Source organism: Furipterus horrens, unplaced genomic scaffold (assembly GCF_987537825.1).
Source record: "Furipterus horrens unplaced genomic scaffold, mFurHor1.1.pri manual_scaffold_1, whole genome shotgun sequence".
In the NCBI taxonomy this organism is placed as follows: Eukaryota; Metazoa; Chordata; class Mammalia; order Chiroptera; family Furipteridae; genus Furipterus; species Furipterus horrens.
The window spans coordinates 54,102,853-54,346,645 of NW_028327171.1; the positions used below are offsets into that span (position 1 = coordinate 54,102,853).

A 243,793-nucleotide genomic window follows, 5' to 3' on the forward strand; every position below is an offset into this window, starting at 1 on the left:
ACTGGAGAATTCATCATTGGGTGTGGTAATGCGGAAGCTATTGTTTTGATGGAGTTCTGGGGGTGAAGACTCAGTGTGGTTAATAGTGAATGGGAGAATAGAAAGTGGAAGTTACAAGCATTAATAAAGTTTTTAGAAGTTTTTCCATAAAGAAGTGAAGTGGCAGCTGGAGAGGGAAATGAGGTTGAGATTATTATTACTATTTTTTGAATGAGAAAGATAATTGCATGTTTGTGTGCTAGTGTCAAAGGCCCATTAGAGAGAAAAAGTTGATGATGCAGGATAGAGAGGGAACATTGCGGGAACCATGTTCTTGAATAGGTGAGAGGGGATGGGGCTGAGTGTAGGTGTAGAGGAACCTGTCTTAGGAGAGAAAATTTCATCCATAAGACCAGAAGATAAATGTAAGTAGGTTGATGTGATTGGAGGTGCTTTTGGAAGGTCTCAGCTGCTTCGAGATCCTTCAGTGTCTCCCTATTGTGCCCTAACCATAGAGTCCATTAAACTCAGTCTGAGAAACAAGGACTTAAAAGATAAACACCCTGGTTATATCTCCCTCCTCATCAACTCTTGATCCTCCTTAATCTCCCTCCCCACTTGCATTTACACATGTGGTTCTCTCTTTCTGCAGTACTTTCCAAGACCAGTTTAAATGCCATCTCCTCTGTCCCTCTGGGTTCCCACATTCATTTGCTCAAATCTATATTGTAGCCCTTTAACATATACTTTTTGGTTTACCTGTCTGTGATTTCCTTGATGGTAAATGCTTGGTCTTTTTAAATATTTTTAATCATCACCTGAGGACACTTTTTTCATTGCTTTTTAGAAAGAGAGAGGAAGAGGAAGGGAGAGAGAGAAACATCAATGCAAGAGAGAAGCATTGATTGATTGCCTCTCATACATGCCTGAACCGAGGATTGTACATGCCCAGACCTGGGACCAAACCCACAACCTAGGTATGTGGTCTGACCAGGAATTGAACCTGCAACCTTCCAGTTATGGAACGATGTGCCAACCATCTGAGCCATAGCAGGCAGGGCAATGCTTTGTCTTCTTATTTGCCTCTATGTGCACCATTGACTTTACCCGTCCCTCATTGTCAGGCACAGAGAAGGAAATAAAAAGTGGGGGCCCTGGAGACCAAAGATGGTTCTATGCATACTTTTTATGTAAACTCTTTATTGAACTACAACATGTATACATGTATGTATAAACACAGAAATTATAAATGTATAGCTCTATGTGTTTCAAAGTGAACACATCTACATCAATAAGCAGCACCCCAAAAACTTCCTCATCCGCCGTCACTCATTATCTAAAGTAACCACTATCTTGACTTCTAATATTATGGATTAATTTTGCCTGTTTTTGAACTTCATCTAAATGGGATCAAACTGTATGTATTCTCTTATGTTTGACTTCTTTCACTCAAAATTTTATTTCTGTGATCCATCTGCTTTGTAATATGTAGCAGTAGTCTTCTCATTTTCAGCACTGTGTAGTATTCCATTGTGTGACTATATCACACAATTCACTTAACAATTCTACTGTTGCTGAACATTTGTGTTGTTTCTGGTTTTTCACTTTTACAAATAGCACTGTGATGAATGTTCTTGCACACACTGTTGAACATGTGGTCATTTTTCTCCTGGACATATACCTGACAGTGGGTCATATATTTAAGTGCTATATATACTTTTGATCATATTATTGTTATGCAACAAATCTAGGAGCAAAATTCTAGACACCAGAACCCTACAATCCAAGCCTCTGAGCTCTGTGGCCTCTGTGATGGTTTGTCCAGCCCCTTCATTCTTATTAGAAAAGCCTGAGACTCAGCCTGGGAAAGTGACCTGTGCACAGTCACACAGCAAGTAAGTGGAGACTTGTGTCAGGTCTCTCACATCCAGGCCAAAATGAATCAAGACTAATATTGGTCAAGCACCTTGAAGTAGTAATGTGAGAAAACTCTTCCTATCTGACCCAGAATGATAACATGCCATTCCAGTTTGTATAACAAGCCCTATTATTTATTGAGTATCTGTGAAGTGCTGGGCACATTGTATCACATGCTTACATGTGGCATAGATTTGCATTATATATTATCGAACATCTTACAACACTCCTTCAGGAAAGGTGGTAGTAACTTTATTTTTCAGGTGGGGAAATGAACTCAGAGAGGATGAATAACTTGCTTGGGTTTTCCAGGAAATGTCAGTGCTGGGACTTGAACTCTGCTTGAAATTACTTGGGAGATAGAGCAGTGAACTCTTCCTTATGAAGCTAAATACTTAATTCCTCTCAGACGCTACGGTTCCTCCCAAGTATAGAGAATCCAGTTTTCTATCATAGATCATGTGACTAGAAGAAGGCAATTCAACATGACAAGCAATTAATACACTTGTGGCTTTCCCTGTCAGGACTGATATAGAAAGTGACTGCTTATAGCCATTGTGACGATAAACATTTCTATTAGAAAGTTACAGAAGTAGTGAATACTTAGTCCTCAGGCTCTCCCCAGAAGCCTCTAGGACAGCAAATCTTGTTGTTCAGAAACTAACTTAACCCATTTCAGAGGAGCTTCAACGTGGGCTTCATTATTCCAAGAATCTTTGTAGATATTCACCTCCTGCCCCTGTCCCATATCCTATATACTATCTCAAAAAATCAATAATAATAATTAACATGTATTAGGTACTTATATTGTGCCATGTACTGACTACCATTTATATACTACTCTTGTATGAATGACCTCATTTAGTACCATTTTTATCCCCATTTTATGGATGAGGAAATGGATGCTTAGCTGAAGTAACTTGCCCAACAGCACACAGCAGTGAACAAGCTGGGGCTCTACCAGGGGCTGCACAGTCTCCATGCTCTGTTCTTTTGGACGCCTTGATGCGAGGGTGCACAAAAACGCTTGTTTACCTATGGATACCTCACTTAGTGAAGGTGTTTAAAAGTTTTTTTTTAGTCATTCATCCAGGAATGTTCATAGTCATCACAACCACCACAAGCTAACAAAGTGAATTCTGTATTTGTGGGGACAATTCTTCCCTACATTCCACCTTGGAAAGAGAAATAATTTTTTTTTATTGTAATCAGTTTAAATAATCCAAAAATAGATGAGTGGGGAGGGAGAGTAATTCAGGGAGAATCTGGGTGTTGGAAATGGGAGCGTGGACAGTACAACACAGCTATGTGGTTTGGTTTAGCTTCCAACTGGCCTCCCTGCATCTCCTTTGACTGACCTTCACCACTTCTTGTCCACTAGTGAAGGGTTTCATAGAAGCAGAAGGGTGGGGTTGGTGTAGCTGTAGACTATTATTTTTAGGATTTCTGAAAAATGTTGAAAAGATGTGTGCTGTTCTGAAATTACTTCTGGTATTAGGGCATAGCTCTTTATTTTCTGCTTTATTTTTCATAAAAAGAACGTTTAACATTTTAAGTGTTCATCTTCCGTACTTTACAGATGGAAACTCAGTATAGCACCAAGTGATTCATCTCTGTGAGAATACAGGTTATCTGTTTATTTCAGCCCCTCTGCATTTTGTGTTAACTAAAGAGCTCCTGCTGGATAGCAGCATTAGCAAGTGACTCTCTGGGCCATATGCCGAAAAATACAGCTGTTTTACTTAAGTTAATTGAAAGGGAAATGTGAAAGACACCTAAAAGCCCAATGGCTTATTTATCTTCTCCAAAACTCCTTCTGGTAACTGAATGATCTTGTGTATGTGGGAAGAGAGAGAGAGGGAAAGAGAGAGAGAGGAGAGAGGGAGAAGAAGAAGGCGGAGTGGGGGGGAGAGAAGGGAAGGACAAGGAGAAGACTGGGACTATAATGCATGCTTTCTATTTCAAGGGGAGCTGTAACACACAGCCAAGAACTTCCAGTCCTTTAAAACTACCTCTGGTTCTTGCCAATACTAGAAATGGCAGAGGCATGAAAATAAAAATCTGTTGGTTAAAAAAATGCTGACTAAACCATTTTCCAAAGTTACGTTCAAAGAAAGGAAGCCTGGGAACAAACACTTGAACGTTTTTTAAAAAATGTTTTCTGCTTCTTTTTGCTCTAAAAATGTTACTTTACAAGAGACACAACTAACAGTCAACTTCATAAGGGAGTAACCGCAACAGCTAAGAGCCAGTACCCTAATTAACTGCATGACCTGGGATATATAACTTAACCTGTCTGTATCTTAGTGCCTGTATGTCAAAGATATTTGTATACTGTCAAGAATCATTGAGACTTGAAAGATGAAGATCGGCAGTGTTTGGTGTGCATTGGGAGGAAACTAGGTGTTGTAATATCATAGATTTTACAACAGAGATTTCCCCAACCTGTTTGGATGAGAAACTATTCTTTTTTTTTTTTTCCCTAGTGCACAGTGATGTTAAGAATTGTAGTTGCTCCTCTGATTAAAATGTAAATGGCCACCACTTTTACAATAACACTTAAATTTCTTTAGCCTGTACAACAAGGGATGGAGAACAACACCACTTTGGGGCCTATTTTAATTTTCTTTTGTGTTCCGTTTTCCTATACAAGTTCCCTGAAGCAAATTAATTAAGCTAGAAGAGCCTAATGGGAAGGGACTCATCTTTTGCCTGAGGATCATCTAGATAGGGGGCTGATCCTTTGAAGATTATTACATGGCAGGTGCTGTGTTAAATTCTTGCCCCCAAGAATGCTCACATCTGGCACTGGGCCAAGGGGCTAGGATCTTACTTTTACGCTTATTTGATGTGCACAAATGCAAAGAAGGTGCCTTTGAAGTCATAGTGGGATGACTTCATCAGAAGAGCTTATAATTCACAGGTACATTGCTCTGCACTGCAGTGACTTCTCATGGAGTGCTCACAGCAAAGGGAAATTTCAAGCAAGAACACTGCTCAGATTCCCAGTCATTAACAAGTTCCAGACCCTGAGTGTCAGCCCCAGGGGCTGGAGTCCCTGGCCATCTGCAAGGCTTCTTGAAAGGTAGTTTCAACAAGAGTGAATGCATACCCAATTAAGTCCTAACAAAGACACAGTTCCACTGGCATATAAAACATGTTGTAGGGGAAAGTACAAATTTCAAGAGCCTCTGAATTGTTGAGAGAAAATGTCTTGTTCAGAGAGTGACTGGAATCAGGTTCCTATCTGATCCTCTTGAATTACTCTATTTTCTCTCTGTTGCATTTAAATGATGTTTGGAAATTAAGTGTGCAAATATGAGACATGGACTGCTCCTGTGGAAACAAAAGAGGAATAATTATTACTTTGTGTTCTGAGCAAAAGAAAGCTAGACATTCTAATTCTAGAGATCAAGAAAAGAAGTTAGAAGAAATGAAAGTTAAATGGGGATGAAATATATCCTCGAACAGAAAGGAGATCCCCAAAGCTAATGCGCCCAAGAAGTCCGTATTTGATCCTTCAAACAACTTCAACAATTATAAACGATTTATTTTGAAAGACTTGCCTTGTTGAATTGTTAGCCTATAGCCTATACATCATGCGTTTGCCATATGCTGTGGTGTGTTCTGCCCACTTTCTGGCTGTCTCGAGAGGAAATGGAAAGTTTAAGTCACTGTTTTAAGTAATGGAATCAAGAATGAAACTGGGGGTGACAAAGTATTTTCTTGGCTCTGGCTGTGAAAGTCACTTCCAAGCACAAATGTTCGGACAACAAAAGGATCAGGAGAATTTGTTTCTTTAGGGATATTTATTCTCACCTCCACTTCTTCCATTGTCACTGCTGGTACCAGTGTCTGTCTGGGGAGGAAGAGTCTGAAATCAGTACAGTTTGAATTCAGCAACAGAAAATCATAGGCCAGGCTGGGAGGGCTTTGAGAGACCAAATAACCTAAACTTCTCAGTATCACTCTAAGAATTCCTAGTTCCACAAGGAGGCGAGACTTGTCTGAAGTCACAGTGCTAATTTGAAGAGAATTGGGCTGAAATGCAGATCTCTGGACACCCACTCCTGTGCTCTTTTTCATTGTGATAAGGGATTCTTAATTTCCTGGATACCTAGAAAATGAAATGCATCTCAATAGATATTTATTGACAGGTTCCTGATACAGCAGGAGTGGCAGGAGTGGGATGGTGTGCATGGTATACAAAACTGATGTAGTCCCTGCCTTGCCCAGTTCACAGCCCAGTGGGGGAGAAAGACATGAAGTAAAGGATCACACAAATAAATATGTAAATACAAGCTGTGAAAAGTGATATGAAAGAAACATAGGATGTCATGATCGCTTAGTACCTGGGGACCTGATGTAGTCTAGAGGGTCAGGGGAGACTTCCCTTAAGAGATGACTTGAGTTGGGATCAGAAGAGTAGGAGCGGTGAGAGTGAAAGGGAAATGTTTCAGGTAGAGGGAACACCTGGGCAAAGTCCCTGGGACTGGGACTAGGACTGGGAGGAGTTTAGTATGCTTAAGAACCTGGAAGTGAGCCTGGAATGACTGGAGTACAGGGAGTCAAGCAGGAGAAAGAGCGAGTGGTGCAGGGGGACAGGCACCAATCAGAACACGTGAAGCTGCCTGTGAGGGCACAGCAGGACATGTACTTAGATTTTAAGAGCCATGGAAATCTCAAGCAGTGATTGGCCATGGTCATATTTGCATTTTGAAAAGATCTCTCTGACTCTTGCGAATGAGACTATCAAGGTGATTGGGCTCTAGAAGAGCCATAACCTTAGCTTGGGCCAGGGTAGTGTGGGTGGAGATGGAGAGGAATGGACGGTTGGATTGAATACCTGGCCAGGGATGGTGAGCCAAGGGATCTCATGAATTAGCTGCATAATGAAGAGAAGTCAGGCTTCCTTTGTTCCTCACTCAGAGAAGCCTCAGAGCATTGACCCTCCTACAGCATAATAATTTCTTTCATCTCAAACTATGGGAGGGAGGGGAAGGACAGACGGTGTGGCCTGCCATTAAGTGACTTGAAAAGTACAGATTTTACTGTAACTGCAAACTTGGAAACAACACAAGTGGATACAAGGTAATTTGGGGTAGTTATTTCACCCAAAGTAAATAGGACTCAAAGACAAGACTGGTTTGAGAAAACAGTCCTCGTCCCTCTTACTGCCATCATGTTGAAGGAGAATAGCCCCTCATCCCTGAAACACCTTCACCTTTGACCTGTTCAGAATATAAATGTTTGCTGCTCATTCAGGTTTTAATATAATTTTTCTAAGCAATCAAATAGCAGGCATTAATTATGTGCTCCCTTTAACAACATAATAATTAAGAGTTACTGAGTATTTACTACTTGCCAGGTACTAGTCTGAGACATTTGCATATAGTAACTATGACGGGAGGGAGGGACCATCTGACAGGTGATGAGACTGAAGTTCAGAGAGGTGATCTGGTTGTTAAGCCAAGTGCCCCAAGCACCGCAGTGTGCTGCCTGCGAATACCTTCTGTCCATGCCCAGCACTTGCTGGATGCTGTAGAGAGATATGTATCGCAAGCATTTTCTGATTAATATTCATCAGACTTAGGAAGCTTTCTTGCATTGGTAAGGCTGAGGAATTTCCTTCCTGTCCTTTTCTTATCACCTCTGATTTCCCCATTTTACTCCAACTTTTGTCATCACTTAGAAGTTCCCCAGTGACGGACCCCATCACTGCTTGGAGCCCCCCAACTTTTCCCCATCCAAACTCTCTCTCTCTCTCTCTCTCTCTCTCTCTCTCTCTCTCTCTCTCACACACACACACACACACACACACACACAGGTGCAGGTAAAAACCCTTCCCCTTGGCTCACCCTAGTGGTGGGTGTTGTGGTGGCCCCATCAAATGATGATTGCATTGTGTTGACTTCACTGCCATGCTGCCATGGGTTTTCAGGAAGGGTCAGCTTTATAGGCTCTGGCTGAGGCAGGACTCAGGAAATGAGTGCTTGGGGTGAATGGGGGAGGACTGAGGGGAACTCCACACTCCTGGATCTCTACAGGGCTGGGATTCTCTGTTTGAGGCCTGGCTCTCATGTACTCTGGGCCACTCTTTGTTGAAAAAGCAGCTCTGGGAAATCTGGCCCCTGAGAGGAATCGAGAAAGTGTCTGCTCTGGGGATAGGCTGATATCCTCACTAGATCTGGAGGCCTCTCTGAAGGCCAGCTGGCTTCTGTAAGGAGCAACACCTGCTGAGGACGGGGGACACCAGCAGGTTACTGGCCAGCCTTGTGCTCTCTCCTCCCTTCAACTTCATCATCCAGGGTCTGGAGGCGTCTGCTCTTCAGCACTCTGAGGTCCCTGTGGTCACCTTGCAGGCACTCTTAGTCAGTGAGGTGAGACACAGTCCAGTGGCCATCTCTCCACCAGCAGGAAGATTGTTCCATGACAGGGCCTGACCTCCATGTCGTTGATGTCTTGACTGGAAGAGAATTCTTTCACAAGCAGGGGCCTTTCAGATTGCCCGTTCCGATGCTTGTTCTCCTCAGCTCTGCATGTGAGTGTGTGATCAGGCCGCCAGCTTGGCCGAAGCTCAGAGCCTTGGGCACGCAACCTTTCCTGGGAGGGGAAATCCCTTCTTCCCCACCCCAATTCCACATATTAAATTCCATCTCCACCCACTAACTCTGACTGAAATCCAGCCTCTTTCCACAGCCTCTGCTGCTCCCTCATTTCCCAAGTTCTGGGCCTGAGGCATCTCTGTCCCTCTTCTGACCAGGAGCACCACCCTGCCCCAGACTGCATGGTCATGGAAAGCAGGGACTGAGCTGCCCCTGCCTCTGTTTGGTCCATAGAAGATGCGTGATCCAAGTTCATTCCTTTGTTCTTGTTTTTTTTCGTCTGGGGAATGTTCTTCTGCTTGGCTCCCGACCTCATCTTCATGGCCCAGATTATTAGGATCACACCAACATCTCACCGATTAATGTGCCTCTTTGTCCCTAAGAGGGAACTGGGATCTGGAGAACAGAGAGCACATAGGCAGCCCAGCTGGCTCTGCGATCCCCCTTCCTTAATCCTGTGGACACCCTGCCTCTGCCTGGGGCTCGGCTCCTGCTTATGTTTTAAGTTCTGTTGCTTCTACTTCTGCTCTTTTCTGCCCCCGTTTCTGTCTCTGCGTTGTTCCCCAGCTACCACCCCCCTGCACCCCACCCTGCCCTGCTGTCTCTCTTCCTTCCTCTACTACTACTTCCAACTCTTCTCTCCTGCCTTTTCTCTCCTGACCCTTCCTCCTCCTTCCTCTTCTTTTTCCACCTTCTTGCTCATTTTTCTCCTCCTCTGCATCTCTCACTTCTGCCTCTGTGTTTTCTCTGCTTGTGCTTCATCTGCTTCTTCTGGGGCTGCTTCCACTTCTACTTCTCTGTTCTCCTGCTTTTGCATCTACTGTTTCTGCCTCTTTCCCCTTCTTGCTCTCCTGCTTTTGTTTGTATGCTGATTTAGCTTCTGCTGCTTCTACTTCTTCTGATTCTGCTTTTCCCCCTCCTTCCGTTGTTTCTCTTTCAGAGGCTGCTCTGTCTCTGCTCTTTCCTTCTTTCCTCCTCTTTTTCCTCCTTCCTCATCATCCTCCTCTTCCTCTGATTCTGTTGCTTCTGCTTCAGCTTTTTTGCCTCTGCTTTGGCAGCTGCTGCTCCTGCTTTTTTTCCTGGTATTGCTGCTCCTTCTCCTTCCACTTCTACTCTTCCTCTTCCTTCTTTTTCCTCTTCTTCTTTTGCTTCTGCTTCTGATTTTCCTGCTCCTTCTATTTTTGTGCTTCTTCTTCCCCATGCCTCTTTCTCCTCCTCAGTTTTGAACATGCTGTGCCCATAAGTCCTCTGCCCACACTTTCTCTAGGGCTTTCCTAAGAGCTGCAAAACTTCCGCCTACTTGGGACTGGCTAATCAACCTTCAGTACAATGCCTTTAATAAGTGACAAGTACTATTAACAAGAAGCTCTCCCTGAGGGACAGTGCTCTATAATTAACTCAGTAATAAAAAACCCATTTGTTTGATTCTCATAGGATCCACAGTGGGTAGAACAGGGGACATGAGACTCAGCGAAGCTTCTCGACTTCCCAAAAGCACACAGTAAGAAGCAGAGCTTTTATTAGAACTAGGGCTACCTGCCCAGGGTTCACTGTAGGGCCTAACATCTTTGTTTATTTGTTTTTTAATTGACTTTATTTTTTAGATAAGTTTTAGATTTCCAGCAAAATTGAGTAGGAAGCACAGAGAGTTCCTATAGGGGCTTGCATTTTTATAGAATTTAAAAATGTCCCTTTGCAACTCTTAATCTTACCTGTTCAAAAAACATTCAGCAAGAATATCAGCCCAGAGAGGAAAGGAATTTGGCCCTGGCCCCACAGGTAGTGACACATGGCAATGACATCTGACTGGGGTGAAGGCCACTAGCATCTTGTCTAGGGTCTCAGAAAGGACCAGTGTCACCCAGAAAAATAGTGGGACATTGAGTGGTAGGGGTGAGCACTGGGCCAGGTTTTTCTGACTATGTCACCAGCCTCTCCCACACAGGTCCTGGCCCAGTTCTCTGAGCTCTTCCATCCTTAAGAAAAGTTCTGGTGAGCCAAATCCAGGGCAGAAAACCAATAAACACAAGAGTTGCTTTTTAAGAAAAGCTTGATTAAAACACACACACACACACACACACAAAACCGGGAAACTCAATGGATAGGCTGAAAGTGTCACGAAGCCACAGCACAATTAGTGTATGTTGGGCTCCAAACTCTGAGCAGATGCCATCCTGGTTGGGAGCCAAGCCCTGGGAATAGAAACGCTGGCCCTTTCTGCACCAGTCCTGGCAGGGCTTCCTAAGCAGCTGGTCTCCAGCCAGTCGCTCCTTTGCTGCCAACCCTGCACAGGCCCCAGGAAAATAGAAATGGAATTTGGCAAAATTCACTTCTGCTTATTTGGAGAGTGGGTGGGGGTAGCCCCCTCATGTGGGAAGTAGTAGGTTATTAGTCAGCCCCTGAGGGCAGGTCTAGCCTGCTTTTACTAACCATCACATCCTATTAAAGAAAAAAATTATTCAGTCTCACCTACTCAAGAATGATAATGCAGACTTGATTCAGGGGGCTCATTGTGATAGGCGTACGGACCACTGCAGGAGGGTAAAGAGACTGGGCTCAACTCTGAATATGGCATAAACAAGTGGGGATTTACAGCCAAGGAGCAGGGTGTGGGGGGTAGTCAATAGATAGAAAATTATTAGGAGAAGACATCAGAGATGAGGGGGAATTTGGTCTAAACTGACTTAACAAGATTCTTGCTGAAGGCAGACCAGACATCACTTGGGGACTGGTGGAGGATGAGCAACCCGTTTAGATACTAAGAGTGATCAAGTAGAGAGGACGGAGGACTATGGCTAAAATGACTTAGCAGGATTCTTGCTAAAATTGGACAGTGCTGAGATGAACAAGGAAGTCAAGGAGAGACTCTTTATCCAGGGCTAAAGTGAGTACCAACCATATAATAGGTTCTTAAAAGTGTGTGTTCACTTACGACATACATGCTGAAGGTGGGGAAGGGAGATTTCACTACTTCTTCAAGTTTCCAACTACAGAATATTTATGTTTGTAGAACTCGTGGCCTGGTGTCTGGGGTGTGGGAGGCAGTGGTATGTGTCAGGAATAACAGGTTAATGGCTTTCCCAGTCAGGTGAAATTTTAAGAGAAAACCCAGAGGATAAAGGGGCTGATGTAGTTTTACAAGGGAGAGGCAAGCTGGCCACACCTTGGGGCTTGCAGGAAGGAAGGACAGGGGACTTCAGAGTGCTGTCTTGGGCATGGAAAGAGGGCCAAGGGCTGAACTACAGAACAGCTCATGGAAGAAATTCTGTTACATAACCATTCATCAAATATCTGTATGCCTCTTCTTTGTGATGAGTTTCCTGGAAAAGTGTTGCATCTCTGTGAGAAAAAGGGCTCCTTTTGGGTAAATCCTTTGAAGGGAATCCTTAGAAAGCATCCCTTGCAATCCAGGAGTGCAGGTGGCCAAAGGCACCAAGCGCTACTGCAGCACTAGCCCTCTGAAAAGAGCAACCCTGCCCTTGAGGATCTACTGGGAACACGTCTGCCTACAAATAAGCTCATGCTTCCAGGCACACTGATCGTGCCTGGAGTGTGGTGCAGAGGAAGTGCATGGCTGCTCAGAGAGGTGACCGGAACCTCCAGAGGACATAGCATAGGGGCTTAACCTTGAAAGATGGGATGGGCCTGACTATGCAAAGGGCAGAGTACTTGAAGGCTAGGAGTCGGTAGTGTTGTGTGCGGGGCAGGTCATCCTGTTTGGCTTCAGTGGAACGTGGTAGCTGAGGTTGGAAATCTAAACCTTGGCCAGCTCAGATATTTCTGTGTCCTTTCTTTTTATTTATTTTTTGACTTACAGTGGAAAGGGTTGAGTTAATCATACTTTTCAGTTCATGACACTTTATCATCATTGGTCTCTACAATTTTCTCTCTTGTTTTACTTATTCATTACCATTTCCCCATCTGTAGGCAGCATAATCTAATATGCTTGAAGACTATCTTTTTGTTTGTACATGTTCTTGTAGAAGGTGCATTATTGTTTAGTTGCTTAGGATGAGTGCTGTTTTAATGTATGTAAATGATTTTGGGTTTTCTCTATCTCATTCCGCTTCTGATGTCTGATTTGGTACTATTGTTTTAAGATTCATTTATACCACTGTGTGTGCAACTAAACAATCACTTCTAACTACCGCATGGTACTTCGTGAAGTATTCCGCTACGTTTGCCTACCATCTCCCAAGGGTGGACAACCATGTTGCCCAGAACTGGTTCCTTACATAGGGATACCATGTGGAGAGCTACCTTTGAGCAGGCTGTGACCTTGTAGCATTGACACATCCTCATCAGTCAACAGGAAACTTGTGAGTTCTGCTTGGATGTGTCTAGCCAGAGCAGAAGCGGCTGTGACTTTATATTCTTGAGAAATTTGCAAGGCTGCTTACAGGCAGTCCACATTCTTGGCGAATGTGTAATGTGACAACACATGGGACAAATATTAGATCTCAGTCCTGGCTTTGAAAGGACAATGTGTTCTTTACACATAATAGGAAGTTTAGGAAGCATATTCAGGATGTCTGCTTTCTCTGAAGGTCGACTGTGAGTAAACATGGTCTTTGCTTTGGTTTGATGCAATGACAGGGTAGGGGAAGGGGCAGCACATACCTATAGCAACCAAGACAGAATGGAATGAAACTGAAAAATGTGCATGTGTGTGTGTGTGTGCGTGTGTGTGCGTGCGTGCGTGTGTGTGTGTGTGTGTGCATGTGTAAGGGTGACTAGGTCAGCATGGAGAATGGAGGAGGTAAGGATATAGTTATGAAAGAATATCTTCTTTTCCATCCACTGTTGCCAGTCATGACGGGGAGATAACCTGTTGCTGAGTCCCAGTTAAAGCTTCTAGCTGAAGAGCACACAAAGTAAGCTGTTATTCTTAATTTAAGGAGCTGGCTCCTGTATGTGCTTTCTGCATTTCAGGAAAATTTGTTTTTGATTTGGGGAAACTCACTTTCATGAGGAGTCTTAGCAGGTCCACTCCCTTGCCAGTGTGTCTGTCCATCTGAATGGGTAAAGAAGATGGTGCAGTGACTTAGGCAGCCAAGGATGCTGTTGTGCTTCCTGATATTCCTCTCTCAGGCTGGCCAGCGTGGCTCTGATGTCAGAGGTAAGCAGGGAATTGGGCAGTCACCCAATTCCAAGAAGCTCTTCCAATTCCAGGATCTAAAAGCAAAGGCTAGGAGGGACTAGCCACATTGCAGATTGAATTTAACAGAGGTCCTGGGAATCCCACGTTCTCCTCACTTAATCCTTTTCACACAGGCCACCTTCCTCCGGCAACCCTGTCAGAAATAGGATTAGAGTCATTCATTGTTTCCTCAATTCGGAGGGCATGGGAGACAGTGGCATCACACACTAGAGATCCAGGAGGCTGGGGGCTGACCATTCTGGGAAGGGTGGGCCATGGCCATGCTGTTCACTGCTGTGCCACAGCATCTAGTACAGTGTCTGGCATAGACTAGGCAGCTGTACATTCAATAAAGAATGATGAATAACTGAAATTAAATGACAGGGACCAGAAAAGGCATCTGATTTATCTTTAGGGAAAATGAGATTAAGAGAGTGGAAGGGACTTTCTCAAGTTCATTATCAGAAGTTCCTGGAAAATTATTTAATATGATGCTTAGACAGGATACACTTAATTTATGAGTAGATTTGATTGCTAGAATGTTCTTTAGAAGCAAGTAAACATCCCTTGAAGGAATACCCACTGGATGCCCAACCCTGGTGTGGACCTTAGGGCTACAGAGGTAATGGTTTCGAGCATCTAGTCTGAGCTGGGCATTGTTTTAGGGTCTGCATGTGTTATCTTATTTAATTTTCATTAAAGCCCTTTGAAGTGAATCTCCACTGAGAAGAAAAGGAATCTAGAGTTCAGAGGGGCAACTAGTTTGACACAAAGTAAACAGGGTAACCAGGGAAGCTGCTGGAAGGCCACCTTGCATTTAGTGGAGAATGAGAGGTGACCTTCATTTTTAAATCAATCCCATCCTTTACTGGAGGTTTAAATTTTATTTTTGGCGCTTTTCTGAAGGTCTCAATTATTTTTAAATTTAGTATAATTAAAAAATAAATTAGTGTATCATAAAAATAACATGGAATTTTAAACAGAAAGTTGGACTGGAAATTTTGTTACAAATTTACCTTTTGGATACTGACACAGAACTCATGTTAATATAATTAACGACGGCACCTGAAAGCAAATCAAAATTCATTGACAGATGGAGAAAATGAGGAAAAACTATGGAGTGATGCACATAGTTGCTCTGTTTAGGCTTTGAAGGGATCAGAGGTATATTTTCGCCTTTACGATTACCTTGGTAATAAATACAACTTAGAAACAAATGCCATAGTCTTGCAGGCACCTTCAGGTGATGTAAAGTGCAGCAAGCTCTGCTAGTTCTTCCTTAGCTAGCTCAGGCTTTCCTTTATCCTCCCTATTAACCTGCACGGTCTATACCTTCTGGTCCCTTCCATTCTCTTCGTTGCTCAAGATGCTTCAGTCTAACTGGACTTTCTGTTCCTCTGACATGATCATCCTATTCTCACCTCAGGACCTTTGTACCTGCTACACTCTATTCCTGGGATTCTTCTTCCCCAGGTTTTTAAACGCTGGTTCCTTGTTACTAGCTATAGCATTACCTTCTCAGGAACTCTTCCCTGACAATCCTAGCTAAATGAGCTTCTCTTTACTGCTATGCCCCAACAACCCTAGCCATTCTCTACTCCATTACTCTGTAGTAGCTTTGCCATTACATCAAATTCCCTTATTTATATAATTATCTAAGCATTTCTTGCAATGTCTTCCTCTGGACCACACACTTGATGATAGCAGGACTTTGCCTGGCTCTCCATTGTTTCCTCAGTGCTTCTGCCATATTGTGTATACAATATGTACTTATAAGCATTTGCCAAATCAACCAGTGAATGAATAATTGAATGGGTGAATGAGTTGGCTGACCTGGAAGCAGTGTAGTAGAGAAGGATCTAGACTAGGGAATAAAAAACAGCACAAAGTTCTTGCTCTCAACATGGGAGCCATTGATCCTTCCAAAAACCCTGAATCTCTGAGCCTCAATTTTCTCAGCTGTAAAATGGGGACAACAAAACCTTCACTCTGTGCCTCACAGAGTTGTGAGTGAGGAATGGATGTGAAGGCTGCTTGTAAAGTGTAAAGTTCTGCCCATTGTTAGCTGCTCCTGTTGTGCTCAGAGGAGACTGGCATCTCCATCTAGAATGGAGAGGACCTGCACAGTTTGGCTGCCTTGTATGTTTCTGTTTTTCCATCAAGCAACCACTGAGCACTTTCAGAACACTATTAGATACCCAGAACTCCTAGGGACTGGGGTCAGCATAGGAGGTAGGGGCCTGGCCTCTGACTTAATTGGAGAGCAATTAGTGAGCAATGCGGGTCAAGGTCTTTATTAGTCATAAGTCTAATGAGCTGAAATGGAGCAAGGCTGAAAAAATTCATTAAGTATAAGTGCCTTTACACATCTATTGTCAGCTACACCATTTGTTTTTAAAGCATGCTGACATTAATTTATTACAGTCATTATTTCTGTCTGGAAGAGATAAAGAAACTGAGTTTCATAGGTATGCAGGCGATGATTACAGTTGAGGTAGACATGCCTGTGCTTGGTAGCTATTTTTCAGATGTAATGATTCTCAGCATTGTAGAAATTTTACTAACTTTAAGCAAGAAATAATAAGGAAGACCTCGAGAACTTTGTTTACTAAGAGGCTCCCTTTCTTGTCTTAACTGTTACTCAGACACACCAGGAATCCTTTGGAAAATAGAACTTGAATAATCATAAAGAAGAGAGTGAAGTATGAGCTAAACAGGGTTCAAGCCTCACAGGCTGGGATGTGTATGATATATTCTAGGTGCAGTGAGGGGTTTGCCTGCCTGGAGTGAGGGGTTTGTGCTGAGAGGTAGTAGGAGATGCTGTTAAGAGCACTTGGCAGAGGCTTTAGGTGCCAAGATAAGGCATGTTGTGATCAATTGTATTTTTCAAAGATTTTTACAACAACAGGTCTATCCTACATGCTTTCCTTAAAATATAATGTTGGCACCCCTCCCATTGAATGGTGGGGTCTTTATCCCCTCCCCTTGAGCCCGGACAGAGCTTTGTGACTGCCTTGATCACTAGAGTACAAAGGAAGTGGCATCATGTGAATTCTAAGGCTAGGTCATAAAATGCCATGCGCTTTCTCTTTTCTCATTTGGTATGCTTCTTCTTAGAACCCAGTCACCATTCTCTAAAGAGGCCCAAGAGAGCCTAGGTTGAGTGATCACAGAGAAAGGCCATGTGTAGGTGTTCTGGCAGTCGCCCCACTGAAGGCCCGACTGTTGGCCAGCATCTATCATTCCATTTTCATGTCTTCCCAGATAAGGCCCTATATGTAATGGAGCAAGCCTTGTTTAAATTCCTACCTCTCAACATTTTGCAAGATAATGGTTGTTTTATGCCATTCCCCAGATGTTCAGCTCATGGAGTGGGTCTATTAAGCAGCAAGAATAACTGGAACAAACATGTACTTCAGTGGAAAGCCACTGAAGGATGGAAGCAGAAAGAGACATGCCCAGAGCAATGTCAGGGCATCTTGAGTGGCTGGTCTCTGTGATAATCACAGCACTCACCTTTGTTCTTCTGGTCTGGTGTTTATCAGAGAGTTTTCATAGATATGCATGAAGCTCAGGGTATAGAGATTGCCATCCCTCTTTACAGACGAGGAAATTGAGACTCAGTGAGACTCAGTGAGACTAGCTAGCCCAAGGCCCTACAACGAGGAAGTGGCAGTAGATCTAGCCAACATTTCTAACACCCGGCTAAACACCATCTAGTGCCTCCTATTGCATTTCCTTAGCATCCTCCCTGTCTTTCCCCCTTCCCTGATAGATGAAGAAACTGGCCAGAGAATCTTGATGCCTTGTTCAAAGTCCCAGAACAAGTGAATAATATCCAGTGGCCAAGAACTCATCCTGCTCTACCACCCTGCTGGGCACCCCAGGGCTTCCAGGGGCATGAACTTCTCTGGCTGACTAAAGTTAGCCTGGTGTCCTGGGCCTGCCATGATCATGATCATGTCTCTAAACTAACTCGTTATATCTGAGGGCAAGCACAGAGCCTAGCCATTCTTTAAGGCCCATCCTACTTGCCACATCCTCAATAAAGCATTCCCTAATGCCCCACCATTGATAATTAATGGCTCTCCGCTTGAGCTCCAATAATACTTTGTTCCTAACTCAATCATAGTATAATATACAGAGGTATCTTCACTTACATGTCTAATGATTAATGCTGACTGTCAACTGAGTCTTTAACTGGACTGTCGCTAGGCCACCTACCTACACATGGCCTCGCTATGTAGTCTTTTTCAATTAGCAATAATAAATAAACACTAGTGAACTAGAAACGTACCTGCAAGTCCAACCCACCAATGGGAGAATGTGTATGTGTCTGAAGAAAGAGAAGAGAAGCAGGGTATGTGTGTGTGTGTGTTTGACAGTGAGGAGGGAGTGAGGAAAGTGGGCATTAAAACTAGATGATCCTTTAATTTCCCTCCTAGCCCTGAGAGTCTAGTTTTCTTTCTGGAATTCTTTACATGATTTACCCTGGTATTAGGTAGGCTCTCTGGCAACACATTCTAATAGAAAGTTGATGATTAGGGCCAAGGTAGGCAGGAAGAGAGCTATAAGGACTATCTAGTGAATGTTGACTGAGCACCAGCTGTGAGCCTAGCACTGTGCTAGCTCAAGGTTGTAGGCAGGCCTGACCAGGTCCAGGCATATATAAGATGGCCTGCAGAGGCTGGATTGGCCTGTGTCCATGGTTCCAACACTGGGCTGTAAGTCAGAAGGCCTGGCGCAGGTCCTAGGGTGGCTACTCCCTTTGTGAGCATTCGATGAGCATCTACCATGTGCTGTCTGAGCCCCCAGCAGGGCACACAAGAGTGAGACCCAATCCCCCTATGGGAACTTGTATGTAACTTGGGAATTTGTGTAGCTTCTTTTTGCTTACTTGTTTTGTATGTAAAAGTTGAGCAAATGGGAAAAAATTTAGCAAGGGGGGTACATGGCACTCCATGTGTTCTGGGTGAAACCAAATGTTCTCAGCCATTCCTCAGACCCTCACTCCACAGACTTCCCCTTCTCAGTAGGATGGCTAAACAGACCATCAGAGCTTCAGGAAATGAAGAATGGTTAGGACAATCCACAAGCCTGGCTGGCAACACTGAAAGACTGAAAAACAAGTGAGCTTCCAGAATTAAGGGTTAAAGAAGACGAGAAGGACTGAATTCAGAGGGCCATAGAGACTGCAATGAAGGAAAACATTTACTTGAGGAAGGAAAAGGAATAAACAATAAGTAGTCAGATTCCTCTCTAAACTCTTCTTTATTTTTTCTGAAAAACTCAAGTCACTTTGCCAGCTCCCTCTGGCGTAGCTTCTCCCATACCTCTGTGCTGGGCACTGGTCAGACAGAGAGAGACTCAGCAGCAGCCAAGGGCTCCATTGGACAGTGGGAAGAGCCCTGGAGTTGGAAGTCCTTGTTGGAGAACCATCTCTGCAGAAAATATTTTCTCTCAGAGTCTCAGTGATCTCATTGCATGAGGACATGAGGAGTTCAGCACAGTGGTCACTCTGGCCCTGATTCCTACACTGCCTCTGACCCCGCCACTACTGCTCTCCCCTCCCCCAGGCTTCCACTGGACACCCCTCCTCCGCTCTGGTTTCTCCTCTACTCCCTTCTCCAAAACAGGGCCTCATTGTGAGTCACTCCTCTTTTCTGGCACCAAAGTGCCAAATGACCCTTCCTCTTAAAAAAAAGTTTCTTCCTCCAGCTCTTGGCAAGACCCCCTACCCCCCTGCTTCAGGAGTATTTCAGACCCTAGAGCCCAAAGGCACATCAGAGAGACTTTAGGTCAGTCCTCTCAGCTCTGGCTCTCATCAGCCCCACTGAGTTCTTTTTCAATATCAAAGCCTGGGTTCACCCCAAGCCAACTAAACAGGTATCCAATGTCTTCTAAAAGCTCCCCTGGTGGCTCAAATGTGCCTCCCGGACTGAGAACTAAAGGTAGCTGAAGCTCTTCTGTCCCATGTGGATTCAAATTACCTCCTCCCCTTATAAAAACAAACTCCTGGCCCTTCCAAAGCCACTCTTAAGAGGTCTCTTGGGTTTGGTTTTCTTTGGTCTCATTTTCTTTCTTTTCTTTTGAAAAAATTGGACCTCAAATCCAGAGGGCTGAGTTAATTTCTCAGTTCACAGTACATGTCATAAGTGAGCCCTGCAAGACACCTCTTTTTCACAGACGCCCTCAACAGTTCCCTTCCTTTACTTACAGATTACCATCGTGAAGTGTCCACATTTATCTTTTCATTGGAATATGTTCTTGCAAAAAGTGGGTTCCTCTGTGTACATACGCTGTCGCTTATGTAAATGACATGTTACATGGCTTGCTCTGTGTCAGAGACTTAGCTTCCAGATGCTCCACATGTATGTGTTCACACAGAACGTGCATTCTTCTCTGAACTCACGTTCCTCCTGCAGGATGAGGAGAAGAGACAGATCTCCCACCAGTGGAGCAAACATTTCTCCAGGCTCAGAGACGTTGCAGAATACGTATCCTCCCAACCATTAGCCCTGTACTGACAATCGGACTGAGATACTGGTGTAGGAGCTCCTGTTTCCCACAAATCCCAGGACTTGAGCCTATGCCCAGACAAGGGGAACTGATCTCTGACTCCTGGGAAGTGGTGGTCTGTGTGTCTGCATCTGACAAATAGCTGCCCTTCCCACCTTGTCCAGTCGACCGTGGTTTCACAATTGTTGGTATGACATCTCAAGTTTCTGGTCACTTGGGAAAACAACCCAGAGCACCATTCTCTATGCCCTGAGCACCCTGGGCAGTTGCCCATCGGTGCACTTGTGCACATACAGGGACAGGCAGTAGACCTGGATTACTGGTGCTGCTGCTGCAGGGTGGAGCTGATGGGATCTCTTTACAGTGCTGACAGCGGAGCCTGGTGCCAAGACATAGCACTGAGCCGTGTTTCCGAGCATCTGACTTGATCTTGAAAGGACTGCATTCTCTTGGCACACGCTGGCATGTATTCTGCAGCTGGCTGTCTTATTAACCCCAACCTGCTGGCTTTAGGATCCAGCTGGATCAGTGTACAGTCAACAAGGCAAACAGTTACATTGAACTGGAGCAAGTGAATTATCTTTGTTTTTGTTTTTTTATGCAAAAACAAAACAAAACAAAAATGTTTCTGTCTTTGCTTTGGCAGATGAGCAGTCCAAGCTCTTCATCTTACAGGGCTGAAGCTGAGGCCAAAGGGACTTCCTCAGGGTGACAGAGTTATCAGAGGAGCCCCCAGTAGAACCCAGGTGTCCCGAGCTCCAGGCTAATCTTTCTCTGCACCAGCCTTTGTTTTGTGTTCAATCACCCACAAGGCTGTTTGATCTCATCAGTGCAAATTATCAGATGCTCTGCAAGACAGGAGCAGCCTGTGTGTTTGGCTGTGTTGTTAAGCACAGACCACAGAACATGAATATCTTGCCCTCTGCTTTGTCCTGGACTTCCTGAAGATTAGCTGTGTGGACTAGGACAAGTTATTTCAACTTTTGAGCTTCAATTTCCAACTCAGATAACAATAACTACAACATGCATGAAGAGTCTTAAAATATTCATACCCTTTACCCAGTGATCTGACTTCTGGGCAGTTATCCTGTAAAAGTAATTCAAAATGCATAAAAAACTTTATACTCAAAAATGTTCATTGCCTACATCGTGTAGTTATATTACATTTAGGAAGACTTTTTTTTATAACATAGGGACGTGCTTATGCTATGTTGAGTTAAAAAAGAAAGCAAGACCCCAAAAAAGCATTCAAAATCACCAATGGAGCATGATCTCAACTATGAAAAAATTAGTTTAGAAAGTGAAGGAGGAAATAAACCAGAAATGACCAGAGTTTCTCAGGTGGCGGGTTTATAGGTGATTTTTTCCTTATTCTTTACTGTACTTCCCAAAATTTTGTGTGTGTGTGTGTGTGTGTGTGTGTGTGTGTGTGTGTGTAGGAAAAGAAACATTTTAAAACCTAGTCAGCTTTACAGTCTTTGAAGCATTTTCTTCAACATCTACTATCAGATCTCACAACAGCCCCCAAGCTAGGTACAGACTTAGATTCTACTTGACAAATTAGAGTGCTGAGGCAAAGGGGGTGAAGGGACTGTCCCTACTTGGGAGTGGAGGGGCCAGCAACGGAACCGAGCCTCTGGCTTCAGTGACAGAGCTCTTGCTATCAATGTACCCTGCTCCTCAGAGCCTAAGAGTAAGACTAACCAAGGGTGGAGCAGGATGAATTGTTAGGCACCCCGAGATGTAGCTTAGTGGGGTACAATGGCTTCTACTGGAGGCAGAGGAGGAGCCTGGGGTTCCTGACCACCTTTTCCTCCAGCTAAGGCAGAGGAAGTGTGGACATGGGAGCGGCTATGGAGATGCTGCCTGGTGCCTAAACCACTTCACCAGAGGGTTCTTAAAACAGGGCTGGGTTCGTGAGCTCATAGCAAGGAGCTGAGTGGCATCAACTGGGAGGGAGGCGTGAGGTGGGGAGGAGGGATGTGGTTGTTGAGCCAGGCAGCACACTCACATCCCACACTGGCACCACCGAGCAACCCTCATCTAGAAGATAATAGCAGCCACCCTAGTCTGGGCTGCCTTGTTGTTGAGGGGTTGTAGTGCCAATAGGGGCAGATAGTCCACCAAAGGTCAGTGGTATTTCCAGGTACCTTAAGCTCACATCTTGCTCATTTCATCCTTTCTTGGAACCTGAGCAGCTCCAGAGAGGAATGTGGACCTGGTGACTCTGAGTTAGGATAGCTCAGCTTGAAGGTCAGAGGCATTTGAGCCTCCATGGAAGCTGGCAGGAGGATGATGGGCAGGTAAGCTAGGCTCACAGGGTCACCTTCAACAAGCACTGAGAGTCCAGGTGTTGAGGAAGCGTGTGTCTCTCCCTCCAGAGCCGGCTAAGGCAAGTGAGCTTGGGGCTTTGAACACATGCTTGAGCAGCACCTCGGCATCTTGCCCAGTCCAGCTGCAGGTGGCACTGTTTTGCATGAGCGCCCTCCCCACACTCCCCATTTTAGTCTTAGTGGATAAGGTTTACATTCTCCTACACCCCTGTTGGAGCCCCTCCAATAGGTGGGCAATGGTGGTCAATGCCATCGTGCCTAAGAGGATTAGACATCACCATGCGGCGAGGTGGGAAGGTATCCCCTGGCAAGGGTGGGGAAGATATAGGGCAAAATGTTTCATGTGTTTCATTTGTCTGGAGTGTGGATGACGAGGGGATGTTGTGGGGAAGAGGCTAAAAAAGGGGAGGATGGTCAGGCTGTGGAAGGTCTGAGGCCCCCTGGCTCTGCCACCCTCAGCCGCCGCCCTGAGCTTATGAGGGCCGAATAAGACTCTGGCTGTGCGGGCATGTGGTAAGCACCAAGGCAGCGCATAATACAAGAAGGGGCTGCTGCTGGACAGTGCTGTTTACTGAGGAATGACTGTCTTTGTTCACAAACCGACCCTCTCCTCTATGCCCGGCTGTGCAGAGTACTTAACAGGGACTCTCAAGGAGGAGCTGCCTCAATCACATGGGAACTTATTTAAAATGCATATTACAGACCCCTTCCCTGAGTTTCTATTAAAATTCTGGGGTGGTACCTATGAACCAGCATTTTAACAAGTTCCCTGGGTGGTTCTGATGCAGTGGTCCACGAACTTGCCTATGGTCAAATATAAGTACTCGGGCTCCGGAACCTGCCCTTGGGCCAGTGCTATCTTATCTCTGGCCAAGCAGCCCAATGAAGGCATCTTTATTCCCTGTACCAGGCAGGCTTTCCCCTCTCTCCTTCAGGTACAACCAAGATGTCTTACAGAGAGAGCATTTCTCCAAGTCCCCATTGGAAGCTGTTTTTACCTCATCATTGCTCAGTTTGGACGGCCCAAAGTATAGATAAGTGCTTCTGGCTATGGGTTCTCTGGAGCCACAGTGCTCCATGGTCCTGCAAAGAAATCTTGGAACTCTTTCCAAAAACTCCTAACTGTAGTAAGGCTGTAGAACTAACCAAAATACCTGTTTCTTTGCTTTTGGTAAAAAATAGATCCACTCAGTATGGAGATATTAGGCGGAATTTACTGCAGCGAACATTTTTTCAGTATACCCACTGTGTGCTGGGCAGGGCTGAGCTGAAGTTTCCATGTCATTGATTCATTAGCACCTGGGCAAGAAGGTTATTATTACTTAACTAATGCACCCAAGCATGCAACAGTGTTCAAAACATATGGTCCATAAGCGGGGACAAATTAATGGCACTTAAAAGAAGTTTGAAACCCTGGTCTGGATATCTAGCACCTTGTATGTGACCGTGAGAAGCTTGTTTAAAAAACGAGAAATGTTTTACTCACCTTTTGTCCTTCTTTGCTAGAAGAGACAGCTTGCAGCCTCTCAGAGAACAGTCTGTTTCCTGGACATGTTACAGAAATGTTCATTTCATTCAGTCCTAGGTTGCAGGGAAAAGCGATTGTTTCTCAGACAGTGCCCACTTTTATAGCTGCAGCTAGGGAAGGCGGGGGTTGTCACCTATTGCCCTCTGGCTCTTCTTGTGACTGCTTGATGGCGAGGCCATGTGCAGCTTCTGGGATCCCTAATTATGTCTGATATATGAGACGCTTAAGTGGCTACATTTAAGGCTTCAGACATTAGCAGAGGGCTCTGGTACTGCCTAAGAACAGAATGATTCACATATTTCGTGTGCTGGTGTGTGCCAGCAGTCAAAAGCTCATTAGTTTAGTTAAGTACATGTTTTACTGACAGCAAGTGCAGACTTCTGGTGCTCAGTAACAAGATGCTTTGGGGTTTGGGGCTGCATTTCTAACTCACACTTTCTCCTTTTCCTGGCGTATCTCTATGTCTTATCCACCTTCATGAACCCCCTGTGGTGTGCATGAGAATTACCCCTGGAGATTCTGATTCAGCTGGCCTGAGCCAAGCATCTTCCTCTTTGCAGTCCTCTGTGACTCTACATGGCTCCAAAGCCCGAGAACTGTTGACTGTGTAGGGTGATGATTCTCAAGTCCATACTCCTGCTGCAGAGCTCCTGAGCCTCAGACTGCAGCATAATCTTTTGCCTTCTGGGCACGTCTAATGGGCATCTCAAACTCCAAATAGATGAGATTTTGGAGTTGCTCCACCAACTGCATTCATCTCACTCCTTCCATTTTTTCTTCCAAAATATACATCAGGTCTATCATCTCCTATAGGAAGCGGCCTGCCTTCTGTAATCCAAAGCTAGCTGCCCTGCTGGAGAAGCCACTTCTTTGATTCAGTCTTCCCCTTCTTGAGAATTTCTCTCTAACCATTGCTTCCATCCCACAGTGACCTGGCAAGGGCCTGTTATTCTCCCTGCCTAAACACATGCCTCTGCCTTTGCTTTTCTCCAGCAGAGACGAAGCAGGACTATTTGACAAGATTTGTTCCACTAGAGACTCAGCGCTAACCAGAAGGAAATGAGCACGGGACATCGTGTGACAAAAAATACTGTATTCAGAGTGGACCCTTGTCTTTGAAGCCTACAGATCCTATCCCATCCTGGCTCCTCTTCTGGATTCCTAAGGTGGGCGTTCTCTTAGCACCTGCCATGTAGAGTATGTACTCAGTTCCCTTGACTCCCCAAGCTTCTACCCAGACAGCTGGAGCAAGGGTCTCCTATTTACATGCTCTGTTTCTGCTTCTTGTCAGGGCACCCACCTCTTTCTCAAGTAACAGGCATTGGAAATGACTGCACCCTTCAGAGGAGGCCATGCTTACTCCAGGGCCCTGGTCTTGTGGACTTCAGGATTGCAATCAAAACAAAATGTGACACAGCGACCCCAGTTTTCACAATGATGTACATCACTCCTCTGGCCAGCCCCTTTGCCACTGCCTTTGTTCTGGCCTTCATCAGCTCTCCCAGCAAGGAGTAAAGTCTCCCGTTCTTGATCACAGTCTCACTGTTGCAAGTTTGTAATCTCAAACTATAGATTGTTCTAATTCAGGGGTTCTCAACCCACTCGGTCTCAGTACCTTTTTCCATGATGAAAAATGACTAAGGACCCCAAAGAGATTTTGCTTATGTGAGTTACAACTGTCAATATTTACTGTGTTAGAAATTAAAACAGAGGGATTTTAAAAATATTTATTTATTAATTCACTTAAAAATAGTAATATAAACATGTCAATATAAGTAATATATTTTTATAAAAAGTAGTTCTATTTCCCAAAACAAAAATATTTACTGAGAAGAGTGACATCATTTCATATTTTTGCAAGTTGCTTTAATGCTTGGCTTCACAGTTTAAGCGGGAGTCTCATAGCTGTCCCCGCCCTCAGTCTCTTGTGCTTGATTGTTTTGTTGAAGGACATGAGAAAAATCTCGCCTGATGTATATATATAGATGAAGAAGAGAGGAGCATTTTAATAGTCTTCTCAGATAATTAAGGTGTTTTATTTATTTATTTATTTATTATTTTTATTTTTATACAACACTCAAACTCAAGAAGTAGTCATTTCTTAAGGTTAGCTACATTGTGGAAATCATATCAATGAACTTTTCATGCTTTCTTAACAGTAAAATCTATTCTTTTATCTTGTACTTTGAATGTATCTTTTTCTAACACCATGCATAGATATTTTGAAACATACTGGTTCACAGAGTTATATACATTTTCTAAATGTATTTTATTATCAATATTTTTAAATCACATTTATTAATATCATTAATTGACATATCATTGGAAACATCATTAAGTATTAGAAAGCTGTTAAGCTCACAGTGGCAGGCACCATTTTCCCAAAATTCTAATTCTTACTTGAAAGCTTGTATTTTTGTCATTGGCAACAAACATGGTTTATTGTTTTCCTTAAAGTGACAGCCTCAAGAGATTAATTTTTGAGAAAATATCTGCCAAAACCCAAGTCTGAATAACCATAGTTTGCCAGTTATTTCTTTCAAGTAAAAACATATTTTCTGAAAAAAGTGACTATACAGTTCACTGCTCAAACAGTTGCATAAGTGATTTTTTCCTTGAGGTAACCACTGCACTTCCATAGGCAGAAGTGCCCGTGTGCACCCACATCACAGGGGGATGTTAAAACAATGTGTTACTCAAAGGCTGAGATTTAATCAAGTTAACTTCATGTTTCATCAAGGCCCATCTTAAGTGCAGCTGGCATTTTGAATAAGTTATTTTTTACCATGAGTGCACGATAGTGAAGAACACAATGATTACCAGTACAGTGAAGTGTCACAGTCTTGATTTGAGCTAAGGGACCAGTGGTTTTATTCACTGTTGCTTTTGCACCATTACTGCAAATGAGGGAGAAAAGACATATATCTTTGTACCACTATGAAAATAGTCTGGACTTCATGGAACTCCTGCAAAAGTCTCAGTGACTTGAGGGACCCACAGTAAACACTTTGAGAACTGCTGTACTAATTCACAAACTCTCTAGCTCTCACCGCACCAAAAGTAGCATTTCATGAACTTCAATCTTCCTCTCACTCTTCTGCAAGCTTTGCCCACAAAGATTTGATTCCTGAAGAAGAACAGCAGCAAGCCCAGGAGTGTTGTCTGTGGGGAGGACTTGATGAGTTGCCAGCAAGCCTAGTTGTGGTTGACGCATCTCCGCGAGCCTGCTGGTGGGAACGTTGACCTCAGCTGGGCAGCAGCCACCGCAGGGCACCTGAGGCTTCAGGTGCTTTTGTGGAAAGCTTGGGACGCTTTGCTTGATTTCCAAGGCTGTGTGAACTGCCAGTTCCAGCAATGATCTCATTACAAGTGAGTGATTGAATGAGGCAGCATCCTCCAAGGAGATCATCGAGTTGAGAGTGACCGTCTAATTAAACTGCACAGCAGCACCTGCAGCTGGTGGGAAGGAAGCGTGGTTTGGTTTTTGCAGATGGGGAAAAGGCATTTAGAGATGTGAGGTGAAGTGAATTGGCAGCGGTGGTGGAGTGAACCAGCTTCATAGATTCAGAGACATAGGGCTAGAAGAGAAGTTAGAGGTCAAATGAGTCGGAAGGTGTGGCAAGATGACTCAGGATTCCAGCACACCTGCTACGGCACATGAGTCCACTAGGCAGCCAAGTCAATCTCTGTCTTGCCACAATGAATGGCTCCACGCCCCGAATTCACAGCTTTTAGTTGGACAGCCTCCCCAAAAGGATGCCAGCTACTCAATGTATCTTTGGTCTAGTGACAATGTTTTCAGTTAGATTGGCAGGAAGACTCCAAGTCATGGTCAGGGTAGTCTCAGAAGCTGGAGGAGGTACAAGATTAGATTCTTGGAAATTGTAGGTCACTTTTCTAAGGCCAGCACATGACCTTGTATTGGGAAAGATTCCAAATGTCTGGGGTGTGACTCCTCACACACATTTATCTTTCTAAAAGGAGAAATATGCTCCTTTAATGTCTGAGATCTCATGTGATCTAGATAACAACCCTGTGAGGCAGGCAGGGCATGGGGTTTTATCCCCATTTTACACATGAAGATGATGAGTTCTAAAGAAGGTATGTGACTTGCCAAGATCACATTAGTAAGTAGCAGAGTGGGGACTTGAACTCAGGTTTCCAGGTTTATAGTCTCAGGCTCTATTCAAAAGCCTGTGTTCCTTCCCCTCGTTGCTACTCGTTGGATAGTGACACTCATGGAAGTGCAGGCAGTTGCTGCGATCCCAAAAGCAATGCACTATATCCTAGCAACACACACCACATGTCTCTCTCAGCCTCCTTGGCCAATCTGGCACGATTTCCCTATAAACAGAACATAACACTAAGACACTGGGAGTTGCTCCAGGACTGGAATCCAATGGCAGCAACAGAACTTCCTTGTCAGGATGTTCATCACATGTTTTTAAAAACCATAGATGCTATTGACTTGCCATTTTCCACTCGATGCCATGGTGTAGAGAGAAGAGTACTAGACTTGAAGCCCAAAAAGCCAATATTTCAGTTCCCCTGGTATTGAATAGATGGCTGACTTTCAGTCGAGCCATTTGATCTCTCTCAGCCTCAGTTTCCTCATCTATGAAAAGAGCATAATAGATATTATCTGCCCTAAGCTAGCTCGCTGGGTTGTTTTTGAGCTTCTATAAAGATGCCTTGTATACTGTGAAACTCTATTAAAAGGTGGGGGTCACGTTCCCAGATAATTAACCATGCATGTAATATCAGGCACGATCAGGATGACACAGACATGGCCTTCTTTAACTAAGGCCCAAGGAATTCCAAATGTTTGTAAAATGTGAGCCAAGAGACCACAGTGGCTGATTGCAGGGTCTGGTGATGTGTGCAGGGTGGACACTGGATTCGTGCCAGGTGAGCTCACTTTGGGGTAGCTCCAGCGGGCGGGGTGGGGGTGCAGGTGTGACCAGGTACGAAGCCCCACACTGCTTGTCTGTAGGCTTGCAGCAGCTCATGCTGTAATACCCTGACCACTGTTCAAGCAGCAGTGTGTGCCCTATCCTGCCTATCAGAGTCAGCTGGGCCCTGTGAGGAAGGATACCAAGGAGCTGGCATTCAAGCATGGCTTTTGTGCGTTTGTGAAGAGGCATTTTAGTGGCCGCTGGGCCCTGACTTCCCCAGGGCCGGGCCATGTTGTGTCACTGTGTCATATGGAGAAACCATATAGTACATAGTTAGGAGCATGAGCTCTGAAGCTAGATTGCTTGAGTTGAAACCCTGCTCTTGTATTTACCTCTCTGTGCCTCCCATATTTTTTACTCTTTAAACAGGAATGATAATAGTACTGTCTAAGTCTGTTTGGGCTGTTCTAACAAAATACCATAGACTGGGTGGCTTATAAACAACAATAATTTACTTTTCCCAGTTCTGGTGACTAGGAAGTCTAAGATCATGGTGTCGGCAGATTCAGTCTAAGATCTATCTTCTGGTTCATGGACAGCTGTCTTCTCACTGTGTCTTCATGTGGCAGAAGGGACATGAGAACTCTTTGGGGTCTGTTTTATAAGGGCAATGATACCTATCAGGAGGACTCCACGCTGATAATCTAATAATCTCTTAAAGGTCCCACCTCTTAATACCAATAGCTTGGGAATTAGGATTTCAACATATAAATATGGGAGGGACACATTCATACCATAGCAAGTACCTACTTCCTAGCATTGTCATGAGAAACAAATGAGCTTAAAGGTGTATAAAAGCAGTCAGAAAGGTGAATGGTGTATATACAGGCCTCCTTCAGGTTCACAGAATCATCACGCATGAGTTGGAGGGGGTCGTGGATAGTTCAAGCTTATAACTGGAGATGATGAGGTCCTGAGAGGAAAAGCAATTTACCTAATCACATAGCTACTAGCCTGGACTACAACTTCCATCATCTGATTTCAGCTCCAAGTGCTGTTCCATGATTCCCTTTTCCTGGTCTTTCCACTATTTGGGTCAATTTCATAGCCATTAATCCAGGTCTGATATCCAAGATGTTGGCACATGAAAGCAGAAGTCTGACCACAAAGCAGACTGAGGACTTCTTATCTGCAATATCATCATGGTTTTGTTTTCTGCCAGCCTTGATCACAATTCAAAAAAGAAGCAAATTTCAATTATGTTTTCTTATACCTCCAACTTCCCTGCTGTCCTATAAGTTCAGGTCCTTGCTCTTTCTCTCTCCTGGTTTTTTGCCCTAGCCCTATGTAATTCCCCGATGAGTTTCCCAAAACCTCATGTTCCTCTGCATCTCTAAAAATCTTCGGTAGCTCCCATTACCTGTTTACCTCCTTCAGCTGGCCTCACAGTACTCTGCACTGGCTGCAAACATCTTCCTATGTCTTATTTCACAACTCCATTCTTTAGACACCTTATATCACACACCTAGCCAGCCTCTCAGTGTTCCCTGCATATACCTTGAACTTCCCTAATGCACCATGTTTGCTTAGATATTCCCTTGGCTTAGAATGTCCTCCTCTCCCAGGCCTGCAGAAACACTATCCATTTCTCAGGTCCTGTCACAAATGTCACCTCCTCCATGAAGTCTTCCAGTCAACCCATATGGTGCCGCGAAGTTCTTTGTGGTATTTCTCTTGTCTCACTCATCTTATGCTCCTTTGTTTTACAACTATTGAGACCCATATCCCATGTCTCTAATGAGCTATGAGTTGAAGGGCAGCATCTTTTCCAGTCTGGTAGTTGTTGTTGCCTGGTGCTGCAGTATGTACAATAAGTATTTGTTAAATGAATAAATTCTACACAGTGGTGTCATTGCAAGGGGGTCTCTGAATTATCAAGGTTAATATAAATAATTAAGGCTAATTATTAACCTCTATTATTAAGGCTAATATAGTCTCTGACTGCCTGTCCACAAACCAGTGGCCTAACCCTAGCAGCACCTTATCCCATGAAAGAATTTCCTTTTGGGAACTTAAGACTTGGATCTTCACTGTTAGAGAAAACATCCTGGAGAGAAAGTTCTAGTAGCTTTCATCAAACTTCCACATTTGCATTTGGCTTGGAGAAGGCGCTGAGTGTAAATTGTACGTATGGAGGTATTGGGGTTAAAGGTTGGAGGTCAGCAGACAGATGCCCTCTAATCTGGCCTAAGATGTTGCAGATACAAAAATATCAGGTTAATTCTTTAAAAACAGCAAGTGTTTTTGTAAGTGAGCATGGCATTCATTCTCATTCAGCCTTTCTGTTCTCCTGGGCTCTGAGTCTGGAACAACCAGCCAGTTGGCCATGGCTATTCTTGTGATGCTGCCTGGAAATGAGTGCTGTTGATTCCTACGTTTTAGACATTAAAAAATCATAGCAACCAGTTCTTTCACTGTCCTGGGTCAACTTCTCCCCTTTCCACCACAAGAGGTGCATAGGGCTAGATCACCCTGGATCTTTACATCTGAGTCAGTAAAGGCTGTTTGAGATCACACTGGGCTGCTCTTGCAGGGAATGCCAAGACTTGATTCTCATCATTTTACAGCATACAGTGTCAGAAGGGGAGACTGTAGGAGCAGAAAGCAACCCAGGGGACACCTCCATGGCTGGAGCAAGACATGAAATACTCAGAGAGCCCTGCAGGAACTTTGAGTAATCTGAGGATGAATGGGCAGTCACTGTTGGCTTTGGACACAGAGCTGCAAGGGGAAGGCCCCTGGATCTGGAGCGTTTTCCATTTTGGCCTAGGAGGGTCCTAGCACAAAGCTATGCACAAAGGCACCTGGCTGAGTGACACAAGCAAGGCTGAAATTCAGCCTACACTCAGTTTACCAAGCTCTGTTTCATGATATGGAACTATATCTATAAGGGCTATCTTTCTCTCTTTTGCACAAAGGCACCTTCTGGTTGACAACTCTAGTGCCAGGAGGGTTGAATCTACACAAAGACATGCCTTTTTCTAATTGGTCCTCTCATTTTAATTTAATCGGTATCTATTCAGTATGTAACTTACTTTCCTGAAGTATGAGCAATTACTCAATTTTATTTACTTTATCAGTCTACTAACCAGAAAGGTAAGTCTATAATTCCAGCTAAGTGGAATGGATGGAAACCACTCAGATCTTGTGAAACTTTTTCTTATGTGCTACAGTGTTTGGTACAGTTGGCATTACTTAATCAATACTTATTGAAATTATCCTAGTCCTCTTTTCTCCAAAGTTTTACTTAACAAACAAATAGTTGCCCAACCTTGAAGTGCAGGAATCACTTTTGATCTTGCCCTCTCCCTAACCCCCATGTTCAACAGACCCCAGTCATGTCCATTCTACCTTTAGTATCTCTGGTCTACTTTCATCCAGACCCACCTCCTCCATTTTCTCCTTTCTGAACCAATGTGATGATTGCTCTGTTCTCACTCTGTCCACTCCTGCCTCTTTCAATCCATTCACCAAAGAGCACCCTGATTGCTTAAAAAACCTAAACCGCATGATTAAACCCATTAGTGACTTTCTATTGCCCTCAGAATGTAATCCAAGCTGCTTTCTGTGTCTACGAAGTTCTGTTAATCTGGCCTCTTCTCCTTCTCCCTCTCCCTTTTCCTCTCCTGTACCCCTTCCATCCTCTCTTTTTATTTCCTCTGAATGTCAAGTTCTTTGTTGCCTTAGGTCATTGCAGATGTTGTTAAGCTTGCCCTTCCCCGGGGTCTTCACATAACTAAATCCTTTTCATCTTTCATTATCAGCTTAAATGTTCCCTTCCCCAAGAGGATGTCCAATCCAACATGGGCTTTTCCTGTTATTTTCTCTTAAATATGCTGTTCTTTTTCTTTATAGCACTTGCTGTTTTATTCATCTGAAGTCTCTTTTTTCCACTAGTCTATAAGCTCCATGAGAGCAAGGACCATATATGTTTTGTCTGCTATTGTACAACCAGCTCCCAGCTCAGTACCACACATGGCAGATGTTAGAGTCCATTAAATGAAGTTTTAGAAAAAGGTTGAATGAATGCATGAATGAAGGAGGCTTCTTCGAATTCTTTCCACCTGTGCCCTCTTAACCAAGATTATCTGCCTTTTAAATATGATATGGACTCCCTCCCTCCTTCCCTAACTTCAGTCCCTCTAAGTTTTAATTTGTTGAGTACTTTCTATGTGTCTGCACTATTTCCCCATTATAGTAACATCTTTTTTATCTAAGGGTTATCATTCTCACACCTCTTCTATTCAGAACTCAACTGAGAAGCTAGAAAGAAGAAAAAAGAAGAGAAAGAAAAGAAAAACATCTTCTGCAATAAACTCCAAACTGTGCATTTAGGGTTCTCATTCAGATCAACTTTTTATACTTTCCTATATTTATAATGTGCACAAAGATCTGCTGGCCGAAACTACAGCTAATTAGCTGTATTTCATGGTGAGAAAGCGTGCTGCTGAACTATGTTAAATGATGGCTATCTTTTCCAACAGATATTAAGAAAGGAAATTTAAATCAAATCTCAAATAGACATTGAATGACTATTTTTAATACCTTCCTTAATCACAGTCTCAATTTTGCGAACACCCTGCTTCCTCTAGCTTGCTCACTGACAGCCACCATCAGGCACAAGTGTCTCCTTCTGGGGGAGTCATGTAGTACACTTCCCTTGGTGTCCTGCTAGGAGCCTGATGGATGCCCAAAGAGGTCCATTTCAGGAGATATTCATCACAGGATCCAGGAATGCAGGTAGCCTGGGATTCCTTTAGCTCTTCTTGGATTGGTTGTCCAGAATTGCAGCCTCAGAAGCTTAGAAGAGACCCCAGTAGCTCATGAATGAATCCCTTCAACACCAAGGGACTCTGTCCAGCATATTTTGTCTATCTGAAGAACACATACCTTACACCTGCCCCTCCAAGGCCCCTTCCACAAGTTCCATAAGGTCAAAGTCAGTATTTGACATTACTGAACTTGTTAATATGGACTATTTACTCTATTAAGTAATTACTCATTCATGCACATTTAATGCCACCTCTATACAGGGCAGGTAATACTCTGGGAGTTCAGAGTCAGCAGGATGGTCTCGGCTCTCAGAGTACTGCTCATGTTCTGTGCTGCCCAGGAATTTCCTGTTTCTAAGAATAGCCCTTTCTTTTTTAAATAACACATCAGGTGGCTGCCCTTTGGGATCCTCACCCCGGCTTTTCCATGTTTTTATCATTTGTTTACAATATGCTCATTTATGTCAAAAACACCCTGCCCTCATTTATAGCTATCTTGCTACATTATTGATTTTTTTCTGGCTCAGCTACCAGGCCCGTTGTTTTCTGTCTCTGCACCCCCTATCTGATGAAGAGTTGAAGTTTGAACTTAGCTTCAGGCTTGTCCTGCAGGCCACCACAGGAGTTCTTCAGGATGCGACAACTGTTAGAAATTCATCTTCAAGGAGTTGTCCTGTGACAGGGTCATGTATACATAGCTCTCTCTGTTTCTCTCTCTCTCCCCGCCATATATGCATATGTATCCATTTGCAATCTCATACTGGTTATCTCCATAAAAGACTTCCTGATGAGTGCTCTGGGAGCTGAACTGATTATGTAGATGTTCGGGCATGCAGAACCCCAAGGTTCCAAGGCCTGAATGGAGTGGGACCAGGGTGACAGGTATGGCCAGAGCCACAGCAATGAGATGCCCAATTTTCTGTGTTAGGTTTCTAGGTGAATCACTAAGCCTGTTTTACTAATTGAGGGATTTTTAAGTTTCACAGGTAAGGAATTATAGGACTTATCTCATGAACATGGACTTCCAATAACACACTAAGGCCTTTTAGCTCTTCCTCCTAAATATATTTTGGTTACATCTACTTCTCTCCACTCTCTGCCACCCTCACTTCCTGTGTGCACACATAATTCTGCAGCCAGCCTTTCTCACTCCCCTCTGGATCCCCTCTGATTTCGTTCTTCACACAGCATTTAGAGCCATCTTTTAAACCACAGAGCTGACTGGGTCATCTCCAAGTCTTCCCTAGACCTCAGGACGAAATTCAAATCTCTTTAACCTGATCCACAGAATCCTCCCAAGTTGGCCCCAATGAACCTCTAGCAACATCCTCATTCCTTAGCACCGGTTCCCTTGTACTAATGCTCCAACTACTCATATCCTATGCTTGTTCCTGTTTCCAAGTGTTTGAACATGCTGCACTTCTGCCTGGAGCTCCCTCCTCTCCCGTCCCTAATTCCTAGTCAATCTTGAGGACCCTGTTCAGATAGTACCTAAGGGTACCAGGGTAAAACACTCAATGCCACTGCTCCTTTTCCTAGCAGCTAGACTAGGAGGCCCTGCAGTTGTTCCCAGAGTCTCCTGGTCCCCTCTGTTGGGCCATTACCATAGTATCCTGCTTAGTTGTCTGTTCCCCTTATCTGGGAATGTAAGATCCTTGAGACCCATATTCTCTCCTATTCTTTATTGTATCCCCAGTAACTAGCATAGTTCCAAGCGTATAGTGGGGATGGAATCAATAAATATTGAATTCATTAATTCGTGAATAGATTTGCTGGGATAGATAAATCCTAGGTCTTGATGTCAGGGATGATCTAGATAAAGGAGGTGACACAGTAAGAAAAACCCTAGGCGGATGCCATGAGTTCTGAGTTCCTTGTAAATTTGGGCAACTCACTTGGCCTCTCTGTAGGAAACTTCCGTTTTCTCATGTATAAAATCCTGGAATCCAAATCTCAGAAGTCCTTTTCAACCACTTGTGGTCCATGGTGCTGAATCATGCATGTTTTGTTTAAGAATGACTCTGGGTTGCCCAGAAGGAGTGACTCAGAAGAACATCATGTTCAGAAGGACCCTTTTAAGATCTATAAATAGCATTAAGGACAAAATTAGAAACAAGGACTTAGGCCTCAAAGCCTAATTGTCAATAATTTTTGCTAATTTCTTTCTGAAATTGATGAGTCTCTACCTTTATTTCATCCTAATATGCATGCTAAGGCTTCTCTATGAAGATTGCACCATTTTTTCCCTGCAGAACTGATAAGCGGGCTGAATTCCAAAGACTAGGGGTGAAAGTATGGCTCAGAATAAGGTGAAGAGGTAGAAGAGATGTCAGATTTCATGAATCAAGATAGTGTCTAGAAATTGAGTTTAAAACCCTCCAGAGCCCAAGGCCTGGGACCACCACATCCTGGGCTGGAGTGGAGGGCAGTGGGGAGAAGGCTGAAAATTATTGCAAGGGCTCCACACATCCATTTATGAATCAAGCACTGTCTCTGACTAAATGAGTAGAATGTCTTGCAAATATACATCATTTTAAGATGTAAAACAGAGCTGCCATTGTGACTAATGAAATAAACATTCATTTAAAAGTAGCTCTAAATTTATACTAGGCGTCTTACGCTTTTCTTGCTCAGTGGACACTGCAAGGAATACCACAATGACCCTCAGCCACAGGGCTGCTGCCTCTAAGCAAGGTGAATTCACATCTGTCTGGTATTCCTAGCATCTTGCTCAAGGCCAGGCATGTACTAACATACTAGGGGCTTAAGAGATATTTGTTGGGATACAGGGAAATCTTTTTACTTTAAAAAGACAGACTTACATTTGAAAAGATTAGGTGACTAATCAGGATAATTAATGAAACAATATTTTGTGCTTTATTATAGCCTTTTGCAACTTAAAAAATAATTGTGCCGGGCCACTGTGGCTCAGTTGGTTGGAACATCATCCTGTAGACTGAAAGGTCATGAGTTCAATTCCCAGCCAGGGCACATGCTCAGGGTGTGGGTTCAATCCCTGGTGGTGGCTCATATGGGAGGCAACCAACCTATGTCCCTCTTTCTCTCATCCTCTCTCTCCCTCTCTCCCCACCCCATCCTCTCTGAAAGCAATGAAAAAATGTCCTTAGGTGAGGGTTTAAAAAAAAAAAAAAGAATTGGTTTTATATACATCATTGCATTTGGCCTTAAACATGACCTTGTGAGGACAGTGAGCTCAGAGGCCAAGAGGCTGCCTGCAAGGAGGGTATGAGGGCCTGCAAACAAGTGGAGGAACCTGGGTCTTCAGCTGTGTGTTAAAAGATTGCAGCCATTTGCAGAATATTGTCCCTCCTCTGTTGCTCTGGTAGCTGGAATGCCTCAGACGTGTGACATGTAGGTAAGATAAGGCCCCAAAATAAGACTGGCATTTCATCAAGTTGGTTTAGTTACTGTGAGAATTACAGACAGTAAGGAGCTTCTTGCCTTTAAAAAGACAAAGGAGCTGGAGAAGCTGCCTGAGAAATTTCAGACTAGAGGCTTTTCTTTAGTATCTCTATTGTTTCCCCCTTTTCTGCCATTAAATAGAAATATAATGGCAGGGGCAAAATGAAGGTTAATCTCTGTTAAGTAATTTAAATTGTGTATTTTTCTGCATTTCAGTTGAGGTGCAAGGTTTACATATCATAAGAGATGGTTCAGATATGAAACACAATACAAATGCCAATCAGAATAATACCAATATTTAAAAAGGTACATTCGTACAATGAAATTGGGTGCAGTCGTTAAGATGATACAGATTTAAATTTATTGATATATAGTTGACTATTATTTATTTATTTATTTATTTATTTATTTATTTATTTATTTAGATGATGATTTTTTAAAGTATATTTTATTGATTATGTTGTTACAATAGTTCCAATTTTTTCCCCCTTTGCTTCTCTCTGCCCAGTACCCCCTTTCCCCCAGCAATGCCCCTTAGTTCATGTCCATGGGTGGTGCATATAAATTCTTTGGCTTCACCCTTTCCTATTTTATTCTTTAAAAAGAAAATTAATTAATTCACTTTTTATAACAATAAAAAATAACAATTCCCCCTCTCAGACTTAAGACCCTTTATAATCTTATAAAGGACAATGGTCTAAGGTCTCGTGCTCCTCTAGTTGCTTCAAGCTGGACATGGTCATCGTCCTACCTACCCTCGGGTCCAGAAATCCCTAATAAGAGTGGGGGTGTGGTAGATGATAATTTTTTTTATTGGTAAAACTTCAGTAGCATATAGAAAGGAAATGAGTGGAACTCTGGAGCCCTAGTAACATATAGTAGACTATTTAAAGCAAATCAAAGGACAGCATATAGTGTAAAGTGTTTAAATGTAAAATTGTACATTCTCTTACAGGTACAAAGAGATGCCTGGGATGAGTGATAGATGCCAAATATTGAGTGGCTCTGCACAGCAGACTTTCATGTGGTTTTGACTTCCCTATTCTGCATTGTTCTCACTATGCATTATGGGTGCTGCAGACTGCATGTTCTCTGAATCCACTTGCATGCTGCTTCCAGAGAGGATGAGGTATCGCCACAGAGCAGAGGTATTTATTAGTCATTTCTCATACCATGTCCAAAGCCGACTGGACACTCTCAGTTCTCTTGATAACTAAGGATACTGAGCTTTGTCTGGCTCGTGGAGAGCTATGGCGGGAGCAGAAGTTACTGGGCCACCATGGCATGGCTCAGGTCTCAGTTTTCACAGCTTCCCTGAGTGCTGCCCTCCCCCAGGGTTTCCAGGAGCATCAGGACATGCAGCCAATGCAGGAGCCCATAGTCCATCCTGCCTGTCTCTCCCGCAGAGGCCCCGTTCTGGCTCTCTGTATTTGCTTCTCTGTTCCCGGGAGGCATTCATGAGGGTGGGCAGGTGGTGCTAGCCTGCGAGGTTCTGCAGAATTTGTGTCTGTAGCTTCACAATTCTATTGGTTGTTCACCTTAGCCTCCTGTGGGTCCTTACCCTGACCAGGTGCAAGGAATTTAGAGTCTGAGGGCCCTAGTGTGACCTGAAGACTCACGAAGTGAGAGGTGGTGGGTAGTCAGTCACTTTGCTTTCTTCACCCATAAAACTGGAATCATAACACTGCCTCATATAAGAATCAAATGTGGTGATATTTATAGAAGCACTGTGTAGGCTTTAAAATTGTCTTATAGTTGGGAAATTGGCAAGATGGCAGGTGCTTAGAGTGAGACATGGATCTGAATGTGGCCTGCCACGTAGTGACTGTGAGACTTTGGGAGAGTTCAGCAGCCTCTTGCAGCCTCAACTTCTGAGCTGTAGAAGGGGCTCATTCTGCTCTTTGTCCCACTGCCAGCCTGAAGCCCTCCAGGAGAAACTGTGGTTTGTGTTCGCTCCAGAGAACCGAGACTCAGACTTTCTCATGAGTAATTATTCAGATGTTGTGGGGGTGGGGGCTGCCCTGTGGCAGCCACCCAGCTTCCTCCACCTTGTTTTTATTTTTACGCCCCTGAGTTTGAAACCAGCTGTCTGAATCACTTGCAATCAGAGCCAAATCAATTTTCGTACGTCACAGGAGACCACAAGCTCCAGCCACACCTCAGGATACTGCACTAAAAATATCTCCTGAGCACTATTTTTAAGGCCCTGCAGGGTGCTCACCACAGGCCAAGACAGTGGAACTCCTCACTGTGGTCACTCAGAAGGCACTAGATTAATTCTTAGGTGGATCAGTTAAGGAGCTGAACTTCTAAACCCTCACATCCTCCTTCTGAGCACAGGGAGCACTCACTGGGCAAAAATGCCCATTGTAAGGGCAGCCTGGCCCCTCTCAGGGGGCCCTGCCAGGCACAGGGACTCACCATTATGACAGCTGGGTGAAACCTTTCCACCCTGGGCATCCTCTGCACTACCAGCACAGGCTTCTGCCAAGTGAGAACATGGCATACTTGTCCTCATGTTTGAATAGTCCTTTATAACTTTCAAAGCATATTCACATCAGTTACCTTCTCTGATCATCATGGCACTCCTGCTAAATGGGTATGATTATCCCCATTTTATAGATTAGGAAAGTAAAGGAATATTTGTGCTCTTCCAACACCCTGTTAGGCAATAGAATGCGGATGAACTCCTCTGCACGTTTGAAGGTGGGATGGTCTCAGACATCCTGACATGGGCCCAGCATCTTCCTTCTCATCTCCTACACAGTGGTTACACCCACTCTCCACTGTAGTCAGACTGCTCATCTTTGTTCATTCATTCATTCACTCATTCACTCATTTGACAAATATTTCCTGAGCACCCACTCTGGGCTAGGCCATCACTGTGCTAGGCTCAGAGGTAAATGACATCATCCCTGCCTTGGGGAGGTAACAGTGACGGGGCGCAAGTCCACAGTGCATAGTGGGCACAGCATGGTGGTAGAGAGAAGTTATGAAAGGCTTCAGGAAGGGGTCACCCCTTTCATGGTCTGCAGGCTGAGTAGGAAATAGAAAAGGAGCTCCCAGTCTAGCGAGCAACCTGGTCTGGCAGGAGATGTGGGAAAGCAGGGAGCATGTGGGAACTGAGAGCAGGTCAGAGTAGGTGCCGGCAGGAGGCAGGGACCTCGAGGCTGGATTGTTAGCTGGGTCAGAGCAGGAAACCTAGAGGCTGTGAGGCTGTGTGGAGGACTGGAGCAGGGTGAGGCTGGGGGGAAGGAGGCCATACGGGAGGCTGTTAAACTAGTTCAAGTGAGACAGGATGGGGGCCTGAACTGAGGTAGGCAGAGTCAGAGAGGATGAAAAAGAAGGATCCAATTGTAGAAGTACTTAATAATTGAAAGGTTAACAACTAGTCACAGGGCTTGGTGACCAGTTGGAGGTATAGGGATGAGGGAAAAGGAGCATTTGAGTATGGGGATTAGCCCTGGGTGGCTGAGAGCAGGTTGGTGCCATTCATGAGCACAAAGGAGAAACAGGTGGAGGAAAGAAAAGGGTAGGCTTGTTTTGAATGTGTCTTGGTGAGGACAGCCCTGTGCCCCCCCTAAAGTGTTCGCAGCTGCCTATATATCCCTGACTGCGTACTCTGACGCAGTGGGTGTTGCCAATAGTTCTTGGTGAGGAGCCAGTTTGCTACTTAAGTAGCCATAATAAGCAAGAAGTCAGATACCCAACTGGGGGCTCAAGGGAGAAATCAGGCTCTAACATAATGGGGGTTGGAAGTCAATGAAGCCTGTGGGTCTCAACCCTTACTTCCAACAAAATCAACCAGCCCCAGAAATTCTGATTTGATTACTACATAATGGGCCCTGGCATCAGTATATTTTTAAAGTTCCCATGTACTCCTTCTGATGAGTAGCCAGGGCTGGGAAACATGGCCATGGAGATGTGCTGCTGGAGCAGAGATGGCCCAGACAGAGGGCAGACGGATGGACCTCTGGTGCACACCAACCTGGAAGGCCACGGAGGATGGGGAGCCCGAAATCACTAGACTCTAGGGGGGAGGTCACCAGGAGAACATCATGTCACCAACCAAAGGAGGGCAGGTGCTATGCAGGCCCAGTGCACAGATGCACAGGAGGGGCCAGGCAGTGTGAAGGCAGGAGGGTGTCCAGGAGCTGACCTGGGCAGAGCAGACTTGGGGTGGGGAATTGCAGAGCCAGATCAGACCAGACTCAAGGAGAGTAGAGGGGGTGAAAGGAAGACCACCAAAGGCAGGCAACTCTGTTAAGAAACGTGGCTGTAAATGGAAGCAGAGAAAATAGCTAGAGGCATGATCAAACAGATTTGAGGTAGTCTGTCCCATGTCTCAGGAGGCCAGGATGATCAGTTGACATTGCCCTAAATGATAAGAGAAAGTTAAATTAATGGAGGGGCTGGGATGCAGAGCTCGTGGAAAGCTCAGCCCTCGGGAAAGGATGCTCCGTCATCTGGGGTAGCAAGGACCCGGTACTGTGTCGCCTGCCTCCACAGAGCCCAGCATCTGTATCTACTCCAGAAAGAGTCCTGGCGGGCAGGCTGGCATGCTGCTTCGTCCTCCCCACAGGCCGACCTCCCGCCCTTCCTTCTCATGCTCCCCTCCCATGTCCTCCTCCCGCTGTTCTAGTTAGAGATTCTGGTTCTACCTTGATGCAAGTGACTCCTACCTCCTCTGCCCACTCCTCACCCCCAGAATGTTTTTTACAAACTGTTAAGTAGGCTGTGGATGCCTTAGAAGCAGGGACTCAAAATTTCCTTGACATACGTGGTACTAACATATGGTAGGATTTTAATAAACATTTGTTGTGTAAATACATGCCCACACACACGCATAAACATAAAGCATTGAGAGGGATACATTTATATATTTATATATTTATCTGCCTAATTGTGCATGCTCAGCACAGGGTGGACACATATGTTTACTCTGGGCACATGGGTGCTCACCAAGCTCTCCCTGCAGGACCCTGTTTGCCACTCTCTGGCATGCTCCTGCATCCTGGAAGGCAGCCCTCTGTGGATAGAGGGCCTGGCCCATCCACATTTCCTGGATACATTTCAGCTTGTTTAGGAAAGTTACAGGTCTCCTTCAAATTCTAGAATGTGAGCGCTTCCGACATATGGTTAAAGGGAGGGAAATTTGCCATCCATTATAGAACTTATGTTCCATGAGGCTCATTTTCTGTTTTAACAGCAAATGGCTTCTAGGAAGATAACAGGAAGAGGCATCTTTCAGCCCTCATCCTCATTCCCAGTTTGCTCAAGAAACACATGGCAGAAGCAGTGGCTCAATTTCAACTTGCAGGTTTATTTCCTAGTTAATAAGAACTATAAAAGAGTGTCCAGCATAGCAGGCATGAATATTTTCAAGCTTCCAAGAATAATTTTTGTCTTTGTTAGCAAATATTAGAGTATATTTACCAAAAAGTGTTTTTAAATCCAAATTTAGTATATTTTATTTAAATACATTCAAAATTTTTCTAACACACAAATTGTTCTCTTTAAGCCCCAAAGCTTCTTCATTCTAGATAAAAATAATAAATACATGGATGATAAGCTATCAGGAGATTATGCTTTTTAAAAAAAACTTGTGTGAGGACTTTGGCTGAGGGACAGTGAGAAGGAGCCATATCTATATTATTGTGTCTTTGACAATCAAGGCCCCCACCCCGCACACATACACTGTACAATGATGTATAAAATATGTAAATTTGAACCAGGTCAGCATGAGATTGAATTTTTTAGAATTAGAGCCATTGATTGGAGATGCACTGGTCCTACTGCAATCATCTGAGTCCCCCACATCATCCCACCCCCTGCTTTGCTTGGCCTCAGACAGGACCCCTGATACTGGCTAGCCACTCTGCAATATGGAAGGTACCCAAGTCCCAGGTTACCATTTTCCTGTCTCAATAACTCTTCTGACCCTGATTGCTTGAGTAATGGGGGAGGATTCCTCCCCTCAGAATAAGAGGATGGAAGCCCAATGGAGTTACTATTTTTGTCTCAGAAGGGCAACCGGGAACAGATCTTTCTAGAACTGTGAGATCTTCCTATGTCTACTCTCTGTCATTCTTCCATGCTGACGGCTTCCCAAGGTGCTGAGCAGTTAAGGCCTGCAGGCCTCAGAGCCTGTGCTTTTGCATGGAGATAGGTAGATGGAAAATGGTGGGGTAGGAGCCAGGGTTGGAAGGGGAACAGGATCCCAGGGATAAAGTGGCAGTGGCAGTGATCCAGAGAAGAAAACAAGTTGTAGGTCTAGGGTTTATATGAGGAACCCAGAACTGGGAGTGTGATCAGGCCTCAGAAGTCCGCTGGGGGAGTTCAGAGTGACTACAGTGTGGAAGAGAGGGAGGAAGAAAGGAAAGAAGGAAGGGAGGAGTAGAAACACAAGATCTTTCTAGTACCCACTTCACTTCCAATCTGGAATGTACTGAGGATAATCAGAACACAGACCTTGACATGGGGAGATCTTGACAGTTGCTAATATAACTGCAACCTTTGACTGGGGACTGGGTCCTGGTGGCAGCAGCATCAACAGAAGTCAATTCTTCAATTAAGAGGCTTTATCATCACTCACTCAAGACGAGCGCTGATTAATAGTGGCAGATTCACAAACTACACCAGAAGAGGGAACACCCAGCTCCTTTTTTGTTCATGCTGGAAATAAGTTTACACAAGGAGCAGATGAAGGAGGAGGGATCCAGGAACAGAGAAGACTAAGGGGAGACATGGGAACTGTCTTTAAATATCTAAAGGGCTGCCCTATGTGTGAAAGAGGGAAAGGCTCACTCATTGTGAGATCAGGGAGAGAGAAAGTAGCAGGTTTCAAGTCATCAAAAGCAAGAACCACGGTAGAGGCTGCCATGGGAGCTGCAGAGTTCCCCATGCTGGAAAGATTCAGAGACTCTGGAACCATTTGTCATGTATATCCCACAGGGATCACTATTACTTAGGCCTTTATGATCATTTCTGCAGAGCTGAAGCTTGGTCCAGACTCCCATCACCTCCTTGTCTCCTTTGTGTTGCCTGGACAAGGCTCACCCAAGAAACTCAAGCCTGGACAGACTAAGCTGACCTCCTCTGGTGAGGCAAGCCTGTCCCTGTCTAGCTTATGACTTTAGCTCATTAAAGGTAACCAGAGCCCAAACCAGTGCTGAGTTATAACCCAATGCCTTGGCTTTGACTATATGAGAAAGGTATTAATAGCTTAATTTTACTAATGAGGAATGCAAGGCTTACAGAAGTTATGTAACTAGCTAGAAAGTGGAAGTCTGGCCCAGGCTCCTAGCCACTAGGCCATGCTGATTTATTTTCAGTTAATTAAAATTTTTTTCAATTATAGTTGATATATAATATCAGGTGTACAACATGCTGATTAAACATTTATACATGTTAAGAAGTGGTCACCTTGACACCATACATAGTTAATACAGTATTATTGACTATATCCCCTATGCTGTATTTTACAGGCCCATGACTTTTTATGACTAGCAATTTGTATATCTTGATCCCTTCCCCTTATTTACCCTATTGTTGATTTTTAAAGGCATTCTATGGGAAGAGAGTAATGTAAATAATTACTCCACCTAATTTAATCTTTTTGTAAACCAAGTTTTTGAATCCATTTCTTAAAATGGTGTTTAGTGACACATGATTTTAATCCCTATCCACAGAATTTTTGGTTTCCTACATTCTTCTCTTTCATCATCAGCCATGTAGATTAGTGATGACTAAACTTCGGGGAGTTGTAATACTTGATAATTGCTGGCTTGATTTTGTAATCTGTCCTCCCACTCTTTCCTAAAAATACTTTCTGGAGTAGATGGAGGCATGCAGGTGCACATTCAACCAAAGCAAATTAAAACACATTTTGTTTCCATACATTCTGTGAGATTTGGGGGGACAACAAAGTGTTCTTGGTGGTCTTAGACCTCACGTCTCAGGTCAGGAATCCAGAAGCAATGCAAATTAGACAGGCGAGAGATGTCAGGAGACACTGTGCCATTGAGTCACTGCGTAACTGTGCTTGCATCACCTTCTGGGTGTTGGTGTTCCCACGGGTAAAAAGAGAAGTTGAGCTTATGAGTCTATAACCTTCGGTTTGAAAAGGTAGTACTCTGCATGTAACTTGGGAGGTGGCAACACCCACTTCCCACACAGCCAGGGATGTGGACTTGGGAGCCTCACACATACTGGGTAGGAAATTACCACCTTAGATTTCACAACCCACCTCTCCAAGGGAGGCCCTGCCTTCTCATAATCTTTCAGGAAAGTGTTCAAAAGAGTCAAGAATTCTCTGTCTCTTCCCTCTTTTTATCAGGACTCCTTATACCTCATCCTTAGGTCCAAAGCTATGACCCATTGATGAAGAGGAAGGAAGGGATAATTTCCTGAAGAGAAATTAAATGAAATGGGTTTAGGGGAAATGGAACCTTTTTCACGTCACACATGGAGAAGGGGGTGTATGACTATCCACTCAGCCATTGAATGTGCTTTGTTCCCCGATGGAGGAGTATAGCTGAGAGCAGTGTAAAACACAAAAGCTGAGCATTGAAGGTGGTTTTATTCCAAAATGATGCATTTATAGGAAATTTAGAAAACTTGGAAGCATTTCTCTCTCCTGAGGCCCTTAAAAGGTAGCCAACGTCTGTGTACTGTGATGGAAACCAAAGGAGAAAAAGCCCCCCTGGCTAGTGGGGTGGGAAAAAAAGGACACAAGAGGACCACATGTCATAACCAGCACTTTTTCTAATCAATCAATCAATCAATCAATCAATAATTTGGCTTGTTGTTTATTTGTTTGGGGGTTAGTCTGTGTTTAAAAAAAGAAAGAAGAAGGATGTGTAGGAAAAAGGCAAATGATTGAAGAAATTGATCTGCATGAATTACAAATATACCCTCAAGCTTTTAGAAAAGTAGGGGGTATGCCAAAGAAAGATAATATCAATCAAGATAGAGCTTACTTTAACACTATTAAGCCCCAGGAAAAGACAGAGAGGAGAAGAGAAGAAAAAAGCAGGAGGGAAGATAGGAAGAAAGAGGGGAGAGAAGAAAAACAGGGTGATCAGAAATTAGATAATTATTTTTTTAGAATCCTGTGCTCTAAGTGTCACTCCTGTTACTATGAAATCTTAAAGGAAGAACCATCTCTCCTTGACTCCATTTACTGGTAGGTGAATGAAGAACAAGATAAATGAAGAGTTCTACTCTCCTGAAAACAAATGAGAGAGACTGTACTCACAGTCCTGGGTTATAGTGAGAAACCTGACCGTCTGCTCTGTGTGGGGAAAGAGTCATGTGAAAAAAATGGGAAAACCACATTTGTGTTGGGACCATGTGTCCATGACATCCAGGAACCCAAATCAAAAAATTAATATCAATTTCAGACTCACTGAAGCCAAACAGCTTGAGCACAGGCACATATAGAATCATGCTGTGAACACATCTTCATAACCCAAGGCACATGGAGCGCTCCCAGGCAACAACCCCTGATGAAGATGAGCTTACAGTTCAACAAAACAGAACAAAACAATTACATCACAAAATGAGAAAAACATATATCAAAAATCGGAATATCAGCGACCACAACAAATGAGACAATAACCCAACAGAGACTTTAAATAAGTAAGTTTAAAAGAGTGAACGGGAGGTGAGAAAAGGCATGATTGGGTGTGGCCAGCATTTTCAATGTCCTATTGTGAAGAGGAACAGAAAGGGGCAGTAGCTGGTCAGGGATGGGGATGTGTAACTGAGGTCCTAGCAGAAGAAATGAGCTGATGCAGATGCTGGGTAGTTCTAGCTATGGGGAGATAAGGGTGGGTTCTACCTATTAAAGAAGTGATAGAGTTGGGGCGGGGAGTGGAGGTGGAAGAGGATATAGGAGGAATAATTGGTGATGGGGAAAAATAATGAAATAAAGGACAGAGCAGGCAATTGTCATCTTGCAGAGGTGGAGAACAAGCTTTCCTGAAGTATTTCAGAGAATTGCAAGACAACACAGAGGTGTGTAACTGAGTGTGGAACAGAGGAAGAGGGGAAAAGAATTGAGGGCATTTTCAGGTGAGTGATTACAACACTAGCTGATTGCTGTGGGATGATGCTGTAGCATGGGTGATCAGAGGACAAGCCAACCACTTCACTGAAGAACCCCCAGATGTCAGTCTCTCAAGGTCTGCTCTTGGCATCTGTTCAGTTTCTCCAGAGAGGAGGAGTCCATCTCAGTTTTGCAGGGCAAATGCCAGGTCATAGTAATTCTATGTCAGGGAGGGGCAGGGGTGGGTCTCACTGTTCATTGCATAGATTTCACTGAATTTTCCTGTTTTCAGCCCATGTGTCACCCCCTTCTCATTACCCTCCACTGAGCCTAATGACCTTGAGGTCAAGTTCACTTAGTTCAATTTATTTAGAGAATAAATATCTATATTCCTGCTAGCATCAATAGGGAAAGTCTGGGAGCAGGAGGGGTATAAGTCCCTGGCTGTGTGCAGTAGGGTAAGAAACATGGATATACAAGCCACAGACAGACTTTAAAATGATGCCTCTCCTTTTAGGTCTGAGCCACACTAACCTCTGCAGATTGGGTAAGAGGCCAGTTCAGGCCCGAAGGTGTCTCTCGGCTGTTTGAGCAGAGACATATACCAGGAACATGATGGGCAGTGTGTGGGCTTCTACTGGAATAGCCCTCAGCCCATGGACTCATCATCACCTGTGGTTGTAGGAAGGCATTGGGGCCATCTAAACTGTGGTGTGAAGGACAGAGACCTGCATTGCCTGGCTCTCATGGAGATACTACATCTAACTAATATTCAGTTAAGTAGGAGATCATTAACAACTCACTCTTTCTGCTTTATTCTTTACTCATAAAATGGGAACTGCCCATCCAGACAGAGAACGTGGATGCAGTGCTGACTCCTATTCTGGGTCGCAGATTCCATTTAGTAACACTGGAGAACTCCACTTCCCCAGAACCTGCTGGAGTCTTAATCATTAAGAGTAGTGTGCCAAGATCTTCTTTGCCTTGCCTGGCTGAATGTTGCATAGGCAGAAGAGGCAAGGCCCTTAGGTGATTGTTGATAATGAAAATCTGCAGGCAAGGTCAGGGGCAGTTCCTCTGCATTCTTCACCTGGCTTCTGACTCCCAGTCCCAGGTTCCCACCATCAAGGGCAATGAAACCAAAGTGATGGTGTATCCAGACAGACGGCAACAGCAGGGAGAGGCAGACCCTGCCTTCTGCAGTGGGTTCCTCAAGCCTTTCACATTGGGAAGGGCTGTAGGCCAGGAGTCAATAGGCCAATTTTTCCTCTTACCAGATTCTGACCTTGGAATTATATAAACTTGGATTTGAATCATGGGTCTGCTACTTACTATATGTGTGATCTTGGACAAGCTACTCAACCTTTCTAATCTATACTTCACTCGTCATCAAAATGGGGATAACAGTACCCTCTGTCACGGGGTTGCTGTGAGGGTAAGATGAACTAAGGCTGTGAGGTATCATATTTAGCACAGTGTCTGGCACTTAGGAAATACTCCATTAAGGGTTCTGATATGAACATTATGATAATAGAAAAGAGACTTAGAGCTTTAAGGAGCATCAGAAGTTAGTTCCCCTCTCCTTGACTCAGTTTGCCCATCTGTAAAATGGAGATAATGCTGCAATTCTCTTCTGGTCTTCCTCATTTGTTGTTGGGAGGTGATCACCCCCAAGTGCTTATCTTCAGAAAGTTATCAGTTTATGACAAAGTTTTCATCCAGCTATGGATAAATTAGAAAAATAATAATACAGTATTCCCTCACTTATCGCAGGTATTACATTCTAGACCCCCCACCCCCCGCGATAGGTGAAAATCCATGAAGTAGGAACCTTACATTTATTTTAGTACTTATGTTTTTAAACATATTCTACACTCTTAAACCTGCATAATTTTAATAACATACATATACAGTACCGCAAAATCCTGTGATATAGCGAAAAATCCGTGATAAGTAATTAAATATAATATTTTAGAAAATCCCGCGATACAGTGAGACCACGATATAGAGAGGGACTACTGTATAATGAATGTTTCACAAGTAGAATTGTTTACAATTTTAAAAGACTGTCCTTTATTCTGATATGTGATTTCTATTTTGTGTGTGTTAAAATAGCTCTTCTTTTTATGAATGTTTTTAATGGATGGTATAGTTTGTTTGTTTATCTTTTATGGCTCCATTCAGCAAAATAAAAGTTGCCAACCCTATATTAGTCCCTTGTTTTTTGAAAATTTACTGCTCTGTGAAATCAAGTAAAAAAGAAACTCCTCAGATTAGGCATTTCAATCATAAGGGTCTGTATTGCGATAACAAAAGCAACAGTACCTCATATGGTGTCCCTTTGATGGGCCAGGCCTTGCTGAGAACCGACACACATTTGCTCGTCAACAGACCAGCAGGCTAGATGTTTGGCAGATGGAGAAACTGAGACTTAGAGCATAAGCAGTTGGGCTTTTCATTCAGAGGGCGAACATAATACCAAGTCTGCCTGTCTTCCTTTGAACCTCACAGTTTCCCCTGAACCTTGCCAAAGGATTACTACAGGAGAGTAATCCTTGATGCAGCCACTGAGATTGCAACCCTATAAAAAGTAACCACACCAAGGGCTCATGGGCAAATCACTTAACCTCTCTCCGCCTCTAGCATCCAGCTGAGTAATTAGGTAGAAATCAGGGTCATGCTGAAAACAGATGGGGAGTCAAGCTAGGCTGTCCTGGGAAATAAAATTAGCATGAAGGAACCATTCTCTATAATTCTCAGTGACTCAGTGCTCTTCGATTATTTACAAAGTTGTGAGGCATCCCAGCCAGCTAACTGGCAGAATGCTGCCTGGATACAGAGATGCTGTCAGATGGCCTCTTTTGCTCTTTGGCCAACCAGATTCAATCCTTATGCCTTCTCCCAGCTGTCCAGGGCCTCTCTTTTTGACACTCATGGTGGTATTCTGGGCCTAATGGGCCAGAAAACCAGCCCTAGGCTCTCCTGGACTGGGTGATGGGAGACCCTTGCCTTCTACAATCTCTCTCTCATTCCACACTGCAGCAAACCTAATACTATGCATTGTATATTTGTTGCATTATTCTCTAAACTCCTCTAGGAAGAGGTTTTACTAACCTTATTTTACAGATGGGGGAAACTGAGGCTCATTGAGGTTAAGTAACTGACTGATGGGGTTATACAACCTGCAGGGGGCCATAAAAAGGAGGATCCCCACCTAGCCAGGACTTCCTGACATGGGTCTGTGCCTCCCATTTTATCATTAATGTGCTCCCTGAAGACTAAGGAAAGAAGACCCTAAAAGTTTAATAGCTCCTGGTTTCCTTTTACATAAATAGTGTCCTCCCTGAATGCCAAGGTATTCCCAGTGAACCCACCATATACCAGACCATTCATTCAGGGGCCAATTTCAGTCCAGCAACTGCTTCTTGGGCATTATACCCTAAGAATGGACCTGCAGTTTACCTGACAGGTAATAATTCTGGAAGCAATGATATTTCAGTTCAAAATTCACCCTTTCTTCTTGAATTTGAAATCCAGTGCTTCGTAGTCCTTTCTCCAGTCTTTTTAAATTAATTCACTATTATAGAAAATAACTTAATTAATAAATTCCATGTGGTCATTTAATTTTTGTTTTAGGAATGAGCATTCATGGCTTGACAAGATGAGCATTTCCATTTTTTCTCTTTTTACTGTTATTCAAAAATGCATCAAAATGATGCACAAACTTGATTAAAAGTAAGAGTATATAAAAAGTTATGAAAGAAAAACAATAGGTCAAGTACCTGCTCTATCTCTTTCCACCCAGTTTCACAATCCAAAGACAACCATTTATACCCATTTGGTTGGTGGGGAGAGTGCTGTTTTTAGTTAATTTTCTGCTAATTACTTCCATGCTTCTAACTAAAAAGATTATACAATTACAGTAACAAGAAAAATAAAGTACCTAGGAATACATTTAACCAAGGATGTAAAAGACCTGTATTCAGAATACTATAGAACATTGAAGAAAGAAATTGAGGAAAATACAAATAAATGGAAGCATATACTATGTTCATGGATTGGAAGAATTAACATGATTAAAATGTCCATACTCCCCAAAGCAATCTATAGATTCAATGCAATTCTCATTAAAACACTAATGGCATATTTCACAGATCTAGAAAAAATACTCCAAAAATTTATATGGAACCTAAGGAGCCCAAATAGCCTTAGCAATCCTGAGAAAGAAGAACAAAGTTGGAGGGATCATGATACCTGATATTGAACTATACTACAAGGCTACTATAATCAAGACAGTCTGGTACTGGCATAAGAAGACACACATAGATCAATGGAACAGAACCAAGAGCCCAGAAATAAACCCATGGGTCAATTAATATTTGACAAAGGGAACACAAGAATACAATGAAGTAAAGACAATCTCTTCAACAAATGGTGTTGGGAGAACTGGACAGGTACATGCAAAAAAATGAAACTAGACCACCAACTTACACCGTACATCAGAATAAATTCAAAATGGATAAAGGATTAAATATAAGTTGTGATATCATAAAAGTTCCAGAGGAAAACATAGGCAGTAAAATTCCAAACATCACACGTTGCAATATTTTTGCCAATATATCTCCTAGGGCAAGGGAAATAAATAAATAAATAAATAAATAAATAAATAAATAAATTAGATTACATCAAATTAAAAAGTTTCTACATGGCTAAAGAAAGCATCCTCAAAATGAAAAGGGAATCAACTGTATGGGAGGATGTACATCAGACAAGGGTTTAATCTCCAAAATATATAAAGAACTTAAGCAACTCAACATCAGGGAAACAAACAACCCAATTAAAAAATAGGCAAAGAACCTGAATAGACACTTCTCCAAGGAGGACATACAGATGGCCCACAGATGTATGAAAAGATGCTCAACATCAGAAAGATGTAAATTATAATTACAATGAGATATTACCTCACAGCTGTCAGAATAGCCATCATTAATAAATCAACAAACAATAAGTGCTGGTGAGGATGTGGAGAAATATGAACCCTACTGCACTGTTGGTGGGAATGCAGACTGGTGCAGCAACTGTGGAAAACAGTATGGAATTGCCTCAAAAAATTAAGAATGGAACTGTCTTATGACCCAGAAATTCCACTGCTGGGAATATACCCCAAGAATCCTGAAACATCAATTCCAAAGAACTTATGCACCCCTATGTTCATAGCAGCACTATTTACAATAGCTAAGAGGTGGAAACAGCCCAAGTGCCCATGAGTAGATGAGTGGATCAAAAAATTGTGGTACATTTACACAATGGAATACTACGCAGCAGAAAGAAAGAAGGAACTCCCATCTTTGCGACATCATGGATGGAACTGGAGACTATTATGCTAGTGAAATAAGCCACTTGGTGGAAGACAAATACCATATGATTTCACTTATGATTGGAATCTAATGAACAAAATAATGAAAAAAATAGAACCAGAGACATGGAAACATAGAACAAACTGACACGTGTAGGAGGGGAGGAGAGTGGAGGCAATGGTGGAAGGAAGGGGAAGGGATTAGTCAGAGAACATGTATGGACATGGACAACAGAGAGAGGATTGACTGTGGGAGAGATGGGTGAGCTGGTTGGAGGTGGGGCAAAAGGGAAAAAAATTGGACAACTATAATAGAAAAAACAATTTTAAAAAACTTAAAAAAGGTTATACAATTAATTATTCAATCATTAAACTTAGATATTGTTTGTTCTGAGAGGTGGAGATTTAGCTTACCCACTCCTCTTATCATCCCGCTGCCCCCTCTCAATATATCTACAGCAATAGATTTAGTCCTCTACTGGTAGATTTAACTAATATATTTGACCCCCTATTTCTTGTTCTGTTTCTATCTCCTCTCTCCTCACTGTGGCAGATAAGGACACTAGAACTTCCCTCCTCTATCCATCCCTTCCATCTGTCACCCCATGTCAACTGCCCTTTTATTTTTGTATTTTCAAGGTTGATCACATTAGTATTCTGGACTGTAATCATGAAGCCCTTTTCCACATTCTGTCTAATGTGGCTCCAAGCTAGGATCACGACTTTTTTTATTGGGGCCGCTGCCCTCAGCCTCCTGCTCATTCATCTTTGATTTCTTTTTGTTGTGTAGATTGATTAATACCCTTGCTTGCCACCCATATCCTGACCCAAAACAACCACATTCTATTAACAATATCTTCATCACTCTGTAGGTTAACGCCCTTGACTGCCACTCCAGCCTCACTTGCTGTTCAGGGGCTTTCAGTGCTCTGTCTGTGAAGCTGACGAGTGAGTTCAGATACCAGCAAACCCAGCCTCCTTCTCCCGGTTTCTGCAGCACAGAGCCCCCACTCCACCTGGGCCACTTATGCTTTGAGGACAGACTTATGCTTCCCTTCTTGGTGGCTGTGCCTTAGTGGCTCTCAGCCTCCTCCTGAACTAACCTGTAGTGGTCGGGCAGGAGGGGTCAACAAGGAAATTACGAGGGACCCAGTACATGCAGGCGTGACAGCAACTTACATGGGAAGCAGCCATTCTGGGCTTTGCCCTTTAATCTCATGTCAACCAAACCAGAGCCTCTGAATCTAGGGAGGTCCCCTTCTTCACCAGAGGACACTGCTGAGATTTTCACTCACACCCAGCAGGCAATCTATCATGACTGAGAAACCATTTCTGTAAGCCATTTTCACCCTGATCCCCAGGCGGGGCCCAGCTTCCTGGCTGCATGTCAGAGCCCTTCAGGGCCTTGATCCTGGCTGGAGGGCTCCACAGCTGCTTTTCCACATTGATGAGTCATGGAGGAATCTCAGAGCCGCAGCCCACCCACAGTGCAGCCTCCGCAGACCCTTTCCTTCCTTTCCAGGTCATGAAAAGAGGTTGGCGGGCGGTAGTGATTTTTCTCAGGGGTCTCCCCATGACCTACATTTTTCCCTATAGGATAATTTGACTACATTTCTTCTTTACTTTGGGGGCACTATATATTTTTAATGGCATGAAAGCAGGGTAATATTGGCAGGCAGGCCTCTGCACCTGCAGCCTGAGGGAGCAGCCAGCACCTTTCGCCCTCATTGCCAACTTCCACAGACTTACTTAGAGGTTGAGTTTATCTATTTGGTTCTTAAATTATACATTCTTGGGTAAGCAGAAAGGGTTATCATTAATGCCTTGCTCTTAAATAAAAATGGGAAGTTAACAGTCACATCTTGAGGACACCCTGGTTAATGAAGCACTCCGCACATGAGGACGGGAGAAAAGCACAGTCACTTTCTATATCACTGCCAGGCGTGCGGGGCACCTTCTATGTGGCAGACACTGTGCTCAGTGCATTCTCGCTTGACCCTAACCACAAGCTGATGGAGGAAGTTGAATGTATCCTGTGGTTCTCAATTTTCAGATAAAAAAAGTGAGTCACAGGAAGAGGCTGCAGGCACCCTGGGACAGAGACACGTCTGTGCATCTTGGAGACTTCCATGGCAGGTGGTTGGATCCCCTGCACATAATGAGGGCCCTAAATGTTGTGAAAGAGTGAAATTGACCAAGATCACAGAACTAGTTTGGTCTCTGAGCTCCTAATCAAATGTTCTCTCCGGTAATTCAAGCTCCCTTTGTCTGAGTGAGCCAAAGGTTTTGAAAACAGGAAATAAGCAGATTTTAATAACTTCAAAACTTCAGAGAAAAACAAGCCAGGAGTATGAAAGAAAACAAGTTTTAAACATGCAAAAAAGAGCAGATTCCAGAATTCCATGATGCTACTTATCCCATGACTACCTCACCCACTGCATCTTAAATGGACAAATGGGCCTGAAAAGGCAAAACGATGGTCTATTATTTTTACAGAAAAGTCCGTCTGCCTTTTGGTCCTCCAGGCCCAGGTGGTCTGTGTAGGCATGGATGACAGCAGTCCAACTCACATCCCCACCCTCCCCTACTGCCCTCATCCTTCCTCATGGTTCCTTCCTAGCCCTCAAAGGTGCCTGGAGAGAGGTGTCCTCATATCAGAGCAGGTCCATGCACCATGTGCAAAGATTGAATGAATGTATCACTCTTCAAGGAGCGGGGGCTGATGCAATCAAGGCCCAGCCTGGAGCCTCTGTAGCATATTACACCCATTAATCACCACTCCTACTGAACAGCCTCCTTCCAAGTTGCCTGAGTGAACACTGGAGTTGCTTCCGAGACTGACAAATGTTAGCTGAGTTTTAACTACTTTTGTGTCTCTCTTGATACAAGATTTGGGTTATTTAAATAAGCTATAACCTCTTACTTTAAAGCAAGGGGTCTAATACTTGAGTGAACATTGGCTTCTATCACTTGAGTGAACATTGGGGAGTTTCATGTCCTGTGGGGGACCTTTTTTTCTAACCTCCTCTGTTTTTGGAGGTGCTGAGCTCAGGTCAGCCACCCCACCTGCTGCCCAGCATTCCCTACCCCATGCAGGGCCCTGAGGAGTGGGCTGCATGGTACAGAGCACAAACAACATATTCACTCTCTTGGTGAGCAAAAGGACAAATCACTTGCTTGCTCCAGGGCTCAGCGCCCCTATTCTATAAGATCACCTGTAATAATCCCATATATGCATCTAGTGTTTTACATTAACATAGCCCTTTGGTCTTCATTTTATCTAACTCAGTATTTACACCAACCCTCTGAGGAGAGTATCATTATGCCCATTTACTCAATTATTTAATATCCTCATTTATAGAGTGCTTAGTGTGCTCCATATACTCTTCTAGGCACCACCATTCAACAAATTATTTCATGATTATATCCCCCAAAGAAGGGGATTTTATGAGCCTCATTTTAAGGAAACGGAAGCCCTTAGACACTAAGTAACTTGCTCAAGGGAAACAGCTTTGAGTTCACAGCTTGTGTGAGCTGTTCACTACATCTCAGAGCAATTGCATAGAGCTCAGAAAGAAACCCGGGCTCAGACTACAGGGGTCACCATCTGCTGTCCAGACTGGCCTTTTACTGATCCAAACTCAGGCTGTGGAGTGGGAAGAGTGGACTCTTCTTATGATATCAACAGATCAGAAGGGTCTTTCAAATACAAGGAGCCCCAGCCCTCCATAAACTCTCCAACAAGGTCTCAGGATGCATGTCATGCAAGTGGTGCCCCTCTTAGGCTCAGTAACAGTCACCACTGCCATCTGCTCACACAAAAGTCAGTCTGGCTTCAGGGAAAGAGAAGGCCTGGGTGCGAGGTGTCAGGAACGAGACGAGCTTCGAAGGCAATGGGACTAGGTTTGAGTTCTAGCTTCGGCCTTGAGTTGAAATGACAGATCCTTTTTGGGTTTTAGTTTCCTTATCTTAAATGGAGAAAATACTATTTTCAGAGTTCTAGAATGCTTAGTGATAGTGGCAAAAAATAGGTGGTCAGTAAATGGTGCAGATGGGGATGTTGGTGGCGGTGGTGGCAGCAGCTGTTAGTAATCCTCCTCCAGATGGTCCAAGTTTCTTTCCCCTGACATTGTTCTATATAAAGATAAACAACAAGATCGAGACTATTTAAAAAACCAAACAAGAACAGTCACAACAGATTGTCCTTGCAGTAAAATTTTCTAATTGCTCAGCTAGAATTGGAGGCCAATTCCTATTATTACAAATATGATAATTAAGCTTCTGTATAGCAAAGTATTTCCAATCTCAACAATGACTTTCTCATTCACTTTAGGCCAAACAGGAAACCCACATGTGTGGGATATACGGTGATTAAAGACACAGCCCCCTTCTTTCCTCCTCATGCCAGTACTACATGTAGTTCAGGTACACCTGAGGCTGGATGAGGACAACAGGTGGAACCCATCTCAAGTATTCAGAACCAAGAAACTTAAATCAGACAGAATCTTATTATTTTCCTGTGCTCGGTACTGCTCTGGAGCAGCTCCCTCCAAATTGAATTGTAATGAAATTGGACTTATTTCCTCTTTCCTCACTCAAAACAAATAACTGAGAAGTGTCACAAAACATTTATCCTATGACTTATTACTTTGGCTAATTTGTCATTTTGTCCTCTCAGTTCCATGCACATTTAACTCAACTCTAAAGACCTACTTTGTTCCAAGGTGCTGTGCAGAGAAAGAGGGAGCTAGCATGCTTGTAACACCTGCCATGTTCTAACTTTGCTGAATGCTTCTTATGTCTTATCTTTCATGACCTTATTCCCTGGCCTTGAGGGACTTATATGCAAACAGAAAAGGCAGAACTATACACAATCACAACACACTGCTTGTATTGTAGTTTAGATGCCATGAGAGGGGCAAGGGCAGGAGATTTTAATTCCGACTAGGAGAAGCAAGGCAGATTCCAAAGAGGAGGCAGCATTTGACCTGGGTCTTGTGAAGAAGGAGCAGAATTTTAAGAAAGTTGGGAAGGAGAATCTGGCCGTTATACACGGAGTATATTGCTGAAGCTTAAAGATTCTTTAGAGACCAAAAAAGCCCATGTAGCTGGGTCTTATTTATTGAGAGGAAGGAGAGTTGGGATGGGAGGATAGGCCCCTCTCGTTGCACTTCCTACAATGACTACAGGTCAGGGAAATGACTAGCAACAGAGTTCTGTCTTCTTGAGTAGATAATTCTTTCCTTATTGTTGACACATTCAGATTCTCTGGTGTAAGAAGCCCTGAGGGTCCATGTTGTGAAACAGACCTGGAGGTGGGTTGAGGCCTAATGCAAACATCCTGAACTGTTTGGGGGCAGTCCAGATTGTGTTGGTTTGGGGTCCAATTGTTCAGCCAGATGAAGGCTAGAAGAGGAGCAGAGAGCTGGCTATAATGCCCATAACATGATGCATCAGAGAGTGCTTGGTGAATTATGTGTCCATTAGCTAAGTGGCCCTGGGGCTTTATAACTTGCTCTTTCTGTAAATAAAAAATAGTAACAACAACAGCTCACCATCTCATCCTGCTCTAGAGAGCAAGTGTTTCATCTGTCATTATACAATTACAGCTGCTGCCTCAGACAACTCCATTCTAAACCCCAGGATACAGAATTGGATGAACGGTCTGTGCTTCCATCCTGACCACCTAACCAGGACTCAACCACAAGAAGCAACTTAATCCTTTTCTTATTGAAGAAGGTTGGCAACCAAGCCAGTTCAGGAGGGAAGGTGATTGTTTTAGTGCATCAACCCTTCAGGGATGGACCAGCTGACCCTGCGGTGAGGCCAATAAGGCTCCAACTGGAAGAAGTCCCTGATAATTCGTCCTGATGTCAGTCTTCCCCATTCCAATTTGCTCTGCCTTTTTATTCATGCCCTTCCTGGGCCTGGAGTTGTTGACAGCTGGCTAGGACAGCTGAGAGGTGATGTGGAAGTGAGTAGTCTTGCATGGGAGAACAGGGCTCCTCCCTGGGGCAGCTCACCCTGCTCTGGGGAGCCTCATCTTGAATCCCCGACAAAAGTATGTGGCTGCTTAGTGTTGATTCACCTTCACTAATGGGTGGATCACTCCAAGGCAAGATACAAATTTCTAAACATTGTTTTTCCCTGAAGGATGAAACACATGAATAGGAAGGAATTAATCATTGCCAGACTTTCAGAATGACAGATCCTGATGACATCAATACACAAACAGAACTTCCATGACTAGGAATCCATGGCGTTTGTTATTACTAAGCAACTCGTATTTCTGCTGGGTCTCACTATTGAATGTCAATGTCTGCCACAAATGCCCTAATCCAAATCCAGGAGGCTGAGACTCCTGACTGTCATCAGACAGAAACCTGGCCCCCAGGGCAGAAGCTTCATCTTTTATTCCTTGGCATTTGTTCCATTTTTCTCTGTCTTCTTTTCCTTATTAGTTCCTGAGCCATTCTCATTGAATGGCTCTCTTTTAATTAGTTAGTTAGGTAATAAATTATCTCGTCGTCGGCAGCCGTCCGTCTCGAGAGACGATGGTGTAGCTTCTTCAGAGTCTATCTGCACCGCCAAGAATGGCTGTGCAGTCCGACTCGGGAGTGACATGGTATCTGTCTCCTCCCGTGTTGAATCGACATCTTGCGATGACGCTGAAGCTACAGAGCCTGGGCAGGGTAATATGGAGGGTCTGCTGTTGCCCATGCAGCAGACCCCCCCTCTCTTCGCAGCTGAAGGGTCCAAGGGAAAGACGGAGTCGATACAGCTTGGGTTCAGGTGCGCCGCAGGAGTTGCCGGTGTTGACTACAACGTCAAACCGCCTTAGGGACTCCGGCTCCGGATTTTCTGTCGGGGTTTACTCCCTTAGCCTTTCCCCTGAAGAGGTATGCCGCAAGGCAGCGGAGGTTTTTTGGAGTCAGAGTTTTCCTTCTCTGATGTACCCTGACTGGAAGATCGAACCAGCGACACTTAGCTCGCAGGCCGACGCTCAATCCACTGAGCTAAACCAGCCAGGGCAATAAATTATCTATTCATGATATAATTAACACTGATGAACCACTTCAAAGGACCAGGACATTGACAATGACTTATATCTGCCGATGTGCTTCTTCTCCATCCAGTCCCTCTTTCTGCCCCCACCCAAGGCAACTGCTTGTCTATTACTACTTTGATTTTTTTCAGAACAGTTTTATTATATATACAGTTTTCTTTAATTTATTATCTGTACAGTTGTTTCTAAAAATAGTAATTAATATTCTTTTGAGTCTTAATTATTCACTCAATATTTTATATATATGTATATAATATGAACATACTATATTCTAGCCTGCTGTTCTATTTCATTCATTTTTACTGAGATTGTGTGGTGATGGCACAATTTATATATTCAATATCCCATCAAAGGGCCTTTGTTGTCTCTGGATATTATATTTGCTGATTTAAATGATGCTGTTGGAGCATTGCTGTATAAGTGTCCTAGTATATGTGTGAAAGTTTTATTTTTCAATGTATACACCTAATAGTGAAATTGTTGGGTCACAGGGTGTATGAACATGTACCTTTATAAGATAATGCTAAACTATTTGCTACATTTGATAAGATCAGACTTCTTAATTTTTTGGCCACCAAATGAGTGCACATAGCAGTGGGAACTAATTGCTACACATATTTTGAAATTAATCTGGAAATACTTATTAAAATTATAAATGAACTAGTTCCTTAACACAGGAATACTACTGTTGAACATGTATTCTAAAAAAGGTTACTAAGCCAAGTATATAAATGTAAATTTTAAGGATATTTATGACACTATCTTTTATATTAGCAAAAACTTGAAATAACCTGAATACTTGTTACAGAAACAGGGGAGTCCAAAAACAAACCCCAGAGTTTGCGGCTGGGAGATAGAGAAAAGGAAGCAGCTTTCAGGATGCCCTTGTATGCCTGGAGCTAGTGGCTAGAAACATTGTTGCAAAAAGACCCGCTTTACTTCCAAGACTCAGGAAGATGGGAGGGATCTTGGACTGTGGGCTGGTACGGAAGAAGCAGACAGAACCTACGTAGGGTTCTGTGAATGGTCAGAACTGTTTGCAACACCCACTGTGAGAGAGGACGCAGGGAGAGAGAGAGGAGGCAGGGAGGAAGAGAGAAGCAGCTGCGGACATTTTGGGCTGGCTCTGGCTCTAGGAGGCTCTCTCTCTCAGGCTCTCTCTGGCCCTCACGCCCTCACTCTCTGGCTTTTGTGGGCTCCCTCCATGTGGCTTGGAGAAGGGGTCTCCAGGCTGCTTAAAGAGGAAGCTCTGGCCAGGCAGTTTTGAGAAGGAGAGGAGATCTGCGCGGTTTGCAGGAAGAAGGCAGTTTGCAAGGAGGCTGAGAATCAAGGCGGTCCTGCATTGAGAGCTGGAGGGCACCACAGCACAGAAAGGACCTCCCCAATCAGAACTGAGTGATTGGCAGCTACTGATAAAGCTGAACTGTGCCTAGGAAGTAGGGAAACGGTGTTTCTGACTTTCCTAAGACTGGCCAGGTCTGGGAGGGGGAGGCAGGACTATGTGTAAATAAACAATTCTTTTTCTTTTCACCAAACTCTGGTATTAAGAGTTATAATTCTGGCGGCGGGCAATCGGGCCCCTAACTAAACAGCCCGTGGGTTCTGTTTCAATCGGAGCAGCCCAGGGGTTCTGTTACATACTCATCAATAGGTAATTGGTTGAATAAATTATGTGAGATCTATACATAGATTAAAATGCGGTATGGTGATGGAGAGTGGGAGTATGGGGTGGGCTGGACGGAGGAGAGCAAAGGTGGAAAAACTGGGAAAACTGTAATAGAATAAATAAGACTAAAAAATAAAATACAACCATTAAAAACCAGTTAAATATGTGTGCAATGACTTGGACAATGTTGGCTGAATGTTGTTTAGTGGAAAAAGCAAGTCACAAAATAACATGTATGATATGATCACATCTTAGGATTTCTAAAAAGGGGAATGGGTGCTGTGTTGTTTATGTTTGTTCATATGAGAAACAAAAGTTGTGAACAAATACACACTGATTATTCCAGGACAGTGGGACTGGGTGAGGGGAAGTAAGAAGGTAGCAGAGCTGGAACAATAATTCAGGTTCTTCTATAGTGTCTTTTTAATTTTTTTTAGATGAAGGCTGCTCTGTTGAATGATCGATCCATGTAATTGCCGAAGCCACTTTGAACAGTTGAGAGGTAGAACTTTATTTCTTGGTCTTTTCCTCCTTGGACAGAGTCTTGCTGATTTCCTTCTTCTTGGCCTGTAGCTGCTCTTCACAGCACTCGCAAACTTCCTTGGTTTTAGACCTGCAAGCCTCAACCTGGTGAGCTAGAAACTTCTTATGAGCCTTGTCCACCTTTAGCTTGTGGATGTGTTCCATGAGAATCCACTTGTTTTTGAACATGTCACCCTTCACTTTCAGGATCAGGCTGTGATACACGTGACGGTCAATATTCTTTAATTCACAGTATCTTCTGAGGAGCCAGGAAGAATTCTTCCTCCTCTTCCAACTTACCTTCTCAGGCCTTTGAGTATTGGCAGTACCCTGACTGCCATGCCCATGTGCCTGCCCTTCTTGCAGGCCAAGGTATGTGTATTTCTGGCATTGAGCTCAAGAATAGACAGTCACAGGCTTCCAGATGATCAGCATCTTTGATCAGTTTCTGAATCTCCTGATGGGAGTTGGGATTTTATGGGTTTCATTGGGGTTCAACCAGACCTTCTTTTTGCCGAAGCAGAGGACACTGGAGGCAGGCCTCTCCTGAAGCTTGAGCATCCTCATGGCTGCTGTCACAGCGGTGAAAGGAAAGAACTCTTGTTCTATAGTCTACCTCTGCCAACGTCAGCCCTCTGCTTCATATTGTTCAGTGTCTTCATATTCCCACATTGGACAATAAAATGCCTTATCCAGTATAGAATGTCTGTCAAGAGCTATTCCCAACCTACCATGTCTCCTACTCACCTACATATGCAATATGTTTCAGCCAAATTACACTTGACTCTTCTAAACATTCCATGGGCTTCTGTACCTCCTTAGCTTTACTCATCCTCTTTACCTAGAACCTCCACCCTGTCTCCACTTTCTCTCCATTACTACCTAAAAATCTTATTTATTCTCCATATCATTGGCACAGGGCACTGTACCCAGGACACTTGGTGTGTCCACCTCCAAAGCCACCAGGAAAAATTATCCCCATGCCCCACTTGTTTAGATCACTTTAGAAGGGTGCATCTACCCTATTGCCCAAGTCATCTGAGGGCCACGACCTAAAAGTCATCCTTGAATTATTCTTTCTCTCCATCTCTCTCATATCCCATATCTAATCTGAGACTGATTGGTCCACTTTCCTAAGTTGCCCAGATTTCTCAAACCTGTCCCTTCCCTCTCTGCTTGTCTTAGTTCAAGTCCTCTTTGCCTCTTGTCTTGAATATCCTGCCAGACTTTCTCTGCATTATCCCCAGAGTCATACGCCCAAAACAGATGTGTGACTTCTGCTTCAGCTGTGACAGACTAGCTTGTGGTGGACCAACCTTCCTTCCAATAATAACTAGAAAACTAGATCAAATATATTGTTTAAAAAAAAATTCATTTGAAGTCATTAAAGAACTACCAAGACCAAAAATGTGAAGTGCCAAAATCTCACAAAGAAGGAACATACAGAGAGCTAACCTGGCATATAAGCTTTCCTGAGGCATTTGCCTTTTTGTAGGTCTGGAGTTTGAGAAGCTGAGAAGAGCATTCAGCAATCTCATGGGGCCAGAGGGACCAAAGTTGGAGTGCAGGGCCCTTCAAGACAAAGGAGTCTTTAGCCTAGCTGATGGTCAGACGTGAGAGTATCCTCCAGAGCACTGAATAATAATCCGTACCAGTAATGTTCATTTTCCATGATGATGAAAATGTTCTAGAACATGTAGGAAACAAGGAACTAGTGACTCCCAAACAAGTAGAAAATCAGTAATAACAAAGGGCAAATGTATTTAAAGGGTCTCTGAGAAGGGAGTTGACAGCATTAGCATATTTACAAATCACAATAGGGGCATTTAGATGATCAAGTTAGATTGTAACTCCAGAGTAACCAGTAATGGAGAAAGGGGGAAGAAGAAGACGGGGGTGGGGGTGGTGGTGTGTGTGTGTGTGTGTGTGTGTGTGTGTGTGTGTGGCTAGTCACTTTCACTTTAGGGCGAGGAAGCTAATCAATTTCACTTTAGGGTGGGGCACTTTACTATAAAACCAGCTTTTTTTGTCTACTTTGCGCACACATTCTCCTGGCTGAGGGTGCCCCTGACTTTGCAGACTCGTGAATAAACGCCTCGCTTTGCTGCTCAAATCCTGTGTCCGGTTTTTATTGTGAGCGTTTCTCACAAACATGCACTAACAGATATAATAGCCACTACCCATATGTGGCTATTGAGCCCTTGAAATGTGGCTAACACAACTAAGGAGCTGAATTTTTAATTTAACTTTAATTCAAATAGTGACATGTGGCTCACAGCTACTATATTACACAGTACGGTGTATACAATGTCTGGCTTTCAATAAAAAATTACCAGGGACATCAGGAGGCAAGATCAAATGACTGAAAACCAAGAGAAAAAAAAATAGACGTAATGAATCCAAAGGATAGCCAGATATTGGAGTTATCAGACATGATTTATAAATCAAAGAGACCATGACTCCCTGTATTCATTAAAATTAGGTTTGGCTGAATATTATAAGACCCCAAAATAACAGTAATTTAAATAACATAAAAGCTTCTTTATTTCCATGAGAGAAAAGATGATACACAGGGTTGGTGGCTCCTCTTTCTACTCTGTTATTTTCAGTTCTGGCCTTTATCATCAAGATGACTTTGTAGTTTAAAGGGGCTATTGGAACTCTATCCATCGTGTACAAGTTGCAAACCAAAAGAAGAGGAAATGCAGACAGAAAATATGGTCTTACCTAGTTAACTTATTTCCCTTTAAGCTGCCTTCCTGCAAGTTCTATAACACTCTGCTTATATTGTTTGGTCAAAACGTATACATTTGGCTACCTTTAACTGTGTGGGAAGCTGAGGAATGTAATCATTTGTTCTGAAAATTTATAGGTCCAGCTAAAAAGCAGAGTTCTGTGAAAAAGAAGAAAGGGGAGAATAAACAATGGAGTAGGTAACGAGCCATTTCTGTCATATGTTCCTATTTCGAGACCTTCAACAAGTCCCCACTGCCTGGCACGTAACGCCCTTCACGATTAGTCTGTGTGTCTCATTCCAGTTCTAGTTCCTGTTTCTCTCTCCAGATACTCTGAACTGTAATCACCTCCTGTCACTGACTACTTCTAAAACACCCAGATGCCAGCCCCCTTGTCTTTGCTCCTGCTTCTTTCTCTGATAAGTCTGGCTCATTTTCAAAGCTTAATGCAAAGGTCATCTTGTTTGTGTTACCTTTTCCAGCTCTTCCAGTCAGAATCAAAATCTCTCCTGGTTCCCACGGCAGTTTGTGCGTCTCTGCTTTACTGCATTCGTGTTGAATTGTAATGTTTGGTTCTCATACCCTCTCTCTTTCTAAATTATGAACTCCACATCAGAGACACAACTTATTTTCCATCTTTATTCCCCTAGTTTACTACTGTTTGTTATGTGGTAGGTGCTCTGTCAAGTTTTTTTGAATAGATGATTAACTGAGGAATTTCAAATGCTTTCCCTCTCTGATGTATATAACTCTTAACTCTCGACAACACAGCCTTTGCACAACATGGAGATGATTTTGCAAATTCTCTTCATTATGCCAGAATTGTGCTGTATTGCAACTTGCATGAAACAGATGGACTGAGCTGGGATTTTTATGCTAGTTTATACATATTATTTGATATGATAGACAATCAACTTAAGAGCAGCACAATAGCAGTAACAAGAAATTCCGTGGAATTCAGCAGGTAAATCAAGCATCACTTTGTGCTCAGCAGCATGAAAGATACTGTGTGAAATCCCCATCATTCTCCTTTAATGCACATATACACACACCCCTAAAAAAATTTACAGTTACTGCCTTCTAAGATGATGATACCCCAGAAAAATAGAACATGGAGCTCCAGAACAACAGGTGACAATTAAGTTACAATAAGTGTAATAATAAATGGTACGTGGTTTACTGTAAAATGGTATCTATTACTATAAATATTTAGAGGATGAAGGGAAAGATATAGGTGGAATTGGTAAGAAAAGACTTTTTTAAAAGAAGCAATAAAGCCATCGAGCTGGTCTTTAAAGACACATCAGAACTGAACAAGATAGCGACCTGCCAAAGCGTGAAATATGGGTCATGGTGGGAGAAGAAATGATTTTAGGTAGATACAGACACAACGCAGAGGAGCATTCAATTGCACAGTAAGAACAGCTCTCCTTTTTCATTCTCTTTGGCTTTTTTCATTTACCTTAAAGAGGGAGTCTCCACTGGCACATCTTTAACAGATAGTACCATTCCTTTTAATAAACACAAGAAATGTTTAAAGCCTAGATCTTGGCAGATAACAATTTTTAGCTAAAATTTAGTGTTGCTACTTTTGTTTTTACTGTATTCATGTGTATAGGTATCTTCTCTTTATGGCAAGTGATTCTAGTCTTCTATGATATATTTTCACTTTGAAAATCAATTCTTTAGGGTATAAAGGAAGAGACACTTTAAAGAAAACTAATACGTAATAACAGTACATGTGGTATGTGAATGTGGGACAAGTTGGGGAAAGTGGTACTTAAAGGATGGATGGTTGGGAGACATAATGACTGGGTGTGGAAAAGAGCCTTCCCAACCACGAGGAAAGTGGTGGAGGGCTCCCGGAGAGCAGGGCAGAACCCAGATGGGAGCAGAGAGGCAGGGCAGCAGGCTGGAGGCTATCTGGGGAGCACTTGCCCTTCAGGCAACCATTTCTCCATGTGAGCTGAGGAGATCTTGTGCCTCTCAACAAGTCCTGCTGCTGTTCCTGATCCACATCCCTCACCCCTCTGCTTTCTGAGGACAGGGTTGTGTATCGGGGGAGAAGGGGCAGGCACCACAAAGAGGTCAAGCTGGAGGAAAGAGAGTGAAGAACCAGTGGTGCATGTTGAAGATTAGCACCTTTCAGTACTTAAAGCCCAGTACTTCTGAGCTGCCGCAGCGAATCAGAGCAGGAGCCCCCGGGCCCAGCATTCTGCCCATGTCATAGGGGAGCCTGGGACCGTGTAGCTCTGACTTGGTGCCTCACTGGCTGGAGGTTACAGTAGTGTTAGTTCATATTTTTTCACTCAAATGTGGTCCTCCACCTCTACCTCTATTTCCTGTCCTCTTCTCTGCCCTCTAATTTCATGTGACTGGATTCCCCCTTTTCTCATCTCTTTTGCTCTGAGGACAGAAAACAAAGCATACCCCCAATGTCCCACAGAGAAAAGCAATTAAGGTTGGGGAGAAAAGGAGGGAGGCTGTATTCTGAGTAGGTAATCGACATGTCATTTCCCCACCCTGCTCTGTATCTGGCTGATCTGACCCCAGGTACCAAGTGAAGTGACACAGGGTGGAGGCTTTACTTATCAGCATCTGATACCATCAGTCTAGACCCTGTGGGTAGCACTGACTTCCCTTGGAAAAGATTTTAAAAAGAAAAAGTCAGAACTATTTGTTTCTCCATGTGAATGAGTTCACAAAGCCCTGGCTGCTTGTCTTCGGAAGACTCTTAGCAGGAGCCCAGATGGCTGCTCCAAACCCTCCAGAACAAGCTTTCGGGAGGGACACAGTCACACTTTCCAAGGCAAATCCTACAGATCTGAGTCCATCTATCTGGGGTTGCTGCGCTGAGTCACCTACATGTAGAGCAGAGAAATGTGTAATTGTATGAGGTTTAGGGCTGGATTGTTGGGGTTTGAATCCTCGTCTTTCCATTTACTAGCTGTGTGACCTTGGACTTATCGCTGAACCTTTTTCATATATAAAGCAGGTATAATGAATAATAACAAGCACTGTCTCATAGAGTTCTTGTGGAAATAAAATAGAATAATAATAAATGTAGAATGCTTAGGACGATAACTGACATATAGTAAATGGTTAATAAAAATTGGTCATAATGACTATTACAGATAAAATAGTCCTGAGACCTGTTTTGTTATCACTGTACAACAAATCGCTCCCAAACTTAGTCATTTAAAACAAAAATTTGTCATTTTTGCCCAGATTCGGAGGGTTAACTGGGCTCAACTGGGCAGTACTCATCTGGAGTTCCTCAGGTGATACAACCAGGTGGCAGATGAGCCTGGAGTCATCTGAAGGCTCCAGTGGGCGGAAACATTCCAAATGGTCTCTTTACTCACGTGTTTTGTGCTTCAGCTGGGATGGCTTGAACAGCAGGGGCCATCTTAAAAACTAGCTACCACAACAGCCAACAGCTTTTCTAATTTGGTATTGAAAACAGCTCTGGATTTTGATTTGGAGATTTAGGTTCAAGGTGGTAACAGGTGAGTAACTACCACCCTCAAAGTCCCCATATGATTATCTGTAAGACGGAGATAATGATACATCTCACAGGCTGTGGGGGAGAGAAAATGCCAGCAAATATGGACCGCTCCTAGCACAGTGCCTGTCGCACGAGTGTGTGCCACCATTCCCTCCCCATTGAGAGCAGGGAGAGCACCTTACCACTGATGTCCTTAGTCCTCCTTCTTGGAGGGGCCACCTGAAACTAAGGTGCTGTCACTCTGTTGTGTCTGAGCTCTGCGCGTGTGTGTGCCAGGAAGTTTAGTTTAGCATGTGACCTGTCGGGTTTGTTGTTGGCAGTGAATAAATAATGTATAATTCAGAAGAAGTGTTGTCAACTCATGTTCCTATGCCAGAGTCCTTCTGAATAGAATTTCTGCTAACTTTAGAGTGAGTTATTTAAAAATTAAAAAGGGGGGTGGGTGGGGCTGAGCCATCTGATCTAAAAAATCCCAGAAATGCTTTCATTTTCTCTTGACCTCTATATTTTGAAAACTTCCAGGAAGCAACACACTTACTCATTTGGGATTTAACATGAATTGCCAAGCAGCTGGAGAGAACTCAAGGTGACAAATTACTGACACTGGTTTTTAATGCTGCACTCAGGGCACCAAAGACAGCCATTTAGCCTTTCCATGGCTGCCTTTGTCCCTCCTGTGTAGCTCTGGTTCTGCCTGGGTTGCTGGGGTGGGGTGGAGGGTCAGAAACTCAGCACCTTGGGTGGTGGGGAGACTGAAGTGCCACTTGCATCTGTGCCCTCTTTGTCCAAGCTCCCCCACTGACTTCAGGGAAACTCTTCACCCAGCACCGAAAGCAACAAGTAGAGACAGCACTCCTGAGAACCCCAGGGGCATTTGTTTCTTTGGACAAGGAGGGACAGTGTTATATCTACAAACATGGGATGCTGGTCAAGGAGATAACCCTCTTTGGGAAGGTGCCTGTGATCTGCCATTTTCCTTGGGGAATATGGCTTCATGGAACAAGCACAGACCCAGCAACAGCACTGGCCATGAACTCACCCAGCACATCCTCCTTTCCATGGGTTTAGTTTTCAGAACATTGTGGTGGAATCCCACATCTCACACTCAGTCCTGTGCTCAGAGCTTCAGGCCTACACGTCCCACTGCCTACCAGACAGTTTCCTCTGGCCATCCCATAAATACATCCCCTGCCACGTGCAAAGCTCATTGGTCACCTGGTTGGTACTCTCCATCTATGCAGCGACCAAGACAGGATCCTGAATTTCATTCTCCCCCAATTCCTATCACCAAGCCCCATCAGTTCTCACTCAGAATTGTCTTTGGATGCAATGTTTTGTCCTCCTCCATCCTGCCCATCCTGCAAGTGTGGAGTCCAGGTTCTCATCCCATCTCACCTGGACCATGAGAGTGACTTCCAATGAAGGCCCCTCTCCACCACTCCTCTGCCACAGCTGAACTCCAGGCCCCTTCTCAACTGATTACTTGAGTTTTCTGGTAGCTGGGGAACATTACTTACCGACCCTGGGTCCTTTGTGCCTTCATCTGTAAAATGAAGAAATTACTTAAACTTCTAGAAGCCTTTTCTTATTCCAGGACTCTGCCATTCTTCTGAGGAACCTTCTGCAGAGGAGATAAAAATGCTAGGATCCTTATTTGACCACAGCCCAAGGCAGCCTCGTTATATCTGAAGGGGAAAAATCACTAACTTCACCTCAGTGCAAATTAGTGTCATTGATCTTCTCAGTCCAGTCTAGCTCAGCAGAAGGCAATACATTTGAAGGGAAAAGAATGTGCTGGAAATAAAAGGTTGGAAGGATTCCATTTAGGAAGAGTTGCTCTTTTAGAGACAAAACTGTGAGCAGCCATAGGCCTCTGTATATATCCGAGTTCCTCCACTTTGAGAACATGGAGCTTGTTGGGAGCCTCAGGCCACAGGGTTTGCTCTACTATGTGACCTGGGGCAAGATACCTCTCTGGGCCTGCTATTTTATTTCTAGTTGGAGTCACTGGTCTGTAGGCTGATACTAAGTCATCTCAAAGGAAGTAAGTGAGCATATAGGGTCCTGGGGTCTGTTCTGGGCCCCTGGAAGCTTAAGGATCTGTCATTTTTCCCCCCCTAAACCTTAGTTTGAATCCAGAACATTTAACAAAGGAATAAAGAAAAGGGAAGAAAGGAGCTGTGACAACTAATTTTATGTCTCTGTCAACTTGGTTGGACAGCAATGCCCAGATTTTGGTCAAACATTATCCTGGATGTTTCTGTGAGGGTGTTTTGGATGAGATTAACACTTTTTAATTTATATTTTATTGCTTATCCTATTAAAGTTGTCCTGATTTTACCCCTTTGTCCTCCTCCACCCAGCACCCCCTACTCCCTCAGACACTCCCCGCACCATTGTTCATGTGCATGGGTCATGCGTATAAGTTCTTGGTTAGTCCATTTCCTACACTGTACTTTACATCCCCATGGTTATTCTGTAACTACCTATTTGTACTTCTTAATCCCCTCATCTATTTATCCATACCCCCCACACCCCTTCCCATCTTGCAACCATCAAAATGCTCTCTGTATCCGTGATTCTGTCTCTGTTCTTGTTTGCTTAGTTTGTTTGTTTTTATTCAATTGTTGATAGATTTGTATTTTTTGCCATTTTATTGTTCATAGTTTTGATCATCTTCTTTTTCTTAAATAACTCCCTTTAACACTTCATATAATAATGAAATAATAATAATGGTGATGATGAAATCCTTTAGTTTTTTCTTGTCTGGGAAGCTCTTTATCTTCCCTTCCATTCTAAATGGTAGCTTTGCTGGGTAGAACAATCTTGGCTGTAGGTCCCTGTTTCTCATGACTTTGAATATTTCTTGCCAATCCCTTCTAGCCTGTGAAGTTTCTTTTTGAGAAATCAGCTGACAGCCTTAGGGGAATTCCCCTGTAGGTTATTAACTTTTCATGCTGCTTTTAAGATTCTGTCTTTACCTTTAACCTTTGGCATCTTAATTATGATGTGTCTTGTTGTGGTCCTCTGCATCAATCTTGTTTGGGATGCTGTGCTTCCTGGACTTGAATGTGTATTTCCTTCACCAAATTAGGGAAGTTTTCTTTCATTAGTTTTTCAAATGAATTTCCAATTTCTTGATGTTTCTCTTCTCCTTCTGGCACCCCTATGATGCGAATGTTGGATCACTTGAAGTTGTCCCAGAAGTTGCTTATATTATCTTTTTTTGGGGGGGGGGGGATTCTTTTTTCTTCTTGTTCTTATTGGTTGTTTTTTGCTTCTTTATGTTCCATATCATTGTTTTGGTTCCCTGCTTCCACCACTCTGCTGTTGTTGCCCTGTAAATTGTTCTTTATTTCAATCAGTGTATCCTTTATTTCTGACTGGATCTTTTTTATGCTGTTAAGGTCCTCACTAAGTTTCTTGAGCATCCTAATAACCAGTGTTTTCAACTCTGCATCTGATAGATTGCTTACCTCCATTTTGTTTAGCTCTTTTTCTGGAGTTTTGATTCGTTCTTTCATTTGGGCCATGTTATTTTGTCAGCCTCCTTGTGTTTGTTTCTATGTATTAGGTAGAAGGTGCTTTGATTTCATGTGTTGGTATTATGGTCTAATGTTATAGGTATCCTGTAGGGTCCAGTGGCCTCCCCCTGTCACCCAAGCTGGGTACTCAAGGTGTGCCCTTTGTGTGGGCTGATTATACCCTACTCTTGTAGTTGATCCTTGGTTGCTGTTGGCAGGTCAATGGGAGGGATTTACCCAGGCTAGTGAGCTGCAAGGACTGGCTGTGACCACTGACCACCAACCTCCACCCTCCGTGGAGGATCAGCAGTACAAGGGCAGGGTGATGGTGCCCTGACGTGGTCTGTAGCTGTCCACTGGGTGCACTGGCTCTGGGGTTTCCATGGGGGTACAGGCCAAGGTCGTCCCCCACCTGTATTTTGCCAGGGGCCACCCTGCCTGAGCTATAAAGTAATCTGAGATGGCTGCTAGTTGTGCTGGGCTTGGAGATTCCCAGGCAAAACCAAGCTATGAATTTAGGCTGGCTGATGCTAGTGCCGGGCCTAGAGCTCACTGAGGCTGGCTGTTACTTGTTTGATAGGATTTAGGAAGCGGTGAAGCAGGAGTCAAGACCGGCTATTCATATGGAAAAGCAGCTTGGGTGGGCACATAAGTTGGGTGGGGTGGTGTCTCTGGGGATCTCCAAGGTGGTTCAAAGAGTGTTAGCCAGGAATCTCAGATATGGCACCAGCTTGCCCTCTCTGTGAGGGGAGGGTTTAGAAAAGGGACAATGACCTCTGCTTGCATCAATGCCACGTATTTCAGTTTCTCCCTGTATACCACTGGTGCCTTTTAAGCTGCTACCCCAGTGCTGGAGCCCAGAGGGAATGAGTCTGAGTAGGTGCTTACATGTGTGGGCTCTTTAAGATGCTTGGGGCTCCAGAAGTTTCTTCCACTGACTCAATCCCTGCTGGTTATTGCAGCCAGTAGTTGAGGGGATTTATCTTCCTGGTACTGGAACCCTGGGCTGGGGGGCCTGGTGTAGGGCTGGGACTCTTCAATCCCAAGATATCCCTCCTGAATTTTTATCCACCACACATGGGTGAGAAGCCAGCGCATTCTGCATCTGCACCCCTTCTACTAGTCTGGATGGATGTGGTTTCTTTAATTTCATAGTTGTCAGACTTCCGTTCAACTTGATTTCTGACGGTTCTAAGTGATGGTTGTTCTGTTTTAGTTGTAATTTTGATATGCTTGTGTGAAGATGTGAGCCATGTTTGCCTAGGTTGCCATCTTGACTGGAAGTGCAACATTAACATTTAAATTGATAGACTTTGAGTAAAACAGATTGCCCTCTATAATGTGGGTGGGCCTTATCTAATCAGCTGAAGACTTATCCTTCCTGTGCAAGAAAAAATTCTTCCAGCAGACTTCCTTTGCACTCAACCTGCAACTCTTTTTTGGGTCTCCAACCTGCAGGCCTACCCCACAGATTTTGGACTTACTAAGCCTCCATGATTACATAACCCAATTCCTTAAAATCTATACATCTAAATCTATCTATCTATCTATTTATCTACCTACCTACCTACCTACCTACCTATCTACCTACCTACCATCTCTCCTGTCTATTTGTTTCTCTGGAGAATCCTGACTAATACAGGAGCTATCTACCCCTACTGCCTATAGAAGGAAGATAGGCCTTAGAGTTGAAAAGCATTGCAGACTCTGCCAAGGTTACTAAACAATTATGAGTCCAGCCATACCTCCCAAAGACTTCCAGGCTGCCCCGTACAGGGACTGTGAGATGGCACAAAACTCTCTAGAAACCGGGATCCTCATTCCCATAGGTAAATACCACAAGTAAGAGTCAGAGGAGGCCTATTTGCTAATAATTAACATTGACTAGGTCAGGCATTGTTCTGTGTTTGTTGTTTTTTTCTCACATTCTATGATTTAATTATCAGACCCCAGGATTTAGGTATTGTTAATATCCACATTTCACAGATGAGGAGCCTGAGGCATTGTGAGGTTAGGTTACTCCTTTACCTGTGACTGACACTGTATTCTTCTGCCTGGTGCATACCAGAAGCTCTACCTGTTAGCTCACTTGGTAGTGACAACCCCATGGGCTAGAGGGCATTATCCAAATTGTTTAGATGAGGAGATAAGACCAAGAAAGGTTAAGTCATTTCATAAGGTCACACAGCTAGTATTGGCAGAGTCAAGATTCCATTCCAACTCCCCTGACCACATACCAAGCTCTTTCCACCAGCCATGTCATTCCCACTCACACTGTTGTATAGAGACAACAGTTGCTACAGGGACTCCCAGCTATCCCTGATGTTTACCAGCCCACTGACCTCCAGGTTACATTTCATTATAATTATTATCATGATTCACCATCATCTTGATGGTAATTATACCTCTGTTTGTATAATCCTGTGCAGGTTGTGAAGGGTTTCAAATCCTTGACTCTCATGATAAGCATAATAGGGCCAGTCCGTAACATCCTCCATTCCACAGGGGCTGGTTGAGGCCAAAGGTAAAGGATGGAGGTTTTCATTTACCAAATACCTGCTCCACTTCAGGGCAGTGCTTATGGCTATAACGTGGCTCCTTTGGCTTATTTCTTACCATCGTCCTGTGAAATGACTACTTCCATTTGACATATGAGGAAACTGAGCACAAAGAATATCCATTGCCAGTTAAGATCATAGAAAGAATAGATTTTCCTATAGGGTCTCATGGTCACTCCTGAGACCTCGACCTCCCATTGACTATCCTACTATCCTTTTAAGAAAGTTCCCCTAAGTCTCCCCTTCCACATTCTAATTCCTAATTTTGGTTATCTCAAATCATTGTTGAGGATAAAACATTGAGAATGAATTAATCCTCAAGAAGAGCAGAGAATGCTAGTGCCCTCCTAGCAGCTTTGTAGACAAAAGGCTTTCCAATCCCAAAGAGCCTCCAGGCTGGGAATCAGGGGTCATGTGATTGTATGATCTGGCATCTAAGAGAGTGTGTGAAACATCTTTCCTGCCACTGGTCCCCACTCCAACCCCAACCTCACTCAGTTTTCCAGGCCATAAACCCTGGGGTCATCCATGACTCCATTCTCTTGGCTAAATGTACCCGCCAGACTCTTCTAGAAGCTATAGCCTCCATCCCAGGACCATCATTTCTCTCCGGGATTATGCTAGCAACCTTCTTCAACTCCATCCCACATGGTTTACTTTTTTGCAAACAGCTGCTCCCTCTGCCCTCTTGCTTGTACTGCTGGTCACTCTCTGATCCTATCCACACCCAGACCCCCACTCTCTCTATTCCCACCCCTCTGCCTGGCTATTCACCTTGAAATTAATTCAATGTCTGAATCCTTCTCTAAACTGAAGCCCACAACCTAGCACAGTACCTGGAATATAGAAAAGGTTCAATAAATATTTGTTGAGTGAATGGATGAATGAATGAACTAGCAGAATTATGGCAGGTATCTTAACATCTTGTGATTTTTGCCTTCCGCTTCTGTAACCCCAAATGAGCTACTCCAGGCCTCTCAGGGCCTGGGGACCAAGAGCAGTAGTATTGTATGGCTTGCTCTCCACCATGGGCCAGGTTCAGCAAACTGTTAGTTTCCCCATTTAATCCCCCAGAGTGTTTTGTGACCCAACCGTTCTTTCCACCCCCATCTCTGCCTTATACCCAGGTTGTCTCCCTCCCTTGCACTTCTTTCCATCACCTGTCCCTTCCTCACCACTAAGTTGCACTTCACACTCACACTTGCATGACGTTGTCCAGATCTCCTTCCTGGGGTTATACTGGGTTCTATTTACTCCTCCTGCTTCCTCAGATCTTACCCTCTTTGAGGCCAGTGTGGTGTGTAAGCTCAGCCATTAAGAATATGGCTGAGCCTGGCTGGTGTGGCTCAGTGGACTGAGTACTGGCCAAAGAGTTGCCAGTTCAAGTCATAGTCGGAGCACATGCCTGGGTTGCAGGCCATGTCCCCAGTTGGGGGCATGCGAGAGGCAACCACATGTTGATGTTTCTCTCCCTCTCTTTCTCTCTCCCTACCCCTCTTTAAAAATAAATAAATAAATCCTTTAAAAAGAAAAGAAGAGAATATGGCTGAGAACTATGGTATGGTAGTTTGTGCTCTGGAAACTTCTCTCCCCGATGCCACGCAAATAATAAAAATACATCTCTGTGTTGTTCTCGAGAAATCTGAAACATCTTAGTTGTCTGCTATGGGACCAACTCTAGATGATTAAAACTTTAGACACACATGAGGAGCTAAATTTCATGTTTGTGGGGAGACCAAAGTGCTGTATCATTGTCCTAGGCTCTAGTCTCTGCACCTGACTATCCAGCCATGACTACAGTGGGACCATCAGTGCCCTGATCACTGACTCTTCTGAAGCCTTGGTCCCTGCAGATCTGAGTCTTGGGCTAAGGCCAGGATTCTGTGTTTTATTCTCTGACAAACACATAGGTGAGGTCGCAAGTGGCAGAGCTCTACAACTCTTCACACAAACAATTCTGCAATTTTCCTCTAGGAAAAAGAGAAACTATAAGTACACAGTTCCTTCTTAGAATAGCCCTTAGTTATCACAGTGAATTGGGGGTCACTGGGGGCAACATCATCAAAAGAAATGCATTGAGTGTGCTTGGCCAATACTGCTCACAGAATACTCTCTCCAGGGGATTGATGAGAGAAGAAAGAAACATCTGCATTTTAGGTTTTGCATACTTTTGTCTTGTTCTAAGTTTTACAAGTATGTTATGTTTTCATAATTAAAAATAGAAAGAAATTTCCTCCAAATGCTTTTCCTTTAGGCACCAAATCAGAACATTGTAGGATCTCCCTCTCTCTCTTCCTCCCTTCCCCTCTCTCTAAAAGTAAATAAATACAATCTAAAAAAAAAAAAAAGACAGGGAGATGAGGGTCTTTCTTCTATTGTTTGCTGGTGTCAAATGCTGGCTCCTTAAGATATCACTAAAGCAGCCTGCTGATAAGAAAAAAAACTGAGTGTTTTTCTTTTTTTCTTACTGCAGAAAGGGACAGTGCTATTTCAATGGAGCCTTAGGGGTGTCCAGAAGGGAGTCTGACCAAGTCAAGATACTTACTGAGATTTTGAAGTCTGGTTTAAAATGAGTCTTCCAACCTGGGGGAAGGCAGTGCTTGATTAGGACTAGGAACAGCTCATATCAGGATACCTTAGGGCTGGTGGACACAGCAAGGCCAGGATTTTGAGACAAGGAGTTAAAAAGAGTACTGGGTTGTAAACTGTCATTTGATGCTTTCTGTTAAAGAGTTGATAAGTCAGGATGTTCTTGGAATAAACAATAAAATCACTTGCAACTTTTATCTTGCTTGGAAAGAGTTTCCTAGAATGGTAAAGTTGTGTTGATGAAAAAAGAATAAATAATGTAGACTTAAAGCTGTGTGGGTGTAGATAATTTCCATTCTCACTGGAAAGGCCACCCAGGAGTGTTATGCTCAGTTCTGGACAACCAACTTGAAGAAAAGTTAACATATTGGGGCATGTCCCAAGGTTAATGACCAGGACAATGGAGCAAAGTCCTGTGGGAGGCAGAAGTAGGGCATTCAGCTTGGATAAATGGAAGGTCTGGAGCCTGACCCACGGCAAATCTATACTGTGGGGATTAAGCAGTTGCCCTGTTCTCTAGGGGCCTGGAAGGCAGAGTTAGGGCCAGGGGATGAGACACAGATGAGCAAGCCTCAGTTTAGCTTAGGAAAGAAACTGTCTAAGACATACAAAGGATGGGCTGTTTTATAAGGTGCTCAGCTCTTTGCCAGAATTTTTTCATTTACTTATGGGTTCTCTCTCTCCCCCTCTTTTTTTTTTTCTTTTTTTAATATTTTATTTATTTATTTTCAGAGAGGGGAAGGGAGGAAGAAAGAGTGAGAGAGAAACATTGACATGAAAGAGAAACATCAGTTGGCTGCCTCTCGAACGCCCCCAACCAGGGACCTGACCTGCAACCCAGGCATGTACCCTGACTGGGAATTGAACCAGCATTCTTTTGTTCACAGGCCGGTGCTCAATCCACTGAGCCACACCAGCCAGCCGCCCAACCCCCCTGCCTTTTTAAGTACCAGTCATACTTTAAGATCAAGCTCAAATGTTACTTCCCTTCATGGAGCTGCTTGATCCCTCCCCAATTAAAAATGATCAATAATTCTTATTGACTGTATTATTTCCTTGTCTTTATCATCATCTGCTTACCGTTATCAAGGAGCTCTGCCTTTGGCTAGCTGGGTGACTTGGAGCAGGTCATGTTTCCTCTCAGAGCCTTGGTTTTCTCATCTATGAGATACTGGGTTAGGTAGGAATCTGAGCCAACCTTGGATATCATGGTTCTCAGTGACCTGGAAAGATTACAAATGCCAAGACACAGATGGACATGAAAGCTGTCTTTTAAGGTCTACAGAGAAGTCCTGGGAAAGAAAATGATGACTTTTCTTTCTGATCTCAGAGGGCAGAAATCAGGCTCCAACATGGGGTCAGTGACAAGGATCTGATTTCAATTCAGTATTGGAGAGGACATCCTAATAATAATCTGCTACCCAAAGACCTTGGCTCCTTGAAGCAGGAAGGTAGTAAGCACTCCATTCTTCAGGTGCATTGGCAGAGGCCAGTGAAGGCAGTGTGGGCAAGCATGTCTGTTAGGAGGCTTGAGGCTGGAACTATCAGAACCACAAATCAAATGTGCTTAAACATAAAGAATTTTTTCTCTTTCATGATAATAAGTCCTGTTATCTAAGATGGTAGGGAGTCCTGATTCAGGGTAGTTTTACAGTACCGAGGTAGCACAAGAATGCCAGGGCTCTGGGACTGCTTCTCTGAGATTCTCGTGGGTTTCCCCTCATGGTCCAAGATGGCCACCACAGCTACAATCTTAGATGAATATGCCCAACACAGGAAGGAGCAAATAATGATCTCTCTCTTTTTTAACTTCTTTTTTGAAAGTTGTTGTTCTATTGAAGTTGTCTCATTTTTCTCCCGTTGCTCTCCCCTGCCCTGCCCACCGCTCCCCCTCTCCCACAGTCAATCCCAACCCTGTTGTCCATGTTCATAGGTCATTACACATTCCTTGACTAGACTCTTCCCCTTCTTACCCCACTTCTCCCACTCTCCCCTCCCCTCTGGTCAGTGTCAGTCTGTTTGTTATTTCAATGCCTCTTGTTCTATTTTGCTTGTTTGTTTTGTTCATTAGGTTCCTATATTAGGTGAGATCATATGGTATTTGTCTTTTGCCACCTGGTTTATTTCACTAAACATAATACTCTCCAGTTCCATCCATGCTGTCACAATGAGTCTATTTTTACAAATGAAGACAATATTCTCAGAGCTCTTACCGGCTTCCCTTTACATCTCATTGGCTAGGGTGGAACCACATTATCTTGCCTCAACCAGTCACTGGCTAAAAGGAAGGAATTAACATAATTAGCTTAAATCAGTCAGTGTGCCTGGGGAGCACCCATGCAACACATGGGCACCCAGTACCTGAACAAAAATTGGGGTACTGTTAGCAAGAAAGAAGGGGGAGCTATTGGATGGACAAAGTACACAGTCTACTATAGCAGGAGTTCTTGACTAGACAATTCTTGAGGTTGATTCCAACTCTTTGATTCTATTTCTAGGGTTCTTTCCAGTGTGAGAATCCTAATATGTATAAGTAGCCTTTTTTTTTTTTTTTTTAAGCTGCTTTGCTGACTTCCTCATGGTCCAGTTTTCCTCTCTCACTCCCTGTCTTGGAGACTGTGATTAGGCCCTGGTGACACATTTGGCACGTGGATGTTATGAACAGTCCTGATGAGCTGGATGCAGGGCTGAGGAAATGCTGGTTGCATAGGACATACCCGCTTTGATTCTGCTCTGAACCAGCTCTTTCTCAGACCCAAGATTGGCCAACATCTCAGAGGCTGAAATGCGGTGGAACGAGGCTTGGTGGGTTGGCCCCTCTTACCTGTCTAGAACCGCCAAAATAACCTGAGATACTAGGGTTATCCTCAGTGTTCAGGGCCTGGATGCCAGAACATGGAAAGGGATGGCTGGGCCTTTGACTTTTCTGTGTGAAACACAGCCCTTCCTGCCAGGGAGAGCCACATAGTGGGGATTCTTGCAAAAAAGAAAGGGAGAGGCTAGATTCTAGACAAGCAAAAATAAAAAGCCAATGTCTACTGCATGGGTTCAGAGATTCTGGCTTTTCTCCCCACTCTGTCACTTCCCTTCACCCTCTGCCCACCTGCTTTGAGGCCTGGCTCCCCATACTCGAAAGCTGAGAAATTCATCCACAGGGCACACTGGTAACCTGCATTTTCCAAGCAGCAAGCAAGGGAGAAGGAAGGCAGAACACTCAGTTTGCTGTAATTTCATAGTTTTGTATCTGAATACACTGCACATAACAAATGTGGAAGTTGGAAGGTCATAGTTGCAAGCATGCTCAGAGTGGTTGTGTTGACAATGGTATGCTGCCAATGGGCGTTGGTTGGAAACCAACCACCCCATACTTAGTGAAGCCTTGAGTGTTCCAGACCCTGTTCTAAGTGCAGGCAAGGTAACAGGGAGGCTAAGACTGGGATCTGCATGCTGGAGGTAAGGGGTACACATAACCACCCATGAAAAAAAGGCAGGCTGTATGGCCTCCAACATGGACAACATCCCACTGAATAACTCCTGGTTCTCCAGAACCTATAATAAGATTTAATCTTATTGTGAACCCAGCTTCATGTTTAGTTTCTTACATGTGTGATTTCATTTAAACTTCACCCACAACTCTATACATCTGGTGATATTATTTACAGGTGAGTAAACTAAGGCCCAGCATGAAGTAGACACAGGATTTGGACTGAGAGCCTCTCATTCCAGAACTTGCAGCCTTAGCCATTATACTACACTGCCTCTAGCACTATCTTGTATAGTAAATACTCAAAATGTATTTGTTAAGTGGCTGAATGAATGAATGAAATGTCAAAGAGTATTTTAAGCAAAGCTCTGTGGGAGCTCGGAAAAGTTAGAGAATTCTGATTGGGATGGTTAAAGGAAGCTTTCATGAAATCCTGTTTAGGCTCAGGTTCATGGAGTAAATAGGGAGACTGGGAGAAATGCATGATTGGCAGACAGACACTAAAGTGGCCCCATGATCTCCTCCTCCTGATGTTCATGTCCTCATGTAATCCCCTCCCCTTGACTGTGGGGAGGACTTGGGACTTGCTTCTAACCAATAAAATACACAAAGATAACTGATGTCTCTTCTAAGATTACATGACATGTTCTAAGGCTTGTCTTGCTAGGAGACCCTCTCCCTTGCTAGCTTTAAAGAAACAAGCAGTTGTGTTGTGGAAGCCATGTGGCAGGGAACCAAGGGCAGGCTCTAGCCAACAACGAGCTAGGAATGCGGGCAGCCTTTGGCTGACAGTCAGCAAGAGACTGAGGTCCTTGTTCTGACCACGGGCAAGGGCCAAGTTTTGCCAACAATGATGTAAACTGGGAAGCAGATCCTTCTCCAGTTGAACCTTGAGATGAGATCACAGAAATTATGACATAATAAACATATATTGTTTTAAGCCTCTAAATTTGTGGTAATATTGTTATGTTAATAGATAAATAGAAGAGCATCATTTGCAGAGAAAGCAGGAGATTCGAAGGCCTGGAGGTGAAAAGGCCTGTGAACATTAGGAAATTTCTACCTATTCTATGAAGCTGGATCAGATCTACAAGGTGAGTGCCAGGATGTGGAAGTTGGAAGGCTGGGTTGGAAAGAGGGCCTTCAAAGACAGAAGGCCTCATCTGGGCCCTGCTTGCCTGGAGTTGGCAGATCCTAAGAGGGATTTCTATGGAGAGTGAGTAGGTCCCTTTTAGCAACCCTCAGATCATAACCTGTTGGTGAAAGTGTACAGGTAAGTCTTGTCCATATCTATGGGGATTCCAAATGGGGTTCTGGCTAAGATCCTGAGGCAGGCAACCCTAAGTCTCATTCTTTGGGGGACCCAAGTCAGCTTGTGACAGAGTGGAGGTCAGGAGCTAGGGCCCTGGGGGACAAGGACACATCTGATTTGAATAGGTTTCCTCAGCTCCCCCATCCTTGCAGCATTCCTTGCAGGACCAAACCCCCCAGTTAGAGCCTGAAGGGGACTCCTAGAGTTATTAGGCCCACAGCTAAGGCGGCTCAGCCTTAGCCAACAGTGACACCAGCTTGCTCGTAGCCAGTGAGGAAACTGCCATGGCATTTTGAAAATGAGCACAGTGAATGAGTAACGGGATTTTAAACACAATATCTCATGGATGTATTAAAACAAAGAAAGAAAAGGTCTCATCCTTTGAAAAGGTTACTTAGTGAGGATTCAAAGCCCTCCTTTCAGTGAGGGGCCTGAGAGGCAGCTGGTCAAGGGAACCTGGCTGGCATTGTGACACTGTGTGATTTTAGCTTCTTTGAGGAGGGACTTGCTTTGTGGTAAAAATCTTTTTTTCTTCTTTGTTTTATAAAGAGATAAAAGGGCTGCTGTTTCTCTCATATTTGGCCAACTGGCTGTAGGGAGAGTGACCAGAGGTTTGACTCCCTAGTGCCTGATGGTCCTGCAGGGCTCTGGTGAGGAAGAGAGAGACGATCAGGTCAGATGGAGAGGAAGCTACAGGAGGCAGTTCAGCAGCCCTCACAGCATCACATTCTGGGCAGAATCTGAAACGGGAGGTTCTGTACGACCAGAAATGACAAAGGAGCCTGACTAACGCTGAGAAGAATAAAACACTAAAGGGAAAACCAAAGCAACATTCCAGCCATTCCAGTCACTGCCCCTGGTTACAGGAAGAAAAGCAACATTTAAAGGGCATCCCAGAGAGAAGAATTTAATTCATCTGAACAACCCCCTTGGCACCAGATGCTGAGCTGGACACAGGCCATGTTGTCAGGGGGTAAGATGTGGCTCCTGCCTTCTGGGGAACCAGCAGGGAACCGGTGCTAGGCTCTCCCAGGAATCTAACAAGGATCTGTCCAGCTGGCTCCAAGCTCAGAGGGAAGCGGCCCATGCAGGAGTGTAGAGCAGAGGCAGGCGGGGGTTGCCCGCTGTGGGAGGCAGAGGCGGGTGAGCTAGGGCATGCTGCGGGGAGTGCAGCTGAGGCTGGAAGTGTGGTTGGAGCCAGACTGAATCCCAAATCATATTTTTGAACAAATCAGCCCAGGAAGCTCTCTTGATCCTGCCTGAAGCTGCCAACTACTCTGAGGGAAGTAGTTTGGAATAGGGGCACAGATGTCCAAGAAATGTCCCCTGACTTCCCCAGGCACCCCTTCCTTTCTGGGACTCCCTCCAGCAAGTTTTGGCAGTGCTCCACTGCTCTCTTGCTGGGTCTCACGTTGGAGACTTCCTGCTGAAATGAAGCACTGGTGGCCTTTGTGGGAGGAGTGGCTCCTGCTGTCTTATCTATCATCATTGTCACTCAGGGACCTCCTATTGCTTAAGACAAAGTCTAAAACCTTCAGTCTCCTGTTATCTCTCTCTGCACACTGGCCCCCAGCTTCCTGTCCAGGGCCATTCATTTCCCTCACCCCTTACCTGGATCCTTCATTCCACAGCCACGAAATCACTGGAGAACTGAATATGCCTCTCTGGGTTCTGGTCCACATCCTGCTCCCCTGCTCTGTGTTCACACACCTAAATACTGCCCATCCTTCGGGCTCAGCTAATGTAGCCTTCTCCTCTAACCCATTCCTATTTCCAGCTAGAAATGATTGGCCTCTCTTCTAAAATACCACAGTCCTGCATGCAGCCGCCCCGCTCTTGGGCATCTAGCATTTGTTTCCCTCCAGTATGGTGATTTGTATCCCTGTGTTTGTTTTTCTACAAGACTGTAGACACTGAAGTCAATCAAATACTACTGTACCATTTAATAAATAGATATATGACCTTGTAGTTAAGGTAATATGTGTTTCTCATCTAGAAGGATAAGGCTTGAAGGACATTTCTCCCTTGCTAGTGAGAGTGTTTGGTTTTAGGTACTCCAGGGGAGAATTAACCCCAACACAGCCCAGCTTGCAAGATCTTATCACCATTTTTCTCCAAGCATATATTTAAATTCACCAAGTCTTAGTCCCTGCAAAACATGGGGATAATACACTATTTACCTTAAAGAATCTTTGAGCTTTACATCAAACAATGCATGCAAATTACTTAGCACAGCACCTAAGCATTCAATTAGTTTGCTCAACAAATATATATTGAGCAGCTATTATGTGCCAGGCACTGGGGATACAGCAGTGAATAAGACAGACCAAGTTACTGCTCTGCTGTATCTACACTCACAAAAGCTTATGTAAGCAAATAAATAAGTAACACAACATAAGATGCTGACAAGTGATTTGAAGAAAATAAACTAGGATAAGGGATAGAGAATGCTGGGGAAGGAGGAGAGATCTAGTTTAGCAAAGACAGGCATTAAGAGAAGATGCAGGCCATGCAAGACCTGAGGGAAGATCACTCCTATCACAGACAAGAAGAAGTAAGTCTGAGCTAATCACACTTGTAACCCAGTGGTCAGGTACTTCTTCTGCCTCCCCACACGGTGTCTTCTGAGATAGGGAAAGTTGAGAATATGTACCTTATTTTCAGAAGGCCTTCACTTTCAGAGAGATGGTCCTCACTGTTTGGAAACCCATAACCATGGAGATTGCTGGCCATCACTGATCAGGGAAGACAGGGGACATCCCCTGCCTGCCTCACCTGCCTCAATAACTCATCTTCTCTGGTCTTCACGGAAGGTTTCATTGTTTCTTTACTTTAGAATCAGTGTTACTATGTCATGTGCACAGAATCAAAAAAGAGAGTAAGAGGTCTTGGGGAAGGTTGTCCCATGTGGAAATACCCTAGGCTTTTGGAAGTTGCCCACAAGGATCTGCCTTCTTCCTTAACACTCTCTCCCTTCTTGCAGCCCTTTCCTTTGCAGTCTTTCCCAGCCAGTTGCTGTATTGCCCCTCCACCCCTCACCCCAGGAGTGGCTAATATGGGAAGGGGGCATTTTTTGTGGTCACAGTGACTGGGAGGTGCTACTTGCATTTAGTAGGCTGGGGTGAGGGAGGCCAGCCCTCCTATGATGCCCAGTACCATCCCGTACAATATAGAATTATTCGGCAATATTCCCTCAAATGTCACCAAGTTCCTTCTTTTCCTACCTAGATTCTGTCATCTGTCTTTTCAGAAATAATTGAGCCTGTCTCCCAAAGTCCCCACTGTATGTCTTGCAAATTTGACAGCCTTGGGTGTGGAATGAGCAGCAGGGCAACGCCCCCTGAGGGAGGGGCAGCTCTGATCCTGTGCCAAGCCCAGTGGAGAAAGAAAAATGGTGGCAAAGTCTTGCAAGCAAGGCTGCATGCATCATGGTTAGCTCTTCCCTGGAGTTCCCAAACTCAAACCCTTCTCACCAGTGAGAGGATAAATACTCTTTCAAGCACCACCCTTATAGATGCGAAATACATATTACTCCTAGTAACACCACCCCCATCATACTCAGACTTATATTACAAAGCTTCCTGTATGAACTTGACAGAGGTCCAAATACCTCTCCATTACAGGCAATGGCAATGGTGGTGGCAGGTGACTCCTGTTTGCCTTGCTTTTTTCATCATCATCACCACCATCAATTATTGCTATTGTCAATGGTACAAGGCCTTGCAGAGAGCCTCAACCTGGTAGGAGTTATGTCCCTGGAGGATGCTGACAGCCTGAGTAATTGTTAGGAAAATAGGCCATTATCCCACTAACCAATTTCCTTGGGCAAACCAACTTCTTATTTGCTTAGTGAATGGCCTAGTTCTTGATTAAAAGTACTCGAGAAAGAAATTCTCTTGAGAGGGGAAAGGTGCCAGGGGTCACTGAAAGGGCTCATTTTTCATTCTTTAACTTGGGGAATTGGCAGGAAAAAGGACAATGACTATTTCCTGCAGAAAGCAATGCTCCCAATGGCTTGAGAGCTGGCCAGGGAAGGCTGCTCCTTGGCAGTCTCCTTGACCAGCAGAACTTTCCAAATGTCCAAGTTCAAAGTAGCTTTTGTGGGAGGTTCAGAGCAGGATTACTTAAACCAGGAGTTTTGTCCCACTTTTCCCAAACTGGGTATACTTGTTCACTAAAACAGTTAATAGATCATACCTGTCCAGAGAATAAGGTGCGCCAGAAAGTGTCCTTTCAGGAAACAGGTGGCCACTCAAATGGGTAATGGCACAGAGACAAAGGTGTGGGCAGGGCTAAGAAAGGCCGAAGAGCCCCAGGGTGGCAGCAGCAAGAAGCAGTAATTAACCCCATGAAGGGGCATGGGAGAGAGTGACTGCCAGAACCCTGGAAATGAACTGTGGCTATAGGGTGGGGTCATTGGCCACTGCCAAACCATATAGCCCACAAGCTGAGAACCAGGGTGACATGTGCCTCTATCTCAATCTCCTCTTCCTGGAAGAAGGCAAGGAGTACAGGAACTCAGTGATCCAGCCTCCTGGTCCAGAGTAGGAGGGACAAATCAGGGAACTTTTACAATCCACTCCAAAAATTAGTCCCTTAAGACAATAGCTATGTGGCCTGGCCAGGTAGCTCAGCTGGTTAGAGAATCGTCCCGATACACTAAGGTTGCAGGTTTGATCTCCTGTCAAGGCACGTACAAGAAGCAATCAATGAATGCATAACTAAGTGGAACAACAAATCAGTGCAGCCTCCCCTTCCTCACTCTCTTTAAAATCAATTATAATAAAAGATACAAGAGCTATGAACTTAGCCCTGGATTTTATAGATAAATAATTTAAGATGGGCTCAATTGGGTAGTTCTGGTCTGATCTGTACCTAGCTTGATTGTCTCAGTTAGGCTTACCCATGTGTTTGAAGTCAACTGGTAGCTTGGCCAGGACAAAGTTTAAAATGGCCTTGTCTGAGACAGTTAAAAAGGAGTAGGCCTCTCTTGACTCGAATCTCTTGCCCTCCAGGTTGCTAGCCTGGGCTCATATACAAAGCGGAATAAGGGCCCAAGAATAGCAGGTGGGCAAAGCCCAAAAGGAAAATGTTTCTCAGCCCTCTGCTTATATTGCATTTGCTTCTACACCTTTGGCTAAAACAAGTCAGATGGCCATCTTAATTCAAGGGGAAGAAAAATAGATTTTACTTCTAAGGAAACAGGAAGAGCATGTGGCTATATTTTGCAACCTACCATAGTCTGCGCTCCAGCCACAAATATTCATAATCCTTCCATATGTAAAATATAATCTCTCATATCCAAGGACCTCCAAAATTGGATCCCTCCAGTCTAGGTTTATTCCTGTAGCTGTTGGCTTTGACTGCATAACAAATGACCACAATACTTAGGAGCTTAAAACAACTATTGTTTAGCTCACAATTCTACAGATGGACAATTTGGGCTGGGCTCAGCTGGGCAATTCTTCTGATCTCTGCCAGAGCTCATCCATGCATCTTGGTCAGTATTCTATGCTCTTCTACATGACCTTGGACACTTTGGCATGCTCATCCACATGGTGGCAGGATTTCAAGAGCAGCAAGAGAGGACAAACCCCCACATGTAATCACATTTCAAGCCTCTACTTATGTGCCATTGTTAATATTCCATTGGCGAAGCAAGTTAATGGCTGAGCTCAGGATCAGAGCAGGAGAGCAGTGAAAGGTACGTGGCAAGGGGGCATGGATAGAGGGAGGGAATAATTGATGATTGTTTTTGTAATTAATCTACTATAATACAACGGAGTAGAAACTAAATCTTGAGAGACAAACAGAAAAGATGCAGCTCATAATGCAGCATTCAAGCCTCTTAAGAATGGGTCCCACCTATCTCCTTAATATTAACTCTATTTATCCTCCAACCACACACTTGCCAAACTGGGCTCTTCCTAGTTTCATGGACCTGCCCTGGCTTTTCCATCTTCCTCACAGTTCTCTAGATTACCTCCCATCTTTACCTGACCACACCCTCCAAATTTTTCTTAACCCATTTAAAGTCAACTTCTCCCAGAGATCTCTCCTGATTCTCATCTTCATCCCCTTCCCCCAACACGTACACAAACACCACCACTACCACCACCAAGCTGGACATGCCTCTGAATTCCTGCCTACCATTTTTAGAGCCCTCGCTTTTCCTCCTTTCAGATACTTAGTGCACTGTACATATTTGCAGATGGATAGTCTCTCCTTTCTTGAGCTGTGAACTGCCAGAAGGCTGAATTCTTGTGTGGACTCATTCTCTGTCTCCCCCACATACTAGATGTCCTTTTGACATGAGGATGTCAATGCTGAACAGTTCAGATTGCAGAAGAAGCCATTGCAACAGAGCCAAGAAACACTCTTCAGAGAGGAGGCTCAGAGCAGGAATTGGCTCCTCACTGAATTCGGGGTAGGGCTTTGGGCTTGGCAGAAAACACACCTTGGACCAGAGGTCAAACTTATGAAAAGATAGTCTTTAACTCCATCCAAGGAAGAACTTCCTCTAGGAGAACAGTCCAGATTAGAATGGGCTGGCAATAGGAGGGGTGAGGCACCCCAACTGACAGTGAATAAGTCTTCTGGTTAGTTTCTGAGACAGTGTTTTTACAGGGGCCTTAGTCTATTTACACTTCAGGTCTATACATTAAGCATTCCTTCATTAGACTCATGTTGCCGCTTGGCACCAAGAATGTGCATTCCCAGCCTCAGAAATATAGGGTTTTCAGGAGCCAACAGCTCTCCTCGTGAGGCAGCCTGTGCTGAACCTGACTGCTGGCCAATTCCCTGAGAGCTGGCTGGGCACTGGCACATTGTGTACCATGGGAAAACTGGTGTATGATTAGATTAAGGGTGGAAGGTGTGGGAGGGGAAGATGATTGGGCAAGTGTCAGTCTAAAGAAATTCTAAAATGTTAGGGAGAGCCATTTCAGTAAATTTCCTAATGCATGCACACATGTGCACACACCCCTGAACACCCCAATGGAATGGACCATCCTCCCTCCTGTAAGAAATCAGTAGGTTTCAGTCAAGGAAAACTTCTCCCTTAGGGTGGTGGAGGACTTGAGACAGTCCTGTGGGTCCCTCCTTTCCCTAATACTGATACTCTTTGACCAGCCTACCTTCCCTGTGTTCTTAGTGGTAAAGCAGAATGCATATGTAGCCTCCCTAAATGCCAGAATGTGCCAGGACCAGAGACAGGCCTCCTGCTCTTGGGCCTGAATGCCAGGAGTGACAGAAGGGAAGGGGTGCTCCCGCTGCTAGAAGGTGGCACTACTGCCTTCAGGCCAGCAGTGAGCAGAAGACCCACCCCAGGAGCTGTGCCTAGAGTGGCTCTTCTTACCCCTTCCAATCATGTCCCTGAGAGTAAAACACCTCCAGAGACCAGCCCTCTTATTAATATATCAAAACTGAGAGTTCCAATCAAGATGGCACTGTGTTTACCTCCTCCCATGACTACCTCAAAATTACAACTAAATTATAGAACAATCAACCTGAAGAACCATCTGAAGATTAGCTGAACAGAAGTCCTATAACTAAGGATATAAAGAAGAAACCATGTTGAAACTAGCAGAAAAGGTAGAGATGCCAAATGGGAGGCCCCAAACCCATGTATGGCAGTTAAGTATCAAGAGGGATATCTCAGCTGCAGAGGTTCCCCCATGAGGAGTGAGGGATTTCAGCCTCATGCCAGGCTCCCCAGCCAAAAGTATCAGCACTGGGAAGAGGAGCCCACAAAACATCTAGCTGTGAAAATTAGAAGGGATTCCACCCATTTAAGTGAAACGAAATGCTGCTAGAAACACAGGTGTCCTCTTAGAAGGCCCACACACAGACTCAGGCTTGCAGTCACTCACTCTGAGCCCCAGAGGAAGGACAGCTGTGGAAGGACTTTGGTGGAAGGTCAAAAATTGAGTTTTGTAGCTTTAAGGCAATGGCTGGAGGATCAGCCACTATTGTCCCTATTTTGAGTCCTCCCTCTACATGGCCAAATCTGAATCTGCATTAGCCTAATGAAATCCACTAGCCCCATCACCATGACTCACTGAGACCCTGCCCTCCCCAACTCACACACTGCCTGGGGCTCTTTTCCCAGTAGGCAGCCAGTCTCAGCCTGTGCAACAGTCTCTCTTTAAAAACTCTTGAAGCTTTTCAAGCTCTGGATGTGCCAGAAACATACATGGATAAACTGAGTTGTCTGGTTTTGGGGTGGGAGCTGGAGGATTGGACCCCATTGTCCCTGTATTGAGACCTACTCCCACTGGGCCAGTGAGCAGGTGTCATCCCTGTGTTGAGCTCTCCCACCACACAGCCAAATATGAATGCATCTACATTAGCCAGGTGAACTCCACTAGCTCCACCCTAATGACTCCCTGAGACCTTGCCCCACCACAGTCCCTAGGCAGGTGACAGCTGGTCTCAGTGTACACTGTGACTATTACTGAATAGCCTTAGACTCAGCACTGGCACCAAATCTGAACCTGTATGAATACCACTCGCTTTACCCTGGTGATTCCCTGAGACGTTGTCTCACCCAACGTACCACCCAAGACTCAGCATCTGGGCCATATGAGCAGCTGGCAGATGGCAGCAGGTTTTGGGGTGCCTTGTGCCTTTTGCCTATTTCTGGTGACAGCCAGCCTTGGTTCACAGTGCAACCTCTCCCATGTGCATCCAGGTCCGGCACAGGCAGCTATTAACTACAGATCACTTTGTAAGCTGCTAAGAGGTAGCCATAGCTTGGTCACAGGCAGTATCCGAGACTGGGCTGCACCTAAGCCTCTTCCAAGAGGCCTCAGAACTAACACATCCAGTGGCCAACTTCAGACCACAACAGAACACCACCAGATTAGCTCCACAAGTGACACACCCAAGGGAGGTCTCAGCAAGCATCAGACCCCACTGGAGTGGCTCTTTTTCTATAGGGATCAGCCCTCCCATGGCAGCTCATACACTGTACTCATGGCTAATCCTAACAGTTAGTCAGCCTGAGGGTCAATCCCACCCATTGACATGCCAAAGCAATCAAGGCTCAACAACAACAGGAGGGTACACACAACCCACACAAGAAACACTCCTGGAGCACCCATTTCAGGTGATAAGGGAGAATGCACCATTAGGCCCCACAAGACACCTACCACATAAGGCCACTCTTCCAAGACTTGGAAATGTAGCAGCTCTACCTAATACATAGGAACAAACACAGAGAGGCAGCCAAAGAAAGGAGACAAGTGAAAGAACTGGAGGAATCTCCAGAAAAAGAACTACATGAAATGAAAGCAAGCAATCTATCAGGTACAGAGATCCAAACAATGGTTATAAGGATGGTCAAGGAACTTAGTGATAACTTCAACTAAGAGACAGTAAGCATAAAAAGGACATAGAAACCATAAAAACAACAACAACAACAACAACAACAACAAACAGTCAGAAATGAAGAGCACAACTGAAATGAAAAAATGCACTGGAAGAAATTAACAGCAGATTAGATGAAGCTGAGGATTGAATCAGCAATTTCAAAGAGAAAGTAGTAGAAAAGTGCCAATAGGAACAGAAAGAAGAAAATAGAATTTAAAAGACATCTGAGACATCATCAAACATCATTGGGATACCAGAAAGAGAAGAAAAGCAAAAGAGTAAGAATTTATTTAAAGAAATCATGACTAAAAACTTTCCTAACCTGGTGAAAAAAAAAGACATATAAGTCGAGGAAGTGCAGAGGGTCCCAAATAAGGTGAACCCAAAGAGGTCCACACCAAGACAAGGCATAACTAAAATGGCAAAGGTAAAGACAAAGAGAGGATCTTTAAAGCATCAAAAGAAAGATAAGAGAGCTTCCATAAGACTTCAGCTGATTTCTCAATAAACTCTCTGCAGTCCAGAAGGGGTTGGAATGAAATACTCACACTGATGAAAATGATGCATCTGCAACCAAGACTACTCTATCCAGCATGGCTCTCATTTAAAATCGAAGGAGAGAAAAAGAACTTTCCAGACAAGAAAAAGCTAAAGAAGTTTGTCACCACTGAACCAGCATTACAAGAAATTCTAAAGGAACTTCTTTAAGAAGAAGAAAAAAAAGATACATTTCAGGTCAAAAGACACACTCAGACTGAAAGTAAAAAGACAGAAAAAGATATTTTATGCAAGTGAAAAATTAAAAAGAAAAAGCTAAGGTAGCAGTACTCATATCAGACAAAATAGACATTAAAACAAAGAGACAAAGGACATTACATAATAATAAAAGAATCTAGTAAGAGCATATAACCCTTGTAATCATTTATGCACCCAACATAGGATGCCTAAATATATAAAGCAAATATTAACAGACATAAAAGGAGAGGAGAGATCAGCGCTAATATAGTCATAATAGGAAAATTTTAATACCCAATTGACATCCATGGATAGATGTTCCAGACAGAAACTCAACAAGAAAACAGTGGCCTTAAATGACACATTAAATCAGATGGATTTAATTAATATTTCAGAGCATTTCACCCCAAAGCAGCAGAATATACATTTTTTTCAAGTGTATATGAAACATTTTTTAGGATAGACCACGTTAGGATTAAAAAACAAGGCTCAATAAAATAAAATAAAAATTGAAATTATATTGAGCATCTTCTCTAACCACATTGGTATGAAACTAGAAATCAATCACAAGAAAAAAATGAAAAACACACAAAGACATGGAGGCCAAATAACATTACTAAACAATGAATGGGTTAACAATGAGATCAAAGAAGAAATAAAAAGATACCTTGAAACAAATGAAAATGAGAACAAACACAACAACCCAAAAATATATGAGAGACAGCAAAAGCACTTCTAAGAGGGAAATTCATTGCATTACAGGCTTACCTCAAGAAACAAGAAAAATTTCAAATAGACAAACTAACTTTATACTTAAAGGTACTAGAAGAGAACAACAAACAAAACTCTTAAGTGAGTAGAAGAAAGAAAATATTAAAGATCAGAACAGAAATAAATGAAAATAGTTTAAAAAACAGTACAAAAGATCAATGAAATGAAGAGCAGGTTTTTGTTTTTAAATAAGCAAAACTGATAAACCTTTAACCAGACTAGAAAGAGAGAACCTAAATAACTAAAATCAGAAATAAAAAAAAGTAACAACTGACAACACAGAAGTAAAAGGGATTATAAAAATATGAAAAACAATTATATGCCAACAAATTGGATAATCTGGAAGAAATGGATAAATTCTAGAAACATACAATCTTCTAAGACTTAATCAAGAATAAACAGAAAATCTGAACAGATAAATTAGTAGCAATGAAATAGAATCAGTAATAAAAAAACTCCCAACAAACAAGAGCCCTGGACCACATGTCTTCACTGGTGGACTTTACCAAGCATTCAGAGAAGAACTAACACCCATCCTTCTGAAACTATTTCAAAAAATTTAAGAGAAAGGAAGGCTCCCAAACTCATTTTACAAGGCCATTATTACCCTGATTCTAAATCAAGACAAACTTTTAAGTAAAATAAAATTATAGGCCAATAAACCTGATGAACATATATACAGACACCCTCAACAAAATATTAACAAATGGAATTCAGCAATATATTAAAAAGATCATACACCATGATCAAGTGGGATTTATTCCTGGGTTGCAAGATTGGTTCAATGTCTGCAAATCAATTAATGTGATAAGACTTCTGGCCAAGATGGAGGCCTAGACAGATACATTGCAGCTCCCTCCACAACTAAAAAGGAATATAACTACCTAAAAACTAGAGACAACCAGAAGTTCCAGAAAACTGAGCCACAATGAAGTCCAACAAACCAAGTATAAAGAAGAAATACTCATCCAGACAGGTAGGAGGGGTGGAGCCAGCGCGGAGAGGACATGGTGTGGTGGTAGCAGCAGCAGCAGCAGCAGCAGCAACAGGCTGGTAGAAAACGCAGTCACACATTTTAAAAAGTCAGGAGGGACACTTGGGGAGTGCTCCCAACACCAGACCAGACCACACAGCTCATGGTTCCAGTACCAGGGAAAATAAAGCCTCATTGCTTCTAACTGTGAAAACCAGTGGGGGTTAGGGCAGAGGAAGAAACTGCTGGTCTCTCAGTAGAGTCCAATTGTTTAAAGGGCCCCCACAGTCCTAGAACATCCGCAGACCACCCACTCTGGAAATGATGGCCATAGCAACAGCTAGAGAGGTGCTAGTCCCATACAGAAGAGGGAGAAGTGTCTGGATAAGGGGCGAGTGCTGAGCAAGTGGCATTGTTCCCTTTCACACACCTCCCCCACATACAGAGCCACAATGTGGTGAAACGAGTTGAATACCTAGGCTCCGCCCCTCACAACGTAACAGGAGTGACAACTCTACCTAAGACACAGAAGCAAACAAACACAGGAGCCTGTCAAGATGAGGAGACAGAGAAGTATAGCCCAATAGAGGGAACAGATCAAGGTTCCAGTGGGAGAACTAAGTGATTAGGAGATAGCCAACCTAACAGATGTAGAGTTCAAAACACTGGTGATAAAGATGCTCACAGGCTTGACAGATATGCTTAAGTATGGCAAACGCATAAGGGAAGAAGTGAAGGCTATGCTAAATGAAACAAAGAAAATTTCACATGAAACCAATGGTGAAGGGAAGGAAACCAGAGTTCGAATCAATGATTTGGAACATAAGGAAGAAAAAAACAGTCAATCAGTACAGAATGAGGAAACAAGAATCAAAAAAAAAAAAAAAATAGGAGAGACTTAGAAACCTCTGGGACTTTAAACATGCCAACTTCTGGATCATAGGGGTGCCAGAAGGAAAAGAGGAAGATCAAAAAATTGAAAGCGTATGTGAAAATATAATGAAAAATCTCCCAAATTTGGTGAAGGAAATAGACATAAAAGTCCAGGAAGCACAGAGAGTCCCAAACAAGCTAGACCTAAAGAAGACCACACCAAGACACATCACAATTAAAATGCCAAAGTTTCAAGATAAAGAGAGAATCTTAAAAGCAGCAAGAGAAAAGTACCTACAAAGGGGTGCCTATAAAACTATCAGCTGATTTCTCAAAAGAAGTTTTGCAGGAAAGAAGGGACTGACAAGAAGTATTCAAGATGATGAAAAGCAAGGACCTACAACCAAGATGACTCTATGCAGCAAAGCTATCATTTAGAATGGAAGGGCAGATAAAGTGCTTCCCAGACAAGGTTAAGCTAAAGGAGTTCATCATTATCAAGCCATTATTATATGAAATGTTAAAGGGACTTATTTAAGAAAAAGAAGATAAAAACTATGAACATTAAAATAACAACAAAATCACAACTATCAACAACTGAATCTAAAAAATAAAAACATAATCTAACTAAGCAAACCATAATAGAACCAGAATCATAGGTATGGGGATCATTTGTAGGGTTATCAGCTGGGAGGGGGAAGGGGGGGGAGAAATGGGGAAATGATGCAGGGATTAAGAAGCATAATTGGTTGGCACAAAATAGACAAGGGGAAGTTCAGAATAATATAGGAAAGGGTGTGGCTGAAGAACTTATAATGTTCATGGACATGAATTAAGGGGAGTGGGACTGCTGGAGGGAAGGGGGTACTGGGTGGAGGGGAGCAAAGGGAATAAAAATTGGGACTACTGTTAACAACATAATCAATATAATATACTTTTAAAAATTAACGTGACACACCAAATAAACAAAATGAAGGATAAAAATCACTCGAGTTTATCAATAGATCCAGAAAAATTATTTGACAAAATCCAGCACCCATTTATGATAAAACCTCTCAGAAAAAATGGAAATAAAGGGAACATGTCTCAACATAATAAAGGCCATATATGACAAACCCACAGCTTTACATCATATGCAACGAGAAAAAGCTAAAAACATTTTTCTTAAGATCAGGAACAAGACAAGGATGCTCACTTCCACCTCTTTTATTCAACATAGTACTGGAAAGTCCTAGCCATGGCAACCAGACAAGAAGAAGGAATAAAAGGCATCCAAATTGGAAAGGAAGAAGTAAAACTGTCATTATTTGCATATGACATGAGACTATGTATAGAGAACCCTAAATATTTCATACGCACACACACAAAAAAAACTAGTAAAACTGACAAATGAATTCAGTAAAGTAGCCAGATACAAAATTAATATTCAGAAATTGGTTGCATTTTTATACATCAATAATGAATTATCAAAAAGAGAAATTAAGAAAACAGTCCCATTTAAAATGGCCTCCAAAAAAACAAAATACCTAGGCATAAATTTAACCAGGGAGGTAAAAGATTTGTATTTCAAAAATTATAAGATATCGAAGAAAGAAATTGAAGAATACACAAACAAATGAAAGCATATGCTGTGCTCATGAATAAGAAAAATTAACATCATTAAAATGTCCCTACAACCCAAAGCAATCTATATATTCAATATAATTCCTCTTAAAATACCAATGACATTTTTCACAGAACTAGGGCCAATTATCCTAAAATTTATATTTAACCTGAACAGCCACAGCAATTTTGAGAAAGAAAAACAAAGTTGGAGATATCACACTACCTGATATCAAACTACACTACAAGGCTATATTAATCAAAACAGCATGGTACTGGCATAAAACACACACACACACACACACACACACACAGATCAATGAAATAGAATGGAAAGTTCATAAATAAACCCAAACCTATGTGGTCAATTAATATATGACAAAGGAGGCAAAAATATACAATGGGGTAAAGACAGTCTATTCTATTGGTGTTGAGAATATTGTACAGATATTATCAAAATAACGACACTAGACTACCTTCTTACACCATATACAAGAAAAAAACTCAAGATGGGTTAAAGACTTAAATGTAAGACCCAAAACTGTGAAACTCTTAGAAGACATTGCTCTTAGTAATATGTTTTTTCTAATATATCTCCTCAGGCAAGGGAAACAAAAGAAAAAATAAACAAATGGAACTATATCAAACTAAAAAGTTATTGCACAGCAAAGAAAATCATCAACAAAATGAAAAGACAACCTAATAAATGAGAGAAGATATTCAGCAATGATAAATTCGATAAAGGGTCAATATATAGAGGGAACCCTTGGGCACTGTTGTGGGGATTGCAAATTTGTATAGCCACTATGGGAAACAGTATAAATGTTCCTTAAAAATTTAAAAATAGAACCTCCTATGACCCAGCAATTTCACTTTTGGGTATTTATCTGAAGAAATCTAAAGCACTAATGTGGAATAATATATGCACCTCCATATTCATTGCAACATTATTTACAAAGCCAAGATATGGAAGCAACCTACATGCCCATCAGCAAACAATTAAATTAAAAAAGTTGTGGTACATATATACAATGGATATTACTTGGCCATAAGAAAGAATGAAATCTTACCATGTATGAGAACATGGAGGGACCTAGAGTATATTATGCTACGTGAAATAAGGCAAACAGACATGATTTCACTTATATATGGACTCTAAAGAACAAGATAAATAAACAAGCAAAACAGAAACACTCATCAATACAGAGAACAAACAAATTTGCCAGATGGGAAAAGGGTGGGGAGACTGGGTGAAAAAAGGGAAGGGATTAAGAAGTACAAATTTGTAGTTACAAAATAGTCATGAGTATGTAAAGTACAGCACAGGGAATATATCAATAACATTGTAATAACTATGTATGGTGCTAGGGGGTACTAGATTGACCAGAGGGAATCAGTTAATAAATTATATAAATTTCTAACCACTGTACTGTACACCTGGAACTAATATAAAATATTTAATGTCAACCGTAACTGGAAAAAAAAAGAAAAAGTTCTAAAATTGACTATAGTGATGGTTGTACCTATCTATGACTATAATGAAAACCATTTAATAGTATATTTTAAAATGGGTGAATTTTATGATATTTGAATTATATCTCAATAAAGCTTTTTTAAGAAAAAAGTAAAAACCTGTCCATCCGATAAGGCCCCTCTCAAATGCTACCTCCTCTTCTTGTCTTTCCATAAAACATTCCTACTCTAACCCAAATGAGAACTCATGCTCTCTCAGGAACTTTGAACTTTTTCATGGCTCTGGTTAGACTGATTCTGGAATTTTAGTTAGATGTGTACATACCTTCTCGATGACCCCTGACCATGAACTCCTTAGGCTCGTATTATTCTTTCTCCCCACTCCCACTCTCAGCACCCAGCCCAGGACCCAGCTCAAAGGCATCATTTCACAAACATGAGTTTGATTAAAGATATCCCTTTGCCTTTCCCCCACCAGCATGGCAAGACCATCTTGCTTATTGGTCAGCACCAGCTCCTTCCTGATAAAGCAGACATATCTTTTCCTCTCTCCTTTTCATTCCTTTTGGATGAATAGAAACATTCTGAGAAACTTCTTGGCCACTCACCAGTGTCTCAGATACTCACTATGTCTGGAGTTATCCTCCAAAATCCAGGAGGCCCTCAGTAGAGAGGCTGGTATCTGATGGACAACTCTTCCACCTTTAAAGCCCTGTGAACAGCCCTGACACCACCAGTGTCCCCAGCAACTGCCATCTGACTCCATGGTACGGGCTGGAATTTTCTTCCCGTTTGCTGCCAGGAGTGCTGTGAACTGGCAGCAAATGGAAAAGCCCTAAAACTGGGCTTTTCTTTGGGCTCTTTGAGGCTAAAGAGAGCTCTTTTATATCAAACATTCCCCCACCTGAGATAACAGGAACTGGGATTACTAGCTGAAGCCACTCACCCTCTTCTGTCTGTGAAGAAAAATCTAGTTAAATCCAGCTGATATTGTTCCAAGAATCTGACGTCTCTCCCAAATTCCGGCCCTTTCCACACAGAAGCCCAACAGGAAAGCCAGCGTGCTCCTCAAAAGCAGTCATTGGCTCACTGGATCTCAGGTGCATCCTGTGGAATCCCTAGCAAACAGGTAATTCAAATAGATGGGCTAGAAGAAAGCACAGAGCCGCTAGATCCTGAGGCAGAGAAACAAATGCTTAAAGACCTAGGAAGAAAGTTTCAACACCCTCACACCCCTTGGTTTCCCATTGTCTACAGAAAAGTCAGATTGTTTTGTGCAGAATTCAGGCACTTTACATTACAACCCCAATCATTCTAGCCTCATTTTGTGCTAGATCTTCAAACTACTAGCCACTTTGGAGCATTCGTGCCCCCAACATATGTCCAACTCATCCCACCTACAGGCCTTTGTTCCGCTACTGAAACATTATTGGTTTTAGGATGGATTCTCAGACCCTGAAATAAAGATTCAAATACAAATATTTGGTGGAGAGGGAGTAAAGATGATCAAGAAAGTACTAGTAGGATAGTGGGGAAGGAAGGAAATTAATAAAGAAAACATCGTTGAGTAGGTTCCAATTTGGGGCAACTAAGGTTTGATTCTATTGGGGAATTCTGGGAGACAGTGTAGAACCCACTTCAGAGTAGTCCCCACCTGAAAGTAGAGGGAACTGGGGTCTATATCCAATGACTAGCTCCCATCAGTCATTGGTGGTGGGGTTCTGCTAGGGAAGTGGGAGGTACAGACTGCAGCCTTCAAGTCCAGCTTGCACAGGAATGGTGACTGAAAAGGGGTGGTGGCCTGTGGACCAGCAGTGTTGCCTCCCCCCTTCCATGCCTCTCCTCCCTCCCCGACCACCATTTTTTTGTTTGTCCAAATGGCCCGCTCACCAAAGTACAATGCCACTCCCTCCAAAAAGTTTTTCCGATCTCCAGACAACATCAATGACTTTTTCTTCTGGTGTCCACAGACAATCACAGCACAGCTGTACAAAATCCTCATGGATAGTTAAAGGCTGGGTTGACAACTGGGTAGTGTGGTGGTGACATTCATTCTCCCACCTTGATTTCCTTCTGCTTTACATGCAGTGGTGTCTGTGACTTGTATACTCATAGCAGGTCCTTAATCCTATCTATGGACATTGGAAGTTAGAAAATACCTCTTTAAAGTACCATTTGTTACAATTGCCTGAATTTGTTCTTATTGCAAAAATGAAAATTTAAAGATTGTTATTTGAAGCAGTGTGTGGAAATTGCTGTTATTTATAATATTAACAGTTTTATTTGCATATAGCCATATAAAAATAAGAATAACTAAATCCCAACTTCTCTAAGTTTCCTGGAACTCTGATGTGTGATACATTGAAAGCATTTACTCTTGCTCTGTAGAAAGAGGGGAGAATGCAGATGAAAGAAAACAAGGAAGAAACGAGGAAGCGGAAACCACATGGGGTAAAAATGGCAGCATGTGAGTAGTAAAGTGTTTTCCACCAGCCCTGAAGTGACCCATTGAAGTGACGTGAAGTGAAGGACAGATTGATATACGGCAGTCTTACTCTGTTTCCCCAGAATGACTATACTGAGTGTTGCAGTGAACTCAGAAAGAGAGCTGGCCCACCTGCAGTCTTCCAGATGGATGTAAAGAGGAATGAGGAGTTTCCTTAGCTCAGCTGCTGTAACAGAATTCCATAGACTGGGCAGCTTAAACAATAGAATATTGTTCTTATAGTTCTTGAGGTGGGAAATCCAAGATCAGGCTACCAGAAGATTTGGTTTCTGGTGAGAGCTCTCTTCCTTATTCATAGAAGGCCATCTTCTCATTGTGTCTTCACATGATGGAAGGAGATCAGAATCTCGCTGGGGTTCTTTTTATAGGGGCACTAATCCAGTTCATAAGGGCTCCACTTTCATGACTTAATTAGCTCCAAAGATCTCACCTCCTAATACCATCATACTGGGGGTTAGGTTTCAACTTGTGAATTGGTCGTGGGGGAGGGGGGCACATTCAGTCTCTAGCAGAAGCCTATAGCTGTGGTTAATAGGTTAAGAAACTGGAGTTTCTATTGTACTCCATCACAAAAGAAGTCTGAGACAGCACGTGATTAAATGGGGACCTGCTTGCAAATAGATCTGTATCTAATTCATGAGCTGCCAGGTTTGCCCCTCTTAGAGATTAAGTGTCCACATGATTGTGTTTCCTGAGGAGTTAAGGGTCTCATTTGCTTGTTCACTATTTCTGAAGGTCAGGTCCACTTCCCACAGCAGGTGGGAAATCCAGAAGGCTGACTCGGCCTTCTCTGAAATTAGGAAGCACCTCTGTCCACCCAAGTCACCCATTAATGAGGGTGATAACAGAGGCTTGATGAGCAAAAAACTAAAATGTTGTGAAAAAAGTTCTTGTCTGAGAGAGGAGGTTGGACCCTTCAATTAGCCAAGATTTAATTCTGAGAATCCAAGTGCCTTCACATATAGCAGCTTCATATGTAGAACCATTTTCAGTCATAAACAGTGACTTGCTGTCCTTACCTTCCAGGTGTTCCAAGTGACAAAGTGGATCACCTCCTCCTTGAGGTTACCACAGGCCTGCCAACCTCTCAACTGCTGTCCTTACCCACACTGACCACCGTTGTCTACACAGCGTCTCAGCATGAGGGTTCCCTGGGGCAGACACTGTTGTCTTCAATTTAAGATACCCAGTTTCCAACACAGTGTCTGTTGCAAGTAATATTGTATCAGTGCCATTAGTATTTGTTATGTAAATGAGTCACATTTAAGATCTCTTCAATCTCCTTTCTCCCAACGGCCTTTGGTCCCTCCTCACCTTCTCTCCATTAGTTCCTCTGGCGAATCCTTGTCCTAGGGCCCATTGATAGATGAGTTTTGTTCTCAACTTAAAGGGGACAGTTACAGACACATACATCTTTTAGGGTGAGGGGTGGGTTCCTGGAGACATGAAAGATAAAAAGCCTACTAAAATCATTCTTACATTCTTACTTATTCACACATTCTGGAGAGAAAATACTTTTGCCAGAAAATTATAATAGAGACTCACACCTACTTCTTTTCCTCCATTCAAAAATCCTACCCATTACTCAACTCACATTTCAAATACCACCTACCCGTGAAGCACATCTGATCTCCACCCAGTCATAATGCTCTGTCCTAAGAGCCCTCAACACTGTGCCTTTGCTATTATAGTCACAATTTACTATCTTCACTGTATTACTCATGACCAGGCTGCAGGGCCTGGGGGCCAGGAGTGGGTCTGATTCATCACTGCCTTACCTCACCCTAACCCCAGCCCCACCCCCACCCCCAGGGCCTGGCCAAGACAGGAGGAAAGTTGTGTAAATTGAGTTTTAGGATAAAAGAAAGTACAGCCAGAAGTATAACTTGGCTCAAGGAATTTCAGTCCAACTTCTCAAGGAGCCACTCTCCAAGCTCGGAGTTTGGAAAGCTGGTATCTACCTGGCCTGGGACCTCCCCTCTGGGGCTCCTGGTAAGAACTCAGTTGCCTCTTTTATTGTTGCCCTGGCACAAGATTCCTCTGCTCATCATACTGTTCTTAAAGAGGTTTCTTTTTATACTTATGAATGTAGTTAGGCAAGACAGTCGTAAAATCCTCTAGGTGCGGAGCTGATGATGGGCTTTCATCTAAGGTTGCTGTCCTCTTCTGCAGTATGCCTGCTGAGAAGACTTCCAGCCTTGGCTTGAGCAACACTACTGATGGAGAGTTCACATCCCCTTGGATGGCCGAGCCTGGGGGACACTTTTCTCAGATTTACGTCCACCCTTGGAGCCCAATTCTACCTTGGGGGCTGCACAAAAGAATCTGTTTCCTCTTCCCCCAAGAAGTCTTCAAATGTTTGGGGACAGCTCTCTTGTCCTCTTGAGTCTTCCTTCACCAGACTAAAAGGCGTCAGCTCTTACACTGTTTTCACTTGTCCCAACAAGGCTATTGTTTTTAAGTGCTCTTGAAAGAACATTCTCCACAAGGTGAAATAGAAATGAGCAGTCATGTTGGTACTGACCTGACCCCTTGCTGCATCTCAGCGAGAATAAATACTTTCACGTCTCTCCAGTGGTGCAGAAATAATTGGCGGGAGCCAAATTCATACACACACTTGTTCAAGTCATGCCAACAGGAGCGGTGCTAGTTTAAACAGAAAACAGAAGGTCAGCCCCCAATTTAGTTTTTTTTTTTTTTTTGTCCTTTAAATATAGATGAGTATAAAGTAAGGAGCCTGAGAGCCAATAACTTAATTGAAAACTTTCCTTTGAGAACTTTGGGGCAGGACCTGTAGGACCAGAATGTGGGCCAACCAGGTACTAGACCATCTCAATAGCAAAAAGGTGAAACTGATGGTAGGAAATTTCCTGAAGAGGCTTTGTTTTAGTGAAGTACTTCTTAATCTTGTTTTCCAGTCTTCCCTTCAGAGAACACTAGAAGTGCTCAATAGGTTAGATCTCTTAAAAATAAATTGTAAAAACTTTACTAGAATTTTTTCCATCTCTCCCTTCTTTCTTTTTTTCCTTCCTTCTTTCCTTCCCTCCTTCCTTCCTTCCTTCTTCCCTCATCTTATTCCAAAATGTCTTGATGTAACAAATGCCCAATATTTTTGTGGCCCTGTGCTTTAAATAGCATTGAATTGCTCATTGCTTCACATGAGTAGCCACTGTTTAAAGTCTAAAATCTTTTTTGTGAAAAAGAGTTTGAGCCAAAGCTAACCCTGCAGTAATAAGGTCTAACTAACAATCAAATTAAGTATCACAATGTTAGATTAATTTCAGCCCCATACACCCACTATTATTTCAATCTATTAATTTTTAAAATTGGTACAAAATCCTTCCTGAAAGTGTATTTTATGTGATGTATTATGTAGATATGTCTATGTAAGGATTCTTAATCATCTTTTTAATGAAAAGACTAAGCAAAAAAAAAAAAAAAAAAAAAATTCAAGTTTCTGAGTCTTCATTACATCTTCTTAAATCCAGCCAGTGATGACTTTTGAAAGGCAATAACGAACTGCCAGTGACAACTTCATTTTTGCTTGTTTCTAAGCCCAGGGAGAAGTAGGCAATAAGAGCACATGCTCAGATCATACCAATCCTAGAAGACTTTCTAGTTCTTAAAAGAGGATGTCTTAGATGTTAAAGGGACTGGTTTAGAAGAAGGAGGATCAAAACCATGAACATTAAAATGAAAACTGTATCACAACAACTAACAACAGAAGCTAGGGAATCGAAACAAAGGCAAAGTAAGTAGGCAATGAGAGTGGAAAAAGAATTATAAGTATGGGGAACATATTGGGGGAGGTCAGCAGGGAGGGGGAAGGAGGAAAAGGGAGGGAGATGATGCAAGAATTAAGAAGCATAGTAGGAGGGAATGGAATAGACCGGAAGAGGTTGAGAAGAACTATATGCACAACCAATGGACATGGACAAAAAAAAGGGGGGACAACTGGAGGGAGGGAGTCACTGAGTGGAGGGGAGCAGGGGAAAAAGAAATTGGGACAACTGTAATGGCATATCAATAAAAAACATTTTTTAAAGAATTTAAAAAAAAAAAAGAGAATGTCTTCTCTCCTTCCTAAACATCATAGCACCAGAACATTCCTCAGCTTCATCCTACACTCTTACATCATCTGAAGGAGAAAGTCAATTTAGCTACCTGCTTAAGCCTTGAGATAAGCATGATTTATGTGATCAACTTACTACCTGTCAAAAGTAAAAGCTCTGGCCTCTGAGAGTCTGAGGAAAAGATGGGGAAGAGAAATCAAGGAGGACTTCTTAGGGCAAGGTGGCAACTCCCTCCCAAGAGTTTTGCCTGAGATCCTAGAACTTAGAAACAGGTTTATCCATCAGGTGCGGCAGCAGCCTGGACCTTGTGCTTGGAGGGTTGGTGCTTGGGGCATGGGCCTCTGCACCCTATGCTTTCTTTCTGACCCCTATGAAGCTTAACTTGAAATATCTGTCATGACTGGTATCCCAAGGAGCGTGTGAAGATGCTGATGGTGCAGCTTCCTTGCAAGTGTAACACCAGGGTGGTCCAGCGCTGGTGGAGCTACACTGGTCTCACCTTCTAAGGGAAACCCTGCTTGGAAGGCAGCCTCTGGAAAGCCTTACTGCATCTTTCGCTGAGTGATTCCCCTTAGCTCAACCAGCATGATTATTTGGACCGGTCTCTGTTCTAGGCCCTGAGGAATTTAGAAATCAATACTAATGATATTAATACAGTAGCTAATATAACCTATGCTCAAAAGCCGAAGTAAATTAGCTGGGGCAGCCTTATTCAAAATTTTGATTAAAAGATAAACATATCACTTGCAGTCAAGGGTACATGAAGTATGTGGCAGAAATGGTTAAAAGCCAAGAAGACTGAGTGTTTCCTAGGGTGGGGTGGTTAGTAATGAGAAGGAACTGCATAGGGATTCATACTGGAGAGTGAGAACCTGCAGAGTGAGAGCCTCTTCAGGCTGCAGGTGCAGGGCTGGAGAAACAGAGAAGGGGGTCTAGGAACGATGTGTCGAGAGGTTGGCTGAAGGCCTGGCCCTCCTCCTGGAGCTGGAGCTTCCATGTTTGCAGTTAGACTTCTAGGTGCTTCTAACACATTTCTGAGACCAGGCTGGATGGATTCAAAGGAGCTAGGAAAGCAGGAAAGAGAGGTGGCAGGAGAAAATGCACAGATGGGTTTTGCTGAGGAAAGCAAGGGATGTTCATGGTGGGGGTTGCTCCTCAGATCATAGAGAAGTCTCGGAAACTAGGGGATGGGGGCTGAACCTCACAGAGAGAGATCCCCCAACTGGGGCCTCCCTGAGATCTGTCTCTAAGCTCCAACCAGCCATGGAGAGCAGAAGGCTCATCTTTAATTTGTGCCATTTTTTCTGACAAACTCAATTTGAAAATTCAGCTCACTTGCAGTCAACAAAGTAAGCCAACTAGAAAATCACTTGCTTCCCTTGGAGCAAGGAGCACCATCATCAGTGACTCAAAAGGAGCCAGAAAGTGTACAGGCCTCCATTGGTGCTCAGGGACCAAGCTCTCCTGTTCTCAGCATGAACTGGGGCCTAAATCAGGGACCTGGCCCATAACCCAGGCATGTGCCTTGACCCGGAATTGAACTGGCAACCTTTCTGTTTGCAGGATGACATCCAAACCTTGATAAGTCTAATACTCATCTGACACCACACATGGTTATTACAATATTATTTACTATATTCCCTATGCTGTACTTTATATCCTTGTGACTTTTTATAACTGGCAATTTACACATCTTAATCCCCCTTTTTCATCCATCCCCTCAAACGTCCTTCCCATCTGGCAACAATCAAAATATTCTCCATACCTATGAGTTTGTTTCTGTTTTATTTGTTTTTTGGGTTTTTTTTAGACTCCATGTACAAGTGAAATAATATGGTATTTGTCTTTTGCTCTCTGAGTTATTTCATTGAGCATAACAACCTCTAGGTCCATCCATGTTCTCGCAAATGGCAATATTTCATTATTTTTTAATGGCTGAGTAGTATTCTATTGTATATATGTACTACTTCTTTATCCACTTGTCTATCAATGGATACTTAGGTTGCTTCCATATCTCGGCTGTTGTAAAAAACTCATTCATGTATTTATAGCCTGCCTTATTCCAGAAAGAATTTAAAGCATCATCATCAGAGGTAAAAGTTTTAATTTTTGACTCCATGGGCAAACATTTCAGAATGTGTCCCCATATCCTTAGTTCATCATAATTCATAATTGAACATTTCCTGAACACTTGCCCCTGGCAAGCTGGGTCATGGAGAGATTGTGAAGTATAATTCTTGCCCTCTGGCTGCTTTGGGTGTCATGGTGTAAAAGGTACATGCATGCTCGGGTGACAACAGTTCTGGGGAGAATGAAGGGGTTTATCCACAGACTACCTGAGACAGTGAAAGCACAGAGAAAGGAAGGGCATTTGCCTGGGAAGAATCAACCATGTCTTATTTTTTGTTTATTCCCTACAGTGCTGGTTGTTCAGCAATTACTCTCTACTCTCCCACTTTTCCATGAGATATAAGCATATAGGAACATTAGTGGCCACTTAGAAATAAGATTTATTTTCTTAGTGTCCACACCAACTACCCCAGTTATACCTTCTGCTGGAAGGCAGTGAGCAGAAATGAATGCATTTGGGGAATTCTTTTGACTCCTTTTATTGTAAACCTTAATAAGCACCACTAATCTGTCAGTGTGTCTGGGTACTAAGATGATGTTGAAGAGGTCAGAGGTCACAGGTAAGTAGGAGATCATAATATGGTATAAAAAGAGTAGTGACTGAGGGCTCTGCCTGATGTGCTATGGGAGCAAAGAGCAGGGCCACTTAACCTGGGCCAGGGGCTTCAAAGAAGCTTCTTGAAAATCCAATGGGATTTGGCCAAGAGAAGAAGGAGGTGCAGAGGATGTTCTAGAAAGACAGACCCCTCTGAACAACACCCCTAGAACATGAGAGGAAGAGCATGCTTGGGCAGCTATGAGTCATTTTGTTTGCTTGTGCCCTGGAGTACAGGAAGTGGGGGGGGGGGTGGTTACAGAGAAATTGAGAGGTGAAGCCAGAGAGTTAGGCGTAAGCTAGATCAAGAATGACTGAGTTATTCTAAGGAGTTTATTTCAGATGCAATAGGGAGGCAGACACTGCAGGATTTTTAAGCAGGAGAGTGACAATATCAAATATATGTTCTAGAAAGATCTCTTGGGCTTGAGGCAGAGTGGCTGAAGATGGGAAAGGCTGGTGGCAGGAAGGTCAGTTAGGAGACAGTTATACTGTGGCAGGAAGATATGAGGCATGGATAAAGGCACTGACAGTGAGAATAGTGAGCAAGGGTGGACTCAGGACTAGCCAGAAGTATCTGTGAAAAAGAGACACTGCTCAAGAGAGAAGCGAGCAGTGGGCCTCTGGCTTTCCATTTAAATGGCATTACCCTAGTACCTGCATTTCACCAGCTTATGCTGCTGGAATCCAATGCATTTCAGGTGGTTTTAGAACTCTATCATGGTGACAAAACAAACAAACGAACAAACAAAACAAACAAAAGACAAAGAAAGAAAGAAAACAAAACAAACATGAAAAAGACCCCTACACCTAAGTATGACTTTATAAGCAAATACAATCCTTCTCCTTTTAAATTCATCCATTAAAAGTGAACCCTTTCACTCCGGGCTTTCAGCAGGGAGATTTTTCTCTGATTTTTCTTAATCAGCAGCAGAAAGGTGAAGGCAATTTAGCAGCTCCAGTCTATTCAAAATTGCTCCTTCACAGTGCCAGGAATCCTGGTCACTGGCCTGAATGAATCTTCATCACTGGCCTGAAACAGTGATTTTCACCTGCCACCATAGAAATGTCCAAACTGGTAGAGAATTTTAATAAGCGCTTATTTAAGCTGAATTAGTGATTATTGCCAGGAAGCAAGATTTCAAATGCTCCAGAGAATGACAGTTTTGCAGTTTCTTTTGTACATTTGGAAAGAAGAGGGAATGGCAAGGATGATTACCTAAAGGCGGGAGAAAACAAGGAGGAGATTGGATATCTGGATAGTTAATAAAATTCTGTGTTCTCTTGAGGGTGGTTACGCTTCTGAGGGATCTGAAAAAGAGTCACTTCAAAGGTGTGTTAACCTAGATGCACAAAAACAATGGACAGGTCTTGCTTAAAGGGAAGACAAATCTTTTACTAAAGAAGTTATGTGCCTGGGTCATATAAGGGATAAAGAAGCCAGTGACTCTCAAACCAGTAAGAGATAATTAACAGATGAATCATGGAAAAGGGGTGAGGAAATGACATTCCGCAGCTCCTCACACATATCTCTGGGATATAAAAGGAGGAAGATTGTCATCATCAAACACAGAGAAATGGGAAGATGTAGCTAGATAACTTTGCAAATAAGTTGAAGATAGACCTATAACTAGATTACCCTTAGTTACTCACACCCTGAGTTAAGTAGTTAATTGAATTAGATTATGAACCAGAATTAACCAGTAATGGAGAAACAGGGGAGAAGGAGAGGGGAGGGGGAGCTAATTGCATTAGTATAAAACCAGTTTTTGTCTACTTCACACGCACATGCCCCTGGCTGGCTGTGTGTCCGACTCTGCAGACTCGTGAATAAACGCCTTGCTTTGCTCTCAAATCCTGTGTCCCAGTGTTTTATTGTGAGCGTTTCTCACAGTCATGACTACCCACCATGATCTTCCCAGTTAGGAATTTATAATCAAATTTACTTTCAGTTAGATTTATTACAACACCCCTTTTGGGTCCACACATCCCTGCCTACAGTAATTGTTATGTTGTCCTCTTTCTAGTAGCTGGAGAAAAGCAATCTCTGTAGATGGAAGTTTCCTTTATAAATACAAAAGGAAAGCCTGTGCCCTGTTTTTAGAGCCTTTTCTGAATCTATTGGTTCTCAATAGCTTTTAGCTCAAAATAATGCTCATACCAATGTTAAAAAACAAAATTTAACTGAATAAACTTGAATATTACATTGGCTTTATTAAGCAATTTCTGAATCAGGCAGCAGCCCATCTAGCAACTAGAAGAAAGGTGGGGCAAGGAAGATATTAATGAAAACAGAGAAAGGATTATTTGGGGGCTGGGCATCTTTAAGTTGAGGAAAGAGAAGGGGAAGCATTTTTACTATTCAGATTGCCTCTTCTTTTTAAGAGGTGGAGAGGGCCTGTGTGACAGATTACCTTATTAGCACTTACTAGAAAAATACTAGACTGGTTAATTAAGATTATTTTTCTGAGAGAAGTCGAAAACTGCAATTAGATCAGTGATTATTAAATCTAGGTTTGGTATCATTGGCTTTTAGCACAAGTGACACCATTTTGGGCCTGTGTTTTTTTTAATACAAAAAGGCATATTTGGGGATGGATATTCTGGTACCCCTTAATCCCACAAGCCTAGGACAGAGCCTGAAAGAGCCTGGAGACTGTAGGAATTTTGACTTTTTAGCCTAAACAATTATGCTAATCTTGTTCTCTCTTCCCTAATAAGTCAATGTTGACTTTAATATAAAACTAATGATTACAAATCACCAAATTTTACCCCAAGAAGATGCTCCATATTTATTTCTGTGGCTTCTAGCATCCACTGACGCCCTGGTGTAGACATGAAGATAATGATATTGATGATGATGATGGTGATGGTTAGTACTGTGTACGTAGTCCAGATTGAGATGCACAGTTGCATGGAATCTGGAGCCAGAAAGTCCTGGGTTTGAACACTAGCTGCACAGTGGCTATGTGGCTTTTAGCAAGGAACTCAATCTCTCTGTGTCTGCATTCCTTCAACTATAAGATTCATCGTTCATCGGCAGCCGTCCGTCTCGAGAGACGATGGCGTAGCTTCTTGAGAGTCTATCTGCACCGCCGAGAATGGCTGTGCAGTCCGACTCGGGAGTGACAATCCCTGCCGCACTTGTTACAGGTGAAGGCAGATGGCCGTTGTTACTGCTGTTGACGCTGCTTCCGCCTTGATCTTTTCTGGACCGCCTCCTCGTTGCACGCAGCCTCTGCGTGTGACGTAACTATGAGATTAGATTAATGGTATTGGGAACATCCAGGAACATATTTTAAAGAAGGAACAAAAACAACAAAACAGGGTAAGGGCATAAAATGGAGCCAGGAATTAGACTAAACTAGGAGAGTGGTAAATACACAGGCTATTGTTGAGCTAAAGGCCATTGGGGACTATAAATTTCGCTCTGAGCTTTCAAATAACTCATGGAAAGGGCAAACATGGTAAGTGATGTTACTGGAAAAGGGACCTAGCTCTTAGTGGGTCTGCCTAGGGTTGGGTGGTAATGTGTGGGTTCTTGACTTCATACATGAAAGATTACACAATAGAAGTCCAGGTGATTTTGAGAGTACATTTATGAAAGCTGGGAATAATGAAACAAGGAAGGGATTGGGATAGAAGAAGCAACAGGAGAGCTTAGGCAGGGCTGCTTTGGCTCACTGGAAAGTCTGAGAAAAGGGGGCCTTGGAGACAGGTTCAGGGGGTTAGCCTGGAATGAGCTGCCACTGCCCACTGCTCCCCTGGTTGAAAGTCTCTTTGGGACTGTTAGGATTTAGGAGGTGCATGCCTGTGGGGAAGATGAAGGGGAAGGGAAAGGTGCAGATGTGCTCCTGGAGGGAGAGCACAGGCTGGTACATTTATTTTGAGGGTTTTTTAAAGCCTGGGAGTTTAGGGGAGGTCTCAGGGGAGGATCTCAATAGAATATTCATCAGCTTGTCCAGGTGTGGTCTCTACTGATTGGTCAGTGCCAGGGCAGGCGGTCATTAGTCACTGCAGCTGGTCCTGGCTTCATCAACCTGGTTATGCTGCTTTTCTGGGCTGGGAGCTGAAATAAAACTGAGGCCTAGATGTTATCTCTAGAGAGGTGACCTGTATGTGGCTATAAATTGCTTGGCTAGCTTGTTTGACTGTCTCAGTTTCCCCATTCCACTCGCTAAAATTTTTCCTAGCTTCTTACTATCCTGGCTTCAGTGACTCAGTTCATAGTGTTCATAAAATAAAACCAACCAGTTGCTCAAGAGTGATTCAGTCATCTCTCCTGAGGGTCTTAACTGAGAGAGCACTGTGTGGTGAAGTGAGCAATGTCCTCATAGCATCTCTCTAAGATTCTCACAGGGCAATTTCTTATGGCACATCTCAGTGTAGGCTACCACTTCTCTACCCCTGCAACTATTCCATACTTGGAATGGAGCACAGAGTAAAATGTGCCATAGGATTAAGGCACTGAGCAGTCTACAAAGGGAGAAATACTGGTCAATTCATGGAGAGAAGGAAGGGTAAGGTTTGGGCAAGTGGAGAGGGGTTGGGGTGAGCAAAGACCAAGAGGCTACATAGGATTGCTCCTTTCCTCCTCCCAGCCTCCTTATGCAGGAGGGAAGAGGGAGCTCTAGTGTTCTGTATGCTTCTGGCACAAACCTAGAGGAAAGTCTCTCTAGCAAGGGAAAGTCTTTTCTCAGTGAGGCCAGAAGGAGGGTGGAGGCAACTGCAGACCTGAGCCTGTGAGTGCTCACCTCTAGGACAATATGGGGGCAGTGGAATGGGGAAAAGTTGGGGATAAAAGCAGAGCAATGATTCTAAACGAGGGGCAATTCTGCCCACCAGGGGACACTTGGCAGTGTCTAGAGATACTTTTGGTTGTCACAACTGGGGAGGAGATGCTACTGGCATCTACTGGGTAGATGACAAGGCTGCTACTAAACATCCTACATTGAATGCACAGTACAGGCCAGACAACAAAGTGTTATCTTGCTCCAGATGTTAGTAGGAATGAGATTGAAGAAATGTGGATTGGGAGAAAGAGAAGAAACAGGGATCTCTGCCAGCCCTTTCAGTTTGTACTGTGCTGGGGAGTCAGGAGACCCAGGTTTCACCCAGAGGATAATGCTTAAGATGATGATGATGATGATGATGATGGTGATGATGATGATGATGATGACGACGACAACAATGCTTCCATTTGTTCACATTGCAGTTGACAATGGAGTCTCACACTCATTTCCTCCATGACCTTCATATAATTTGGACACTTATTATGGAAGAGGAGACTACAGCTCAGAGGGCATAACTAACTTCTTCAATATCTGTTCAAGCTGTAGTGTTTGTCTTCTTTTTCTCCTCCTTCTTTATCTGCTGAGATGCCACTGTCTGACCACCCCTTTCCTCCAACCACACATGTTGGGAAAATTCCCTAATGTACAAATCTAAGAGGATACATAATTGCTTTCCCAGTCTTTCTTGAGGATAGCACGTGGTGTAGGCTGATTAGCTTCACCCACCTTGGACTTTGAATCAAAAGTCAGGGACCACAGTGGTGAAGGAGGGTCGGGGGAAAATTCTTTTTTGCAGAGAGTGGTGGTGGTGGTGATGGCAGTGGTGACAGTGGGGGCAGTAGAGTGGTGGCAGCAATGAGGGTGGTAGTGGTGGTAGTGGCAGTGATGGTAGAGGTGGTGGTGGTGGTGGTGGCGGTGGCGGCGGCAATGGTGGTAACAGTGGTGAGAGTGGTGGTAGCGGAGGTGGTGGTGGTGGTAGTGGCAGTGGTATCCAGTGTCAATATAAAGGCCAGAGATGTTACAGGTGTCTGTTTAGCTCTGTGGGGTTTGGCAGTGGAGAAAGCAGCCACCTGCTCTCCAAGCTGGTTTTGTGCCTATGGTTCCAGCCATGAGTCCAGCTGCATAGTGATCTTTTGTCTCTATTTGTTTTCCAGTTATTCTGGCTGGCCATGCTGTGAGCTGTGTGATATCCTTTCGCAACATTCCTTCTAGGCTTCAATCAGCCAGAATCAGTTTTTGTTGCTTACAAGAAGAAATTCTGACTGATGCACTTGTGTATGACCTTGAGCTGGTCCAGAGTTTATTTTTACTTAGGACTTAGCTCTCCATCGAGCTCACACATGAGTCTAATGGGACCTGTGTGGGAGGCCAGATCAGAATCTCAGATACTGCTCAGGAAGGCTCATCTCCTTCAACAATAAGCATTTGGCACGCCTTCCTGTTCGATTCCTTTTCCAGGGCTCCTCCTCCCAGGGCCTCTTAGCTCCCTTTGCCCATAGCCTCTCCTTGGGCGACCACTCCCAGGGTTGCCAGATGAACCCAGGTATGCACAAACTCCACCTATAGATGCAACTTGAATTCTTTTGGTCAGAATCCATGGTAGCTCCCACATCACCTGTCATTTTAAAAATTCTCCTTCCTGAGCTGGGATCCATTGTCTCATATGAATTAGCTGCTGAGGGCAGTGTGTGTTCATCCCAGACCACTGCTTAGGAGAGGTTAGCAGCTTGTGGATGGAAAGGAGACCATACATGGAATGCTCTCTGCAGGGAGCACTGTGGCTCCTTCTTGGCCTCCTCTAGGAACAATCAGCAAGGAAGAGATCTGCTGGCTCTCAGAGGCAATGCTCCGTTCCCAGAGCCTCCCAGCCACTTATTAGTGAGTCTGTGAGGCCCGTGGCCCGGTCGTTCCCCTAGAGCAGATGGAATCGTGTTTCTTGTGGGCCTTGAGCCCTGGCACACAGCCGTGGGCTGTGAAGGCCATCATGACACCAGATCTCTCTCTTGTGATACCCAGGTGGTGAAGACAGAACAGGAAAGACAAGCTCCTGCATCTCTGAGGAGGGGCAAAGACACTGTCTAGAGGGAGGTGATCTCTTCATTCCTTTCAGGCAGATAGCCATGAGTTCTAAGGCCCAGAAGGGGCAAAACAGACCCAGCAGGGCCTTCACACTCTGGCCCAGGGCAGAGGGGAAGGGTCCTAGCCCAGGAGCAGAGCTCATGATCCTCTTGACAGCTGCTCTTGGTGTCCTTCCCTGAGAGTCCCCGTTCCAGCCTGGGATGTAGGCTTCCTTTCCTCCCAGAGTTTCCCCTGAAACTAGTTCTCTTCATTCCCTTCAGTAATGGGTTGTCAGGTTGAGATAATTATAAATGGCTTCCTACCCTTCCCAGGAACACCTAAGAAGAGATGGCACAACACTGGCAATGGCTTTGATGTCTTTGGGAGGTATAATTAAAAAATATTTATATGCTCAAATCTATCAACCTCTTCTTTTGCTGTAACTGCCTCAATGTCATACTAAGAAAGACTTTCCCCATCTCAAGGTTACATTAACAGTCTCTATTTTTTCTTCTAGTAATGTTTTACATTACTCTATGAAAGCCATTTGGAATTCATATTTGTCCAAAGAACAAGGTAGGAATGGAATGTTATTTTTTTTCCTAAGCGGTTATTTGCCCCAGGCCTGCTGAGTGAATTTATCCTTCCTTCACTGATTTGAAATGTCACCTTTGTCATAAAGGAACATTCTATGTATTCTTGGCTATTATAGTGCTCCATTGATTTTTGTTTTGTTTTAGTTTCATTTGACTTAGGAAGATTTATGAAGTCAGAGCAAACAGAACTGATCTAATTAGTTGGAAGTCTTTGCAAGGTAACTTTACAAAAGAAGAATTACCAGCTGTTGACAATGTGACTGGGCACTGCTTGAGAGTCTCCCTTGTTCAGTGACAGGTGGCCAGCAAGCTGGAAGAGCAATGACAAAAATCTCCTGCATGGAGTCTGAGGAGACCAGAGGGGTTAAGCCAGTTCCCACGTGTAGGATACGGCAGATGTTGGATGGGAACGCAGAGGACTGATGTATAAACTGTTTGTCCTGGACATCCCTCTTGCAGCCTTTCCTGCCTCCCTTGCTCACTGCCACTCCTCTAATTCTTACCTGTTTATCTCTCACCTGGCCAAAGACTTTTTTATTAGCACTGCTCTCTCCAGTCTCCATTCCTCTGTCTGATAGACAGAGCACCTCGAGGTTGGAATCATGTCACTCTGCTGAAAATCTTGGGTCAGTGGCTGCTGACCAAAGTTGAACTTATCCTGATGTTTAAGGTTCCTACACCCTGGCACCCATCCAAATGATCTCTTGTTTTTCCCTCATATGTAACTTGTAAGCTCCCACCAGGCAGGACTAATTGTCATGTCCTGTGTATTTCCCCATGAACTCCTGATTGCTCTTTCTCTGCCCCTATCTCCTTTTAAACCACATCTACTTCTTAAAGCTTGGTCCAAAGGGTAGCAAAGTTATCAAATATGCCTTCTGGGATGCCCAAGCCTGGAGACATCTCTCCATTCCCTGGGTATCACATTTCCCTGGAGGTACCATTCTTAGGTATGTAACACTCTCTGCCTCACTGTCTACTTATTTTCTAAAATGTGTGCTTCATGGAGACAGAGATGGTGACTTTCACCTCTGTATCTTCTAAGGTACCTTGCACAGTAGTAGGTGCTAAATGATAGAGAGTATAATACAGAATAAGTGTAAAATAATACAAGACAAGGGGATAAATGAACGATTTCCCCTTTCTGCCACTCCCAGAACCTTTTATTACTTCTCAGGAGTGAGGATGGAATGCATTTCTAGATTACCGAAGGACTTAAGCTCACTGGAGATGATTTTGGGAGAATTATGAAAAGGAGCTGACATACAGAAATGACAAATGCAGCCCTATCTTCAAAAAAGGTGAGGCTGTACTATGAAATCTATTGATATGAAAGTCTGAAGTCCAATTTGGACAAAATTTTAGACTGTATTGTTGAAGGGATGAATATTGGGCATTTAGCAAATACTTATGAAGAGTGTGTGATAATGCTAACATTTATTGAATACTCGCTATGCTGTCACATTATTTCACTTAATTCTCACAACTCCGTGAAGAAGACTTTGTACTACTATTATACCAATTTTACAGATAAGGAAACTGAGATTTAGAAAGGTTAAATTAACCAAAATTTTACAATTAACAAGTAGAATTTGAACCCAGGGCTTTCTTTCCAAAGTTGGTTCTCCTTCCCTTGTATCATGCTGCCTTTCACATAGCCTAACAGAGAGCTTGGCATACATAGAATTTAATTTTAGTCTTCCTCACTATGTGTCAATAATGTGATATGCCAAAATTAACTTGTCCATGAACGACATTAGAAGGGTTCTTTCTGGAGTTAAAGAAGGATCCAGTCTTATTCCCAGAACACTGGGGTCTGAGGAGCCAGGCTGGGAGATTCCAATCCACTATCCTCTGCTGCTTTCTAGGCCAACCACACTGGGCACCTTGCTTCTCCTATAAAACATGAATAATGGTAGGTACCTCCTACCAGCGGTTCTAGCAATTAAATGAGGTAGCGTAGAGAAAGCAATTGGCACAGTCTGGCACTCAGGAACAGCTCCAAAAATGTTGGCCTCCTCACCTCTGGGCTCCAGACCTAAGAGGGACTTCCCCTTGTGGAACATATTCAAATCTGGGCATCAGGCTGAGATTCGGGAGCATCTTAAAGCACAATTACCTGAGGAGCATCACCTGGAGATGTTCTGCCTAAACAGCATCGGAGCCCACAGCACTGAAGTTGGGAAACATGGTCCTCCATGGCTTTGGAATTCACAGCTCCTCCCAAAGCCTCCTGGGACCAAAGGCTTCCTAGAACCCACTTTTCTCCTGGTCACTGGCATGGCTTTTTCTGGGCAATGCTGTACAAAATAACTAAGGTCTAGAAGCAAGTCATTTGTGATTACTAATTTAATAATATTAATAAAACTCCATTAATAAAAAAATTGACATCTGATCTGAATGGCCCTCGCTTAAATTGTTTTAAAAACATGCACATCATGTATGTTGATGCAGTTTTGGTTCTTTCCCTGAAACATAAAAATCCGGGGCCAGCTGGCCAGATGGCCAGCTGGAAGGGCTGAGAGGCCCTTCACCCATTCTCCATGTGGCTCCTTTGCTACAGTCACAGCCACGGAGAGCTCACTTCCCCTCCAAGTTCTCTCCCAAGCACCCAAGTCACCGGAGGACTGGGGAAGAGAATATAGGAGAATTACCCCCTATACCCACCCACCATCTTCGTGAGCCCACTCGGAACATATGACACGTGCAGGACAATTGGCATGTAGAACATCACGTGTGCCCTCCTTCTCCTGAAACTACCACTTCCAGCTAATCCCCCAAATAGAGAATGAAGTATATTCCATTCCCTAGAGACACAGCCATTGCCTATTCAGTAAGGAAAGCCTTTCAGTTTAAGAACCACATTTGGGGAGCCTCAGTTACTGCCCGACTTAGCAGGCACCAATCTCCATAATGTCGTGGGAGTCCTCCCCAGACTGCTCTTAACAGGCCACTGAACCCGTTCCATTCAACTGTGTTTGCTGTTTTATAGATAACAGGCGTCTCGCACGACACGGCTTAACACTCACACCACCATACTTAATTATCGCAGTAACTCAAGCTCACATTAAAAGCGAGAGATGGGTCCACATTATCCTTACCATAAATTAGTAATCTTTCCCTCTGGAAATCGTCGTCGTCGTCGGCATCCGTCCGTCTCGAGAGACGATGGTGTAGCTTCTACTGAAGCTACAGAGCCTGGGCAGGGTGATATGGAGGGTCTGCTGTTGCCCATGCAGCAGACCCCCCCTCTCTTCGCAGCTGAAGGGTCCAAGGGAAAGACGGAGTCAATACAGCTTGGCTTCAGGTGCGCCGCAGGAGTTGCCGGTGTTGACTACAACGTCAAACCGCCTTAGGGACTCCGGCTCCGGATTTTCTGTCGGGGTTTACTCCCCTAGCCTTTCCCCTGAAGAGGTATGCCGCAAGGCAGCGGAGGTTTTTTGGAGTCAGAGTTTTCCTTCTCTGATGTGCCCTGACTGGAAGATCGAACCAGCGACACTTAGCTCGCAGGCCGACGCTCAATCCACTGAGCCAAACCAGCCAGGGTCTCCCTCTGGAAATGCCTTCCCAGAAAATGCTCGCTGAGCTGTCTATTCTGTGCTGTTCCCTGTGTTCTTACTAAGCTCCCCACCCCTGCTGTGAGTGCTATGTGGGCTTCTGTTGTGAGTAGATGATATCCCTCCCTTCCTCCACTCGCCCCTCCTTCCTCCTCAGGGTAGGTCCCTGGTCAGGAAAACCATGTGTCCCACATACCTGCCTCATGGAAACTGAGAGGTAGCCATGACAAGGCCAAGAGCCCTGGGCTTTTTTGAGAGCTAATTCTACCACTGGTCGGTCACAGTCTCTTTGAACCTCAATTCTTCATCTGCAAAGTGGGGGATCCTACCTACATCATTATCTTATGGGTATCAAAAGAGGAGAAACAGCCATGTCAGTGCTTCTAAAACTGTGTTTAACAGAAAATGTTTATTTCTGTTAAATGGCTTCTGGATTATAAAGCAGACTCACGGGAATGCTGCATAGATGTCAGGAGCTTCCAGGTTTCTACTTAAAATGCTGACAAAATCCTCTCTCTCAGCAACTCTGAATCCTGGTAAAGCAAAATAAATTCTGTGTATTAGCAAAATAAGAGTAAAGAATAGCATGTCAATAACCATAATGATAATGATAATAGCTGATATTTATCAAGTGCTTCCTATGAGGCAGGTACCATCCCAGGCATGTCATGCACGTTTAATTCATGTATTTCCCACTTTGCTCTGCTGGAGCTGGCTGTTGCAGGTCATTGTTAAATATCCAGGAGTTTTCTGAGCCATTGTTAAACCATTCATAAGTGAAAATTGACCAGAGAAATTGGCAAATGCTACAAATCAAGGCTATTTCTCTATTTATTTTTGTCTTGAGCTAGTTCATCAGGAATGACATAGTCTCCATTTTCACATCTGGGAAACTGAAGTCCAGGGAGATTATATGAAGATAATAACAATCCTGTGATGTTGAAACATTCAGTATGAATTGCTGTGGCTGCTTCTCCTTCTTCTACATTTATTTTCTATTTCCCTCCATAATTATTTCATTGGAGGTAAGAACAACAACAACAACAAAACTCCATTTCTCACATTTCCTGTGGGTCAGACACTTGCACTAGCAGCCTTGGAGCTTGGGTTACCTGGTTTCAGTAGTTAAATAGGAAGAAAAATATGGTTCTTGATCCTGGCTACACATCTGGATCACCTAGAGAACTTTTTAAAGATATCAACACCCCTTGAACCCTTACAGCTCCTGATCAATTTGGTTTAATTATCAGCATCTCTAGAGAAGGGGGTAATGTGCTCAGCGTCCCACAGCAAATAATTGCCGCATGAGTCTAGAACCCAGGGTTTTCAAGTTTAACTTGAAAATCTTTCTACTACTCCTACTAGTCAATCAATCCATCAACCTGTGATGTGGCAGTGCCTTATACACAGTACATGCTCAAATCCACACAGGTACAAACCAAACATCATGCATTTAATCTTCCAAAATTATTTACTCCTCAGGAAAACAGTCATCCCTTCTAAGGAAAGAACTCATTCAAACCATGAAAAGGTCACAAAAATGAAAGGAATGGTTAGGCCATATGATTTGATCAGTGTACAAAGCTTTCAAAATTACCTGTCAAGAAATTATTTGAGAAGTGCCCTGGCCAGTGTGGCTCAGTTATTGGAGTGTCCTCTGGTAAACTGACAGGTCGCTAGTTTGATTCCTGGTCAGGGCACATGCCTAGGTTGCAGGTTTGGTCCCAAGTTGGGGCCTGTATGGGAGGCAACCAATAGATGTTTCTCTCTCACAATGATGTTTCTCTCCCTCCCTTCCCCTCTCTCTAAAACCAATGAGCAGGTCCTCAGGTGAAGATTTAAAAAAAAAATTTTTAATTACCTGAGAAGCGCTGGGAAGTTCTGAAAAATCTGAAGCCCAGAGAGGCAATGACACACAGCAAATTAGTGCCAGAGCCCAGGAATGATTTCCGCTGAGAGATCTTCCACCCACCCTCCTCCCACACAGCTCCTGGTCCTGGGACCATCACTCCTGAGCCCCAGTGCACACCCAGCTTCCTCGCTTGGATGTGCTCCCCCTCTTCTCTTTCCCTTCTCTCTTTCATTTCTCAAATATTTAATGAACACAGGTCCTGGCACTTAATTATTGCTCAGTAATTTTTTTTGGAGGAATAAATGAAAAAGTGACTGCATTCCTTACAATTCTGAGCTCTATAGCAACAGGAATGAATGAGACATGGTCTCATCCTCACAATGCTCAGTCTAGGGTTTAGTTGGAGGCATTGCAGGGTGGAGGAAAAAGCATGGGATTGAACCAAGAAAAATGCTCATTAGAAACCTGGCTCTGCATGAAATGTGGGTAAAAGCCTTTAGTAGCCTAAACCCCAGCTTCCTCAGCTACAAAACGAAGCTATTAATGCCTAATCCTATGGTTCTGGTGAGATTTAAATCATGTATAAAGTCATCTAAGATGTTTCCTAGCACATAGTAGGGATGCAATATTATTATGTATGCCTTCGAGCAAGTTAGAAAGCAAAAGAGCCAAGAAAACAATGGTTTTAAGCTGAAGCTCCAGGTCAAGTGGTTGTATGTTTCAGGGAGAAATCTACAATCATTCCTTGTGACATCATTAGAGGCACCATCTTCCTGCTCCACCATGACTGCTCCCAGCCCAGACATGCCAGTCAGGCGGCTGCAGGCAACTCACTGCTCTGCTCTTATGAATAGCTCAGAGATGCTCAGATATTCCTAAATAACCATGGCCTTTTGGTCCAGGCTTACCTAGTAAATCCCTCTCCATGGTACTGCCTAGCATGTCTCCTTACTCAGAGTAAATTTGTAGGAAATGTTTGTTACACAAAATTATCTTTTAAGTAAACACATGCACACACTCTTCCCCCTCATTCCCCATCCAGGAATATACTCCTCTAAAATAAAAACGCCCGATTTAATGCATACTAATTGCTGGTTTTCCTTCTGGTGCTTTTCAGCTGCTAGAGTGCTTAGGTTGAGATTTGCCAGTGGAGTGCCCCTACCCCAGCATCCACACACACGCCAGTCTTCATTACTGCATGCTGGGGTTTTTGTTGTTGTTTATTCATTTTTTACTGCCACTGCTATAATGCTAACCACAATTTGTAAATGTGTTTTATGTGTGTTTTCTATTATCAGAGTGTAAGCTTCTCAAGGGCAGCCATCTTCTCTGTTTTGTCCAACACCAAATCTCCAGAGTCCACACAGAGCCCGACACTTGGGCAGGAAACATGCATTGAATCACATGAGTGGGCAATCAGTCTAGGTGAACGAGAGTTCATCACTCTGAACTGGGTGTATTGCTGGTCTCCGGGGCCCTCGTCTGCACAAGAGGGTTAATTTAGGGTCCAGATGAATGTATCAGGTGAGGGGTTCTGGCCTCCAAAGTGGCTGTTCACCTAGGGCTGCATGAGAAGATCTATTTGGGCTCAAAAGGAAAATATTAGGACTTTTATTCGTAGTTATTTTCACCTGAATGAAAAGAGAGAAATGTCAGGTTTTCTAATGTAGCCAGTTTATCAAGTAGACTAACTTCTATAGGGTGCAAGCGAGAAAGAACTTTATTTTTCTTCCATTGCTGCCTTCAAACAGATTTCAGATAACTAGACCAAGCCAACCTAAGACAACAACTTATATATGCAGATACTTGATTTAGCTTAAAATAAATGTAGGGACTAAATAAATACTCCCTGGTGGGAAACAAAGTAGAAAACAACAGTGATCAAGCCACACTGAGAATCCATAACTCAAAAGGGACATGCTACATAACCGTCACCCAGGAAGAGTCACCCCAAAAGCAGCAAGGCAAACGTCTTGGTGAGTTGGAGTAGAAGAACAGACATGACATAAAATTATACAAAAACAATACCGCCTTTGATTCTGGAAATATCTGCCTACTTTATACAATATCGTGAAATAAATGTTATAGTCTAAGTGAAGGATTTGAAAGGTAGCACATTTGTCTTTTCACCCCCGGCCCCTGGCAGAGGACTTGGCACTATGTAGTACTTCCTATGTGTGCGTGGACCGAATGAACACATGCACAATATACCAAGGAGGTGAAGGTGGATCGAATGAATATATGAGCAATAGACCAAGGAGCTGCAGGCCTCACATTCAGGTTGTAGAAGATCAATTTTTGTTACATCTCTCCTAAAAAACACTTAACCCGATCTTGACAATCATAAATGGTGACATTTGCAGCCTTCTTAAAACACGAATAAAATGTTGACATTTCCGTGGACAGAAGTCAAACCCCAGGGAACTTATTTCTAATCTAGTCGCTCCAGCTTCAGCAGGAGCGATAACTCCACTTGCCAACAGGAAGTGCCAAAAACACACTTTTAATAAGAAAGAGCACATAACTAACCAGGTCGATATGTGAAATGTCTGATGTTTATTTTATTTATGTTTTGCATTAAGTGAAAACTTTGCTGCCAACGACATGGTCAAGCAGGCTCCTTTCACAGCTGTTTCTCTGTAAAGCAGTTTCACAAAGACAGGATGTTGTCCTTACAAAGTCTTTTAGTTCTCTGCTGGACCAGCCAGCAGCTGGCTGGGTGTCACAAACAAACCGAAAAGTATGGTTAGTGATGCCAGCTCACTAGGGAAGCTGGGACTACACAGCTTCCAAGGCAGAGCAGCAGTGAATTAGAAAACGTAGTAAGTAATGCAGGGAGGTTATTGATTTCATAGGGAGCTCAGGAATCAAAGGCTGGAAATAGTTAAGGGTGCAAAGAGTGGAGAGTGCCTATGGATGGTTAGGGAACACACAGAGGAACATAAAAATCAGACTGGTCTGTATCAGGTCTCACAAAGACTTGGAAACAGAAGTGAGCACAACAACACTTGTTTCCTAGATCAGAAAAATCCCATTTGACTTATTTCTGTTAACATCAGGAATGCAGTAATGGTAGCAGCAGATGTTTATTGAGCACACATTCCCAGGCACTACATTAAGTGTTTTTCATGTACTCTATACGCCTCTGAGAGGAAAAGTTTCATTATCCTCAAATTTAGGTGAGGAAGCCAAGACTCAGAGATCAGAATACCTTACCCCAAATCTGCTGCTAGGATATGAAAGCGGGGGTGTGAATTTAGTTTGTCTAGCCTGAAAGCATGACCTCTAAATCATGACTTTTTATCAATTCCCAAATAAAAAAAATAGTGACCCTGTAGTGCAGTGAAGGAAAATATGGCCTTTTCAACTAAATGGCATATTCATGATCTTGGAGTAAGTAACAGTCCCTTACATAGGGCAAAAAGTCACTAACCATAAATAATCATATTGATAAATTGGATTATATTAAAATTAAAAACTTCTGTTCATCAAGAGACACTATTGAGAAAGTCAAAAGGCAATCCACAGAGTGGAAGAATATATTTTTAGTACATATAGAATTAATATTCAGAATATATTCTGAAAATCAATAAGAAAAATATAGAAAGCCAAGTAGAAAAATGGGCAGAAGACTCAAACAGACACTTCACAAAAAGAATATCCAAATAGCCAGTAGACATATGAAAAATGACTTAAGTTGTTAGTCATCAGGCAAATGCAAATTAAATTCAATATGCAATTTTATTACACACCAATCAGAATGACCAAATTTAAAAGGACAGTGAGCCCTAGCCAGGTAACTCAGTTAATTACAGCATTGTTTCACAATACAGTATGCCAAGGTTATGGGTTCAGTTCCCCATCAGGGCACATATAAGAATCAATCAATGAATGGAAAAATAAGTGGAACAACAAATCTCTCTCTCTCTCTCTCTCTCTCTTTTCCTCTTCCTCTCTCTCTAAAATCAATAAATTTAAAAAAATTTAAGTGACAAGAAATACCAAATATTAGAGAGAATGTAGAGCAACCAAAATGCTCATAGCTGTCAGTAGTTTGATTGATACAATAACTTTTGAAAATTGTCTGGCAGTGTCTATAAAAGCTGAGTATATACATACTTTATGCATAATTTCACTCCTAGTATAGATCCAATAGAACCATGTATATGTGCTCACCAAAAGACATGTATAATAACCCTGGCAGCCCTGGCCGCTGTGGCTCAGTGGATGGAGCATCGGCCTGCGAGCCAAGTGTCGCTGGTTCGATTCCCAGTCAGGGCACATGACTCGGTTGCACGTCAGGTCCCCAGTTGGGGGCGAGTGAGAGGCAACCACACAGCGATGTTTCTCTCCCTCTCTTTCTCCTTTCCCCTCTCTCTGAAAATAAATAAATAAACAAATAAACAAACAAATTATTTTAAAAATTAAAAAAAAAAGACATGTATAAGAATATTCACAGCAATGCTATTTGTTACAGCTGAAAACAAACAAAAACAAAAAACAACCTCAACGTTCATAACAATAGAATGGGAAAATAAATTATAGTATATTTACCAAATAGCAATCAGAATATATGAACTTCAATCACATGCAACAATATATTGATCAAGTCTACAAATTTGATGTTAAGCAAAAGAAGCCAGATGCACATGAGTATATTCTGCATGTTTCTTTTATTCAAAGTAAGAAGCAGACACAATCCTCTATACTATTAGAAGTCAGGTTAGTGGTTACCTAGGGAAGGGTGTACTAACTGGAATGGGATACTTACTAGGAAGGTTGGACTTCTCAGGTGCGGTGATAGTCTGTTTATTGATCTATGTGATGGCTGCAAAGATGTATTTAGTTTGTGAAATTTATCAGGCTGTGCACTTTCTGTATCAATTAGCTGTTGCTATAACAAACCACCCCTAAACCCAGTGGCAGGCAAAAAGAATTTATTTTCTGCTTAATTGTTAGTGGGTAGAGTTCTAGGCTGGGCTCTGTCAGCCTTGGTGCTAAGCTGCTGGGCAGTGCAATCCTGCTCCACCTGTCTCTCTCATCCTGCTTTAACTGGCAGCCATCCACGACATGTTCTTTTAAGGTGACAGGTGAGATCCCACAGGGGTGAAAGGAAACACACAGGTCTCTTAAGGTCTAGGCTGGGGATTAGCATCCTTTGACCACTGCCCACATTCATTGGCCACAGCAAGTGGCATAGCCAAGCCAAACATCACTGAGCTGGAAAAATCTGCTCCTCTAATGGAGGCCAGGGCAAGGTGAGACTATTTGGTGAACAATCATCTAATCCAGGATACTTCTGATAGGTACAGTTTCCTGTGTGTATTTCATAATTCAAAAAAAAAAACTTAAGAAAACAAACAAGAAAAGGTAGAAAAAGCATTATCCTCCCGTCCTCACCAATCTCCACCCCCAGCCCTTCCTGGAGAAGGGATAATGCTTATGAAACTCTTCTATAGAAGGACGGGGAAGAAAGGAAGGAAGGACCCAAGCTTCCCTAGCACACAATGCACTTCCTGTCTGCTGGGCCAAGAGGGAAATCTCCCCCAGTCAGGCCACCCCTGCCAGAAGAATGGAAGCAACAGATCAGCGCTTCCTGTAGATGCAGCTGATGGAGCCCTCTCAAGTCCAGCCCATTTTCTGGCTGCAGCCCTTTACCTTCAAGGGCTCTGTAAGATAGTCAAAGTGCTGAACAAAGACTGAAATTTTTTCTGATGAGAAGGAAGAAGCTAAATATTTAAAAGGCTGAAGATTTCTGCAAGACCCTTTCCCTATTAACCAACACTTCTGAAACCATCTCCCTTATTCATAGCAGAAGCAACAAGTTCTAAACCCAGGTAGTAACTACCATAAGGGCAACCCTCCCAGTTCCCTGGTCCTCTGTAACTGATACACTGTCCGAGAGGAATAAGCCTTTGGAGAGGTCTGGTTCCCACTGCAAAGAGGTGTGAGAAATTTGAGGACAGGTGTTAACCCTGCGAATTGTGCAGGTCTGATGAAACCTAAAGCCCTTAAGCCTCACCACCACCCCAACCCCACCTGTTTCCACCACTCCCCAACTCCTGTACTAAAGACTAGCTCTTTTCATCTTGCCTCCAAGAGATGAAAAGGCGTGTGGGATTCTATTCCTTCTCTATAGGTAAAAAACATCTGAATGTACAGAGTGACAATTCACCTCCTCCCACAGCTTCTTGCATATAAATGCCCTCTCTAGACTCAGGCTGCCAAGTTTCAAATCCTGGCTCTGTTACCTATTTGCTGTGTGACCTTGGGCAAGTTATTCAACTACTCTTATCCTCAGTTTCCTCATCTGTTAAGAAAAAAAGGGATTTGTTTATTCATTCAATGGGCTTTATCAAAAGACCTACTATGTGGCAGGCAGAGTGCTAGGCTCTAGAGATACAATGGCAAATGAGATAAGATGGTCTGTGCCATCATGGAGTTTTCATGTGGGTGAGGTAGAGTGAAAGATCCAATTTATGTCAGCATAATCTCAATCGTAGCCTTGAGTGTTGTGAAGGAGACAACCATGAGCTGAAATGAAGAATAACAGGGGAGTCAAGGAGGGCCTCACTGAGAGGCAACACTTAAGCTAAATCTCAAAGGAAGAGGACCTGACCAAGGCAAAGACTTATATGAGAGGCTCTGGGGCAAGGAAGAGCTTAGTGCTATCAAGAAATTGAAGGAAGACCAATGAGGCTGGGCAAGGGGAGAATGATGTCTGGTGAGGCTGGACAGAGAGACAGGAGTCCTCTCCTGTGGGGCTTGGTACTGAAAGGAATTTGGATTGTATTCTAAGACAGTGGGCAGCCAACGTGTTAAGATGCTTATGCTGACTGTCATGTGGAGATAGGGAGGGGGTGACACGGTGATTAAGAATGGAAGTGAAACCAGACAGGAGGCAGCAGCAAGAGTCCGGAGGGAGGCGGTAATGGCAGTGGAGGTGGGGGAAGTAGACAGAGCTGAGCGTTCTTATGGGGGTAGGATGCCAGGACTTGTTGATAGATTAGGAATGTAGTGAGCATGTATGTGTGTGTGTGTTGGTTACTGATGTGGGGGAGGATGATAAAGAGAACAGTCTAGGTGATCATGATTTCTGGTTGATCATGTAAGCTTTGAGAAATTGTTGAGATGGCCAAATGAGAATGCCATGACTGTGGCAGACCGGACTCCGAGGCCTAAGCTGAAGCAGACAGTGTGTGGGAGTCAGCGACTTACAAGGAAGTGTGAGCTTACCTACTATCTTAGACTGTTTTAAGGCTGCTAAAATAAAAATACTGTAGACTGGGTGGTTTAAACAATAAACACTTATTTTTCACAGTTCTGGAGGCTCGAAGTCCAAGGTCAAGGCACCAGCAGATCCAGCGTCTGGTGAAGACCCATTTTCTGGTTCATAGGTGGTCATCTTCTCCTTGTGATCGCATTAGGTAGAAAGCTGAGGAAACTCTCTGGGGTCCCTTTATAAGGGCAGTAATCCCATTCTCAGGGGCTCCACCTTCATGACCTAATCACCTCCTAAAGGCCTCATCTTCTAACGCCATTATACTGGGATTAGGATTTAGGAATTATGAATTTAGGGTGGGGGACACAAATATTTAATCCATAATATTTATGCTTACATTTCAGGAAAGAGCTGGATTAGGGGAAGAATGAAAGGAGGGATGAGGGCTCAGCAATGGCTGAAAGGTCCATAACATTTAGAGTGGGGAAGACAAAGAGAGGCCAGCAAAAGACCCCACCAACGATGGCTAGTAAGGTGAAAGGATGACCAGGAGAAGGAGGGGTCACAGAGAGAAGACATTTCAATAAGTTGGGATGCTCATCTGGGTCTAATGTTGCTGAGATGAGGAAGGTTCAAGATGTATTGATAAGTGAAAAAGGTAATAGAACCAAGCATACAGTGTATTATAATTTGTTTTAGAAAGGTATGTGTGGGTGGAAAAGAATATTTTAGCTAATTTGCTTGTTTACCTATAGAATAGCTCTGGAAGGCTCTGTTAGACCCTGATAACAATGGCAACCCCCAGAGCAGAGAACTAAATGGTGCAAGATGAAGTTGTCTAAGAAGGAGACTCTTCATTATGAATTGTACCGTACCCTTTAGTGCTTTTACATTTTTATGTCACGTGATTATTCAAAATTACAACTAAAATGAAAGAAAAGTACCTTTCTTTCTAGAGTTGCTGTGAGGATACTAATACATTCTTGGCATGCTCATGATGAGGATTAAATGAGACAATGTGCAGAAACTGCTTAGCTCAGCCTCCGCCCTGCACTCAGTGAGGGTTGGTTGGGGGGGAACAGCAAAAAGAGCCTTGGCCTGCATGTTTGGTTCCCAGGGCTGCCATAACAAAGCACCGTGAACTGGGTGGCTGAAAACAACAGGAATGTGTTTTCTCCCAGAGCTGGAGGCCAGAAGTCTGAGATCAAGCTGCCGGCATGGCCAGGCTCCCTCTGAAGGCTCCTTGCCTTTCCCTAGCTTCTGGTGGTGGCGTCAGTCTCTGGCATTCCTTGGCTTGTGGCTGCATTGCCCACTCTCTGCCTCCACCCCCACGTGGCCATCTTCCCTCTGTGTGTCTGCTTTCACGGGGCTTTCTTATAAGGACATCAGTATTGCATTTAGGCCTCAGCCTAATTCAGTATGACCTCAATTGAACTATTTAACTAACTACATTTGCAAAGATCCTATTTTACACAAGGTCACATTCATAGGTACTGGGTAGACATGAGTTTGGGGGGCTACTTCTTAATCCAGTATAGCTTGGAAGGTCAGAGTCTCATGGCCACGAACTTATCTCTAACCCAGGTCTGGTCAGTTCTCTCCCTGGACATCTGATTCTCATCTATAAAATGAGAGGGGGACACTGGAGCCCTTTGAAACCCCCTCCAGCCCCACATGCTGGGTTTCCTTAGATGTTCCTGGAAACCTCTCAAGTAGGTACCTCTGGCAGCAAGAGCAGGACTGAGGAGGCCAAAACCTACACGTGTGTTTCACGTTGCCAGAAGTTTAGGGTGTCTGTGTTTGTCATTGCAGATGTCCTTAGGACACCAAGCCATCATCAGTGAAGATTTCTGAAGTGATGGGCCCCCAGGCTGCAGGAAGGGTTCAGACTTTGGCCTTAATGAAGCTTGAACTCTGGGTGAGTCATAGCTCAGAATGATAATAAGAAAACCTGGTTCTGCCCAGTTCTCCTTGTCACCTAAGTTACGGACACGTGCAAACTCACATCTTGTTGAAAGAGGAGTTGGAATAAACTGGATTTGGCATGGCAGATTCCAAGGGACATCTGACATCATGAACTAAGCAAATAGGTGCTTCTGGGTCAACACTTCAGGGTGAGGTGGGGACAGGAGAACAGGAAAGAAGTTTTGGATGGGAATCTGAGAGGAACCTACTCCACCCTGTACCCAAGAATTGAAACAAATTCCCTTTGGGTAACTGGGTTACAATAAAAACAACATTCATGCAGAGCTTTGATCCTCACAAAAGGCTTTTAAATCTGTTATCTTATTTTATTTGATTCTCAAGAATAGTGAATGGGCAGAACTTTGATCTCAGCTTTACAGGTGAGAACATTGAAGCCCAGAGTCATGATGGCCTTGTCCAAGGGTCTACAGCAACTACACAGGGGCCTGGCCACGCAGGGTTTCTCCCAGGGTGACTCCTCCAGGGATCTCTAACTCTTACGTCACCCAATAAAATGTTAAAGTAATAATCTTCCAAACGGACACCTTGTTTCCTCATTCTTGTATAAACGGTGAGTACATACATCTTTATAGGATATTGCTATCTTATTGATTTATGACATACAATATAAACAAAAGCAGAGCTCTTTCTGAGTAAACTTGGATTCAAGACAAGCCTGGAAGACACCCTTTTACCACCCAAGCTACTCCAGATAGACCTCCTGGAGTGACCACAGGACTATCCTGACTCACAGGACAGGGAAGCAAGCCCTTATTATTCTGGAGAACATGGTCTTTAGAAAGCAGCCTTGCTCTGCTAAGACAAGCTTAAGCATGGGATCCTGCTGAGGACACTGCCTGGGAAAAACCCTGGGCCACCCCATCCCACTGTTCCAGGCCTGAATGGGGCAGGGAGTGGGTTAGACCCCACTGCAGGGCTGGTTTCCATAATGGGAGGAGCTCGTCCTGTTGTTAGCTGGATGATTAGGGGCTTTAGCCAGTGAACTGCATGGCCATTATCTGAGGCTTGTTTTTGGTTATGGCTTTAAACAGAGAAAATGCGTAAGGTCTTGGAGAAGTGTTTTATAGTTGCAAGAGAAAAGGACATTGAGTCTGATCACCCTTGGGCTACAGCTAAAATTGCAGTCTCATCTCTGTGGTATTCAGGTCTCAGCCAGCAGCTAACGCACAAGAAATCACAGGACAGAGAACGCCTGGGTGTCAGAAAACGGGGTGGAAGGAAATAGCCAGTGACACGGACTCAACCAAGGTCATACAATTCGTACTGCATGATTGAACTGTGTGGGCGAGGGAACCACGTCTGTACCCGACACGGTTTGTCCCCAGCACCCATCAAGGTGCCTGGCAGAGGGTGGGTGTCCGTTAGGTGAGTTGACTGAGTGACAACAGCCAGGGAGGGAGGGGTGAGCACCAGCTGAGAACGCAGGCCTCTCGTTGTGCAGGCCAGTGCTCCACGATTTATGTCACCATTCTGAGCATGACAAGAAGAAACAGGGAGAGAGTGAGAACAGAGGATGTATGAGGAACCGGGAGGTCAAGAATAAGGCAACAAAGTGTAAGCAGATGTTTCAGGAAGAGGGAAAGGATGGAATGAGTCTGAGAGGATGGGGTTCCAGAAAAGGGTCTACTTTCCCAAGTTAGGGGTCTGACCTGGGCCTGGCTGTTGGTGGTGATGACTCAGGCAGTGGAAGAAAAAAATAATTGGGAATAATCCTGACCCCACACCCCCTTGGCATGGGCTAGCCTCCCAGGCCTCTCTGGCTTTCTTGCTAGAGCCCTGAGGGCAGAGTGCAGGTGAAGCTGGGCCGGAGGAGAGGGCAGCACTCAACCTTCAGGAGAAGAGAAACAGCAGCAGCCACCTGCAAATCTGCTCAGCCTGCCACTTCTCACATGCACATCTGATGTCTCATTTGTTCCCTGAAACAGTGATGTGAGGCCCCCATTCTACAGATAAGAAACTGAGTCCCTTTTGAGGTCCTTTCTCATAACATTTAGTTAGTTTTCTGTTAAACATTGATAAACCAAACTAAGAAGGACTGTTAGTGTATTTTAATTTAATAAAGAATAATTCCTTAGTAACTCCATGGACAGAACTTCTAATGGGCTTTGCTGATGAGCTGGTAAGAAATACTTGGGGTCAGAGAAATCTCAGCAGCAGCACAGTCAGTATTTTGTTGACCATGTACTATGGGCAGGGCACTATCTTTTACTGATATTGTCACATTCGCTCTTTATTCCTAAGAGGTGGGTGCTATTATTATCTCTAGTTTATAGATGATGAAACTGAGGCACTGAGACATCAATTACCAAGATTACCCAATAATAAGTGGTGGTCTCGGGATACTTTTAATTATATTTACTTGCCTATGCATGAGACTAACCTATGCCAAATATTGGATCTTTGGGGGACGAAAAATGAGGACCTTGGGTGGTACAATCTACTAGTGGCGAGCAAGGTTATTTTCTGGACAGTGGGCAGGATAAACAAAAATCACAGATTTTAAAAACAGCAAATCTGGACTTTAAAATTGTGCATCTATTTTATTATTTCTTCAGAATCACATCCATATTGTAAAAACCCTACATACATAGATGTCTCATTTTGGTTTATCAGGCATGGAAAATAAGGTTACAATAAGGAGACTATGCTGGAGATGGTGACTTCGTTTTTATAATTTTATTTATTTATTTTTAGAGAGAAGGAAAGGGAGGGAGAAAGACAGCAATCAGTTGTCTCTCACACGCCCCCAGTTGGGGACTCGCCCACAACCCAGGCATGCACCCCAACAGGGAACAGAACTGGCAATCATTCATCTCTCAGTCCGGTGCTCAGTCCGCTTGAGCCACACCAGCCAGGGCAAGATGCTGACTTCTAATGATACATGTGAGGCCATGTCTTCAAGGAAAAATCTCCTTAGTTTAACAAAATTTTTGGCATGGTTTCACTGTACTTACTGGGGAAAATGTTCTCAAACTCTCAGGAGGCCTATCCTGGGGAAGAACAACTCTCCTGCTAGTTCTCAGTGGGGCAGAGCTGGGCTGGGCTCTGCTTCCTGTTGCCTTAGCTGATCCAAAGAACTGGAAAAAACTGTATCTTGTTCTGCAATGGAGTCTTGAAAGACCACCTGGATGATCTCCCTTAAAAGCCGCAGGTGTAAATGGCAGCTGAGAGAAGTGTCACTAATACATACTCCTCTGGCCCCAAAGGTCACACTATCCTTCTCAGAGAAAGGCCCAGAGTACTCTCGGCAGGGAGCTTTCTGACCTGGAAGACACCGTTACTGCTGTGAATTCCTTGAGGCTGAGTCTGTAGCTTTATTAACACCTAACAACTGGAGGTGAAGAAATTAAATGACTGTGAAGGTCTTATCTAATGCTGACACCTACCCCTAGATTCTGATATCTCTGGATTGATTAAGACCAATAGGCATGAGGGGAGAGACAAAAACCCTGAGGAGCCATGACTGATCCCCAATTAGGCCAATAGTGTGCTTCATGAAGCACTTCCCTCTCCAGGGTCTGACACCATCCTTCCGGGGTCACTCTGAGAGGCGATGACGCAGGCATCGTCAGATTCATTTTACAGACGAGGAGCCTGAGTTCCACTGGAGGTCCCAAGATGAGCAGCGGTGGCACTAGGCCCAGCGTCTACAACTCCTCTTGCTTTCTCCTCCAGGGCCCTTTCCCCTGTGACTTACACCTCACACACAAGGCTGTGCCGAGAGACCTCAGGACACAAGGTCAAAGCTGAACTCAAAACCATGCGCACCCACGGTCACAGTGCTCTGGGAGCTGCGTGGGAAGATGGTGAAGATGGAGGTCCACAGGGCAGAGGTGTCATTGGTCAGGACTGCCTGGCAGTCCCTGCTCTGGGCAGGAAAATGCCAGAGGATACTCAACACACTGACCTGAAATCTAAGAATCACCAAGACTCTTTGGGGCAGAAAGAACACAGCAGTCATCTAATTCAGACTTTAGAGGCTTGAACCCACCTCCCTGTCACTTCCGCCCAGACCTCAATTTTAACCCCTGGGACCACACAGAACATACCTACCTAACTGTTGCTCCAAAGGTTAGCCCTCAGAAATGTAGCCACAAGCAGGCTGGGTCTGGCAATCTTCAGCTCGGGACTTGTTCCCTTACTGACTGAGCTTCCACGATGTGCACGGGCACCATGGCCCAGAGCTAAGCTCAACGCAGCTCTTGTTCAGAGAAAATGGAAAGCTCCCTAGCATAGAAATGACAGGTCTACTCACCATCCAGGCAGCCCCCGCGAAGGCTGCAGAAGGCATGGGTGGATGATATATAAATGCCGTGCTTTGGCATCGTAAGTGTTTCTGTAAAGCTACCATGTTTTAGTTAGCATAGTGGGGCCTGCAATGAAAATCTCAGGGTTATGTTGATATCCCACTTTAATCCTATTCCTGGACTCCCATGACATGAGAAGTCCTCAGGTTGTGGCTGTCCGGGAAGGAATGAAGAGGAGAGGAGAGGAAATACGCCAGAATGTCCAGACTCAGGGATTTGAGCAGACTTGGTCATTCACGTTGAGGACAGACATGTGTCCCCTCTGCTTCCACGGGCATGGTAAGAGGCTCAGAAAGTGCTGATAAAGTGCACAGAGCTCTGGGAGAGATGGCTCTTACATGTCTTTGAGTCCCCAGGGCCTAGGACATTGGTGGCATCCAGTCATACCAATAAGGACCTATTTTCTTCCTCCTACCTATATCTTTTTTTAAATATTCTAGGAACAAAGTTGATATTAGAGGAATACTCAGTAGTAAGCAGAGGCAAGTGGGCCTACCCTGGTCCTTGGCCTCTTACCCCACTGGCCAGTCCCATGAGAAGTAAAACCCTGATGCTTTTCCTTGTCCCTCCCACATCCCATCACCACACCACATCCCCAGGGAAGCCAGAATTGAGTGAGTCACCTCCAGAGCTCTGTTTCCAGCCACAAGCCCTATCCCGAGAATAGCCTTGGCCACCTCATGGCCCCACAACAGCCCAGACAGGTCAGCAGCTCAGAGAGTGAGGATGAGCCATCTGGGGCCTCTGCAGCAGAGCAGGGCCAGCTGTTTCCCTGACTTCCAGCTCCTTCCTGATGGGCTGAGCTGTGAGCAGAGGGTGAGAGGCACCAGGCAGGAGAAAGGGCAGAGTGGAAAGAGGCCTAGCTCCACTCTCTCCCTGGTTCACTTATAACTCAAGGAGTGCAAGGGCTTTTATAGGTGCTGAAAACATTTCTCACTTAGACAGGACCCAGGCGGCCAAAATCCACCCCAGAAAAAGCAAGTAACTTAATCAGCATTCGCCTCTGTTTGCATTGTCCCCAAGTCAGAGAGCAGTAGAAAATCTTCTAAAAAGCTGAAAGTCAATACACGTTCTTGGGATTTGATTTTACTTCCCTGCTTTGGCCTATTTACCACCTCCCCCTTCTATTTTTCCTCAGTAGTTTTTTTCCTACAGTCCCAGGTACCTATATTAAAACTCTTGGATAAAACCAGTAAACTAATTGCTTCCTTTTGCTGTGTGCATGTAATATTCGTAAGCAGCTTGGCTGAAGACAGATACTTGGTAAAAGAAACACAAGAACTTTCCAGAGAAACCCTGAAGGTGATTGGTAAAAGTGCAAGAGAGAGGAGGCCAGCTTTCCTCTCGTCTGAAAGCCAACCTATTCCATTTTCTCCCCCACAGGCCCAGATCCCTTTGCCTGGGGGGGTCAGGGGGTGGGGTGGTGAGGTTGAGCTGTCCCACCCGCAACAGGCCCAGGAATTTGTGAACAACTAAGGTTGGAGGCCAGGGGCCCAGGCCCAGGCCCAGGCCCATGCAGACCCAAGTCTCCAGCATGGCTTCCAAGGTCCTTCATAATAAGATTTCAAGCTTCTCCATCAGCCTCATCTCTTGATGCTGCAGACCCCTCCCCTCTGCATCTCACACCCTGCTTCTCGCCCCTTCCCACCCCCATGCCCTGGACCTACCTATCTACTTGCCAACCTCTTTTCCTGCTGTCTTTTCTCTGCCCACCCAACTCCTGATGTTCATTCAAGGTCCTGCTGAATACCAGGTCCTCAGGAAAGCTTCACCAGGCTCTCTTTCCTCTGCAGGCAGAGTCAGCGCCCCGTCCTGCTGCTCACACAACCTGGGTACACATCGTTATCACGGCACGCAGTGCCCACACTGTAACGGCACGCTAGGTACCTCTCTCTCCTTACTGGTCTTTGAGTTCTGTGACGCATGTTAATAGTTCGCTGAAACTCTGCGAGTTGTTGTCTTGATCAAACAACCCTCTGATAGTGTATCAAAGAAACTTAGAGCGGACGCAGTGGGGCATTTTCAAATCCACACACCAAATTGATTTTTCCGAGGACTTCATCAAATTCCGCATGAAGGGTAGAGTTCTTAACTTGATTTTTAAAGGAAGCAGCAGCTTTAAAAAGAATTAAGTTGTGCTGTTGTTCAATTACATTAGCTGTTTGCAGCCCAAATCATTTTAATCAATAATCCTATGAATCTTGGAAAGTTTCATGTGAGATCAGCTGTTGGCTGAAGCTGGAGGGGGCGACGGGATCTCAGCTGAAGATTCTGTGCTGTTGGTGAGCACCACTGTTCTACCTGAGGACCAGACAGGACACCAGGGACGCAGAAAACACTTCTACAGTGATATTTATCTTTACTTTCTGTTTGCTTGTGTACATTTTCTACACTATACAGGTATCACTTTTGTAATAAGAAAATGCAATATATCAGTATTTTGTAAAGTACAAAATGGCAAATAAGTAGAATGATTAAAACTGTAAAAGCTCACTGAGGCAGAAGAGATGGAAGAAGAGAGGCTCTTTACCTAAGAGGTTTGTGCTGCTGAGCCCTGCAACCTGAGCCCTGGGCAAGAGGCCTGATTCTGAGCAGGCCAGAATCAAAAGGCCAGAAATCCTGGGAAGGGGAGGAGCAGATGACACGCTGAGAACTGCAGGAGCCCCTCCTCTGCCCAGATGTCACATATCCTGTGCTCACTGCTCAGACTGGCCTGCAGATGTCCCGATGGGAACAAACCACACCATTTGGGTTTAAATTCATCTTTTGACCCTACAGCTGTGGGACCTTAGACAAGTGGCTGTTCCTGGGTTTCTTCATCTACTCAGGGACCACACATCTGCTCCCCCAGGGATGACCAAGGCGTGGATTGTAAACTAGACAGTGGTACCTGAACAGGAGGGGTTGTTATGACCGTTGTTGGTTCTGGTAGAATGTAGGACTGATAGAATTCACATAGCCTTTTGCAGGTTCAGACATTTCATGAGCCAAAAAATACTCAAATCTCCACAGCTGTGTGGGTAGGTACTATGATTATTTGCAATTTACAAGTGATAAAACTGAGGCAGCAAAATTAACCAACTTGCCACACAGTTAAGAGCGGAGGAGCTAATTAATATCTGAATCTGGGCAGTCAATAGCAGAGCCTCCATTAGTAAACCATGTCTCATGCCTACACACTCACTTACATGCACATACATGCACAGCACACAGGCATGTGTGCCTATCCGGCACATACACACTCCCCCATCACATCCCAAATATACCACCCAGAGTCCAGTTGCATGCTTTAGTTTTAATCCTGACTCTTGTTTCCTTAAAACCTATTTGCCCCAAGAAGCTTCTAACAGTTTACCTCTGAGGAGTGGGGTCAGGGTGGCAAGGGGGCCTTTCTTCTTCATTTTACACTGTTTTGTATCATTTTGATTTCTTTTCTGAGCATATATTATCTTTATAAAAATTAATGGCAAAACACATTGTTTTTCATTGGTAGGACTGTGCTTCTAAACCAGAGTTTTAAAGGTTAGTGGAAATAAAAATTTCTTTGCCATTCATAGGTTTTGGAGCCTTATTTATCGGATACCCTGGATGCTGCAGATCTTTCCAGTTTCTCATTGGAACCAAGCCTGGGTTTCCTTATTTCCCCACCTTCAGCTCTCAGCCTTAGCAGCCAAAGCCAACCTAGCCGCTTTCCTGTGGTTTCCAGCTCAGCCAACCTGGTTGAGAGAGGAGGGAAGGAGGAAAGGGAAGAGGGAGGTTGGGGAGAATGCCCTACCCAGGAGAAGCCAGGCCTAGGGCCTACCAGCACGATGCCCCATGCTTGGTGAAAACAGAGTCGATTCACAATCCAGAACTCCAAAACCTAGTGACAGAGGCCTGGAAAAAGTGAAAAACCACAGGGGGATCAGGATGTAGGGGGAAGCAGGCTCAGAGAAGGGGAAGGGAGGTCTGGATCACCTGTCTGGAGGAACAGGAGAAACCATCTGGAGGGGCAGGGAGGGAGCCCTATATCTCTGGCCTCAGCACCCCCAGTGGTGGGCGTCTTCTCCTCCTTCCTTCCAGGCTCCAGAGGAGTCTGAGAGGCAGGAGTCAACCAAGTCGGCGAACCCAGGAGCCTGCCCCTGTCTGGTGTGAATCCAGGCACAGGCTGGCTCCATCTTGCAGCCAGCTTTAATTACGTTTCTGGAGGAATCCAAACATGCTCTCGTGCATTATTCTCTGAGTGGAAACTGCCAGGCAGAAGGAGCAGAGAGAGACAGGCTGGCTCCCTCTTGTTATGTGTACCCACTTAGCAATGTCACTTTAATTTCTCAGAAACACTCCCAGACAGACTCACACCAAGCCTGGCTCAAGGAGCCTAGCCCAGCTAATAGACCAGCTGGAGGGCCGCTAGAGTTCGTCTGCCCAGCTTGCTGGGGGATAATTCATCAGCTCTTCTGTCTCCACAGACCTCAGTGCTAGGAGGGTCTGGGTACAATGTGTCGAGTATGCAGAATAATTCCTGCGGTAAAATCACGGACCAAAGAAACCCTCCACACGAGAGCACATGGAACATTGTCTTTGCTCCGTCCTCTGTAAATAGGCCACAGGAAACGTTGGCTCTCTCCTCTGCTGCCGGAGGGCATTATCAGGGCCGGGCTCGGAAATGTTTGCCCACCTGGGGAAGGCTCACTCATAGTAACCAGGAAGCAATAAATGAGAAGTCTTTCTGCCCCCTCATTAGATGCTGTAAAAGCAGAAAGCAGGCTCAGAAATGTTATCTGTTCTAAAACCTCAGATGTCTAAATATTTAGCAAGAACGTAATTGGCATTCCCTCATTTGGCACAGCCAGTGACCACTGAGTGTTGGGAACAGGCACAGTGCCCATGCAGGCCCTTCGGCATGGAGGCCCACCTCCTGGGACAGCAGGTGCCCAACTCCACACCCCAACAATGGAAGTGCCAGCTCCCTGTGATCCCAGACCTTCCAGCACCCTGTCCTTGACGTGCTTTTGGGATGGCTTCTCCAACTACAGACCCTACGTGGAGCCCTAGACAGGTTCCATGAGACTTCTCACAGTTCTCCAAACACAAAAAGGCCCTTTCTCATGATTTGGGTCTATATTGATTGCTCCTGGCTTGCCCTTTCCAGAAGGCACACCTTTAGGTCAAGGATGCTGAAAAGATTCCATCTGGGTTACCAGTTGTGGTTTAATTCTGGGCCCAGCTGAGAGTTTTTGATGACCACATCTAAGCTGTAGAGTGGGTTTACGGATTCACCATCGGTCTAATCAACTGTAAATGTCACCTCCTCCATGATGCCCACAAAACTCCCCCCCTCCAAAGTAAATGTGATCTTTTCCTCCCTGCATTCTTTTGGCACTCAGGTCATTTTTTCATTTTCCACCTTGTATTACAATTATTTGAATAGCTTTATCCACTTTCCCTGCTGGCCTCTGGGTTCCTTAGGGTCTTACTCATCGCTGTATTCTCCATAGAACATATCATTTCTTGCTTGGAGTCAAGCAAGTGGAGTTCTTTCCTGGACACAGCTGGTTGGGGGCAGACTCATTCGAATACTCCTCACGATGAGTATATTTTGAAAGGTTACTGCATGATTCTGCATGCCTGCAATGTGAGAGGTGCTGCTTCAGAGCAGGTATCAGGGCTATGGAGGCACAGAGCATGTTGCTGGGGTGGGAGTGGGGGTGGCAGGGTTGCCAGATAAAATACAGGTAACCAATAAAGTTAAATATAATTTTGCATGGGATATAGTCCATGGGACATACTTGTGCTAAAAACATATCCATTGTTTAACTGAGCTTCAAATTTAACTGGGTGCACCGTATTTTTATGTGCTAAATTTGGCAACCCTAGATGGGGGGTGCCAGGGACAAGGCACTGGAGATTGTCTCCACAGACTTTCTAGGACCAATTGTGTCCACCAACCTGTGTCGTCATGGAGGAACAGCCTGGGATGAGCCCAGCCAACCTGACTGCCTTTCGTGGCTGTCCACACTCCCAAGTCCGCTGGTGTTTCCAGATAAGGCTCTCGGATATTCCATCACCAGTTCTCTCGTACACTTAGCTTCCTGTGGAGGCCAGCTTAGGGAGACCCAGGTTGGGGAACTATGCATATAAACTTGAGGAAGCCCTGAAAAGGCACTTTAATGTATTCAGCTGTCAGCTTCACTAGGTAAGGACCTAGTCTGTCTTGTTCATCATTGGATCTCCTGTGCCTTGCACAGTCCTTGGCATTAAGTAGGTGCTCAATAAATATATACTAAATAAATAAAGACCTTGGTGCTATAGGGCCTTCTCCACCCATGGTTGGACTTACCTCATCCATAGTGATAACAATGTGCAAGCCTTTCTTTTGTAGGAGTCAACACTAATTTCTAATACCCGGCCAAGTGTCCAAGTTCATTAGGCTGGTTTGGATTTAAAATCAATTAATGCACCCTCAGAACACTTCGCTACTATAAAAGCAAGGTAAGACTGCATCTTCATAAGTTAATTTATTTCCTTTTAAAGAGTAATTAATACTTTTTAATGGTGTGACTTCAGAAAACAAGAAGATGTACCAAGAAAAGGGGAAGTTTATGCAGTCTTGGGACCTCAGACAGCCTCAGTTATTACAGTGACACTGAGTTGCATCTATGTTTTGTGGTGTGTGTCTTTTCACTTCCCACTCCATTCAGAGGTGCTGAACACCTTTCTTTTCTCCAATTTTCTCCTTTTCCTCCTCTGTCAAAAAACCCTGATCCTGGATTCTGAGATTTGATTAGAAGTAGATGCTAATGTTAAGAAGAGCTCAGAGGCCGGCCAAAGGAGCCATCAACCAGGGGACAGCAGGAATAGGAAATTATCATGATGGCTTGGGGGTAGCACTGAGGCCATAGAGTTGACACCATACAGTGGGATCTGTGGGCCTCAGTGACCAGGGATAGTCAGAAAGAATTTTCAGCTTCCTGTCTTGGTGACTAGTTGGAGAAGGTGAGGGTACCAGCCAAGACTTTGTTGCAAACAAGAGAAACTGATTCTGGATCTCTAAGGAGAAATGGAATTAATTAGATGAATATTTATTAGAGCTCACTGAATCAATGTGAAGCCTATAAGAACCAAATTCAGAAAATGGACAGAAGCCTAGAGAGGCTGGGACCTGGGTCACACCACACAAGCAGGCTGGCCAGGTCATGGCCAAAGCCTCCCTACCATTGGACACCTGCTGCACCTGCTCTCCTCCACTGTTGCTGTAAATAATCTCTAGCCTTGTGTCACTGTCAAGAACCAAAATCCCCTTTGTAGCATCTGAATAGCCATGCTTAAGTTATGTGCACATGCCCCACTCACTAGGGAGCAAGTGTAGGAGTGTCTGGTCCCCTTCAGACTCACAGTGATTAGAATTTCCTCCAAATAAAATAAAATAAGGAATCAAGTGATAGGAAGAGAGAGAGAAAGAGAGTCCCTATGGTGGCATTAGAGTGCAGTGTGCAGGAGGAAGACCAGGCTTGTGTGAAGTGGGATAGAAAGTTCAGTTCTGAGCTTACTGAGTATGACATGTCCATAGGCATCAAGGTGGAAAAGGTGGAGCTGTGGAGGGAGGCTGACATTGGGGATGCTGATCTGGAAGCTGTAGTCAAAGAGGTGACAGGCCCCACTGGTATATATAGCATCCTTTCCTGTGTCAGTGTGGAATCTCCAGCCATTTTTGCATGCCATATCTTCAATAACCGATGCCTTCTGAAAAGCCTAGGACTGAAAGCGAGGGCCCTGCAGGAAGTGAAGGTTTGGCTGGGTCCCCTTTCCCCATAAGTCCCAATTCTTGGCTTGAGTTCCTGATCACGAAAAATGACTAGCAAATAAGCGCAGTTATGCTGCGGACATAAGGACAGCTTTGACTACAGTGGATGGGAAATAAGCTAGAAGAATTGTTCCTCCTTTTAGGGCTTCATAGCCTTCACCCGCAACCTTTCACCCACACCTCTGCCCCATTCCGCCAACCCTGCCGCCCACCTGAGAGGAAGGGAGGCCTCGCATAGGATGCAGCTGGGTGGAACACCGCCTCTTCCTCTAGAGGCAGTGACGCCTGTCACTCCTAGAAGATGGTTAAAATGCTGCTATTGTTCAATTTTGGCGAGTAGGTTCTGGATTATCCTCCCATCGGGGATCATCATGAGTCACTACAGTACATCCTCAGGAAGAGGCTGGCTGGACTCCCAAAATGGCCAGATCCTGCAGTGAACTTGGGTTGTGAACTGGAGGCTCTTGTGGCTGCTCCTGTCCCAAGTGAGGGGCTTGCCAACCAGGAGAGATCAGAAACCCACCTCTGGTGTTGGCATCACAGGGCACTCAGTTAACAGGACTCGGTAGCCTGAGTGAAGTCCTCACTGAAGGATCAAATAAGGGAGTGGGGAGAAAAGACCCAGCAGGTACCTGCACAGAGAAGCTGTTCAATAAAAGCCCACTTCCTTGTTGTCTTCTTATAGGAGGACCTGAAAGATGACCAACTCCCTACTCAGTCCAAATAGGTGGTAAGACGATGGGAAACAATCTTGGGGGTGGTGATGTTCACAGAATCTGGAATTTCATTCAAATCCTTCATTTCTGATGATTAACCTACAGACTGCGGGTAGCTGTATAAGAGAAACATTTACCCAAAATGGAGGGAGGAGACATTACCACAGCAACCCCTCATTAAATAAAGAAGGTAAATGGCTCTGAGCCATGGAAAGAGAGTCTAAAAGTAAATAAATAAAGGAATGAATGAAAGGAGTAGAGTTGCATTTCTTAGAATGAGCAGGGAGTGGTCTCGGAGTTGGAAACAGCCCTGGGACGAGAGCTGTGTCCTCTGGCAGAGGGAGGACAAAACAGATCCAAACTGAAGTGAATGAAAAACCCAGCTCAGGGCCAGGGTGAGGTCAGAGGACCAAGAGGAGATGGCCATGGCTATATACCAGGGAGAATGAGAAAGATGAGGACAACAGGGGAGGCTGCAATGGTCGGCATAAGGCATGGCATTAAAGCCAGCTCTCTGTGTCTCTCTCCTTGACCTACTCAGCTAGCTGCGCAGGAATGACTTCAACAGTGAGGGGGAGAGAGCTTCCAGAGGACACTCACATAAATGTTGAATAGAATAAATTCTATGATAATGATGGTAATAATAATAATAGCCTTTTTTTTTTTTCAGTACTTGGAATGTGTCAGGCACTGTTCTAGGTCTTTATTTATTTTATTTTTTATTGTATTTTTTTTGAATTACCATTTATCCCCCCATACCATCTTCCACCTCACCCACCCCATTCTAGGTCTTATTTTAAACATGTATTTCATTTAATCTTCTCATTAACCCTGTGATGTAGCTGATATCATTACCCTCATTTTAAAGATGATGAGTTGAAAGTACAGAGAGGTTAAAGTGGCTTATCCAAAGCCACAAAACTATGAATGATAAAGCCAAGATTTGAACCCACTGTCTTGACCGTAAAGCCTGTGCTTTTAGCTATTATTCAATAGAGCGTGAGGTTAACAGTAAAACATTTGCTCACCTAATATTTCCACAACCTACACCACCGCTTCTCAAGATATTTTCTGCTAAACCTATTTGATGTAAGAAATGATACAATTTCTCTTTTAAGGAACAATTCATAGTCCAAATAATAACTTTTGGAGTGATCCACAGAAAAAGTTCTCTTCAAAGGAGAACTTCAAAAGGATTGATAAAAGCAACTTTAAATAATAGAATCATCTATGCACTTACTTCTGAAGGTTTATTTCACTGCAATTCATTTTCTACTTTATTTTATATTTATTAGTACCTAGTAACTAGTAAAAATCCATATTTTTGTTTGATGGAAAGGGAGACTCAGAAAAATGAAGTAAACAGTTCAAAAAATAACCTTCAGGTACCTGAATGCTAAATAATATGTTTATTCAGATCTTTACAGATATTAAACTCATTCTTTCTGAATCTATTTTAATGATCTAAGCAGAGATTATAAATCAACATTTCTAAATATTTCTTGAAAAATAAATGCTTTCCCATCTGTGGCTTGTGTATTGACAGTGCAGGGAGTTAGGATGTTTTCAGCTGCAAATAACAGAAGAGTCCCTACTCAGATTGGCATATGGAATAAGGACAAGTATTATTTCCCAGAACTGAAAGTTCAGAAGAAGGCAAAGCCCAGGCTTGGATCAATCAGCTGCTTAATAAAATTATCAAGGCCTCCATATTTTTCACTCTTCACTCTGCTGTCCTCAATTTTGGTTGGATCCCAGACTGACTGCTAGATGGCTGAGCCAGGTGTGACATCCAGAAATGATGGCATCCAGAGGAAGAACAGAAGCTGCCTCTTTCTTGTGTCTCTTTTTTTTTTAGAAGCAAGAAAACCTCTATCAAAAATTCTCCCAGCACATTTCCATCAATCCCTTTGGACTTGGGTCACATGCCTAAAGCAATTGCTGGGAGCCAACCACCATAATCACCACAAACAGACACCAGTCATTTTCCAAGTTACATTTCTGGAAGAAAAAAAAAAGCCATTTGTTCAACCAGATATCAAACTTTTATTAACCCATGAAAATAAAAATCTTCTAAAAAATCTATAAAAACCTGAAGTTTTATAAAAGTGGACCTGAATTTTCTCCTGACTAATGATGAATTATCTCTATCACCACTGGGGGTCACCTTGCTTTCCATAAAAATAGTGATTTCTGAAGATAGTGAAAGATGGATTTGCTAATCAAGTATTATGTTAAATGCAATAAAGTGGCTTGCTATTTATGAGACCTGTCTGATGAAAAAAAATTTTTAACAAAAAGTGACTAAAATTTCAGGTTAATAGATGGGTTGAATGTATTCATAATTTCCTCCCTATTTCTACACATCACTTAAAATAATAACAAATAAAGCAAAGGCAGAATCTCACAAGGACAAACAGAGTGGGAAGGGAGTCATCAGCAGCAAAATTTCAGAAGCTGGAAAGCAGATGAATCAGAGGCATCTGACTGAGCAGACATGAGGAAGCTGAACTCTAAGACAGCCATATGGGAAGCCAAGAAATACTGTGATTTATATTGAAGAACTCTCACAAGGCACCAAGCATCTCTGAAAGTGGGGGTAAAAACCGCTAAAATGTTAGTATTGGTTAAAAATCTATATAAGAAATGTTTGGGCTCTGGTTGCCCTACTCCACATTGTAAAGATTTTGCTCTGTAGAAGACTGGAGGCTGTCCCCAATAAATGATAAAAGAGAAGGTCTGTATTGGGGGAACATAGGTGAAATTAAGGGCAGAGGTATCATACAGAAAACATGGTGACTATAGTTGATAACACTATATTCTGCATACTTGAAATTTGCTGAGAGAGTAGAACTTAAATGTTCTCACCAAGATAAATAAATAAATAAATAAATAAATAAATAAATTCATTAAAATAAAAGTGAGGTGATGGATGTGTTAATTAACTAGATGGGAGGACTCCTTTCACAATGTATACACATAACGAATAAACACAACTCTACACGTTAAATGATTTTGGTTTTACAATTTTGTCAACTATACTTCAACAAAGCTGAAAAATGCTTATTCAATAATACAACTGTTTCCTTTCTCTACTGAAAAAAAAAGTTTGTTGCTGGGGGCAGGAAGTTTTGATGTTTCCGTGGAATGGCCTCTGTTCTCTAATGAAGTAAAGGTAGCCGTCATTTGTTGACAGGAAGAAGTGGACAGCAGAGGGTTTTAAGAGACTTGTAAGGGTTTGAAATTGCCCTTGAAGGGGATGAAAGAGTCATTCTGAGGATACTTAGCAGGTTCATGGACCCTTTGAGCTCTTAGCCGAAGTCTAAGCACTCAATAAAGTAAAGAAAGGAAGCACCTGACAGGCTTCTAGTGCCCTGCGACCTTAGATTTTCTGGGTAGACTCAGGGGTGCCCACGTGCACACAGCCTCATCACATACCCAGAACAATACAGGAACAAACAAACTGCTGTGAAATGTCCCCACCACCCATGATGAGAACAGTCACAGAATGGGAGGTCAGTGTTACCCATGAACACCAGAAAAGAAGTCACTGCAAACAGTATGTGACTGGGGGTGGGGAGAGGAAGCACACTTTACGAAAGATGGCATTTTGCAGCAACTGGATCTAGAACTAGAAATGACTGCTCTTGCCACTCCTCAACTCACCCCACAAATTGCCACTTCCCTACAAAACCATGCATGCAAGCTTTTGGAAAAACCCAAACGTGGCCCCTTCTTCTCAATGAATGGAGGCATGTTTCCATCCTCAGCTGTGCCCCTCGTTGAGTGAGTGACCCTGGGCTTCTCTGGGTCCAGTTTGCCTTGGGCAGGACATGCTGGTGAGTGCAGTTCGGGGGCAAAGGCATTGCTCTAGTCTCCTTTGGTGCTATGGTGGCTTTCTGTTGCAAGCAACAGAGACCCACACAGGTCATCTCTAGTGATGAGGGTTGTAGTGGGAATACAGGAGCAAAGAGGGAGGCGAGAATTCCAGGTGAACCCAGGCATAGACATACAGTCTGACCCTGTGGAACCTGGCATGGAGTTCTGCACATCGAAGGGAAATCTAGAGTCTAGGAAGTCCTTGGTTGTCCACCTGAAGCATCTCTAGTGTTCTACCCTTCTCTCTCTCTCTCTCTCTCTCTCTCTCTCTCTCTCTCTCTCTCATTCAGACTCACCATTTGTGCTAAGCAACCACATAGAATGGCTGCTTAGCCTACAGATATGCTGTCCTTGGGCCAGGTGCCCCCCAACCCCCATAGTCTCAGCTATGACAGAACGTGGCCCCTCTGTGCTAAGGCTACTCCCTCACAGGCACCCTGATCCCCCAGGGATTCCTCATTTGTCTCTGCCACTTAAGGAAATTACCCTCCCTCAACTCCATCCCCCTGATACCTCCTGATACCATTGCATTTTTGCCTGCGGGTACTTGGGCTCAGAGTGGGCTGGTTCACATTACCCCATGTAATTCTTTCAACAGTTCTCCAAGTTAGATAACTCTTCTTTGTAGAAATGGAAACTGAGACGCAGTAAGTAAAGGTCACCTGGTAATGAACAGCAGAACCATGATGAAATAGGTCTACATAACTCCAAGACGTATTTCCTTTCCATTCTGTTACCCTTATTTTCCCTTGCAATCTTTACAATCAATTTCTTCTTTAGATCCTGCATCCCAAAGAATATAGTCATCTATTCATGAGAAAGGCAAGCAGGGCAGGATTATGACAGTAACAATCCATGCCCATCCCCTTCCCCAGATGCAGGGTTCTCAGGCCAGCCCTTCCTTCCAGGAGAGCCTGGCCCAGCATCCAGGGCTGCCCCAGCAGTGACCACACAGCACACGCAATCAGCTCTTCCCCAGGCCAGTTGAAGTGACAATAAATTCAAACAGAGCAATTATTCTCTGAGTGTAGATGGTATCAGAAAAAAACTGCCTGTAAATAAAATTGGATAGCAGCCCTGGCAAACCAATGTAAGTGATTATATAAACTTTATGGCAGTAATTATTTTTCATAAAACTTAGTTACTTCCTACCTCCAATGAATCTACCCTGTGATAATTCTATAATATGAATTCATTGTACATAAAACCAGGAGTCATTACCAAATCTGCTATGAATATGCACTACATTTCGTGCCGTCTCCAAAGACCTTGAACAGTCTATGGTTCATGCAGCCTAATGGCAAGCAACCCGGCCTCACAGACACCAGGATGACTCTTGGGCTGAAGCCTGGGGCTAGGGGCATGATATAGTGTCAGCCTTTTAACACTTCTGGGTTTTGCTAAGAAACTGGTCGTGTATTAGAGGAGGACACCTTAATGAGGTGGTGGCAGAGAGTCAAAGACAGAGAATTAGACCAATCAAGGCCCTCCTCTAATTTCCCCTGGCTAGGTTTCCTGGCTTGGGGGCTGAAGGAGACATGCAGTCTCCTCCTGTGAGAGCTTTGTGCTGGGGGCGGGATGCTGTGTCCTAGCGCTGGACTTGCCAGTCAGTATGCTGGTAGCCTTGGTAACCCTCATCGCTTTTGGAGGCACTGGGTTCCTGATCTATAAAGATAAGAATTATGCCATTTTACTTTCGTAATTATTTGGTTCAATAAACCATACTCAAGTGCCTCTTCTGTGCCAGGAACTGTGTTTAATGAAAAGGACACAACAGCGTTTGAGGCACTCCTTGCCTTCGTTATGCTTACAGATTAGCGGGGCATACACTGAACAGGTAATAATACCAGGTATGTTAATTATTATGATGGAGAAATTGAGGATGCTACAAGAGTATTTAACAGGGGATCTAATCCAGCTTGTTGGGGAAAGGGGTGGTGTTAGAGAAGACTTCCTGGAGGTAGTGGCACTTAAGCAAAAGCATATACCTAAAGGAAAAGGTGGGGAGAAGAAAGGTACTGATGGCTAAGAATGGGGAGGTGGCTTCACCCAGAGTCTGGCATTATTTGAGAGCAGGAATCCTGTCTTGATCTTCTTCATATGCCCTGGAACCCAGTGGACCTTGGATAAATGTTTCCTGGCTGGATAGTCATCTGTTATTTCATAGCCCTTGTGAAGTAGCTCTTGTGGCCCAGATTCTACAGATAAGAACCCAGTCCAGGCCTCACAGACTGCTTTTGGTAGAGCAACATCTGCTAACCTCCAGATCAGTGCTCTGCCCAGATGTGAAGGTTAGATGAGGTCCCAGAGGCAACAAGAATTTGAGACATAAGAGCTACTGATAACATGAGAAAGGGCAATTATTTCTGCAGTTTTCCCTTCGCCCACACCCTCCAAATGGCAACCACTGGGCCTTTTGCTCCTAGGACAGCTGCCCAGCCACTTCATTTTCTGCTTGGATGTAATTTCAGAGCACGGGCTTTACACTCTTGTGCTTCCCTTCTCCATCTGTGCTTGAATTGGCAATTCAAAGGAGCTATCCTCCCTCCTGCCTGGAAGCCAGAAAGGTCTGGAGGGAGCCCAGCTGCTCCTCTGGAGTCAGATCAGGACTGGAGGGCTCTCTGTAGCCCATATCAAACCCTCCCAGAAACTGCCAGGGAAACACTGATGCATGCCTAGGAGGGCAGGAGCACACATTTCCATATTAACTGGTTATTTAGTATCAGTTGAAAATGTTAACAAGTCCCAAACCCAGACACATTGTATTGACTCCTTAAATAAAAGGAGGCTCTGCTCTTTCAGTTCAAGTTTCAGTTAGTGCTGTTACCTGTGCCAGGCGATCTTGAGGTCATTTCAACTTAGACTTGAATGCTCATTACTTCAGAGGAAGTTCCCTGATCTTTTGGTCTTATTCTGCATCCATCCTTTATCCCTACAGACCGTCACTACTACCTCCCTCTATCTCCTGGGTCAGGGGAACAGAACACTATTTGAGACAGGAATCAGGGAGAGTCTCTTTTTTTACCCACAGGACACACAAGTTCTAGACAGATTGTAGCTGAGATTACCCTCATGTCATCCCATTTCTCTATTTCTACACCAATCGATGAGTTACAATGACCCTACATCCTCACAAAAAAATTCACACAGCTATATCCCTAAATGGCTCTTCCCATTTAATTGTCCCAATTACAAGAGTGTTACAAGCTCAGATATAATAATAAAAGAAAATATGTTGAAACAAGAACAGTATAATTGAAGGTGGTAGAAGATTCGATAATTACGATTGAAAACCTAGGTTAGTAAGCCAACCGTGATTGTGTAGGGAGCAAGGTAGTAACAGAGTTCAGCTCATTTAATAAAAGGCATGCAAGATGGTCAGAAGAGATAAGTGTCACTTGAGAAGAACTCACCAACATGTTCAGAGTTTGATTTGTTGACTTTCAATGTGTTCAGAAGAATGAGCACACAGATTGCTGGGCAGTTTCATCAAAACTATGGAAAACACTCTGCTGCTTCTTTTACCTGGTGGCAGCAACTTGAGAATGGAACGTGGTTCTTATCTGGACTTTTCAAGCCAAGGTAAGAATTAGAGGTAGTTTGAAGACTCAGGTTTAAGGACATGCTATCAAAGCTATTCTGCACAGGAAGAGATGAGCTTATATCTAGGCACCTTCTCAAGGTCCTGTGCCCATCAACTGCATGTCACTGGCAAAAAGAATGTGCTCTGCAGCTAGTCACATGGAAGAAAGATGGACACATAGCGAAACCCTCCAACACCAACATTTCCACCAAACAGAGCACAAACCCCTGGAAAGAGATGTGGGAAAGGAAGGGAGAGGATGAATGGCTGAGAGGGACCAACATGATTGCTATCAATCTTATTAGAAAGGTGAGGGATGCTCTCCAAGCATCCAAAGATCTCCTTAATGTTATGGACATAAAATTCCTTCTTGACTTCTCTAAGTTCCACCTCTCAGAGTAACAAACAAAAAATTTCTTCCTCCTTAGGTGAAGTAGCAGTTCATTTTATTCGTCCTAAAGTGTCTATTTTTAACAGATGTTCCTCATTTCGCTCTTCCAGGATTTGGTCAACACATCTGCATTTGTACCTTTCTTACACTTTTTGTCCCTATATACTTTAGAGACTTCTTCTTTTCAACACATTCCTAGGTTTTTAGTCTACCTTGCCTTCTTAGATCTTCTCTAGGCCACCAGATCTTTCTTACAATAAAGGGAGTAAACTTGTACAAAGAAGGTTCTCTCAGTTTGTGGCTTACCTTATTATTTTTCCTATGTGTCTTTCAAAGAGCAAAAGTTTGTAATTTTGAAGAAGTCCAATTCTTCAAATTCCTTTTTTTCTCTTGTGAAATTTTCTTTCTTTGTTCCAAGAATTCTTTGCCTGCTCCCAAGGTTGCAAATATTTTCTCCTAGAAATCTTACATTGTTAGATTTAGGTCTATGATCCATGTCTTGTCAGTTATTCCATATGGTGTCATATAAGGGCTAATGTCCATCCCCCCCACCCCCCATAGAGATATCATCCTTCCCAATTTTGATGCCTTTTATTTCTTTTTCCTGTCTGATCACTGTGGCTAGAACTTCCAATACTATGTTCAATAGAAATGGTGAAAGAGGACACCCTTGTCTTGTTCCTGATGTTAGGGGAAAGCTTTTAGTTTTTGCCCATTGAGTATGATGTTGGCTGTAGGTTTCTCATATATAGCCTTTATTATGTTGAAGTATCCTCCCATTTTGCCGAGCATTTGTATCATAAATGCGTGCTGTACTTTATCAAATGCTTTTTCAGCATCTATTGATATGATCATGATATGGTAGCTGAAATACTTATTTCACCTTCCATTTTAAATGAGAGACTTACTGGAAAGAGTAGTCTTGGTTGCATGCCTTTGCTTTTCATTACTTTAAATATTTCTTGCCATTCCCTTCTGGCTTGTAGTGATGGGAGCTCCCTTGTATGTTACTAGCTGTTTCTCCTTTGCTGCCTTAAAGATTTTCTCTTTGTCTTTAAATTTTGCCATTTTAATTATATGTCTTGGAGTGGACCTCTTTGGTTTCTTCTTGATTGGCACCCTTGGTGCTTCCTGACTTGTGTGACTTTCTCTTATCTAGTTAGAGAAGTTTTCTGTCATTAGTTTTTCAAACAGGTTTTCTGTTCTTTGCTCCTCTTCTCCTTCTGGTATCCCTATGATATGGATATTATTATGTTTCATGTTGTCCCGCAGCTCCCTTACACCCTTTTCTTCTTCTTGTTTTTTAGTCTTTTGTTTTGTTGCTCTGTCTGGGAATTTTTTTTCTACCTTGTACTCCAGCTCACTGATTTGATCCTTTGCTTCATCTAGCCTACTTTTATTTCCTTCTACTGTGTTCTTCATTTCAGATATTGTATTCTTCATTTCCTCCTGGCTCTTATTGATAGCTGCTGTGTCCTTTTTCATGCTGGTGTAGTTTTCAATAAGTTCCTTGTAGCCTCTCTGGAGTTCTTTGCAGTTCTCACTGAGCTCCTTGAACATCTTTATAACCACTGTCAGTTTTTCCTATCACTAACATGTTTCATTAATATTGCATAGTTGTTACAATTAGTGACCAAGTATTTTCTGGAAGAGATGGTGAAGAATTGATATAATTTCTTCCTTAAAAGCTTGGTAGAATTCACCAGTAACATTATGTGGCCCTGCTGCTTTTTTTTTTAGGAAGGCTATTAGATTTTGATTCAATTTTCTTAATAGATACAGGCCTATTCAGATTACCTATTTCTCCTTGTTGGTTTGGTATTTTGTGTCTTTCAAAGAATCAGTCCATTTCCTCTAAGTTATTAAATTTATAGGCATAGATCTGCTTATAGTATGCCTTTATTAATCTTTAATGTCCATGGGGGTCAGTAGAAGAGCTTCCTTTTATTTTTGATATTGATAATTTTTGACTTCCCTCTTTTTTGTGCTGGTTAGTCAGCCTACGAATTTATCAACATTATTGATCTTTTATTGATTTTTTAGAGAGAGAGGAAGAGGAGAGAGAGAATGAGAGAGAGAGAGAAACATCGATGTGAGAGAGATAGATTGGTTGGTTGCCTTTCATATATGCCCCGACCAGGAATAAAACGTATAACCTTTTGGTGTATGAGATGACCTTCTAACCAACTGAGCCAGCTGGCCAGGGCTTTATTGACTTTTTTTTAAAAACAGCTTTTGATTTCGTTGGCTTTTTATATTAATTTTGTTTTCAATTTCATTAATTTCTGCTCTAACTTTTATTATTATTAATTTTTAATGCTTCCTTTAGGCTTAAGTTGCTCTTTTGTCTCTTGCTTCCTTAAGCAGAAACTTAAATTATTGATTTAAAATTTTTCTTCCTTTCTAATATATACATTCAATGCTATAATTTTTTCTCTATAATGATTGTTTTCACTGCATCCCACAAATTTTGATAGATTGTATTGTAATTTTCTTTTAGTTAAAAATTTCTCTGTAGACTTCTTTGACCTATGTGCTATTCAGAAGTGTATTGTTTAACCTCCAAGTATTTAGGTATTTTTCATCTTTCTTTCTGGTGTTGATATATTCTATTGTGGTCTGAGAATGCACTGTGTATCGTTTCCATACCCTTAAATTTGTTAAGGTGAGTTTTATGGCCCAGGATGTGGTCTCTCTGCACATATGTTTCATGTAAGCCTGAGGAAAATATATATTTTGCTATTCTGGGGTGGAGAATTTTAGAAATGTCAATAAGATCAAATTGATTAATAATGCCATTCAGGTCAACTACATCCTTACTGATTTTCTGCCTGCTTGGTTTACTAATTCTTGAAAGAGTTATGTTGAAGCCTTTAGCTATACTAGTGAGTTTTATCTATTCCTCCTTGAATATCCACTTTTCACTCATATATTCTGATGTTCTGTCATTAGGTGCATACAAATTTAAGATGTTATGTCTTCTCAGAGAATTGATTTTTTAATCATTATGTAATGCTCCTCTTTATCCCCGAAATGCTTCTGTATGTGAAAGTATGCTCTGTCTAAATTTTTTTATTAGTGTTAGCATAGTATCTCTTTCTCCATTCCTTTGTGCTTAACATAGCTGAGTCTTCATATTTAAAGTGGGTTTTCATTAACAGTCTGACAATCTGTCGAATGCCATTTAATTGTATATTTAGACCATTCACATTTAAAATAATTATTGATATAGTTGGATTACTATCTATCATATTTATAATCTTTTCTGTTCATTACATTTGTTCATTGTTTCAATTTTTACTTCCTGTTTTCTTCTTTATCTTGTTGTACATAAATATTTTATGTAATTTCAATGTATCTCCTTTCTTAGCATATTCAATATACTTCTTCATTAAAATTTTAGTGGTTGCCCTTCAATTTGCATCATATATGTTTAAACTAATCTAAGTATATCTTTAAATAACACCATACTACTTCACACATAGTGTAGATACTTCATAACAGAGTATTCTCAACTCTTCTTTCCCATTCCTTATGACATTGCTGTCACTCATTTCACTTATCCATAAGCTATATTCAGCCAATAAATTGTTACTACTACTACTTAAACAAATAGTTATCTTTTATATCAGTCAAAAATAATAAAAACTAAAGATTTTATTTTACTTTCATTTATTTCTTCTCTAGTACTCTTCCATTCTTTCTATAGTAAAAAAACATTTAAAAAAAGAAGGCTCACCCTCTGCTATACCTTTCTTCCAAATGCCAATTCCCCTCCAGTTTCTGTCTGCTCTTAGGTGCCTTCAGCTAGGTTTCTTTGTTTTAGTTTTTTGTTTGTTTGTTTGTTTTTTAATGTTTTCTTCAGAGTTTATAATTGTTGCTTTCAGGAGGATTGGTCCAAAACAAGCTACTCCATTACCGTAAGTGAAACTCCTTGTGTAGAGCTATTACATTCATTTTCATAAAAGATATTGGTTCATAATTTTTTCCTTGACCATTTTTGTCAATCAAGATATGTAGACTGCATAAGAAAAGTTTACCCATAATTTTCAAATATATATTTTAACTTTCTTTTCTTTTCCTGATTAAATTTTCTAATATGTGTCCTCATTTAATTATTCATTCCCCCAGTCTTGATTCAGATTCTACTGTATGCTACCATGGGCTAAGCACTAGAAATTCAAAGATGAATAAACTCTACTCTCTGTCCCTAAGGAGCTCCAAGTCTGGTGTCAGTAACACAATCATATCTTACATTTATATACATTTATATAACTTACGTGATACAAAATCTTGTCACACATGGCATTATGCTCAGTTCCCACAAAAGTCTTGTGAAATTCATACAACAGGTATTATACTCCCAGAATAATGACTTGCTGGCCTCCCCAGTTTTGTTTGGAGACCCTTTTATCATCATTAAATCAGTGTTTCACTGCTGCTACTGACCTGGAGCACACTGCATGGATTTAGCTACGTTAGAGCAGCTGAACACAGATTCGTAGCTGGAGGACACATTTGATTGAATTATCTGTTAACGGTGACCTAAGGTGTTGAAAAAATACTTCCATGTAGGTGGTCCTAAAGGCCTATCATTGAACTTTGTTTTCAGCTGCTTTCAAGGAGAAATTGTACAATAGGTCGTATTGCTGGTGGCCTAATGTTTCACTGTCCCCATCTTGTACTGCTCCTCCCCACAGGAGGGTTATACTTCCCTCCCCTACTGATGGCAGGCATGATCACATGATTTACTGTGGCCAATAAAAAGCTCTAACACTGGGATATGGTTTGTCTTTTCTCTTTTCCTTTCCATAAGACCAGCAACATCCCAGACAAAGACTTTTATCATCAGCCTGGGTCATGGAGTGAAGATAAGGTGAAGCAGGGTCCTAAAAAGCCTTTTATGGATGTATAACATAAGAAACTTTGTTTGTGTTAAGTCTCTGATATTTAGCAACAATTTGTTGCTAAACGAATTGTATCTTGACTGATATAATTAATTATCTCTTTCAGGTGTCCCTCAGGGTCACCAAAAGCAAATGGCATTATATACCTTAAATAACCACATAATTTCCATGAAAATTTATCTAGCTTCTTTCATTTGATGCATTAGCAGACAAACAAAAATATCATTTCCAGACATAATAATCATGAAATTCAGGGAAGTGAGTGAGTTGCCTAAAATTACACAGCTTATAAATCAAATAGCTGAGACTTGAGCCTAGTGTCCTAACTCCCAGTCCAGTCTTTTTCTACATCATAATTTCCCTCACTTTGAAATTCCTGTGTTGTATTTTAGACCCAATTGTTTGTATTCTTTAAGAGGGAGAAAACAAATGTGTGTCAGATGGTCAGCTTTTGCCCAGAGAGAGATGGGGAAAAGTCAACAGAGGCTCCCTCTAAGCTGGCAGACTAGACAGGTTTAATCAGAGAACATCTTTAAACCAAGGAAAGTAATGAGGACCTTTCAATACAATTGAGAGTCAGTGTGGACAAGCAGCTAGCGGTTATTCAGAGCTGTATAAACTCCCGGTGCCTTTCTGCCAGAGCAGTGCTTTGGGTGAGCATGAAACGCTGTAAGGAAACTAGTGGGAACCGAAGAGATAGAGTGGACCATTTTATTAGCCAGTAGCTAAAAGTGGGATTTTTAAAATTATTATTATTTAAAATGGTCTCTCAACATTTTCTTTTTAATTGGCATATATAGTAGTTTCAGAGGAAAAATCTGGCTGACATCACCTTAGCTGACTGTTCAAACTTGAACATCATTATAATGAGACAAATAGACATGTGCCACCCCCTGATGAAATGTGATGGAAGTAAACCAAATCACCTACATACCGTTCATGTCACAAATGTTTAACATAAAACAAATCACATGGAAATAATCAGAAACATTCAAATTCTATAAAATAACTTGCCTAGACTCTTCAAAAATGAAAGTGTCAGGAAAAACAATCTTTTTTAAGTTGAAGAGATGCCCTGGCCAGGTGCCTCCATTTGTTGGAGTATCATCCCACACACCAAAAGGTTGCGGGTTCAATCCCTGGTCAGGGCCATACTTAGGTTGCAGGTTCGATCCCCGGTTGGGGTCAGTATGGGAGTTATCTGATCGATGTCTCTCTTTCACATCAATGTTCTTCTCTCTCTGTGTGTGTCTCTCTCCGCTTTCCTCTGTCTCTAAAATCAATAAACATATCATTTGGTGAGGATTTTTAAAAAATTGAAGAGACTATTCTAAATTAAAAAAGACTAAAAGGACAAGGCAACTAAATGCACTGTATAGTCCTTGGTTGCATCCTAGATATTTTTTAAATCCAGCAATAATGGACATTGGGATCTATACAAACCATACCTGATACTAATTTTATATCAATGTTAAGTTTCTCCAAGTGTTTTGGTTATGCAGGAGAATGTCCAATTTGTAGGCACATAGTATAAAGGGTGAGGGATCATGATGTCTACAACATACTCTCATATGGTTAAACAAAATTAAATTAATTGGATGTGCGTGTATACTAGCCTGGATTTTTTTAATTGAAGTACACATACAGAAAAGTATACAGATCCTAAGTGCATGGCATTTTATTGTTTTTCAAACTTTTCTTTAGAATTAAAAATTTCAAGGTAAAATTTTGGGGGAAATAAAGCAATGGTCAGAGGCAAGCTGTACACAGTCTGAGTTAGTTGCACATACCTGAGAATGTGCAGACCCTGAAATGAATATCACTGCTACCAGGTGTCTCCTCTACTTGGGTGGAGGTAAATTTCTTAGCAATCAATTTTGAGCCTGAGACTATAAGCCTCCAATTCTCTAGTAAGTGATGGGTTAAACATCACAGCTCTCCTTGTCTTGTGAGACCTTTCTACCACAGGCACAGAATTCTACTTGGAAGTGGGGGTGGTTAAACCTAGATTTATTCATAAGCTTAAAGATTTTCCAAACCAAGGGATTTTCCATCCCACTGCCCCACCTTGGGACAAGCAGAGGACAAGCAGCATCCTGGGAGGAAGAGCCCAAAAGTAACCCTTGACTCCTTCCTGTTGAAGGTTCACATTATTAAAAGCTCTCCTCCATCCTCCAGGCTAAGTGTTGGGTTGGGGTCAGAAAAACAAAAGAACCTTAGCCCTCCCCCAAGTGTGGGGACCCCTTCTCATCCTCCACAGCCATGTTTGGTGTGTAAGACTGAGGGGGAGCAGCAGGGTTTCCTCAGGTTTGTTCTTTCCCCTCATGATTCCATCCCAGGGCCCTTCAGGCTGAGAGCACCTGGGAATTTCTAGACCATACAAGGTGGGAAGTCCTGAGAGGGATGGGATTTCCTGTGAATTTGGTTGTGGGGGTGGCTGCCGTGATTAGTTTGAACATTACAAACAGATGTAATCATATTTGTCTTCCAAGCTGAAAGCAAGTTTTTATTCAGCAGGGGTCAAAGGCATTTTCAAAGTCAAAAAAATGTTATCAACATATTCCTCATTTACAAAACCTACACCCAACCACACTGGCCCAGGGCAGATGTCCACATTCTCACTTCCCTTCTCCCTGCCTACCCCGCCCTCCATACACCCCTCCCCCAGGTGGAGACGCAGCTGAAAATGCTGATGGGGAGTCAATGCAAGAGACAGGAAGGTGCCTTGGACTCTGGGCTAGTCATGTGGCCTCTTCCTTACCCTGTTCCCCTCACCTGCTTTTACTTCCCCTCAACGAAGTAATACTAGGGCTCAGACTCCAAAGGTCATTTTGGTTAAAAAGAAAAACCATTTTTTCCCTGGCTTCAAATAATGCAAAACTCTCTTTTATAAAGTGATCCAAGAGTAAGGATTATTCATTTCCCTGAACTGACTGGGTTTCACACTAAGTCTTTGAGCCAGGACACACGTTTTAAGTGAAATCACAGGTCTTCAAAGTATGTTTGTGTAGCCCAGTTTCTTCTGCAAAAGCCAATGAATGCTACATAGGGTTTTTGTTTGTTTGTTTGTTTGTTTGTTTTAAGTTCCAAAGTAGTGAAGTAGTAGGTTGGCCAAAAAGTTTGTTTGGTTTTTTTCTGTAAGATGGCCCTGGTAGCACTTAGTTGTCTTTAACTTCATTTGAAACAATTTTATTCAATTGTATTTTGAGAGCTATCATATTAGCATGTATTTTTTAAAACATCAAAAATTGGTTAATTTTTCTGTAGCCATTTTATTATTGAAGATGGAAGAAAATAAGCAACATTTTCAGCATATTATGCTTTATTATTTCAAGAAAGGTAAAAATGCAACTCAAATGCAAAAAAGATCTGTGCAGTGTATGGAGAAGGTGCTGTGACTAATTGAACACATTAAAAGTGGTTTGCAACAGAGGCAGATTTAATGGTGGGCTCCCTGGGCACGTGCCCTGGACCCCAACTTCTGAAGGGCCCTGAGAAACCCCAACTTTACACTTTTTTCTAATGACACCAAGTTGGGTTTCATATGTGCAATTTTAAGTACAATTTGCATCTTTACATACAAGTTTTACATATGTTCAACTATTTTTTCAAAACTTTGTGATTATTATTATGCTATTATTAATTTATTATACATATATTATATTCAAATTTTATTGGAAATAAAACATTAAGAGTACATAATATTTTTCTTTTACTTAAAAATATGGTTAATATGTATTTTTATTTTCCCTGTCTCTTTTTTTTAAGGGGCCCAATATTTTCTTCTGCGTCTGGGGCCTCAACCAACCTTAACCTGCCTCTGTTTGCAAAGTTTTGTGCTGGAGGTTTCTCACCGGACTATGTATGCTCCACAGTGAGGTAGACCGGTTGAAGTTGATAGCAATCAAATCAAGACATTGAGAGCAATCAACGTTATACCAAGTGGGAGATAGCTGATATACTCAAAATACCCAAATCAATAAAGTTACTGGTGAAAATGAAAAATGTATTTTTTATTTTATAGAAAAAAATAAATGAACTTTTTGGCCAACCCAATATTTGGAGCTCAGTAGCCCAAGGATGTGAATTATGTGCTCAACTTTGTTGTTTAATTATTTATTTTATTTATCTTCAGTGTGATATAAATATAAACATTCTTCAACAAAGAAAATGATCCAATAGTCCACCCTAGACAAGGAAAATTGGGAAATTCGACTTCAGGCAACAGTCTTTTGTCGCCAAGAATCCCCCTTGCTACTGACTGGAAAGGGTTAGGTGTTTATCATGGGAAGAGTGTCAACCAAAAGTGAAATGTTATTGAAAACTTTATCCACTTGTGTTGGAGCCAAATGGCACAAGAGGCACTAGTTTCTCCTGCCCTGCTGCTAACATCATGGTTTCATTTTAAGACCAGGCACAATATCTAGAAGTAAATTTTAACACCCTGCTTGATGTTTTGCTGTAACTTGGCTTGGCACCGTGACAGCAGGATTAACTCCAAAGGCAGGCCTCTCTCCTAACAACACTGCCTGCATTTCATCAGCCTGTTTCACTACACTGCACCTGTGCAGATGAGAACCACAGCCAAAATCTCTTTATGGCAGAGAACAGTACCAAGTTTGTTGTTTCGAAATCACGAAGGTGCTCTACGTGAACAAGACTCATTTGCGGATAGAGCAACAACGAACTCTACATTCTTTTTCTAGAGGGATGTGAAAAATGGCTTCATTAAAATACAGTATTTCACATTCTCTAAATAATTGAGCTTCCTGACAGGCATTCTTTTCAGAGCTGGAGAGGAAGCTTGACTCAGCTCAGCTCAGCTCTGTGGACACATGAGGTCCTGAGGTCGGTGCCAAAGGCAGGATGGACTTGCACAGGAGGACAGGGGTGGTTCCAGGCCCTCAGAGCACAGGGCGCATTGGGGGGTGGGGGAGGGGGAAGCAGAAAGGAAAAGAACGGGAAAAGTTGGATGAGAACTCATTGAATGCCAAGGTCGCTGCTCTGATTCAGTTATTCCTTCCTGGAAAGAGAGCGTTTTTGCGCTTAACCTTGTGGCTTCAGATTTCCAGGATGTTGCTGGCTCTCTGGATCATTCTGGGGTTTGCTTATTTACCAGGCTTCTAGGCCCAAGGACAGAGGGATGTGAGAGGAAATTACTCAACTGGGACACAAAGAAAAGCCAAAGGCAAAGCAAAAGGCTTTAAAAATTCTGTCACATGTCCAGTGGAAATTATAATCAATTAAACAGATGCCATATATTTATTGCCTGCTACAACTTAAAAGTATATTTCATGAAGTTTCAGTCTTTCCTAAAAATAATGTTATTTGCAGAATGCTCAAAATGATAAAACAAAGAGAGAAGAACACATTTAAAACTTCTGAAAAATATAACTTTTTGCAAGCCCATCTCTGAACACGCCCAAATGCACGTAAGAGCTTTCTGAAAATTATCAAGAGGAAGAGGACAAAGTCTCGCAAGGACTCTCACAGCCGTCTCCTGCCCCAGGGTGAATTCAGTAGGTCAAGTCAGGCTGTGCTTTAACACAGTGCTCTGCTATCACTTGGCACGAGGTCAGGAATCTGTGCAGACAGTGAGGATAACCACGGGCAAGTGACTTTGGGGCAGGGAGCTGGAGGACCTCCATGGTGTGCTTGCTTGATAAGACTGGAGGTGAGTGAGGTGTCAGAACAAGAGGAGTTGTCTGGTGAAAGGCCTTTCTGAAGAGAAGACCCAATTAATCTCTGAAGATTTCCCCTGTGAACAAAGGGGCAGATCTGTACTGTGTGGTCCCAGAAGACCAAGGACTAAAAAGGAAACGGTTTAGTTCTTCCTACCAGGTGCCTCCGGAGGTGGTAAAACCCTGACCTTGGCATATTTCTAGTAAAGGCTAGGCAGCTATTAGTGAGAGCTATGGAAGGGACTCTTGTATTCTGTAGATGCCAGAATCAGATCAGAGTCTACATAAGTATTGACTCAGACAAAGGCAGGGCAATAAAAGGATATTTCCCCAAGGAAGAAAGTTTTCTGTTATCAGCATTTCAAGTTCCCAGCACAGGCTCATTCTGAAAAGGTCAGAGCACATAAGCTCTGTAACTTCCTGAGGGTGTGCACTTAATTTATTCCTTCTTGTGCTCCTTTCTAGGGAGTGACACAATGTCGAATGAATGAATGAATATTCGCTCCATAAGGAAGATGGTGGGATAATATATAATGCAGGCATATGGGACAAGCAGAGGAGTAATGGGAGAAGGCTAGGTAAATATGTTGGGGCAAGATTACGAAGGATTTTAAGTGCCAGATAGAAGAATTTGCACTTAGTATGGCAAACCTGCACATGACCTAACCTAAGCATAGACAATGGTCAGCTTATACTCCCAAACGTCCCCAGCTCACACCTCAAATATCTTCTTGCTCACACCCTATGTCTCCCTGATGTCACACTCTAAATCTCCTGAGATCACACTGCAAATCCTCTAGCTCAGGATGGTTATGAAGTACTTTTGTGGAGTCTTTTCAAGGTTTAACCCTTGCTGGAACCAACTGATCAAGACCTTGCTTATCCATTCTCTCCAAAACTGCGGCAGGGACAACTGGCATCACAGAAGACTGATGTTCTCCTTCTAGAGTGCAGAGTTGTTGTAACGAAGGAGTTTTTTTCATATAGGGATTATATTTCTCAGCCTTTCTTGCATCTAGGAGGAGAGTATATGACTAATTTTCACCAACAAGGTAATAATAGAACCAATGTATTTCACTTCAGGGTTGCTCTAGTTAAGAAGTAGGCATGTACCCTCCATGGTCTCTTTAATCATCCACCAGCTGAATGAACAGACCCTAGCAGAGGGAAGAGTTCAGGACAGAAAGAGCCTGAATTATGGAAGACTGCCCATGAATGACTGCAGTGGAGTATGCCATGAATGGGAAATAAATGTCTATTGTGTTAAGCCACTGAAATTTTGAGGTTGTTTATCACAGGAGTTAGAGTATCTCAGCTCATAAAGAGAACCAGTTGGAGTCAAGGAGCATCTGAAAATGCCCTGGCACAAAGGAGCTTAATAAATAATTCAAACCAAATACATAAATCAAAATTCTCTGGGTCCTCAACCTTTTGGAAGAGCCTCTGAAGTAAGAGTCATCCATTACCCTCTGAGGGACAAGGCCTCAAATTAGATGCTAACTTAAGAGAAGGCATGATAAGGGAGAGTGAGGGACAGGGCACAGATACAGGAATCTGAGGCACAAAGGTTCCCAAATACAATTTTGCAATGACCTTTGGCCCTTCCCTTTATCACCAACTCCAGAGGCCTCACTGCGCACTTGGCTGCCAGCAGCAGAGCCCATTTCACTCCCCAAACATTGAGTGATACTGTTACAGAACCCCTGGGCTGCTCCAACTGAAAACAAACCCACGGGCTCTTTAGTTAGGGGCCCGATTGCCCGCCGCCAAAATTATAACTCTCAATACAAGAGTTTGGTGAAAAGAAAAATAATTGTTTATTTAACAGTTATATAGATTTAGTTATTTGCGGATTTCTGTTGTTAAGTCTTATGTTCTTTAAAACACCCATAAACACATATTCTTGCCTCCCCCCTACCAAACCAGGCTAGCTTTAGAAAAGTTAGATAAACTGTTTTCCTACTTTCCAAACACAGTTCAGCTTTACCAGCAGCTGCCAATCACTCAGTTCTGATTGGGGAGGTCCTTTCTGTGCTGTGGTGCCCTCCAGCTCTCAATGCAGAACCGCCTGGATTCTCAGCCTCCTTGCAAACTGACATCTTCCTACAAACTGCATGGATCTCCTCTCCGCAAAACTGCATGGCGAGAGCCTCTTAAAGCAGCCTGGAGACCCCTTCTCCAAGCCACATGGAGAACTTAGCTTCTTTATTCCGCATGGAGAAGGCCCCTTCACCAAGCCGCATGGAGGGGGCGAGAGAGCGAGAGAGCGAGAGAGCGACAGCGCGAGAGCAAGAGCACAAGCGAGAGAGAGAGCTAAAATGTCCGCAGCTGCCTATATATCCCTGACTGCATCCTCTGAGGCAGTGGGTGCGGTAACCAGTTCTGACCATTCACAGAACCCCACGTAGGCTCTGTGTGCTTTCTCCAAACCGTCCCCTGGTTCAAGACCCCTCCCATCCACCTGAGGCTTTGGATGCATTAAAGTCATTTTGCATAAGAAAGACACCAGCCACCAGCCTCAGGCATGCGGAGGCATTCTAAAAGCTGCTTCCTTCTCCCCATGCCCCAGCCGCAAACTCTGGGGATTTTTGGACTCCCCTGTTTCTGTAACATTAACATATCAAATACATGGTCAGTGATTCTTACAGTTCAATAAAAATAGACCAAAAATTGGTGAAGGACATGAATTGAAGTCCACAGAAAAATAAGAACAAGGTATAAATACACAAAAAGATGTTCAATCTCATTTTTAAATAAAGAAATACAAGTCTAAACCACTGAACACCACTTTTCATCTTTATGATAGGCAGATGAAAAAGTTTGGTATTACCTAGTGCTGTCAAAATGAGGGGAGGAAATAGACCTTAGAGTCATAGGCTCTTAGTGGGAGTTTGAACTGATGTAGTCTTATTAGACAGCAATTTGATGTTGGCAGCCTTCCGTCTCGAGAGACGATGGTGTAGCTTCTTAAGAGTCTATCTGCACCGCTGAGGATGGTTGTGCAGTCCGACTCGGGAGTGACACGGTATCTGTCTCCTCCCGCGTTGAATCGACATCTTGCGATGACACTGGGGTGTCCTCTCCAGTGAAGCTGAAGCTACAGAGCCTGGGCAGGGTGATATGGAGGGTCTGCTGTTGCCCATGCAGCAGACCCCCCCTCTCTTCGCAGCTGAAGAGTCCAAGGGAAAGACGGAGTCAATACAGCTTGGCTTCAGGTGCGCCGCAGGAGTTGCCGGTGTTGACTACAACGTCAAACCGCCTTAGGGACTCTGGCTCCGGATTTTCTGTCGGGGTTTACTCCCTTAGCCTTTCCCCTGAAGAGGTATGCCACAAGGCAGCGGAGGTTTTTTGGAGTCAGAGTTTTCCTTCTCTGATGTACCCTGACTGGAAGATCGAACCAGCGACACTTAGCTCGCAGGCCGACGCTCAATCCACTGAGCCAAACCAGCCAGGGCTGCAATTTGATGTATAACACAATTATTAAAACAAATTGCCATTTGACTTACCAGCTTTACTCTTACATAGTTATCCAAAAATATACATTCATAGAGTCCAAAGGTTCGTGAAAATAACTAGGAATATCCGCAAATATATATACTGTGGGCATTGACTGCACATACCAACCTGTTGAATCTCTGTTTCCAAATTGCCAAAACGGCATGAGAAGAAGGCCCCAGCTTGGCCGAAGCCCCTGGTCAGAACCACTCTGCCCCTGGCCCAGCAGCGCCAGCCCTGCGTGCAGTGACATGGCGCTGGGGTGAAAGGCTCCCTCTGTGATGGCCAGAGAAGGCCAAAGGGAGATCATGCCTCCTGCATTCTGGAGATTCTCCCTTCCAAAAAGCAGTCCCATCAGAGGGCAAGAAGCAATTTGACCGCAGTGGGCAACCTGACTCAGGGCAAGGTGAAGAGTAATTTAGCCAAATGGTTTCCAGGCAAATAAGACATCCCACCTTTCAACTTGGACAATTTTGAGAAACCTAATGGAAATGCAGAAGCTTCAGCCAGTTTTCCCTGCTGCCTCTTCTGGGAGGTAACAGGAGAGGACAGGAAAGCTTTGAAGAGTGCCTTGGGGTATTCTTAAACTTGTTAGTACTGAAAAACTCAAGTACCCAAGGCTGTCTCTCTGTAATAGAGCAGTTCTCATAGCTAACTCCCAAGTCGCAGCTGTAATTTAACAGAAGTTTTAACTTTAGGGAAAAATTAATTTTTATTAAATAATTGCTAAAATGTTCTTGCTGTTGTTTTAAATAAGATGTTAATATATTTTCCAGCTGAAGAGTAATTTCTCACTCCAATTAAAAAGAAAACAAACCTTTTGCTAGCTCTATAAACTAGATATTAAGGCATCTCCAAGATCTCATGATCTCTCCTAGAAATCATGAGTCAGGAAATGAAACAAATTATTCTCTTGATGAGAATAACAGGTATCCTTTGGACCTTCAGACTGTAACTACAAATACAAACCAGCTAGGGAGGAACTGGCTAGATGTGTAGATAAGCAGCAAGTTATCTATCAAAGCAGATTTCTATCACTTGATGGTATATTTTCCCTTAATTTTTGTATTTGCCTAGACCCAACCTCAGCACTTTATATGGACTCAGAGCCTACTGTGAAACTTTAACTTCCTAGCAATAAGTTCCAATTGATTTCTTCCACAGAAGTTTCAATGCTCTTACCTTCCAGAAAGCTGGGTGTAGCACTTCAAGATGAGCACAGTAGCTGAGAATGTGGGCTTTTAATTCAGATTAGGCCTGGGTTCAAGTCCTGAGCCTGCCATTAATTAGCTGCTGTGGTTTTGAACAAATTATTTTGCCTCTCTGAATCTTGGTCACTTCATCTGTTAAATGAATAATACCCATCTTACAAGTGCCTAACAACAGCTTGAATTAAATGAAATGCAGCTTTAAGCATTCATCAAAGTTCCTGGGATGTAACAAGGGCTCAGCCAACATTAACTGTCACTGTAGTTAGGAGAAGATCCTGCCACCGACGACTCACCCATATGGGAGTTGCTTTCATCTCTATAAAATAAAGAAATAGTTTTAAAACTTAAATAAAAGTAAGGCAGTTAGACCAGATCATATCCAATTGTCCCTCATGGCTGATATCTAAGGGGTTATTGTTGGGCCCCAGCTCAGGATCAGCTAAGCAGTCGTCCTAGTTCCCTAGTCCTGATTCCCATGGGAAGAAGTCTCCGCTGGAGCAATGAGGGTCTTGCTTGAAAACACTGAAGAGCTGCCCTCTCCATCTGAGCTGGCCTGGAGATGCAGCGAGTTCTCCATCAGTGAAGTCACACAAGGAGAAGCTTGACAGTCACTTGCTGGGAATGGGATAGAAATTATTCAAAAATCAACAAGGTTCAAACTACATGAAGTTTGGGGTCACTTCCAATCTATAGATCTCATAATTAAAAAAAAAAAAAAGTCACGTGGTCTAAACTCCCCAGGGATTGGTCTTTGCTGTTAGAAACAAGTGGTCATCTAGAAAAGCTGTGAGTGAGTTGGCCTGTGTCTATTCGTCCATCCAGGCTAAGGAAACATTTCTACCAACCAAAGCCAAAACTGAGTCTAGTGGGCAAGGGGGTGGTGACCAGGTCAGATGCTTTTCGGAAAGATCCACTGACTGTCACTGGTGCACCCGGATGCTCCACCCAGGAATTAAAAACGGAGTTCCAGGCCTGATTCTTCCCCGGCTGCTTCCATGCAGATATCTTCACTCACCCTGGGCTCCCAAGCACTTTGCAAAGTGACCTTAATGAATTATTACTGCAATTGCTCACTGATGTAACTTTCTTTATGCTGATGAAGAAGCAGTTCAGGAGGGTGAGGTGACTTGTTCAGGGTTGCACATTGATTTTCTGAACTGATGTCAGTGGAGTTTTGAATTCTGGGCAGAAACAGCAGAATAAATAATACCTTTGAAACTGACCACCCTGGATCCAAATCCCTGCTCACCTGTGCCATGTTAGACAAATTTCTGAACCTCTCCGTGTTTCATAGTCCTTAACTATTAAATGAGATGAAAAGAGAAAGCAACCCACAATTCTGTTGTAAGGTTTAAAATGAGTTAATGATGTGCAGGGCTTAAAATAGTGCCTGGGTGTGGTAGGTGTTGGGGAGTAGTAGCTGTTAGTATCGTGGGTGCCCACATTACTCTGATGCCCTGGGTATAGGCAGGAAAAGAGTAGCTTTATAAGTAGAATGAAGAACCCTGCCCCCCAAAGAGAAGTGGCTCAGAGGCCAGCTTTGTTCCTCACCCTCCTGTGAGCTGCTCATCATCCTGGCTGGCTGCTCCCCGCCCAACCCTTTGTGCTGCAACCTGCTCTTCCAGCAGACTTCGTCGGCAGGGTGGTTCAAAGTCTAGTGTCTGCCCAGAATGGAGATATTTCAAGGTGAACAGGAAAGCAAGAGGAGCTGAAGGTGGGAGCTTTGAGTTGCTAGTCCCCTGGGAAAAGTAGTAGTGAAAAGACTTCTCACATTACCTCCTGCTCCTGACAAACGCCTCTGGCTGCTGCCTCTGCCAAGAGCCAGCCTTGGTGTGGGTTATGTATTTTCCCCTGAAAAATGACCTAAGCACAGCCTTTTCCGAGATTAATAATGACCTCTGGGGAGCATGAACAGTCCAGAAGACACTGTACATCATCCCAGGCTCTGCTTTCCTTCAGGCGACTAGGTCTCCGCCTCCTTTGGGAAATGAGCAGTATGTCCAGCTGCAGGGGCCGCACCTCGTAAGTGTCCTGTGCAGACTGCCTGAATGCTGATGGGCTCGCTAGACCTGCTGGGTTCCCAGCACTCACCCCAGCGTTAACTGCTGATCAGCATGGCCCAGACACTGCGCCATACAGGTGCAGGGGGAGAGGTGAGGGCGAGGGGGGAAAGGCTTCCTTTTCTCAGTGGTCAGCCCACAGGAGCTGATGAGGTCAGCACACAAGTAGCCATGAGGCTGGCTAGGAAGTAAGAAATGCCACTAGGAGCTGAGAAAGAGGACACATCACTTCTAACTGTAGAGATCCCAGAAGGTCTTGCAGAGAACATGGAATTTGGGCTAGGAAGAACTAGAATGTGCTGGAACAGAGCAGAAATGCTCTCCAGGTTGCCTGAACAAAGGGGCAGGGGAATGTGCTGGAAGGAAGGGTATGGTCCAGCGTGGCTGGGGTGTAGGCACCTCTTGGGAGTGTGTTCAAATCAATGGCAGACTCCAAGTGCCAGGCTACACCATGGGGTTCTTCACTAGGTAGTAAGGAGAAGATGGAAGGTTGGGGTCCCCTACATCTGAGGAATGCAGGCCATGTTCTGGTCCCATGTTCTGCTCCTCGGCAGCACTTGCCACTATGGAAATTTCACTTATCTGTGTGATTATTTTATTAATACATGTCTTCCAGCTGGGCCAACAGTCAGCTCCATGAAGTCAGAGACAAGGCCTGTTTCCTTCACCACTGTATGTTAAGTGCCTAGCAAAGTACCTGGCAGAGTAAGGACCCGGTAAATATCTGCTGGGGAAACACACAGATAAATAAATGACTGCAAGGCAAGGTCACGGGCAGAGTGTTGCAGATGGAAAGCTGAGAGCATTAAAGGGCCGGGACCTCAGCTGGGATTCAGGGATAGGGACGGTGTCCTGCAGGAACTGGCAGGTAAGGAGAAGCTGTGACTCAGAGCGGCTTTGATGGGTGGAGATGGGGAGGAGGCATTCCCAGGGAGAGGAAGACAGGCGCGAAGCCACACAGTGAGGAAGCACAGGCTGGGCTGGCGACCAGCAGGAGCTGAGCTTATCTGGAGCATGAGGAGGAAAAGAGCAGTAAGAAAGAAGGCGGGGTGAATGGCCTTGGATCCCAGACTAAGCGCTGGGATTGTTAGGGTAGCTGTGGGGTGTCACTGCTGGAAGCAGAGAGGCTGGGCCCAGGAGGACCAGTTAGGAGGTTATGGCAGCAGCCCCCGCAGGAACTCATGAGATGTGGCCTGCAGGGCTGGTGCTGAGAACCAGGAGAGAGAGGTCACAGGTGTTCAGTTAAGCTCTGGTTAACTGTGTGATTATTTTATTAACATGTGTCTTGCTCAGCCACACGAGACAGGGAGCAGGGCCCAGTGGGCAGAACCAGGAGCCTGCTGCCAACCTGCGGTGGGGCCCTGGTAGAGGTTAGACTGGACTAGATGGCACTGCTCAGCTCTGAGGGGCTGGGCCCAGGAAATCTGGCCCAGCTGGCTACAGTGAACTTCCTCCTTCCTTTTCTGGCCTGTGGGAGGAAAGATGAAGGTGACATGTACAGGTGACCTGGAACAGCAGGTGCATCTGATGTGGGAGTGTGCTGGGTGTCCTTCATTTGCCCCTCCAGACCGCTCCCCACCCTTCTCCACCCTGCTCTGGCCTTGGGAAGTGAATCCTTGGACCACGTCATCCTGTCTGACTTGCCTTCTGGTTCCAATTGGGGTCAGCTATGTGGTATAATAAAAACTATATTTGGTCTTTGTCCCCGGTTTCTGGTATGGAACATCTAATTTCCTGAGTAACAGGAATGTCTTTGGTTACTCATAAAGAACTCTTTTTGAATATACCTGAGTTCATGCTAATGAGGTCACTCAAGGTGTGGCCCCTAAATATAGCTTCAGGATGGGGCTGTCGGCCTGAAAAGAGAATCAGGAGATCAGACAGTGGGAACTTTCAGTCCTAACCCTTGACCTCCAGGGAAGGGAGTGGAGCTAGATTGGGTTATAAAATTCTTGAACCAGGCTATTCAGGGAGCTTCCAGGTTGATGAACACATTGGTGTGCCAGGAGGGTGGTACACCCAGAGAGGGCCTGGCAGCTCTGTGTCATATCCTGCCCCTCCGCCTTTAATTTGCCCGATGTGTCTTCCATTCGGCTGCTCCTGGGCTTCCCCACTTATCTGAAGGAAATATGTTCCAAGCCCCCCAGGGGATACCTAAAACCACAGATAGTACCAAACTTATATATACTATGATATTACCTGTACATACTTATGACAAAGTTTAACTTATAAATTAGGCACAATAAGAGATTAACAATAACTAATAATAACAAAGAACAATTATAACAGGATGCTGTAATAAAAGTTATGGAAACATGGTCTCTCTCTCAAAATATCTCACTGTGCTGTATCACCCTCCTTGTTCTTGTGATGGTGTGAGATGATAAATGTCTATGAGATGAGCTGCAGCGAGGTGAGTGACTGTCCACACTGTGACGCAGCCTAGGTTTCTACAGGGTTACTCACCTGAGGTCCGGCTGAAGCCTCTTTTTCACTTGATCCTCTTCACTTCCTCCCTCTCTCTCTCTCATTTTCTAAATGCCTCATTAGTCTATTTTCTCCCATGTCTTTTGGTTTTATAGGCTTTCTCTTATCAATCACCTATTCTATTTATTTCAACTGTATCTATCCCCTTTTCTCTTGACATCCATCTCTGTTGGTGTGCCTATGGTGCTAAAAACCGAACAAATAACAAATTGCTTTAATTCAGAGCAGAAGCCTTCTGCCGAGTTTCTTCTTGGCCTCTGAGATGACTTGCAGCAGAGCCTATGCCCTATCTATTTGTATTGTCTTCTTTCAAAGTCCCAGAGGTGTTTAATTTTTCATTACGAATTTGTTTTGTCTTCTTGGTTTTCATGTAAGTGTCCCAAGGAGTGGCCCTTAGCCTCTGGGGCTAAGTGAGGGCCCAGGAAGGAGGGGCAGAGAGATTGCTGTTTCCTCCCATCTCACACACAAGCGTCCAGCCTTCACTGCCCTGGGGAATTCCATCAGTCTGGGTAATAGCACAGCCAGAGGTGGCTTGAGCAGGATTCACCCCTAAAAATGTCCATTGTTCAACCCAAATAAAGATACACTGAATAAAAAAGAACACCCATTTAGCAAATATCAGCTTCAAGCAAATCACTAGACATTCACACCCCTCACCATCAATATTGCAGCCAAGTTTTTCTGATAATAGAAACTCTGTACTGTCCCCTGGTCTAGGAAGACCTATCCCTCCATTCTTCAACTATTTATAATATTTATGTAGTTACCAAAAACAAAACTTCTTTGAGTAATGGTTACATGTCAGGCACTTAGCTAGGAGCTAGTGACACAGAGATCACTTAGGCATTATCCTTGAGGAAGTGATGCCTGGCCAGAGAATGACACGTATGAAAATACATTTAAATAGATGTTCACTTAAAAACATAGTTTTGTGAGCACATACTGTGTGTCAAGGACTGTTACAGGTGCACCAGCCATGGTGGAAAACAACAAAACAATTATAATAGAATAACACCCGGATAGAAGTACTGACAGTATACACCCACCATTGCAGATTTGGTTCCGCAAAGGAAGCCGGCTTGGAGATGGAGTTTCATGTGCAGAATGTGTATGTATTAGGGAGTGCTCTGGGATTAGTAGCTGTGGAAAGGAGGAGAAAGACTGACTGGGCAGAGAAGGGAGTCCAGCTGCAAAGCAGAGTCAACAATAGCATCAGCCAACCCCTCAGGAATCTGGAATGAAAGGCCCCATGTCAGAGCTGTCCTGTTTGGGGTCAAAATGACTGGGCCATTAGGCCCCCACCTTGACCCCTCACTGGATGTGAGCCACCTCAGGAAGGATGTGACCTTAGGCGAGGTGGCTCTTTGCAGCTATGGTGATTTCTGAAGGGACTGCCAGTTGAAGGCTGTCAGTAGGGAGCCCTCCTTGCTGCAGGGGCAGCCAGTGCTTCATTAAAGGAAGAGCTGGGTCCTTGACAAGGGGCTCTGAATCCTGGCAAGCGTCTCTAGGTACAGGTTGCTTGCTAGCTCTCAAAACATCATAGGACATCCTTGGGGACTCAGGGAGCAACTGATTATTTAATAATGAATTGTATTCTGCTTCCTTATAACTCCCATCCTAGCTCGTTTCTACAGAGTCTCGGCATGTCATAGCTGCCTCTTCCCAGGATGCCCTTCCAGTCCCAAAGGACAGCTTCTACCTCTTTTCTCATCCACTTTCATCGCTTCACAGACCTTCAACCTTCCTCAGATGACTGATTTTCTACACTCTAACCATCTGGAAGCAACCCAGCTTTTCGCTGTTCCTCCTACTAGGTGATGCTCAGAGCCTTCCCTGACCCCTGGAGCAGCAGGCTGTGCTCACCACTCCCCTGGGTAGCCTGGGCACCCGGCCGGCTCCTCTCATAGCTGGCCTGGGCTGCATCTGGGCTCCCAGACCACAAGCCTCCCTTGGACACACCGATTTTCGCTCCTGGCCCTCTAGCAGGATTTTGCCAGCCCTTACGGGTGTCAGTCATCTTCCAGACAGAGAGTGGAGGGAGGGGGCCATCTGCAGCTCATGCTGCCCAAGGCAAGATTCAGTGTTGAATGGGAAACAATAGGCCATGGATGGCCACCAGCCTGAGCTGGGGAGCCAGAGAGAACATTTGCAGAGAGAGAAAACTCTGAGGTGCCGAGTAGTGCTGCTCAAGTGGTGTCAGGACACCTGGGCCTTATCTTGGCGACCCTCCATCGCCTCCTTTGAGATGTCATCACCAATCACTCCCTCCCTGCCTCTAGGGGCTCCTGTGCATGATAAACTGCCACCACCAAGGCTAGCTCACTGGAATGGGATGTCAGACCAAATCCATGGCTGTTTGCAGACAGTAGTGGGGCTTTTTCATTTCCCTAGCTCCAGGGTGTGTCACCAAACCCAGGCCATGGCTGTGCTCAGATTTATCCTTCTGTGAAAGATAGAGTCCAGGGCATGCTGCGACTTTCATGGCCAGCAGATAGCGGAGCAGCCTCTCTCTTCACACATCCTCAAGTCAGCTCAAGCTCAGATGGGTCTACGGTGGGATCGACGGCTCATCCCCGTGGATAGACCTGGGCTACACAGACAGAAGAGCCAGCTCAATGGAATTGTCCTTCACTTCTATTCACTGTCAGCTCAAATGTGTCCTAGCTTTTGTGTGGGAAGATACATTGTGTGTAAGGAGAACAGTGTGGGCAAGTGAGGAAGAAGATCCAGCAGTTAATTCAAGCTTTTAGCACTTGAAATTGACAGCTGCTGCTGCCCACCCCCAGCAACTCACCCCTACTTTTGAGGGGCTGGTCATCTGAATGACGCTAAAAATGTTAATTAGCTAAATGCATCCTTTAGTAATAATTTTTCCTAATTTTTTTACAGAAGCATATTGAAAACCATGTGTGTGTGGTGTGTGTGTGTGTGTGTGTCCCCAAATCCCACCAGGCAGTTCTGTACCCAGCCCAGTGGTGCTGGTTACATGGTGACAGGCTCTGTACTCAGGGCTTCACCTGCACTGCCTGCTTCACCTCTCAGGTGTTTCAGATCTACCTTACAGATGAGGAGACCAAGGCTCAGGGCTGTTCAGTACCATAGCCAAGGTCATACAGTCGTTGAGTGTAGAGTCAGGTTTAAACCTGGGCTTGTCTGACTCCGGAACCTGTGCCATTCACCACTGCTCTGTACTTGGACTAAGAGCACTGAACATTTGCAGCAAGCCTACAGTGGCTGGAAGCTATAAACTTCATTTTTCTAAAAAGGCATAAAAGCTTATTTTATTTTTAATCTCCTGAAGTATCATAAATGTGTTCAGGAAACAATTTTCTTAAAGAAACAAAAAATTCTAACTTTAGTCTACCCATAAACTCTTTTAATATTTTAGCTAAAAGAGACATACAATACAGGAGAATCTTTAATGAAAAGCCTGGAAAATAATGGATGCACTAACTCAACAGATTAGCTAGGGATACAGGGCCCCAGGAGTTTATTCCAACCCCGGGCCAGTGGCCCCATGGGCAGTTTTGTAGCTTGCACATGAGCCTCCTCTGCTTCCTAGGCCTTATGCTGGTGCTTTAACATGCTGTCTCATTGAACCCTCATGAGAGGCCATTTCTGATGACAAGCTGAGGTTAGTTGAACTGCCTGAGCTAAAACATGGTTTACTGGGATTTGAGCCCAGGTCTGTCTGATTCCAGGGCCTAAGGAAGCACTGTCTTCTAGACATAATTTACTTCGAGTTCACAGTCCCACTGTAACTCCACTGAGGAGTCCTTGGGAGAGGACAAGACCAGAGGGATGGCTTTAAAAGATGATCCTACTGACCCTTGGAGAGAAATAACCACGAGTGACACAGGACCAGTCTCCAGGTCAGTGCTGAGCTCTGTTTGGAGGTGTGAGCAAGGCCAAGTGGGTGCTGGGGACGAGAGAATGACCGGGAAGGGAAGAGCAGAAAGGAAGGGGTAGCCATTAGGTCAGGGGGGTTGAGTCCCAATGCCTCCACTGGTACCTAAAACACCTTATCAAATTATTTGACACTCAGTCTTAGTTTCTTCATCTGTAAAATAGGACAATAATTAAATGCTCAGTTTCACTTGAGAGGACACTCCAGCGTCATCGCAAGATGTCGACTCAACACGGGAGGAGACAGATACCGGTTATAAGCTCATCCGATTGGCGAAGGAAACGAGCACCAGGGGTCTCCTCTGACGGTGGGAGAGGTCATCGCACCTCACTGGACAGCTACCGTCTCGCCATGGCTCGCCTGCCCCACTGGGTGCGTGGGGATCAGAGAGGCGCCTCTCGAAAAGTGGGCCACAAAACACCCGCACCAGTTAATTCCAAGCAAACAACAAGAAAGAAGCCTCCGGCTCTTCGCCTCGCTAGCTGGAACATCAGGACCATGTGCCCCGGACTTACTGCAGACCTTCCGTGGATCAAGGGTGCCAGGAAAACCGCTGTCATCGATAGGGAACTGGCACGACTAAACATCGACATTGCGGCTCTACAGGAGACCCGGTTGGCCGACAACGGAACTATCAGAGAAACCAACTACACCTTCTACTGGCAAGGGAAGTCTCCGGACCAACCAAGACAGCATGGTGTTGGGTTCGCTGTGAAGAACACGCTTGTTAACTCCATAGAGCCACCCACAGGAGGCACAGAGAGATTACTTACCCTCCGATTGTCAACAACTTTCAGCCCAGTCAGCATTCTTAGCGCGTATGCCCCAACCCTCTGCGCCACCACCGAAGAGAAAGAACAGTTCTACCATGCACTGGACGAAGCGTTATCCAAGATTCCCAGAAGTAACGCTCTCTATCTCCTTGGAGACTTCAACGCAAGAGTAGGAGCCGACCACATGGCCTGGCCCACCTGCCTTGGAAACTTTGGGAGAGGAAAGATCAATGAGAATGGTCAGCGACTGCTTGAGCTTTCGTGTCACCACGGCCTGTGCATGACAAACACATTCTTCAAGTGCAAAGAGATCCACCAGGTGTCATGGAGGCACCCCCGCTCCCGCCACTGGCACCAGCTTGACCTCGTCATCACCAGAAGAACGGATATTGGCAGCACCCTCCTCACCCGCAGCTACCACAGTGCAGACTGCGACACGGACCATGCCCTCGTGGTAAGCAAGGTGCGCATAACGCCGAAGAGGTTGCACCACTCCAAGATGAAGGGTCGCCCACGCATCAACACCAGTTGTGCCAGCAACCCAGTTAAGACCCAGCAATTCATCAAGAAGATGGAAGATGCACTCGGCGAGGGAGTGGCGGCAGATGACATTATCGAATCCAATTGGCCATGTCTCCGCGACGCCATATACAACTCCGCCATTATTGCTTACGGGAAGAAAGAGCGGAAGAACGCTGACTGGTACGAGGCTCACTGGGAAGAAATGGAACCCGTGATCGAGGCTAAGAGGAAGGCCCTACTGGCTTACAAGGTCACGCCCACTCCCAGTACACTTCAAGCTCTACGGGCTGCCAGGAACAAAGTCCAGAAGACCGCCCGCCACTGTGCCAACACCTATTGGCTAAACCTGTGCAGAAGCATTCAGGAAGCCGCCGATATAGGCAACGCACGAGGAATGTATGAGGGTATCAAGAAGGCAACAGGCCCAATCCCCTCCAAGATCGCCCCCCTTAAGTCCAAGACAGGTGAGGTCATCACTGACCAGGAACAGCAAATGCGGCGGTGGACCGAGCACTACCTCGAGCTGTACGCAACGAAGAACACCGTAACAGACACTGCTCTTAACGCCATCCCAGACCTACCAGTCATGGAGGAGCTAGACACCCCACCTACTGCGGCAGAGCTCGGCAAAGCCATCGACCGCCTCGCTTGCGGGAAAGCACCAGGAAGCGACGGAATCCCTCCAGAAATCCTAAAGAGCGGGAAACCAGTCCTGCTACAGCCGCTCCACCATCTACTCTGTCGCTGCTGGAAGGAGGGTTACATCCCCCAGGATATGAGAGACGCCAACATTATCACCATGTACAAGAACAAAGGAGACCGCAGCGACTGCAACAACTACCGGGGCATCTCTCTCCTCAGCGTCGTCGGCAAAGTATTCGCCCGGGTCGCTCTTGCCCGCCTGCAGACCCTTGCTTCCCGCGTCTACCCAGAGTCCCAGTGTGGCTTCAGAGCTGGCCGCTCAACAGTGGACATGATCTTCTCCCTACGCCAGCTGCAGGAGAAGTGTCACGAGCAGCATAAACCACTCTACCTCGCCTTTATTGACCTCACGAAGGCATTTGATCTGGTCAGTCGAAGCGGACTCTTCAGCTTGCTACGGAAGATTGGCTGTCCACCACATCTGCTTGCTGTGGTCATGTCCTTTCATGACAACATGCACAGCACGGTGTCCTACAACGGCGCAACCTCTGAGGCCTTCCCAGTCAGCAGCGGAGTAAAGCAGGGCTGCGTCCTCGCGCCTACGCTGTTCGGAATCTTCTTCTCCATGCTCCTCCAATACGCCTTTAAGGACTGCAGCGAGGGTGTCTTCATTCACACCAGATCCGATGGCAAGCTCTACAACCTGGCCCGTCTACGAGCCAAGACCAAAGTCAAAGAGGTGCTCATCCGTGAGATGCTCTTCGCCGACGACGCAGCTTTGACATCACACTCCGAAGAGGGACTCCAGCAGCTAGTCACTTGCCTTTCCCACGCATGCAAGGAGTTCGGACTAGCCATCAGCCTGACGAAGACGAATGTTATGGCTCAAGGCACGGGGACTCCCCCATGCATCACCATCGACGGATACACCCTGGAGGTTGTCAACGACTTCACTTACCTCGGGTCCACCATCTCGAGCTCTCTGTCAGTTGACTTGGAGGTCAACCGGAGAATCGCCAGGGCAGCCACAGTTATGGCCAGACTGAACCGGCGAGTGTGGAACAATTCCAGCCTCACTGAGAAAACCAGACTGCGCATCTACCAAGCCTGCGTACTCAGCACTCTCCTCTATGGCAGCGAGACGTGGACCACCTACGCAAGGCACGAAAGGAAACTCAACAGCTTCCACATGAGATGCCTGCGACGCGTCCTGCATGTCGCCTGGCAGGATAAGGTCCCCAACACCGAGGTGCTGAAGCGAGCCAATATGAGCAGTTTGCATGCAGTTCTTAGCGAGAGACGCCTCAGGTGGCTCGGCCATGTCAAAAGAATGGATGCAGGCCGTATCCCCAAAGACCTCCTCTACGGCGAGCTAGCAGAAGGCAAGAGGATGACAGGGCGCCCAAAACTGCGGTTCAAAGACATCTGCAAAAAGGACATGACACAATGCTCCATCAATCTCAACACATGGGAAGTTCAAGCAGACGACCGCCTAGCCTGGAGGCTCGCGGTCAGGCAAGGTACGTCACGCGCGGAGGCTGCGCGCAACGAGGAGGCGGCCCAGAAAAGATCGAGGCGGAAGCAGCGTCAGCAGCAGCAACAACAGCCATCTGCCTTCACCTGTACCAAGTGCGGCAGGGATTGTCACTCCCGAATCGGACTGCACAGCCATTCTCGGCGGTGCAGATAGACTCTCAGGAAGCTACGCCATCGTCTCTCCAGACGGACGGCTGCCGACGACGACGACCCATAATGTTGTGCAAGACTTAAATGAGATGAAAATAATAAAGCCATTAGCAATGTAGTTTCTATGCAGTATATCAGTTGCTATTAGTTTTTAGGAAGATGAAGAGAGGAAAGAAAAGGGAGAGAGCACCGAAGTGTTAGGATAGGAAGGAGAACGAAAGCCCCTCTGTGCTTGTCTGAGTGGCCTCTGGGATTCCTTGGCCCTGTTGTTCTGTAAGGAATGAAAAGTGGGCATTCATGCATTTGTTCATTCTTAGTCTTTATTCAGTGAACTGTGTGACAACTTCTTGGTGGGGGTGGAGGGAGGGCACCCAGTGATAAGATCTGTCTTTGAGGAACACTGCCCCCCCCCAATCTGGTAGGGGTCATGAGACATGCACTCATGACATGACCCTAGGGAAGACTGGGCCCATGACCTGGGGGTGCGGAGGGAGAGGCAAGCATCGGATTCGGGAAGCCAGCTCCCTGTCCACACTGTTTTTGATGAGAAGGAACCATGGGGTGGTGGTCTCTGGAGTACACATACCCAAAGTGTAGTTAACTCAAACATGCACAGTGAAAATGTGTTTAGCCTGCAGCAAAGTTATGGCATTTAAAGAACGATCATGAAAGAGGACAACCAGAAAGCCTCCTAGCTTCCTCCAGTCTTGACTTCCTCCTCCCTCAAGGTAGTCAGTGTCACCCAAAGCCTGCTGAACCACCTCTGGCTCCCAGGGAGTGAAAGCAAGCAAGGGGACACTCTCTATTACCAGTCAGTTGGGTTGGAAAAAGTCACCCATGCTCCTTGGATCCCCTGAAGACCCTTGCAGTGATGTGCCCGGGGTTTGCCCTTGCCAAGCATGACCAAACCCAAGGTTTGGAGAATGGCTGGGCCATGGCATCTCAGGTCCTGACACCAAAGGCCTTGCCTTTCAGAGGATGCCAGTGCTTTCCTGTGGGACATAAAGGGTCCAGTTGGAACACAACTACTCACAGTTCAAGGTTTTAAAAGGAAAACAAAACATCACATCATCTCTGTTCGGTGTGATGTGTGCTGCAGGGCTGAGGGTGGGGGTGCAGGGCTTTGGTTCTGCAGAAGGTCGTGTCCTTGCAGAGATGGTGGTGTGATTACATGGAAGCTGTCTTTATAAATGGCTCATGGTCGTGGCCTGGGAGAGCACAGCACCTGCTTGAACGTCTGGTCTGGAGGATCCATCAGGGCTCTGTCATGACGCCTGTGGCTGAGAATGTGCTTCCCCAGCCCACGTGCCCTGCATGCTGCCTGCTGGGAGGAAGGCAGAAGCTGAGATGGAAATCTGCCTATCTCAGGGCTGTGGGAAAGCTGCTCTAGGCTGGCTTGTGGGGCTCCTAGTAATCAAGAGTGTCAAAGGTCTTAATTCACCATGATTTTGCAAGCTTCCCAACACTCCTTTGAAGGGGTGCTCCAGATCATTTTGTCACCCTTCCAGCAGACGGACCCTTGACCTCTGACTCACAGTGTAATCCAGAACGTCCTCACGCTCCAGCTGGCAAAGTAGTAAAGAGGCCACCCTAGACCCAGTCCTGTGCTCCCCACAGTAGAAATGGAATGAGAGGCTCTGGCCTCAGAGCCCCCCTGCTTTCCATCTGGGCCTCTGAAGTTAGTGCCCAGGCCCAGTCTCTGCTTCCAAAGGCTCAGGAATCTCAGGATGGAGGGACCTTTAGGTGATCTAGTGTATTCTGTCTCACACCTCATTTAATGCCCTCCATAATGACATCTATCATTTATTCAACATTTACTAAATGCTGGACACTGCACTGGCTGATTTTTCCATGGGGCACTTTATATAAGCCTTTTAAACAACACGATCAGCTAGCAGTTATTAGTCCTGCTTTCAGATGAGAGACACAGGGACTCAGAGAGGCGAGGTATTTGCCTTGCTCAGTATCACACTGCCACTAAAAACCATTGATGAGGGTTAGACTCTATAGCCATGGGGTTCCAGATTTTATGTCCTTTCTGTCTGTTGTGCTGCATCCCTGGGCACTCCCCCTCAATACTGGCCTAGAACACCTCCAGTGACGGGGAACTCACTGCATCTTGAGGACACACTCTGTCTCTGTGCTCCTTGTAGTGAGCTCAAGTCTTTCTAAAGGTCCCACCACCTGGTCCTAGTTCAAATTGGCTTTGGAGCCTCAAAAAACACATCTGTGTTCTCTAGCTTCAGGGCCGCCTCCAAATGTTTGATGAAGGCTCTCAGTCCCCACAGGCTTTTCTTCTCTAGGGTGCCCTGCCTCCACTACTTCTTGAATTCCCCAGAGGACATAAATCCACCCCGCTCCCCACTGCTCTCATCTTCTGCCTCTGGTCATCACTGTCCTGTGCCCTCCAGAAAGGGTCCTGGAACATGTCACAAGGCAGGAGACCCAGGGATCTCTCAAGCAACTTGCTTCATATTTTAAAGGGTTATTTTTACTTGTATTATTAAACTTAGGATTTTTTAAACTATAAATGTAATCCATGAACATGGTTTAAAATAGTCAAAGAGAGAAAGTCTTCCCCATCCTCTTCCAAACCCAGTGCATTCCCCAGAGGAAGCCTCTGTTAAAGTTTTTACTTTTATTTCTCATGGTAACTTCTATTATAATTTTTAAAAACACAATTATACCTTGATTCTTTGGCTTATCTTTAGATAGCATCTGTTGGCTGCCCTTTATGGAGGACTAGGGATTCAGCACACTGACCATCTCTCTCCCCATCCACACCATGTTTACCCTCCCCCCCCCCCAATTTGTTTAGTTATAGGACTCTTATTAGCTTTTATACTGGTCACTCATTACTATCAGCAATCTACCTAAAAATCTGTCTTGACTGATGCACTTTATACAGTGTTCATGAACTCTGCACTAGGAAAGTTGAGGAAATCAGTGAACCTTTATTTCTGCTATCTGTCTCTCTCACTCTCAGTTTTACTACATTGTTTTTTACAATTTCAAGGTTTGTAACAGCTGCACTCTGTTCTGCAGCTGTAAGTGTTCCGCATTTTGTCCATAAGGTCTTGCAGTTGAAAACCAATAAACTGCACTGTGCCCACATGAACACTATTCATTAGAGATTCAGATACTATGACTGGATCTACAGAGAAGAAAGCGTAATTCACTGTCATGATACTTTTGACATTCTAAGGAAACTTTGCTATGAAGCAAAGAGTTAAGAGGAGTCTCATGGTTTCCTTTTAGCTTTCTTCACTTCTGAGGCCATTCCAGCTATACATCTCTTGTCTCTCATGTCATCCTTCCTTTAAACTCCTTTTCAGTTTGCTAGAGGACATCCTTAAAATCTGTTTTCATTTACGGTGTACGACCGTTACTGGTGGTAGGCTGCAAAGTGGCCTCCCCAAAGATATCCCTAACCTGTGAATGTTATTTTACATGCTAAATTGAGGTCTTTGCACATGTAATTAAGTTAAGGATTCTGAGATGAGATTATCCTGGATTATCTTATTGTGTCCTAAATGCAATCACAGGTGTCCTTATGAGAAGCAGGTAGAGATATCTCACACAGACATAGAGCAGAAAGAGATATAAAGATGGAACAGACAGAGATTGGAAAGTTCTGGCCTTCCAGACTGGAGTGATGCAGCCACAAGCAAGGACTGCCAGCTCCATCAGAAGCTGGAAGAGGCAAGGAAGGATTTCCCCTGCCGACGCCAGAGGGACTGCCGCCTTGCCCACAACACCTTGATTTCACCCCAGTGACAGTGATTTCAGACTTCTGTCCTCCAAAGAGGTGAGGAAATGAATTTGTGGGTTTTTTGAAGCCATCAAGTTTGTGGTAATTTGTTACAGCAGCCACAGGAAACTAATATGGTAACATTGTAATTTTTTTCCATACCTAAAAGTGACTATTTTAGGTGCCACCCTGTGTTGACAGTTTGGCTAAGTATAAAATTCTATATTCTATACTAAAAACCATTTTTCTCAGAACTTGGAGGACATTATACCACGGGCTTCTAGTATTCAATATAGCTAATGAGACAAAATCTCATACCTGTTGAATCTTGTCATTTTTCAAGGTACCTATTTTTCCTTGTTCTGTAAACTTTTGATTTTTCTCTTTATTCTTAGAGTTCTGTCATTCCATCAGAATATGCCTGGATATTGGTCTTTAATTCATAAATCCTCTTGATACTGAGGGCTGCTTCAATCTGAAGACTTCCACTTTCTTCAGTTCAGGAAATGTTTCTTCTTATTTTTTATATCCATGTTCTGTTAAAACTATTGGAAAAATTTTGGACCTTATGATTTATCTTCCATGTCTCTTGATTTTTCTCTGATATTTTATGCCTTTGTAGTTTTGCTCTATATTCTGGAGATTTCCTTTCCAAATTAACCAGTTTGCATCTCAGTCTTGTCCATTACATTATTCAGCTTATCCTATTGAGTTTTTAATTTTATCAATCATGCTTTGAAAATCTAGATATTTGTTTTTGTTTTCAGATGACTTTTCATATTTGAGGAAGAAGTCTGCTCTTGTTTATGGATGCAATATTATCTTGATCTCTCTGAGAACACTTACATATCAAAGCATTTTGATATTTTATAAATATCAAAATTATAATTTTTTAAAATCTTTTTATTGGTTTCTTGAATTATGCCTGATTCTTCTAGGGATATTTGGTCCTTTTTTTATTATTTAAGCATCTCTCAAATGTCACAAGGAAGTAAGCAGAAAGGTTTGAGTTCATGAAACTCACCCCAGTAAAAGCTGATGTCCATACAAGGTTATGAATCCCTGAAATAGACTGTCTCCAATATTTTGTAACTGTGGCCCATGAAGCAGCAGTATCAGCATCACCTGGAAACTTGTTAAAAATACAGACTCTCAGAGCCCACTCCAGATGTTCTGAATCAGAATCTGCATTTAAACAAGATTTTGATGATTAATAAGCACTTTAGAGTTTGAGCACTGCGTTATGGGAGATCATAAGGCACTGTGGTATATTCAGGTATAACCTCGAGTCTAACAGATCTGAACTTGAAGCTCAACTCTGTCATTTAACTAATTTATGAGCATATTAAAATTGAAGAAATATGGATATAGAGCAGTTAGCACAGTGCCTTGCCAGTGGCAGAGGCTCCATAAATGTTATTCCCTTCTTCATGTACTTCTTTTCAAAAATTCTTTCCCAGGTCTGAGATTCTCCAGCAGGACTGTTTATCCTATGCCTCTGTTCCTCTCCTGTCTCTAAAGTGGCTGATTAGTCACAGTCTTTGATCTTTCCCCACCCTGGTACTATCAGAGTTGTACCATTAAGTCACTCTCTCTAGCACTGTCTTAAATGATGGCTGCTGGTCTCACTTGTATAATTTAATAGCAAAATGCTTTTGATATGCAAGCTACTTTGAAGTTAACCTAATCTATATTCCAGAGTTAAAAAGATGTTCTGCATCATGGCTCTTTCTCACATGAACCCAGAGTGTCTTTGAAAAGCCAGCTGTGCTCTGTGGTCTGCTGGTTCCATTTTCCCCAGTTTCATTTGATGTTCCCTAGAGAAGCATGGGAAACCGATTCTGTGTCAAGAGATGATGACACCATCCAGCAGCTGTGATTCGAGTTGAGGACACCTTGGATTTACCACCAACTCTCTCTCAATGGGGCTCACAGCGAACTTCCTCCAGAACTTTCTAATTTGTCCTCACTACCTCCTCATTACTACCTGCCCCTGCCGCCCCCCAAAGAAAACCACTAAATTAGAGGTAGGGATGTCTGTCTCTGTTTTACAAATGAGGAAACAAATGCAGAGAAACAGAAACACTTTTAAAAATACACACACACACACACACACACACACACACACACAGGGCCTTGATGCCCAAGTCTGCATCCCAAGAAAACTAGAAAAAATCCAGCCTCCAGCAGCTACCCACCACCAAGGCTGGAGATAATTAACCAGCCAGCATCCCCTCTCCTCTGATTCAGGCACTTTGGGAGTCACCATCTGCAGCTGGATGAAGCAACCAGGTGTCCCTCCCTAGGAAAAACTATTCCTCTCCCCTCCCCTCCCCTCCCCTCCCCTCCCCTCCCCTTCACTCCTCTCCCTTCCCCTTCTCTCCTCTCCCTTCCCCACCCCTCTCCTCCCCTCCCCTCCCTTCCTCTTCCCGAAGTACCTTGGGGCACTCTCTTTCCTTGCCCATGGACACCAAGAACTTGGCTCATGCACAGGTGCCAGATCACTTGTAGTAACTGCCCAGGGATGCTGAAAGGACACATGCACATGTGTGCTCATCCCAGGTTTGTTCTCTGTCTCTGTCATCCTCTATCTCTGACTGTTGCCTGACTATCTGTCTTTCTCTCATACACACTCAGGTGAATACCCTAGAACTTATCTCAACAGCTCTTGGATGGGACCAGAGTGCTACCTTGTCAGCAGAAGAGAAACTCAGAAAAACCACTGTACTGCTGTGTTGGAGCCATATTTGTAAGACTTTCATGGTCACATGAATCTCTCAGGCTGTTTCAGTAAATGTCACATTCTGATTCAGTAAGTCTGGAGTGGAGTCTGAGATTCTGTATTTTGAATAAGCTCCTTAGTGATGCTGAAGCTGGTCAATGGAATGCACTTTGAGTGACAAGAGATTAGAATCCTATGTATGTGGGTGGGGTGGCGGGGGGCATCTTTGAGATACCTGGAGAAGGCAGAGTTAGCCAGGGAAGGAGGGCCTGCAGGGTATTGCCTGCTGAGACAGACACCTTGAAGGCCTGTGTCCTCTCATGATTCTGCCACTATGTCTAACTTATCCCTTCAGAAGATGGTTATTGAAGAAATTCTATTCATTTAATTTTTTAGCATATCAAGTTAAGTCAAAGGAAAATCTACATGCACATCTCAGTAAGTACTGTTAAGACATTTGATAACATTCACATCGATTCCTAAAAATATATATATTCTCTTTAATAAGTAAAGCATATCTTTCTTAAACCAACTTTGAGCTTGATACTTAATGGGAAAACAGAAGCAATTTTATTAAAGTAAGGGACAGGCAAGAATGTCTGCTATCACTAGTATTAATTAACATGCTTTTAAAATTTGGAGCAAACTAAATTAAATGAAAAAAGAAATCCCCAGAAAAATAATTAAATGAAATGAAAGCAACTGAGATACCATATATAGAGTTCAGATGGTTATAAAGATGCTCAAGGACCTTAGGGGAAGAATGGATGATCTCAGTGAGAACTTAGATATTAAGCATTAAAAAGGGCATATAAACCATAAGAAAGAACCAGTCAGAAATGAATACAATAGTCCCTCTCTATATCGTGGTTCACTTATCGTGGCCTCACTGTATCGCGGGATTTTTAAAAATATTATATTTCATTATTTATCGTGGATTTTTCGCTATATCGTGGGATTTTGCAGTACTATATATGTATGTTGTTAAAGTTACATAGGTTTAAGAGTGTAGAATATGTTTAAGAACATAAGTAGTGTTTATAAAAGTGTGGAAAAGGTTAATAAGGGAGTGGGAAAGGTTAATAAGGGACTGGGAATGGTTTATAAGTGTGTGGGAAGGGTTTATAAAGCCTTAAAATATATATATAAATACTAAAATAAATGTAAGGTTCCTACTTCGCAGATTTTCACCTATTGCGGGGGGCATGGGGGTCTAGAATGTAATACAATATCTGAAATGAAGAATAGACTAGGAGGAATCAGCAGCAGGTTAGATGAAAGAAATGATGGAATTGGTTATTTAGAGGATGAGATAACAGAAAAAATAAGAAAATGCTAAGGGACCCCTGAGACAACATCAGGTGTAACAAAAGTGTGCATCATAGAGTTATCAGAAGGAGAAGAGAGAAAGCAAGATATTGAGAACCAGTTTGAAGAAAAAAATGACTAAAATTTTTTCTAACCTGGTGAAGGAAAAAGGCACATGAGTTCAGGAAGTGCAGAGAGTCCCAACCAAGATGAACCTAAAGAGGCCCACACCGAGGCACATCACAATTAAAATGGCAAAGGTTACAGATAGAGAGAATATTAAAAGCAACAAGAGGAAGTCAGTTAGTTACATATAAGGGAGCTCCCATAAGACTGTCATCTGATTTCTCAAAAGAAACATTTCAGGCCAGGAGGGACTGGCATGAAATGTTCAAGGTGATAAAAATGAAACAAAACAAGGTCCTACAATCAAGACTACTCTATTCAGCAAGGCTATAATTTAAACTTGAAGGCAAAATAAAGAGCTTCCCAGACAAAGAAAATCTATATGAGTTCATTACTACCAAACCAGTATTTAAAAAAAATGGCTGAGGGTATTCTTTAGTAATAAGAAAGAAAATAAGAGAGAGGAACATAAGTATAAAGAATAAAATGTCGATAAATAAATACCTGTCAATAATCATTTTAAAATTAAATGGATTAAATGCTTCAATCAAAAGATATAGGGTAGCTGAATGGATAAGAAAGTAAAACCCATATATGTGCTATCTACAACAGACCCACTTCAGAACAAAAGATACATACAGACTGAAAATAAAAGAATGGAAAAAGATATTGCATGCAAATAGAGATGGAAAAAAAAAAGGCAGGGGCAGCAATACTTATATCAGACAAAATAGATTTTCAAATAAAGGCCATAACAAGAGACAATGAGGGACATTACATAATGCTAAAGGGATCAATCCAACAAAAGGCTGTAACCCTTGTAAACATATACGTACCCAACACAGAAGCACCTACATATATAAAACAAATCTTGATGGACATAAAGGGAGAGATCAACAGAAAAACAGTTATAGTAGGAAATTTAACTCCCCACTGACATCAATGAATAGATATTCAAGAGAAAAATCAATGAGGAAACAATGGCCTTAAACAATACACTAGACCAGATGGATTTAATTGATATTTTCAGAGCATTTTATTCCAAAGCAGCAGAATATACATTCTTTTCAAGTGTACATTGGATATTTTCTAAGATAAACCACATGTTAAGACACAAAACATCTTAATAAATTGAAGAAAATTAAAATTATATCAAGCACCTTCTCCAACTACAATGGTATAAGCCTAGAAATCAATTACAAGAAAAAAAAAAACAACTGAAAAACAAACACATAGAAGCTTAATAACATGTTACTAAACAATGAATGGGTCAACAAAGAGATTAAGAAAGAAATCAAAAGTTACCCTGAGGCAAATGAAAATAAACACACAACAACCTAAAATCTATGGGACACAGCAAAAGCAGTCCTAAAAAGGGAAATTCATAGCATTACAAGCTTACCTCAAGAAGCAAGAAAAATCACAAGTGAACAGTCTAACCTTACACATAAAGGAACTAGAAAAAGAACAACAAACAAAGCCAGAAATGAGGAGAAGGAATTATATAATAAACCTTATAGTAGAAATAAATGACATAGAGACTAAAAAAAGAAAGAAAGAAAGAAAGAAAGAAAGAAAGAAAGAAAGAAAGAAAAAATGAAACCAAGAGCTGGTTCTTTGAAAAGATAAACAAGATTGATAAACCTTTAACCAGCCCCATCAAGAAAAAAAAGAGAATGGGCCCAAATAAATAAAATCAGAAATGAAAGAGAAGAACTGACACTACAGAAATACAAAGGACTATAAGAAAATATTACAAAAAACTATATGCCAACAAATTGGACAATCTGGAAGAAATGGATAAATTCTTAGAAAAAATATGATCTTCCAAAACAATATATTACAATATCTGCAAATCAATTAACATGACACATCACATAAACAAAATGAAGGATAAAAATCATATGATCATAGGAATAGAAGAATTTCATAAAATCCAGCACCATTTATGATAAAAACTTTCAGCAAAGTGGGACTAGAGGGAACATATCTCAACATAATAAAGGCCATATATGAAAAACCCACAGCCAACATCATACTCAACAGGCAAAAACAAAAGGCATTTTCCTTAAGATCAGGAACAAGACAGGAATGTCCACTTCCACCACCCTTATTTGACACAATACTTAAAGTCCTAGCCATAGTAATCAGGTAAGAAGAGGAAATAAAAGGCATACAAATTGGAAAGGAAGAAGTAAAACTATCATTATTTGCATATGACATGATACTTTACATAGAAAACTCTAAAGACTCCACCAAAGAACTACTAAAACTGATAAAATAATTCAGTAAAGTAGGATACAAAATTAATATTCAGAAATTTATGGCATTTTTATATGCCAATGAACTATCAGAAAGAGAAACTAAAAAAGTGTTATTTACAATTGCAACAAAAAAATATAAGGTGCCTAGGAATAAATTTAATCAAGGATGTAAAAGACCCGTACTCAGAAAATTATAAGACACTGAATAAAGAAACTGAAGAAGATACAAATAAGCAGAAGATGTACTGTGTTCATGGACAGGAAGAATTAACATCATTAAAATGTCCACGCTACCCAAAGCAATCTATAGATTCAACACAATTCCTATTAAAATATCAATGATGTAATTCACAGAACTAGAACAAACAACCCAAGAATTTATATGAAACCACAAAAGACCTCAAATAGCCTCAGCAATCTTGAGAAAAAAAGAAAAAAGTTAGAGGTATCATGTTTACCTAATATCAAACTATACTACAAGGCCATAATAAACAAAACAGCATGGTATTGACATAAAAACAGACATAGATCAATGGAACAGAATAGAGAGCCCAGAGATAAACCCATGCCTATATAGTTCATTAATTTTTGACAAAGGGGGCAAGAACATACAGTGGGATAAAAACAGTCTATTCAATTAGTTTTTTCTTGTCTGGGAAGCTCTTTATTTGCCCTTCGATTCTAAATGATAGCTTTGCTTGGTAGAGCAATGCTGGCTATAGGTCCCTGCTTTTCATGACTTTGAATATTTTTTGCCAGTCCCTTCTGGCCTACAAAGTTTCTTTTGAGAAATCAGCTGACAGTCTTACGGGAACTCCCTGGTAGGTAACTAACATCTTTTCGCCTGCTGCTTTTTCATTTTAAATTTTATTTATTTACTTTTTTAGAGAGAGGGGAAGGAAGGGAAGGAGAAAGAAAGGGAGAGAAACATCAATGTACAAGAGAGAGATATTGATTGGTTGCCCCTTGCACAACCCAACTGGCGAACCTCGCCCACAAGCCAGGCATGTGCCCTGACTGGGAATTGAACTGTAACCTTTTGGTTTGCAGGCCAGTGCTCAATCCACTGAGCCACACCAGTCAGGGCTCTCCTGCTGCTTTTAAAAAGAGTTCATTATCACCAAAGCATTATATAAAATGTTAAAGGAACTTATTTAAGAAAAAGAAGAAAATCAAAACTATGAACAATAAAATGGCAAAAATGCATATCTATCAACTATTGAATCTAAACAACCAAACTCAGCAAACAATGAGAACAAAGACAGAATTATGGTTATGGAGAGCACTTTGATGGTTGCCAGATGAGAGGGGTGTGGGGGGATGGGTGAAGAGGTGAGGGGAGTAAGAAGCACAAATAGGCAGTTACAGAATAGCCATGAGGATGTAAAGTACAGTATAGGAAATGGAGTAGCCAAAGAACTTATTTTATACACATGACCCATGGACATGAACAATGGTGTGGGGACTGCCTGAGAGAGTGGGGGGTGCTGGGTGGAGGGGGGCAAAGAGGGAAATATCAGGACAACTGTAATAGCATAATCAATAAAATATAATTAAAATTTATTTTTCAATCACACTTTACATTCAATATTCTTTTGTATTAGTTTCAGATGTATAGCATAGTGGTTAGACAATCATATATGCCACAAAGTGTTCCCTCTGATATTTTCAGTGCCCACCTGGCACCAAACGTAGTTATTACAAAATTATTGACCCTGTTCCGTATACTGTACTTTATATCTCTGTGACTATTTTGTGTGTAACTACCAATTTGTACTTCTTAATCCCTTCAAAAGAAAAAAAAAAAGGTCTATTCAATAAATGGTGTTGGGAGAATTGAACAGATACATGCAAAAAAATGAAACTAGACTGCCTTCTTACACCATACACAAGAATAAAGTCAAAATGGAGTAAAGACTTAAATGTAAGATTCAAAAGCATAAAAATCCTAGAGGAAAATATAGACAGTAAAATCTTGGACATTTCTCACTTTAAAAAAATATATATCACCTTGCGCAAGAGAAACAAAGGAAAAAAAATCGGACTACATCAAACTAAAAAGGTTTTGCCTAGCAAAGAAAAGCAGCAACAAAAGGAAAAGACAACTCACTGAGTAGGAGAACGTATTTACCAATGATACATCTGATAAAGGGTTAGTGTCCAAAATTTATAAAGAACTCAGACAACTTAACACAAGAAAAACAAACAACCCAATTAAAAAGTGGGCAGAAAACCTGAATAGACCCATCTCCAAGCAAGACATACAAATGACCAACAGACATATGAAAAGCTGCTCAGCATCACTAATCATCAGAGCAATGCAAATCAAAACCACAATGAGATACCACCTCACATCAGTCAGAATGGCCATCATCAAAAAAGCAATAAACAACAAGTGCTGGTGAGGATGTGGAGAAAAGAGAACCCTAGTGCACTGCTGGTGGGAATGCACACTGGTGCGGCCACTATGGAAAGCACTGGGTAGTTTCTTTAAAAAAAAAATGAAAAATGGAACTGCCTTATGACCCAAATTTCTCTTCTGGAAATATATCAGATGAAACCTGAAACACTGATTTGAAAGAATATGTGCATCTCTATGTTCATTGCAGTGTTATTTACAATCACCCAGATTTGGAAGCAGCCCAAGTGACCATCAGTAGAAGAGTGGATGAAAAAGCTGTCATATATTTAATTACATGATGGACTACTACTCAGCCATAAAAAAGAAGGAAATCTTACCTTTTGCGACAGCATGCATGAACATGAAAGTCTTATGCTTAGTAAAATAGGCCAGTCAGAGAAAGACAAATATCACATGATTTCACTTATATGTGGAATCTAATCAACGATATAAACAAACAAATAAAATAGAAACAGATTCATAGACAACAGACTGAGAAGTCAGAGGGGAAGGGAGTAGGGAGGCTGGGTGAAAAACATGAAAGGATTAAGCGTACATGTTGGTAGCTGTAGAACAGCCACAGAGATGTGGTTTGCAGAATGCGGAATATAGTCAGCAATGTTGAGATAACTAGGTATGGCGCCAGGTGGGTCCTTGGGGCAGCACGGGGACCATTTGGTAGAGTGCATGGTTTTTCAGCCACTTTGTTGTACATCTGAAACTAGTATGAAATGTTATTTAATGTAAGCTGTTGATGAAAAAATAAACTAAAATAAACTCGGAGGCCAAGACATACGAAGTTTGCCAGAAGTAAGAAGTTTCAGTAGCTATAGAAAATGGAGAGGAGACACAGTTATCATAATTTGCAGATGGTGTAGTTGTCAACCCACAAAATCCAAAATTCATTTCAAAATGTTTACCATCAATAAGAAAGCTCAACAAAGTAGTAAAATATAAAAGAAACACAAAAGGCAATATTCATATATACATAAATAGAGGTAAGTTTTCTTTCACCAATGACAACAAAAATAAGGTAAAACTGTAGAAATTAACCTAATAATTAATGTGCTAGATTCAACAAAATATAAAAGCTTACAAGGAGCCCTATGACTTGGATACACAGTGAGTCATAGCATGCTTCTTAATGGAAGATTAAACAGTTCTTGACTGGCAGTCATATTAAGGGTGAAGCAGGTTGCTGACTGAAAGTGCAGAGCGTGTCGCTTGTTGGCCAGGGCTCCCACTGTAAGGTGACCTGGCCGGGCCTCTTGTGGAAAATTCCTAATGTTATTATCTTAGAGGATTTTCTCTTGGCCAGGCCTTGGAGAAGATTCATTAACCTTCTGCCTGGAGCGTATACACCTGGCTGCCTGTATTCTGGGAGCTAAATGAAGAAAGAGGCTGGAGGGTTTCAATACTGACCATCTAAACTTCCACCTACTCCTGCTGTTTTCAATACAGCACCCCTGCCATCAGCTGGGCCTGGGGTTCCAGGCCTGTGTGTTATCCTTTCTGGAGATGAAGTGGTGATCTTCAGCGGGGTGTGGAAGGACAGGGGTCTGGCTGCATCCAGTAGGGGAGGTGGTCCTGGGGTGTATCTGCTTTTAAAATCAACTTGAAACCAGTCCTCCGTTTTTGCATGCCACTTTGCTCTGAGTTTCAGAAAAAGTAGGTGCCCCTGTTCCCAAGTACCACACCGAATCCCCACATTGGGTTGTTTCTCAACTTTCCACACTCATTATTCACCTTTAATATATCTGCCAAGTTACCACTTACCTCTCTGCTTCTTAGCTTCCAAATGCTGCTGTTGCCTCCTTTCCTGTGCCATTTGTACATTTACACCTTTACAAAATCCAGCATGTTATCTTGAATTTTAGCAGATAGCAACTCATGTTGGGGGAAAAAAAAAATGCTAGTATTGACTGTATATACGAGTATTATAGCACAAATTTATTTCTGAGAAAAAAAATGGAATCAGGAAAAAAGCACCTAGTCTAGCCTAGTCTAGGGCACAGGTGAGTGGGACATAGGAGTTTTTTCTCTTAAAACATTTTTTGGGAGGCAAATTGGCACATATTTTGCATAGCAAGTTGGTGATAAATCTCAAGTAGTCTTGCGGAGAAGCCCACATGGAGAGGAAGCGAGGCTCCTGCCAACAGCCAGTATCCCCTACCCTGTCCTGAGAGGGAGCCTTCTTGGAAATGTGTCCTCCAGCGTCAGACAAGCCCTCTGATGACAGCCCCAGCTGACGTCTGACTGCAGCCTCAGGAGACCCTGAGCCAGAACTGCCCAGCCACACTGACCCTGACTTCCTGACCCAGAGAAACCGCCAGAGTTCTTCAATGCTGCTTGCTGTTTTAAGCGTCTCAGGTCTGGATGATTTGTTATGCAGCAAAAGACAAATAACACACTTACTTGTAGCCCACACACTTCCCCTCCATTTTGAGAACCTAATAAATTCCACTGTGTGGGCAATGGGGACACTCCAGTAACCACTCTGAGCAATCTGTGTATTTAGGAGCCATGTTTTCCCAACATGGTGTATTTCTCTGCAGAACTGGCATTTCCCTGTCCAATGTAAAAATTTTTAAACCTGACCTATTTCCCATAAATATGTTTCTGGGGTTGTTCTGGGGGCTTTTCTCTCTTTTTGGAGAGACCAGGGTATACAGAGTGTTCCCTGGGTAGTGCTGGAGCTGGGGATGCTATGAAAAGAGATGGCTACAGGGAGCTAGGATAAATGCCAAGTGTGAGAGACACAACTGAATGAGTCAGGATCTCAGGCCTGGCCGGGACTCAAGTGGCCCCAGACATCCAGACAGCACCACGAATCTCTCTCAAGGGCCTGGAATCAGCTCCAATTCCTAAGACACAGCAATTTAGTAAAATCCCCTGTTAGCCCCTTACAGCACACCCTACGCCTGTGCAATCCAAAGCTCTTAGATTCTTTACCCTGTAAATCACGTCCCATCCCCAGCCTGAAGAAGCATCCTTACCCAGATAAAAATATTTATATGACTTCTAAACTCTGCCAACACTACAATTGGAAAAATGTCAACAATGATTAAGCACATCTTATGCCGTACTCAAGGGGTTGTGCAGACTGGCAGGCAAAACTGGGATTAACAACCAAGTCAATCAACATTTTTTTCCCCCAAGAAACGAACCAGGTGAGCAATTCTCTAGAACTTGCAAAGTGTCTTCTTTTACCCCAGCTACCCCGCTCCCATACACACATCTAAAACTTCGTGATTGTTTGCAACATAAACATGGTACTGTGTTTGCATTCAGGGTTGAGATTCTAACAAGGGCCAGATGTAACCATGTTCTTTGGATGTGCTCCATGAAGTCAGATTTTGCCCACTCCAGTACACCCTCTCCTCCCACCCCACCCACAGGTGCTCCCAGGGTTCCACTTAGCAGACCAGCAGATGGCACAGCCTCATACTTTTCCCCACAAGAGCAGCCACAGAAAGTGGATATGGCTGCTTCCTCACCTCCTTCTCACTTTCGCTTTTACTGGCACCCAGTTGTCTTGCTCAGATCAGGTCCTTAATACATTACAGTCTTCTCCGAGGTTCTTACCCATCAACCCTTTACTTCCTGAGAAAGAAAAGACAGACTTCTGAACCCTCCAAAGCTGCTGGTGCTCCAAGGACAAACATCACCCAAGTGTCTCCTGTTGTGAATTTTTCCAATGAGATCCTTTGGAAGTTTAACAGCAAGTTCACTTCAGCCAAGCCAACTCCGCACACACACCCTGGCATCTGTAACCGCATAAGGACCACACAGGACCTCAGTCACACCTCTACTCCCTGGACACAGTGTCTACACTCACCCCCAAAGATGCTGACTCAGTAACTCCAGCCCTCACACTTCCATCCCAAAGGTGAGTCTAGGTCACACCAGCTGCTTTCAGTTCACAGAGGGCGGAGAGACCAATTCACCCAGGGCCAATTTGCAGAACTCCATTTGCCAAATCGTTCCACTCATTTACTTACTGGGATGTTCAGTAGGAATATTGAGCATCACTGATGGGAATGTTAGCTTTTTGGTAAGTGATGGTGAGATACATAGAAAAGCATGTTTCTATAGCTGCAACCAATATCAGCTTTCCTACTGGAATTTATTTGTTGTTACTGATATTTTGCAGGAGATTGCTTTGGTCAATGTTGACCTCTTTTAAACACTTTTGAATTTAATTTTGGATTACCATCCACTGGATGGATCTGTCTCCAACATCATTCAGAGCCTGCAATCACAACCCACCTGGAACAGGTACCCTCATGCCTCATCTCTGTGGGGTCTTCCTCTTCAGCGCCTGTGGCCCTTGGCTCTGTCACAGGGTCTTGACAACAGCTGTCAGTACAGTTGGCTCTGGTAGGGCCCCATGGTTTCCACTGATTGTGAGAAAACCCCCATGATTCTAGGCCACAGCCAGACCCTGCCTGCCAGCTGCTAGGGGTAACACCCACCCTTGAGGGGACAGAGGTTGGAGGACATATCAACCTACCATCTCCTCCCTTGCCACTTGCCACTGAAGAGGCTGGAAATGGTAAGCACTTGCTTTCCCAGCTGCCCTTTTATCCAGGGTGGCCAAGGAAGCCAGCCCTGCAGTTCATAGACAACCACACAGAGATCTGTTGAGTGGTCTCTGTATGCAGGGGACAGTGGCAGTCAGAGCAGTCCTCTATAGATACAGGAAGAAGGGGTTGCGTTGTCTGCAGAGAATCTAAAACAGTGATAAAACTGACTGCAAGGTGGTTTGCTTTTCCTCTCACCAGTGCACTGGCAATTCTGAAGGGAATGAGTGCTACCATGCTCTCCTGGTTGGGCTGGATCGCTCCCCTTGCTCCAACCCGCTCCAACCTGAAAGAGCTCCCAAACCAGTGAGACGAGATGAATCCACAAACATATGAAGGACCAGAGCCTCTTCTAGGTGCTAAGATGGAAGTACATGTCAGGCTGCACAAATCACTAAGGGTCATTTTGGTGGAAAATGATGAAGTCCTTCTCAATCAGCCCCGTGTTCTTTAGGAAGCAGCCTCATCAGTGAGTGCAGTGACCTGAATCTCCTCATCATTTCCTGTCATCAGACATTCAGGGCCTGGGGAACTCATGTCCCCTTCTCCTGGCTATGCTAAAGGGGCAGCTGAGAGTAGGAGCCTGTGCTTCTGCCAGTCAGATGCGCACTGGTACCTGCTGTGCTCCCACCCATCTTCACCTTCTGTCCAGGTGCTCCCCCTTCCTTCAGATGCAGGCCCAAGACACCTTCCAGAACCACTGTCCCCTGGGCTCCATCAGCAAGCAGTTCCCATCTGCACAGGTGATCTGGCATCTTGAGATGGGAGGCCCAGTGAGGTAAGCCCTGAACTAGGACTCAGGAGACCTGGGCTTTACTGACATACTGTCCTGGTCTACTGATCAGCTGTATGAGCTTGAACGAGTCACCTTCCCTCTCTGAGCCTCAGTTTCCCTGCCCATATAACCAGAGGGCCATACTGGATAATCTCTAGGAGGTTCTTTCCCCTCTGATATCTTTCTCCCTTCCCCTTTCTCCTTTCCTTTCTCTCTCATATATCTGTCTGTGTATGTTTTACAAAAGCCATCACATTGTATTGCTCTAAATTTTTAAACATGCTTTTACATTTTTGAAAAAATAATGTTAGTTATATAATTTCTAATGATCTTTTAATGATTCCATTTGTCTTTGCACAAGGCTTGGAAATCTCATCTTCAGTGGAATAGAGAAGGATTTGTAACTTCTTAACTACTTCACTCTTAATTTAATCCATTTTGGATTTTAGCAATTTTAGTTCACCTCACAAGTTAATGAGAATAATTAAGGCAGAAGTACTGCTACCCCCTGGAGCAATGCCATACTTGCCCAAATGGGCAAGCAGCATTTAGTTGAAATAGATGCCAGTGCTGATGCTTTCGTGGATGCTGAGCCAAACCCTAGGGTTCACTTAGGCACTGAGCACTGATGGACGCAGCACCGACTGCAGCAATGCAATGCTCCAGGGTGAGCCAATCCCCACCAGCTACTAGAAGAACCCAGACCACTGGGACAGTGCACTTCAAGGACATCAGGAGCATGACTCTGGGGAGATAAGGGAAAGATAAAGACCCAGCATCTAGGTTGGGAAAGGAGGGCAATCTGGGCCGCCCAGAATGGTGCAAGCTACTTATCTAGAAAATGCATGATCACTTCCAGATATGGAGGCCCACCAGTGCAATGGCCCAATGAGGCATTGTGGGGCACTTGACTTCTATTCCACATAGTGATCTGAGCTGATGTGGCAAGTCCCCTTCCTGCTCCAAACACATAGGAATGCTCAGTAAATGACAGAAAATTAAGTTTCCAAACCTACAGCCAAGATGAGAAACTAAAGAAATCTGTGGATGTGCTAATGAAGAGGAGACTCAGTGGTATTCAGGTTGAACCACACCTTACATACACCTTAGAGGCTCAGGTGTTCCGTGGGTTTTTTATTGACTTATCGAATGCATACTTTCATGTAATCACTACTCCAATGAAGGCATGGAACAGTTCCACCATCTCCCAAAGTTCCCTCTGCTCTTTACAGTCAACCTCTTCTCCCATCTCCGAGCTCTGGCAACCATTGGTCTATTTCTGTCCCAATAGTTTTGTCTTTACTAAAATTTCACATAAATGGAATCATACAGTATATAGATAGGCTGGAGTTTTAATTCTCACTTACAGAGATTGCAAAGCCACAGTCTTCAAATAGCAGAGACACTGGAACTGAGCTCCTTGAATAAATAAAGGAGGCAAGAAAGAACCTTCCTATTTAAAACTGAGATTAAAAGAACTCTGCTTGTGGAGCCAAATATCAGGCACAGAAGTGGGTCACTTAATCTGGCCTATGATGGAAACCATCACTCATGAGATATCTAAACCTCTAGTCTGTGTGGTGTAAAGATATGGACAGGTATTCTCATATTATCAGCATGGTGTAGATGTTCTTAGCCTAGAAACTCACATAAAATCTGGTCTAGAAACTATCCTTTAGAGACAGCAGAAGTAATCACAATATTACAACATAGGAACATCTTCATAGTTGAAGGATATGTAGGACCCCCACAGAAGACAATTCCTCACTAACAGAATTACGAAGCATGCAAGGAAGTTCAAAGCTGTGAGCAATAATCAACAGATATAATAAAATTTAAAAAAACAGAAGTTAGAAACTAAAAATTATACAGAAATCTAAAGGGACTACAAAATAGCTATGCTTGTAGTATTCAAAGAAATTGAAGAAAAAACAGATTTTTAAAGTAACAGAGATTATTATAAGCAATTGATGGATATATTGAAAAAGATACCAAATAGAAAACTACATAATAAAGCCCTTTAAAAAATCAGTGATCAGACTCAACAATCAATAGATCAAACTGAGGAGGAATTACTGAATAGGATGATAGAGCTAAGGGAATCAGAGAGATATAAAATGTGAGGAATTAAGTATGAAATGTAGAGAAGAGATTGAGAAGCCACAATACGTGTCTAATAGAAATTCCAAATATAAAGAATTCGCAGACTGGAAAGGAGGTGATATTTCAAGAAATAATAGATGAAATTCCTCCAGAGTTTAAGAGAGGCATGTGGTCATACATTATATAAGCGCACTAAGCCCTAAGCAGAATAAATAAACATAAATTTACAACTACAATAGGATGGAGAATAATAATAAAAGCTAGTTTAGCAAAAATATAGACATCTACAGAAGAATGGCTATCAGATAAACAGTAGAGATTTTATCATCAACATAGACACACACAAAAACAACAATGGAATTATATCTTCAAAGTTCTAAGGAAAAATATCTTCCAACGAGATTCCAGTGTGGAACATTTCCTTCTTCTCTCTCGATATGTTTAAACTCAAGGGGATCAACTGACAAACAAGTTCTGATTGATTTTAGCATGTCTCTTTAAAGAAATGACCAAGAGAAACGTTCTTGTGAGGGATGAAATTTGGTGGGACGGGGCTTACTCTACCCAGATGACTTTGGGACTATGAATCACTCCTAGAATTCTATTCCCAGTTAAACTATCATTTAAGAATGAGGCAAATAAGTACTTTAAAAAAATACACTGATAGAGTTTAATCCCAGAGATTTCCCCTCAAAAGAACTAGAACTAGTAAACTATTTCATTCATAAAAAGAAAAGAAAAGAAGCCTAGAAGAAGAGTGACTAAAAAAATTTATAAGGTAAAGATAAGCAAAGAAATCCATAAGGTCTAAATAAGTATTGACTCATTATCATCAGTTTGGGGGAGTTTAAAAACACGGGGGAATTAAAATTCTAGAAGCAGCAAATTCCCACCTCAAGTCAAGGTAGCTCAGCAGGGACAGTTATTAATCAGGGAACGCAGGGTAGGTATGCCGACCTCCTGCTGTGTGTCTGCGCCCCAGGAAAGAGTTAGAGGCCTGGCTTCAGACTCCTCTCCACCTTCCAGCCCCCAACCCACCAACTCCTAGGAGTGGCAGCCCAGGGCTGAGCTGGCAGGCAAACCTCTACCAGCACTGAGCAGGGTGGATGGATGGGCAGCTGAGCAGGTGAAAGGAGACAGGTGCTGACTGTGCTGAGGGGCCTGCTCGAGACACTGTCACTCTCTCAGCCCAGCCCAGGGTCTAAAAGTCTCCAGGGACTGAAGTCTTCCTACAAGGGTGGCTCATTACAAAAATGAAAAGGAGCCTGGCCAGTTAGTGCCAGCTGGTTAGAGCATCGTCCCAATATGCCAAAATTGCAGGTTTGATCTCTGCTCAGGGCACATATAAGAAGCAACCAATGAATGCATAATAAGTGGAACAACAAATCAACCTTTCGCTCCCCACCCCGCTCACTCTCTCTCTTGCTCTCTCTAAAAAAAATAAAAATAAAAATCACAGAAAGGACAAGGGAAAAAGAAACTATTTCTCATCAGAGAGCTGAATTCAACAGAGGGAAATTAAATTCTTGAGGAGGCAGGTGCTCCTTGGCTGGGAAGATGCCAGGTGGGTCCAGGAACCCTGTCAGTCCTCAGGACCCAATTAGCCTTCCTTTGAGCTCTGGGCTCTTCATTGATCCCTACTCTGTCTGGGAAGAGGGCCCTGTGCTTTGATCCCCTCTGCCTACCTGCCAGGGCCCCTCACTGGGAAATGTCACGTCTGCCAACACTCATATCGTCTCCTGAGTGCACAAACCCTCTGCTCTGCCATGGCCTAGACCACGCTGCTATGGCAGGCTCTGTTAATACTCACCTAGCCTTGATCATGGTCTCCAGATACACCGCACATATTCTCTGGGCATGGATCCACCAGAGGAAAATCAGACACAGTCCCTACCTTGAAAGAACTTGAGCATAAGGAGGGAGATATTCGTATACATAACTTTTCATACATGCCAGAATGGGATGAGGGCCAGAATGGAGTAAAAAGCTACCTTTTATTGTTGGAGTCTTTTGTCTCTATTGAGCACTTGCCAAATTCCATTTCCACATGGCCACGCTAAATCTTTGCATGGTCATGTTCTTTCCTCCATGAGGCCTGTCCCAATGTTGTCCTGCCCTGAAGCACCTGGAGACTGGGAGGCTCAGACCTCACCTAAGTCCTGCTCAAACACTCAGCTGATCAGGAACTCACTGGGAGCCAGAGGACGGTGCCCACCTGTTCTCCCACTTCCTCTGGGTTGATGCAGAGCCTCTTCTGCCTCCTGGATTCTCTCCTCCTTTGATGTGCCCCTCCACACCCTAGGCCCTGCTTCATCTTGTAGCTGTCCCAGAGCTCTGCCCAGCAAGTTCAAGTTGCCCTGGATCTTTATTTTCTTCCCCTGAGCTACACAGATCTTGTCTGGCTAAATACTATCTTGCAAAGCATAATTATGATGTGTTATTATGCTAAGTTATCAATCCTGTAAGGAACAGGAGACAGGGGAGAGAATCAGGAGTCTCTTTTTGTCTCCTGATGCAAAGATTAATGGACTGAAGAGCCATTGTCGGATAGCTGAGGCTTAAAATGGTCCAATAACATGCTCAAAGCTACACAGAGTATAAGTGGGGGAGCTGGGACCCTACTGTTGGCTTTATTAGAAAGTGGATGATAAGAAGGGGGTTGTGGGCACATCAACCAGGTCTGGGCAGACATTACCCCAGCTTGTTCACAGTCCAGTGTTCAATACCTGTTCCCTGGCCCCACACAGCACTCCAGGGAGAGCCTAGAAATCACGTTCCCAGGAACGACAGGCAGCTAAAAGCCGGACAGGGAGGGCTGCAGGGGTGCCCCCAGGGCTCACTTGCCCTGTGCTCCTGCCATACAACTCTTTTCAGCATAACCCACACTTAGTAGGGCCTGCTCTGCCCAGGAAGGGTATTAGACCCTGAGAAGGACACACAGGGAGATGAGGCATGTCCCTGAGGGAGATGAACTGCTGCTTTGGAGGTGGCACTGACCGGAACACCTGAAGTGACATCTGGGCAGTTACTAAATCACTGCTGGAGCTGGGGTTCTGGGCTCACATGTCCCTGCTGCCAGCACGCCCTGTGTCGGCACTGTCCGTGGGGAGCACTAGCAGGAGACTCCAAGGCTGGAGGAGGGAGACTGGGCTCGCTCTTTCCTGTTTATTCCCGTCTGCTCCCTGCGGCCTTCCTGCGGGCTTCCTGTTTCTGTGAGCTCCATCCTAGCCACTATTCCTCACCACTGCAGACAATGCCAAACTGCAGCAGCTGCTGGATCCAGTTGACAGATTTTCCAACTCTCTCAGAGGCAGTTGCACGCCAGCCTGTGCCCCAAGAGACACCGTCAACAGCTGTCTAGCAGCCCTGCTCGAGGTGGGGGTTACAGGAGCACGACCCTCCCAGCCCAGAGGTCTGAGTTTCAGCTCTGCAGGGCTCCTCCCCTGTCTCTAAATGTTCCCTTTTACTCCCTCAGTCAGAGGAATGGTGGCTGCTTCCTGCAGTGACAGCCTCTGTTCCACCTTTGACCCATGGGGTACCTAGTTAGCAACAAATGTTATGCCTAAGAGTTATTTCTTTTATACTTTCCCTGTCCTTGTTACTGGTCACTGACTGATGCAACAACTCTCACTTTATCCCTCAGACTCCCTCTCTGATAACACTATTTCCCCTCGTTTACAAAACTGCTCCTCTCATGTGACCCATCCCATATGACTCTGTTTGACTGTCCATGGCAGTACCTTTCTCCCATAACCTGGCCTGGACATGGTGTTGGTCCCAGAGGTGGGCATGTGGCCTAAGCCAGTCAATTAAAGCTCTCCCCTGGGACTGGTATACACGGAGGTCTCTTTCCTAAGGTCACCGCTGGGGTGGTTTTAACTGGGTTGCCTGCAGCCATGCCTCTCCCCTTCCCCCACCCAACCCCAGGCAATCCTTTCTGTAGTAGAAAAGAATGAAGATTGAGCTCTGGAGAAAGAGAGAGAGCGCTAACAACATTGTCAAGCGCTTAATTCAGAAGTGCCAACATCCACTCCACCCTTGTCTTTCCCAGTTTCCTGAGCCAAAAACTCCCCTTTGTTTACAAGCAGGTGTGAGTTGGGTTTCTGGCTAATATGGCTGAAGCAGAGCTTCTCAGATCTGAGTCTTCTAGAATCAGGGTGAATTAGGACCTCATCTAGCCGAATTCTCACCAGGTACAGTGAGAACCCCCATCAATGTCTACACCACGCGACAGCCTTGGAGCTACCGAAGGCAGCTCACATGTTTGTCTGGACAGAAGCAAAAAAGCTCTGGAGGACTAAACAGAGCACAAAAGGAGCCAACTGAATCCTGTTTATGAAAGTGCCTAGTGAAGGGCCCATATGCTCAATCAGCCATAGCTGGTCCGGGACCAAGTGGAAGAAGCAAAATCTGAGGAAACCAAGAAACAAAGGAGTCAAAAATATAGTCCAGCTTCTATCCCAGGGTCCTGAGCGTAAGCCTTCTCTGTTGAGTTTTTTTTCCCCCGTCCCATTTGTGTGAGAAAATATATAGGTAATATGTGTTATGAATTATAGGATCATATTAGCATCCTTCCTTTCCCTAGTTAGGCTCCCTTTGGAAATGCTGGGGGAAGTGCTGAGTTAAAAAACAATTCTAAATCAAAATACTTTTTCCCTTTCTGCAGGAAGTGTCACAGGGGCTGTAGAGACCATTTAGTCCAGCCCACCCCCTCCCTTCACTCTGATGAGGAATTGGGGGCTTCCGGCTGAATCGGGTAGTTGCTGACTCTGGGCCTAAGCAGAACCCAGGGCACCTCTCAGAATATCGGGGGTCTGACTGAGCAGAAACCTCATAGAAGGCAGAGGCCTTGCAGCCTCAACTCCTCTGTGTCAGTGTGATAGGATCTCTTGCACAGCCCTTACAGGAGGAACAGGGTATCTGAAGGGCCTGTGGTCAGGAGGCCTGCAGAGCCATCCTCCCCAGCTGTGGTCATTTGTATGGGATTTCCCAATGGTAGGAACTTCTTCCAGCTATATGTGAAATATTCTTCTCTACACTAGAAACATGAACAAAAATACAGTTTAATACACCCAGCAGGCAGCATGATGATGAAGAAGAGCCCGGGACCAGCAGCCAAAGCTGGGCTATAGGTCCAGCCCAGAACTCACTGGATGGTTTGGGTTGGGTCATTTAGCCTCCCTGAGCTTTTGCTTCCCCATTTGATCCAGAGGGGGAAAAGACATTATAATTCCAGCCCTTCCTCCTTCCTTGGGCCTTGTCTCCAACTCCCTCATCCTAAGACACTTCTCTGATCCTGCCAGCCCCTCAGTCAGTGTCTCCCCAGGCCACAGCAGGACAGTGCCCACCGCTGGGCACAAAGTTTCAGGAGTGCTGAGGAGGGAGCATGTCGGGTGAGGCCTGGGAGTTTGTTAAGTAAACATATCACACACCTTCACTCCTTCTAGATCACGGAAACTGCAGCTCTCAGGTTTGCCAAGTCAGTCCAGTGTCTACCGTCACCCTGCTGACTACGTCCACATAAGAGTTGGGGGACTGAGGTGGATTTCCAGGGACTTGAGAAGACTTTCAATCCTGCTGCTGTGTATTCTCTTCATGGTTCGCCTTTGCCTGTGTCCCAATTTCAAACCTGAGAATCACAGAAACCAAGGATTTTACTGTGGGGGAGAGAGAATTCATTAATTTTAGCCTCCTCACTCCTAATGCATCTTATAGGTGAGACAACAGGAACCAGATGGGAGAAGAGGATTGTCTGAGCTCAAACAGTGAATGAGCGACCAGGACCTGTGTGTACAGGTCAGGGCATGGTTTTCCTGATCTGATCCCAGCCCACTTGATTCCAGATGTGTGCCCTTGAGAGAGTCACTTGACCCCTTTGAGTACCAGTTTCCTGCTCTGTGAAAGTGAGGGAAATAGCACTACCTTGTGGGACTGTGGGGAGAATGAAATGGGTTACTATAGGTAAAGAGCTTACAACAGTGCCCAGCAGACTAATTTATAATTGTGGGCTTTTGTATTAGTTACCTACTCTACTAAACACACCTTAAACTTTCAGAGCCTTAACACAATAAAAGTTTACTTAATACTCTTGGAACATTCCAATGGTGGCATTCCTTATTGGTGGGCAATTTCCCACCTGGTGACCAGAAACCCACACTCATTGGGTCTTGTAGTTTCACCATCCCCTAGGGCCTGGCAGTCCTCTGCTTAGAGTCAACAGAAGCTGGACGAGAAATTGAAGAAGCCCCATTACCTTCTAAAGCCTCAGCCAAGAGGTATCATGTAATTGTTCAGGTATCACACTCCACTGGTGAAAGCCAGTTCTGTGACCATACCTGAGCACAAAGGCAGTTAAGAACTATCATTCTGGCTAAGTAGTCACCTTCTAGTAACATGCTTGCAATATGGGATGGGAGCACAAATTTTTCTGAACAGCCATTTCAGCAACAACTAAGCCCTGAGCATGCTATCAGCCAGGGTATCTCACTTCTATTACCCGTGGCCTCTCCAGCAGGTTATCACTCCTTTGACAGCAGAATTCCCAGGTAGCAAGAGCAGATACTGCTTTTCAAGGCCTAGATTTGGAACCCACATAACATCACTCCTGCCACATTCTACTGATCAAAGCAAGTCACAAGTCAAGGTCAGGTTTAAAGAGTAGGCAAGCAGACTTCACTTCTTGATGGTTGGAGTTGGAAAGAAGGTGGTCATTTGCCATATATACCATGGCTGGAGGAGGAGAAAGAGTTCTTAGGGGAAGAGAGGGTGTGTTCTGAGCAGACCAGCAAAGCAATAGTTATCGCTTCGTCAGGGTTCAAGATGGAATGTGCCTGACTGGTACACACATGTAACCTACAGAGTCCATAAATCCACTAGGAGAGGGGAGAGAAAGACAGGGTCTGTGAAGACTTATGAAATGATGGTTAATCAGACCTGTTTCTCTTTCTCTTGGAGGTACCTGATTTAACCCATTATTTTCAGAGGTCTAGAATATCTAAACCTATTAATTTAATTGAACTTATGCCAGTAAATATTTTTTAAATGCCTTTACATTATCACTTGCTTTAAGTATGTTTTCACAATACTTAGAAACCACAAATTTAGTTCAATTTATGAAAAATATTTCACACAATTGTCATACCAGTCCTTACTATTAAACCTGTTGACTAAATCAGGCTTACTTTCTATCATAAAAGTAATGGACATTTCAAAAAAATACCTTAAAATCTACTGGAAAATAAATTTTGGAATAAATCTCACCCAAGACAGTGTCCTAAAAATAGTCAGGTCAAGATTTACATAATTTTGATTCAATATAATTATTAAATTTATTTCATAAGTTATAAAAACAAAATAACAGCTCAGTATATGGTTATTGATTATTTAATTTGTAAAATTTGTAAACAATGCAATATGAAGGCAAAATTATGTTTTTTTAGGAAGTGAGAAGTATGATAAAAAAACATAATTTTTAAAACTCTGGTGTTGATCTTGGGAATCAAAGAAATATTTCCATTAATTTCATTGGACATTATAATCAAATTTTCTATGTATTTAATGAAAGAGAAAAACTAAATTTTTCTTAAATAATACCCTGCAATTGACCCACAGTCAGCATATTATAAATGAGAGGTAGAAAATATGAAACATTTTGCAAGAAAAAATAAGATGAAGACTCTCTATACCTAGAATAAATAATTTGATTTGATAAAAATAACTTTTAACTACTTTGTTGAATAATGCACACAAATACAGGGTGGGGCAAAAGTAGATTTACAGTTGTTTGTATGGAAAATAATACGATAATCAATAAATAATAATATAAGAACAAAGCTTTGTGTACTCACAACTGTAAACCTGCTTTTACCACACCCTATATGAAAGACATCATATAAAAGTTTTATCTATATTTTTTCATTGTATCTTGAAAAATATGATAGTCCCTAGAAACATTAGAGTTATGTTTTGGGGACAGAAGAGTTAAAGTTCTTAAAAACTGGTATTACTGCCAGCACAGCACTCTTCTATATATCTGGATTCAGAATATTTCAGCCTGAGCCTGGATTCCCCATTTCCAATGCCAAGCTTCACCCTTCAACAGAAACATGTAGAGAACCTGGAAAGGCTTTGTGTCCTGAGGGTTTGGGGTGGCTTTATTAATCCTTAAAGGAGGCCTCCCCTTTGTTTAGAGCCTAGGATGTTTCACATCCCTTAAAGGATGAGGACCTATCCTGCTTTGTTGTGGTGGGGAAGGGTTAAAGTGAATACAGATGCATTCTGGGAAGGTGAGTTCTTTCAAACTTGCAATGCCTGAGACCCTGTGGCTGCATCTGCTACCTGCAGGGGTTTGTGTCCCTCACTTTGAACACCATTGACCTAGGATGCTGGTATCCAAGACACCATCCAAACTCTTCAATCCGGTCCCCATGGAGCAGGCCCACCTGTGAGTCCAGGCCCAGTTGCCCTGCTGCCCCACACTGACTCACACCCTTGGCTTTCACCTTCACACCTCTATCCTTTGCTCCAGGCTGGGGCTGCCTCCCAGCCCTCTTGTGGGGGAAGCCCACAGGTGTCCAAGATCACACAAACTGAATGGAACCTCCCTGAAAACCCAAGTATCAGGTTGGTGCAGAAGTAATGTTCGACTTTTTTAATAGAAAATTTTTAATATTTATTAAATTTGTGCCTCTTCTTATAATTTTTTGATGTCACGGTGACTACTTTATACCTTATTTTTTCAGATTATCAAAGTATTGTTCATAATTGTCTGCAATATTTGCACCCATGTTCATCCCCTCTAAAGACCACATTAGAAATGTTTTATTCTATGAGATTCATAAAGGTGCCAATGCAAGTACAGCAGCAAAGTCTATTCAGAGCACTTATGGGGACAATGCAATGATTGAAAGAAGTTGTAGGAAGTGGTTTTCCCATTTCTGAAGTGGGGATTTCAGTTTGAAAATCAAGCCAAAAGAGGGTCATTCAAAAAAACTTGATTCCAAAGTGTTGGAAGCTGTTGTCACAGAAAACCCCACCATTACCTTGAAGGAACTTGCAGAACAATCTAATATAGCCTATACAACTGTGCTATGCCAACTGAAAAGGATAGGAAAGGTTTCAGTAGTTGGAAAAGGGGTCACACACAAACTGTCTCCAGAGAATCTGCAACAATGTGTTGCTTGCTGTGAATCATTGCTTTCGGGACACCTTCAGGCACCATTTTTAGGTAGGCTTGTTACAGATGTGAAGAAGTGGATCCTTTACCATAACGTTAAATGCCGCCAATCATGGATCAGTCGAGGAGGAGGAAGAGTTCAGCAACCAAGAGGAGGACTTCATCCAAAGAAGATCGTGTTGAGTGTACAGTGGGATATGGAAGGAATTGTCCATTACGAACTGTTAGGCAACAATCAAACAATTACTGCTAATCTTTACTGTGAATAACTTCGTCATTTGAAAGCAGCTTTGAACCAAAAGTGACCCTCCTTAGTCAACAGAAAGGGCGTCATCTTCCATCACGATAGTGCTCGTCCTCACACAGCTCAACTCACCAAAAATTTCTTGAAAGAGCTTGGTTGGGAAATATTGCTTCACCCTCTTTTTCTCCTGACCTTGCTCCTTCTGATTGTCATTTGTTTTGGGGACTGCAGAACCATTTTTGTTGGTCTTAGGTTGACATCAAGAGAAGAGGTTGAAAATGAGTTGGATTCATATTTTGCTTCAAAACCTAAAGAATTTTACAACCATGGCATTTATAAGCTAGTTGACAGATGGAATGAGGTTCTAGAAGACAAAGGAGGTTATGTTAACAAATAAATATTTTCATAATCCTGGGCTTTTTCAATTCAAAATAGATCTCGAGATCAGACATTATTTTTATACCAACCTTATATTTGCATGGCAAGTGCTGCTGGAGAACAGGAATCAGTTCCCATTTTCAGAATCTACCCTAGTGAAGAACACTGAGCAAGAATTCTCCTTTCCCAACTTCATTAGATTCTCTGGGAATTCTTTAATGATCATGTCTATGCCCTAAAGAAGAAAATGGGAGTGCTTTATACCTATAGCAGTGGAAAACCCACACTGTTCAGCTTTTCCTGTTTCAGCGGCAGGATCCTGGAGTGTGCCAGGCTGGGCTGCAGTTACCAGCAGTAGGAATTAGGGGAAATGCCAAGGCACTGAGATCAGAACAGCTGGACTGCTACATCGGCTCTGCTGCTCATCAGTTGTATGACTTGAGCAAGTCACAGGGCCTGTTGGAGCCCTAACTTCCTTACGTCCAAAATGCATATGTTGATGAATAACTCACAGAGCCTGGGGATGCTGAAATGGGAGTGTACTGTACATCTTCAGTACCTAACATTGCCTGGAGACAGGAGATGCTTGGTGACAGCCACCTTGTCCTGCTGTCCCCTGCTCTTCTGCTTAGGGTCATCATCCCTCCATCCTCCCTCCTGTTCTGTCTGGGAAAAGTCCAGGGAACTGCTACTCTATTTCCCCACTTCTATCCCTGAAATCCTAGCAGGTAGGCTCAACTCTCGGGGCTCCCCCTTCCTCAGACAGCTCCAACCCCAGTCCCCCAACACCAGCCCTGAAGGGTTCCTCAGACTTCACAATCAGCACCCTTCCCTCTAGCCGGAACCAGTGGAGTCTCTCCCTCCTCCTCCTCTTTCTCACACACACACACACATGCACATGCATGCACACTCACACCATAAAGGCTGCCCTTTTGGGCTGAAGCCAAACCCCCAGAGAAATAATGCAAAATACAAAGAAAAAGAATGGAGTTCGTTTTTTACATTCTTCCAGGATCTGTGAGCTTTGGGGTAATCAGATAGATGTGACATGAATACGGAGCTCTTTTTTAACTGTAGGTCCACTTAATTGCCTCAGTTGGGTGAGTCAATCATGATGAATGGAAATAGCCTGTGTAAAAATTGAGTTATCTCAGATGTGTTCCGACCTGCTGCCCAGATACTCTTTAGAGAGTTAAGAGCTGTTGATCATCTCAGGTGAATGCTCTTCCTTTGCACAGCAGATCATGCTCCAGGCACAGGGACTCTCTCCCAAGAGCTGAGCATATGGCTCATTGTCAGAGGAAAAAATGAAGATCAAGGTTAAACACGTGGTTCGAAGTGCCATAAGCAGCTGGTTTCCAAGCCACAGTCGGACCCCAGGACCAGGACCAGAACCTCCTGATCTGTAAGAGCCTGGCTGCTGCCCCATCATCTAAGCCAGCTCCCAGACCCCATGGGGTTCGATGGAAGTCAACAAAATGGGGGCTGGGGGTGAAGGCAAAAAAGACAGGAAGTACATGCCTCCAAATGCAGCAGGTGTTATCTTCAGGTGAGGCCATAGTTTGTATTACAGTAGTCCCTCTCTATATCGTGGTTCACTTATCGCAGCCTCACTGTATCGTGGGATTTTTAAAAATATTATATTTAATTATTTATCGCAGATTTTTTGCTATAGCGTGGGATTTTGCGGTCCTGTATACGTATGTTGTTAAAGTTACATAGCTTTAAGAGTGTAGAATATGTTTAAGAACATATGTAGTGTTTATAAAAGTGTGGAAAAGGTTAATAAGGGAGTGGGAAAGGTTAATAAGGGACTGGGAATGGTTTATAAGTGTGTGGGAAGGACTTATAAAGCATTTAAATGTATATAAATACTAAAATAAATGTAAGGTTCCTATTTCCTGAATTTTCACCTATTGCGGGGGTAAGGGGGGTCTAGAACATAATACCCACAATAAGTGAGGGAATACTGTACTTTTGAAATCGGGGATGGGGGAGTGGGGGGTGGGTGATGGGGGGATGTTATTTTAAAGAATCTTGCACAGAGCTTCTCACAGCATCCCTGACTACAAAAAGGCAGACAGACCAAACAGATGATCTGCTAGCAAAATGTTTGGGTCTAAGGTGGGCAGAGATCACAAGGCCCCCCTTTATGGCAGCACCACCACAGGAGAGTGGAAACCCTTGTGCTGTGACAATGGCTCTGTCACGTTGTCTGGAGCTCCTGGCAGCCTCCAGGGCCTTCCCAGCCTGCTAATCAATGACTGCCAGGCCAGAGAATCCACAGCCAAGTGTGTTTTCAAAGCCACAGGCAGCACTGCATCCACCTGAGCGAGGCTGGGAACTGTGGGAAGAACAGGAAGCCAGCCACCCAAAAGGGCCAAGGTAAAAAGGCCTTACCTGCCCAAAGTCATGCTTCTGGGTGCGCAGGGCTCTGAACTGTCCAAAGCTTCCCAGTTTAGGAGTAACCACCATGTCCCCAGGTTTTGCACTTTCCCTGTGATTACCTTAATTTAAGGTACACTTCCCAGCCTTCAAAACACAATCCTGCAGATTGAGAATCAAAAAATGAGTTAGTGGTTGCCTAGGGACGGAGGGCAGTGGGGATTAACTGTGAACAGTACATGAGATATTTTGGAAGGATGAAAATGTTCTAAAACTGATTTATGATGATGTTGTGCCACTAGATAAAGTTACTAAAAATCGTTGAATTATATACTTGTAATGGCTGGATTTTATATGTAAAATATACCTCAATAAATCTGGTAAAATGATAAAAAGACTTTTTAAAAAACCCCACCTACTATTGATGTAACTTCCTTCCTGAAAACTCCCCAGCTGCGTCACTGCACAGAGCCACCGATGCCAGATGCCACCGGGAAGAACTGCAGTCCTTTTTTGGGTCCACCCCCACCTCATACCTTAAATGGTAACATTTGTGGAAGTTCCTGCACCTCCCATCTAGGCCAGGCCTCACGCTCTCTCTCTGCACACAGGTGCTGAGCATCAAAGGGACACGGCAAACCTGTCTGTAGTGAATGAATGGAGCGAGGGATGGCCCCCAGGCTCGCTCCATGAGCTTCGGACATTGCCCAGGACTTCCAGCACTCCAGGAACTCACTTGTCCCCAAAGCCTGCTCCCACACAGACCTGTATCACTCATACTCCAGGCCACTCTATCCCAGGCACAGTGAAACAGATGGGTCAATGCCTTGTGACCCAAAACTCAGGGACAGTGCCCCAAGCAAATAAGGAAGTAACCTAGTCCAAGCTGGGTATATTAAGATATTCATGACCTTGTTACTTACAAGTGAAAACCTAGAAACCTGAAACACTAATAGATGATTGTTTGAATAAAATACCACCATCGAGTGGGTTATTATGTAACTAATTAAAAAGATATTACTCAAAACAGTTCAATGGATAGGAAATTACTTACAAAATAATATTAAGCCACAAAAGCAGGACGCAAAAGTCAATAGTGTGTCTGATTCGTGTTTTCTTTTACGTAAGAAAATCAAACCAGAAAGACTATCAAAGTGTTTACAGTGGATTTGTAAATGCTTTTAATTTCTGTCTTTATACTTTCTGCACTTTCTAATTTTCTACAATGATCCTGTATAACTGTTTTTAAAAATTCATTTTAAGAATATAGAAAAGCACAATAATAATACAATAAGTACCATGTACCTGCCCCCATGAAATAAAGAAAGGTCATATTTTATTTAGATCTTATTTTATTAAAGAATAAAACAGCAGACTGGATAGAAGCCCCTATAATCTCTTTCCCCAGTCCTAGTCCCCTTCCTCCCTCTCCAGAGACTACTTTTATAGATTAGATGTATATTCAGTTCATGTTTAGTATTTGTATTACACTGATTACTTAGAATTGGATTTTTAAAATTGTTTTTAAACTTACCAATAAAATGGTATTATATGTAACATCCTTCAACTTATATCCTTCTAGAGCTATCTGTGTAGAAATAAACTTTTTTCATTCACTAACTGTTATATAATAACCCTTTGTGTAATATGCCACAGTACCTTTGTACACTCCTCCACTGCCGGACTTCAAGTTTGTATCTAATTTTTTCTATAAGAAATGATACATGTTTTCCTGTGCACATAAAATAAGTAAGCTTTGAATCAGAACAATGTTCTCAAAATGTGGTCTCAGCACCAGCAGCATCCATATTGCCCAAGAACTTGGCAGAAATGCAAATTCTCAGGTCCCACCCCAGACTGAATCAGAAACCCTGGCCCTGAGCCCAGGCAATCTGCCATAGCAAACCCTCCAGCTGGTTCCAATGCAAACTACAGTTTGAGAACCACTGCTCTAGACTAGAACATGCATCTAGAAATGGGTCAGGGGATCCTTGGGTGAGCACATTTTAGGGTTAACCAGATTACCCCAAAGAGGTCTCACAGCAGTTTACCGATCCACCTCCCATAGTAACCCATGAGGGTCTCCCCGCCTCTTCACCAATAATGGCCGTGAGGTCTTTTTTTTTTTTTTCTTTTCCCCAAATGGATGGAATTGGCATCTCATTTTTGTTTAAATTTGCATTTCTGTGATTATTAGAGAGGTTTGTATATATATGTACTTACTGGCCACTTTATTTTCTTCTTCTTTCATTAATTTTATAATAAAAAAACATAGATTTTAAAACACATGTATAAACTTCAAGCTGTACCCACCTGCCTCATCATCATGTTTATGACATGAAAACCCGAACTACAGCTCTAGTGTGTCCAGATGCTCAGATGCTCCTGTGGTCAGCTCTGATCACAGTGCCCAGGCCACTCGCAGGGCCACCCTCTGGGCTGAGGCTCACATTCTCCTCCAGTAACTACAGCCATCACATCCTGATCCCATCTGCCTGGGAGCAATCCCTGCCCAAAGTTAAGGGCAGGAAAAGCATCTCTCCCCAGCACAGCCCTGCCCATGAGGCACCAGGTCTACTTCAAGAGATCCAGGACAATAGATGCTTAACAAGTCCAGAGATTCACTCACTCAGTCACAGATTCATTTAACTGAAAAACATGGCATCAGTGATAGGCCAGGCACCAGGCTCAGCACGATGGTGAGAACCATTCCTTTACCTGCCCTCAAGGAACACACAGTTCTTTGGAAGAGAGCTGTTACATGAACAATTACACATTCACGTGAAACTGAAACTATCACAACTGCCAAGGAGAGGGTGACAGTCTGATGAGACCTGGTCAGGAGGTCCAGGTAGGCTTCCTGCAGATGTGCTGGCTCAGCCGAGAGCTGGAGGCAGCGAAGGAGTGTTTTCCAGGACCACCCAGGTCTCCAAGTCCTCAAAGTTCACCTCATGCACAGCTCCAAGTACATGGTAAGAGCTGAGAGAATGCCACTCTCTGGCCCTTGGGCCCCAGACACCGGCCCAGGCCCACTCAAGTCTCTTGGCTGAACACCCACACTCTGGCCTCCTGGCCTGAGAGGCCCACAAGGTCTTCATTTCAAACACTGCATTTCAGCGACCACCATCAAAATCAGTCCAGGCCCGAAAGATTCTGCTGCTCAGGGCCTGAAGAACTCAGAAGAATAGAGCCTCAGAGAACCCCAAAGGAAGATTGGCTGTTAGCTAGCTTTTTAGGCAGATAGAGTCTAATTTGTTATAAAAGTGCTGTGCGGAAAAAGAAAAAAAAAAGACTGCTACTGTGCCTCCCATCATCTCTCAGCCTAGAGATCTCTTCCCTGTGAATTTATGACAATGCAGCTGTTTAAAATTTACAAATGAGGCAAAGAGGCTTATTTACTGCCGCCTGGGGGTCAACAGAGGAGAGAAGTTGTCATTCCATGTCTCTCAGTTTCTGTCAAGGATCATTATAAAACACCCTTCCCCTGAGCAGTGAAATGGAGCGTTCACGGCTTTGGCTCCTAACTGGCACAAACAGCCAGCTCACTTCAGGGTCTGGAGTTCACACCAGAATAATAATATTTAAAGCAAGTTCTTTTTTAAGCACCCACTTCCTGTCCCCCTGTGATACAGAAGAGTCCACCTTCCCTGGGCTCTGAGAGAGGCTGTTTGGGGCATGTTAACCTGACTGGGGAAGCCAAGAGAACCACTTAGGGGAGGCCAGAGTGGCTGGATGGATAATTATTCCAGAGCTGGTTCCATGAGACTGCATGGAAAGGGCTGGAAAAATCCTCGTCTGGGTTTGGAAAGGGCTCAGCGACACATCAGAAAGAGGAGTGGTCAGGACAAGGCATCTGGGTGGAGGTCCAGTCCCCACCCACATCCCAGTTTACTGAGGCACCCTGACATGCCATTCTGTTACAGAAACAGGGGAGTCCAAAAATCCCCGGAGTTTGTGGCTGGGGGATGGGGAGAAGGAAGCAGCTTTCAGAATGCCTCCACATGCCTGAGGCTGATGGCCAGTGTCTTTCATTATGTAAATTGCTTTAATGCATCCAAAGCCTCAGGTGGATGGGAGGAGTCTCGAACCAGGTGATGGTATGGAAAGCACACAGAGCCTACGTGGGGTTCTGTGAATGGTCAGAACTATTGGCAACACTCACTGCGTCAGAGGATGCAGTCAGGGATATATAGGCAGCTGCGAACACTTTAGGGGGTGCACAGGGCTGTCTCCCTCGCTGGTGAGTGTTCGCAGAGGTGCTCTGGAGAAGGAGAGGAGATCCACGCAGTTTACAGAAAGAAGACAGTTCGCAAGGAGGCTGAGAATCCAGGTGGCCCTGCATTGAGAGCTGGAGGACACCACAGCACAGAAAGGACCTCGCCAATCAGATTGAGTGATTGGCAGCTGCTGGTAAAGCTGAACTGTGCCTAGGAAGTAGGGAAACGGTGTTTCTGACCCACCCCGTCCCCTAAAACTGGTTAGGTTTGGTAGAGGGAAGGCAAGGATATGTGTAACTATTAAATAAACAATTTTTCTTTTCACTCAAATATAATGTTCAGAGTTGTAATTTTGGTGGCGGGCAAACGGACGGACCCCTAACTAAAGAGCCCGTGGGTTTGTTTTCAATTGGAGCAGCCCAGGGGTTCTGTAACAATTCTTCTCAGTCTTAGTCGTATTCTCTGTAATTTAAGTGCAGGTCCAGATTTTCCTGATTTTCTTTCCAGTTTTACATCCATGATTATTAATCAATTTTCACTTTTTATACCCTTGTAATATTCATTTCATTATTGATGGCTTACTAAATAAATTATGGCACAAATTTTAAAAATGTCAGGGAGGAAATTGGAAGGGAAAGCAGAGTCAAATTGAGCCTTACATGCTTTGCTAGAAGTGAGCCAAAATTTGCCTCTAGGCCTCCTAGCAGCCAATGCAAGAAGGGAAATACAACCAATTTCAAGACTAAGGGCATTGATTTAGTGAGGATAAACCAATTGTTTAGGAAAAGGTCAACCCTTCCTGTTTCTAAGATCGAAGAGGAATTTCTGACATGGGTCTTAAAAAGAGGGAACTGTCATTTTATAAGTAAATTCTCAACAATGTCTTTTCAGGAAACACATTAATCTTCTCGTAGGCTCCTTAGTGTCAGCCCATGAACAGTGCATAATACAGTTTGACCCAAATCAAAAACTACACTCCACATCTGAAGTTCTCTTGTGGCCTTTATCAGCCAGAAGGACAATAGCAGAGTAGCTAGAACAGGATTTTTCAACTGAGGGCCAATGGCTCCTGGGGGTCCCCAGGCAAATTCCTGAGTTTGACAAACAACACTGATTTGAGGAAGTACTTCTCAATCATTTCCTGTACATTCCTATAAGAGGCAGAGGAACAGAGATATATTCATCCTAGGGGCCACCTGGGCCAAAGGTCATCTACTTGCTGTGTCAATCTAGCATTAACCTAATGAGACAGTGTCCCTTGGGCATTCTGCTGCTCCACCTGTCCCCTCGTCCCTCGGCACCTCCATGTGGGCCCTGTCCCAGATGCTCATGGACAATGGCAGGCCCAAGCTGAGCCAGCACTGGTCTCCATGAAATAGCCTTTCTTGGCTCCCATTTGCCCACAGAGTAAGGGTCAAAACTGTCCACATGCCATTCAAGGCTATGTGATCTGCCCGGCCTTCCCCTCAGGCCTCTACTTAGCAGCCTCTCCCCTTCCCCATCCCGTGGATTTGCCTTTGTGCAGACATTTCCAACCTCTGTGTGTGTTCCTTTTGGCCCTCTCCCCTCTCGAATAAGTTTCTCTTTTGACATTGCTCCCGTCCTCCAAGGCTTGGCTCAAAGGCCAGCAAAGCCAAACTTCCCTCCTTTTTCAGGAGACACAAAACCTTCCTCTCTGGCGTAGCAGTTGGTAAATGGCACATTCATTTACATAGTTCTTGTTACTGAGCCCTGCCTGCACCAGGCACTGGCTAATTCTGGGGAAAAGCACAGAGAAGCCCTCGGCTCACAAGAAGAACCTGAGTTCCTGAAGTTTAGGTCTGTCTCCCCAGCTAAACTGAGGCTTCTTGAGGGCAAAGGCCTCAGCTCACAAGTCTCAGCCCTCCAGGGTCTCAGCCCTCCCCCAAGCCCCCAGCAGAAGTTCAGCAAGTGGTTGCAGAATTACCTGCAGGAGAGGAGGGGCATAGTAGGGCTGCAAGGGAGGAGGGGATGCCTCCAGGGGCACCTTGCTCTGCTTGGTGCAGGAGGAGCCACAGGCAGCAGGCCTACCAGCTGGATGTGCCAGGGAGGGGCAGGGATTTCTAATCCCTTTGTCACAGCAGGGCTGCCCTGGCCAGTGGCCAGTGGCTCCAGAGAGAAGGTGATAAGCACCTGACGTGCTTTGTCTTATTGACATTTCTTGCTGCATCTAGTTATTCAACCAAAGCATTCTGATCACATGGCCATCAAAGCTTGTTGACATACTTGAAATGTTGCATTTGTGCAACTGAAGCTGCAGCCTTCCATCCACTGGCTGTGCCATGTACTAATTAAAACAGTGGATGAGTTGAGTCCAGTTAATCCTCTGGGCTTATTTTTCAAAGGGATTCAGTTTCAGCTCCCAGGCCGTGCTGGCTTGCCTTTCAGAGTTTCTAATGGGCACTTGTGCACCTGCTGTGCCCAGAGCCTTCTGCTGGGTTCCTGAGCATTTCCCAGGTGTGTGCAATTGTCTACATGTGACATTCATACGTGTGAGTGCTTGGGTTTGTTCTGTGGATGCATGTGCATGCCGGTGTCTGTACAACCGCCAGGTCCCAGCACTCAATGGCACACGCTCAGCGAATGCACTTGGCAGGCAAACCAGGTTTTATTTGCTGTTTGTGGTACCAAAAGCACCAGAGAAGCTGTCCCGCTCACATAGATCACATGAGATTAAAAGAGGGAGAGATGCTGTGTTTACACTGAAGTCCTTGTGATGATCATCACTAGGACTCTGTAATATCCCTCACGAGAGCCTTACCCAGCAGGCTGGGAATATGTTATTTTGATTGCTGCCAGCATCTCATGGAAGGGCTCAGTTAACTCTTCCCAGATGAGTTGCTTAGTTATTTCTCTCATTCTGAAGGGCAGCTCACCCATGGAAGGCAGGACCCCTGTGGGCCAGCTCCATGGGGGAGTTGACATGAAATGTGATGAAGTGGAGTCCCCTGAAACTGAGCGAATGCAGGGCCCTAAGGGAAGGAGTCCAGGCCTGGTGGTTGTGAACTCTGGGGTCTGGGGTCTGTACCCTGACCTGCTATGTGATTTTGGAAGATTAACTCCTGTCTTGGGAACTGTTTTCTCATTTGCAAAATGAAGGGGTTGAATGTGTCATCTCTAAGGTCCCTTCTGTCTACCAAGCTCTAGGACTATTCTGCTGTTTTTGGTGGGAATCATAGACTCCTGAAATTGTCAGAACAGGAAGGGACCTTAGCCCAACTCCACACCTCCCAGAAGCCAGCAACCTGTTCAGAACAAGTCAAGGAAGAATAAGAAGAATATGTTTTGGGGGCAGATTTGAACTATCCTGGTCACTTGGTGCTATATTGAATGCATTTCCTCTCTGACAGGTGACAAAACTCACATCCCCTCACATTTGGTCAGGACTTGGCTTATCCCTCAGCTCCTTCCCAGACTCCATTCCTCCCACCCCATCCCCCGGCACCAGGCATACATTCCTATCAGAGGATCTGAAATCCTTGGGAGTCTTGCTACTCAAAGGGAGGTTCTCAGCAGCATGGGTATTGCCCAGGAACTTGTTGGAAAGACAGAATGTCAGGCCCCACCCAGACCTTTTACCCGGATCCCCAGATGATTCGTTGACACATTATGTTCAACAACTGCTGTTCTAGGGACAGTTGGTTTATTCTATGTTTATGGTAGCCACTGGTCTGTCTGCCCAACTAGACAGCAAGCTCTTTAAGGGTAGAGCCCAGGGTTCCTTTGCTTTTTCATCCCAGGGCTTGGAATGGTCCCTGGTGCAAAATTGGCTCTCATTGGCTATTGAATAAATAAATTATTGAAGTGAACCTGCACAGGCTTCTTGAAGGCAATGAACTTGGCGCCAAATCTGAAAGGGAAGACCTGGCATTGGTGAACAGAAAAAAGTGGGGATCTGGAAACTGGCCCCAATCCCCACCCAGAGCAGGGGGTTAAGGACTAGGCTGGCTGGAAGGAAGGTGTGTGACATGAAAAAGCATGAGGAGAGCAGAGAAAGGCAAAGAGGAAGGAAGGAAAGGCTGTTGAGGAGTTGAAAGACAGCTTGTCAGTGCATTTGGGACATCCACCTGCTCTAATCTCATGTCCTATGGTTCAGTTAACCTTGAACACTGATGAGCATAACAGTTGGAAATAAATCTCTGGGGTCAGAGAGGCGGGTTTAAATCCCAGTTCCACACATGCTGTGTGATCTTGGGCAAGTCACTAAATTTCTTGTGCCAGTTTCCTCATCTCCAAAATGGGATCATAGAAGTACCTTCCTCAGAGAGCGCCTGTGAGCACTGAATGAGATAGTACCACCCACTGACACAGTGCCTGGCACAAGGGAAGGGCTCAATGGATGCGGCATGATTGTAAGTGAGAGAGAAAACTCATCACTAGCTTGCCTGAGTCTGTCCAACCTGAGAACATGGCCCCAAGCTCAGTCTGTAGGCTCTGAACCGGGGCTTTTGTATCAAAGGCTGCAGTTTTTCCTCCCATTGGCCTCTAGGCCCATTGAGAAACTCTTGTCTCACTGAGACCCTCAGATCTGTGTCTCAGAACAGGCTGCCCACGAGTCTCCAGGAGTCCTTACTTCCCAGAGGAGAAGACTATGCCATTTGCTCCCCTCTTTTAATTGAAGGGCAGCTTATCTGAGGAGCAGTGCACAGCATGGCTTTACCCAGACCAGAAAGTCCAGTCAATGGCTTCTAGGTCCTGCCACCCAAATGCCATCCCCTTTATGTTAACAACTAACAAGAAGTACGAGCATGTTTATATCACTAGATTAGAGAAAGCCTCTTAACACCAGCCAGGGCTTTTCTAACTGTCTCTGTGTACCCTTAGCTGTGTCCAGGATTCTGCAGAAGAGCCACCCACCTAGAGTCATGCAGTTGGTACACACTGTAGTCTGCGTGAGTGGCAACACCCCACCCCTGGAACTGGGCAGTACAACCTGAGCAGATGTACACAGTGTTCCTCCTCGCCCAGCAATTCTTGCAGCATTCCTTGTGAATAATGTAAGAGTCTTAGGAACAGCTGTGCAGGCATTGGGTACAGGCAATTCAACATGGTCATAGATCTGCTCTTTTGAAACAATCTTTGCCCTTTTAAATGATATTCTGGGAAAAAGAATATCGATCTCCATCCCAGCTATTGAAGAGGGGGAAGAGCTGGGGAAAGGACAGGGCAGGAGAAGTCCTACAATGTGCACTCAGCTTGCTCCTTTTGGGGGGGGGCGGGGCAGGGTCCTTAGAGTGCAGGCAGGCACAGGGGGTACATTCTCTGAGATGCTTTGTGTCCAGAGTGGGAGGGTGGCTGCTGAGAAGTCAGCCCGACACTGACGGCAGCTGCAACACATTCTGTCAGCACCAGCCAACGGTTTGGGAACCATTCGTTCCAAATAATCTGACAGATGTGCTCTAAGCATTGCCAGAGTCTTCTCCAAGAAAACGGTCCCTTCTCTCCCACTCTCCCTGTCTAATAAGGCATCTGGGAATTGGAACATGGTGGCCCATTTATTCTTAATAGTGTTACTAAAAAAATACCAATAATTACATAATGACTACAGAAAAAATCACATTTAAGTAAATGAAGGGAAAAATGATTATTACTACATTTTTTCAATGAATATGTAATTATTGACTATAAAAGCACCTTCCTGATTCACAAAATGACCATGTTGTACTCATTTGTGCAGGTCAGAGAGCCTGGGATATTTGGGGTAAGCCACACTCCTCAGTCCTCCCAAATGTACCACTCCATCCTAAGTCAGCTGGTATGTCAGCTGTGCCCAAGTGCCCTGGTACGTGGGGACCAGGAAGTATTGCTGTGTATGAAGCACCTCTGCACCTCGGCACACAAAACCCACCCCATCTCCAGGAGAAGCCAACCATTTTTCTAGGCCCACAGCCAATGCTGTCTCCTCCATGGAGCCTTCCTGATGGCCCAAACTTGCTCTGACCCATTTTTAAAAGGAAGGCGAGACCTGGCCACTGTGGCTCAGTTGGTTGATGCATCATCTCATGAACTGAAAAGGTCGTGGTTTCAAATCCCAGTCAGCTCACATACCAAGGTTGCAGGGTCAGGGTTTATATAGGAGGCAACTGATCGATGTTTCTCTCTCACATCGATGTTTTTTTTCTTTCTCTTTCTTCCTCTCCCCCTTCCTTTCTTTCTACAAGCAATGAAAAACACTTGGGTGAGGCTTTAAAAAAAAAAGGAAGGAGAGGGATCCCAATGTGGCAGAAACTGCTGTTTGCTGCTTCCTCCTAGGCATGCTGGAGTACCTTTCCTGGCCTCCCCTTGCAATCAGGTGTCGCCCAGTGACTGGATTCTGGCCAATGGAATGTGGGTGGAAGTGGTGAGCACAATTTCCAAGCTTGGCACACCTAAATGTCCCACCCTACTGGCTGATGGAGAGGCCCCTGAGCAGTGAGGAGGGAAGGACATCGGGACCTTAAGTGATTCTGCAGAGCAGAGAGCCCCACCCTGTATTAGACTGTGCCTTATGTGAGAAATAAGTCTAAATCATGTTAAAGGCACTGGAACGCTGGTGTCATGTGTTACGGCAACGGGGCTCTCCTGACTGGTTGAGCCAGAGATCTGCAGCCCAGTAAACTCAGGTCTCCCTGAAGGCTGCCCCTCTGAGGTTCAGCTGTAAGTGAAACCAGCAAGTTGCCAAAATCCCCTTTTTCTAATTTCTCACTTGCAACATCTCTTTCTTCATGTTCTCCCTGCTTGGCAAACTACCAGCCCTTGTAGGAGGGGCTTGTGTCTGTGAACCTGTCAGCCGCAGGCTCAGATTCTGGGGTTAGGCGGCAGCACAGCCATTCGAATAGCCTCTCTCTTCCCCACTTTCCCAGCCGTTCTGTTGCAGAGGCCAGGGCCATGTCTCCAGTTTCACCAACACCTTTGTTATTAAGGACGAATAAAAGAAACGAAGCACATAAAGGATGGTTTGGGCAGCTCTAAATAGTTCTGACCACATGCAGCCACCAGCCACCTCAAACCATTTGTGGAAGGATCATAGCATCTTGGAGTCCCTTGTAAAAACCCGAAAAAGAAAGAAAAAAGAAGAAAAAGAAGCTACCCTATGGCCTAACATTTGGGTTGAATTGCTAAAACTTCATTTGAAAAATCTTTAGCTCCATGGACATTTTCTTTATAACACTTGCCATAGATGGTTAAGTAACTCTAAAAAGCTGATTCTAAAATTTAAGATAGAAAAACAGGGGAACCAAAGGGGCCAAAGCAGCTAGACAAGAAATGTGGAGTTGAAGGATACGCACCCTGGCCTTCCAGACTTCCTGTGGCAGATGGGCCATGTGACACAGTGAGAGGACAGACTCAGGTCAGTGGGGCAGAATACAGAACCCAGAAACAGGCCTGCAGGTACGTGGTCAAATGTACTTTGGCAAGGGCGCCAAGGCAATTCATAACGCTCATCGCTACCATCACTTAAAATGATTTGCCTGTGTTTTTGTTGAACACCCGTCTCCCCTTCCCAGGGAGGAGAAAGACTATCTTCCTTGTTCACAGCTATTTTCCCAACACTTCACACAATGCCTGGCACAAACTCGAAGCTTAACAACTATGTTTTGAAGGAAGGAAGGCTGGTGGGTGGGCAGGCTTTCTTGATCCTTTGGGCATGAATGGGACCTTTCTCCAAACTCAGACTTCTGTCAACATCCATGTAGCTATTCTTTTTCCTTCATACATACAAGATGTTACATAATGTTCCATTCACTTTACAACTTTCATTACTTCCAAATTTTTTTTTTTTTTTTTTCATTTACGAAGACTTGAATATTAAAGCACGCAGGCATTTTGTACCATCTGTCTGGGGGAAAGAAGTGCATTGTTAAGCTAGCTCTTCATCTTCACCTCAGTGTAATCAGTCCAAAAACCTTTGCAGCTTCTTTTGTCGCCTGTTGTGGTCTGGGTGGGGACCTCTTCTGCCTTTTGTAAGGACATTTTTTTTTATTTACAGCCCACTCAGATAGTTAAGGATAATCTCGTTTCAAGATCATTAATTTAATCGCATCCACAAATATCCTTTACCCAAATAAGGTCCTCTTCAGAGGTTCTAGGGTTTAGGAGATGGACATACTTTTTTAGGGGTCATTGCTCAACCCACTACACACAGACACTACCATACGCACACCTGGGGCCAACTGCCATAACTGTGAGTGGGCTGTGGTATAGGTGTCACTTAACTAACAGCTATCTGCAAGGTAAATATTATTATCCTATTTTAGACATAAGGAGACTGAGATCCAGAGAATTTGAGTGATGTCTCAAGATCACGTGGCTTCTAGGAATTACATCTAGGGCTGAAACCAGGTCCATGTGGTGGGAAAGCACAGGTTTTTTTCTCCCTTTAGAGAAAGAAGGATGTTTTATTTCGAAGGAATAAGTTGGGGCACTCAGCCCACTGCTGCAGACAGCTCGATGGAAGCATTCTTCTTCCTCTTATTACCTTCTGCCACCCCCAAATCTGAGCTCACTTCTGCCAAGCCACCCTTGCACAGAGAAAAGGCCCTGGGCTGGACCTACTCCAATCACCTGTCTGCTCCTCTACAACCCAGTCTGAAGTGAGTTCTCGCACAGGCCTCCAAAGGCAGGCCATAGGCAATGTTCCTTCAAAGAAGGGAGAAGTGAATGGTCTATGTCAGTCATTCACAGAGGAGGGAGTTGAGCATATTTTGGGCTGACCAACCTAAGGAAAAATTTTCTAGCAATTTGCATTGCCCTCCAAAGGACTCATAGAGGAGGCAGTGGTCTCTCCCTGGAGATGTTCATGCAGAGTCCAGACGACCACTTGTCAGAGGCTTTGCCCTGGGTGACATGGGACACTAGAGGACACCTGGAAGTCCTGGCCACCATAGGTCTCTTACCATGTGGAAGAGGACACCAGCTGCAGCTGAAGCAGCCGGGGCCTCTCTACTCCATCCCATGGTGGCTCTCACTGACAGATGAAGCAGACAGGAACCAGACACAGGGGAACACGCACCTACGTGTGATGGTTCAGGTCCTCTAAGTAGACACCTACATCAGTGTAGATGTACAAGAGATTTATTGGAAAATGGCTGTGAAGGATAAAGGGGAGAGAGCCAGGGAAGGCAGAGGCCCTTTAGAACAGAGTGTAGGCCTGGCCTGGGAAGGAGAGGGCCCAGCCCTCAGGAGACAGACAGCAAGAGATAGAGAAGTAGAGACCTCACTTCCCCTGGGGCTGCCCGCCGCCAATGACTAAGCACAGAGCACAGTGGGGCTACTAATGCAGGCCTACTCCTGCATGCCAAGGGACCCCTCCAACAGGTGACTTTGGCTCGGGTACCCACTTTGGGGGTCTCAGATGCTACCCCCACAGTTTGTTCCCTCTCTTTTTCTTTCCCAGGTTAGGGCTGGGCTGCCTATAACTGCCTTTGCCAGCCCCCTAGTTCCCAGTGCCAGCCACTCTGGATAGGTGCCTCCTTCTTTACCCTGGGGCACAGCAGGGCAGCTGCTTAGCCCGGGCTCCCTGGAACTCACTCTCGACAGTGCAGCCCCAGCCCTCATCTCTCTGACACCGGCTGGCTGCTCTGACTCTCCATTTCTGTTCGGAGAGAGGGAAACATGAGAGGGCTGAGGTCCAGGCACCTGGGCTTGTGCTGTGAGCCCTCCCCTCTGTCAGCCCAGGAGAGAAGTGAGAGCATTGGCTCAGGTGTGACGCGAGAGCCAAACTCCCGAAGCACAGAGATTGGTTTTAGGAAGGGAACTCTCCCACTTCAAAGGCTGAATGAGACAGTCCACTCTCTACTTGCAAAGAAACCTAGTGGCAATCTTAAACAGCCATTCCAGAAGGATCCCAGAGCCTGTGTTCCCCCTCAGAAATGTGGGGCTATGGGAAATCAAGCAGCAAAGAGCCACATGGTGCACCAGTCCTGCAAAGGCCTGAGAAGTCGGGAATGATGAGGTGGCTCTGCCCTCCAGAACCTCAGGCCTCTATTTAGCAAATGGTCATGGAGCACCTGCCGTGTCCCATGAATGGAGGCAGCATGGGCCCTGCTCTGGAGCTCAGGCCTCAGGGCTCACCCTCTGGCCCTCTGGCCACCACAGAGGCCAATAGGACACCGGGGCTCTGCGCTTAAGCAGCATGCAGCCTGGCAGAGCCAGACGCTTGCCTTTAATACAAGGTAGAGAGTGGAAGCAGACAGATAAGGGGCAGAGGAAGCCTGTGGGGGTTCCGAGGAGGGAGAGAGGGGAGCAAAGGAAGAGCTCAGGCTGAAGGAGAGCAGAGCTGAGCTGGGCAGCCAGAGAAGGAAAGCTGACTTCACTTCTCTTGAAGAGACTGTTTGGGAGAAAGGCTGCTATCTTCCCATAAATCGTGTTGTAATTTCAGAGATGTTATTTTCTCTCCATGCCTAGGCCATTTCAATACCCAGCATCCCAAGTCGTCCCCAGGGTCTGGCTCTGCCATCCAGGTCCCTCCCCCGCTGTAACAGCCTCCGAGATGCAGTCTGTCTCTCGCAGCTGGGGCTCGGGCCAGTCTGAGGCTGGTAATCACACAGCCATGCCAGCAACCGCCCACCTTGGCAAACCTCAGAGGCCATGCAAAAGAATGGATCAATGCCTCTACTTCTAAGCCTTGGTTCTCATCTCAGAACACTCAGAATTTCAGCCAGATTTACACTGTGAAGAATGTCCACAGGTCCAGGCCAGGGACAATGTGGATGACCCCACTACAGTGACTGGATACAGAGCTGAGAGCAGTGCTGAATACCATTAAGCTTTCTTGTGGACTGATGACAATGGGTGGTTACCTGCAAGCCTGCCTTACAGAAGCCAAGACATCATTGGCAACCCTGTCTCTGCCCTCCCTGGGTGTGTTCAGTCTCTCTCCGCTGGAACCCCCAACCTTAGCAGGCTAAAGCAGCTCAGACAGATTTACAGCCAGAATACCAAAATCCAGCTGCTTTCTGCTGCTTGTGGCTGCAAAATTAAGGCGACTGAGGTCATTTTCACAGCTTTTAAGTGTACTGTCTCAGATTAGCCAAAATATGTGCTAAAAAATGATGCAGTGTTAAATTGGTCCAACACCTTATACCAGATGTTTAAGCAAGCAAAGGAGTGTTCTCCGGGAAATACAAGGAGAACACAGTTCACTTTGCCACATGAGAATCCTTCCTCAGCCTCTATCTTTGCAGGGCGGGGGGGCGGGGAGGGGGTGTGTGGCTGGGAGTGGGTGGGGTGTCTTCAAGAGAAACAGTTCATTTCCAGGAGGCAAGCACCCTAGATTCAGATAGGATCTCTGACAGGAAATGAATGGGGCATTTCATAAATCTGTTTAGCAGGTGCAGAGCCAGGCTAACCAGGCCTGTGTGATGGCTCCAGTGATTGGTTACATCAGGCCCCAGTGCCCAGCCTCATCTCCTGATGGCATCTCACAGAGTCACCATGGCCACAGCGCAATTTTATGTAGTGTAATTTCCTCACCCTGTGCCCAGTGGTCCAGAGGAGGCTGCCTGAGCACAGCTGCCATACTTGGTGTTTTCAAGGTTGACTGGGAGGGCTTAAGGAAGGCACCTCCAGTTAGTCCAGACAGTGTTGCCTTCTTTCTGAACTTCTCCAGCACTTGAATCTGTACCTAAAACTGTAGCTCCTCACCAGAGGCTAGAGAGGCTCAAAGGAGCCATGGGGACCACACAGCTCCCCCTGCCTGCCCCACTGCTCTGTCACCCATTATCTCCTCAATATTCCCAAGAATTGCCCAGACTCTGAACACCTGCAGAGGTGGGCGACACCCCCTTTTGTTTCCACTCATCACAGCTCTGGCAGCCACACAAGGATTCTTCGCCCTCATCCATCTCACAACTCCCCCAGGCCCCTGGCCAACAGCTGCTTTTCTTTCTATAAGTCTCATCCCCAAATGCCATTGAGTCTTTTGATGCCTCCACATTGTCATCAGTATTTCTATCATCATCTTTCTAACTGTAGTCATCCCAGTGGGTATGAAGTGGTATCTCACTGTGATTTTGATTTGTATTTCTTTGATTGTCAGTGATGTTGAGCCAGCACCATGCAGCATTTCATGTGTTTGTAGGCCATTTGTATATCTTTGGAGAAATGTCTACTCAAGTTCCTTGCCTATTTTTTAAAAATTGGGTTATTTGTTTCTTTATTATTGAGTTGCAAGAGTTCTTTATACACCCCTTATCCGATACGTGATTTGCAAAAATGTTTTCCCCTTCTCTGGGTCGTCTTTTCTCTTTCTTAATGGTATCCTTTGAAGCACAGTTTAATTTTGTTGATGTCCAATATTTTTCTTTTGCTGCCTGTGTTTTTGGTGTCATATCTAAGACACCATTGCTTACTTCAAGGTGATGAATAATTATACCTGTATTTTTCCCTGAGAGGTTAATAGTTTTAGCTCTCATATCTTTGATTCATTTAGAGTTAATTTTTGTGTGTGGCATGAGGTAGAGGTACAACTTTGTTCTTTTGCATATGGCTTATTCAGCTATCCCAGCACCATTCATTAAAGACTAGTTTTTCTCCATTGGCACCTTTGTTGAAAATTAATTAACAGTAAATGTTGTACATGTTTTTGACCTCTCAATTCTATTGGCTGGTGTACACAACCCACTCTCTCTCTATATAGATGTATGTAAGATTATCCATTTTCTTCTAAGAGCCACTTATGGGTATGTCCCATTCCCATATACATAATATGTATTCTTTAATTTTAAATATTTTAATAATTTTAATGTTATTCTCCCTGAACCATGGATTATTTATAAAACCAAATAAAATTTGTGTGTTGATTATATATTAATTTTTAGTTTTATTACATTGTAGTCAGAGAATGAGGACTATAGACATTAAGTCTTAAAAGTATCTTTTGGAGACTTTATGACCTAAAGACAGTTCTATTTTGCCAATTTTCATATATATTTTAAGAGAGTACATTTTAAACATAGTCTCTAAATGTTGGGTGCCTGGTTCACATAAATCCCATTTGATAAAGCTTATTAATTATATTATCCAAATCTCTTTCCTATTAATTTTCATAATTAATACATTTATATCGTTTAAAAATTTTAAAAAGTAAAAATGTTTTGCTCTCATTCATTTCCCTTCTACAAACTATACCATACTCCACTACCTATGATCAATAAGAGTTATGAATTTTTGTATATTCTTTCAATGTCAATGCAAATACTCAAAGATAAGGATATAAATTTCTATTATTTTTTTTGTATTTTTAAAAGTATATCTAATTGATTATGTTGTTAGAGTAGTCCCAATTTTTCTCCCTTTCCTCCCTTCCACCTTTCCCTTCAGCAATCCCATGCCCTTAATTCATGTCCATGGGTTATGCATATATGTTCCTTGTCTTCATCCTTTTCTATATTACTCTTAACTTCCCCCTGTCTATTTTGTACCAACCGATTATGCCTCTTAGTCCCTGCACCATATCCCCATTTCTCCCCCTCCACCCTCACAGCTGATAAACCTGCAAATGATCCCCATACCTATGATTCTGTTCCTATTCTGGTTTGCTTAGTTGGATTTTGTTTTTATTTTTTAGATTCAGTTGTTGATAGTTGTGAGTTTGTTGTCATTTTAATGGTAACAGTTTTGATCTTCTTTTTCTTAAGTAAGTCCCTTTGACATTTCATATAATAATGGCTTGGTGATGATGAACTCTTTTAGCTTTACCTTGTCTGGGCAGCACTTCATCCGCCCTTCCATTCCAAATGATAGCTTTGCTGGATAGAGTAATCCTGGATGCAGGTTGCCTTTCATCACATTGAATACCTTGCCAGTCCCTTTCTGCCTGCAAAGTGTCCTCTGAGAAATCAGCTGATGGTCCTATAGGCACCTCCCTGTAGGCAACTCTCCGAGTCTTGCTTGCTGCCCCCAGGCACCTCTCCCACTTCCGCACAGGACTGGCACCCCTCTAGCTGTTGCCCTGGCTGTCGTTCCCAGAGTGGGTTGGTCTGCGGATGTTCCAGTACCGTGGGGTCCCTTTAAACAAGCGGACTCTGCTGAGACCCACAGTTTCTGCCTCCACCCCAATCCCCACTGGTCTGCACAGTCAGAAGCAATGAGGCTTGATTTTCCCTGATGCTGGGACCATGAGCTTCGAGATCCAGTAAGGAGCTGGGAAAGCTCCCCAGGTGTTCCTCCTAACTTTTTAAAACATGTAACTGCGCTTTTCTGCCGGCTGCCACTGCTGCCACTGTTGCCGTCATGACACTGCTTCCTCTCCACCCTAGCTTCTCCTCCCCTACCTCTCTGGATGAGTTTTTCTTCTTTATTTCTTTGTTTGCTGGACTTCCATGCAGTTTGATTTTCTGGAACTTCTGGTTGTTTCTAGTTTTGAGGTAGTTGTATTCCTTCTTAGTTTTGGAGGGAGACGCATGTCTGTTTACGCCTCCATCTTGGCCAGAAATACCAATTATGCTTCTTAATCCCTGCACCAATTCCCCATTTCTCCTCCTTCCCCCTCCCAGCTGATAACCCTCCAAATAATCCCCATACCTATGCTTCTGTTCCTCTTGATTTGCTTAGTTGGATTTTTATTTTTTAGACTCAGTTGTTGATAATTATGAGTTTGTTGTCATTTTAATGTTCATAATTTTGATCTTCTTTTTCTTAAATATGTCCCTTTAACATTTCATATAATAATGGCTTGGTGATGATGAACTCCTTTAGCTTTACTTTGTCTGGGAAGCACTTCGTCTGCCCTTCCATTCTAAATGACAGCTTTGCTGGATAGAGTAACCTTGGTTCTAGCTCCTTGCTTTTCATCACATTGAATACTGATTTCCAGTCTCTTCTTGCCTGCAAAATTTCTTTTGAGAAATCAGCTGATAGCCTTATAGGTATTCCTTTGTAGACAACTCTTCTCTCTTTCTGCTTTTAAGATTCTCTCTTTATCTTTAACTTTAGCATTTTAAGTATGATGTGTCTTGGTGTGGTCCTCTTTGGGTCTAGCTTGTTTGGGACTCTCTGTGCTTCCTGAACTTCTGTGTCTATTTCCTTCACCAAATTTGGGAACTTTTCCTTCATTATTTTTTCACATAAGCTTTCAATTTTTTGTTCTTCTTCTTCTCCTTCTGGCACCCCTATGATTCAGATGTTGGCCAACATTTAAAGTTGTCCCAGAGATTCCTAAACCTCTCCTCATTTTTTAAAATTCTTGTTTCTTCATTCTGTACTTGTTGACTGTTCTTTTCTTCCTTATGTTCCAAATCATTGATTTGAACCCTGGTTTCCTTCCCTTCACCATTGGTTTTGTGTGGATTTTCATCGTTTCATTAAGCATAGCCTTCACTTCTTCTCTTATGCATTTGCCATACTGAAGCATATCTGTCAAGCCTGTGAGCATCTTTATCACCAGTGTTTTGAACTCTGTGTCTTTTAGGTTGGCTATCTCCTCATCGCTTACTTCTCCCACTGGAACCTTGATCTGTTCCTTCTTTTGGGCCATACTTCTCTGTCTCCTCATCTTGACAGGCTCCTGTGCTTGTTTGCCTCTGTGTCTTAGGTAGAGCTGTTCCACCTATTATGTTGTAAGGAGTCGAGCCTTAGTTATTTGTCACTACAGGGTGACCCATTTCACCATGTTGTGGCACTGTGGGGGGCGGAGGGGTCTGAGAGGGAACAATGCCTCTTGCTCAGCACTCGCCCCTTTTCCAGGCACTTTTCCCATGTCCTGTATGGAACTGGTGCCTCCTAGCTGTTGCCCTGGTCGTCATTCCCAGAGTGGGTAGCTCTGTGGATGTTTTAGGACTGTGGGGGCCTTTTAAACAAGCAGACCTACTGAGACTGGCAATGTCTTCCTCCGCCCCAACGCCCACTGGTTTGCACAGTCAGAAGCAATGAGGCTTGATTTTCCCAGGCACTGGAACTGTGAGCTGTATGGTCTGGTGCTGGGATCACTCCCCAGGTGTCCCTCCCTACTTTTAAAACATGTGACTGTGCTTTCTCCCAGCCTGCCACTACTTCCACTGATGCTGCCACCACCACACTGTGTACTCTCTGTCCTGGCTCCCCCCTCCTACCTGTCTGGATGAGTATTTCTTTTTTATATCTTTGTTTGTTGGACTTCCATGCAGCTCAGTTTTCTGGAACTTCTTGTTGTCTCTAGTTTTGAGGTAGTTGTATTCCTTCTTAGTTGTGGAGGGAGACGTAGCATGTCTGTCTAGGCCTCCATCTTGGCCGGAAGTCTCTATTATCTCTCTTTATTAGATAAAAGATGGCTAATTATATTGATTTTTTTCTGGCTTTATTCAATTAACAATATATCCTAGATATCTTTTCATATCAGTACATAGAAAGCCTCGTTTTTTTAAAGTTGCCTTTTGGTAGAAGCAGCAGTATTTACCATCCTCTAAAAAATGGCATGAGTTATCTCCAGTTTGGGGTATTACAAATAACATTGCCACCAATACTCTTGCCCATATGTCATTTTGTACATGTGCAAAGTTTTAAAAATTAATTTTAGACATTTTCATTTTTTACCTGACGATCTATTATCCCAGTTTTGTGGAATTCTAGTCATTATGTTTAGACTCTTGTGCATGGTGGATCTTTCCCTCATCTTTGGTGTGGCTTGTAGGTTCCATGAAATACCTTTCATCCTATATTACAGAAGAGGCCCCTCCAGATTGTTGCTGCATTTACTTCTCCAGGCAAATCAAAACTATCATCAGTCCGGGATCCATTTTTCTTAAGGCTTTTGCCTTGGGAGTTTTCCAGACTTCTGGGTAGTATAAATTCAAACTGAAATCTATTTGAGACATAGGCACTGAATTTTTATTTCTCAGGGGATAATTTTTAAATCTGAGTCCAAGCAGAGACAGACATCTTTCTTGTTCTCTCGCTGAGCCAGTGGACAGGTTTTTACCTAATCTGTACTTTCCCCGAGGCTGTTGCCTTCTGAGAAAGCCAGCCTTAAGCAGGTTCCTCATTCTAACTCCCTGCCTTCTGCCACCCAAGGTCTCATTTCCCGCCCTGGCATGGGCATGAATGGCCCAAGCCCCTTGGTTACTAAAACTGCCAACATGGTGCCCACCACATCTGCCTTTATACCAGTCACTCCCACATCTGCCCCACTTCCTCCAGGAGTCAGCAGCTTGTCCTTCATCTGCTTTGCAGTACAGCACCTAGTTCTCTTTTCGTCCCTGTGCCTGGTGGATTTTCTTTCTTGCTTGCACACCTAGCTATTCATTTACAAGAATTTTTGTTAAGTTTTATTTGGGTGCTTGTGGCAGAAGAATTTATGTTTATCCAACATTTTCCTACAGTCCATTTTCTCTCTAAGCTTGTGATTCACATTGACACTGTTTACCACCCACATACCACAGCACCTGCTTGGTAAAGGCAAGCAACTATTCCTGATAAGGATCAGATATTTTAGGCTGGTAGGGAAATTTATAGATAGTCTAAGACTTCAAGGGCTAAATTCTGATTGCTGTTGCAGTGCTTCTTTCTACTCAGGTGAGGATTCTGGTACAGTCCTTTTCCCTTTGCATTTTGCTACATGGTTCTTCTATTCTGCTTAAAGAATAATATAATTGTTTTGTTAATTAAAACCATTTACTATCTATTTTAGAAACAGCCTACATGTTGTCAATAAATACTCATTTTAATATCAATATTTTTAGGTCAAGAGAGTTGAAGCAACATACTGTACTTTAGGCTACCCTGGTTGTGTGAGGGTAACCAAACATGAATAGCTCTTTGTGATTCCCCACGTAAGCAGTAATGATTGGAATTTTGATGAGTACTTGCCCTTTTGTTCTGATGATTAGGCATGATGAAGCTATTTATCAACATCAGTTAATTGTCTACAAACGGAGATAATCTGCGGTCCCTTTGATCTTAGAACATTTTCCCCTCTACTTCTTCACTGACATGTAGGACTTAGGTAAAGTTGATATTCCCCTGATCTACTGATGCTGGACTTGAGGGAAGAATCCAGCAATATTTCTTATGCCAAAGAGTGGCATAAAGTTCCACTTCACATGGAAATATTTTGGTGCTTTGGGCAGATGATTTATGTCACAGGATGCTACAAGCTGACTAGAAGATAGAAGGAGACTTCCTGGGACAAGCGTCTCCAGACTAGGGCTAGGGGTCATGTTGACAAGCTTATATCCCCCATTTCTCCAGAAAATACATCTTTTGCTGGTCACGGAATGGCTTGTTTTGGTGATGGAAGTGATTGGGGAGGGTCAATAAAACTAGAATGGAATTACACAATGTTCAATGGTTTTGCGACTTACATAATGAGCCTTGCTCAAAGATTATCCTTTGATTTAGCCAGGGAATACATAACTCCATCCCATGATGAAGCAAGCATCATAATATCAGAACAATATTTGTTTACTCTTTATTTTTCCAGGACACATGGGGTACCCAGAACTCAAATGGGGGTCCTGTCATCAGTACAAGACTTGTGGTGCCTTTTGGAGCTAGAACTAGACAGGATGTCTCCTCTCTTACTTGCTGCCTCCTTTGCAAAGCTGCTTCCAAGATATAAGAACTAAATAAAATTCTCTACAGAGAACAGAACTTTCATAACCAGGAGTCAGCAGGGGAAATGCTGAGTTTAGGAACAGATATTTCCTAAGCCACCAGCACACAAAAATGAATATGTGTTAAAAGGATACTTCATTCCAGCCATTCCATCCGGCCTGCTCAAGAGAGATTCCTACTGCACTAACTTATCAGTCAGCATGATGCTACATCTGCTGCATCATAATTATCTGATACTTGGGAGAACTGACCCAGAATGAGAGTGCAAGAATTGCATAATCTATTCTGGGTGCGCAGCACTTTTGATTCCATTCCCTTGAAGAAACTGAAAAGCAGGTCACTCTAATTTGCATAGGCTGGAAGTAATTTGATTTTATTAAGTTTCTTACAATATATAGACTTATAGCATCATAAAGCCTCAAGGTTGGAAGAGAGCTTAAAGGTCATGTAGTCCATTCATTCAGGGAGCTCCTTCACAATATCCCTATCAACTAGTTATACAAGCTCTGCTTCAATAGCTTCAGTGATGGGGCGCTTGCCTTTCCTAAAGGGAGGCTAATGAAGACTATCCCCATTATGAGGAGGCAGAGATTTCCCAGGGAAAGTCATAGCTTTTCCAGGTTTTCTACAAATTCATGCTGAGCTGTTGTAGGAGGCTCCTCCACCCCCTCATCTCTCCATGATTTACCTCTTGGGAGTTACCCAACCTTCGTCTCAAATTCTGTCCCACCCCCTTTTTCCACCTCTGGCCAGGTGCCCTTATTTCTACATTTCCTGAGGAAACGTAGACAAAAAGCCATTATCCCTCCTCCCTTCCAACTCTCTCTCATTGCTCATCCTTTCCTTCCCCTTGTGCTCAAGGGAGAAGTACCTCTCTTCTTGTGCCAGAGGTTGGGTTTAGTTACAACGTGGGTATTTTCTCCTTCACCAGATGTTTAAGAGTTGTTCAGATAGTTTCTGGATTTATTTCAGAAAGAATTGTTCTATGTGTATCTGTAGATTTGGTGTATACACGGAAGGAGGTGAGTTCAGGAACCTCTTATATCTTCTTCTTAGACGGAAACCTGTGAATCTTCCTCTCCTGATGGAAATTACATAGTCACTATAAGAAACAGCCAGAATTGATATTCTGAACTTACTATAGAATTTGTATTGAAGAATTAGTCAATTATATGTCCTTATATTCCTTATGTAAACTCTAGGTGAAAAATAATTTTGTAACTTAATGCCAGCAAAAGTACCATCTCTCCTAAGAAAGTATGTTTATATCTTTTATATTTTACATATGATCCATGTTTTGCTTTTCACACTGGCTGCCAAAACCTTAGCACCAAACCATATATCTCATTTTAATACTAATACTTGTAAAAGTATCCTAATCAGAAAGGAAGAAGTAAAATTGTTTTTGTTTATAGTTAATATGACCTTATATTTAGGAAATCCTAAAGATGCCATAAAAAATCTGTTAGAAGTAATTTTAAAAATTCAGTAAAATTTCAGGATACAAAATCAACAGAGAAATCAGTATCATTTCTATACACTAACAACAAAACATACAAAAAATAAAGAAAAAAATCCCATTTACAATAGCATCAAAACAATAAAATACTTAGGAATAAATTTGACCAAGGAAATAAAAGATTTTTATAATGAAAACTACAGGATTTTAATGAAAGAATTTTGAAGACACAAACGGAAAGATATTTCATGTTCATGAATCAGAATAATTAACATTGCTAAATGTCCAAACTACCTAAAAGCATTTATAGATTCAATGAAATAAACATAAAAAATTCCAACAGTGTTTTTCATAGAAATAGGAAAAAAATCACCTTAAAATTTGCACGGAATTACAAAGACCCTCAAATAGCCAAAACAATCCTGAGAAAGAAGAACAAAGCTGGATACAGCACACTTCCTGATTTCAAACTACACTACAAAGCTGTAGCAATCAAAACAGTATGGTACTGGCATAAGAATAGACACATGGACTAATGGAACAGAATAAAGATCTCAGGAATCAATTCTCACATTTGCAGTCAACTAATATTTGACAAGGACGCCAAGAACACTCAGTTGGGAAAGAACAGTCTTTTCAATAAGTGGTGTTGGGAAAACTGGATCATCACATGCAGAACAATGAGACTGAACCCCTACCTTACAAAAAGTAACTTAAAATGGATTTAAGACTTAAACATAAGAAAAAATAGGAAAAAGGCCCTTTGGTATTGGTCTGTACAATGTTTTTTTGGATATGACACCAAAAGCATGAACAACAAGAGCAAAAATTAAATGGGATTACATCAAATGAAAACTCTTCTGCATTGCCAAAGAAAAAAAAAGTAAAATGAAAAGGCAACCTACAGAATGGGAGAAAATATTTGCAAATTATATTTCTGGTAAGGGGTTGATAGTCTAAATATATAAAGAACTTATACAACATAATAGAAAAAAACCAAAACAAAAACAATCCAATTAAAATATATTTAAATATTTGATCCATTTGGAATTTGTTTTGATATAAGATACAAAGTATGAATCCAACTTAATTTCTTTCCAGACATCTGACAATTGTACCAATTCTATTTATTAAATCTATATTTTTATCACTTATTTGAAATGCTTTTAATGTGTTGCTTTTTTTGTTTTTTTGTTTTTTTTGCTAATATTTCATTTGGAATTTCTTCACATTGCTATTAATAAGCAAAATTGATGTGTAGCATTTTCCCCCCTGCTTTTTGGGGTTTTGATACTAGTTTTATGTGTCATAAAAAGAATTCTTCTACTTCTGGCCAAGATGGAGGTGTACACAGACGTGTTGCATCTCCCTCCACAACTAAGAAGGAATACAACTACCTCAAAACTAGAAACAACCAGAAGTTCCAGAAAATCAAACTGCATGGAAGTCCAGCAAACAAAGATATAAAGAAGAAATACTCATCCAGACAGGTAGGAGGGAGAAGCTGGGGTGGAGAGGATGCGCGGTGTGATGGCGGCAGCAGTAGGCTGGCAGGAACTGCAGTCACACATTTTAAGAGTCAGGAGGAACACCTGGGGAGCTTTCCCAGCTCCTCACCAGATCTCGAAGCTCACGGTCCCAGCACTGGGGGAAATCAAGCCTGATTGCTTCTGACTGTGCAAACCAGTGGGGGTTGGGGTGGAGGCAGAAACTGCTGGTCTCTCATCAGAGTCCTTTTGTTCTAGTCCCCACGGTCCTAGAACATACACAGACCCACCCACTCTGGGAACGCCAGCCAGGGTAGCAGATAAAGGGGCGCCAGACCAGTGTGGAAGTAGGAGAGGTGCCTGGAAAAGGGGCGAGTGCTGGAGAGGTGGCATTGTTCCCTCTCTGACCCCTCCCCCGCATACAGCACCACAATGTGGTGAAACGGGTCGCCCTGTACTGACGAATCCTTAAGGCTCCGCCCCTTACAACATAACAGGAGCGGCAGCTCTACCTGAGATGCAGAAGCAAACAAACACCAGAGCCTGTCAGAATGAGGAGACAGAAAAGTATGGCCCAAAAGGGGGACTGAATCAAGGTTCCAGTGAGAGAACTAAGCGACGAGGAGATAGCCAACCTCACAGATGAGGAGATAGACAACTTCACAGATGAGGAGACAGACAACCTCACAGATGCAGAATTCAAAACACTGCTGATAACGATTCTCACAGGCTTGACAGATATGCTTAAGTACGGCAAATGCATAAGGGAAGAAGTGAAGGCTATGCTAAGTGAAATGAAAGAAATCCACACAAAACCAATGGTGAAGGGAAGGAAACCAGGGTTCAAATCAATGATTTGGAACATAAGGAAGAAAAGAACAGTCAACCAGTGCAGAATGAGGAAGCAAGAATTGAAAAAAATGAGGAAAACTTCCCAAATTTTGTGAAGGAGATGGACATACAGGTCCGGGAAACACAGAGGGTCCCAGGTGAGCTGGACCCAGAGGGGACCACACCAGGATGCATCATGTTGAGATGCCAAAGGTGAAAGATAAAGACAGAATCCTGGGGGCAGCAAGAGAGATGCGGAGAGTTGCCTACAGGGGGTTGCCTATAGGACCATCAGCTGACTTCTCACAGGATACTTTGCAGGCAGGAAGGGACTGGCAAGTAGTATTCAATGTGATGAAAGGCCACCTACAACCAGAATTACTCTATCCAGCAAAGCTATCATTTGGAATGGAAGGGCGGATGAAGTGCTGCCCAGACAAGGTAAAGCTAAAGAAGCTCATCATCACCAAGCTGCTTTTATATGAAATGTCAAAGGGACTTACTTAAGAAAAAGAAGATCAAAACTGTTACCATTAAAATGACAACAAACTCACAACTATCAACAACTGAGTCTAAAAAATAAAAACAAAATCCAACTAAGCAAACCAGAATAGGAACAGAATCATAGGTATGGGGATCATTTGGAGGGTTATCAGCTGTGAGGATGGAGGGGGAGAAATGGGGATATGGTGCAGGGATTAAGAAGCATAATCGGTTGGTATGAAATAGACAGGGGAAGTTCAGAATAATTTAGGAAAGGATGAAGCCAAAGAACATATATGCACGACCCATGGATGTGAACTAAGGGAGATGGGATTGCTGGAGGGAAGGGGTTACTGGGCGGAGGGTAGCAAAGGGGAAAAAAATTTGGAACTACTCTAACAATATAATCAATAAAATATACTTAAAAAAAATCTTCTATGGCCTGGAATAACAACTAGCATATATTATTATCTGTCTTTTTAGGCTTTCATAGAATTATCCTATAAAACAATCTTAGCCTCCTGATATTTTTAGTAACTAGTTGACAATATTTTCTCTCTTTGTTCACTGTAAATTTTTCTGCTTACATGTTCTATCTATTTTAGAGATAAGTTTTGGGAAATTTTTCTATAAAAGAATCTATTTCATCTATATTTTCAAAATGACTGGCATAGGGTGGACCAAAGTAATATCATATGGTCCTTTCCATTTTATCTATACCTGAGGATATTACCCTCTTATCAAGAAATTAATACATAAAATATTAAAGTTTAGTGATATTTAGATTAAAAAAATGATAAAATTAATAAATCGAAGAACTATTTCTTTGGGGCAGAAAGAAAGGTAAACCATTAGCCAATCTTATCAACCACAAATCTTTTAACTATCTTCATAGTATGTCCTTTCCATAATGTCATATAGTTAAAAGTATACAGCATATAGCCATTTTAAATTGGTTTCTTTCACTTATGAATATGCATTTAAGATTCATACATGTCTTTCAGTGACTTAATAGCATATTTGTATTGCTTTTTAGCACCAAATAATATTCTATTGCACAGATGCACCAGTTTATTTGTCCATTCACCTACTAGAGAACATCTTGCTTGCTTCCAAGTTTGGGCAAATATGAATAAAGTTACTATAAACACTTGTTGGCAGATTTTGTCTGGATGTCTTTGCTTGGGCTGCTATAACATAATACCATAGTCTGGATGGTTTAAACAACAGACATGTATTTCTTACAATTCTGGAGGCTGGAAGTCGGAGATCAGGGTGCCTGCACACTTGAATTCTGGCAAGAGCCCTCTTCCTGGCTTGTAGACAGCCACCTTCTTGCTGAATCCTCATATGGTTTGGAGCAGGGGGCCCGGGGACCTGGTCTCTTCTTTTAAGAACACTAAATCCCTTTATGAGGACCCCAACATTATGACCACTTCTAAAGGCCCCATCTCTAAATATCATCACATTGGAGATTAGGGCTTCAACATATGGATTTTGAAGGGACACATTCAGTCCTTAACCATAGATATACAAGGTCTGTGTGACATCAATGTAACCTGGCAGCCAAGGAGTGTGGACTGGAATGTGCATGTGTGAACAATGATGACTTCACTGTACTAATCAGTGGGGGCAGTACACGCTGTTGAGTGAGCATGTGTACTGTGTGGCAGTTACATTCAAAGGGACTGACTTGAGAAGGCAACAAATCTGCATCAAATTTTGCATTAAGCTTGAACATTCCTCCATGGAAATTATTTGGATGATTCAGAAGTTCACAGCTATGGGCAACTGGTGATCGGCAGCTTCATCATAACAACATGCCTACTCATGCATCATGTCCAGTGCAGAGTTTTTTTGTGAAACATCAAACCACCCAGGTGACTCAGCCCCCCTACAGCCCAGACTTGGGGCCCTGCAACTTCTGACTTTTCCAAACTAAAATCACCTTTGAAAAGAAAGAGATTTCAGTCTTTCAATGAGCTTCAGGAAAATACAATGGGATAGCCGATGGCGATTGGGAGAACTGTGTGAGGTCCCAAGGTGCCTACTTTGAAAGGGACTGACGCTTCATTGTCCTATGTAGAATGTCTCTTGTATCTTCTTCAATAAATATCTCTACTTTTCATATTACATGGCTGGACACTTTCTGGACAGATTTTGTATGTCTTCAACTTATTTGGGTAAATACCAAGGAGTGTGGTGCTGGTAAGAGTATGTTAGTTTTGTAAGAGAATGTCAAACTGCTTTCTGAAGTGGCTGTACCATTTTGCATTCACACCAGCAATGCACGAGAGCTCCTATTTACTCCACATCCTGCCAGCATATGGTGTTGTCTGTGCTCTGGAGCTGGCCATCATCATAGGTGTGTAGTGACATTTGATTGTTGTTTTAATTTGCAGTTCCCTAATAGCATATGATGTGGAGCATTTTTTATGTGCTTATTTACCAACTCTATATCTTCTCTAGTGAGATGTCTGTTCAGGTCTTTTGCTTATTTTTAAGACAGGTGGTTTGTTTTTCTTATCATAGAGTTTAAGAGTTCTTTATATATTTTTGATAGCATGTTTTTAAGTCAGATATAATTTCTGCAAATATTTTTTCCCAGTCTATGGCTTGTCTTTTTATTGTCTTAACATTGCCTTTCACAGAGTGGAAGTTCCTAACTCATAGAAGTGTCTACAATGAGCCTTTAGCGATTCATTGATTTGCTGAAATTGATTTTTGTACCCTGGTACTGGTTCCCATGGGGCTTTTTGCTTGTGGATTTCTGCTCTAGTAAGTTGTGATTCTCTGTGTCTGCCTGTGTGCCTCTCCAACTTTGGGGACAGCAGTTTGCCCTATGACCTCACTTCTGACAGATAGATATAAGAATTGTTCATTGCTCAGTTTGTTGAGCTTTTTACTTTCTGTTAAGAATGGAGTGGTAACTTTCAAGCTTCTTACATGTGGGACCAGAAACCAGAAGAACAAACATTTGGTTTTGTTTGTTTTAAAATTTTTAAATAGGGAATTTTGCTTTCTAGTTTTCTCAATTTTTATTTTTATTGCATTGAGATAAGAGAAAACCTATAGTAGTCCTATCTTTGGCATCCCCTGAGCTTGCCTTTGAGGACTGCAGTCATACTGAAGGTTGATTCCTGCTGCAGCATAGGCAGGAGGAGGGCCTGAATCAAGGTGGTAACAAAATGTAAAGAATGGTCTGGGAATAGTAATAATTCTGTTCTATTTTGCACTGGAGTTGACTGTGCTAACTACAAGTTTTGTTTGCCCAAAATTTCTTTCTCCTCTTTTCTTCTGCTAACAGAACCTTTCCTTAGAAGTTGGAGCCCATTCTATGTGGGTAAGTCCTTGTTCCCACAACTATTATACAAGGGTGTACACATGATCCAGGCCTGGCCAATCCGAAAATCCTCTTTATGGTAAAAAGAGATTAGTTTAGAAATGAGCACATGACTTGAGAAGATCCAATCAGAGTCTCAGCCAGATATTATTGGGCCTATTCAGATACAAGTCTAGAGCCATAGGTAACCACTTTACCACGATAGAGGAAAAGTCTTTCTGAAAATGAAGTAAACAAAGAGGATGTGAGGAGAGAGGCTAAGAAAAGAGAGGATAAAATGCCATATGAGTGATATTGTCACTTGGACCCCTGAATCCAACGAAGCCTTAAGCCATGTGTAACCTTCAGAACTTTCTATTATTTAAGTTAATAAATACCAACCAATTTGTTTATATTAGTTTGAATTGGTTTTCTGTCACTTGACTAACACAGGTACACAAGTTGCACTGGTTGGGATGTGCAGAAGAAAAGGGACTGAAAATGTAGGTTGGCTTAGATCTCTTGGCAAGTTCATGACCAACATGTGCCCAACATATGGATCAGCACATAGCAGGCTCTCAGTTAAGCAGACATGAACTCACATCTGTCAGTAATGCAGAATTTCAGAGGCTGGACTGACCTTTTCTTTACTCGTGTGGAAAGCAGGCCCTGCCTGGCAACCTGGCTAAGTACCCTCTCTGCCCACTGTTGGTTGTGAAATATATTGTTGCCTAAGTTGGGGACACAGCTCAGCAGAGCATCATGGAACAAGAGGGCAGGCTGAGCCACAATCCTGAGAAGCAGCTACCTTTCCATCTTCACCATGCTCTGAACCCATCTGGGAGATGGCTGGCCATGGACCTCAACACCCAGCATCCCCAATCCCAGCAGGAGGCTCTCCCTTTTGGGGCTTCTCCAAGGGCCAGGGACAATTTAAAATAATTCTTTGTGAGGACACAAAAGAAATGCTAGGATATTAAGTGACAGGGTCCTCAGAAAGCATCCAGCCTGGGAAGTATTTTAATTTGCTAGGGAGGCTACAACAAAATACTCCAGACGGGGTGGCTTCAAAAAGAAATTTACTTTCAGTTCTAGAGGCTGGGGTTCAAGGATCAAGATGTCAGCAGGTCTGGTTTCTGGCGAGGCCTCTCTCCTGGGCTTGCAGAGGGCTGCCTCCTCACTGTGTCCTCACAGCACCTTTCCTCTGTGCACATGCACGTGTGGCGTCTCTGTTTCCAGATGTCCTCATTTCACATAAGGACATTGATCACATTGTATTAGGATTTGCCCTAACAGACTTGGTTTAATTTAATCACCTCTTTAAAGGTCGTACCTCCAAATATAGTCACATTTTCAGGTTCTGGGGGTTGGGGCTTCAACCTAGGAATTTGGGGGACACAGTTCAGCCTACAGCAGGAAAGTGAGCATCTCCCTGTCTCGTCTTATAGCTCTGCCCTTCCTCTCATCTTGCTAACAGAGATTTCTGAGCTCCCCGGGGTAGGCGCCCTGGGAGAGAGAAGGCAGGAGAGTAGATGTTCTTACTCATCTGTTTCTGTGGTGGTTTTCTTTGCTGCTTCTCAGAGGTCACCCTCTGCTGATTGCTGCAGGTTGCTCAGTGCACATCCCTGGACTGGGTGGACATACCACCATCCCAGCTCATCAATGCTCTTCCCTTTGCAGGCACAAGGAACCTGGAAGGTTTCCTTCCTGGTAAATTCAGTTCAACTCCACACATACCTAGGTCTGATTACAAAGAACATGCTTCCAGAACACAAACTAAAGGTGGGAACAGACAAGTCTGTGGACACAGCAGGACCAGGGCTGGGAGAGAAAGCAGGCACAGGTGGACTTAGGTGTAGGTGAGAGCTAAGCACAGGTGGTGGTGGGTGCAGTCTGTAGACAGAGCTACAGGTGCATCTGAGAGCAGGCAGTAGGGGCTTCCGGAGATAGACAGCTAAAGGGGGTAGGTGCGGCACCCTGCTAAAACTCCCTTCCCTTTGAACCAGGAGGCATAAATATTGAGCCTACAACCTTAATAACAATAGTTAGCATATAATGAGTGCATTTCAGGTGCCAGGCATTGTAGTAAGCACTTTATATGCAGGCACTAACTCGTGTAATCCTCCCAGCTCTGTGGAGTACACAGTATTCCCTCACTTAGCACGGGTATTACGTTCTAGGCACCCCCGCGAAGTAGGAACCTTACATTTATTCTACGCTCTTAAACCTATGTAACTTTAACAACATACGTATACAGTACCGCAAAATCCCACAATATAGTGAAAAATCTGCGATAAATAATCAAATATAATATTTTTTAAAATCCCACGATACAGTGAGGCTGCGATAAGTGAACTGCGGTATAGAGAGGGACTGCTTTCTCTTATTATCCCCATTTTACAGGTGAGGAAAGTGGAGCACAGAGCAGTAATGTAGCGTATCCTGGGCCACAGAGCTAGGAAGCACTGGAGCTGGAATTAAACCTGGGCCATTTACTTCCAGAGTCCCTGGAATCAACTACAGTACCATCCTGCTTCTCAAAAGACTCTTATGTGAAGACAGTCCCTCAACACTTCAGGTTTTCAGCCATATGTTAGAGAACTTGGTGGGGGCGAGAGAGGAGGACCATGGTGGGAGCTGGGCACCGCTTCCACCAACTTCTCTCACAGGAGCTATGGGTTGGGACTTGGCCTTCTCCTCCTCTGCTTCCTGTGACCCCTGATGTCCTGGTTTGCCTCCACAGCCAGCACAGACGAGGTGGCCCACAGATCCTTGCTCACCTGAAACTTGAATTTAATTTACCAACCATATGCACCACCTTGGGCAAGTCACTCTCCTTTCTAGAGAGTTGCTTGGGTTAGCAAACGTAAAGAATCCCACCCACGGACCTCAGTGTTCTCTCCCCCCCCCCTCCTGGTTGGGCGTGCTCAGTCCCAGCTGTTCATTAAAGCCATCTGAGGCACTTTTAAAAATGCCCATGGGGGCTTTGCATCCAGCTGGGTCCTGAGGGTGTGGGGTCCTGCAGAGTGAAGACTTAATTTCAAGGTCATTGCAACACATCTGAAACTCATTGCCAGGACTTGGTGGTGCAGGAAGGGAACATGGAAGGTGCATACAGAACCCGAAATAGAATCCTCACCATGGATGGGCTCATTGAGGACAACAAGTGACGCCAAGACTATGAGAAGCCTTGTTGCCGACGACAGAGGGAAAGCCATGAAATCTGCTGGAGGATCTACAACATGGAACTGACTCCCAAGACCAACCTTCTGATGTGAAAAAAGCAGGCAGATCCATGGCTGGGCTGTTGACACCTGTGGATAGAAGGCCCAGTAGGAAAACCCCTATCCAGTTGTGACTCCACCTCTTTTCTTTCTGCAACCCCACTTTTCCTTTCCACTTCTTGTAATAAACTCATCAAAAAGAGAAAAAATAAAAGAAAACAGTGCCCATGCCTGGGCCCTCAAATTAATTCAATCAGAATGGGGTGGGGCCCTCAGGTGACTAATGCAGAGCCAGGCTGAGAACTGCTGCCCTGACCTCCCCATTGTATTCCCACTCGAAGCTGTATGCCAGGTTCATTGCAAATGATTTTTTAGAGGCAATCACTTTTTCCCAAGGCCATTTTTACCCAGCCCAGCCCTAGAAGAGATGTTCGGGGTTGGGCAGGCAGATGCTCAGGCCTCTGAGTGATCTGGCAGGCTGGGGGGAGGCGTGGTGCAAACTCTGGGGAAATTTCAAAGTAATATGGCCCACTCATCTCAGCTGAACACCACATCAGCTGAGAGAGGCTCCAGTCCTCTGGAGGAACACAAGCAAAACCCTCAGCAATCAAGGGCACCAGTGGGGGTGGGGGTGGGGGTGGGGGGGTGGGAGGGGTAACGGAGCCCAGCACTCAGCTGGAAGTAGTTCCAGAATTTATAAATTCCACAGGATGATTTTGTTCTTTGAAGTGTTGGCAGCTGGCACATGGAAGCCCTCTCACAGAGCCCATTTCTTATAAGTAATGGAAAAATGAGAAATTTCACTCAGCAGAAAAAGAAGGAGTTACAAGGAGCCATGATTTAAGTTCTGGGCTCTCTCCAGCACAGAGATAAGTTTCCCTGACACAGACACCTGCTTGTCAAGTACAGGGACAAAGATGAAGTAGTAGGAAGAGTCATGGAGTTGCAGATCAAGAGAACTGGATTTGAAGGCCAAAGCTGCCCTCCCCTCACTCCCTACAGGGCTGGCCTGGCCTCCCCCTCCCTCTGGCCTTCATTGTCCAGATCTCTGCAGTGGGCACATCAGACCCAGGAACACTGAGATTCCCCCAGCTGAAAGCTCTGAGATTTCTCCCTTCCCCTGGGAAGGGCCTCCTCCCCATTCATTCTGAAACAACCATCGAGCTCCATGGACAGTGTTACTCTTGAGAAACTTACCCTATGAACCTTAATGGAAAGGCTGTCTGGAGAATCTGAGGTTCGTTTAGCATCTTTTTCTGGCTGGAAGGAAAGGGTATGGCCCCAGTAT

The 243,793-nt window shown here is 43.7% G+C and overlaps 2 pseudogenes; one reads left to right on the forward strand and one right to left on the reverse strand.

The window, feature by feature from the left end:
• Positions 1-61,820: 61,820 nt before the first annotated feature.
• On the reverse strand, positions 61,821-62,399 carry LOC150021122 (large ribosomal subunit protein eL19 pseudogene; annotated as a pseudogene).
• A 49,894-nt stretch (positions 62,400-112,293) lies between these two features.
• Positions 112,294-242,592, forward strand: LOC150021123 (small ribosomal subunit protein bS21m pseudogene; annotated as a pseudogene).
• The last annotated feature ends 1,201 nt before the right edge of the window (positions 242,593-243,793 follow it).